Genomic DNA, 278,811 nt, shown 5'->3' on the forward strand with positions numbered 1-278,811 from the left:
TCCAGGCATGGCCAAGCACTGCCCCCACGACAGCCTGGGCCCAGGCCAGCAGCTGTGTCCACCCTTGTGCCCTTCCTCCCGTCGTCTGGGGAACGGACCGTCACCCCACTGTGGGAAGCAACGCAGAGGGGTGGGAGGCAAAGACAGAGCCGGGCACTAACGCAGCTCCCGAGGCCACCGGGCCCCAGGTGGGTGCCATGTTGTTTCCCAGGCTCTTCCCTTGTGACAAATGCACCGTGTCACAAATGCCGCCAGCAACTAGGGCAGCGGGTGTGGGGCGTCAGGGACGCTACACTCTGCACTTCGGCAAACCTGAGATTATTCTAAAATAAAACGTTTATTAAAAAAACATGCAATCTTGCCAATAGGCCAGTTCCATGAGAATAAAGTATCTTTTTTCCCACCTACAAAAGTCTTTTTAGAGAAACAAGCGAAACGATTTCCAGATGAGGCGGGGCGTCTGGGCGGGCTGTGGGTAGGCTGGGGCTGCTGCCTGGTGAGGTTGGGTGGCCTTTTGGGGGTCCGGGAGGCACATTCCATTTTGCTTCTGTTGGAGATGTTCCTGTCCTTCAGGAACAAGCCTGCCGGCTGGGCCACTCCAACCTGGGCTGTGGCATCCGTGTGGCCCTTGGCCCTCCTGGCCTGAGAAAGGGGAATGAGAAGGAGCTACTGTCCTGACATGGGCGGAACTCGGGGTCGCTGGTCTCCTGCCCCAAGGCCCTGTGAGCAGGCCAGATGGGGGGATCCCTGGGGGAAGCCCCTCACCATTCTCCAACCCCCGGGCTTGGGGAGCCCCTGCCCTCCAGGCCCTGTGCTCGGAGGCCAGGGGAGAACGGCTCGGTGGCTTTTGGTTCCCATGACCATGAGAGGAATGGGAACCCCGACGCGCCCTCCACACCCCGCTGCAGAGACATGGACCCACAGCCAGCACGGGTGAGTTGGGGACCAGGCCCTGCAGTTTGGGTGTCCAGATGGTCTCTTCCACAGTGGCGGATCGGGTGCCAGCAGGGTCCTGGCCTCAATGCTCCCAATGCGGGTGAGGGTGGCCCGTGGGCAGGGCTGGAGCTGCCCCACAGCCACGGGCTCTGCCTCAAACGCCCAATGGGTGCCCCGTGATGTGTCGGGGCTGGCCTTGAGTTTCCTGCTTCTCACAAGCCTGGCACTGCCAAGCCCGGGCCCCGCTGGCCCATCTCCACGGCACACTGTGTGGCTGCCGCCTGGGGCAGGCCCTGTGGACCCCACACCCAGCTTGGCTGAGGGGCGGCGGAGCGTGTCCGCCTGGGCAGTGAGGTCAGCTGGTGGCTGCTGGCCGCCCTTGTGCTCTAAAGATGCCCCCAGCGCCCCCTCCGATGCATCGGGACCCTGGGCCAGCCTGTCCCAGCGTGTCCTCAGCTCACCAAGGCAGGCTCTATGGGGACCCTCCTTTTACACAGGGGGAAACTGAGGCCCGGCGAGGGGAAGATGCAGCCTGAGGTGAGATGTGAACATGTGGCCCTTCAGCCCAGACAGTGGCCCTGGAGTGACTGTCAGCTTCACCAAAGTCCCTTTATTGCGGCCCCCGAGGACACCTGCCTGCCATTTCCCCGGGGCATCACCGCCGGTAGCGGTAGCGCTTGAAGTGGAACCACAGCTGGAAGATGCCGTTGGCAAACTGGCAGCGGAAGCCGTGGCGGTGCGAGTATTCCCATTCGCGGTTGACGATCTTGAAGGCGATGTCCTCGTAGGGCGGCCCCGCGTGGAAGCGCAGGATGGCGAAATCCTTGTTGTCCGGGCAGGCCTCCAGGAAGTACTCGGGCGTGGAGCGCTTGTCGATGAGGTCGGGGTAGAAGATGTTGAACTTGTAGCCCTGCACGATCTTGGGCGGCGGGTTGTCGAAGTCGTAGTGTGTCTGGTTGTATTTGTTCCACTCGAAGCCCGTGTGCACGCGGTTGAAGAAGCGCGGCTTGCGTGGCCGGTACTTGTCGGCCCACAGGTAGGCCTTGCCGGTGAGCGGCATCTCCACGCTGAACTGCGCCTCGTCCTGGCCCATGCCCTCCTTGGCCCGCCGGAAGAAGATGTCCTCAGCGCTCTCGCTGGCGTCTCCTGCGTGTGGGACGGTGTTCACCCGGGCCTTGGCCTCCCCCTGCGTCCTGGCCTCCCTCCCAGCCTGACAGGGGAGGCCGCTGGTGTCTCCCGCAAAAGGGAAACAGGCTGGGGCAGGCTAAGGCACATGGTGGGGGACAGGGCCAGGGGGACCCTAAGACCTGCTCTATCCACCCTGGGCCCCGAACCTTGGTTGTCATATCTATCATCCTCCTGGGTGGGGACCAAGCGCAGCGCGCTTCCCTGCCAAGCAGCAGGAGAGCCTGGTGGTTCGGGCCTGGCTGCGGGATCCAGCCCTACGCACGACCCCCGAGGGGGTCCTGGCCCAGGAATTTTCTGAAGCTGGTATTTTCTCCTCTGTCTTAGGACGGAGGCCGCCCAGGGAGTGCTCGGACAGCGGCCGGTGAAAGATTCCACCACCTGTGGCCCCAAGGCCAGCAGGCCAGCAAGTCCAGGACGAATGAGTGAACGCCCCAGGGCACGCGCAGTTGACCGAAGGGACGCTCAGAGATCCGGGGGAGAAGAATCAAGCAGCTCCCCACTGACATCAGGGGCTTCCCCCAGGAAAGGAGGCTGGAAGAGCCCCGCCCCCTGCATCTCCAGCCCCGCCCCCAGCTCACCCCCTGGCCCCGCCCCCTGGCCTCCAGCCCCGCCCTTACCTGTGACCTGGAGCTGCTGGCGCGAGAGCTGCAGGCGCTGCAGGTCCTCATCCGGCTCCAGCACGTGCGCGTCCAGTGGCAGCTCATGAGCCGTGAGCAGCCGCGGGCTGTACCTGCCAGCGTCGTAGTCATCCAGGCTCTGCTGAATCAGGTCCTCCTCCATGAGCACCGCCTCGCCCTCGCCCTCGCCCTCGCCCTCGCCCTCACCGTCGCCGTCGCCGTCGCCGTCGCCCTCTGTCGGGGCCGCGCCGTCCACCTCGGCCTCCGCGGGGCCGCTCTCCGAGGAGGGCCCGGGCGGGGTGGGCGCCGCGTCCTCAGGCTCCAGGCTGGGGAGGAGAGAGTGTTGGAGGGGCAGAGGCCGCCCACGGCCCCTCCATCCTGTTCCGCGTCTGCATCGGCGTCCCGGGGTGCCGGCCAGGCCGGGCCTACCTGCGGCTGGGGGACTGAGGCTCCTGCTTGAGGATGGGGAACAGCGGCTCGCTCTCCACGCCCTGCTCCTGCTTCAGTTTGTACAGCTTCTGCCGCAGCACGTCCTGGTGGCGCTCGCGCAGCCTGGGACGCAGGGCCGGGGTCACCCAGGTGGAAGCGAAGGGGCTCCGCGCCCCAGCCCCACAGAGATTCTCACGCCCCTTTTTGCTGCAAAGACCCTGAGAAGGTGGCGAGCAGCCACGGCTCTGGCTGGGACGCTTGGCCAGTTCAGGGTCAACGCTTATGGGAGCGAGGACGAGGGGACCCAGCTACCCGGAGAACCATCCTGTGGCAGGGAGGGGTGGGTCTCCGTCTGACGTTGGAGTCTCCGTGTCTTGTGGCTGGGGCTGGCCAGGAGAAGGAGCCCAGCAGGACACCAGCCAACAAGCATGATAAATTCAGAGACATTCACAGATTAGCAAGGGAAACATGGATTTACACAGCGGTGCCAAAAACACTCCAGGAATCTGTACACAGCAGAGGCCGGGAGGCAAGAGCGCCGGGAGGGCGCAGGCCTGGGTGGAAGGCATCATGGACAGGCAGGCAGCCTCGGGGCTTCCCGTGATGCCATGGCTGCTGGAGCCAAGTACTCGTTAAAGAGCAGAAGCTCCTGGGGAGCCCTATGAGACCAACGGGGCTCAGGACTCCGGGTGAGGGCACTGGAGCATCCTGGGGCCTTCTCGCTAGGGGACGGGCCTGCGTGACCCCTAGCCCCCCTTCATCACTCATAGGTGGGCCCCGGCCAGTTGGCACTTTCCTGACCCCCTCCACTCCACAGGGTCCCAGGAGGAGGCGAGACCCACCCCACCCAGGACCCAGGAGGGGGTGAAACCCACCCCACCTGGACGGCACCACCCCTGGTGCCCGCACCCAGTGCTCACCGGGCCCGCGCCATGTGGGCACGCAGCTGCTGCAGGAGGCTCTCCCAGTAGCCCATGTCCAGGTTGGGGCCCCCAGCACGGATCTTGCCCTCGATGCCCTGGAAGATGACCTGCAGCTGGTTGTATGTCTTCCCCTTGAACACCGACTGCACGTCGGAGCTGACGGAGGCGTTGACCCCCTCGCGGCGCTCACCTGCAGTGGGGGGGGCCATGAGAGGGTGGTTCCACATTTCCTAGATGCTCCTCCACCCCATCAGGGCCTCCTCCCCTGCCATGGGGGGGTCCCCCTCCCCCCCTCTTCCCCCACAGGGGTCCCATCCAGTCCAGTTCCCTCCCCTCACAGGGGTCCCGCCTCCTCCCTGGTCTCAGGTTACCCCCACCCTGGCCACAGCAGAGGGAGAGGGTGGGCGGAGGCTGGGAGCCATGTTAAAATACAGATGCTGCCTTGCCTGGAGGCCCAGGCCCCTAGCGTCGGGGAGGCCACGACTGGCATTCTCATCCCTGAGAACGACCTCCCTAGGTGAGTCTGACATGTGGGTCTGGGAACCCTGGTCAGTGGGCCCGGCCCACCAACCTGGCCCAACTCTGCCCTGGCCTTGGGCAGCCCATGAGGGGGTGAGGGGTGTGCTCGGTAGCCAAGTTCTCTGGAATTCAGATCTGCTCTGCCAGCCTGGGCTGTGTGACTGTGGGCAAGTGGCTTGCCCTCTCTGGGCCTTAGTTTCCCTCTATGAAGCCCAATGATCCAGGGAGCTCTGCCCTGGCAAAGAAGGCCGCCCTGCTGGCCCCTGGGGAAGTCCTGGGGCCGCCCAGGACAAAGGGCTCCCTGCTGCCGCCCCCCATCCTACATGGAGTCTGTCTGGCATCTACCACTGGCCCAGGGGCCCGAGGCTCAAGTCCCTCCTCGATAGACGGGGAGGCCGTTGATGGCGGGAGTGGGTGCTGGGAGGCTGGAGCCCAGCCTGACTCCACGTGCTCTGCCCACACCACGTGGCATGCCAGCAGCCTCAGGGCTACTCTCAGGACACCACCACCCACCCTGCTGGGTCTGGCCTCACCTCACAGCCCTGCCCCCCTTGCTGCCCATGCCTGACCCGTCAACTCTGGGCCTTTGCACGCGCTATGCTTCCTGCCAGCCACCCATCCTTCTCTGTCCCGTTCGCCTCCTGAATTCCTCACATCCTCCATGCTCAGTGAGAACATCCCTTCCGCCAGGAAGCCCTCCCTGACCATCCAGCGATGGCAGCTTCCCGAGGCGGGCACTGAGGCTCGCTGCTGCTGCTCCCCGCACCGTGCTGGCCCCACAGGGAGCTTGGTGTATGGCTGTTGGGGACACACCAGGTGGAGGTGACCAGCGCAGGCACCCTGCTCGAAACCTGCCTTCTCCAGTCCCCACTGGCAGACAGAGGGTCAAGAGGCCCACACCCAGACCACAGGGGACTGGATAGAGTCTAGACGAACCCGAGTCCCCTCCAGCCAATCACCTGGGACCGTGGAATCAGGCACCCGGAGCTACAGCCCCTTTGCTGGGCCCTAAGTGGCACTGGAATCTGTGGCCGCCGCAGCCAAGCAGAGCGTGGCTCTGCTCGGACAGGCGGGGCTGCCATGAACACTGAAACCCAAGCAGAAGAGCCCAGCTGCGTGGCTCCCGGGAAGCCAGGCGCCGCCAAGTCAGCGTTTATAGAAAGTCGGGTCTGGACGTGCTGCTGCATGTCTGGACACCTCCCGAATGCCCACAAGGGGGCCCAGAGGGTTTAGGAGGGTCCTCAGCAGCTGCTAGAGGCTGGGGGTGCAGGCCAAGGGCCCCGGGGCTTCGTGGAGAGAGGCCAGGCCCTATACAGGATGGGAGGCTAATGAGACTGAGCTGGGATGACACCCATTTTCTACTGCACAACCTACTATAGGGTTAGAACTTCCTAGAAAAAGCTAGGTGCATCAAAATCTCACAAATCACCATTAAAGAACTCATTCATGTAACCGGCCAGGCGTGGTGGTTCACGCCTGTAATCCCAGCACTTTGGGAGGCTGAGGTGGGTGGATCACGAGGTCAGGAGATCAAGACCAGCCTGGCTAACATCGTGAAGCCCTGTCTCTACTAAAATACAAAAAATTACCCGGGTGTGTGGTGCGCCTGTAGTCCCAGCTACTTGGCAGGCTGAGGCAGGGGAATCGCTTGAACCCGGGAGGTGGAGGTTGCAGTGAGCTGAGATCGTGCCACTGCACTCCAGCCTGGTGACAGAGCAAAACTCCGTCTCAAAAAGAAAATGAAAAAAAAAAACAACAACAACAACAAAAACACCTTATTCATGTAACCAAACACCACCTGTCTCCCAATAACCTACAGAAATAAAAAACGTAAATAATTTTGTAAGAAAACAAAAAGTATGCAGTGGCTCACGCCTTTAATCCTAGCCCTTTTGGAGATGAGGCAGGAGGACTGCTTGAGGCTAGGAGTTCAAGACCAGCCTGGGCAACACAGTGACACCCCATCTCTACAAAAAAATTTAAAAAGTGGCCGGGCGCGGTGGCCCACACCTGTAATCCCAGCACTTTGGGAGGTTGAGGCGGGTGGATCATGAGGTCAAGAGATTGAGACCATCTTGGCCAACATGGTGAAACCCCGTCTCTACTAAAAATACAAAAATTAGTTGGGCGTGTTGACATGCGTCTGTAGTCCCAGCTACTTGGGCAGCTGAGGCAGGAGAATCGCTTGAATCTGGGAGGCGGAGATCGCAGTGAGCCGAGATCGCACCACTGCACTCCAGGCTGGTGACAAGAGTGAGACTCCTCAAAAAATAAGTAAAATAAAATAAATTCGCTGGGTGTGGTGGTGAGTGCCTATAGTCCCAGCTACTAGGGAGGCTGAGGCGGGAGGATCACCTAAGCCCAGAAAGTCGAGGTTACAGTGAGCCTTGATCGTGCCACTCAACTCTAGCCTGGGTGACAGAGCGAGACCTCGTCTCTGAAAAATGAAAAGTAAAAGAAGAAGCCCAATTAATTTAAGAAACCAAGACAGGGGCTCTGTGGGTCTCCGGGGGGACAGTAAAATCAAGACCCCTTGTTTCCCTTCTCCTGGAAATCATGCTGAAAGGAGAATCAGAAAAACTCCCTCAGAGGACACCAGAGCCACCTGGGGTCGCCAGCTGTAACGTGTGAGCGGGAGGGTGGGCTGAGGCAGATGTGGTGGAGGCAGAAGGCCATGGAAGGGACGCAAGAGGCTGGGGCCTAGGACAATGGGGCATGCTGGAAATGCCTCCCAGGCTTATGGGAGAGGGCAGGGCCTAGGCAATGGTGGAAATACCTCCCAGGCTTCCGGCAGCCAGCGGGTAGGATCTGGGGCTTCTGGAGGAGAATGTACTGCCCCCAGAAGTCTTTCTCCGGCCCCACTGCCACCAGCAGGAGCACACAAAGACCCTTACGGACACATCTCTGATGCTGGAGAACTGCCCTGCCTCTCTGAGGTTACGGGAGGATGCGCCCTACGGAGGCAACCACGGGAGGGACGGGATGGCTGAGTGACCTCCACCTCCGGGGAAGACAAGCTCCCCTGGAAAAGAGGAAAGTCACAGGCTCTTTCCTAGAAGGACCTGCCAGAGACCATGCTAAGGGCTGTAGATGACACTGACCCAGCCTCCAGAGATCCTTGGCCACCATGGGCTGGTGGCAGCCAAGGCCTGAGAGGGCAGCGGAAGGACCGGGTCTGTTGACAGGGACGCGTGGCCCATGAGAGCCAGGCATTGTTACAGCAGCTGCTGGGGCGTGGATTTTGGGGGAGAGGGGCCGGGGCTGCTGTGGTTGGTTTTTATACTAGGGGTCTCATCTAGGGCAATTTTGCCCCCAGGGGACTCTGGGCGATGTCTGGGACATCTGCAGTTGTCAGGACTAGGGGTGCTCCTGACCCGGGGTGGGTGGAGGCCGGAGACGTTGCTCAGCACCCCGCAGTGCCCAGGACGGCCCCACCCTAGGGAACGGCCCATCCCGAATGTCCGCAGTGCTCAGGGGTAGATGCTGTAGAGCATCCCGGGTGACTGTATGTGTGTAACCACATGGAGGGGAGGGAAACATGATTTTAAAAGCCCATCAGGTTGGAGGAGCATGAACCGACCCGTGGGAGGAGCGCCCTGAACCAGGGCTGCGCGGCCTTCAGGCCAGTGGAGTGAGACCTGCTCTCAGACAGGCAGAACCCCTGTGGGCACTGACACCCGAGCAGAAAGCCCCGCGGCTCCAGGAGGCCAGGCACCGCCGAGCCAGCGCTTACCGGGTGCTGGATCTGCCGCTGCTGGCCCTGCACCCCAGACAGAGGCCCGCCCCCCTGCACCCCTCCCAGGGCCTACTGCCTGCTGCTGCCGCCCCCTGGTGGCTCAGCCCAGAAGGGGAGGCCCCAGTTGGGGAAACTGAGGCCTGAAGAGAGCACCAGGCCCCACAGCAAGTCTGAGGCTTCTGGGTGAACCCTGTAGCCCCCGCAGTGCCCCCAGAGCCCAGGTGCACGCCCACAGTTACCTGGCCCCTTGCCCGAGGCCTCCAGCTTGCGGAGCTTGGAGATCTCGTCCTCGGTGATGGTGGTCATGTCCCGCCAGAAGTCGGCGTTCTTGCCCTGCTCCAGCTCCATGTAGACCTGGGGGCAGGCGGCGGGGGTCAGGGCACGAGCGTGGCTGGGGTGGGATGGGGGTGAGTGAGCAGGTTGGAGGAGCATCAGGTGGGGCCGGGTACCTGAATGTCCTCCAGCAGGTCCTCCATGTCGGCCACGGTGAGGCCGTTGAGGAACGTGTAGGGCTCGTGCATCTCCACGGCCAGGTCGTCATCCTCAGCGCTGATGTACTTGGCCAGCAGGTCGATGGGCTTGGCCCGCCCGTCCCGGATGCGGATCTTGGAGCTGTGGGAAGCGGGGAAGGTGGTGTCAGAGCCTGGGCTGTACCCTCCATGCTGAACACCCTGCCCTTGGGGTGACTGCACCAGTGGGAGCTGGGGAGGGGGCCTAACATGCTAGGGGTGGTCAGGGAAGGCTTCCTGCAGGAAGAGGAGGAGGCATAAGGTAGAGTGAGCCGGGTCAGCCAGAGGGCACAGGCCAGTAGGGCAAAGTGCACACAGCGTGGGCCCGGTGGGAGGGGCTTCCTGGAGGGCCTCTGGGATGTGCCCGGGAGGGCGGCTTCTATGTGGACGGTGATGGGGAAGAGTGGAGGAGCTGAAGCAGAGGCAGGCTGAGGGGCCAGAGTAGTCCCTGCCTCACAACCACCTCCTCCCCCAGGCAGACAACTCAGGGCGGAGAGCCAGGGCTTCTGCTCTGGGCCTGCAGGGGTACGTGCTGTAGGCGGTCCCTGGTCCAACCCAAGAGAACCCGTCACCAGGCAGGCCTGGGCTGGGAGGAGCCTGATGTCACCCAGCACGGGCCAAGGCAAGCAGGAATGCGCCAGAGCCTCAGCTTCCTTGTCTGTAAACCGGGTGGACGGGGCGCCACCCTTGTGGGCACAGTGTGGGAGGGACAACCGCGGTCAGTGCAGGCCCGGCGTCCAGCACGCATGGTGGACACCTGGGCCCGTCTGCTCTGCACCCAGTCCAGTGGGGGAGGGTAGGAGGCAGGAGCCTCGCTGCCCGGGTAGGGGTCAGGAAGGGAAGGTTCCAGGAAGTGCCGCGTGGGACCCTGAGGGGTGGGAGAGCAGTGGCCTCCAGACAGGGTGCAGGGTGCCAGCCAGTGCCCGGCCCTGGCTCGAGTCTGGGTCGGGGGAGGGGGAGGCCCCGGCGCACCGCAGTTTGGCCTGCTGGAGGTGGAAGTTGTCCTCCTGCTCCTCCCACGTCTTGAAGTGCTCCGCCTCCTTCTCACGCTGCAACATCTCCAGTTCCTGCTCGCGCATGGCCTTCTCGCGCTCCCGCTCCAGTCGCAGCTGCTTCACCTGCAGGCACAGGAGGCTGAGGGCAGCTGGGGCCGTGGGGTCTGCTGGGCTGCGATGGGGGCCAAGACCCCACCTGGCTGCCCTGGGCACAGGGATTGGTCCGGAGATGCCTCTGCTGGTGGACAGACCTTGGGAAGGCAGGGCCCCCCTGCCTGAGACTCAGCATCTCAGAGCAGCTGGGGTCCTCGCGGCGACCCTGAAGGGAGCATCTCGGAGTGAAGGCCCGAGGCCAGCAGAGCCAAGGTGGAGGGAAACGGCTTCCTGGGGCGACGGTCTAAGACCCTGGATCCAGCCTTACCTGAAGCCAGCCCCCGGGACTTCCCACCTAAGCCCCCTCAAGTTCCGCCACAGGGGGTGGGCCTCCAGGCCCTGGAGAGGGAGGGCCCTGCCCAGCAGGCTGGTGGGCGCCTACCTTCTGCAGCTCCAGTCGGTTGTCCTCCTGGATCCTCTTGTTCCGCTCCTTCAGCTCCTTCTCCTCCAGGTGGCTGATCCCCTTCTTCTCCAGGGCCTGGAAGCGCCAACCACACCCATCTGAGCACAGACCTGCCCCTCACCCCCCTCCTCGGCTCCCTCGTCCAAGAGATTGACCACGCCCTCGTTTTGCAGAGAGAGGCAACCTGCCCGCACTGCACGTCTTCCAACCCCCTCCTCAATGCTCCTGAAACCAAGTGGATCCAATTCAGCACAGACACGGACCCCCACTGGGAGTGAGATGTATGCAAAGGGGAAGAAGGGGCCACCCCAACTTCCAACAGGAGGGGCCTCACACAGGGCCACCCCAATCCCAGCAGGAGGGACTTGCTTGGGGCCACCCCAACTCCCAACAGGAGGGCCTCGATCAGGGCCTCCCCAGCCCCCAACAGAAGAGCCTTGCCCCGGGCCTGCTGACTCGCTTTACCCGGGAGTCTGGCTGCTTTGGATTTGAAGGCCATGACCTCAGCAAGTCAGGGTCCCCCACTGCGCGTGGAGCGGAGCAGGAACAGTGAGTGGGGGCAGCAGCAGCTCTGAAAGCAAACCTGTGGGGTCATGGGGCCCGGCCCACACAGCAGGGCATGGGGCAGCCACAGATGGGCACCGTCCCAGCCTGGAGCCCCTGAAAGCTGGCTTCTTCCAGCAGCTGTCTAGGAGCCTGGTGCGGAGTTCCCACTTCCCAACCACCTTCCCCAGGTTCCAGGCGCCCTATCGCCATGAGGGGGTTCCAGGACCCCCTGCCACCCAGAAGAACCTGCCTCCCGGGACACAGGCTGCCTGGCTGGGGACCACCCCCTAGATGCCCAGGCCACTCTGTGGTCTATCCAGCCCAGCCTGGGGCCACTTCCACAAGTGTTAATGATGACCACGTCTTCCTCCTCCATGGCTGCCCTCCCAGGGCTCACGGCGGTGCCCAGCACACTGCAGGCGCACAGCACACAGTGGCGATGAAGTGCCAGGCAGCAGTGGGTGCCTCCATAAAGAACCCGGGGGGCCTGGGGAGCAAGGGGCCAGGAAGGGCTCTCTCAAGAGGGGACATATCAGTGGAGGCCTGACAAAAGAGAACAGCCCGGGAAGGGGCAGAGCATGGCCAGGCAGGGGTGCAGCGGTGTGAGGGCCCCAAGGCGGAAGGAGCCCGCGGTGTTCTCAGACGACACTGGGCAGAAGCCACCTGGGGACCCCACAGCTCCCAACTGCACAACCAGCAAGCAGGTGCAGTCGGCCCAGCCCACCCGTTGCCTGCTCCACCCGCTTCACAAGTGGGCACTGCTTCAGATGAGCTGTGTCCCCCACAGGCACATCCCCGTCTGAACCCCTGCAGCTGTAACGGTGACCCTATGTGAAATGAGGTCTTGGCCGGGCACGGTGGCCCACGCCTGTAATCCCAGCACTTTGGGAGGCCAAGGCGGGCGGATCACTTCAGGTCAGGAGCTCGAGACCAGCCTGACCAACATGGTTAAACTCCATCTCTACTAGAAATACAAAAATGAGCCGAGTGTGGTGGCACACGCCTGTGATTCCAGCTACTTGGGAGGCTGAGGCACGGGAATCACTTGAACCTGGGAGGCGGAGGTTGCAGTGAGCCAGGATCGCGCCATTGCACTCCAGCCTGGACAACAGAGCGAGAGTCTGTCTCAAAAAGAAAAAAAAAAAGTGATGAGGTCTCACAAAGGTAGGTAAGATGAGGTTATACTGGAGGTGAAAGGCCCTCATCCAATGCCTGGTGTCCTCATGAGAAGAGGAACATTTAGACACAGACACACGGAGGAGAAGGCCGTGTGGAGACAGAGATGGGAAGACAGCCAGCCACGCAACACAGGAACAGGCCGGGTTCTGTGGCTACAAGCCAGGGAGGGCTCAGGAATCACCAGCCATGACTGGGAGCTGGGAGAGGCAGGAGGGGCTTCCCCTCGGCCCCCGGACGGAGTGCGGTCCTGCCCACACCTGCCCGCGCCTTGATTTTGGACTTCTGGCCTCCAGAACGAAGAGATGATAAGTTCTGTTGTTTTATGCCACCAGTGTGGCTAGTGGTTACATGGGAGGCGCAGAATGAAACAAGCAGCTCGAGGCGACAGAGCACCTGGAACTGTGGAACCCTGTCCTGGGTACGTGGTGCCAAGAGCTGGCGCTCTAGACAGGTTCGAGGTTGGGCTGGTGTTTGGGGCAAAGAATAGCTGAAGCTTACACCGCAAGAGACACAGCTAATGAAAAGAAAGTCATGGTGAGCTGGGCGCAGTGGCTCACACCTGTAATCCCAGAACTCTGGGAGGCTGAGGTGGGAAAATTACACGAACTTAGGAGTTCGAGACCAGCCTGGCCAACACAGTGAGACTCCATCGCTAAAAAAAAATACAAAACTATCTGGGCATGGTGGTGGTGCTTGTGGTCCCAGAAAGTCAAAAGGTTGAGGAAGGAGGATCGCTGGAGGCCAGGAGGTCAAGGCTGCAGTGAGCCACAATCACGCACTGCACTCCAGCCTGGGCGACAGAGTGAGACCCTGTGTCCAAAAAAAAAAAAAAAAAAAGGCTGATGGCGGCAGAAGCTGGCTTATGCGATCTTTCACGATTGAGTGCAGGCTGGGAGTGTCTCGAGTGTTGGGGACTCCAGAAACAGTGGAAATGCTACAGGGACAGAGGCCACCACCCGGCGGGGCCCACCTTGTTCCAGATGAAGGTGCCCAGCAGGTTGTTGTCTCCGAAGGGGTTGTCGGTGTTGGTGTAGCCCATGTACTCCTCACCCCAGCCCATCTTCTCCCGCTTCTTGCGCTCCTTGGCCTCCTTCTTGGCCAGCCGCCGTGCGCGTTTCTCCTCGGGCGTCTCGAAGGCCTTCATCAGCTCCTCCTGCTGCTTCCGCTCCTCCCGCAGGCGCAGCCGCTCCTGCAGGTTCTGCTGCTGGCTCAGGGCGGCCGCGGCCGCCCGGGGACTCTGGGATCGCCGTGGAGACGCAGAGCTGGACGCTGAGGAGCTAGGGGACCAGGAGCGCGCACGCCGTCGCCGATGAGCCCACTTGCCCCGTGACTGCTCCTCTCCCGAGTCTGACTGAGAGGACCCATCCCTCGAGCACCACCGGGGCCGTGGGGGGCTCCGGCTTCGCATCCCTGAGTGCTGCCACCGCTCTTCCTCCGAATCTGACCTGCAGAGAGGACCCATGGACGCCTGCTCAGTGCCTGCCGCTGTCATCTGCTCCACAGATGCTTACTGGGTACCCATAGGGGAAAGGGAGCAGGCACTGTTCTAGGTTCTGGGGATGTAGCAGTGACTCAAACACTGATGGCTTCTGCCTTCCTGGGCTTACCCTCTGGTGGGTCCCAACAAGGAAGAGAGCAATAAATAAACACACCACGCAACAGCAGGCAGAGGCAGAAGCCACAGAGAGTAGATGCCGAGCACAGGGGCTGCGGCTGGGGCTGCAGGGCCCAGGGCAGAGAGGGGCTCTCTCAGGAGCTGACACTGAGCCAAGGTCTGGAGGGAGTGGGGAGGCAGCGATGGGTGGATTTGGAGGGAGAGTGTTTGAGGCAGAACAAGAGCAAGGGCCTAGAGGCAGGCACTGACTTGGCACGTTCTAAGAACAACAAGGAGGCTGTGTGGCTGAGACAGAGTGTGGGGGAGAGGGAGGAGGCGAGGGCAGGGAGGTGGCTGGGGCTGGTGGTGCAGGAGTTATAAGGGTATGAACCAGGGGACCCGAACGCATCTAGGTTGTCAAGGGAGGGCTTCCTAGATGGAAGTGGCATTTGAACTGGTCCCACAGGATGGACAGGAGTTAACACAATAGAGCGCAGGGAATGGAAGACGCACAACTCCAGGGGTGGTTCGGGGGCCTTTAATTGTATTTATTAGAGACAGGGTCTACTAGACACAAAGTCTACTGGAGACAAGGTCTATATTTTTATTCATTAGAGAGAGGGTCTCCCTCTGTCACCCAGGCTGGAGTGCAGTGGCACGATCAGAGCTCACTGCAGCCTTGACCTCCTGGGCTCAAGCCATCCTCTCGCCTCAGCCTCCTGAGTAGCTGGGACTACAGGTGCACACCACCACACCCAGCTAACTTTTTACATTTTTTGTACAGAGGGGGTCTTGCTATGCTGCCCAGGCTGGTCTTGAACTCCTGGGCTCAGGCAAGCCTTCTGTCTTAGCCTCCCGAAGTGCTGGGATTACAGATGTGAGCCACTGCACCCAATCACGTTTAGGGGTCTTTGTACACAGAGAACTGCCAAATATTTTGTTAAATGTTCTACCCATTAAGCTCATGCCAAAAAATCTAAACTATGTTGAAACCAATCATTGCGGAGCCGTTAAATATTGGCCACAAATTCGACTGAATTTTCCTGAACATTAATTCTAACTACATATCTAGCGTGGCAAATTATTGCAAATAATTCCACTACCAGAAAATGGCAGACAAAAAAACACAAAGATGACACTAACAGGACTTATGGGGCCGGGCGCGGTGGCTCAAGCCTGTAATCCCAACACTTTGGGAGGCCGAGACGGGCGGATCACGAGGTCAGAGGTCGAGATCATCCTGGCTAACACGGTGAAACCCCGTCTCTACTAAAAAATACAAAAAAACTAGCCGGGCGAGGTGGCGGGCGCCTGTAGTCCCAGCGACTCGGGAGGCTGAGGCAGGAGAATGGCGTGAACCCGGGAGGCGGAGCTTGCAATGAGCTGAGATCCGGCCACTGCACTCCAGCCTGGGCGACAGAGCGAGACTCTGTCTCAAAAATAAAAAAAATGGCCGGGCGCGGTGGCTCAAGCCTGTAATCCCAGCACTTTGGGAGGCCGAGACAGGCGGATCACGAGGTCAGCAGATCGAGACCATCCTGGCTAACACGGTGAAAACTCCGTCCCTACTAAAAAATACAAAAAAACTAGCCAGGTGAGGTGGCGGGTGCCTGTAGTCCCAGCTACTCAGGAGGCTGAGGCAGGAGAATGGCGTAAACCCAGGTGGCGGAGCTTGCAGTGAGCCGAGATCCGGCCACTACACTCCAGCCTGGGCGACAGAGCAAGACTCCGTCTCAAAAAAAATAAATAAAAAATAAATAAATAAAATAAAAATAAAAACAAGACTTATGGCCAGGCATGGTGGCTCACGCCTGTAATCCCAGCACTTTGGGAGATCTCTTGAGGGCCAGGATCACTTGAGGTCAGGAGTTCAAGACCTGCCTGGTCAACATGGAGAAACCCCAGCTCTACTAAAAAATACAAAAATTAGGCCGGGCGCGGTGGCTCAAGCCTGTAATCCCAGCACTTTGGGAGGCCGAGGTGGGCGGATCACGAGGTCAGGAGATAGAGACCATCCTGGCTAACACGGTGAAACCCCGTCTCTACTAAAAAATATACCAAAAAAACCTAGCCGGGCAAGGTGGCGGCCGCCTATAATCCCAGCTACTCGGGAGGCTGAGGCAGGAGAATGGCGTAAACCCGGGAGGCGGAGCTTGCAGTGAGCTGAGATCCGGCCACTGCACTCCAGCCTAGGCGGCACAGCGAGACTCCGTCTCAAAAAAAAAAAAAAAAAAAAAAAAAATTAGCTGGGTTGGCAACATGCGCCTGTAATCTCGGCTACCCGGGAGGCTGAGGCTGAAGAATCGCTTGAACCCAGGAAGCACAGGTAACAGTGAGCCGACATCGCGCCACTCCACCCAAGCCTGGGCGACAGAGGAAGACTCCGTCTCAAAAACAAACAAACAACCACAGCAGATGAGTGAACTTGGCCCAGAGTGAGGCAAGACTGGCCTGAGTGTCACAGCCACGAAAGGGCTGAGCCAGCACTGGAGCCCCGGTCTGGGGATCAGTCCCTGTCACCATTCTGGTTTCTCTGTACTGGAGCCAGCTCAAGGCAGATCCGACTAAGTGTCCCATCTCCAGAAGCAAAGGACCGTGGGCCGTGGGGAAGCTGAGATTAAGGTACTAGGAGTCAGCTGTGAGTCCTGCCAGCTGACACCGAGTCTTCTTCCCTCCCACAGTCCACCTCCATTAGCAAATGTTGTCACCTCTACTTCCAGAATCCCTCTGAAATCTACGCACTTTCCCCGCTGTGGTTGCCTACAGACTCTCTGTCATCGAGGCTGCCATCATCTACTGTCTGGACAACTGTGCCGTCCTCCTCTGGTGCCGCTCCTGCCCACCCCGCTCCATTCCTTCTCCACCTCAAAGCCAGAAAGTTTGCACAGTAAGTCAGTCCACGTCACTCCCCTGCCCAAATTCCTCTCAAGGCTCCCCATTTCCCTCCGACTAATAACCAAGATCTACTGTGCTGAGCACACAGGGCTCGATATGATCTGGCCTCTCGTTACCTCCCCGCCGCTTCGCTCACCCGGCTCCGGGTTGTCCCTCCAACCACCCGGTCCCCTGCCTGGAACGCCTCTCGCCTGCCTTCCGCTGTCAGGTTAACAGCGACTCGTGGTCAGTTGTCCCCTTCTCCAGGAAGCCCTCCCCGAGTAAGTCGGGGATCTCCCAGTTCCCCGGGATCTCCAACCCTCGGTCGGGCCCTCCTGAGGTAGGAGCCGAATCCCCAGCGCTGCTCCCGCAGCGACCCCACCTACGCTCCCGGCTCCGCCGCCTCCGTCTGCGCCGTCCCTCGTCCTCCCGGCGCCGACGGTTTCGCCGCCCATGGCTCCTGCTCCGACTTCGGCTCCGGCTCCCGCTCTGGCTCCGCTGCCTTCGGCCGCGGCGACCCGCTGACCGCGAGCGCGAGCGTGTGTCCCGACCCATCGGCTGGGCCAGTGGCCGCGACGCCGACACCAATAGCCGAAGCCTGCGCTGGGGGCCTTTCTCGCTCACGGCGCTCTCCAGACTGCCCCATCCGGGCCTGAGCCGGGAGAGAGCACCCATCACGCCGCCACAGCCTGCAAGGACTCCGACGCCCCAGACTCTCTACTACGTCTGCAAATGTGGACCGTGTGATTGACTCCACTGACATTGTAGGCTCCAGGGCGAGGGGTTCTCCTTTCAGGCAGTGTCGGAGACAGCCCCAGGCGGGTCCCCGCACCTCAGGGGGCCTGAGAAACTGTGGGCCGGGCAAGGGCAAACCAGGAACCTTATGCGGGGAGGGGCCTGCGGAGGCGGGACCAATAAGAAGCGGGTCTAGGCCCGAAGTGGCGCTTCATTGGTGTGATCAGGGGCGCGGCCAATGAGAGGCGTGTCTGGGGAGCGAGGTCCCCGAAAGGCGAGGAACCAGGAAGGGCTTAGGTACCAGGCAGCTCCAGGGGGCAGAGGGTGGGCGCGGGGACAGAAACTGAAAAGCCTTCCTATGAGAGTCATCGTTATGCTCCACCACCTGCCAATGAACCACCTGCCAATGAACACCTGTGTATTTTGGGAGTTAAGCTTTAAAAAAAAAAAGACTTTGATAACTCCCTGTATTCCCCCATCAACTCATTTTAGAGATGGGGAAACTGAGGCTCGGGGGGAAACTGAGGCTCAGGGAGGTAAAGTCACATTTAACACCTACCTTCTCAACCCAGGCTGCCCAGCTTTGTGGTGTGGGTGCTGGGGACCAGTGGGAGGATTGTGAGCAGGGTTTGGGGGACTTGCTGTTGAAACAAGTTTGGCATGGGAGGACGGACTTCAGGGGCAAGGCTCGAGGCCAGAGACCTGGAAGACGCTGATATGCCGTCTTGGGCTCCCCCAGCCCATGCTGCTACCACCACCCCCTGCAGTTCTAACCACTCAGGGCTAGGAAGGCCTGTTTCTGAAGGATGGTAATTTAAGCAAACTTTTAAAATGTTTATCTTGGTCGGGCGCGGTGGCTCACGCCTGTAATCCCAGCACTTTGGGAGGCCCAGGCGGGCGGATCACCTGGGGTCAGGAATTCAAGACCAGCCTGGCCAATATGGTGAAACCCTATCTCTACTCAATAATACAAAAATTAGCCAGGTGTGGTGGCAGGCACCTATAATCCCAGCTACTTGGGAGGCTGAGGCAGGAGAATTGCGTGAACCCGGGAGGCAGAGGTTGCAGTGAGCCGAGATTGCACCACCGCACTACGGCCTCGGTGACAAAGCAAGACTCCATCTCAAAAAAAAAAAAAAAAAAAAAAAAAAAAATTAAAATGTTTATCTTGAGTCGGGCACAGTGGCTCATGCCTGTAATCCCAACACTTTGGGAGGCCGAGGCAGGTGGATCTTGAGGTCAGGAGTTTGAGACCAGCCTGGCCAACATGATGAAACCCCATCTCTACTAAAAATACAAAAATTAGCCAGGCATGGTGGCACGATTGTAATTCCAGCTACTCGGGAGGCTGAAGCAGAAGAATCGCTTGAACCCAGGAAATGGAGGTTCCTGTGAGTTGAGATCGCACCACTGCACTCCAACCTGGGCAACAGAGCAAGTCTCCGTTTCTAAATAAATAAATAAATAAATAAATAAATAAATAAATAAAATGTTTATCTTGGAATACAACTTCCTAACATCTCCGCAAACGCTGGCTTTGTATGCTTTGCTTGGTGTTAAGGCAAGGATGGAACCTTACAGAGGAAGCAGAAGACCATCTCCTGACACTCTAGATGATGACCTTGCCGGTCCTGAGATGTGGGTTGTCCTGGTGTTGGGATGGTCTAAAACAAGGCGAAGGCCCGACCCTGTGCTTCCCAAAATTCAGATGCATCCTTGCAGCACATTAGAGATTGGCTGCATGGTCTGGGCCTGATGGCTCAGTCCTGTAATCCCAGCACTTTGGGAGGCCAAGGTGGGTGGATCACCTGAGGTCAGGAGTTTGAGACCAGCCTTGTCAACACGGTGAAACCCCATCTCTACTAAAAATACAAAATTTAGCTGGGTGTAGTGCCGGGCACCTGTAGTCCCAGGTACTCGGGAGGCCGAGGCAGGAGAACTGCTTGAACCTGGGAGGCGGAGGTTGCAGTGAGCCGAGACCGTATCATTGCATTCCAGCTTAGGTGACAGAGCATGACTCCATTTCAAACAAACAAACAAACAAGCTTAAAACAAGATCACCTCCATGTTCAGTTTATAAAACAGCTGTGCTGAAAACAGCATTGTTCCAAGGGCTCCCTTACTAAAGGCAGGATCTTACTTTTTCTTTTTTTTTTGAGACAAGGGTCTTGCTCTGTCGCCCAGGCTGGAGTGCAGGGGTGCGATCTCAGCTCACTGCAACCTCTGCCTCCCAGGTTCAAGCAATTCTCTGGCCTTGGCCTCCCGAGTAGCTGGGATTACAGGTGTGCGCCACCACACCTGGCCAGGATCTTACTTTCAATGTAGTTTCTCAATCTGGGAGACCAAGAGAAATCTTTTCCCTTCAAGGGGTCCAAACATGACTGAATTTGAACCGCCCTAGCAGAACAAACACAAACTTCGGAGGGCTGCACAGATGTTGGAAGCACAGATGTTTTCTGAGCTGAACTGAAGGAGGTTCACAGCTGGCAAGGTGTTTGGGTTCTATTACTGGTATTAGCATCAATCTCACAAACGTTTCTTCTCTAAGTTTCTTTTTTTTTTTTTTTTGAGACGGAGTCTCGCTCTGTCGCCCAGGCTGGAGTGCAGTGGCCGGATCTCAGCTCACTGCAAGCTCCGCCTCCCGGGTTTACGCCATTCTCCTGCCTCAGCCTCTTGAGTAGCTGGGACTACAGGCGCCGCCACCTCGCCCGGCTAGTTTTTGTATTTTTAGTAGAGACAGGGTTTCACCGTGTTAGCCAGGATGGTCTCGATCTCCTGACCTTGTGATCCTGCCCATCTCGGCCTCCCAAAGTGCTGGGATTACAGGCTTGAGCCACCGCGCCTGGCCTCTTCTCTAAGTTTCAAAGTCAGACCTCAGGCCGGGCGCGGTGGCTCATGCCTGTAATCTCAGCACTTTGGGAGGCTGAGGCGGGCGGGTCCTTTGAGGTCAGGAGTTTGAGACCAGCCTGGCCAACATGGTGAAACCCCGTCTCTACTAAAAATACAAAAAAATTAGCCAGGCGTGGTGGTACGTGCCTGTAATCCCAGCTACTCAGGAGGCTGAGGCAGGAGAATGGCTTGAACCAGGGAGGCAGAGGTTGCAGTGAGCTGGGATTGCACCACTGCACTCCAGCCTGGGTGACAGGAGACTCCATCTCAAAAAAAAAAAAAAAAAAAAAAAAAAAAAAAAACCAGAAAACAAAATCAGTCCTCAAATTCCCAACCAGATCCCAGAACCCACAGAAAGGCAGACAAGCAGGTGGATGCTTATTACCCGATTTATTAGAGAGACCTCTAAAAAGACGGGGTGTGGCGGGGATGGGTGGGTGAGGAACCTGGGCTGCAAACCAGTGTTGTTTGGGGCCAGGAGTGGCTGTATGGTTTCAGAGGCGCCCACGGCTCTGGATCTGAGGGACATAGCACCCTCGTCTCGACCACGAGGCGCGGCGCTTTGGATTGTCACGCACCAGACCATGGGGCGGAGGAATGCAGTGGAATCCCCGGGGGGAGTTAAGACACACGAGATTTGCAGTTTCATTTTGTTTCAGAATCAGTTCAGCCATAAAAATGGGACTGGGGTGGGGACAGGAGGAGCGATTGACCACCGGGGACGAGGAGGAGGTGGTGGGCGCCTATCCTGGGGTGGGGGCTGAGGGGCTGTGGAGACAGTACCATGGTGAAGGACCCCATGGCAACGGGAGTATTGCACTGAGCCAGGTTTTGGGGGAACGGGGACATGTCGGGATGGCAGTAGGGGAACAGAGCCTGGCAGGAGACACATGGAAGTTTCTGCCTTGTCAGTCTCAGAGAAAACGCCTTTTAGTCATTACAGTACAGGAATTTGGACACTGTCCACATTCTTAGTGGACGGCGGCCATCAGAGGTGACCCAGGAGGGGACGTGGGCATTGGTCACCAAGGTATTTACAGACTTCTACCGTGGGGGACAGTGGGGCGGGTCCAGCGGCCTCCCTCGCGGGGGATCTGAGGGAGGCCGAGTTCGCTAAATATTATAAATAGGTCTTGCCGTCCTCCTGCCCCCGCCCCTCAGCACAGTCAGTGGGGCACTTCAGCCTCGGTTTACAGTTCTCTGAAAGGAACCAAAAAACACAACCAACAAAGTAGATCTCCAAAGGGGCCTCGGAGACAACACAAAAATGGAAATGTGGTATCCACAGAGGTTTGCAAATTTCTCCTGCAAGGGAGTGCTGGCCGGGCACTGGTGTCACGTGACTCGCTCAGCGGAGGGAGGCTGCCCTGGATGCGGTGCTGCCCGCCGGGACCACACCTGCTGCTCCGAGTCACCCCCACAGGCTCTCCACGTCTCTGGTGCCAGGGCTCTGGGCAGGGGCACTCGAGGGCTCCCTGGGAGGCTCTGTGTGGCCTCTGGGGTGTGGGCCTTTGAGATGACGACAATGCCCCGTCCCTGTTGGTCATCCAGGTCCCAGACACCCCTTCTGATCTCTGCCCCTGCCTCCCCGGGGCGTGCCCGCCGGGTGTCCTTCGGAGGGACGAGGGGGCTGATTGGTGGATGCCCGGTGCCAGCAGATGAGGACCAGGCTGTGAACCGGGGCCAAGGCTGCTTCCCGGGGCTGGACAGACTCTTCAAGCAGGCAGGGAGGACCCCACGTGGGCTTGTCCTGACGGGAGCCACGCGGGTAGCCGGTTCCCGAGGAGGGTCGGCCCCTCTCCTCGGCGGAGAGTGGAAGGGCTGCTCTTGTGGAGTGTGTCCTCGCTGAGGGCCTCGGGGATGGGGCCGGCTTCTCCACAGCAGGGCCCTTCCAGGCGCAGTGCGTGGACCGGGCGGGAGGCCGACAGGAGGTGGAGAGGGGGTGACGTGGCGTTGTACAGAGCTTGCAACAGACAAAACACAGAGCCCCGCCTGGGAGGTTCTCTGGCCATCTCAGACCCCACATCAGGCTCTGCCAGGGCTGGAGAGGAGTTCTTCCCGAGGTGCAGCTTCTACGCCAGCTCCTCCCATCCTGGGCACGTCTCGGGAGTGGGGAACCCCACGGCCATCACCCACAAGCCCCTCTCAGGGGTCCTGGGGAAGGGCAGGGTGGGCGGCTGTGCTGAGCTCTCGACTCCAACCAGCACCCTCTGAGTGCAGCGGCCCCAGGAAGCTGCCCCAGGGCTGTCTGGGCTCAGTCCCCACTGGGAGTGCTGCCCTCTTGGAGGGGGATGAGCCGGAAACAAAGTCTCTCCTCTCCTCGGAGATACCACATCACTCAAACAAGAGAGAGGCCACGACACCCATGCCAGTCCTGAAGGAGACTCCTGTGGAGCCGGGCCTGGCCCCCTAGGCCGTGCCTCCAGGTGGAGGGGTCGGGGAGCCTGACCTTCCACCCTGAGCTGGTCTCCTGTGGCCCAAGGCCCGGCCTCCTGCTCCGTCCGTCCGTGGAGAAAGCGTCTCCGTTGCCTGAGCCCTCCATGCCAGTTGCTGAGTGGCCCACATCGGAAGAGAACGCCAAGCCCCCAGCCCTGAGCTCCACCAGAACGGGTAGTGGCCTGGGGGAGAGCAGGCCTGGCCCTCCCGCTGCAGTGGGTCTGGATCGGAGGCGCCAGAGGTTTTTGCTCGAGGGGCACCTGGAAGGTGGGTGTCAGGGCCCCACTGCGGCGGGAACACAGCTGCTGAGTGGCTGCAGTGCTTGGCAGGGTGAGGGCTGTCCCCACAGTCGATGCTCAGGCCAGATGTCCTGCACTGAGGCCCCCAAACCCAAGCTGAGGGCCGGAGGGTCCGCTTCCCAGGTGGACAGAGGCAGAGTGGCTTGGGACCCCAGCCGTCCCCTCTGCAGGCTGATGGGTCCCCCGGGGCTCAGGTCCCCAGAGGCCACCGGGAACAGCCTGGCTCCCTCCTCAGGACACATGCAGGCACAGCAGAGAACCAGAGGGCAGTGGGCGGGGGCTCTTCTTCATCTGGGTTGGGTTTTTGTCTTTTTTTGGTCTTTTACTAAAACAGCACACACGTGCTTCCGTCTCTGTGCCGAGTAAGGACTCAAATGCAATTTGCTGCTCGGGAGGGTCGGTCTCACTGGGGCAGGCTGCCGATGGGGGTGCCGGGGCCCTGGGAGGCTTGTCGGGGAGGGGTCCGGCCATCGGCATCCGTGCAGGGGGAGGACGAGGTCCAGTGGGGCGGTGAGGCGGGCATCTCCCGAGCTCTGGGCCTCAGCAGGGTGGGCAGCGCCTCCAGAGGCGGCCGGAGCGAAAGTGGAGCTCGGCTCTGGGTTGGGGACTGCATAGAAATTACTGCAAGAGCAAGAGAACAAATGAAGGTGGGTGGCAGGCGGGGTGAGGCCCACCCCAGGCCACCCGCCAGGCCCCCTGCCAGGGACTGGCTTCGTTGGGCCAACACAGGCCCTGAGACACTTACCCCACGGCCACCTCAGAGCCAGAGAGCCCAGGGTGGAGCTCTGGGCCACCTGTGCCCTCCCGCCCCAGGCCTCAGTCCCTGCTTGTCCCAGTGGCTGGGGACCACGCTCAGTAGGACCTTGGAGCCCACAGGGCCGGCGGGCGCATCTGGGCCGCACTTACTGTGTCACTCTCGCCGTCGGAGGCCGGGGGGGCCTGGGCGCTATAGTGGAGTGGGGAGTACACCCAGCTCCTCTCATCGGTGGGCTGGCGGGTGGGCGCGCGTGCAGGAGGGCGCAGAAGAGCAGGGTGCGAGGAGGCGCAAGAGAGGCAGAGGGAGGAAGGAAGAGACAGGAGAACATAAAAGAGGCGAATCCCCCATGGAAGACGAGGCGTGGCTCAGCCTGGCTGCCCTCTCTGACCCGGTGGATCCGCTCCCAACCTGGACGGGCCCAGGGCCTCAGCTCAGCATGGCAGCGTGGGGCAGGCGGCAGAAAGCAGTTAGTTCAGTCAAGGCGGGGCCTGAGACAGCAGGTGACAGAGCCGGCGGAAGCGGGTGGGGGTCACAACCTGGAGCACCGACTGTTCCTCCTCCTCCTCCACAGCCCGGCCCCACCACAGCCCCCAATCCTGCCTGTGCCATGGGCACCAGCGCACAGGCTCCTGGGGGCTCTCTGTGAGGGTCCTGGGAAGTCAGGGTGCCAGACCTACTTCCCAATCCAGAAGCCTTTCAGGACCTGAACACACGGCTGCCCGTGGGCAGGGCCACCCCCTCTGCCAACACAGATGTGCTCAGGAGAGACTGAGGCTCGGACTGCCCACCCTGCAAGAGCCAGGAGACACCTTCCTGAGCAGTGGGGCAGAGTGAGGGCCAAGTTCAGGGCTAGGCACAGACAGGGCCGTGTGCTGGGACACAGATATCTCTTCCCAGCTATGCCTGCGTGAGGGGTCCCAGGTCTGGGTGGGACCTGAGGAGGGAGGAAGGGTGCGTTCCTCCAACACCTCTGCCCCGCCCAATGAGAAGCCCCCGACCCCTCAAGCTCCCTCTGCTTCTCCTGCCCCCAGGCTGCTTCCTCAGGGCTCCAGCCTGGCCTCCCTGTCTTCCTTATTGCATACTCCTCTCTCTTGGGCCTCTATTACCACCCCAGCCTTCAATGCCCCTCCCAGCACAGATGACCTGTGAATTTCCACCGGGCCCAGCCTCAGCCTGAAGCGCCAGGCCTGAGTACACAGCTGCCTGGCCATGTCCACCTGGCAGCCCTCGGCCCCTAAACTTGTCACAGCCACAACCCAGTCCGTCACCCCAAGACCTACTGCTTGTCCTTCCAGTCAGGACAGCGCTGCCCACCCGCTGCCCGGGCCAACCCATGCCTCCTTATCAGGCCTGTGCCCCTGCCTGTGCTGGCTCCCAGCTCCCAGCCTGGGCCAGCAGGGGCCTCCCTCGCACTCCAGGTGAGCCCAGGCCTCACCTGCAGAGGCACTGCCTCTCCCTGCCTCGGGTCCTGCCTCCACGCCCCCTCTAAAGGGCTCACCTCTGTGCTCACTCCACCCTGCCCGATCCTACAGCTCCCACCAGACCCCCCGTTCCCGGCCCCTGGGCACCAAGGGCAGCGTGCTCCTGCCCTGCGAGGCCGCCATCGTGGAGGACTGACTCCTGCACTTAGGGGCCGGGACCCCAGCGCAGGCCTTGCCCATTCCTCTGGGAGGAAAGCAAATGTAGACTGGAATTCCTGATGTGGGAACGGCAGGTCAGGTCCGCCCCTGCAATGTCCCTCAAGAGCCCGGTGTGGGAAGCCTGCGTGTGTGCTTGGTACTGATTTGGTGGCTGCACTGATGGCTCCCATGGGGACTTGAAAATGTGGGGCCAAAACAAAACAGGGTCCCCACCTGAGCCCTGAAAGAGCTGGCCCGCGGGGAGGAGGGTGGCAGCAGCCACTCAGAGCTGCTCTCTGGGAGGGGTGTCCTGGGCGGCACTGCGCACACAGCACCTGGGCAGGGACGACAGTATCCTTCTGCGACAGCGTTAGAAATGGGGGTACAGGCCAGGTGCAGGAGCTCATGCCTGTCATCCCAGCACTTTGGGAGGCCAAGGCAGGTGGATCACTTGAGGTCAGGAGTTCCAGACCAGCCTGGCCAAGATGGCGAAACCCCATCTCTACTAAAAATACAAAGATTAAGGCTGGGCGTGGTGGCTCACGCCTGAAATCCCAGAACTTTGGGAGGCCGAGGCAGGCGGATCACCTCAGGTCAGGAGTTCGGGACCAGCCTGACCAACACGGTGAAACCCCATCTCTACTAAAAATACAAAAAATTATCGGGGCATGGTGGCAGGAGCCTGTAATCCCAGCTACTTGGGAGGCTGAGGCAGGAAAATTGCTTGAACCCAGGCGGCAGAGGTTGCAGTGAGCCGAGATTAAGCCACTGCATTCCAGCCTGGGCGACAGAGTGAGACTCTGTCTCGAAAAAAACAAACAAACAGAAGACCCAAAATTAGCCAGGTGTGGTGGCAGGCGCCTGTATTCTCAGCTACTCAGGAAGCTGAGGCAGGAGAATTGCTTGTACCTGGGAGGTAGAGGTTGCAGGGAGCTGAGATCATGCCACTGCACTCCAGCCTGGGCGACAGAGCGAGACTCCGTCTCAAAAAATAAAAAAAAAAAGACAAAGAAAAGGGCAGAACAGCTGGCTTCCTTGTCCTGCAGGAGTTGGGGGGACAGAGAGGGACCTCCTCAGCCACCAGCTGCGCAGAGAGGGGAAGTGGGGGGCAGTGGCAGCTGGAATCCAGAACCGGGTGACCCCAGGAAAACCAGAACCAAGGGCACAGCCTCTTCAGCACTCAGGCCTTGGGGTGCTTTGAACGGCTGCCCTGCCTCCCCTCTGGCCCCCACACTTTGGCTGTGCCTGCTGCCGAGACCACCCTCCCCACATCTGCCCTTTCAAACCAGGTGTTTTTCAAAATCCAGGCACCCCCCTCTGTAGGCGGCCTCTGCGAACTGCTCCCTGCCTGTGGTGGGGTGACCAGCAGGGCCGCTGGGTCTCTCCAGTGCTCCCCCTCCCAGCAGGCCCCTCTGGGGAGCTCCCTGACGATCTCCGGGGCGTGGGTCTACGATGGCTGGCTTCCTGCTGGCTCGCGGGGATCACTCCACAGTGCCTGGCACACAGCAGTGTTCAGAACGGTCTGCTGATGGGCGGGGAGTCAGGGCGGCCTCGGCGGGGGCTTTGTCTTGAGGAGACACTCCTGCTTTGGGTCTGCGCCCTGTTCTGGCTGTGCGGCACTGGGCAGGTCTCTTAGCCTCTCTGGGCCCCTTGCTTATTGGTCATAATGACAACAGCAGGCCCTGAGAAGCTCACGGCTACGTGGGGCCCATGTGGTGTCCCAGGGAGAACTCCTTGAGAGCTTGGGGATCTGGATTGTGACTAAACCGTGTGGTCTCCCAGGCTCCCAGGGGAGCTGAGGCCTCAGCACCTCCATCTGTGAGGTGGGTGTGGAGAGACCATCTCTTCCCCGTCTCCATGGCCCTGCAGTTCAGAGCCTGGCTCTGCAGCCGCTCGGCTGACCTGTGCGACCTCCCATATACAGTCAGGTAGGCCAGGGGAGCCAGGTCTGTACGAGTGAGAAGCATCCACCCAAGACACCCTGACATGGGAGGGCGGGGGTCCAGAGGCAGAGAGGGGCTGGTTGGGGTCCGGCCGGGGTCCGAGGCAGACCCTGGGCCTCAGCTGTGCACCTGGCAATGGTGCCGCCCTGTGGAGTGCCCGGTGCGACATGGGGCTGAGTGACATTCCCAGTGGTGCGCACAGCCCGGCACCTGGCCCGGGGCCAGCGTGGCCGACCTCAACTACGGCTGTGATTGCCCCAAAGCCCTTCTGGAAAACAACAGATGTCAGACACTGAGCTTCCGGCCGGGGACCTGCAGCTCCCTGCTGCCCGAGGGGCACCGCCCCTTCTCCCCAGGGTGGCCGGCTGCGGTCACTTACAGTCCCTGAGGCGCTCAGCGTCATGGCCCGCAGTCGGTGATGGTGGGGAGAGTAAATCCAGTACCTCCCATCCGTGAACTGGACGGGGCGGGCCGGAGGAGGAAGGAAAACAGGATAGCGGATGAGGCGGCTGCCCCCGTGGTCGGGTGGGAGAGGTGGAGGGAGGCAGCGGGGAGCGGGTGGGGACAGCTGACTGCCAAGCAGAAGGTGGGGGTTGCCAGGGTGGGACCGAGGACCCTTCTCCCTTCTCCGCTGCCCACCCAGCAGGGCATCAGCACACAGACACACAGCAGGACATGGCCCCCAGGGCCCCCGTACCATCCAGAGACCAGGACACGCACGAACCAGTCCTGGGGAAAGGGGTGACGACATGGGGTGGCTGGGGGCACAGGCACGCGGCCCGTCCCTCCCTTCTCCAGGGCCAGGTGGGGGCATGGGAACCCCAGAGGCGCCACTGGAGACAGAGCAGGGGAGTTAGTTATGAAGCAGCCAGTAGGTGCCCGCAAAACAGGCCCTGAGGCCTGGTGGCTGTGCCCAGCCCACCTTCCCAGGAGGGTAAGAACAAACTATCTGGGAAGTGGGCTGCAGCCTCCAGCCCTCCCTGTGACCTGAGTGGGACCACTGGGGAGTGGAGACGCTACCTGGATACCCCAGGCCTTGCTGGTTGCCCGGCAGCTGCCTCACCCAGACCCTGGCAAGGGGGAGCAGGGATCCCAGGTCCGGGCAGACCCAGCCCTGCCCAGTAGCAGTCATGAGTCCCCAGCCCACAACGTGGGAGCGTGAGGCTCTCCTGCCGCTGCCTGGTCCCCTGGTCCTCCTCAAGGATGAGCCCACCTGGCCACGCCCACGGCGACAGGGAGAAGGTCCAGAAAGGCCTGGTCTGGAGGAGCTTCTCCCTCCGTGGGGTTAGACCAGGAAGAGAAGGTGGGTGTGAACGTGGCTGGTGGGTGCGCGTAGGAGTGTCGTGAGAGTGCTGGCTGGTGAGAGAGCATGTGGGTGGGTCGACAGGGCACACTCACGTGCCTGTGTGGGGCTGTGTACACGGTGTGCACACAGTGGAGCGTGTGTGAGAGAGTCTGGTTGACGAGCCGGTGGCAGGAAGAGCCTGGGGCACTTACAAAGTAGATGTCAGTGGCGGGCGTGTCCTCCTCGTCCGAGGCCTGGCTGGCGGGTGCGCCCTCCTCGTCCGAGGCCTGGCTGGCAGTTTCTGCTTCAACAGCGGCAGCGGCACCGGCCATGGAAGCCTCCACCCTGGGGACAGGGATAGACAGAAGGTCTTGACCCTCAGCCCCCACAAAGAGGTTCCCTGCGCCCCGACTCAGAATCCAGGCAGGGGCTTCACACGGTCATCACTGAGCCGAAAACCCAGGCAGCTGACCACAGGCCACGCGCTCCTGCGCCTGCCATTCAACGGAACAAACCTCCCCAAGAAGCCCTCAAATGCTGACCCTAGGAGTGACCTGCCAGCTCACTGACAGCGTGGCCCTGCTACTCCCAGCTCAGACACACACACACCTGTGGGCAGGTGCTGGCCTCACCCTCACCAGCTGTGCCACCCTGGGAGGGCCAGTTCCTCCTCTGAACTTCAGTTTCCTCAGCTGTAAAGTGGGGAGTGATGGCACCTAGCCACTGGGATCAGAGCTTCTTTCTTCTTTATTGATGTGTTTGAGACAGGCTCTCGTTCCATCAGCCAAGCTGGCATGCAGTGGTGTAATCACGGCTCACTGCAGCCTCCACCTCCCGGCTCAAGCGATCCTCCAACCTTGGCCTCCCAAGTAGTTGAGACTATAGGTGTGTACTGCTACGCCCAACTAATTTTTTTTTATTCTGTAGAGATGGGGTCTCACTATGTTGCCCAGGCAGGTCTCCAACTTGTGGGGTCAAGCAACCCTCCTGCCTCAGTCTCCTTTAGGAGGGATCACAGATGGGAGCCCCCGAGCCCAGCCTCTCTGTCCTTTTCACTGAGCACTTACTACATGCCAGGGCCGGCTCCTGTGATTAACCCACTGAGTCTATCATGGGGGATGGAGAGGGTGCAGCTACTGCCCCTGTGTTGCATTTGCGGAAACGGAGGCACAGAGAGGAGGTGAGGAACGGCCTTGGCCTTGGCTATGGCCACACGGTGCATAGTGTTCATCCCACGAATGAGGCTAAGCACGCCCTCCTGCCACGTCGGAGGCTCAGTTCCTTTTAGCAAAGCCTGAAATTTAAGGTGCGAGGTTTGGCAATGGCAAGGAGCTGACAGTGGCACGGGCACCGGGTGGAAGATAAACCCTGTCAGGGCTTTATTTTTTGGTCTGTGCTGCTGTGAGCGCTAAAAAAACTCTCTTGGAACAAAAATAAAAAACCATCTCACGCAAAAATCATTAGAAAGGCAAGAAGAATTTGGTAACAATGCAAGCATGGGATTACACACACCAGACAGATGACAAAAAAGTAAAGACAGGCTGGGCGTGGAGCCTATAATCCCAGTACTTTGGGAGGCCGAGGCAGGCAGATCACGAGGTCAGGAGATCGAGACTATCCTGGCTAACACAGTGAAACCCCGTTTCTACTAAAAATACAAAAAATTAGCCACGCCTGGTGGGAGGCTGAGGCAGGAGAATCACTTGAACCCAGGAGGTGGAGGCTGTAGTGAGCCAAGATAAAGCCACTGCCCTCCAGGCTGGGCAACACAGCAATATTCTGTCTCACAAAAAAATAAAAATAGGCCGGGCGCGGTGGCTCAAGCCTGTAATCCCAGCACTTTGGGAGGCCGAGACGGGCGGATCACGAGGTCAGGAGATCGAGACAATCCGGGCTAACACGGTGAAACCCCGTCTCTACTAAAAAATACAAAAAACTAGCCGGGCGAGATGGCGGGCGCCTGTAGTCCCAGCTACTCGGGAGGCTGAGGCAGGAGAATGGCATAAACCCGGGAGGCGGAGCTTGCAGTGAGCTGAGATCCGGCCACTGCACTCCAGCCTGGGCGGCAGAGCGAGACTCCGTCTCAAAAAAAATAAAAAATAAAAATAAAAATAAAAATAAAGAAATTAAAATTAAAAATAAAATAAAATAAATACTAAAAAGGTAAAAAAAAATTCGTTAAACGCTTGGAAGTTCAGAGATGTTCTTACACAGCCTTTAGCCCAGGGTCTCTTGCCTGGGCCCTGTGGATACTGGAACCAGGTCCTTCTCTGGGGTGAGGCCATCCCGGGCACTGCAGGCTAATGCTGAGCAGCGTCCCTGGCCACCACTCACGGCCACAAACGCCCCCAGGCATTGCCCAGTTTCCCCTGGGGGCCAGGATCACCTCGGCTAGTGAAGAACCACTCCCTTCAATCAAAAAATAACCTTATGGGAAAATCCACTGTCTGCGAATACAACCCAGTAAGAAAGAATGGCTTCACGACAGAACCTCGGGTTGCTCTTGGCTCCTCCCGGCCCGCAGCGGGAGGGCGCCCCGACCTCCCGCCAAGCCAGGCTCACCCTGCGTCCTCCTCTTTGGGGACCACGATCTCCACACTGCACGCAGGCTCCACCTGCACCGTAATCTGCTGCAGGTCCCCTTCTGCGGGCAGCTCCTCCTGCGGCCTGCAGGCAATGGGAGGTTGTGTCTCAGGTTCCCTCCTCGCTTCCCCCCGTCCTACCCCCAGGAGTGCCCAGTGAACTCCAGGGCCAGTCCCAGAGGGGAGCGGGGAGCCTCCTGCTTGGGCCTGGTCTTTCTGGCTGTCACTCCCAGCCGGGGGACTGTTCACCTGGGTCCCTTGGTGACTGTGGTGCCGACAGGGCCTGGGGTGTAGCAGGCTCTGGGGGCATATGAGCGAATGGCAGCCCCGACCAGCTTGCGCGCCACAGACCCTGCCCACCCCCTGGGGGTGCCTGCACCTGGCAGCTGAGGCCCTGACACAGGTGAATCAGTGTCCCAGCAGCCGGGCCTGGCTGTGTAGCCTCTCCAAATGGCACGCTGGACCAAGGGGAGGGCCACATCCCACCCATGGCACCAAGGGGTTTCTTTCATCAGGCGGCAGTGATTAAAACACAGTTAAGGAAAGCAACATCTTGCCACTGCCCCGGTGTTCACAAGAGCGAGACCCCGGGAACCTCACCAATGTCCCCAAGGGCTGGGCATTAAAGCCAGGTGCAGTCCATGGGATGGAAGGACGGCACGCAGGCGTGACAGGAACGGCGCACACCCGCCCGAGATCCCCGTCAGTCGAGTGACAACAGCAAGATGCGGGCGGCACGCACGGGTGTGCCCATTGGTGTGAAAATAAAAGAGAAACAAAGTCTGGTGCACATCTGCTGTGTTCCCAGAAAGTATCTGCCAAGAGACAAAACCCACAGTCCCAGTGGTTGCTCCTGGGGAGGAGACGGGCCTTGGGCAGGACGGGGGCATTTCACAACGTTCCCACTGTATCTTAGGTTAGAAAAAACTTAATAGAAGAAGAAAAAGAAGGATCCAACAGGCCACAGCTGTCCCAGGGTGTAAGAAACACAAAGCGGCTCGAAGATTGTGTGCAGTGCTAGGGCCGAGTGCTGGAACCTTAAATCTGTCCCCAGGAAAGAATGGGCAGAGAGCAGAGGGACTGGGGGGCAGGAATGGGCTGGGGAGCGGGAATGGGAGCTGGGAGCTATGCAGGAGGAGCTGGTGAGACCCAGGGAGGGAAGGGGGCAGGGTCTCACCTGCCATCCTGTCCGGAGGACTGTGTGCGCCGCCTGCAGAGACACAGCAAACAGGTGACACCCAGAAAGAGGATGGCCCGCCTGCTCAGTCTACCTGCCCTGCCTACCCACCTGCCTACCTGGCTGCCCCGCCCACCTGTACAGATGCCACTCCCTCCTACACATCGGATGCCCCATTCTTCTGTACATAGAATGCCCCACCCACATATGCAGCGGATGCTCCGCCCACATGCAAAGCAGATGCCCCACCCTCCTGTACATAGGATGCCCCGCCCACATGCACAGCGGATGCCTCACCCTTCTGTATGTAGGATACTCTACCCACATGCACAGTGGATGCCCCGCCCACCTGTACCGAGGCTGCTCCGAAGTCTCCGAGGGGGACCGCTCAGGAATGGAGAGGGATGTGGATGACAGAGTGGTGGCAATGGAAGCTGTAGTGGCTTCTTCAAAAGAAGGTGGCGTGCAGGGCAGAAGGTCAGGCCGGCCTGTAGGGAGAGGACGGTGGGTACCTTGCGGAGCCTCCAGGCCCCCAAACACACAGTCGATTCTCCCTGAGGCTTGGCTCACCCTGGGAACCCACGCCCAGTGCCCGCCTGCCTCCCGGACATGCCCACCTCCCCACACGGCAGGGAAGGACGACCTTCCCCCTTCACACGAAGGCTTCTGACCGCTCTCAAAATAGAATCCACAGCCCTACACAGCCCAGAAGGCCCTGTGCAACCTGGCCCGTCCCCTCCCCACTGCTCTCTTCCCCTCTTCCTCTCTTCCCCTCCCTGCTGCTTGGCTCCTTGCTGTTCCCCCAGCAGTGTGGTCCTGCCCTAGGGCCCTTGCATGGCTATGTCAATTCCTTCATTCTGTCCCCTGCGCTCCCTGACATCAGGCGTAGCCTGGGGGCTACGTGACTTCGATGGCATCCTGGTGCGCCTCAGATCAGTGACCGTGAGAGAAGGCGGGAGCTGTCACCACCCCACCCAGTGGAGCCTTCTACACTCAGCTCTCCCTGGACTCTTCCCTGGGGCCATCCCAGAAGCCCCCAGTCCCTGGGCAGGAGGTTCTGCGGATCCCAGATCCGGAGGGGAAGACAGAGATGAGAACTCAGGATGAGGCGGCGCCCCACCCACTGGGCTGCTGCTGACACCCCCTGCAGCCCCCACAGGCGCACTCTGCCCTCTGCCCCTCACCTTCGTCCTCCAGCGTGGGGTAGCTGCGGGCCCCCCGCAGGTCGTACTGGGCCTCCTCCCGCTCGCTGGGGATCTGGCTGGCCGAGAAGGCAGCTGTGGGCCCCAGGGGTTTCACAGCCAGCAGGGCTCCACTGCGTCCCTTCTTGGAGGGCGAGGACTTCAGGGCTGCAGGGGAGGATGGGTGTTGGTGCTTGGGGTTGCTGGGGGCTCATAGCAAAGCCCAGACAGGGCCGCTGCCCGAATATACCCGTGTCCCTGAGACCCACCAGGCCCCTGCCCGTCCCTGAGGCTGGGAAGCAGCAAAGCCTCTTGGTGGAAAACCGGGCTGTGCCTAGGGAGGGACTGAGAGCCTGAGTTGCCTGTCCTGCCTACCCGACCGTCTCTATGAGACACACTGGGACCCTGGCACAGTGCCTGCACCTCCCGGGGTCCTGCAGACCTGTGACTCCCGTCTATCCAGCTGGCCAGGGATACCTGCAAGCTTTATGCCCTTCCATGTGCGGCCCAGCCCGGGCAGGGCCCCCATTTTCAGATGGACACTGAAAGTCTTAGACAGCAACAGGTATTGTGGTTAGAGAAGCCAATGGTTCAGCATGTAGGGCCTGAGCCCAGATCCAGGCTCGCCCGCTGGCTGTGTGGCTCAGTCTCTCTGGGCCCCATTGGCCGACCTTAGCGGTGGGGTGTGGTGCAGCAGGTGATGCCCTACACAGGGCCGGGCCTGTTCTCAGTGTTGTGTGAGCTCTGCCTCCTCACCAAGCTCTCGTGACCTCTGCCCCCAGAATGACCCACACAGCTCCTGGTAAACAGTAGGTGCTCAGTTTGCCTTGTGCAGCTTCCTACAGTCGCCAAAGGCTGGCAAACAGCCCTGAATGACTGGGAATGATCCTGCGGCATCAGTCCCAGAGGATGGGGTGCGCGGACAGGCTCGACAGTCAGCTCTCTGGAGACAGATCCCAATGCGTGGTGTCTGCCAATTCCCATGGTGTCAATGAGAGGGGGTCCCTGGCCTCGGGGCTGGGAGCAGGTGTGCAGGCCGGGAAGAGCAGCCTGACTGCAAGTGCTGGGCACTGGCGTGCCTGTCCCTGCTGTCTCCCGGGAGCAACCCTGTGGGTGCGGACCTGCAGATCATTCATGCCCACCCCAGACACTTCCCAAGCACCTCTGTGTGCCAGGCCTGTGCAGGATGCTGGGTAGCCCGAGAGCCTACTAGTGGGGAGGGTGGGTGAGAAACAGACCCCAGAGAGGAACCCGTCTGGCAGCAGGTGGGCCACGGGCTGAGGTCTGCACGGGGACCTGGAACCCTGAGTCTGCGTCCAGATGCTACAGTGGCCCATGAGGGGAGGCTGAGCCCTGAGAAATGGGGACCTCCCCCGGGTACCCTGTGGGTGAACCCTGAGTCCCCATCTTCCCCACCATTGTTTGCCCTGTGACCTCCCCGGCCACGCCCTGCTATGCTGGCCTCCTGGGTTCCCCTGCCCAGGATGGATTTCCGTGGCAATGGTGATGCTGTCGGAGCCCCACACACTGAGCTGCCTGCTGGGCCAGGCCCGCCCATCCCATATATAAACACTGTACTCTCACAGTGCTGTGCCAATGGGGAAACCGAGGCACAGAGGGAAATGCCTGTTCAAGGCCACAAGGCAGGACGAGGCCAGGCCAGGATTCAGGATTCAGACTCCGGCGGTGGCTCCTGTGCAGAGCAAATGTCCCGACTATCCTACCTCTGGATGAGGCCCGGTCTGAGGGGGGTACAGGGGCTCTGGGTTTACTGCCTCCCCCCGAGTCCCTCCCGCCCCACGGAGCTCTCGGCCTCCCTCGGGGTCCCTCCCGCCCCACGGGGCTCTCGGCCTCCCCCGGGGTCCCTCCCGCCCCGCAGGGCTCAGGTGGCTTACAGGAGTTCTTCCGAAAGACCGTGTTGCTCATGAACTTGAAAAAGCGCTCGGCGTAGAAGCTGGGGCGGTGGACAGACACCGTGTCCTGAAAGAGAGTTGGGGGTGCCGGGGGCAGAGGGCGCATCAACCAACAGCTGGAGACAGCCCTGGACAGACGCTGTGTGTGTGCGGGGAGCACCTTCTGTGTGAAAAGGCTTGAGATGGGCCCGTGCTGCTGTGGCTTTCTGGGAGGGGCTCACAGAACAGGGAACAGTGGCTCCCTCTGGGGAGAGACTGGGTGCCAGGGAATGGGTGGAAGCTTTTCCGCTAGAGACCTATTCGCATTTTTGACTTTTTCAACCAGCTATGAATAAAGTATTTCGGCCAGGCGCAGTGGCCCACATGGACTTGCAGGGGAGGTTGAGGTAGGATGGTCTGGCTGGGGCCCTGCTGGGATGTGACCCTTGGCCTCCCAGAATGCAGCCTCCTTTCCCAGCCTCCTTGGGTGAGGAGTGGCCCACGTACCAGGACTGTGAATGACTCCACCCTCGAAGCCGGCAGTGGGAGGCGGTGCCCGGCCACTGTGGGCCAGGGGACAAGGACAACCCCAGCGGTGTCGGGCGGCAGCACAGGACACCCTGGCCGGCCTCGTCAGAGCAAGACAGCACTCCTATCTGCCCTAGGCAGTGGGTTCTGGGCCTTGGCAAGGTCCAAGACATCCCCAGAGGCCTCTGCTGGCCGCCCCCCTGACACGCCCAATGCTTGTTCTGGAAGCTCCCGCCTGGACTTTCTACACACTCTTGAAAAATGGGGGTGCCTGTTGGGATCTTGGATTCTACAGGCTGTTAGTCAGTCCTCGGTGCTTGGCCCCAGGAGGTAGTGTGCATTTGTGGAGTCATGGATGGGAGGAAGGCCGGGACGACAGACAGGAGGACAGAGGAAGGATGGGAGGAGGGGTGCAGGTGCTCACCCCATCATGGACGAGGGCCTTCCAGGTGTGCTCCAGCTTCTTGATGAACCTGTGGAGAGAGCACCCAGAGTGGCAGCTGACATCAGCCAAGCCTATGCCACGCTGCCTCACTCAGGGGCCACTGTGCACCCCCGAGGACCCTGGGCCATGGCCTTCAGCAATCGTGGCTGTCAAAACTCAGGGCGACAGGCGCTCCTGGCAGGGAGTAGGTGGAGGCTCTCAGCTTAGTACCCTGCAGTGCCCAGGATGGTCCCACTCCAGAGAACCATCTGGTCCCAATGTCCATAGTACCGAGGGCGTGACCTGTCTTTCAACATTCTAGAGCCCCAGCCAGGCATGGTAGCTCATACCTGTAATCCCAGCACTTTGGGAGGCCAAGGTAGGTGGATCACCTGAGGTCAGGAGTTCGAGACCAGCCTGGCCAACATGGTGAAACCCGTCTCTACTAAAAACACAAAAATTAGCCAGGCATGGTGGTGCGTGCCGGTAATCCCAGCTACTCGGGAGGCTGAGATGGGAGAATAGGGTCGACTCAGAAGGCGGAAGCTGCAGTGAGCCAAGATCGCACCACTGCTCTTCAGCCTGAGTGACAGAGTGAGACTTTGTCTCAAAACAAACAAATGAAAAACCAAAAGACACATATTCGAGCCCCAAAGGGAGGCCTCAAACCCACTCCTTGGATTTTCTTTTTTTTTTTTTTGAGACAGGGTCTTGCTCTGTCACCCAGCCTGAAGTGCAGCACGGCCATCATAGCTCACTGCTGCAGCCCTGAACTCCTGGGCCCAAGGAATCCTCCTGCCTCGGCCTCCTGAGTAGCTGGGACTGCAGGAGCATGACCAAGCTCGGTTAATTTTTTGATATTTCGTAGAGGCGGGGTCTTGCTATGTTGCCCAGGCTGGTCTCAAACTCCTGGGCTCAAGCAATCCTCCCGCCTCGGCCTCCCACAGCACTAAATTATAGGTGTGGACCACCACGCCCAACTCACTCTGGATTTTCAAGGCGACCAAACACCTTCCTTTAGGGCTCAAGAAGGGGCAGCCAAGCAAGAGCTTTTGAGAAGATTGAAGAAGCCCCGAGAGCTGCTGGTGCAGCTGTTTCCACAGGCAAGCGCCTCCGTGCATGGGTGTCCTGGGAGCACCCACCCACCTGTGGGGCCGCAGACCCGGGGCGTCCACCTGTAGGACTGCAGACCCGGGCACCCCTCTGTGGGACTGCAGACCCTGGCACCCACCTGTAGGATTGCAGGATGTCAATGATGCCAATGTGCAGCAGCAGCCGCTCCCCGCGGCCGTTCACAGCGGGGATCCCGCCCATCCTGGGAGAGAGGACGAGGGCACCGTCAGCATCCCACAGACCTGGGACTCGAGGCAGGCAGGGCTGGGGACTCCGGGGCTGGGGAGTCCACCTGCTCCTGTGGGTGGCAGCTCGGCCAAGCTCTTGGAGTGGGGCCTGGCACCCGGGAATCTCCGTCCTGATGTCCCTCCATCATCCCCAGTCTCAAACCCGGGCCCAGGCGCTGCTGAGGAATCCCAGCTAGGAGGCCTGGGCACATACCCTGCCACCACACACGTGTGCATGGACACACATGCACACACATGTACGTGCACACACACGCACGCTGCATGCCTAGATAGGGCCATGGGGTCTCAGGTACAGCCTGGGGAGTTAATTGTCACCCGGGACCATGCCCAGCGCAGTTAGTGAGGCCACACGTGCAGCAGCCATCCTGAAGCCACCAGGAGCCAGACCCGCTGGGCCGGGGCCCTGCACGCTCTGCTCACGCCACAGGCTGGTGCACTCACCTGCTCCCCTGCCAGGCCCACGAAGACCCTACAAACGCCAGGATGGTCGGAGGCGGAGCTGTGCCTGGTCTTGGCTCCTGCACTCCCCGCAGCTACACCCTGGTTGGGGCCCCGGCTCCTCCTCTGCCATCCATGGGAAATACCACCGCCTTTGCAAACCAAAGCCCAGCAGGTGGCCTAGTGCGAGCCAGCACCGCCCCTGGGGCCAGGCCAGGTGGAACTTGGCTCCACACCTGCATGGCTCCGCTGGGGAAGGCTGCCCCCCAACCTAGGAGCCTACTTCCTCAGCTGGAAACGGGGGAAGCCTACCTCCCTCCTCCAAGGCTGCTGGGAGGACTGAACAGGTACCAAAGTGAAGGCTCGGGCCTGCCCCCACTGTCAGAGTGCTGCTGTGACCAGAGCACAATCTCAGCACTGCTATATGACACCTGTCCAACCCGCCCCCTGGGGCCACATCTGGGGACATCTGTGGTTGTCACAACTCGGGGGTGCTCCTGGCCCGGAGTGGGTGGAGGCCCAGGACGCTGCTCAGCACCCTGCAGTGCCCAGGACAGCCCCAGGACAGCCCCATACCAGAGAATGACCTGGCCCTAACATTCACAGTGTTCCAGAAGGGCTCGTGAGTATCTCCCCAACCAAACCCCGAGCCCTGTGAGGGCAGGGCCTGTCTGCTCCCTCCACCCCTAGCGTCCAGCAGAGACATCACTGTAGGCCACTGAGGTGTGGGCCTCTTCTCTCTACCACTGCTCCCATCTTCCGTGGCAGCATTTTTTTGTTTTTTTGTTTTTTTTTTTTTTGAGGCAGAGTCTCGCTCTGTCGCCGAGGCTGGAGTGCAGTGACGCAATCTGGGCTCACTGCAAGCTCCGCCTCCCGGGTTCACGCCATTCTCCTGCCTCAGCCTCCTGAGTAGCTGGGACTACAGGCGCCCGCCACCGCGCCCGGCTAGTTGTTTGTATTTTTAATAGAGACGGGGTTTCACCGTGTTAGCCAGGATGGTCTCGATCTCCTGACCTTGTGATTCGCCCGCCTCGGCCTCCCAAAGTGCTGGGATTACAGGCGTGAGCCACCGCGCCCGGCCTTTTTTTTTTTTTTTTTTTTTTTTTTTGAGACGGAGTCTCGCTGTGTCGCCCGGGCTGGAGTGCAGTGGCGCGATCTCGGCTCACTGCAAGCTCCACCTCCCGGGTTCCCGCCATTCTCCTGCCTCAGCCTCCTGAGTAGCTGGGACTACAGGCGCCCGCCACCGTGCCCGGCTAGTTTTTTGTATTTTTAGTAGAGACGGGGTTTCACCGTGTTAGCCAGGATGGTCTCGGTCATCCTGACCTCGTGATCCACCCGCCTCGGCCTCCCAAAGTGCTGGGATTACAGGCTTGAGCCACCACGCCCGGCCTTTTTTTTTTTTTTTTTAAGACAGAGTTAGGTCTTGCTGCTCAGGCTGGAGTACCACAGCTCAATCTCGGCTCACTGCAACCTCTACCTCCTGGGTTCAAGCGGTTCTCCTGCCTCAGCCTCCCAAGTAGCTGGGATTACAGGCATGTACCACCATGCCCAATTAATATTTTGTATTTAGTAGAGGCAGGGTTTCACCATGTTGGCCAGGCTGGTCTGTAACTCCTGACCTCAGGTGATCCGCCTGCCTCAGCCTCCCAAAGTGTTGGGATTACAGGCATGAGCCACCATGCCAAGCCTTTTTTTTTGTTAAGATAGGGTCTCACTCTGATGCCCAAGCTGGAGTGCAGCGGTGTGATCTCGGCTCACTGCAACCTCCGCCTGCCACACTCACGCCTGCCACACCTTCAGTCTCCCAAGTAGTTGGGACTACAGGTGCACATGCCACCATGCCCAGCTAAGTTTTATATTTTTTTGTAGAGAGGGGGTCTCGCTATGTTGCCCAGGCTGGTACTGAACTCCAGGGCTGAGGCAGTCCTCCCACCCAAAGTGCTGGGAGCACAGGCATGAGCCACCGTGCCCGGCCAGCAGTCGCTTTGATCTGTGTGGAATCAGATTTTGCAGCCCCTCCTTTTCGTGGTCTGTGTCCTACTGTGAGCCCTGCCTCACCCGATCCCTCTGGCCTCCCACGCGCCTTCCACACCTTTGTGGCTCCTCTCTGCACGGCAGCGAGTGGACCCCTCTGAGTGCCACGGGGAAACGCTACCTCTGTCTCATTCCTGCGGATGGCCAGTGGCCTCGGCCCATTCACGGGTGAATGAGAAATGCTACCACCATTGCAAGCCAAGGCCCGGAACCCAGCACTCAGCCTGCGGCCCGCACTATGGCCTGGTTTCACTCTGAGGCCCTGGCGTGAGGCTCTCAGACTCTGTCTGTCACCATGGATGCCCTCGCCAGCCTTCCCTGCCTGTTTTCACACTTGGGCCGGGGATGGGGAACCAGAGCCTGTGGGGAAGGGAAGCGGGATGGGTCCGGAGGCCCCCCGCCCACCTACGTGTCATCCGACTCGATGGGCTCCCCGCGCGCAGCGCCGCCCTGGATGGACTCCATGGCCGTGGAGTAGAGCGCCTTCTGGCCTACGGGCCGCTTCTCATCCGAGGTGCCCCGGGCGCCCTGCGCCTGCCGCTCGCGCTCGTGCTGGTCGATGTTGTGCACACCCAGCAGCAGGCTGTAGTCCATGATCTTGAAGCTCTCCAGGACCTGGCAGGACGGACGGGCAGGAGCACACCATGCCGTCGGCTGTCTCCACCCCCACCACGGCTCCTGGACCTTATGGGGGCCCCAGCCCGGACAGCCCCGTGGGCTCGGGCGTGAGGGATGGAGTCCCATGGCCATGCAGGGGTGGGGGTTCTAGTATCATCCCGAGGGATGGGGGGGCTGCGGTCACACGGCGGCATCAGGGCGGGCCGGAGTGGGGCTTCCAGCCTCACAGCAGGCCGCCCCAGGCGCTGGGACGGGGCTTCCCTCCCTGGCTTCGCTCCTTCCTGACAGACAGGGGGCCGGGCCTGTGCTCTGACCAGCCCAGGCCCGTGGGCAAGGACCTGCCGGCCTGACAGGTGACACCCAGGTGCGTGGATGCCCAGGGTAGCCTCGAGGCCCCTGAGTGGTCTGCGCCGTTCTCTGGGGGTGTGGGTCAAGTTCTCAAAGGGGTCGGGGAGCTAGGAGTGGTCAGCAGGGGGGCCTGGGTGGAGTGGGGGAGCTGGGAGGTCCCCCTTGGGGCCTCCCTCCTTGGCTCCACGCCTCGAAGCTGCCGGGGTGGGGCGGGGACGATGGAGCTAACACAGGGAGAGGAAGAGCTGCGTGCACCGTTCTTTCCCTAATACGGAGCCGGTGCAGGCTCCACGCGGACAGGAGCCAGACCCCCCACCGGACAGACATGGGCCCTTGCCATGGCCTGCAGAGCAGGCAGTCATCCCATTTGATGGGTGAGGAAACTGAGGCACAGCAAGCTCTCATGGCTGGCCAGGAGCTCTGGGCTCGTGACCACAGCAAATGAAGGCTGGGCTCTCTTCTCAGGGGGTGGGGGGACTCTATCACTGTCACCATGTAACCTCCAGAGGAACCGCTTCTTAGCGGTGCAGACACTCCCAACCCCCAAGGGCTGGGTCTTTTTTTTTTTTTTTTTTTTTTTTTTGAGACGGAGTCTCGCTCTGTTGCCCGGGCTGGAGTGCAGTGGCCGGTTCTCAGCTCACTGCAAGCTCCGCCTCCCGGGTTTATGCCATTCTCCTGCCTCAGCCTCCGAGTAGCTGGGACTACAGGCGCCCACCACCTCGCCCGGCTAGTTTTTTGTATTTTTTAGTAGAGACGGGGTTTCACCATGTTAGCCAGGATGGTCTCGATCTCCTGACCTCGTGATCCGCCCGTCTCGGCCTCCCAAAGTGCTGGGATTACAGGCTTGAGCCACCGCGCCCGGCCAGGCTGGGTCTTGAGACATAAGTTTTCTGTTTTCTTTGTGAGACAGGGTCTCACAATGTTGCCCATGCTGGTCTTAAACCCCTGGGCTCAAGCCATCTGCCCGCCTCCCAAAGTGCTGGGATCCCAGGTGTGAGCCACTGTGTCCAACCATGTTTTAAGTTAAGGCCATAAAAGCTTGAGCTGCTTCCGGATCCCACGTTGGGGTGGGGCCTGCTGTGGGCTGCAGGGCAGGTGGGCCTCAGCCTGGCACCCTCCCTGGCCCTGCCTGCCCGGACCGTGGCCTCACCAGACAGTCCCACCTGCCACCCTCCCTCCCCCACTCGGGCCAAGCCCTCACCAGGCAGTCCCGCTGCAGCGTCTTGACCAGGGCGCTGAAGGTGTCGGCGTCCAGCAGGAGCCCCTCGGGCATGTCCTGCATGAAGTCCAGGTCCTTGTAGGTGGGGAAGCTCTTCTCCTTCTCCTTCTTGCTGGCGCGCCGCTTGTAGGTAGAGCCCTTGAGGTCGAACTTGAGGTGCATCTTGACCACGCGGGGCAGGATGTTGTTCATGACCACCACGCGGATGTTCTTGCCCCCCGACTGCACACAGTACAGTCCGTAGAACTTGGGTAGCAGCGTCCGTGGGTTCTGGTTAAGGTTCTGCAGGGGGAAGAGGGGACATCATGGAGGGCAGCTGGGCCACAGACCCATGGGGGCGGGCAGAGCTGGCCTCTGCCTCAGGGGGCTCATGGATGCCCCTGGTCAGCCCCCCTCTCTCCCCAGAAGCCCTCAGGGACCCCTTTCCTTTGCAGGCGCCCGGCTGGCCTTCCCACAGCACCCTGACTCTCACAGGCCCCAGGGTCTCCCCGCCCAACCGTGAGCTCCAGGAGTCTGTTTCTACAGAGACAGGCCCCGAGGCAGGCGCTTCTGTTCCATCAGAGGCTTCCACACTCCCTGCCTGCCCACAGGACATCGCCCTGGCTGGGCTCGCCTGTTGGGAGGTCTGGAGGCCAGAAACGCAATGCTCTATCCTGAAATACATACATATAAATACATATATGTATATGCACACACACACACATATGTACATACACACAGTGTGCACACACACATGTATTTTCTTGAGATAGGGTCTCACTCTGTCGCCCAGGATGGAGTGCAATGGTGCCATCACAGCTCACTGCAGCCTCAACCTCCAGGGCTCAAACCATCCTCCCAGCTCAGCCTCCCAAAGTGCCAGGACTCCGGGCGTGAGCCCAGCCTCTATGTTGGTTATGCTTTGCTGTGTTGGACTGATCAACTCGGACCTTCACTCCAAATCTGGGTCCCCAGGCACAGGTCTGGGTCCTGCTCTGCCCTGTAGACCCCAAGCAGGCACTGGGTGACCCACAGGCACCCAAGTGAATCAACAGCTCCCCCTGCCCAGAGCCTCTCAATGACGAACCCAGTCGTTTGCTGCACAGGTGTCGGGGCTGGGACAGACCCACAGGGAGAGGAGTGGGGGGCACGGCCTCAGGCACCAGCCTGGGCAGGCTCAGCAAACTCCAGCCCCTAGGCCAAATCGGGATGCCACCTATTTTTATAGGGCTGTGAGTTAAGAATGTTTTTCCAGTTTTAAAAAGTGGAGAGGGCTGGGTGCGGTGGCTCACGCCTGTAATCCTAGCACTTTAGGAGGCCGAGATGGGTGGATCACCTGAGGTCAGGAGTTGGCCTAGCCAACATGGTGAAACTCCATCTCTATTAAAAATAAAAATTAGCTGGGCATGGTGGCACATGCCTATAATCCCAGCTACTTTCGAGGCTGAGGCAGGTGAATCGCTTGAACCTGGGAGACGGAGGTTGCAGTGAGCCGAGATTGTGCCATTGCACTCCAGCCTAGGCGACAGAGCAAGACTCCATCTCAAAAAAAAAAAAAAAAAAAAGGTGGTGAAGAGGCCAGACGCGGGGGCTCACACCTGTAATCCCAGCACTTTGGGAGGCCGAGACAGGCAGATCATGACGTCAGGAGATCGAGACCATCCTGACTAACACGGTGACACCCTGTCTCTACTAAAAATAAAAAAAAAATAGCTGGGCATGGTGGCGGGCACCTGTAGTCCCAGCTGCTTGGGAGGCTGAGGCAGGAGAATGGTTTGAACTTGGGAGGGGGGAGGCTGCAGTGAGCCGAGATCGCGTCACTGCACTCCAGCCTGGTGACAGAGCGAGACTCCGTCTCAATAAATAAATAAATAAATAAGTGGGAAAATAGAGAATAGTCTTTGCTTTTTTTTTTTTTTTTTTTTTTTTGAGACGGAGTCTCGCTCTGTTGCCCGGGCTGGAGTGCAGTGGCCGGATCTCAGCTCACTGCAAGCTCCGCCTCCCGGGTTTACGCCATTCTCCTGCCTCAGCCTCCCGAGTAGCTGGGACTACAGGTGCCCGCCACCTCGCCCGGCTAGCTTTTTGTATTTTTTAGTAGAGACGGAGTTTCACTGTGTTAGCCAGGATGGTCTCGAACTCCTGACCTCGTGATCCGCCCGTCTCGGCCTCCCAAAGTGCTGGGATTACAGGCTTGAGCCACCGCGCCCGGCTGAGAATAGTCTTTGATAACACGTGAAAGTGATAGGGAATTTGCATTTCTTGGTCTATACATAACACGTATGGGCACACGGCCGTGCCCGTACATTCTCATGTGGTCATGGCGGCTCGGTGCCACCCAGGCAGAGCTGAGCCCTGGAGACATAGGACACTGGCTCGCAGAGCCAAAAACACCCACTCTCTGGGCCTTTAAAGATTGAGTTTGCTGAGCCTGATCGAGGGAGCCCGGGCCCCTCGCTAAGCATCAGAGAGTGGAGGAGGGCTCAAAGGGGAAATTGAGTCAGGGGTTGCACGGCGCTGCCCAGAGCCGGGCAGCAGCTCAGGCCCGGCCACATGGGAGGTGCCCACCTCGTCTGGGCGAGTACCGGAATCCCGGACCAGGGAACACAGCCGCAGCCGCCGGCTGCTACTCCCGCTCCCGTGGCCTGACGCGCCCTTTCTGTGAGTCACGCGGGGTGAGGGGTGGGCCGAATGGAGCTGCCTCACGCCTGCCCGAGCAGCTGGTCTTTTGTGGGGTGCCGGCTGGTGGCCTGTCCCCCTCCTTTCTGGATCCCTCTGAGTCACCCTTGGGCCGCTTGGGCCTCCGTGGCAGCTGAGAGACATTGCCCACGGGCTGCCGGTTCTGGGGCCCACGGCTCATATGGGGTGTTGGCCAGGTGGGGATGGGGAGCCAGGCAGGAGCCGATGCCCACCCAGCCCTGCCTGGGACGGCCCTCAGGGCGTGTGGCCACAGGAGGAAGAGAGGGCAGCTCCTGACACTGGTGACTGGTGCTGGGGAAGCCCGATGGGGGACCCCTGAGGGGGAGAGCCTGGGGCCCAAGATGCCTCTCGCTGCGCCCCAAGGACGCCTGCTTGCCCCAGCCTTGCAGACGTCTGCTCCTGTCGGCCAGGAGCAGGGGCTGATGGAGGAGCCGTCCACCCCGCAGGGCGGGCCACGCACCATGTAGTAGCCGGGCAGCAGCTTCTGCAGGAACTCGGCCTCCTTGTGCATGACAGTCTTGATGATGAACTCGTCGTCGCTGGTGACGTAGAAAAGGGAGCCGCTGGCACCCGGGTTGGACAGCTCGATCAGCGGCTCGTTGCACAGGGAATACTGGAAGCAGAGGAGCCGGGTCAGCGGGCCCCGAGCTGCTGGACACACAGACGGCACTGGCTTCCGTCTGCCCAACAGCGCCAGGACCTGACGATGTGTCGCTGCATTTTACAGATGCAGAAAGAGAGGCTCAGAGAGGGCGAGCGACTTGCCTGAGGCCGGCCAGCAAGGACTGGAGCCTGAGGCCGAGCTGACTCTGCAGCCCAAGGGCTGGCCTGCTAGGACACACTCCCCAGGCTGCCTCCCGCTCTTGTTAGGAGCAGACACCGGATCGTACAGGGGTGCTGATGTGCATGGCTAAAAGGTGCTCCCAGCACCCCTGCAGCTGGTGCGGCCACAACACCAGCTCTGCCCCATGAGTCACAAGCAGAAGCTGTGGGGTGGAACTCAGGGAAGGCTCCCCAGATGGGCAACAGGCAGCTGGAGTACCTGCATATTTGCCCTTCTCTCCTTCCCACCTAGTTCCCTCCTGAGATGCTCATGTGATGGCCGGAACCTCAGCAGCCACACTGGACCAGAAGGTAACCTCTGGGATGGAAGCTGCATCTCTGATGGGCAGGCCCCACTCTGGCCCCTGGCACCCCAGTCCAAGCCCTTCCTCCCCACCTCTCTGCCCCTTTTTCTCAGCCCCTGCTGTTGTTTGTTTCATGATGTGCTCACTGTCTCTCTGCCTCCATGCCCTCTCCTAGACATTAGGCAGTGGGTCCATGGAGACGAAAGTTTTTTGCGTCACTGACACACAACAGATGCTCTATTTGTTAAGGACAAGAGTGAAGATGAGACCACGGGAGCTACCCTGCGTCTTCTGGGTATGGAACCAATGAAGTGTGCGTGTGGCTAAGGCCACCTGGGTCACGCCCTGCAAAATCCTAACTGGTCACAGATGAGGTCAGAGCCCGCTCCCCATCAGCGGAGTGAGGCAGGCCCACCCAGGGTTAACGCTGGGTCCGTGTCTGCCGGACAACAGAAGGGTGGTCTCTGAGTGCTGAGTGCCGCCCACCCCGCTGGGAAGAACGCTGCTGTGCTAAGCAGGTGGGGGGTGTCCCCAGAGTCAGGAGTGGTGGCAAGTAGAAGCGAGGGGAGGCCAGGCACAGCAGCTCACCCAGCACTTGGTAATCCCAGCACCTTGGGAGGCTGAGGAGGGAGGATTGTTTAAGCCCAGGAGTTCAAGACCAGCCTGGGCAACAGAGCGAGGCCTCATCTGCACTAAAAAACAAAACAAAACACAGGCGTGGTGGCGCACATCTGTGGTCCCAGCTACTTGGGAGGCTGAGGTGGGAGGATCACTTGAGCTCAGGAGGTCGAGGCTGCTGTGAGCTGGGACAGCACCACTGCCCTAAAACTTGGGCAACAGAGTAAGAAAGACTCTGTTTCAAAAAAAACCCCAAGAAGTGAGGGGAACCACCTTTGGAAAATGCTGGAAGACCCAGAGGCTTGAGGTGTGAGTTGGGTCCCCAGCGCCACACATGCTCTGAGGTGTGAATGTGCTTGGGGGCCAGAGAACGCCGGAAACATGATGTCACTTCAGGCCCAGGGCCTGGGAATGCCCGTCCCTCCTTGGGCTCAAGTCACTATCCCCGCCCTCCACTGCCGAAGTGGTCTCGGGCCAGGGAACGGCGCCATCAGTTATCACACGTCGGTCAACACAGGCTGGATTCTGCGGAGTCAGCAACGGCCCTGCCAACCTTGGCAGCTCAGAACAGCGAGGGTCCTTCCTCCTGCACGCGCTGCTTCTGCCATGGCCTGGCTGGGAGTGACGGTGCAGGGTGAGAGCACCGTGGGTGGTGGACTCAGAGGCTGGAGGGAGTTCTATCCAGGCCACTGCTGTCGCCCAGCTCAGCCATCTGCCTCCCTTTCTCCGCCCACAGCCACGAGCCACAAATATCCACGGGAAACTCAGAGCCCACGTGGTTCCTCCGCCCTTCCCGCTGCAGCAGGACACCCTCCAGCCTCCCCGATACAGACGCAGCAGTGCAGAGTGAGGGCGGGTCTCTCCTGGGGCTGGTGCCCTCCCTGGGAGGCCAGGGGAACCCCGCCAAGCCCTGAGCCACTGTCCTCAGGTCACCTGCAGCAGGGGACGCCCCATGCAGCCAGAGTGTCCCCCCCGAGGCACAAATCACTGCTCCCTCTCCACGGTGGCAGGACGGGGAGGCTGATCTCACCCGCAGAGCGGAAAACACTGTGGAAAGGCACATTCAGCTTTGTACAAACACCACCAACGACGGAAATTCTGAAGCCACACAGCTAATGGCATTGCAGGGCTGTGGCCTCCATGGGCCTCAGCTGCCACGGGGAAGCAGGCCCCATGAGTGGGTTTCTGAGCCAGGCAGTGCCAGGACAACCCCCCACGGCCTCCTTCGTCGGTGCTGGGGCTCTCGGCAGCCGTGCCACTGACCTCGGCCTCCTCTCCACCCTCCGCTGACTGCTGGGCAGGGCTGAGCCCCACCTCGCCCTCGCGTCCAACCTCCGCCTTCTCCTTCCTGGCTGTCCTGAGCTGGGGGCCTTGCTGGGGCTACCCCTTTTACCAGGGTGGACTGTGACCTCAGCTATCCAATCAGAGAAGTACCAGCAACCCCCAGTCCCCCCCAAGCCCCACCTGTCGCCACTCAGGCTCAGGGGCCCTGTGGACGGCAACATGCACACTGGCCCGTCCTCCTGCCACTGGCTCATGGCCACACGCACACCACAGCCTGGACAGAGGCTGGGGGCCCCCAGGAGAATTCTCACACTCCTCAGATGAGGACGATTCGGGGGTCACCAACACCAGGTTGGCCCCAAGACGCTGTGGGCGCACACCCGGCCTGAGGCCCCGGAATGCGGTCTCATCAGGTTCTAGGGGAGACCCAGACGGCCCCAGCTCGGCTTGTATCCGTCCACTCCTGCTAATGGACGCGAGTGCCGTCTCTGCTATGAGCCAGGCTGCCGCCTCCCATTCCCGGCCGCCTCACACAGTGGCGTCCAGGTCACCCGAGGGCCATTTCTAGGCAAAAACCCCAGCTGTCTGTTCACTCCCCGCTGCCCTGCCGAGCTCAGACAAACGCTGGGACACTGAAGTCAGGAGGCTGGGCCTTGGTGACACAACCCAGGGACATGGTGACTCCCGCGCACCTGAACAAGGCTGGAGTTCTCGGGGGGTCGCATGTACCCCCGGCTGCAGCACATGCTCATTCTCCCTGGAAGAGTGCAGCCTCAGGCGCTTCCTACAGCCTGAGAGAAACCAAACGCACGCACGGTCACCAACCACCAAAGGCACAAGGAACCGACCACTGTGGGTGAGGGCAGGATCGGAGAACCACAGGCTCCCGGCCCCGGGGACCGCGCTGCCGTGACAGCCAGAACGCCAACCACACTTGTCTACGGAGTTCACGTTTTCCCTGACACAAAGTCCTCAGCATGACCAGCAAGCTTGGGAAAAGGCCACCCAGAGCTTTGAGAAGTGGTGCTGGTGCTGGTGAGCTCTGGAGCCGCCGCGGTGAGCGCCGCCTTCCACACGCCTCTTTCAGGAGCCCGGATGATGGGCTGCTACGTCAAAGGGGTTGGCCTCGATTTTGACTTTTCTAACTTGAAACGACAGAGCCACAGCTAGAGCTTGGGAGGGCCGGCTACGCGGGTCCCCAGTGGCGCCCATGTCCCAGTGCCTTGTTCTAACCCTAAGTCTGAAGATGGGTCAGTCACTTTGGCACCAGGCTGCAGAAGACTGTACCATCTCTTTGGTGAGTGGATGCTTTGATGACAAGACCCACATGACAAGGAATGGAGGAGGCTCCCAGCCAACGCCAGCCAGGACGGAGTTCCGCAGCCGCCAGCGATGTGAGCTTGGAGGCCGATCCCTCCCCCTTCCCCAGTGAGTCTCATGGAGACCCCGGCCCCGAACCTGACCATAACCCTACACCAGGAACCCAGGGAGGCTGCCCCCAGTGCCTGACCCACAGACCCTCCGAGACCCAACACATGTTCTGTTTCAAGCCAGGAAGCCCATAATGGCAAATACGCTTACCAAGTAATCATCTGGCCGGATCCCGAAGAGCTCCCGGAAGTAGCGGAAGGCGACAGGTGCATAGGTCTTGAAACGGAAGTCCTGGAAGTGGTGGGCGGGGGTGAGGTTGCTGCCTTCACTGTGGAGGAAGGACAGGAGGGAGCCTGTGAGGGGGGGCTGGCACCTCTCCCCCACCCCTGCCATGGCCCCTCCTAGTGCCTCTAGCAGCTGAGCCTCTAGCGGCTCAGCTCCAAGGCTTCCTGGAAATGGCCCAATCCCACAAGCAACATGGGGCTCCTGATGGAACTGTCCCCCAGTAACCACCCTCTCTTCTTTGATTAACAATGGGGCCCACAGTGTTGGTCAGGCACATGGCTGCCAAGAATAGGACCACGCCGCCCCAGGCTCTTGCAGCTTGGTGTGGTCGTGTGACTGCACCCAGCCAATGACACAAGTGCAGCAGAAACACTGGTTATGTTCTCAAGGGAAGGGCTGTGTTGTTCTCCTTCTCTTTCCTCCTGTGGCTGGAATGCAGCCGTGATGGCAGGAGCCTGGGCAGCCACCTGGGGCCACTGGTCACAGAGCTGTATATTGAGGATGGTGGTGTGGGGTGACCAGAAGGATCCCAGGACCCCAACACCATGGAGCCTCCTGACCAGCCCTGCACTGCCCACTGGTATTTGTAGATTAGAAAAGAGCTAACTTCTACCTTTTCTTTTTCCTGTTTTTTTTTTTTTCTTTTTCTTTTTTTTTGAGACGGAGTCTCACTGTGTTGCCCAGGCTGGAGTGCAGTGGCCAGATCTCAGCTCACTGCAAGCTCCGCCTCCCGGGTTTACGCCATTCTCCTGCCTCAGCCTCCGGAGTAGCTGGGACTACAGGCGCCTGCCACCTCGCCCAGGTAGTTTTTTTTTGTATTTTTTAATAGAGACGGGGTTTCACCGTGTTAGCCAGATGGTCTCGATCTCCTGACCTCATGATCCGCCCGTCTCGGCCTCCCACAGTGCTGGGATTACAGGCTTGAGCCACCACGCCCGGCCTCTTTTTCCCGTTCTTAAACTGCTTTCACACTGGGTCTCTGATTTAGCAGCAAACCAATGTCCTGACGGACAGAGGGCCAGAGCTCAAGGCCAAGGAGGCGCCAGGAGGGGCCAGGTGCTGCTTTCAGCAGAGAAGGGCGCTCAGGACAGGCCACTCCATGTCACAGCCACGCATGTGCCGGGTGAGGCCTGAGGCTCCGGGGCCCGGCCCACCTGGGGAAGAAGATGCTCTCCACCACGTAGAAGTCCTGCATGAGCACATCGCGCTCGGGCTTGGAGCTCAGGTGGCCCACGGTGTAGCCGATGCCCAGCTGGATGGCGCCCTTCAGGGTAGAGGAGGTGGTCTGCGGGGAGACCAGAGCGTCAGGGCCCCTGCCTGCTCCCCAAGCTGCCCTGCACCCGCTGTGTGCACCAGGGGGTAGAGACCGTGTCCAGCTGTAGCTCGGGACCCCGCACCTGCCAACCCCCTCCCGGTGACCCCGGGGTCACCTGTCCTGCGGCTGTTGAGCCATGGACATCAGGCCGGGGGGTGAAGCCACCCTCCCTTGGGCCACACAGCCAGGATAGGGCTTGGCTGTGACTGCTGCACCGCGTCACTCAGCCCTCCAGTCCTGTTGGCTAGCTAGGTTCTAGAAGGTTCTCACATTCTGAAACAGCTCCAACTTAGCAAGGGTTGGTTCACTATCAGGGTTTGTTTTTAGGGGGTACCGTTTACAGCGAGATGCCCAGATCACTTTCACGTCTTCAGATGCGGGTTCCTGCTAGCTGCTTTCTATGTAATGCACGTGGTCACACTGGGCAACCCACATGGCTGCTCTGTGCCTCAGTTTCCCTGCCTGTAGACAGGGACGGGTACAGTGGTTCTGGCCCTCTTGGGGACATGGTGCCAGCTGCTGTTATTATTATTTTTATTTGTTTGTTTATTTTTTGAGACAGGCTTTTGCTCTGTCGTCCAGGCCGGAGTGCAGTGGTGCAATCTCAGCTCACTGCAACCTCCACCTCCCGAGTTCAAGTGATTCTCCTGCCTCAGTCTCCTGAGTAGCTGGGATTACAGGCACCCGCCATCACGCCTGGTTAAATTTTGTATTTTTAGTAGAGATGGGGTTTCACCATGTTGGCCAGGCTGGTCTTGAACTCCTGACCTCAGCTGATCTGCCTACCTTGGCCTCCCAAAGTGCTGGGATTGCAGGTGTGAGCCACCGCACCGGCACTGTTATTATTATTATTATTTTATTTATTTATTTATTTATTTATTTTGAGACGGAGTCTCGCAGTTGCCCAGGCTGGAGTGCAGTGGCTGGATCTCAGCTCACTGCAAGCTCCGCCTCCCGGGTTCACACTATTCTCCTGCCTCAGCCTCCTGAGTAGCTGGGACTACAGGCGCCCGCCAACTCGCCCGGCTAGTTTTTTGTATTTTTTAGTAGAGACAGGGTTTCGCCGTGTTAGCCAGGATGGTCTCGATCTCCTGACCTCGTGATCCACCCGTCTCGGCCTCCCAAAGTGCTGGGATTACAGGATTGAGCCACCGCGCCCGGCCTGTTATTTTTTAAATTTTTTTGAGATGGAGTCTCGCTCTGTCGCCCAGGCTGGAGGGCAGTGGTGCGATCTCCACTCACTGCAAGCTCCACCTCCTGAGTTCACACCATTCTCCTGCCTCAGCCTCCTGAGTAGCTGGGACTACAGGTGCCTGCCACCACACCCGGCTAATTTTTTGTATTTTTAGTAGAGACGGTGTGTCACCGTGTTAGCCAAGATGGTCTTGATCTCCTGACCTCGTGATCCGCCCACCTCGGCTTCCCAAAGTGCTGGGATTACAGGCGTGAGCCACCGCGCCCGGCCGTTATTTTTTTTTTTTTGAGACAGAGTCTTGCTCTGTTGCCCAGGCTGGAGTGCAGTGGTGTGATCTCAGCTCACTGCAACCTCCGCTTCTCAGGTTCAAGCTGTTCTCTGCCTCAGCCTCCCGAGTAACTGGGATTACAGGCACACGCCACCACACCTGACTAATTATTTTTTTGTATTTTTAGTAGAGACAAGGTTGCGCCATGTTGCCCAGGCTGGTTTCCAACTCCTGACCTCAGGATTCTCCCGCCTCAGCCTCCCAAAGTGCTGGGATTCCAGGCGTGAGCCACCACGCCCGGCCAGCTGCTGTTATATTTGCCACCAGCATTGTTAGCATTATTCTCACTGTGTGCTCTTGGGGCTATGTTCACGTTAGCCCTGGGAAGCCGGCCCATACCTCTGGTCTCTAACTCTGGCCTCCAGTTCTCCTGTCGCAGGTGCGAGGGGGCAGGGAGGGAGGTTTCTGCTACTGCCCAGGTTCGGCCGCTGCCTCCCTCCTAAACCACACTCTGGGTGGTGGGGGTCTGGCCTGCACGTTCACCTCCCCGAGATGCCACGGACAGAATAGACATGTGCCCGGAGATAACATACAAATGGCCCTGAAGCACGCAAAGACGCTCCATATCACTGGGTACCAATGGAAAGCAAATCAAACCACAGGGGGGGCGTGCACGGTGGCTCACGCCTGGAATCCTGGCCACTCAGGAGGCCAGGGTGGGAAGATCGCCTGAGCCTAGGAGTTCGAGAGCAGCCTGGGCAACATGGCGAAACCCCCGTCTCTACAAAAACAAATAAACAAAAAAACACCTTGAAGAGACACCACCTCACACCCACCCACGAGGACGCCAGAATCAGAGACAACAATCACGGGGGCTGGTGAGGATGCGGGGACACCGGGCCTCAGTCACCACTGCTGGGCTTGGAAAATGGTACAGCGGCTGCGGAGAACAGTTTGCAAGTTTCTCAGAAGTGACACTGAGTTACACGTGACTTGGCAATTCTGCTCCTGGGTGTCTGCCCAAGACGAACGAACACACGTATCCACACAGAGACACACACACGTGTCCTCAGCAGCACAATTCACAACGGCCAGGAGTGCGAACCACGCCAGCGTCCACGACGCAGCAAGGGACAAGCGCAGCACGGGCGTCCCGCGTGCCAGAACTCGACTCAGCCGTGAACAGGAGCAAGGCTCTGACGCGGGCCCCAGCGCGAATGAACCCTGAGGACGCCATGCTCAGTGAGAGACGCCAGACACAGAAAGCCACACCGTGTGTGATTCCATTTCCATGAAACGTCCAGGACAGGCCAATCCACAGAGGCAGGAAAGGGACGCGGGGTGCCGGGGCTAGGAGTGGGGGATGGGGGGCGACTGCTAATGGGGACAGGGTTGCTATTTGAGTTGATGGAATGTTCTGGAATTAGAGGTAATGGCTGCACAACTCTGCAAATGTACTAAAAGTCATTTACTGCACACTTTAAAGGCTGAATTATACAGTATATGAATCACATCTCAGTAAAACAGTTATTTTTGAAAAAACAAGCCCTAGGTGGGGGTGGGAACAGAGCGGGGGTCAGGTTTCCTACCAACATGGTGTTAGCCAGGCCAGCCTCAGAGTGTCCCGTCCACTGCCCGAGGTGGTGGCAGGGCCCGTAACCCCTCTCTCTCACCAGGGCCGAGAGCCCAGGCTCTGCCCAAGGTTTCAAGGACTCAGAGCCGGGCAGACATTGCAGCCAGGCTGACCCACGGAGCACACTGCCCAGCCGCCCAGCAAGGACAGCAAACAGTGGGGCCTCGTCCAGGACTGAGGACTCGAGTCTCTGCCCTACACAGCCCACACCTGTCCCTGTGCACACCCTGGTTTGTGTCGGGGACGACGGGCCCCATCCACGGTACCAGTGGGAACTCCCGCCCCTCTGCTCCCTCCCGCTCCCCCCAGCCAGCTAAGGGGAGCCGAGGAACCTTCTTGTAGGTGGTTTCGCCAGATGCGTCCACACCTCGATGGCCCAACTTCTTCCCATGGCCAGGGCCCGGCTGCGCCATCATCGACAGGGCCTGGGAAGAGGAAGCAGGAAGCGTTAACTCCGTGAGGAGCACACCCACCGGGGCAGGGCATGCTCTGAAACCCTGCCAAGGAAGAGTTTAGTTGTTGGGCCCAGCAGGGGTACACAGGGCAGGGGGCAGGTCCAGGCAACTCCGAGATGCAGCAGGAGGTCTCTCACCCATGGGCGCCTGGTGGGCTGGCTGGGTCCCCTCAGTGTCCCATGCTGGACACTCAGAAGCGCTCACTCCGAGGTGGAGACCTCTGGGTCCTCAAGAAGGGCAAGAGGATTGGGCAGCCCCAGCCCCCTAACTTCAGGGTCTCCCCCAGGTGCTGTGGACACTGGGGCTGGACTGTTCTTTGAGGTGCTGAGCAGCATCCCTGGCCTCCACCCACTCCATCCCAGGAGCACCTCCCAGTTGTGACAAGCACAGATGTCCCCACACAACTCTACAAATGCACCAAAAGTCATTTACTGCACACTTCAGAGGGTGAGCTGTATAGCATGTGAATCACATCTCAGTAAAGTGGGTATTTTTTAAAAACAGGACTGCGGGCGCCTGTAGTCCCAGCTACTCGGAAGGCTGAGGCAGGAGAATGGTGTGGACCCGGGAGGCGGAGCTTGCAATGAGCCGAGATTGACCCACTGCACTCCAGCCTGGGTGACACAGCGAGACTCTGTCTCAAAAAAAACAAAAACAAAAAACAGGACTGAGGTGGGGGTGGGAACAGAGCGGGGGTCAGGCTTCCTGCCCACATGGTGTGAGCCAGGCCAGCCTCAGAGTGTCCCATCCACCACCTGAGGTGCTGGTGGGAGTCGTAACCCCTCTCCCTCACCAGGGCCCCTAACTGTGAGACCCCTGGGCTGGGAGGAGTGTAAAGAGCATCTCGTCCCTGAGGGAGACGATCTCACTGGCCAGGGTCAGGCCCGGCTCCTACAAGCTGTCGGGCAGCGCAGGCGTCCCAGCACATGGATGAGCTGCTGACCCCAGGAGGCCTCAGCCTGCTGCCCTCGTGGGAGGATGTGAAGAGGGGCCGTGGGAGCCTGAAGGGACACAGAGGCCAACCAAGGAGAACAGCCCCGCCTGGCACCATCATTTAAGGAGTGCCACTGCGTTTGCTAGGAGAGCCCACAGACCCTCCACTGGTCCAGACCCCATCCCACTGCTATCAGCCCCAGGGATGCTCCTGCAGCCCTGACCCCTGCCTGCCCTGTCCTGCCCTCCCTCCGCAGCCGACGCTGCTCAGCCATGTTCCGTGCTTCTCCCGGGCGGCCGCCAGGGGGCAGACTCTCCCCAGGAATTCATCCCGTCACCCGCGCCACCCTCCACACTGCCCCCAGGCCGGGGGACTCTGAGGAAGGATCCCAGGGTCCCAGGCCTGGTGGACAAAGCCCTCCCAGCTCTGGCTATGGACACAGGGCCCAAGGGCGGCCCAGGTGGGGCAGGTGCCTTGGGGACTGCTCCTGGGAATGGGGCTCAGGAACAGGTCCCCTGAGGACTGCATGCGGGAAAACAGGAGATGCAGCAGCTCGAGCGCCCTCAGGGGACGGCCCACCCCACCATGCCCACTGGGGCTGGGAAGAAGGCCACTAGGTGCCACAGGGCTGGCAGAAGCTGCAAAGGCAGGGCCACTGTGCAGAGAAAGCTCTCCGGAGGAGACAGGCAGCAATGACAGGGCATGGAAAGGACCCATCTACACGCACATGTGCACACACACAGGCAAACGTGCACACCGGCAAACACGTGCACACAGGCAAACATGCACATAGGCAAACACATGCACACGCGCACACAGGCAAACATGCACACCAGCAAACACACGTACACACGTGCACACAGGCAAACATGCACACCGGCAAACATACGTGCACACGCGCACACAGGCAAACACGCACACAGGCAAACACAAGTGCACACGTGCACACAGGCAAACACGCACACAGGCAAACACGTGCACACGCGCACACAGGCAAACATGCACACAGGCAAACACACATGCACACAGGCAAACATGTACACAGGTAGACACATGCACACGCGCACACAGGCAAACATGCACATCGGCAAACACACGCACACACAAACATGCACACCAGCAAACACACGTGCACACGTGCAACGCAAACATGCATACAGGCATACCTGCACACCAGCAAACACACGTGCACACAGGCAAACATGTACTGTCAAACACATGCACACATGCACAAGGCAAACATGCACACAGGCAAACACGTGCACACAGGCAAACGTGCACACAGGCAAACATGTGCACATGCGCACACAGGCAAACACACGTGTACATAGGCAAATATGCACACAGGCAAATATGCACACAGGCAAACACATGCACATGCACACACAGGCAAACATGCACACTGGCAAACACGTGCACACAGGCAAACGCACACAGGCAAACGTGCACACGCACACAGGCAAACATGCACACTGGCAAACACACATGCACACAGGCAAACACAGGCAAACACGCACACAGGCAAACATGCACACTGGCAAACACATGTGCACACAGGCAAATGCACACAGGAAAACGTGCACACACGCACACAAACACGCACACGTAGGCTGCACATAGCCTAACTGTGCACTACGCCTGGGTGGCTCACAGACACCGATGGTACGGGTGGAGCTGGTAGCCTCGGGCATCGCCCTCTGGGCAGCATCTGACCCTCCAGCCGGGTCTTCCATTCCTGCCCCCAGTACCCCTGTGAGAGCTGCTGTCTCCCCACCGCCCACCCCATAGTCCTGGCTCCACGTGACCTGGAACCCAGAGAAGCCCTTCCTGCCCCTGCAGCCCTGACCAGGCACCCTTGCCACTAGGGGCGCGGCCCCTCAGATGCGGGGCCCCCTCCTCCATCACAGAATTTCACCCTGACCTCTCAAGATGCGGCTGGCACAGACCTCATGTTCATCCTGCCTGTGGACACTGGATGGCATCTGGGGCCCAGAAAGGTGCGGTGAGCTGCCTCAGGCCAAACAGCTTCTCCGCGGGTAGGGAGGAAGCGGTCAAGGTGGGGACCCCAGGCCCTTCGTCCCCTCCAGACACTCACCTCTGTTGGGGCTGCCTTCTTCTGAGCCAAACCTGCAGAAGAGACAAACCGGTATCAGACAGGAAACTGGGGACCCCCCGGGAGCCCTGGGCCCAGCCCCCGGCCCACCTCCTGGCCCCCCAGGCCTGGCGTGTGTAACTCCGCGTGGGGCCTGTCTCAAGGCTACACACACGTGAAGACATGGACTGAGTGTGCTGGGAGGATGTGATGAGGGTGGGGGCCGCTGAGACCTGCCATGGTCACCCTGGTTGGCGGTCACTGGGGCTAGAGCAGGGCAGAGGCTTTGCAGCCTCAGGGAGGTGGGCAGCCGGTGACACTCAGGCTTGGCACCCACCATGAAGGGCCTGGGGCTTGGACCTGCCTGGAGGAGGGGAGGGGAAGTGGTGAGCAAACCTTCCCTGGCTCTTGACCCCCTTCACGCCCAGACATCAGGTTCTGGGCAGTCACCGGTCGAGCAGGTCTGAACTGACCAAGCCCCGCTTCCCCGGAGGCAGGTGCCAGGAGAGGCTCGGGCATGGGGAAATCAGGTGCTAGCGTGGGGAGTGAGGGGTGCAGGCCCCTGCTGGGCCGAGGGCAGGCTGGAGTTGTGGGGAGCGCCCAGCAGCACCCAAGAAGCTGCGGTCAGTGGGAGTTGGCCAGGGGTCCCCAGGGCTGGCGCCCTCCCCGTCCCTCTCCAGGGTGAGGTCTGTGGAAGGATAAGGGAGCCTGCGAGGAGACCCCCAGCCCTGCCCTGGGTCCTGGGCCCACAGCCTCCGGTCAGTGCCTGCAGCAGGGCCTGGGCCACAGCTCCAGAGAGGACGAGAGACGAGAGGGGCCTGCTGGGTTCAGCTCCACAGAGGACGACAGGGGCCTGCTGGGTTGAGCCAAAGCTCCCTCCACACGAGGAGGCTGGGACAAGGGGAACAGTTGAGACTCGGCTCCTAGGACCCAGGACCACATCTGCAATGCTGGCTCCCAGCAGCGGGGCCCTGGGGTCCTCATCTGGAGAATGGGAACAGACTCTACAGCTGTGATTACGGGCCCTGAGACCGACGGGAGATGATCCTGGGGGCCTTGGGAGTCCGATGTCCTCACGGGGTCCTCACGAGAGGAGGCGGACAGGTGAGTCAGAGAGAGACGGGAAGAGGCTGTGCCGTGGCTGTGAGGGGGGAGGAAGGAACCTGAGCTGACAGGTGTGGGCACCTCTAGACGCTGGGAAAGGCAGGAAACGGATTCTCCTCTGCAGCCTCTGCTGGGCCCAGCCCTGCCCACAGCTTGACTCTAGCCTGGTGAGGCCCTGTTCTGGGGCTGGACTCCTGGCCCCGGAGCCCTGAGGTGGGAAGTGGTGTCAGTGACAGCAGGGAGCGCACGCACGGGCGTCCACCACGCGGGCCCTGGGCAAACCTGGCCTCGCCCTCAAGGGGCTCACCAACAGGAGTGGGTGCAGGGCTAGGTGTTAAATGTGGGGTGACAGGTGGGGTGCAGATCAGCAAGGGAGGTTTCCCTGGGCTGGTCGTGTCTGAGCTCAGTGCCGAACAAGGATGTCGGGGGAGCAGGAGGGATCCAGGCAGAGGGAGCCGCGGCGCAAAGGTCACGGGGTGGCTGAGGCGCCACGCGGCTGCACGGATCACAGCAGCGTTCTCCAGGCTCACGCAGAGGCGGCTGCCGAAGGGGAGCGCCTCCCTGTTGGATTCCAACACTGGCACCACCGGGGCCCAGGGCATGGAGACAAATGTGTCTTGAATCACACAGGGGCTGTGGGGCAGGGCCGACTCCACCCCAGCACTGCCTGTACCTTCTCACTCCATTCCCCAGTCCTAGAGGAACAGGCTGAGGGTCGGGGAAGGGAGGGCTGGCCAAGGTCCTGCAGCCGGGGGTGCTGAGGCAGGCCCTCAAAGGGGATTATTATGAGCCCGTGGAGACGCTCGGGCTGCGCTGGGATGCGTGCAGGAGGGTGTGGCACGTGCCCTGCTCCGTGGGGCTCGGCCTCTGGCTGCCTCCCTGCGCTGGGCTGGGCAGCAGTGCATTGGAACTGGTCTGGCCCTGGCTTCCAGGCGGCTGAGGTGAGCAGGGGAGGCCAGGACACGTGAGGGGCCAACTGGGAGAGGTTCAGGGAGGTGCAGACAGGTGAGGAGGTGGGTGTGGAGTCCGGGGTGCAGATGGGGACTGTCGGGGGTGGGGACCCGGCTGGGGGTGAACTGGGGAGAGGGGACAGAGGATAATTTCCCAAGAGACAAGAAGTCTTTCTGGACCAAGGCCTTACAAAGCCAGCAAAGAGCGCAGAGGGAGGGAGCCCCTCTGTTTTAAGACGCGGACAGAGACTGTCAGAGGGAGGGGTGAACCCACAAGGTCACGCCGAAGGAGAGGAAAAGTCAAACCCGGGCCTGGGTCATCGATGCCCCGCCCTATCAGCCCTGCCAGTGCCCCTCGGCCCCCTGCGCTGCTCTCAGTGGGTGCACAGGAGACCCACGTGTGTCCCATCTAGAGGCCGCGCCCCGGCGACCGCCCTGCTGTCTGAAAACACATCCACCGCAGGCGCTGAAGGCGCTGAAGGCACTGAAGGCACTGAAGGCACGGCTTTGCTCTGCTGCCAGGTCAGAACCGCCAGGGACCCGGCCAAAGCACGAGGTGGAAAACTTTGTGAGGTCAGGAGCCTCGGAGCAAGGGGCAGGCGGGGGAGGGGCCGGGGTCAGGAGCCTGGGGCAGCGGCAGGCCGGGGAAGGGGCCGGGGTCAGGAGGCTCAGGGCAGGCCGGGGAGGGGGCGCATCCGAGACGCTGGTGGGGCCCTGTTGTCATGATCAGTCCCCATGCCTGCCTGGGGGTGCGGGGTTGGACAGCGTCCCCCCGACGTTCACGTCCTTCCAAGAACCTCAGCCTGCAACCTTATTTGGAAAGACAGCCTCTGCTGATGTCACTGGGTAAGATGAGGTCGTGCCGGAGCAGGGTGGGCCCTGGATCCGCTGCTGTCCTTATAAGAGAAGCCACTCGGAGAGGCCAAGATGCCATGGGGGGTGGAGGCGGGGAGGGCACTGCTCCTGCAGGCCCAGAGATGCCAAGGATGCCCGGAGGCACGAGGAGCAGAGGGGCGTGAAGTTTCTCCACGGTGGGTCGGGAAGGCGCAGCCCTGCCCACTCCTGGACCTCGGGCTCTGGCTTCCAGAGCAGAGCCAGAACAAACGCCTGTTCAAGGCTTGCTGCTCCAAGCCCCCCAGTCCCAGGGACTTTGTCTGGGCAGCCCAGGACCTCACACGGGGTATGGCCCTCCAGTGAGGACCCCAGCCCTGCACGGGAGGGGGCGTACTTCTCGAGGCAGCCAGAACAAGCTGAAGGGTCCTCCCCTTGGGCCACCTGGGCGCCCTGCAGGGCTGGGTGGGCACTGGGGGGGCCCTGGAAGGAACTGGGGGACGGACCCGCGGTGCTCACTGCAGGGGCGGGGGCGGGGACGGAGGGAGGGAGGTGACTCAGGATTCCAGCTGCCTGCTCTGGTGCAGGGAAGGACGGACGGGGCTGCTTCTCTGTCCTTCCAGAGGACAGGGCTGGTCGCCCCAGGTCTCTGACAGGCCACACAGGGCCTGCTCTGGGCTGCGGGGGGCGGAAGGTGCTGGATGCTGACGTGATGTTTGGGTTGGCGCCCTGTAGCAGAACAATTCACGGTTTTACGTCCAGGGTGTGGGGGAAGGAAAAGAAGAGAGGACAGGAAGCCAGTGGTGGGCTGGGGCGGGACATTCCAGACCTCATCGGGGGCCTGGGCGTCCCCCTGCTCGGCCTGTCTGGGGCCTCCCTGCCCACAGTCCTGACTCTACTCCCGAAACCGCCCCTCTGGGGCTCCTCCACACCCACTTGGGTGACTCAGCTGTTTTCCTCAGTGGCCCCGAGGCTGAGAGGTCACAGCGCTTGGGTCCACCCCTGCCTGGACTCTCCCAGGCTCCCCACTGCCCCGGGACCGAGTGGACAGGGGGAGGCCCTCCAGACCCGGCTCTGCTGATCTCACCAGGCACCTCAGGGTCACCTGCATCAGGTCTAGGCCCCCTGCCTCAGTTTCCCTCCCTGGTTCCACGTCTTCACCTGCCCAACTCGCCTGAGCTGGCTGACAAGGGGTAGAGGAGAGGGGCGGCCAGCTCGGGCCCTGCTGGGAACAGCCCTGCACTGGGGGCCTGTAGGTTAAGGGACTGGCCAGGGGCCGAAGCACCAAGGGGGGAGTGGAGCAGGACGGGGGGGGGACCCCGGGGAAAACGTGGGGCTCCCAGGCAGGCAGGCAGGGACAGCAAGGGGAGACCAGAGTCGAGTGTCCAGTGGAGGAGAGCGGACAGGGGAGGAAGCAGAGCCTTGCAACCACTGCCCGGCCGAGTGGGCAGGTGAGCGCCATTTTCACTCAATCCTTGCTCCCCCCGAGGCCCACTCTGGCACGGAGCCTGCCGTGACCCCCATGAGGGGCTGTCATGACATCGAGCTCTGCTCAGCCTGAGACGTGACTAATTATCTGCAGAATGAGCCACCCCGTTTTCGAGGAAATTAGGTTTTAAAAATAGTCGGGGGAGGAGAGGCGTGCCGCGCTGCAGAGCTGGGAGGTGGCCCCTCTGAGCAGTTTCCCCTGGTCAGGCTGAGTGCCCGGGGCGGGGGCTCTGCCCCCGGGGCCCCTCTCTCCCGGCCCCATCACAGGACCTGGTGGCAACGCGACCCGGGCCTGCGGCACACAGCTCTGATCCCTGGCTGCACAGTGACCTCATCGGCCACCCCAGCTCCCTGTGTGCCCGGGGCTTCTCTCCGAGCCTCAGTCTCTGCCTGTAAAGTGTGGCTGAAGCCAGCTCAAGCCCTCGAGGCACTGCTGTTCTCCACGGGGACACATGGCCGCCTCTGCACCCGCTGTTCCCTGGCTTGTGCCCGGTCACTGCCCTGGCTCTGCCGTGCCCCTGGACGCCGTGTCCCACACCAGCCACCTTTGCCACCCCACCAACGCCACCCCATCCTGCAGACCAGCCTGGTACCTCCTGGTGACCCCGGGGACTCCCTCAGGACGGGGCCTGCCCTGGGCTGACAGCCTGGGCGTTTGTTGACTGACTCATGGACTGACAGATACCCGTTCCTGTTCTCTCTGCACACAGGCCTCTGCCAGAGCTTCCTCTCCACATCTGTCTGACGTGGACACTGAGGCAGGGAATGACTAAACTGGGGGAGGAGGCGGACTGTCAGGCTGGCTCCGCAGTAAGACCCAGAGTAAGAATGGGGACGGAGAGGCCTGGACAGGTGGCCGGAGGGAGGGAGGCACCACAGTGAGAGGAAACAGGCGCAAGCTGGGCTCACTGACAGAGCGCCACAGGGCAGAAGGCCCAGCGAGGGCAAGCTCAAGGGTGGGTGGAAGGCACCTCGACCCACGTGGGCACCTGCAGGGCCCCGCAAGAGCAGGCGGGACAGGCACAGTAGTGGCCTCATTCCTGCAGAACCGAAGTCCAGGCCCCTGTGGCTGGGAGGAGGAGGCCCCAACCCAGGAGGCAGTGGGAGTGAGGGGAGAGTGGGCAGCACCCTGGAAGGTCCAGGATGAGGAAGCCGGGGACTGGGGGGCCGGGGAGAGCTCAGGGCAGGGGAGGGGTTCTGGGAAAGGGGGCCCACCCACCCCGTCCCCACCGCAGACAAGGGTCTCCCCAGGCCCCACTGCAGCCCTGCAGGGTAAACACCAGGCCCTGTTACCCCACCAGACCATGCGTGGCCCCCTCCCTGCCCTCCGCTCCTCCCTCTGCTCCAGCCACACGGGCCCTCGCTGTCCCTCCAGCATGCCAGCACCGCCCTGCGTCACTCACCGTCCCTCCAGCATGCCAGCGCCAGCGCCACCCTGCGTCACAGCCTCTGCATGAGCAGTGCCTCTGCCTGGCCTGCTGGTCCCAAGATTCCCTCAGGGTTTGTTCCTTTGCTTCACCCTAGACCTGGCTTAAACATCACCCCCTCAGAGGCCTCCCCCAGCCACCCTGCGCCAAACAGTCCCCTCCTCACTGCCCGGCACATGGCACCACCTGGCATATGGCTGTTGTCATCCCCACAACATGGGGCCCAGGCCTGCTCTGTCACCTGCCTCCCACAGACTCTGGCAAAGCTCTCTGAGGGCAGCAAGGGAGGGCCAGTGAGAAAGAGGCGGCACTGGGACCCAAGTGCGTCAGAGTAGCACAGGGGGCCTGCACCCCTGGGTGGGGCCGCTGCCCAGAGGGTAGCTGCTGGGCGCCCAGCACGAGTGCTGGCTCACCATGACACAGCAACCTGAGTGCATGAGGACGGCCCAGGCATGGGGTCCTGCGATCCTGCAAGCAGGAAGCAACTCCAGGCCAGAGCTCACGGTCACCTCCCTCATTTGCTGGACAACCCATTCTCTGGCCTCCTGCCGTGCAGGCCTCTGACCACGGGGACCACAGGCCCTTTTGAGGACCTGCCAGGAAGGCCAGGCTGGGCAGCCGCACTCCACGACACAGGCTGGGTTGGGGACCCAGAGGGGGCAGAGCCGACCCTCAGCTCTGGTGAGGCTCAGCCCAGGACCCGGTGGACGAGGGCAGGCCATGCGAGAATCTTCTCTCGCTAAACTGTAGAAAGGGCTTCTGTGGCTGTCCACAGATGGCTGCGATACTTGGCAGTGGTGTGACTTGGGAGGGAAGGGACAGTGTGGGCGTGAGGAAGGCTGGCACTTCTCACTGCGTCTCTGGGAACCTGGGCCATGACGCTCAGAGGCCGGCTCCCTGCAGAAAGGCCGGGCGGCCCCAGCTGTTCCTGCCATCCCGGTTGAGGGCTGGACAGGCAAGTGCAGGACAAGCTTGAATTTCCTGCCACCACCAACCACAGCCACGGGACTAACCCCAGCTATGACCTACAGAAGAACCACCCAGCTGAACCCAACCCAAGTAACAGAATCGCAAGCAAATACATGGTTGTCTGAAGCCTCTATCTGGGGGTGGTTTGTTACATGGCAATAGCTGACTGAAACAGATCTCAGCTCACTGTAACCTCTGCCTCTCGGGTTCAAGCAATTCTCTTGCCTCAGCCTCCCCCGAGTAGCTGGGACTACAGGCACGCACCACCATGCCCAGCTTTTTTGTATTTTTAGTAGAGACGGGTTTCACCATATTGGCCAGGACAGTCTCGATCTCTTGACCTCGTAATCTGCCCGCCTCAGCCTCCCAACATGCTGCAATGACAGACATGAGCCACCGCACCTGGCCTATCTGTGGACTTCTTTGGAACAGGAGGAGTTACAGTTTCTAATTCCTTTGTCTTACTTGGATTTCTTACATTCAAAGGAGCATTAATAATCTGTATAACGGATTATTCAGCCATGAAAAGGAGTGAGGCTTTGAAGCAGGCCACAGCACGGATGCACCTTGAAGACGTCACGCTCAGTGAGAGACACCAGACACAAGAGGCCATGCAGTGTGTGACCCCATTTCTACGAAATGCCCAGGACAGGCTGATCCAGAGAGACAGGGAGGGGATGTGTGGGTGCTGGGGCTGGGGAGGGATGGGGAGGGACAGCCACCGGGCACAGGGTTTGCTTTCGGGGTGATGGAAATGTACTAGAATTAGTGGCAGCAACTGAACGACTCTGTGAATATGCTGAAAAGAATTTACTCCGTTGCAATAAGCAAGCAGTAAGACACTTTCAAAGGGTGAATTTTGTGACAGTGAATTATGTCCCAGAAAAGCAAAATGAAGATGCAGATCCCGTTAGCTGCAAAAGTATTGCCCAGTGACACACACCATCTGGAACCTTCTCCAAAGTCTTGTCATCCCCCAGGGCCTCACAGTTTGCTTATCTCTAGATGAGGTTGGGGGACTTGGTCAAGGCTTAACCAGAAGGGCAGCCAGTCCTGCAGGCTGGAGCTTCTCACGCTGTCTGTGCCTGCAGGACTGAGTTCACTCTTTCTTTTCTCTCCATCAGGGACCAAGGCTTTTGTAAATCGTAGTAAACACCAACTGCCAAGGTCTGAAAGGCTGGTGCCAATTCTCAGCTTCTACTCCTCTCTGGTGTGGACTGGGATGGACAGTCCTGTCCACGGTGATACCAAACGGCCCTGCCTCAGGCCTCCTCTCTCTTGATAGGAGTGTACCAACATGCAAACAGTTTGGGGGCCTCCAGGCACCCCCCAAAGCCCATGCAAAGCAGGGTCTCCCCTCTCAGCACTTAGGGCTGGATTGTTCTCTGGGCTGGTCACTGGGGTTGTCCTGGGCACTGCAGGGTGCTGAGCAGCGTCCCTGGCCTCTACCCACTCCATGCCAAGGGTATCCCCCAGCTGTAACAACCACAGATATCTCCAGACAAGGCCCAGTGTCCCCAGGGGGCAGGATGACCCCAGGTGACGTCCCAATGCGCTGGCCCCTGAGGTTAAACCTTTGGGTGAGAAGTTCAACACGGCTGCAACAGCAAACATCTGCTCCAGGTGCCAACCAAGCTCTCCCCACGCAGAGTCCCACCCAGCCTGACCAGGCAGCCACTCCTCAAGGCTTCATCTGACACATGGGGAAACAGAGGCTGGGAGAGGTGGAAGGATTCAGACACCACTGGGGAGAACCCACGTGGCCAGGCTTCCTGTGCGATTGTCTCTAATCTCATACAGGCCTGGAGCGGTAGGTAATGGTGTCCCTGTTTGGGGACAGGAAGCACCCGACTGACGGTCCCCACTGGGAAGTGACGAGAGACGTGAACTCAGGAACCTGCCCGCCCCTGCAGCCCCAAGACAGGTGAGCCGCCGTAAACTGTCACCCAGTACATCCGCGGTCCTGGGCACCCACTGCTCCCAGCACACCTCGGGGAGGGCCCCGCCTGGGCTCCAGCCCACCTTGGGGCGTGGCCCGCCTGAGCTTGGTTCTGAGCCCTGTGGTGTTTGGGTTCGGTCAATTTTAGAAATCACAGTGTTTTGGAGAAAAACCTGGGTTTCTCGAAAAACAGGCTGATCTAGAAATAAAAGGCTGCACCATCACTCAGCCCCAGCTGGCACACTCGCCTCTGCCTTCGTCCCCCACGGCCCGCTCCCCGGCGGCGTGTGGCCAGCAGGCGCCTATGGACATCTGATCCAGCTGCCACCTAATTCATGATCACTGTCTGACAGGCCGGGAAACGGGTATTTGGGGAAATCTACAAAGTCACCCAAAGCCAAGGGTGAAAAACCCTGTGATCCCATCTACGAATCCAGAAAAACCTTCAACGAAATTCAATATGAATTTCATGTCCCCCCAAAACACTACCAAGGAAAAAAAGGAGAGAAAAGGAGACTGCTTCTACTTTAAAAACAAATGTAAGACCAGGCGACGTGGCTCTAGCACTTTGGGAGGCCGAGGCAGGAGGACGGCTTGAGCCCAGAAGTTTGAAACCAGCCTGGGCTACATAGTGAGCCCCCCAATCTCTACAAAAAAAAATTTAAATATTAGCCAGGAGTGATGGTGCACACCTGTATTTCTAGCTACTTGGGAGGCTGAGGCAGGAGGATCACTTGAACCCAGAGGTTTGAGGCTACAGTGAGCTATGACTGCATGACTCTCTCTCCCACCCAACCTTGGTCAGGTCTGGATCAAATGTCACCTCCTCAGAGAGGCCCCTCCCTGGTCACCCTGCCCCTGCGTGGTTTACTTCTCTCTACTCCTTGGATCCTCCACATTTGCTCCCTCTGAGGCCATGAGCCCAGGGCAGCCACCTCATCTTTCCTCCCGCAACAGTGCAGGGAGCACGAGCATGGCACGTGGGTAAGGCTGCGTGTGACAGCGTCCTCCTCCCAGGAGTCCCACGGAGGTCTGGGTCCAGCGCACAGTGGGCTTGGCTCAGGAGGGAAACGGGGTTGGATGGAGTCAAGAGCCTGGGGGCACAGGCTGCTTCCCGTCTCTAACCACTGAGCTGCCCTGGAACAGCTGGGGCGCGGCAAGGAGCCGGCCAGAGACCTGTTAGCCCACCTTTGCCGTGTGTGCAGCGGGGCCCACACCATAAGAACCCCACGGCTGGCCGGGCGCAGTGGCTCAAGCCTGTAATCCCAGCACTTTGGGAGGCCGAGACGGGCGGATCACGAGGTCAGGAGATCGAGACCATCCTGGCTAATACGGTGAAACCCCGTCTCTACTAAAAAAAAATACAAAAAAGTAGCCGGGCGAAGTGGCGGGCGCCTGTAGTCCCAGCTACTCGGGAGGCTGAGGCAGGAGAATGGCGTAAACCCGGGGGGTGGAGCTTGCAGTGAGCTGAGATCCAGCCACTGCACTCCAGCCTGGGCGACAGAGCAAGACTCTGTCTCAAAAAAAAAGAACCCCACAGCTTAGTCATGTAATCGTCCCAACAACTCTGTGACGTAGGCACTGTTACTGCTCCCATTAGGCAGAGGCGGAAACTGAGGCTCAGAGAGGTCAGATCCCTTGCCTGGGATCATGCAGCAACAATGTGGGGGTGGCCGCACCTGATTCCAGGAGGTCAGGCCCCAGGCTGCGTCACCACAGCAGGGATGGGAGGAGAGTGAGGAGGAGCCGGGCAGGGGAAGGGCCGAGGGGCCTCCCAGGCGGAGGCACAGCCAGTGCGGAGGCCCCAGGGCAGAATCGTGTCTGGAGAGCTCAGATCCGTCCGGGCACAACCGGAGAGTCCTGTGCAGAGCACAGCCAGCCCCCACTTCCCCTCCTGGGCAGTCCCACACCTCCCCCACGTTGGAGCCCCCTGGCACCCTGGCCAGTGATGACTCTCTCTGCAGCAGGCCCGGCCCCCAGCACAGGAGAGGCAGAGCAGACACTTCGGCGCCTGGAGCACCGCCCACAGCCTCCTGGCTGGGAAATGGCCTCTGTGTCACCCACTGGACCTCAGGATGCCTCAAAATAAAGATGGACCGATAAGAAGAGCCTCCCGCTCACAGCGCGGTGGTGGTAACCACATCAGTCACGCATGAGCACTTCTTTGCCTTATAATTAGAGGCATCAAACAAGATGAGCTCATTGCCACCCCCTCACCCCCCCCACATCAGCCAGCGCACGATCTCACAGCACTCACTGCACAGATGGGGACACCTGCTGCCTGCCAGGATCCCTTCGGTTCCGGAGGCGGGGCCGACCTCCCTCCTCTTGAAAGTGGGCAGGTCTCAAGCCCTGCTTTTGGCCAATCACATGATGCAGAAGTGACAGGGGGCGGGGCGGGGGGGGTGAGTTCTCCCATCAGCCTCTGCTCTCTTGGGATGCGGCTCCAGTACGATGCGGCTGGATGGCAGCAGTGACGCAGAGAGAGGCCTGGGAGAGGAGGGCACCGGGGCATGCCGGCACCAGCCGGATGCCGCTGCCTAGGTGATCCAGGCCAACAGCAGTGATGGGGAAGAACCAACCTGCTGAGCCCAGCCAAGCCCGGGAAACTGACAGCAAAAGTACGGTGGTTTGAATCCTCTCCGTGTGGCAGTGGTTTGTTGCATAATCCATGACTCCCACCACAAACGCACCCAGCGCGGGACCACCACCTGCTCAAGGTCACCCGGCACGTAGGGCCCAGGCAGCGAAGTCCCAGGCGGCTGTCTCCCTCTGAGCACCGGGATCTGGTTCCCTGTGACCCACCGGGAGAACTCAAGCTCTTAGTGCTACACGGCTGCCACCACTGGAGACACGTCATTCAGCAGTCAGGGCCAGACACGTGAATCTTAGAAGGTTCCGAGTTATTTCTGGGTGTGGGATGGGGGAAGGTCTCTTACTTTGCAACTTGCATCCTTTGATGCTGTTTGAAATACATATTTTGTCATTTTTATTTATAGAAATGAGGCTTTTCTCAAAGCATTAACACAGTCAACTTGTAAAACAGGCAAAGGAGAAGAAAACAAACAGTGTGAACATCTGAGAAAGATGCCCAGACCCCTCTAATGATAAAAAATGTGATATGAAACCGGCCTGCCAGCAATGGGGTGGGGACACAGGGGGTCCTCACACGGCCGGGGTGATGCCAGTGTCAATGGGTTCACCCCCGGGGGCAGCCTGGCAGCATTTCTAACGTGTGTGCCGTTGGCAGCAACTTCAATTCTAGAACTTTCTCCTAAACTTCAGCACAGGTAAAAAGACAGGAGTCTCGCTGATTATGTGGACTTCATAGGTTCCTACAAAGACTGTCTAAAGCAGGGGCTGGCAAACCACAGTCTAGGGGCCAAATGCAGCCCACTAAAGAAAGTTTTCTTGGAACACGGCCACAACCATTTGTTCACAAATTGTCTGGCTCCTTAAGTGCTAAAACCGCAGCGTGGAGGAGTCGTGAGAGAGACCACCTGGACCACAAACCCTAAAATGCTCACCTAGATTTTTTTGTAGAGATGGGGTCTTGCACTGTCACCCAGGCTGGAGTACAGTGGTGCCATCATACCTCTGCAGCCTCCAACTCCTGGGCTCAAGTGATTGTCCTGCCTCAGCCTCCTGAGTAGCTGGGACTACAGGCGCCACCACGTCTGGCTAATTCTTTTCTTTTTCAGAGAAAAAGGAGGTCTCACGTCGTTGCCGAGGCTGGTCTCAAACTCTTGGGCTCAACGGATCCTCCTACCCTGGCCTCCCGAAGCAGGCGTGAGCCACCGTACTTAAGAGTAAAAGCTAAAAATTTTACTACTCAGCCCTTTACAGCAAATTTTCTAGCCAGACAGTGACTCACACCTGTAATTCCAGCACTCTGGGAGGCCGATCCTCCTAAAGGGCGAGTCACCTAAGGTCAGCAGTTCGACAGCAGCCTGGCCAACATGGTAAAACCCTGCCTCTACCAAAAATACAAAAATTAGCCAGGCGTGGTGGTGCACACGTGTAATCCCAGCTACTTTGGAAGATGAGGCAGAAGACTGGCTTGAACCCGGGAGGCGCAGGTCGCAGTGGGTTGAGATCACGCCACTGCCCTCCAGCCTGGACGACACAGCGAGACTCTGTCTCGAGAAAAATAAATAAAATAAAGACAGATCAAGTGAACTTCATCAAGACTTTTGTGCCTCACAGGACACCAGCAAGAAACTGGACCCGCACAATGGCAGAAAGATTTGAATCATCTGTGTGGTGAGGGCCTCACATCTAAAAGACATGAACTCACAAATCAACAATAAGAACCAGGCCAGGCAGTGTCACGCCTGTCATCTCAACACTTCGGGAGGCCAAACAGGGAGGATTGCTTGAGTCCAGGAGTTTGAGACCAGCCTGGGCAACAGAGCAAGACCCTGTCTCTACAAAAATACAAAAATTAGCTGGGGGTGGTGGCAGCACCTATAGTTCCAGCTACTTGGGAGGCTAAGGTGGGAGGCTCGCACCACTGCACTCCAGCCTGGGCAACAGAGTGAGAGCCTGTCTCAGGAAAACAAGCAGCACAGACAACAAGAAGAGCTGGTGAAGATGTGGAAAAATGAGGACCCTGTCTGCCGCGGCGGGAATGTAAGACGCTGCAGCCACCGTGGGAAACAGTCTGACAGTTCCTCAAACCGTCCCACACCAGGTTTCTGTGGCCCCGCAATCCCACCCTTGGACATCAACTCAAGAGAAGTGAAAACCTCCGTCCACACAAAACTTTACGCAAATGTTCGCAGCGGCACATCCACAACAGCCAAAAGGGGGAAGCAGCCCAGGCATCCATCGTCGGGTGAATGGGCCAGCACAGTATGGCCATCCACACGCTGGAGCAGGACTCAGCTGTGAAAAGGACGAGGCTTTGACACAGGCCACAGCGCGGACGCACCTGGAGGACGTCACGCTCAGCGAGAGGACACAGAAGTGTGATCCCATTTTCCCACATTTTTTTTTTTTGAGATGGAGTCTCGCTGTGTCGCCCAGGCTGGAGTGCAGTGGCGCGATCTCGGCTCACTGCAAGCTCCGCCTCCCGGGTTTACGCCATTCTCCTGCCTCAGCCTCCCGAGTAGCTGGGACTACAGGCGCCCGCCACCTCACCCAGCTAATTTTTTGTGTATTTTTAGTAGAGACAGGGTTTCACCGTGTTAGGCAGGATGGTCTCGATCTCCTGACCTTGTGATCTGCCCGCCTTGGCCTCCCAAAGTGCTGGGATTACAGGCGTGAGCCACTGCGCCCTGCCCCATTTTCCCACTTCTATGAAATGCCCAGAAAGTGAGTGAGGTGTGGTCAGGGGTTGGAGGAGGGGTGGCAGTGATAGTTAATGAGTTCTCCATGGACAGCTTTTGGCTGATGAGAATATTCTGGAATAAGAGGAGAGAGCTGTACAACTGTGAACATACTAAAACCCATGAACACATGTACACATTACAAATAGGTAAAATGTAGGGTCTGTGAATTATATCCCAATAAAGTTGCTATTTAAAAAGAATTTAAGGCTGGGCGCGGTGGCTCACACCTGTGATCCCAGCACTCTAGGAGGCCAAGGTGGGCAGATTACGAGGTCAGGAGTTCGAGACCAGCCTGCCCAACATGGAGAAACCCAGTCTCTATTTAAAAAAAATACAAAAATTAGCCAAGCATGGTGGCATGTGCCTGTAATCCCAGCTACTCAGGAAGCTGAGACAGGAGAATCACTTGAACCTGGGAGGCCGAGGTTGCAGTGAGTCGAGATTGCGCCACTGCACTCCAGCCTGGGCGGCAAAGACTCGGTCTCAAATAAAAAAAGGCTAAGAAGTCCAAGTGCAAAACAAGGAATACGGCCCAAACACAGGGCAGGAAAGGAAGCAAGGACCCACAGGGGCAGGGGACGCGAGGGCCTGTGGGAAGGGGAGGCAGACGCACATACACGCACACATGCACACACACGCAGATACACATACAGATACACGCACACACATACATGCACACACATGCACACATGCACACACGCACACATGCACACACATGCAGATACACAGATACACGCACACACATACATGCACACACACGCACACATGCACACACACGCACACATACGCAGATACACATACAGATACACACACATACATGCACACACATGCACACACACGCACACATGCACAGATACACACACATACATGCACACACACGCACACATGCACACACACGCAGATACACATACACGCACACATGCACACACACGCAGATACACATACAGATACACGCACACACACATGCACACACACGCACACATGCACACACACACGCAGATACACATACAGATACACACACACATACATGCACATACATGCACACATGCACACACACATGCAGATACACATACAGATACACGCACACACACGCAGATACACATACAGATGCACACACACATACATGCACACACATGCACAGACGCAGATACACACACACATGGACACACACATACACGCACACACGCACACATGCAGATGCACGCACACACATACATGCAAATACGCATGCACACATAGATACGCGGACACCCGCACACATACACGGACACATGCACACACACGCACAGGACACTTGCAGGACACAGCAAGGAGGGGTGAAGTGGCTGCAAGGGAGGGTACCTCTGAGGGACCCCAGCACGGTGGGGGGACAGCCTGCGGTCCACCCAAGTAGTTGGCCGCCCCTCCTCCTTGCCCCATTTTCCCTTCTCCCTGCTGGGTGCTCCTCGCCAGGCCGCAGAGTCATCGCTTTCCCCAGCAGGCAGGCGGGCAGGAGCCAGGGCGGTAAACAGGAAGCCCTGCGCAGGCGGGCGGAGCGTCCAGAACTCCGCAGGCCCTGAGCTAGCTGTTGGGCCATATCCCAGGGCCCCAGTGTCCAGGGAGAAAGAGGCTCCAACGTCAGCACCAAGTTTCTGGGCGGGCCGGGGCCGGAGGCTGTGGGGCGTGGCCAGTCAGCAGGTGGACGGGTCAGGGTCCACAGAGGAGACGCCGGCCCCTGGGGGAAGCCCGGCCCGTGCGGGCTGCGGGAGATTCTGATGGACCCCAGCTGAGGTTCCCGCAGCCAGGGTCTGCGCGGGGTCCCCACCCCTTTGCGCTCTCCCTCTCCAGCACAGCAGAGGTGGACACCCCTCGCGGCTGGCTCCCCAGCATCCGCGTCCTCCAGGGCCCAGGGTCCCTCCCGCGAGTACGGTGGCCCTGAAGGGAATTCCGCCCGGGGCCTGAGGTTAGGCCGCGGTGGGAAACAGAGGGTGCCGCAGGGGAGCCTCCAGGGGCTTGTGTGGTCCTCATCTGCGGGTGGGACGGCCCCTGGCCCCCTGCTGTGGGCGGCGAGGGGTCTGGAAGAATGGAAGGCTATTGCCAGGGCAGCATCCCCAGTACTTTGGGGCACACACATCCCCAGGCGGCTCCGGTGAGGCCCCTCGCCCTGGTTTCAGCTCCTGCTGTGAGTACCTGGCTTTCCCTGGTCCACTGAGGGCCGTGTGTGTGTTTTGCAGTTTTGCAGGTGATTGTGCTGTTGAAATTGCTCCCCAGGCATTGTCCTCAGGTGGTTTTGTGTCCCTCAGGGTTAGAGACCAGGGATGAGCCCGTGGAGAAACCCGCAGTGAGAGAAGCTTTGCTCAAACAGGACTGAGAGTGGAAAAAGAGAGAGAGAGAAGAGAGAGAGGGGGAGAACGAGAGCGAGAGACACCGAGGCGGCCGGTCGACGACGGGAGGGGGACCCGCGCCCACGTGGCCACGGCCCCCACCCTGTTTTTGAGCCCCCACCCAGCTGAATACACGCCCCGGGGTCCCCCTTCTGGCCTCCACCGCAACACAGAGCCTACGAAGGGGGGGTGGGGCCGGGAAAGTGCCCGGGGTGGGCGGGAAAGGGGCGGGCTTGGCACAAGGCCTGCAGTCCGTGAGCTCCCTGTGGTAAATCAACAACATGGGTGTCTTTAAAATTTTCTTAGGATCTCACTCTGTCGCCCAGGCTGGAGTGCAGTGGCGCAATCACGACTCACTGCAGCCTCAAACTCCTGGGCTCGGCCGGGCGCGGTGGCTCAAGCCTGTAATCCCAGCACTTTGGGAGGCCGAGACGAGCGGATCACAAGGTCAGGAGATCAAGACCATCCTGGCTAATACGGTGAAACCCCGTCTCTACTAAAAATACAAAAAACTAGCCTCCGCACTCCAGCCTGGGCGCCAGAGCCAGACTCCGTCTCAAAAAAAAAAAAAAAACAACTCCTGGGCTCAAGCGATCCGGCGATCCTCCCGCCTCAGCCTCGCAAAGTGCTGGGATTACAGACGTGAGCCATTGCGCCCAGCCCTAAAGTAAGATGCCTTTAAATAGAAACGGACATACAACAAGGTCACGTATCAACTGGCTGATGGAAACATCGTGCCCAGAAGCTCACAGGAACCCAACCTTGGGTATCCCCTGCAGTCAGGCCTCAGTGTGCACCTGAAGTGTCTGCAGCAGCTTCACAAACTAACTACCACAAACAGGCCCAGCGTGGTGGCTCACGCCTGTAACCCCAGCACTTTGGGAGGCTGAGGTGGGTGGATCACGAGATCAGGAGTTCGAGACCCGCCTGGCCAATATAGTGAAACCCCATCTCTACTAAAAATACAAAAAATCAGCCGCACGTGGTGGCGGGAGCCTGTAATCCCAGCTACTCGGGAGGCTGAGGCAGGAGAATCGCTTGAAACCGGAAGACGGAGGTTTCAGTGAGCCGAGATGCACTCCAGCCTGGGCTAAAGAGCAAAACTCCGTCTCAAAAAAAAAAATAATAATAATAATTAAAATAATTAAAATAAAGAACTACCACAAATAACGGAACTGGCTGCTTCAGGCAGAGAGGCACCGTGCCAGCAACCAACATGCAAACGGCCTGACAAAATCACACATGCACACGCTAACTCACGCACTCACACACACAGACTCGCACACACGCATACACTAACACACTCCCACACAGAATGATAAAGACATGGCAAAACGTTAGCAGCTGGCGGATCTCTGTGCGGGCTGTATGGGTGTTCACTGTAGCATTCCTGCCCCTTCTATAGACTGGAAAGCTTTCCAAATACACTATTTTAAAAAGCCTGATATAATCTGAGCCCCAAATGTATGGGCCAGAGAAACACCTGCGGTGACAGTCGTCATCTCCACGGAGATGGAGAGGGTGAGGTGGGACTCACTTTTTACTCACTGCATGTCTGATTACTTTTTTTTTTTAACTGTGAACATGTTATCATTTGTTCAAGACAAGACACGGCTGTGGCATGAAGGCAAAGGCAGAGGAATGGAGCAGAACAAAAAGTCCAGAAATAGGCCAGGCTCACCGGCTCAGACCTGTAACCTCAGCACTTTGGGAAGCCAAGGCAAGAGGATCACTTGAGGCCAGGAGCTCAAGACCAGCCCAGGCAACATGGCAAGACCCTGTCTCCACAAGAGATTAAAAATTAGCCGTGCACAGTGGTGCACACCTGCAGTCCCAGCGAGTTAGGAGGCTGGTTTGAACCCAAGAGGTTGAGGCTGCAGCAAGCTACAATCACATCACTGAACTCTAGCCTGGGTGACACAGTGAGACACTGTCTTAAAAAAAAAAAAAAGGCCGGGCGCGGTGGCTCAAGCCTGTAATCCCAGCACTTTGGGAGGCCGAGACGGGCGGATCACGAGGTCAGGAGATCGATCACTAATACGGTGAACCCCGTCTCAAAAAAATACAAAAAACTAGCCGCGGGTGGCGGGCGCCTATAGTCCCAGCTACTCGGAGCTGGGCAGGAACATGAAACCCGGGGGGAGGAGTTGCTGAGCGAGATGCCATATCCAGACCCAGCCGGGGACAGAGCGAGACTCTTACAAAAAAAAAAAAAAAAAAAAAAAAAAAAAAAAAAAAAAGAATTGTGAACAAAAAAGAAGCTAAGTTATAAAAGTCTTAGCAGAATTTAATCATAACCCCAGAACAGGAAGACTTTCCCATCCATGACACCAAACTAGGAAACCAAAAAAGGCAAGAGTGATAAGCTTGACCACATAAACCCCAAAATACCTGCCGGGCGTTAACAATCATCGTAGGAGAAGATGGGCAAAGAAGTACTTGCACTTGTGTCACCAATACATGAATAGCTGCCATAACAAATAAAGAGCTCCTACGAATCAACAAGATGGTGACAGGCAACTGTAGACTGGGAAAGACACAATCATACAGGTCCCAGAAAATGAGGTCAGAGTTCAACCTGACATGTGTGTGCTTACAAGAAGGAACTGTGCAAAGAAAATGGGCCGGGGAGGGTCGAGGCCGGGGCCATGGAGCTTGCAGGAGCTGCGGCAGCTCGGAGCCGGCCTTGGTGGTGACCGCGTCTCCCTGGTGGGGACACTCCACTTTCCAGCTCTGATAGAAACACAGGTGACCGTCGGGAGGAGCTCGAAGGAGCGCCTGTGTGGCGAGTCCCTTCTCGAGTGGTCTCTGCTCCCCTTGTGCAAACGCAGTTCCAAGAAAACAGAGGAAATGCTGAGAAGATCCACGAAGACTTTTTCTCTGAGTCACAGGAAGACGAATATACGCTGCAATGACGCAGTGAGGGAAGAAGTCGCCTTGCGCCCATGTGGCTGGTGAGGATGGGAGAGACGGATGCACCCTCTGCTGCCGGAACACGAGCGCCCGGTCTATACAGTGCTGATGCTGCGTTTTGTTTTCTGGCTTTTACGACATCTTGGGGGGCCTCGCTGATCTGGGGATGACGGCCCCTTCCAGGGTTAGCGGATTCCTGCGAGCACACTGTGATGTGCAGAGCAACCAACTGCGAGCCCACACGCCTGATCAAACTCTCACGTGCCACGCCCAGGTTCCCTGTCCTGAATCACCCCAGGGCCAGCTCCCAGACCAGGGACCACCCCAAAAGCCAGGAGCTGCAAACAGCTGGGGGTCAAACCAGCCCATCCCAGGCACACCCAGCCCACCTACCCCGCCTGGCCCGTTCCTTCCCACCAAAGCCTCACACAGGCCCTGGCCCAACCCTTCTGCCCTCTGGCTCCTGCCTGACGCTGGTGCTGCGTGGGGTGGCCCTGCGTGGGTCGCAGTCGGGCCCTTTCTTTTGGGAACTGTAACACAAGAGCTTTCCTTTTTTTTTTTTTTTTTTTTTGAGACGGACTCTCGCTCTGTCGCCCAGGCTGGAGTGCAGTGGCCGGATCTCAGCTCACTGCAAGCTCCACCTCCCGGGTTTACGCCATTCTCCTGCCTCAGCCTCCCGACTGGGACTCAGCTGGGACTACAGGCGCCCGCCAGCTCGCCCGGCTAGGTTTTTTTTTTGTATTTTTTAGTAGAGACAGCGTTTCACGGTGTTAGCCAGGATGGTCTCAATCTCCTGACCTCATGATCCGCCCTTCTCGGCCTCCCAAAGTGCTAGGATTACAGGCTTGAGCCACCGCGCCCAGCACAAGAGCTTTTCAATAGCAGTCACCTCCTGTTCTCTTGGCCTCACCAGACCTGATTAAAACCAATCAGAGTGCATTTTAATACATGTACCACCTTTCTGGGTTCCAGAAGCATGGAGCCTTTACTGCACTGGGGGTGACAGCACCTTTGTCAACCTGGATCTGAGAGATCAGGGGAGCAAAACCACCATAGCCCCCAACACAAGCAAGAAACGAGCCTCTGGGATGGCCAGGAGAGCGGGGATGTTTGTTTTAGCAGCAGACGCCAAGCCAAGCTGACTCATATGCGCCTGGGGAAATGCATTCCCCCCAGGAGGATGGACAAGCCAGACATGGGCACACTGGGACTGCAGGCACGGGCCCCAAGGCAGCTGCTCCCACCCCAGGCTCTTTTCCCTGCCCAAGCAGCCCTGCTGATGTCAGTGCACACAGGTGGCCAGGCCCAGCACCGCATGGGAAGGGCACACAGTTGGAACTGCCCGCTCACGTCCCTCTCCCCACTCCCTGGGCGCTCACCATGGGCAGGGCCGGCTCTGAGTCTTTTGTGTCCATTGACTCATCTACTCCTCAAGGGACCCTGCTTTCCAAATGAGGAAACCGAGGCACGGAGCGGCTGAGCAACCGAACCCGCTCATCTCAGCTGTCCTCCTGCCAACAGCGTGATGGAACAGAGACACCGTCCACTGAGCACGGCCACCACCGGGGTCCTGACGGCCCCACCCAGTCCTACTGCCGGCTCTCACCACCTCCCCCCGATGCTCCCCACAGGGGCTCCTGGGGTCTTACACGCAGTTCGGCCATGCTGGGCACCGGCGGCCCCCACGCTGCCCCTCCTGCATCTATCTTGGCTGAGGGCGGCTCTGTCCTTCCAGGGCTCAGGCTCAAATCTTGGTATCAAACTCAAGCCCCCTCAGCCCCACACTCAACCCTTCAAAAGGTCCTGCTGGCTCTGCTCCCAAAATCCATCCCAGATGGCCCACTGCTCATGTTCCCCTCTGCCCTGGTTCCCCTAGCCCAGCTCCCACCCTCACCCCATCTGTCCTCCCCACAGCAGCCACCAGGGGGTGCCTGTGAGCTCCTGAGTCGGGGCTCCCCCTACACTTCCACGACCCCCTGGTTTCCCCTGGATCTCTGTTCAAGCACGACCCCCGAGTCCCCGGCCTTGAGGGCACCTCCTCCGCCGCTCTCTCCCCTCCTCTGCTCAGCTCTTCTCCCCGGCACTTGTCTCGTCCACTGCGTTGCATGTTTTGCTTTTCTTTGCTGTCTGCACATCCTGGCCCCACTCCCAGAGTTCCTTTGGGGGCCTGGCCCTCTTGTTCCCCCGGCCCCCAGCACCTGGCCAAAGCACACACAGGAGAGCACATGTTGACGACACCCGAAGCGCACCCCACTCCCCCAAACCGTCATCAGCAGCCCCACCTGAGTGGCGGACAGTGGCCAGGCAGGGTGCTGGGGTTCTCTCTTCACTCAGCCAGAGGCCCGGTCCCCTGGCACCCCATCAGCTCAGGCACCTGGGGGCCCTCATGCTCAACTCCAGCCCCTCCTAAGCTGGCCTCTCAGCGTGGCAGGGAGGCAGGTGCAGGGGCTCCGAGCTAATCCCCTCAGGCTGTAATCCCCACGAGCACTGGCAGCACTGCGGCCCCTGTCCAGCTGGCGCCTGCCGGCAAATCCTTACAGGGTCTTGCCCGGCCTGGTCCTGTGTAAAGGGACACGCTGCCCAGGCCAGGTGGCAGGAAGCAGGGAGGCCTAGGCCCCGCTCCTTGTTCACGGCCCCAACCTGTGTGGACTCTCCAGCCCTCCTGGAGCCTCGGTTTCCCCATCTGTAAAGAAAGACCCAGGTCTTGCAGCTTCCCAGGGGCTGGGCCCTCACCCATCCCTGTCCTGCCAGGTACTCAGGATACCCGCAGCTCTTGTTCCAAAAGGCAAAGAAGGGGCCACCGTCGGGGCCATGCCTGTAATCCCAGCACTTTGGGAGGCGGAGGCAGGAGGGCTGCTTGGGATCAAGGGTTCGAGATCCTTGGACCCTGGACAACATAGTGAAACCTCATCTCTACAAAAAAAGTTTTAAAATTTTAAAACAGAGGAAAGTCACTTGCTCAAAGGCACACGGGTCTCAGTGGCCAAGGCAGGCTCAGCTCAGTCCACACCAGGCCCTGGGACCACCCCGCCCAGACTCCTGGAGGCTCCACCTGCTTTGGGGGTCCCCACTGCCTGCTCACCCCACATCGGCACACGCCTGCCACAGAGCCTGTGTTCCCAGTCCTGCTCTGTCCTCAGTCCTCCCCACCCTGGCCACCAGCTCCAGGGCTTGGGCCAAAATCCTTCCAGGCCCCTCATCTCCCTCACCAGCCCTCACCTCCCCATGCCCTGTCCAGGCACCAGCGCCACTCACCTGGACACCCGCCCCAACCCCACAGAGCACGGCTGCCCACAGACCATCCCCCACCAGGCGCCAGGGCTGTGAACGGGTGCTCGCCGCCCCACTCAGACGCCAGTGTGGCCCGCTGTCCTCACTCCGACCCCACGCGACCCTCTCCCACCGCAACGACCTCACTTCTGCAGCTCAAGTGGGTGCAGCACGTTCCCACCCCACAGGCTCGGCGTGGCTGTCCCACCGCCTACGTCGCCTGAGCCGCAGCCCATCCTTATTCAGCTCGTGGCGACAGTCACCTCTGAGTCCTCGGCTGCCACAGGCCTGGCCACTCAACCTCCCAGGTACCCTCCCCACACTCACCACCGCCCAACGCAGCCTGGCTCTGGGCTGGGCAAACATCTTCCATAAAGGACCGGGCAGCAAGTGTTTTTGGCTTTGCGGAACACGCAGTCCCAAGCGTGACCACTCAGCTACCAGCGCTGCCGCTGCAGCATGGAAGCCACCAAGGCCGGCAAGCGAACAAATGGTGTGGCCGTTGCCAATAAAACTTTGTTGACAAGAACTGGCATGGACAGATTCGGTTGGGGTCTCATGTGGCCACATGTTGCCATCCACAGCCTGACGCCCAGCAACATGAGGGCTCCAAGGGGTCAGTGAGGGAGTCCCCTTGGCACCAAAAGACCGGGCACCCTGAGCCCCACCCGGCCCACATGAGGTGTTCAACAAAGGTCTGGAGCCCACGCGAGGACCTGCAGGAATGGACCCCACGCTTTCGCGAGCCCTGACTCCCACGGTGGACCCCAGCACCCAGGTGAGCTGGCTTGGCACCTGGCCCCCCGGAAGCAGCACACGAAGGGGACTCCTCCTCCAACGGCAACCTGGGAGGGAAGGGGCATCCCAGCTCTCTCGCGGGGCCGGCTGCCTGCCCCATGCCTTCTAAGGGCTTTACCCCACGATTCTCCATGCAGCCCAGGAGAAAAGCGGCCATCACGCCCACTTTACAGACAGGGACACCGAGGCCACGCGTCCCCGGCTGGCATGCAGTGGCGCTGGGTGTGAACCCAGGAGGGCCGGCTCCTGAGGCCTCTCCACCGGGACACCCAGGCTGCGGCGGTCACGGTGCCTGACCTGCATCCTGGGAGGAGGCCAGGGCAGGACAGAATGAGGAACTTTCCATCCCCAGCATCCTCAGCCTCCGCCTGCGCCCTGCTGACTTGCAACGAGAGACACCACAATCCCACTGACCCTTTTTTGTTGTTGTTATTGTTGAGATACAATTTTGCTGTCACCCAGGTGTGCAGTGGCACCATCACAGCTCATTGCAGCCTCGGCCTCCCAGGCTCAGGTGATCCTCCTGCCTCAGCCTCCTGAGTAGCTGGATCTACAGGTGCATGCCATTACATCTAGTTACTTCTCTTAATTTTTTTTAGTAGAGACAGGGGTCTTGCTATGTTGCCCCAGGCTGGTCTCAAACTCCTGAGGTCAAGTGATCCTCCTGCCTTAGCCTCCCAAAATGCTGGGATTACGGGTGTAAGCCACCGTGCCAGGCCTCCCTGACCTTTTATGCAGACCACCACAGCTATAGGGGAGGCCCTGGTGGTGGTGCTGACTCCCTGCCCGGCCGCCCTGTGACCACACTACACTGTGCGCCAGGCACGCGGGGCCTCTGCTGGGGCCATGCCCTCTTCCTGCCCACCACCCACAGGTCTCCCTCAGATGCCACCTTCTTGGCAAGACCTTCCCAGCCACCCCATTCTACCCTGCCCTTCCTCCCTGGCACTGCTGCCCTCGTGCACCTGATGTTCACCAGGATCTGCACTGTGCTGAGCTCTTCCGGGTGCAGAGGATGCCGCAGGAGTGGCACAGACAGTCTTGGCCCTCGCAGAGCTCTCGCTCAGGAGGAGATGGTCAGAAAACATGTCAGCAGAGCCATATGTTTCAGGTGGTGACAAGTGCTATGGTGACACAAACAAGGAAGAGGAACCGGGAGGGCAGGGGACGGAGGAGGGGAGGCCACTGTGTGGTGACAGCAGGGCGGGGAGGTCTCACGGAGAGGAGATACTCCCGCAAAACCTGGAGAGTGCTAAGGGAGTGAAGGACAGAGAGAGGAAGAGCATTCCAGGCAGGGGGTGAGGACAGCAGTGCAAAGGCTCTGGGGCAGGACCACGCCCCGCGTGCTGGAGGAACAGCAAGGGGCCCATGGGCCTGCATCAGAGTGCGGAGGGGAGGGCAAGGGCCCGGCGCAGGCTGTGCAGGGCCTAATGGGCTTCAAGGAGGACTGTGTCTTTGACCCTGAGGGAGGTGGGAGCTATGGAGGGCTGCCAGCAGAGGAGGGGTGGGACTTGGGGTCCTCCTGGAATGTGGGACATGGAGCAGAGGAAGAGCAGGAGCGCTGGGCCTGGCTCAGGGGGAGGAGGACCGAGCTGGACGGAGGAGGATCGAGCTGGACGGAGGAGGACCAAGCTGGACCGGGGAAGACCGAGCTGGACTCGGGAGGGTCGAACTGGACCGGGGAGGACCAAGCTGGACCCGGGGCGGGCAGAGGACAGGGAAGGAGTCAGTGGGTTCTGGGCCAGTTCTGAAGGTGAGGCTGACATCACTTGCCGCCAGATCAGCTGTGGGAGTGGGGCAGGGGCAGGGATGCAGCTGACCTTTCCAGGGCATTGGAGACACAGATCAGCCGTGGGAGTAGGGCAGGGGCAGGGATGGAGCTGAGCATTCTGGGGCATGACAGAGATAGGACAGCCTGGAAGAGGCTCAGACACACTCAGGCCACAGCTCAGACCAAACCCCAGCACAGGCCATCGGCCCCCACAGCGGGCACAGCCGCATCCCCAGACCTGGCCTTCCTGAGATGGCCCCCGCGTGCCCCACAGCCATGGCCCATGGAGACGACATTCAGGCCACGTCTCGGGAGCCAGGAGCCCGGGCAATTAGAGGAACCAGATTTTAAACACCAACGAAACATTGCTTTGCCTCCCGTCGGATTGGCCGAAATCGCCAAGGACGACATTGGGAGCTGGCAGCGCCATGGGAAACGGGCAGCCTCCCTCAGCCCGTCGGACAAGGCTCCCGCTGTAGCTGAGCTTTCTGGAAGGTGTCACCATCGCTTCTAACAGCAAGAGTTGACTCCAGAAACCACCAGGCATGGGCCTCAGCAGGGGCCTGGAGGCACTGACGATGGAGAGGCCCGAAGGAGGCAGCCAACCGGCACGACAGTCACCAAGCATGAGTGCCAGCTCATCCCAGGCTCAGCCAGCCCCCGGCAGACACGGTCATCACCCCATTTTACAGACAGGACCCTGAAGCCCAGGGAAGTGACAGCCACACAGCAACTGAGGCGCAGAGCTGGGAGGGGGACCCTGGTGGGAACAACTCTGGGGCTCCCCATTAACCACTGCCTGGCACTCGCCCTCTCTATAAACCGATACCAACACAGGGTGGGGAGACTCCAGATGACCACAGATAAAAGCAAGCAGTTCACAGAGTCATAAACGTGTGGCATTTCTCACCAGGGCCGTCCTGCCCCCAGGGAACACTGCACAATGTCTGGGTCACTTGTGGCTGTCACAACTGGGAGGTACTCCTGGCATACAGTGGGCAGAAGCCAGGGGCACCGCTCAGCACCCCTCATTTCCTGGCTCAACATACCTCTGCCAAGGCAGAGAGGCCCCAGTGAGGCATGAAACCATCTCGGTGAAGAACAAGCAGGCCCCTTTATGTGCCCACGTCTCTGCGGCCCAGCCAGGCACCACCTAAACTCACCAGCACTGACATAGAAGAGATGGGGTTGGAGGAATGAGGCAACTCTGAATTTTAACATTTCAGAGGCAATACATGGCCAGCTGGGGTTCGATTTCTGTGGATTTCAGGGATGGGCAGAGATGCCGGACCCTGACCTTCCAGCTGTCCCCTCCCCGCCCATGCTCAGCCCCAGCCATGGCTCCTGGAGCTGGCAACTTTATCTGTCCCCAGTGCTCCCAGAGCCCCTGATAAGATGAATGGTCACAGTGTGGTTTTCTCGTGGTCAGAGAGTCCTGGGTTACTTTGTCTCTGACCAGCTGGGGTCAGAGGGCTGACAGCGGAAGTTGGGGGGCCCGAGAAAGGAACCAGGGCTGGGGCCTGCTGCCCTGCCTGGGTTCCTCCACCATGTCTCGTGTTGGCCAGGCCAGGACACTGGCTGCCCGCAAAGAAAGGGGCGAGGCCACTGGCTCTGGGGAAGGAACCGGGTCATCTACCAAGCAGTTCCAGATGGCCGCCAGGAGGGAAAGCACGAGTGTCTTTCAAGGCTGGGGGCGGTGGAGGGGGGACTTGATAACTTCCACACTCTCTCTCTCTCCAGACATCTCCCCCCACTCCCAGGCAGCACGCATCGCCCGCCCGCCCGCTTGCCCGCCTGCCAACCAAGGAAGCTTCGGGAGGCCCGGGGGGAGAAGGAGGACGGATGCCCGTGTGGGTGTCTACAGAGACGTTGCTGCTGCCGGCTGCCTGGGAGGAGCAGAGGATTTTGTGAATCCGGAAACTTCCGATTTGGGAGCTTGTGACCTCGACAGAGAAGGAACCGTTCCCTTCCTCTGGGCTCTGCACACCGTCCCCAAAGAAGAGCAGGCCCAGCTGCCCGCACCTACCCGGCTGGAGGGCCAGGAAGCAGCCAAAAGGGGCATGAGACAGCCGCGCCCCCCGCCCAGCCCGCAGCCCCACCAGTGTGTCCCGGGGGAAGGCTCGGGGAGAGGGAGAGGGGGCGACAGGGCACCCTGTGTGCACAGCAGGGGCAGTGGAGGCATCTTGAAATGTCACCCTTTTCCTCCCCTCATTGTAGCAGGGAGGTAAACTGAGGCCCAGGAAGGTGAGGAAAGGTCGCGCACCGGGACCCACGTCTGAGGACTTACAGAAAGGGAGGTGACATCAGGAGATGAACACGCACGGCCTCAGAGACCCCCGCCTCCTCCACCCAAGCAGCCGCCACTCACACGCCGGGCAGCCCCGGGGAGCGGGTCCGAGCAGAGGCCGGCAGAACGGGGTTCCCCAGCGGCGCCCACGCCGAGTCGCCCCCGGCCCTGAAGCGGTGGGAGGTGGCACCCCGCAGGCCTCCCACTTCCCGGCGCGGCCCCAGCCCCGTCCTCCCCGGGGCTCCAGGAGGCTGCCCCGCCCCAGGCTACCGGAACCGGCGGGGACCCCGCAGCGCCCGTGCAGCCCCAGTCCCGACCCCACAGCCCCGCGACCCTCGGCGCTCGGACTAGCCCAGCGGGCCGCATCCCCCGGAGGCCGGGCCGTTACCTGCCGCCGCCCCGCTCTCCGCCGCCCACGCCGCCTCCGAGGGCACAGCCCCCGCCTCGGCGCTCTCCGCCTCGTCCGGCACCTCCAGCTCCATGGCCGCGCGCGGACGGCGGCGGGGGCGCCCGAGGGGTACCCGAGCTGCGACCGCCGCCGCCGAACAACAAGCGCCGCCGGCCAAGGGAGGGCGCGCCGGGCCGGCGCGGGGCGGACGGGGCGGGGCCTCCGTGCGTGCGACGCCGCGGACGGCTCGCAGCCAATCGGGACTCGGGGGCGGGGCCGGCGTGCGACCCGCGGCCAGGAGCACCTCGAGTGCCCCCTCGCGTCCAGGGGTGGGAGGACCGCGCCAGGCTCGCCATTCCATCGCGGTAGGTAAGAAAGATTGACAGGCACGATACGTATCAATAACATTGCTGTGCACAACACATACCAATAACATGGAACTACACAACACATGCCAATAATATGGATCTATACATCACATGCCAATAATATGGATGTACACAGCACATGCCAGTAACATGGATCTAAACAGCACATGCCAACAACAGGGACCTGCACAGCACATGACAGTAGCATGGATCTGGCAGGGCGCAGTGGCTCACGCCTGTAATTCCAGCACTTTGGGAGGCCGAGGAGGGCGGATCACATGAGGTCAGGAGTTCGAGACCATCCTGACCAACATGGTGAAATCCTGTCTCTGCTGAAAATACAAAAAATAGCTGGGCGCGGTGGCGCACACCAGTAATCCCAGCTACTCGGGAGGATGAGGCAAGAGAATCGCTTGAACCCAGGAGGTGGAGGTTGCAGTAAGCCAAGATCGCACGGTTGAACTCCAGCCTGGGCCACAGAGTGAGACTCTGTCTCAAAAAAAAAAAAAAAAACACATGGACCTACACAGCACATGCCAATAACATGGAGTTACCCAATACATGCCAACAACACGGATATACACATCACATGCCCATAACATGGGTATACACAGCACTTGCCAATAACATGCATATACTTAATACATGCCAATAACATGGATATACACAATACATGCCAATAACATGAATCTATACTAGATCATTAACATGGATCTACATAAAACATACAAATGTCATTGCTATATACAATACATGCCAATAACATTGCTATACACGATGAATACCGATAACATTGATCTACACGATACATGTGACTAACATTGATCTACGCAATACACATTAACAGTGACATACACACTACATGTCAATAACATTGATATGTACAAAATATGCCAATAACAGTGATATACACAGTACATGTAAATAATAATGATCTACACATGGCCAGGCGCGGTGGCTCACACCTGCACTTTGGGAGGCTGAGGCAGGCAGATCACGAGGTCAGGAGATCGAGACCATCCTGGTGAAACCCCGTCTCTACTAAAAATACAAAAAATTAGCCGGGCGTGGTGGCAGGGGCCTGTAGTCCCAGCTACTCAGGAGGCTGAGGCAGGAGAATGATGTGAACCCAGGAGGCGGAGCTTGCAGTGAGCCAAGACCATGCCACTGCACTCCAGCCTGGGCAACAGAGTGAGACTCACGGAGTCAAAACAAAAAAAAAAAAATTGATCTACACAAAACAAAAAAAAAATTGATCTACACAATATACGTTAACATTGATCTACGCAATACATACCAATAACATTTGCAATTAACTACCTGTTTATCATATTGCAAATAATCTTTATATTCCATCATTTATATTACATAAGTATAGATATGTCATTTTCTTTATATTATCAATAATAATATAGTTTGCTATTATAAGAAACACATAATTATACAAATATATAATAAAGTATATATTTATGCAAATGTAAGTAGTAATATTTATATACTTTGTTTTGAAGATGGAGTCTTGCTCTTGTTGCCCAGGCTGGCGTGCAGGGGGGGTGATCTGAGCTCACTGCAACCTCCACCTCCCGGATTCAAGTGATTCTCCTGCCTCACCTTCCCGAGTAGCTGGGATTATAAGTGTGTGCCACCACGCCCGGCTAATATTTCTCCTTTTAGTACAGATGGGGTTTTGCCATGTTGGCCAGGCTAGTCTTGAACGCCTGACCTCGTGATCTGCCCATCCCGGCCTCCCAAAGTGCTGGGATTACAGGTGTGAGCCACCGTGCCCGGCCATATTTATGTTCTTTATATAAGCACATAATAAGGCTTATGTTATCTGAATTTACGTAATAATGTTTATATTATTTACATAAATTTAAAACATAATGATATTACCTATGCACATAAATAATGGTTAGGGTGGGCACGGTGGCTCCCGCCTATAATTCCAGCACTTTGGGAGGCCAAGGCAGGAGGATTGCTTGAGCTCAGGAGTCCTAGACCAGCCTGGGTAACATAGTGAGCTCCCTCATCTCTACAAAAAAAAAAATTTGTTTTTAATTAGCCAGCTACTTAGGAGGCTAAGGTGGGAGGATTGCTTGAGCTCAGGAACTCAAGGCTGCAGTGAACTATGATCATGCCACTGCACTCCAGCCGGAGCAGCAGAGTGAGACTCCGTCTCTGAAGCAGTAAATAAATAAGTAAACATTAGCATTGGTAGTTGTTTTCATTCCTAAGGGTTTCTCCTGGGGCACAGATGAAGGGAATCTAGCCACCTAGTTAGTGAGGGACGGAGCTGGGATACTTTACATAGGCCTGTGTGACCCCAGAGACATGGTCCTTCTTCTTTGCTGGGGTGCTGGGGAGGGTCTCGGGAAGCTGACAAGGTTGGGCTTTGATGTGTTTGGGATGGAGGAGGGGAGTGATAGTCAGACCCAAGGGTTAAAAAGACGCTTCAGAGGCCTGGAGCAGTGGTTCACTCCTGTAATCCCAGCACTTTGGGAGGCTGAGGCAGGCAGATCACCTGAGGTCAGGAGTTCGAGACCAGCCTGGACAACATGGTGAAGCCCCCGTCTCTACTAAAAACACAAAAGTTAGCTGGGCGTGGTGGCGGGCACCTGTAATCCCAGCTACTTGGGAGGGTGAGGCAGGAGAATCGCTTGAACCCGGGAGGCAGAGGTTGCGGTGAGCCGAGAGCGTGCCACTGCACTCCAGCCTGGGCAACAAGAGCAAAAAACTCTGCCTCCAAAAAAAAAAGATGTTTCAGGAAAAACGAAAAGACGAATTAGGAAAAAGAAAAAAATAGGTCCCAGAAGAGGGCAAAGGAAATCTGCTCTTCAGTTGTGCCCAGTTAGAAGGGCTCCTGCCCAGAGTGCAGGGGCCTGAAGGCTCCAGGGAACCTTCCAATGAGCCCAAGGCCACAGTGTGGGGCGTCCTCATAATGGGATATGATTCAGCTTTAAAAAGCAAGGGAGGCCGGGCGTGGTGGCTCAAGCCTGTAATCCCAGCACTTTGGGAGGCCGAGATGGGCAGATCACGAGGTCAGGAGATCGAGACCATCCTGGCTAACACGGTGAAACCCCGTCTCCACTAAAAAATACAAAAAAACTAGCCAGGCAAGGTGGCGGGCTCCTGTAGTCCTAGCTACTCGGGAGGTTGAGGCAGGAGAATGGCTAACCTGGGAGGCAGAGCTTGCAGTGAGCTGAGATCCGGCCACTGCACTGCAGCCTGGGCAACAGAGCAAGACTCCATCTCAAAAAAAAAAAAAAAAAAAAAGCGGGGGAAATTCTGACACAGACTACAGTGTAGATGAACCTTCAGGACATCACACTCCGTGAGAAAAGCCAGATACAAAAGGAAAAATCCTAGCTGGGCGCGGTGGCTCATGCCTGTAATCCTGACACTTAGGGAGGTCAAGGCAGGAGGATCACTTGAACCCAGGAGTTTGAGACCAGTCTGGGCAACATAGCGTGATCTGTCTCTACAAAAAAATTTACAAAAATGAGCCAGGCATGTTGGCATGTGCTTGTACTCCCAGCTACTCGGGAAGCTGAGGTGGGAGGATCGCTTGAGCCCACGAGTTTGAGGATGCAGTGAGCCTTGATCGCACCACTGCACCCCAGCCTGGGCATCAGAGTTAAGACCCTGTCTCCCCCCGCAAAACAAAAAACAAAAAAACAAAAAGACAAATTCTGTGTGGTTCCACTCCTAGGAGGTCCCCAGAGTCGTCACATTGACAGAGACAGAAAGTAGGATGGGGGGGTCTCAGGAGCTGGCGGGGGACGGGGACTGAGTGTTTCACGGGGCAGAGCTTTAGTTTAAGAAGATGAGAAAGTTCTGGAGATGATGGTGGTGATGTTTGCACAGCCATGGGAATCTGCTTAATGCCACTGAGCTGTGCACTTAGACATGGTGAAAATGGGGGCTGGGCGCGGTGGCTCACGCCTGTAATCCCAGCACTTTAGGAGGCCGAGGTGGGCAGATCACATAAGGTCAAGAGTTCAAGACCAGCCTGGCCAACGTGGTGAAACCCTGTCTCTACTAAAAATACCAAAAAATTAGCCGGGCGTGGTGGCCCATGCCTATAATCCCAGCTACTCAGGAGGCTAAGGCAGGAGAATCACTTGAACCCGGGAGGCAGAGGTTGCAGTGAGCCAACATGGCACCACTGCACTCCAGCCTGGGTGACAGAGCAAGACTCAAAAAAAAAAAAAAAAAAAAGAAATGGTGAAAATGGTGAATTATATGTTATGTGTATTTTACTACCATTTTTTGTTTTTTTCTTTTTTGAGATGCAGTCTTGCTCTGTCACCCAGGCTGGAGTGCAGTGGCGCAATCTCGACTCACTGCAGCCTCTGCCTCCCAGGTTCAAGCGATCCTCCCACCTCAGCCTCCCAAGTAGCTGGGACCACAGGTGTGTGCTACCATACCTGGCTAATTTTTGTAATTTTAGTAGAAACGGGATTTCACTCTGTTGGCCAGGCTGGTCTCAAACTCCTGACCTCAGGTGATCCGCCCACCTTGGTCTCCCAAAGTGCCGGGATTATAGGCGTGAACCACCACACCCGGTCTCCACCATTTTAAGGCTCCAGGAAGAGTTATTTGGACTCAGGTCATCAACAGAGCCCCTAATTCATCCAGAATCTGTCTTGAAAAAAAGATTTAGACCGCTGGCTCTCAAGGTGTGGTCCCTGGTCCAGCCACATTAGCCTCACCTGGGAGCTTGTTAGAAATGCAGTTTCCGAGACCAGGTGCGGTGGTTCATGCCCGTAATCCCGGTGCTTTGGGATTGAGGCTGAGGCAGGAGGATCACTTGAGCCCTGGAGTTCAAGACCAGCCTGGGCAACATAGCAAGACTAGATCTCTACAAAGCAAATTAAAAATCAGCCTGGGGCCGGGCGCGGTGGCTCAAGCCTGTAATCCCAGCACTTTGGGAGGCCAAGACAGGCGGATCACGAGGTCAGGAGATCGAGACCATCCTGGCTAACATGGTGAAACCCTGTCTCTACTAAAAAAATACAAAAAAAAAAACTAGCCAGGCGAGGTGGCGGGCACCTGTAGTCCCAGCTACTTGGGAGGCTGAGGCAGGAGAATGGCGTAAATCCGGGAGGCGGAACTTGCAGCGAGCTGAGATCCGGCCACTGCACTCCAGCCTGGATGACAGAGCGAGACTCCGTCTCAAAAAAAAAAAAAAATTAGCCTGGCTTGGCCAGATGCAGTGGCTCATGCCTGTAATCCCAGCACTTTGGGAGGCCGAAGCAGGCGGATTGCCTGAGGTCAGGAGTTCGAGACCAGCCTGACCGTCATGGAGAAACCCTGTTTCTACTAAAAATACAAAAATTAGTCGGGCATGGTGGCGCATGCCTGTAATCCCAGCTACTTGGGAGGCTGAGGTGGGAGGATCACTTGAGCCCAGAAGTTCGAAGCTGCAGTGAGCTATGATCACACCACTACAGTCAAGCCTAGGCAACAGAGCAAACCCCGGTCTCAAAACAAACAATGAAAAGGGAAAGAAATGCAGGTTCCCAGGCCCCCACTCAGACTTCACACACCAGAAACTGAGCAGAGTTGGCAGGGGGCACAATCTGGGTGTTCATGACTCCCCACTTCCAGACATTCAGATGCCAGATAAAGTTTGGGGGAAGGGGCCGGGCGCGGTGATTCATGCCTGTCATCGCAGCACTTTGGGAGGCCGAGGTGGGTGAATCACTTGAGGTCAGGAGTTCAAGACCAGCCTGGCCAACATGGAAACCCCATCTCTACTAAACATACAAAAATTGGCTGGGTGTGGTGGTGGGCGGTTGTAGTCCCAACTACTTGGGAGGCTGAGGCAGGAGAATCGCTTGAACCCGGGAGGCAGAGGTTGCAGTGAGCCGAGATAGCCCCATTGCACTCTAGTCTGAGTGACACAGTGAGACTCCGTCTCAAAACAAAGAAAAGAAAAGAAATGCAGGTTTCCAGGCCCCAACACAGACTTGGCACAGCAGAAACTGGGCGGGGTGGTGGTGGGGGGCACAATCTGGGTGTTCATGACTTCCCCCTTCCAAGCAATTTGGATGCCAGGTAAAGTGGAGGAAGGGCTGGAGGTTAGAACATTGATGAGGATAATGAAGAGGAAATATATTTTTCAAAAAAAGATACTAAAACTGGCCGAAGAGTCATAACTTAGAGATGCGGAAGTCAACATTAAAACAAGCAGTTAAAAGCAGCCTTTTGGCCGGGCACGGTGGGTCACGCCTGTAATCCCAGCACTTTGGGAGACTGAGGAGGGCAGATCACCTGAGGTCAGGAGTTCCAGACCAGCCTGGCCAACATGGTGAAACCCCCGTCTCTACTACAAATACAAAAATTAGCTGGGCGTGTTGGTGGGCGCCTGTAATCCCCAACTACTCGGGAGGTTGAGGCAGGAGAATCGCTTGAACCTGGGAGGCGGAGGTTGCAGTGAGCCGAGATTGCGCCACTGCCAGTCTGGGTGACAGAGCGAGACTCCATCTCAAAACAACAACAACAACAACAACAAAGCAGCCTCTTGTGGGGAAATTGCAGGGAGGCGACATCACACCTATAATTTTCTGAACAAATCTAGATGACTCAACTCTTAAAAATGCACACTGTAGGCCGGGCGCGGTGGCTCACGCCTGTAATCCCAGCACTTTGAGAGGCCAAGGTGGGTGGATCACAAGGTCAAGAGATCGAGATCATCCTGGCTAACATGGTGAAACCCCGTCTCTACTAAAAAAATACAAAAAATTAGCCAGATGTGGTGACGGGCGCCTGTAGTCCCAGCTACTCGGGAGGCTGAGGCAGGAGAATGGCGTGAACCGGGAGGTGGAGCTTGCAGCAAGACGAGATCGCACCACTGCACTCCAGCCTGGGCAACAGTGCGAGACTCCGTTTAAAAAAAAAAAAAAAGCACACTGTATAACTTTATTATTATTATTATTATTATTATTGAGAAGGAGTCTCGCTCTGTCGCCCAGCCTGGAGCGCAGTGTGGTGGGATCTCAGCTCACTGCAACCTCCACCTCACGGGTTCAAGCGATTCTCCTGCCTCAACCTCCCTAGTAGCTGAGATTACAGACGCACACCACCACACCCGGCTAATTTTTGTATTTTTAGTGGAGATGGGGTTTCACTGTGTTGACCAGGCTGGTCTTGAACTCCTGACCTCAGGTGTTCCGCCTGCCTTGGCCTCCCAAAGTCCTGGGAGAACCACTGCACCCAGTGTAATTTTAATGCAAGATAAAAACTTTGTACACTGCACCGCATGTGTAACTTTAATGCAAGATAAAAACTTTGAAAAAAAGGCCGGGCGCCGTGGCTCATGCCTGTAATCCCAGCACCACTGCACTCCAGCCCGGGCGACAGACTGTCTCAAAAAACAAAAACAAACAAACAAAAAACTTAAAACAACAACAACAAAAACTAGGGCCGGGATGGGGTGGCAGGAGGGGAGAGGCAAGGGACAGGGAGGAGGGGCTGGGGTCCGGGAGAGCCACCAGCCTTCTGTGCCTTCCCCACATCCCCCACACCCCTGCTCCACTGTTCCCATAACGCAGGGTGGAAAACCGAGGCTGCCGGGCAGGGGCCGGTTGCGTGGTTTCTGGCGCCTCCTGGTGGCCATAGTGGCTACTGCTGTCAGCAGCAGGTACTGCAGGCTGGAGGGACCGTAGTCCATTTACACCAAAAACATATATTGAGCACCTACTGTGTACCAGGCACTGTGCTAGGCCATAGGACACGCCAGGGATGAGCACGACAAAATCCATGACCTCTGTAAGGTGTCATTCTAATTTATTTATTTATTTATTTGTTTGTTTTTTTGAGACGGAGTCTTGCTCTGTCGCCCGGGCTGGAGTGCAGCTGGCCGGATCTCAGCTCACTGCAAGCTCCGCTTCCCGGGTTTTACGCCATTCTCCTGCCTCAGCCTCCGGAGTAGCTGGGACTACAGGCGCCCGCCACCTCACCCGGCTAGGTTTTTTTTTTTTTTGTATTTTTAGTAGAGACAGGGTTTCACCGTGTTAGCCAGGATGGTCTCGATCTCCTGACCTCGTGATCCGCCTGTCTCGGCCTCCCAAAGTGCTGGGATTACAGGCTTGAGCCACCGCGCCTGGCCTATTTATTTATTTTTGAGCCAGGATCTTGCTCTGTTCCCCAGGCTGGAGTGCTGGGGTGCAATCTCGGCTCACTGCAACCTCTGCTTCCTGGGCTCCAGCAATTCTCCTGCCTCAACATCCCAAGTAGCTGGCACTACAGGCGCCCGCCACCATGCCTGGCTAATATTTGTATTTTTAGTAGAGACGGGGTTTCCCCATGTTGGCCAGGCTGGTCTCGAACTCCTGACCTCAGGTGATCCGACCGCCTCAGCCTCCTAAAATGCTGGGATTATAGGCGTGAGCCACTGTGCCCAGACTTAATTGTTTTAATTTTAATGTACTGGTAAAGATGGGGGCGGGTCTCACCATGTTGCCCAGACTAGTCTCGAATTCCTGGCCTCAAGTGATCCTGCCACCTTGGCCTCCAAAGCCCTGAGATTGTAGGTGTGAGCCATCATGCCCAACCTTTCCTTTATTATTTTATTTTATTTTAGATACGATCTTGCTCTGTTACCCAGGGTGGAGTGCAGTGGCACAATTATACCTCTCTGCAGCCTCAACCTCCCAGGTTCCTCCAGCCTTAGCCTCCTGAGTAGCTGGGACCACAGGTGTGCGCCACTACATCTGGCTAATTTTTTAAAAAGTTTTCTTGTCCGGGCGTGGTGGCTCAAGCCTGTAATCCCAGCACTTTGGGAGGCCGAGACGGGCGGATCACGAGGTCAGGAGATCGAGACCATCCTGGCTAACACGGTGAAACCCCGACTCTACCAAAAAATACAAAAAACTAGCCGGGTAAGGTGGCGGGCGCCTGTAGTCCCAGCTACTCGGGAGGCTGAGGCAGGAGAATCACTTGAACTCAGGAGGTGGAGGTTGCAGTGAGCTGAGATCGCGCCACTGCACTTCAACCTGGGTGATAGAGGGAGACTCCGTCTCAAAACAAACAACAAACAAAAGATATATAAAAATTTTTCTAGAGATGGGTTTCACCGTGTTATCCAGGCTGGTCTCAAATTCCTGGGCTCAAGTGATCCTCCCACCTCGGCCTCCCAAAGTCCTGGGATTACAGGTGCGAGCCACCACACCTGACCCTTCCTTGTTTTTTAGATGAGGACAGTGAGAAGCCCCTGATTTGCCCAGAGCCACACAACAGGGACGTGGCAGAAGCTTCTCCATGTGGGAATTTAGTGACTTCATAGCAGAGAGGCAGACTTTGCACGCTCAGTCACTTCGTAGCAGAGAGGCAGACTTTGCATACAGACCTGCGGTGGGTAAAGGAGTATGCCAAGCCGCAACCTGATGAGCCGGCGTGCCTGGTGGGAGGCTCAGCAAACACAGAGGCTGGGCAGCTCCAGGTGCAAGCAGCAGGAGGGAGGAGGACTCCGGGGGTGCGGTCCATTCATGCCTGAATGTAGCCCATGAGGGTTTCCTAAGCACCTACTATGTGTGGACGCTTGATGCCAGGGCCTCGGCGGTGAGGGCGCAGGCAGGAGCAAGCTCACCTCTGGACAAGCAGGGGTTAAGGCCAGCTGCTCCCACGTGAGGGCACCTTGCGACAGAGGCTCACACCCAGCCCGCCTGCTGGCCCGCCCCCTCACCCTGGTCCGTCTCCCTGTGTCTGTGGTCATTGGTTCCACTGGCAGGGGACCTGCCTCCCTGTTGCCACCACAAGAGAGGAAAAGTTGGTCAAACAGGTGGAGAGGCCAGAGCTACAAGCCTCGGGTTCCCTCCTCACCACCCGTGCCAGGCGGGCACCCGGGCCCTGGCACCTGCCGCCTGCCCAGAGGCCACCCAGCCTCCTAGACAGGTAAGTCCCCCACCCCACTCTGCTTTTCCACCCAGGGTGCATTGTCTGAGCTGGCCTTCCCCAGCTGAGGGTCCTGGGACTCCCCCCCAACCTCCCCCGCCGTGAGCTGTCTCCCCTGCTCCTCGGAAAGCAGGAAACTGACACTCCTGTGTGGGCATCTGACATAGTTTCGCAGGGATTATCTGACTGGCAGTTACTGCACCTGGCGGCCTGCCCAGGACACTGAGCTAGACTTAAAAGGGTCATTGTTATCTAGGTGGTGCAGGGAGGTGGCGAAGGGGCACAGGTTGGTCTCCGATCCCCCAAACTGAGGAGAGGAGGGGATATCAGTCCGGACAGAGCCTGGGTTTACCTCTTGCAGCCTGAGGCTGGGAGGTGACAGGTGGGAAAGGCTGCGACCTCATCCATGCCTGAGCCTCCTGGAACTTCTTAAAAGGCTCCCAAGTTTTCAAACAACTGCATCTCCACCCCCCACCCCTCACCCTGTTCTCACCGCTGGAACCTGCGGGAGCTTTGTAGGGAGGGGCTGGGGTGGGCTTTCTTTTGTTAATCTTTTTTTTTTTTTTGAGATGGCGTTTCTCTCTTTTTGCCCAGGCTGGAGTGCAGTGGTGCGATCTTGGCTCACTGCAACCTCTGCCTCCGCCTCCCGAGTAGCTGGGATTACAGGTGCCCACCACCACGCTCAGCTAATTGTTGTATTTTTAATAGAGACGGGGTTTCACCGTTTGGCCAGTCTGGTCTTGAACTCCTGACCTCAGGTGATCCACCTGCCTCGGCCTCCCAAAGTGCTGGGATTACAGGCGTGAGCCACCGCGCCCGTTCCTCTTTTGCTAATCTTTACGCCTCTGAGCGAAATCTCTGCAGGATTGCGGGATTGGGCAGACGGAAAGGAGGAAGGAGCTCTCAGAGTCAGAGAGGGGAGGGGTCGGCAGCAAAAGTGTTTTTCTGGGTCATTGCTCCCAAATGGGAGGACCAAGGGAGCTTCCTGGTGAGCCAAGTGTCCGATTTTTGCATCTCAAATCTCTTTCTCCAGCACCAAGTGGGTGCCCCGAGGCTGAGGAGGTGTGGATGATCGCATGGTGGGGGACAGAGCAGCCCAGCATTTGGGGTCTCCTTGTGGCTGTGTGGCTGCAGAGCTCCCAGGGAGCAGGCTTGCTTGAGATTCGGGAGTCTGTAGGGTTGGGCGACACGGAGCCCACCTTGCCTGGGTTTTTAGAGCAAACCTGTGGATTCAGGTAGATCTGGCTTCCACTCCTCCCTTCTCTCAGGGCCTCTGTTTCCTGCTGTAAAATGCAGATATTGAGGGCCAGGCGCGGCGGCTCACACCTGTCATCCCAGCACTTTGGGAGGCCGAGGCGAATGGATCACGCGGTCTGGAGTTTGAGACCAGCCCGGCCAATATAGTGGAACCCTGTCTCTACTAAAAATGCAAAAATGAGCCGGGTGTGGTCGTGGGCGCTTGTGATCCCAGCTACTCGGGAGGCTGAGGCAGGAGAATCTCTTGAACCCGGGAGGTGGAGGTTGCAGTGAGCTGAGGTCGCGTCACTGCACTCCAGCCTGGGCAACAGAGTGAGACTCTGTCTCAAAAAAAAAAAAAAAAAAAAAAAAAAAAGGCGGGATATTGAGTCACCGAGTCACAGGGTTGTTGAGTGCCGGACATAATAGAGCAGGTAACAGATTCTCGGTCATTCTGGGGTCAAGATGAGCTGTCCTGTTCCCAATTGGAGTCCTGTGGTCTCATCAGCTTCGTGGTTTGTAGAGGATGAATGCTGGCTCAGAGAAGGACAGCCGCTTACCCCGGGCTGCACAGCCAAGTAGAAATGTCAGGCAGGCAAGAGTCAAGACGCAGAGGATGGGGAGCTGGTTTGCGGGCGGGGACGGCGGGGAGGCCGGTGCTCTGGAGGCCAGCCCTGCCCCCAGCGGATGCCTCAGGCTCAGCATCTCCACAAAGGCCTCTTGGCTTGGTGCTTCCTCGTGGCCCTGAGTCCTGGGGAAAGTCCAGGGAAGGGATTATGGGTGCTTGTTCTTCCTCTTTAAGGCTGGCCGGGCGCCAGGGGAGCTGTGTTTGCTCAGGGTGGAGCCTGACACCCTTTGGAATGGGTTGAGGCTAGTGGAAGCCTAGGCTGGGGGGAGAGGTCGCCCAGGGAGGGAACGGGCATTTATGGAGCACTTACTGTATGCGCGAGTGTGGGGTCACCAGGCCTTGGAGATTCAGCAGCGAGCAAGGCAGACCAGGCTTCCTGCTCTCCTGGGGCGTATGTTTAGGTGGGGAAAGACAGACATGGAACAAGAAACACAATAATTGAGCCAATGGCAGCACAGATGATAACATGCGTGAGAGGTGCTTTGTAATTTATTTTATTTTACTTTTTTTGAGACGGAGTCTCACTCTATTGCTCAGGCTGGAGTTCAGTGGCATGATCTCCGCTCGCTGCAACCTCCACCTCCTGGGTTCAAGTGATTCTCCTGCCTCAGCCTCCCGAGTAGCTGGGATTATAAGCACCTGCCATCAGGCTGGCTAATTTTTGTAGTTTTAGTAGAGACAGGGTTTCCCCATATTGGCCAGGCTGGTCTCGAACTCCTGATCTCAGGTGATTCGCCTGCCTCGGCCTCCCAAAATGCTGGGATTATAGTCGTGAGCCACCGCGTTCAGCCAAAATGAAGAGAGAGCTTTAAATGCTGGCCTGAAGACATTTGGCTTTATGATATTAAAGGATATTTTTTCCCAAAATAGTAAAATCATAACTCTCATACAAGTACAAAATGAGGCCAGATGCAGTGGCTCACGCCTGTCATCCCAGCACTTTGGGAGGCCGAGGCGGGCGGATCACCTGAGGTCAGGAGTTTGAGACCAGCCTGGCCAACATGGTGAAACCCCATCTCTACTAAAAATACAAAAATTAGCCGGGTGTGTTGGCGGGCGTCTATAATTCCAGCTACTTGGGAGGCTGAGGCAGGAGGATCGCTTGAACCCGGGAGGCAGAGGCTGCAGTGAGCCAAGATCGCACTGCTGCACTCCCGCCCCAGTGACAAAGTGAGACTCCATCTCAAAAATGTCATTCCGTGCCCAGAATGATAGCACCTTAGTGTAGACGGTTTCCAGGGGGCCGGGAGCCCCCTCCAGCCCTGAGACACTGTAATTCACCTTTGATTTTCCTATGGGGGGCCCGAGTGGAGTTAGAAGCTTGGAGAGGCAGCCCAGGGGGTCCTTAGCGGATCCCCTTTGAGCCTTCCCCAAAATACTGCTCGGGGTCAAAACCGGGATCCCCATTTTACAGATGAGGAAACTGAGGCAGGGGCTGGAATTCACACGGGCTCTGCTCTTCTCTCTCTACTGTGGAACCTCCTTCTAGAGCTCAGCCGTCCTCTCTTTTGGGGGAAATGGCATCTTTGGCATGGCTTGGTGGCTGCCACCTGGAATCTCAACATTTTGGGAGGCTGAGGTGGGAGGATCCCATGATCCCAGCAGTTCAAGACAGGCCCAGGCAACATAGTGAGGTCCTGTCTCTACAAAATATACAAAAATCTGCTGGGAGGGATGGCGTGCACCTGTGGTCCCAGCTACTCAGGAGGCTGGGGTGGGAGGATCACTTGAGCCCAGGAAAGTGGAGGCCGCAGTGAGCTATGATTGCACCACTGCACTCCAGCCTAGGTAACAGAGCAAGACTGTCTCAAAAAAAAGAAAAAAAGTCCCCCGTTGAACCCCCTGAGCTGCATTCCATACTGCAAGCTTCTAGGAGGTTCCACACTCCCCTCCGACTTCAAAGTGCCCCCCATGAGGTCCTCCAGCCTCCCAAGGACGCCAAACCCTGAGACATTCTTCAGCCCTCCTGTGCATTAGGGCTGAGCCAGCCACACCTAGAATTCGTCCTTCCTCAAAGGTCATTTGACTCTTGGCAACAGACTGGCCCGTCTCCTCCCACCTGGCTGCCCTCTGTCTTTGCTCTCTGTCTCTGCTCCTGCCCCATCCTCTCCACACAGCTTCCTTAAAACCTCCCAAGGTCCCCCAAAACCCATCACCCCAGTCTAGTCATGAGGGAAGTGGCTGGTCCCCAATGTCCCCACATTGAGAGACATTCTGCAAAAGACCTGCCCAGCACAGACTAACAAGTCACAGAACAGGAAAGACAGAATCAGTCACAACTCAGCCGTGTCTAAGGAGACGTGACACCCAAATGACAGGTAGGATCCTGGATGGGGCCCTGGGGCAGCAAAGGGCCTGCGGAGAGACGTGAATAAAGTGTGTTCAGTGAACAGGGTTGTACCGATGTTGACTTCTTGGCTGTGACATAGGTACCCAGTAATAATGCAAGATGTTAATGTTTGTGGAAAGCAGTTAGGTGTATAAAGGAATTCTCTGCATATTTATTTGTCTGTAACTTTAAAATTACTATTACTATTATTATTATTATTATTTTTTGAGACAGAGTCTCTCTCTGTCACCCAGGCTCTGGAGTGCAGTGGCACGATCTCGGCTCACTGTAACCTCCGCCTCCCGGGTTTACGCCATTCTCCTGCCTCAGCCTCCCAAGTAGCTGGGATTACAGGTGCCCGCCACCTCGCCCGGTCTTTTATTATTATTATCAATTTGTTTGTTTGTTTGTTTGTTTGTTTTTTCGAGACGGAGTCTCGCCCTGCCGCCCAGGCTGGAGTGCAGTGGCCGGGTCTCAGCTCACTGCAAGCTCCGCCTCCTGGGTTCACGCCATTCTCCTGCCTCAGCCTCCCAAGTAGCTGGGACTACAGGCGCCCGCCACCTCGCCCGGCTAGTTTTTTGTATTTTTTAGTAGAGACGGGTTTCACCGTGTTAGCCAGGATGGTCTCGATCTCCTGACCTCGTGATCCGCCTGTCTCGGCCTCCCAAAGTGCTGGGATTACAGGCTTGAGCCACCGCACCCGGCCATATTATTATCAATTGTTTTTTTTTCTTTTTTGAGACGGAGTCTCGCTCTGTCACCCAGGCCCTGGAGTGCAGTGGTGCGATCTCGGCTCACTGCAACCTCTGCCTCCTGGGTTCAAGCGATTCTCCTGCCTCAGCTTCCCGAGTAGCTGGGATTACAGGCACCAGCCACCATGCCCAGCTAATTTTTTGTATTTTTAATAGAGACAGAGTTTCACCGTGTTAGCCAGGATAGTCTTGATCTCCTGACCTCGTGATCCGCCCACCTCAGCCTCCTAAAGTGCTGGGATTACAGGCATGAGCCACTGAGACTGGCCTGTTACTACTATTTTTGAGACAGAATCTCACTCTTTTTTTTCTTTTTTCTTTTTTTTAAGAAGAAGTCTCGCTTTTTCGCCCAGGCTGGAATGCAGTGGCGCGATCTCAGCTCACTTCAAGCTCCTCCTCCCGGGTTCATGCCATTCTCCTGCCTCAGCCTCCCGAGTAGCTGGGACTACAGGCGCCCGCCACCTCGCCCGGCTAGTTTTTTGTATTTTTTAGTAGAGATGGGGTTTCACCGTGTTAGCCAGGATGGTCTCGATCTCCTGACCTCGTGATCCGCCCGTCTCGGCCTCCCAAAGTGCTGGGATTACAGGCTTGAGCCACCGCGCCCGGCCAATTTTTTGTATTTTTTAGTAGAGACGGGGGTTTCACCGTGTTAGCCAGGATGGTCTTGATCTCCTGACCTTGTGATCCGCCCACCTCAGCCTCCCAAAGTACTGGGATTACAGGCGTGAGCCACCGCGCCCGGCCGAGACAGAGTCTCAATCTTATTGCCCAGGCTGGAGTGCAGTGACGCAAGTCTCAGCTCACTTCTGCCTCCCGGGTTCAAGCGATTCTCCTTCATCAGCCTCCCGAATAGCTGGGACTACAGGCACCTTCCACCACACCTGGCTAATTTTTGTATTTTTAGTAGAGACAGGGTTTTACCATGTTGGCCAGGCTGGTCTCAGGTGATCTGCCCGCTTTAGCCTCCAAATTGCTGGGATTACGGGCATGAGCCATTGAGCCTGGCCTAAAATTATTTTTTAAAAAATGTTAATTAAGAAATAGGCTGTGCGCAGTGGCTCACGACTGTAATCCCAGCACTTTGGGAGGCCAAGGCAGGAATATTTCTTGAGACCAGGAGTTTGAGACCAGCCTGGGCAACAAAGTGAAACTCCAAAGTCACCGTCTCCATGAAAAACACGAAAATTAGCTGGTCGTGGTGGCTTACACCTGTAATCCCAAATCCTATCTACTCAGGAGGCTAAGGTGGGAGGATTGTTTGAGCCCAGGAGGTCAAGGCTGCAGCAAGTCATAATCGTGCCGCTGCACTCCCAGCACTTGAGAGGGCTGAGGCAAGAGGATCACTTGAGCCCAGGGGTTCAAGACCAGGGGGGTCAACAGAGAGCTACCCTGTCTCAGATAAAAGAATAGAATGGAGGCCGGGCACGGTGGCTCAGGCCTGTAATCCCAGCACTTTAGGAGGCTGAGGTGGGCGGATCACCTGAGGTCAGGAGTTTGAGACCAGCCTGGCCAACATGGTGAAACCCTGTCTCTACTAAAAATACAAAAATTAGCTGGGCACAGTGGCGGGCGCCTGTAATTCCAGCTACCTGGGAGACTGAGGGTGGAGAATCGCTTGAACTCGGGAGGCAGAGCTTATAGTGACTGGAGATCACACCATTGCACTCCAGCCTGGGTAAGGAGAGGGAAACTCCATCTCAAAAAAAAAACAAAAAACAAAACAAAACAAAAGAATGGAATGGAATGGAACGGAACGGAACAGAACAGAATAGAATGCTCAGCAGAAATAAGAAAAAAGAGAATAGGCTGGGTGCAGTGGCTCATCATAGCGCGGTGGCTTACACCTGTAATCCCAACACTTTGGGAGGCTGAGGCGGGCGGATCACGAGGTCAGCAGATCGAGACCGTTCTGGCCAACATGGTGAAACCCTGTCTATGCTAAAAATACAAAAATTAGCCGGGCATGGTGGCGGGCGCCTGCAATCCCATCTACTCAGGGGGCTGAGGCAGGAGAATCGCTTGAACCCAGGAGGCGGAGGTTGCAGTGAGCCGAGATCGCACCACTGCACTCCAGCCTGGCGACCAAGTGAGACTCTGTCTCAAAATAAATAAATAAATAAACAAATAGAAGAATAAACACCTTGCTGGCTTTCCGCTGGGTCTGGGGCTTCCCCCTCTGCACTGGCTTCCCCCGACCTCCCCAGGAGCGTCTCTGTCCAGCCTGACCACATCCACTGCCGCCCTCATCTCCCTCCCACCCCTTCCACCTTATCCCATCAGAGGCTTCACCTGCCCCTTCCAGAGGCACAGGCACCCACGCCCGGGAGTGGCCTCTCTTCACCTCCCACATCCTGTCTGTCCCCAGTGGGAGAGGCTCTGCTAGCAGATGTTTTCAGAATCTGCCCACGTTTCACCCTCCTCCGTCCCCACTTGATCCCGCTCCAGTATCACCCACCTGGGCCAGTTCAGTTCCCACCGCCCTGGTCCCCGGCTCCCACCCTTGTCCCCAACTGTCTGTCCTTCCTGTAGCAGCCACCAGAGAGCACCTGTGAGCACCTGAGTCAAGGCCCATCTCTCCCCTGCCCACAGCCCTCCATGGCTCCCACCTGCCTTGGGGTCAAAGCCCAAGTTCTCCCTGTAGCCCACAAGGCCCTGCCCCACCATCTCATCTCCCTGCCCTTCCTTTCTTCCTCTCTCCTCCTCACTCTGTCCCAGCCACACAGGCCTCCTCACTCTCACTGTTCCTTCAATGTGCCAGGCATGGTGCTGCTCCAGGACCTTTTCATGGGCTGTGCTCTGGAACACCATCCCCCTGACGTCTGCCATAGCTCCTTGCTCGCCTCCTGCAGATCTAACTATTCCCTGCCTGGATTCCCCTCACCTCGGCCACTCCCCCAACTCTTTCTTCTTTTTTGCCTGGAGTACAGTGGTGCAATCACAGCTCACTGCAGCCTCAACCTCCCGGGCTCAAGTGATCCTCCCACCTCAGCCTCCTGAGTACCTAACACTACAGGCATAGGCCACCTGTATGCCCAACTTTTTTTTTTTTTTTTTTTTTTTTTTGAGACATATCTTGTTCTATCACCCAGGCTGGAGTACAGTGGTGCAATCTCGGCTCACTGCAACCTCTGCCTCCTGGGTTCAAGTGATTCTTCTGCCTCAGCCTCCCAAGTGGCTGATGTCTAGCTAATTTTGTTATTATTATTTTTTTTAGAGATAGAGTCTTGCTACATTACCCAGGCTGGTCTTGAACCCCTGGGTTCAAGTGATCCTCCTGCCTCAGGCTCCCCAAGTACTGAGATTACAGGCATGAGCCACTGCACCTGGCTGGTCACTTGTCTTAAAGCTCAGTCCTCCTCTCCAGCACCACCTCCTGAGGGAAGCCCTCCCTGAGCCCTCAGCCTGGGTAAAGTCTCCCTGTACCACTCCTTCCCTCCCTGGAGTGCAGTGGCGCAATCACAGCTCACTGCAGCCTCGACTTCCTGGGCCCAAGCAATCCTCCCGTTTCAGCCTCCTGAGTAGGTGGGACTGCTGGATGCTGTCAGAGCCTAGATTGTACTTTTTGTTGTTGTTGTTGAGGCGGAGTCTCACTCTGTTGCCCAGGCTGGAGTGCAGTGGTGCAATCTCGGCTCACTGCAACCTCTGCCTACCGGGTTCAAGCGATTCTTCTGCCTCAGCCTCCCGAGTAGCTGGCACTACAGGCACCCGCCTCCACGCCTGGCTAATTTTTGTGTTTGTATTTGTATTTGTATTTTTTATTTTTTTTGAGACGGAGTCTCGCTCTGTCACCCAGGCTGGAGTGCAGTGGTGCGATCTCAGCTCACTGCAAGCTCCGCCTCCCGGGTTCACGCCATTCTCCTGCCTCAGCCTCCCGAGTAGCTGGGACTACAGGCGCCCGCCACCACACCCGGCTAATTTTTTGTATTTTTAGTAGAGACAGGGTTTCACCGTGGTCGCAATCTCCTGACCTTGTGATCCGCCCCCCTCGGCCTCTCAAAGTGCTGGGATTACAGGCGTGAGCCACCGTGCCCGGCCCTAATTTTTGTATTTTTAGTAGAGACGGTGTTTCGTCATCTTGGCCAGACTGGTCTCAAACTCCTGACCTTGTGATCCACCTGCCTCGGCCTCCCAAAGTGCTGGGATTACGGGTGTGAGCCACCGCACCCAGCCGTTCTTTTAGTATTTATTGAGCGCCTACTGCATACACAGTGATGGGGCTGCAGGAGGACTGATTGACAGGCACAGTGGAAGCCCCACAGCCTTTAGGGGAGACAGACAATAATTGAATAATGGCATGTGAAACTAAAAAGTACAATTAGGCCGGGCGCGGGGGCTCACACCTGTAATCCCAGCACGTTGGGAGGCCGAAGAGGGCGGATCACAAGGTCAGGAGTTCGAGACCAGCCTGGCCCTGCTTCACTGGGGGACCTCAGCCCAGCCCCTGTTATCTCTGCACCTCAGTTTCCCCACAGGCACTCAGAAGGGGTTGAGCTGGGTCATCGCAAGGAAATCTCCAGGACCCCACCTTCCCTGCGTCCTCCTGTCCCTCACCCTGCTCAGGCCACACTGGCCCTGGACGTTGGTTCCCAATCATGTGTTGTATACTTGGCTTGCAACAGTTTTGTTGAGCAAGTGACTGAATGGACAGAAGAATGAAGGGCGTAAATGAAGTAGACCTGCTGAAAAGCAGATTTTCTCTTTTGTTTTTCCTTTTCTTTTTGCCATTGTTATTTTTACTTCGTGAGGCACCATTAGCAAAGCAGGTTTTTAATTCATTAAGGTGATCTGAAGGTCAGGGGTGGTGGGAATAAGGGGCTCAAGGCTATGGCCATCTCCAAAGCCTTGGATTTCAACCCAGGTTCGGAGGATGGTACTAGGGAGCCACTGAGTGTTCTTAGCAGGGCATTGGAGGAAGACAACGTGTCCTGGTGCGGTTATCCAGCTTCCTCTCTTTGAGGGGTTGACAGTGGAATTTATCTGTGTTGGCTATTGATGTTCTCTGGGATGGGGCCGTCCTGGGCAATGCAGGGTGCTGAGCGGCATCCCCTGGCCTCCACCCACCCATGCCTGGCGCACCTTCCAGGTTTTTCAAATTTTTTTATTGTTTTATTTTTGAGGTAGAGTCTTGCTCTGTTGCCCAGGCTGGAGTGCAGTGGTGCGATCTCGGATCACTGTGACCTCTGCCTCCCGAGTTCAAGTGATTCTCCTGCCTCAGCCTCCCGAGTAGCTGGGATTACAGGTGCCTGTCACCACGCCCAGCTAATTTCTGTATTTTTAGTATAGACGGGGTTTTGCCCTGTTGGCCAGGCTGGTCTCGAACTATTGACCTCAAGTGATCTACCCATCTTGGCCTCTCAAAGTGCTGGAATTACTACAGGTGTGAGTCACCGTGCTCGGCTTGTTTTTTTTTTTTTTTTTTGAGACGGAGTCTTGCCCTGTTGCCCAGGTACAATCTCGCCTCACTGCAAGCTCTGCCTCCCGGGTTCACGCCCTTCTCTTGCCTCAGGGTCCCGAGTAACTGGGACTAAAGGTGCCTGCCACCATGCCCGGCTAATTTTTGTACTTTTATTAGAGATGGAGTTTCACTGTGTTAACCAGGATGGTCTCAAACTCCTGACCTTGTAATCCACCCACCTCGGCCTCCCTACGTGCTGGGATTATAGGCGTGAGCCACCGCGCCTGGCCTTTTTTTTTTTTTTTTTTAAATTATCCAGGCTTGGTGGCACTTGCCTGTACTCCCAGCTACTTGGGAAGCTGAGGTGGGAGGATTGCTTGAGCCCAGGAGGTGGAGGCTGCAGTGAGTCATGGTCACACCCTTGCACGATCATTCCTGGGTGACATAGTGAGACCCCATCTCCGCATCCACAACAAATTTTTAAAATATCTGAGGCAGGGCGCAGTGGCTCACACCTGTAATCCCAGCACATTGGAAGGCCAAGGCAGGAGGAACACTTGAGTCAGGAGTTCGAGGCCAGCCTGACCCACATGGCAAAACCCATCTCTACAAAAATACAAAAAATTAGCCAGGTGTGGTGGCAGGCACCTGTAATCCCAACTACTCAGGAGGCTGAGGCAGGAGAATCACTTGACCTCAGGAGGCGGAGGTTGCAGTGAGCTGAGATCGCGCCATTGCACTCCAGCCTGGGTGACAGAGCAAGACTATGTTTCAACATATATATATATATGTTAGCTATGGCTGGGCACAGTGGCTCAAGCCTGTAATCCCAGCACTTTGGATGGCCAAGGTGGCCGAATCACTGAGGTCAGGAGTTTGAGACCAGCCTGGCCAACATGGTGAAACTCTGTCTCTACTAAAAATATAAAAGTTACCTGGGCGTGGTGGCACCCGCCAGTATTCCCAGGTACTCGGAAGGCCGGGTCAGGAGAATTGCTTGAACCTGGGAGGCAGAGGTTGCAGTAAGCCGAGATCATGGCACTGTCTCCAACTTGGGTTACAGGGTGAGACTCTGTTTCAAAAAAAAAAAAAAAAAAAAAAAAGCCAGGCGCGGTGGCTCAAGCCTGTAATCCCAGCACTTTGGGAGGCCGAGACGGGCGGATCACGAGGTCAGGAGATCGAGACCATCCTGGCTAACATGGTGAAACCCCGTCTCTACTAAAAAATACAAAAAACTAGCCAGGCAAGGTGGCGGACGCCTGTAGTCCCAGCTACTGGGAGGCTGAGGCAGAAGAATGATGTAAACCCAGGAGGCGGAGCTTGCAGTGAGCTGAGATCCGGCCACTGCACTCCAGCCCGGGCGACAGAGTGAGACTCCGTCTCAAAAAAAAAAAAAAAATATATATATATATATATATATTTACATATATATATATATATACATGCACACACACACACATATACATGTATATATATATATACACATGTGTGTATATATATATGAGCTGGGTGTGGTGGCAGGCACCTCTAGACCCACCTACTCAGGAGGCTGAAGTGGGAGGATCACTTGAGCCCAGGAAGTTGAGGTTGCAGTGAGCCATGATCTTGCCCTTGCACTCCAGCCTGGGTGACAGAGCTAGACGCTGTCTCAAAAATAAATAAATAAATAAGCGGGTTAAACTCCTAGCAACGAATGGGGCTCCTGGGCCATGTTTACTGGCATATGCCTGGCTTCAGCCACAGTTACACCCGACATTTGTGTGCCCACTTTGCAGCTGAGAAAACTGAGGCCAGATGGTGAGCTGACCTGTGGGATTTGGCTGCAGCTCTGTTTGCCCCTGCATCTCGAACTCCAACCTGGTGCCTCTTACCAGAGGGGGAACCTTGGTAATGTCTTGAGACATTTGGGTGTTCAAAACCAGGCCGAGGCCGGGCGCAGTGGCTCACGCCTGTAATCCCAGCACTTTGGGAGGCCAAGGCGGGCGGATCACAAGGTCAGGAGATCGAGACCATCCTGGCTGACACGGTGAAACCCCGTCTCTACTAAAAATACAAAAAATTAGCCGGATGTGGTGGCGGGTGCCTGTAATTCCAGCTACTTGGGAGGCTGAGGCGGGAGAATCATTTGAACCCAGGAGGTGGAGCTTGCAGTGAGCCGAGATCACGCCAGTGCACTCCAGCCTGGGCGACAAAGCAAGACTCCCTCTCAAAAAAAAAAAATTTAGAAAAAAATTGCTGGACCTTATTCATCTAAAATCTTTTTTTTTTTTGCGCCACCTGCTGGTGGCCGGATGTCACACAGGGAAGGGCTGAGCTGCCTGTAGGTACACAGTAGGTGTTCAGCAAGCCTTAGTTTTGGTTAATGGTGTTTCTACATTGGCTCAGCATGGGTCTTGGAAAGAGTCTGGGGCTCCAGGAACCCATGCTGTGCAACCTTCACTGAGACTGGGACCCTTTCTGAACCTTCATCTATAAAATATGTGTGTGTGGCTGGGAGCGGTGGCTCATGCCCGTAATCCTAACACTTTGGGAGGCCCAGGTGGGCGAAGATCCAGACCAGCCTGGCCAACATGGGGAAACCCCGTCTCTACTGAAAATACAAACATTAGCCGGCCGTGGTGGCGGGTGCCTATAATCCCAGCTACTCGGGAGGCTGAGGCAGGAGAACCACTTGACCCTGGGAGGCAGAGGTTGCAGTGAGCCGAGATCGCGCCACTGCACTCTAGCCTGGGCAACAGAGCGAGACACTGTCTCAAAAATAAAATAAAATGAAGTATGTGTGTGGGATTCCCTGATAAAAATAAAAGCCAACACTTAGTTGGAGCTTTCTAAGAATATTGTGTGCATTTACTCACATAATGCTTAGAGTCAGGTGGTATTATTACCATTTACAGATGGGGAAAATGAGGCACAGAGTGGTTTGCAGGAGGACACAACACTGGGATGGGGCAGATATCACATTTATATCCTATTCTAGGCCCCTTTTATTTATTCATTTATTTATTTTTTTGAGACAGAGTCTCGCTCTGTCACCCAGGCTGGAGTTCAGTGGTGTGATCTCGATCTCGGCTCACTGCAAGCTCCACCTCCCGGGTTCACGCCATTCTCCTGCCTCAGCCTCCTGAGTAGCTGAGACTACAGGTGCCTGCCACCATCCCCAGTTAATTTTTTGTATTTTTAGTAGAGATGAGGTTTCACCATGTTAGCCAAAATAGTCTCGATCTCCTAACCTCGTGATCCGCCCGCCTTGGCCTCCCAAAGTGCTGGGATTACAGTATTTATTTATTTTCATTTCAATTTTTTTTTTTTTTTTTTGGAGACAGAGTCTCGCTCTGTCACCAGGCTGGAGTGCAGTGGCGCCATCTCCGCTCACTGCAAGCCCTGTCTCCCAGGTTCACGCCATTCTCCTGCCTCAGCCTCCCGAGTAGCTGGGACTACAGGCTCCCGTCACCATGCCCAGTTAATTTTTTGTATTTTTCATAGAGACGGGGTTTCACATTGTTAGCCAGCATGGTCTCGATCTCCTGATCTCATGATCTGCCCACTTTGGCCTCCCAAAGTGCTGGGATTACGGGCGTGAGCCACCGCGCCCGGCCTTTACAGGCTCAAGTTTTAATCAAAGCTTGTCTATAAGATTACTTCATTCCTGCATCTTCTCCGTTGTTTCTTCCTTGTATTTGTTCTTTTCCTTTCCTACCTGGCGAGATTTGGCTTTCTGTTCAAGGATCTTCTTGCCGCCTTTGTCCAGTTTTAGCCTAGTGAGAACCACTTTGCGGGGGGTGTCAAGGCCTACGTGGACAGCTGTGCCGTTAGCCTTTTCCTGCTGCACCCGTTCAATGTAGATAACATATTTCTTCCCGTAAACCTGGACTACTTTGCCAATTTGCTGACCTTTATAGTGTCCTCGCACAACCTGAACTTCATCATCCTTTCGAGTGGGCATGGATCGCAGGTGGTACTCGTGTCTCAGCTCTTTGGAAAGAGGGGAAGACATAGAATCTTCCTGCGAACGTGGGAAGGTGCATTGAAATGCCTTTTGTGATTCTTGCTTCGCTGGGAAGTCACAAAGGGATCGCACTTCATTTTGGTCGCTCCCGCTTCAGTGATGGCCGCACAAGTGAAGAGAACTACACACTCCTTTTTGTTTATTTATTTTATTTTATTTATGTATTTATTTTGAGACGGAGTCTCGCTCTGTCACCCAGGCTGGAGTGCTGTGGCACAATCTCCACTCACTGCAAGCTCTGCCTCCCGGGTCCACGCCATTCTTCTGCCTCAGCCTCCCGAATAGCTGGGACTACAGGCGCCTGCCACCGCGCCCGGCTAATGTTTGTATTTTTTTTAGTAGAGACGGGGTTTCACTGTGTTAGCCAGGATGGTCTCGATCTCCTGACCTCATGATCCACCCATCTTGGCCTCCCAAAGTGCTGGGATTACAGGCATGAGCCTCTGCGCCCGGCCTCCTTTTTATTTTTACAGAGATTGGGTCTTGCTATATTGCCCAGGCTGGTCTCCAACTCCTGGCATCAAGTGATCTTCCCACTTGACTCTTCAAAATGCTGGAATTACAGGAGTGAGCCATTGTGCCTGGCCTCTAGGCTACTTTTAATCCTCCTTACAACTCTGTGATGTAGGGCCTATTATTTTTCCCAATTACAGATGTAGAAACTGAGGAACAGAGAGGGGCAGTAACTTGCCTGAGGTCACACAGCAAATAGGTGAGAGTTGGTTTTAGAACCCTCCCAGCTCTGAAGTTCCAAGTGGGTCCGCACAAGAGGCTTTGGTAATGCTTTACTGGGGCCCCTGGAGACCCTTGAGGGAGACCCTTGAGGGGCTGACTATAGCTGACTCGGGTCTCTGGTTTTGGGTAGAATTGTAGTGAAGGAGGTGAGATGTCATCTTAGTGGGCCCTCTGAGACGTTGATATTGTTGGTCTTGTTTACTTAGCAAACTCTTTTTTCTTTTTTTTTTGAGACTGAGTCTTGCTCTGTCACCCAGGCTGGAATGCAGTGGCGCGATCTCGGCTCACTGCAAGCTCTCCCTCCCGGGTTCAAGCCATTCTTCTGCCTCAGCCTCCCAAGTAGCTGGGACTACAGGTGCCCGCCACCATGCCTGGTTAATTTCTTTTTGCATTTTTATTTTTTATTTATTTTTATTTATTTTTATTTTTTTTGAGACGAAGTCTCGCTCTGTCGCCCGGGCTGGAGTGCAGTGGCCGGATCTCAGCTCACTGCAAGCTCCGCCTCCCGGGTTTACGCCATTCTCCTGCCTCAGCCTCCCGAGTAGCTGAGACTACAGGCGCCCGCCACCGCGCCCGGCTAGTTTTTTGTATTTTTTTAGTAGAGACGGGGTTTCACCGTGTTAGCCAGGATGGTCTTGATCTCCTGACCTCGTAATCCACCCACCTCGGCCTCCCAAAGTGCTGGGATTACAGGCTTGAGCCACCGCGCCCGGCCTCTTTTTGCATTTTTAGTAGAGACGGGGTTTCACAGTGTTTACCAGGATGGTCTCGATCTCCTGACCTCGTGATCTGCCCATCTTGGCCTCCCAAAGTGCTGGGATTACAGGCGTGAGCCACTGCGCCCGGCCTACTTAGCAAACTCTTAACCAACCTTCAAATCCCCAGCTGCGATACCCCCTCCTCCAGGAAGCCTTTCTTTTACCCATTAGAGTTTTCTCTATGCTCTTCACCCCTAATCACAACCTGGGGCTCCTCTCCCTGCCCAGCCCTGACTGGATAAGGCTGGGAAGGGGTGTTTATGTGTAGGTTTGCCCCTTTAACCTTGGGGTGGGACCCTGGCACAGCTGGGCTCAGGTTTTTTTTTAATAGTAAGGAATGTGTGGGTGCAGCCATGACCAGCCCCGCCCACCCAGGTGACTTGAAGTTTTCCTACACTGGTCCAGTCCCTCCTAGGTCTAACCTTAAGAATCCCGGAAACCCAGGCGCCTGAGGGGGGAGGCTGGGCTGGGCTGGGTGAGAAGGAAACGACCTTTACTCCCTCCCAGAGCCTGAAGAATTTCCTCGTGCCCTGCTCCTCTGCTTCTTTCTTTCTTTCCTCTTTTCTTTTCTTTTTTCCTTTCTTTTCTTTCTTCCTTCCTTCCTTCCTAACTTTCCTTCCTTTCTTTCTTTTCTTTTCTCTTTCTTTCTCTTTCTTTCTTTCTCTCTCTCTTTCCTTCCTTCCTTCCGCCCTCCCTCCCTCCCTCCCTCTCTCTCTCTCTCTCTTTCTTTCTTTCTTTCCTCTTTCTTTCTCTCTCTCTCTCTTTCTTTCTTTCTTTTTTTTTTTTGACAGGGTCTCGCTCTGCTCTGTCACCCAGACTGGAGTGCAGTGGCGTGATCTCAGCTCACAGTAACCTCCACCTTCCGGGTTCAAGCTATTCTCTTTCCTCAGTCTCCCGAGTAGTTGAGGCATGTGCCACTACGACCGGCTGATTTTTGTATTTTTAGTAGAGACGGGGGTTTCAACATGTTGGTCAGCTGGTCTCGAACTCCTGACCTCGTGATCCGCCCGCCTCGGCCTCCCAAAAAATTCGGGGATTACCGGCAGGAGACACCGCGCCTGGTCCCGCCCTGCCCCTTTCTTTCCTGGGTGCTGGGTGTGAAGACAGAGCCCGGAGGTCAGGACCGCAGGAAAAAGGCACGCAGCCGCTGTTGCATCTTCAGAGAGTCCACGCCTCTGGCCTCTGGGGCCTCAGGTTCCCCTCTGGGGAATGGGGAAAACCTTCCGGAGATAAGGTGACCCAGGGACCAGCCCTATGCTGAGGAGGTCTCCGGCCCTCGACAAGCTTCTAATCCAAGACGCCTCCCAGATGCACCTCAAAATGTGCCCATTTCGCCGACGGAAACACCGTCCAAATAGTAGGCTCCGTTCCAAGAGCGGGGGTTATTCCTGCCGGGTCTTGCTGGCAGCCTTGTCGGGCCGGGATCTGGTCGCGGCCCCGGGCCCCAGCTCGGCTGCGTGGATAACCCGGCCTGGAGTTTCCGCCTCAGGACCTGGCTCCTGTGATGGGAGGAGGGAGAGAAACCTCCGCGGCGTCCAGGGGGCGTGTCTGGGCAGGGGCGGGGCTGGCCAGGGACCTGGAGGAGGAAGAGGGGGCAGGTGCAGCCGGGAGCTGCGGAGCTGGAGGGAGGAGGACGAGAGCCGCCAGGCCTCAGCGGCTGTGACCCTCCCCAGCCTCCTTCCCCACCCCAGGGTGAGGGCCGATTGACTGTTTCCAGGCCCCCCCTCGGGTAGGGGGGCTGGAGAGCCCCCAGGTGGACCATGGCGGTGAGATTCCAGGCGAGTAACCCTCCGAGGGCAGCGGGGGGAGGGGTTCAGGCTGGGGTGGTGGGGGGAAGCAGGGTTTGGGAGTCGGACCCAGGACAGCAGAACACCTTCTACCTACATAACAGGCAGGGAAACTGAGTCCCAGAGGGATGAAGTGGCTAGCTGGAGGTTGCACTTCGAGATGCTTCCGCGCCCCCCATCCCTGCCTCCAAAGACCATCTCTACTGGAGCCTCCTCTGCCCCAGGACCGGCCTCCTTTAATCCCACAGAGCTGGGTTCAAATCCCGAATTTTCTGTCCACTATGCTGTGTGTAACGTGGGGCCAGTGAGTGAACCCTCTCTTTACCTCATCTGATAAATGGGTGATCAGCATTTTAAACAGGGAAAATGTGTTTGAAGAGCTTGGCGCATCGTAGGTGGGCTGGAAAGATGTTCATCCGCCTTTGCTGGGGGTGTGCAGCCAGCTGAGCTTGGGCGCCCATGGTGGCACGGTGGGCAGTGACTTCATTTGTGGGCTGGGGTGGCGTTGGTGAACATTCACCTCTTACAAGGCTGCAGGAGGGAGCACCAGCATTTATTGGGTGCCTACTGTGTACAGAGCCGTTAACAGGCATTACCAGGCAGAGGCAGGGGTGGGGTGAGCAAACCGGCTGGGGTGCGCCGTGGTAGGGGCAGGGTGGAGGGGCGATCCTTGTCTCCAGAGGGATTTCACCCTCCAGGCATGGAGCCTGGACTGGCTCCTTCACACCCACCAGCCAGGGTAGACTGGGGTTGCAGCGGTATGTGGCCAGACCCAGGCCATTTGGCCCCAAGCTTCAGGACCCGGCATTTCTGGTTTCCACTGACTTCTTCCTGGCCTCCAGGTACAGCTCTCAGAATCCCCTCCCCAATCGGTGTATTTGTTGGCTGAAACCTCCCCCTCTGCCATTGTTCCTGGAAGTGTAGTGGGGAGGGGGAGAAGGGACGGTGGCCTGGGAGCCCCGTGCCCCGGGGACGTGTGACTTGGTACCAGCCGTCCCCTCTGGGCGGGCCTCTTGTTCAGCGTTTGTGTCCAGCCCTGGGCGAGGGGCGGGGACAAAGACCCAAGCCCCACCCTCTCAGAGGTCACCTGGACAGGGGCAGGGCCGGGAACTGAGGACGCACCTGTTGAGCACCTGCCACAATGTGTTTTATTCAACCATTCACTCGTTCCTCAAACTCTTCCCTAAGGGGGCCTGGTCTTATGGGGTCCCAGGGGCCCATCCCTGCCCATCGGGAGCCCTCAGACTGAGGGGGAAGGTGTGGGGTGGATAAATGCACTCTGATATTCCACACCCCAGTCATCACAGTTGGGCCAGACGGAAGGATGTATGATATGCGTACAGAGGAAGAGATTGGGGCTGTGAAGGATGAATAGGAGTTTGCCAGGGAGTCCAGCACCAGCACCCAAGGCCTGGAAAGGAGGCTGATGACCGATCACCTGGGCCTTAAGTAACCAGAGAGACAGACATGCCTCCTTTCACAGATGAAGAGAAAAGACCACAACCGTACCAACTGATGGTTAAAGGGAATAAAGATGAGTTTTAGATGCCTTGAATAAAAAATCATAAAACAGGCCGGACGTGGTGGCTCACGCCTGTCATCCCAGCACTTTGGGAGGCCGAGGCGGGCAGATCACCTGAGGTCAGGAGTTTGAGACCAGTCTGACCAACATGGTGAAACCCCGTCTCTACTAAAAGTACATAAATTAGCCGGGCATGGTGGTGGGTGCCTGTAATTCTAGCTACTTGGGAGGCTGAGGCACGAGAATTGCTGGAAACCGGGAGGTGGAGGTTGCAGTGAGCCGAGATCGCACCATTGTACTCCAACCTGGGTGACAGAGTGACACTCTGTCTCAAAATAATAATAATAATAATATAATAAAACAGGCAGGAGTGATTGGGGATCAGAGAAGACTGGTTAGTTAGGTGGTCAGGGAGGACTTCCTGAGGAAGTGGCATTTGAGCCTAGACCTCAGTGGCTGGGGCCAGCCAGGCAGGAATCCCATGAAACATGTCCCAGATTCAGGGGACAGACGGGGTAAAGGTTTGGAGGTGAACTAAGATGAGGTGGGCTGTGAGGTTAGGCTTAATCCCTCGGGCACTGCAGAGCTCTGGAGGGTTTAGACAAAGCTTCTGGTTTCCGTGGAGACGAACCCGCACAAGCTGGGACAAGCCTGGACCACCTGGACTCCCTCGTCCCTCTCCCCCTCTGGGGCCCTGATTCCCTGGGACTGTCTCTCTCTCTTCTTCTTTTTTTTTTTTTTTTTTTTGAGACAGAATCTCACTCTTTTTTTTTTTTTTTTGAGACGGAGTCTCGCTCTGTCGCCCGGGCTGGAGTGCAGTGGCCGGATCTCAGCTCACTGCAAGCTCCGCCTCCCGGGTTTACGCCATTCTCCTGCCTCAGCCTCCGGAGTAGCTGGGACTACAGGCGTCCGCCACCTCGCCCGGCTAGTTTTTTTTTTTTTTTTTTTTTTTTTTTTTTTTGCATTTTTAGTAGAGATGGGGTTTCACCGTGTTAGCCAGGATGGTCTCGATCTCCTGACCTCGTGATCCGCCAGCATCGGCCTCCCAAAGTGCTGGGATTACAGGCTTGAGCCACCGCGCCCGGCCTTTTTTTTTTTTTTTAAGAAGGAGTCTCACTTTGTCGCCCAGGCTGGGGTGCAGTGGCACAATCTCGGCTCACTGCAAGCTCCACCTCCCGGGTTTATGCCATTCTCCTGCCTCAGCCTCCTGAGGAGCTGGGACCACAGGTGCCCGCCACCACGCCCGGCTAATTTTTCTATTTTTTTGTAGAGATGAGGGTCTCACTATGTTGCTCAGGTTGGTCTCGAACTCCTGGGCTCAAGCAATCCTGTTGCCTCGGTCTCACAAAGTGCTGGGATTATAGGCAGAAGCCACTGTGCCTGGCCCTGGGGCCATTTAATGACACAAAGTATAACATCAAAGTAGATTAAGAAAAACAAAAAAGATGCAGCTTTGAAAACTAAGCTCAGAAGAAAAAGAGTAAATAATCAGAAAGCCACTATGGCCTGGTGGTTAAGAGCAAGACTGAGGCTGGGTGCAGTGGCTCACACCTCTAATTCTAACACTTTGGAAGCCTGAGGAGGGAGGATCGCTCGGGCCCAGGAATTTGAGACCAGCTTGGTCAACGTAGCAAAAACCCCGTCTCTACAAAAAAAAAATATATATATATATGCCGGGTATGGTGGTGCATGCCTGTGGTCCCAGCTTCTCGGGAGGCTGAAGCAGGAGGATCCCTTGAGCCTGGGAGTTCAAGGCTGCAGTGAGCTGTAATTGAGCCACTCCAGCCTGGGCAACAGTGAAACCCCGTATCAAAAACCAACCAACCAACCAACCAATCAACCAACCAACCAACCAACCAACCAACCAAAAAGAGCCAGAGAACAGGGCAGGCTGGCAAAGTTCACCACTGTGCTGTGTGACCTCAGGCAAGTTACTGAACCTCTCTGGGCCCCTTTTAATCTCACTGCTAAAGTAGGAATAGTAACCATGCCACTTCCTAAGGTCACTCTGAGGATGAAATGAATAGGCCCACATCAAGCGCCCGCTCGCAGCCGGCATGGACGAGGAGAGCTTTGGGAGGCCGAGGCAGGAGGATCACCTGAGGTCAGGAGTTCAAGACAGCCTGGCCAACATGGTGAAATCCTGTCTCTACTAACAGTACAAGCATTAGCTGGCTGTGGTTGTGGGTGCCTATAATCCCAGCTATTCAGGAGGCTGAGTCAGGAGAATCGCATGAACCCAGGAGGTGGAGGTTGCAGTGAGCTGAGACTATGCCATTGCACTCCAACTTGGGCGACAAGAGCAAAAAACTCCTTCTCAAAACAAACAAACAAGCCGGGCGCGGTGGCTCAAGCCTGTAATCCCAGCACTTTGGGAGGCCGAGACGGGCGGATCACGAGGTCAGGAGATCGAGACCATCCTGGCTAACACGGTGAAACCCTGTCTCTACTAAAAAATACAAAAACTAGCCGGGCGAGGTGGCGGGCGCCTGTAGTCCCAGCTACTCGGAGGCTGAGGCAGGAGAATGGCGTAAACCCAGGAAGTGGAGCTAGCAGTGAGCTGAGATCCGGCCACTGCACTCCAGCCCAGGCGACAGAGCAAGAGTCCGTCTCAAAAAAAAAAAAAAAAACAAAAACCAACAAACAAAAACTATGCAAAGGAGAAAGTCATTATTTGGCCGCCACCTCCCCAAGCCTCCTTCTCCTTGTCATCCATTGAATCTGTACCCTTCTCTCAAACCACATCCCTGGAAGACAGGGCAGTGGTGCCATTTCACAGATGGGGAGACTGAGGCCGGGAGAGGACCCGCCATAGCTAGCACGGGTGGGCGGACATGGGATTTGAGTCCGGTTCTGAGTGCTGTCCTGCCTCCCTGGGAACTGCAGAGCCCTGCCCTCTGCTCTGTTTCTCTCCCCTCCACCCCGCTTCCCACTCCTGGAGATCAGGAATGCTGGCCTCCCTGGAGACGCTGGAGCTTATAAGAAAATGGGGGGTGCCTGGGCAGAGGGAATCATACACCCGCTGTGCCAAGCCTGGAAAACCGTCCTGGGGAGGAGGAGGAGTTACTTCTACAAACTCCCTCCCCCATCCCTCCACCAGTCCCCTACCTGGGGAGCACGGCATGGTCTGTGCTGGCAGGAGGGAAGGGGGGGTGGAGGCGTGGCCAGGTGACCTTGCACCTGAGTCTGGTGTTCTCATCTATGCCATGGACATGAAAATAACAGAAGCTCATGCCTGTAATCCTAGCACTTTGGGAGGCCGAGGTGGGCGGATCACCTGAGGTCTGGAGTTCAAGATCAGCCTGGTCAACGTGGTGAGACCCCCCGTCTCTACTAAAAATACAAAAACTAGCCGGGCGAGGTGGCGGGCGCCTGTAGTCCCAGCTACTCGGGAGGCTGAGGCAGGAGAATGGCGTGAACCCGGGAGGCGGAGCTTGCAGTGAGCTGAGATCCGGCCACTGCACTCCAGCCTGGGCGACAGAGCGAGACTCCGTCTCAAAAACAAAACAAAACAAAACAAAAACCTCAGACAGCTGGGAGCGGTGGCTCATGCCTGTAATCCCAGCACTTTGGGAGGCCAAGGGGGGCAGATCACGAGGTCAGAAGTTTGAGACCAGCCTGGCCAACATGGTGAAACCCCGTCTCCACTAAAAATACAAAAATTAGCCAGGCATGGTAGTGCACCTGTAATCCCAGCTACTCAGGAGGCTGAGGCAGGAGAATCGCTTGAAGCTAGGAGACGGAGGTTGCAATGAGCCGAGATCGCACCACTGCACTCCAGCCTGGGCAACAGAGCTTTTTTTTTTTTTTACCAAACTAGGAAAGCCCAGGTGGGAGGATCATTTGAGCCCAGGAGTTCAAGAACAGTCTGGGCAACATAGCAAGACCCTGTCTCTACAAAAATAAAGGTTAAAAAATTAGCTGGGCATGATGGATGCACCTGTAGTCCCAGTTACTCAGGAGGCTGGGGCAGGAGGATTGCTTGAAGCCAGGGTTCGAGGCTGCAGTGGGCCATAATGGCTCACATTTGTAATCCCAGCACTTTGGGAGGCCGAGGCTGGAGAATCACTTGAGCCTAAGAGTTTGAGACCAGCCTTGGCAACATAGAGAGACTCCATCTCTACACACAATAAAAAAAATTAGCCGGGCATCGTGGTGTGCGCCTGTGGTCCCGGCTACTTAGGAGGCAGAGGTGGGAGGATCACTTGAGCCTGGGAGTCCGAGGCTGCAGTGAGCCGTGATCACACCACTGCACTCCAGCCTGGGTGACAGAGCGAGACCTTTTCTAAAAATAAAAGAAAGTGTGGGATCTGTAACATGGGGATAATTGAATGCATCTTTGATGAATGTATTACATGAGATAGTACATGTAAGGCCAGATGCGGTGGCTCAGGCCTGTAATCCCAGTACTTTGGGAGGCCGAGGTGGACAGATCATGAGGTCAAGAGTTTGAGACCAGCCTGGCCAACATAGTGAAACCCTATCTCTACTAAAAATACAAAAAAATTAGCTGGACGTGGTGGCGCATGCCTGTAGTCCCAGATACTCGGGAGGCTGAGGCTAGAGAATCACTTGAACCTGGGAGGCGGAGGTCGCGGGGAGCCGAGATCACACCATTGCACTGCAGCCTGGGCAACAAGAGCGAAACTCTGTCTCAAAAAAACAACAACAAAAAAGATAGTACATGTAAAGCACCTGGCACAAAGGAAGTGCTTCATTAATTCACTCACTCACTCGCTCATTCATTCAGCAAATCCTCCTTGAATCCCTGCTGCAACTCAGGCCCTGTTCTACGCAGGGAATTGAGGGCTCAGTTGTGGACGAAGACAAAAATCTCTGCCCTCTAGAGCTGATATTCTAGATGGTGGGGATGGATAGTGAATAGACTCTAAAAATCTAGAGAATGTCCAAGGGTTGCAAATTCCTTTTTTAATTTTTTTCTTTTCTTTTTTGAGACGGAGCCTTGCTCTGTCCTCCAGGCAGGAGTATAACAGCGTGATCTCGGCTCACTGCAGCCTCCACCTCCCAGGTTAAGCCATTCTCCTGCCTCAGCCTCCCAAGTAGCTGGGGCTACAGGCACCCGCCACCATGCTTTACTCATTTTTTTTTTTTGTATTTTTAGTAGAGACAGGATTTCGCCATGTTGGCCAGGTTGATTTTGAACTCCTGACCTCAGGTGATCTGCCTGCCTCGGCCTCCCAAAGTGGTGTTGGGATTACAGGCATGAGCCACCACATCCAGCCTGCCTTTTTTTTTGAGATGGAGTCTTGCCCTGTCGCCCAGGCTGGAGTGCAGGGTGCAATCTTGGCTCACTGCAACCTCTGCCTCCCCGGTTCAAGCAATTCTCCTGTCTCAGCCTCCCAAGTAGCTGGGATTACAAGTGTGCACCACCACACCCAGCTAATTTTTGTATTTTTAGTAAAGATGGGGTTTCACCATGTTGCCCAGGCTGGTCTCAAACTCCTGACCTCAGGTGATCCACCTGCCTTGGCCCCCAGAGTGCTAGGATTACAGGTGTGAGGCATGGTGCCTGGCCGGGTTGAAAATTCTATGGAGGAAGATATACCAAGGAGAGAGGGAAAAGGTGGTCTGTTGTCATCAGGAGGGGGTTACAGTTCTAAACGGGGTGGTCAGCGGTGACTTCATCAAGGGGGTCACGTTTGAGTTAAGTCCTTGAAGGAGGGTGAGGGATATGGGGAAGGCGCTCCGTGCAGGGGGCACGGCTGGTGCAAAGGCCCTGAGGCAGGACTGCGCCTGGCGTGTTGGTGTTGGGGGGACAGTGAGGAGGCCCGAGTGGCTGGAACAGAGTGAGCTCCCTCTACCCTGCAGGCCTGGCTCGATCCTCTCCAGGGAACTGAGCCAGACCTTCCAGAGGGAGAGGGACCAAGAACTTGCTTTCTCTCTGCACCTGCTACTGTTCAGTTCACTTCAACCAGGTCTCTCCCCCTTGGCACTGCTGACATTCACAGCCGGATTGTTCTCCGGGGTGGGGCCGTCCTGGGCACTGCAGGGTGCTGAGCAGCGTCCCTGGCCTCCACCCACTCCATATCAGGAGCTCCCCTAAGTCATGACAACCACATGTGTCCCCAGACATCGCCCAGTGTCCCCAGGGGGAAGCAGAATTGCCCCTGTTTGAGAGCCACTGACTTAGACCCATTTTGCAGATGAAAAACTGAGTACGGGCCAGGCGCCGTGGCTCACGCCTATAATCCCAGCATTTTGAGAGGCCGAGGTGGGTGGATCAGTTGAGGTCAGGAGTTTGAGACCAGCCTGGCCAACATGGTGAACCCCGTCTCTACTAAAAATAGAAAAATTAGCCGAGCATGGTGACGGGCACCTGTAATCCCAGCTACTCAGGAGGCTGAGGCAGGAGATTCACTTGAACTTGGGAGGCGGAGACTGTAGTGAGCAGAGATCGTGCCACTGCAACCCAGCCTGGGCAACAGAGTGAGACTCTGCCTCAAAAAAAAAAACAAAACAAGGCCGGGCACAGTGGGTCACGCCTGTAATCTCAGCACTTTGGGAGGCCGAGGTGGGTGGATCACTTGAGGCCAGGGAGTTAAAGACCAGTCTGGCCAATGTGGTAAAACCCCATCTCTATTAAAAATACAAAAATTGGGCTGGGCACGGTGGCTCAAGCCTGTAATCCCAGCACTTTGGGAGGCCGAGGCGGGCGGATCACGAGGTCAGGAGATCGAGACCATCCTGGCTAACATGGTGAAACCCCGTCTCTACTAAAAAATACAAAAAGCTAGCCGGGTGAGGTGGCGGGTGCCTGTAGTCCCAGCTACTCGGGAGACTGAGGCAGGAGAATGGCATAAACCCAGGAGGCGGAGCTTGCAGTGAGCTGAGATCCGGCCACTGCACTCCAGCCCAGGTGACACAGCGAGACTCCATCTCAAAAAAAAAAAAAAAAAAATACAAAAATTAGCCGGGCGTGGTGGTGCACCCCTGTAATCCCAGCTACTTGGGAGGCTGAGGCAGGAGAATCGCTTGAACCCGGGAGGTGGAGCTTGCAATGAGCTGAGATTGTGCCACTGCACTCCAGCTTGGGTGACAGAGCAAGACTCCGTCTCAAGAAACAAAACAAAACAAAAAACAAACAAACAAAAAAACCTGAGGCCCTGAGAGAGGTAGTAACTTGTCACAGGCTCCAACCACAGGCCTGTCAGAGCTGGACTCCCCACCCTGGGCTGGGGACCCCCAAGTGCTCAGATGAGCCTGTGTGGCCTCACACCTGTCTTCCCCGTTTCCCTTGACCAGGTGGCCGACATGGAGGAGCTGACCATCTGGGAACAGCACACGGCCACGCTGTCCAAGGTAAGGCCTCCCTCGCCCTGTCTGGGTGCCAGGGGGCATGGCGGCTTAGGCCCAGCTCAGTAGAGGGGAGATGCTTTACCCTGCGGGAAACAGCAGCTCTTCCTCCCCCTCATCCTCTCTCAGGACCCTCGCCGCGGCTTTGGCATTGCGATCTCTGGAGGCCGAGACCGGCCCAGTGGATCTGTGGTTGTGTCTGACGTGGTACCCGGAGGGCCGGCGGAGGGCAGACTACAGTGAGTATCCAGGCAGCTGGGTTCTGGCAGGGGGAGGGCACGTCGAGAGGAGAAACCAGGCTGGGTACGGTGGCTCACGCCTGTCATCCCAGCACTTTGGGAGGCTGAGGTGGGTGGATCACCTGAGGTCAGGAGTTTGACACCAGCCTGGCCAACATGGTGAAACCCCATCTCTACTAAATTACAAAAATCAGCCGGATATGGTGGCGCACACCTGTAATCCCAGTTACTCGGGAGGCTGAGCTGGGAGAATCACTTGAACCTGGGAGGTGGAGGTTGCAGTGAGCCGAGATCACGCCACTGCACACCAGCCTGGGCAACAGAGCGAGACTGTGTCTCAAAAAAAGAATAAAAAAGAAAGAAAGAAAGGCGGGCCGGGTGCAGAGGCTCTCGCCTGTAATCCCAGCACTTCGGGAGGCCGTGGCGGTTGGATCATGAGGTCAAGAGTTCAAGACCAACCTGGCCAAGATGGTGAAACCCCCATCTCTACTAAAAATACAAAAAATTAGCTGGATGTGGTGGCACGCACCTGTAATCCCAGCTACTCCAGAGGACTGAGGCAGAGAATTGCTTAAACCTGAATGGACGGAGGTTGCAGTGAGCTGAGGTCATGCCACTGCACTCTAGCCTGGGTGACAGAGCGAGACTCCGTCAAAAAAAAAAGCAAGCAAGGTGAAACCTTTGTAAGTCAAAGCAAGGAGACTGGAAAGTGCCTGGCACCTTCTCGCTCTGTCAACACAGGGCTTGGAGTTGGCAGTAGGACAGCGTCAGAGACTTGAGCCTCACTTCCCTAAGGTACTTCCGGATTCCTCACGGCAGTTCCTGGGGTCATAGTGGCCCCAGGGTCCTTTTGGAACATAAAGTCCCGGAAACCATCTTTTTTTTTTTGGCAGGAGGGAAGGAGACCCAGTGTCCTGAGTCTTTAAGGGTTTGAAGCGCCGGGCGCGGTGGCTCACGCCTGTAATCCCAGCTCTCAGGGAGGCAGAGGCGGGAGGATAGCTTGAGCCCAGGAGTTCGAGACCTGCCTGGGTAATACAGCGAGACCCCGTTCTCCACAAAAAGGAAAAAAAAAAAAAAAGGGTTTGAAGCTTCTTGGAATTATGTTGATAAAATGGTTCTGGGCCCCAAGTGGCTGACAGGTGATATGGCTCAGCCCAGCCCAGAATTAGGGACCACCAGGTTCAGAGAGAAAGAGCTAGAGAGAAAATATGAAATACAGACAGGGAGAGAGGGAAAGAAAAGCAGCAAGTGGAGATTTGTGGTAGAGGAAGCGAGGAGCAAGAAGATGCTAGGTGTAGTTATAGCTTCCAGGCCGGGTGCGGTGGCTCAGGCCTGTAATCCCAGCACTATGGGAGGCCGAGGCGGGTGGATCACAAGGTCAGGAGATCGAGACTATCCTGGTTAACATGGTGAAACCCTATCTCTACTAAAAAATACAAAAAATTAGCCGGGCGTGGTGGCAGGCGCCTGTAGTCCCAGCTTCTTGGGAAGCTGAGGCAGGAGAATGGCGTGAACCTGGGAACCAGAGCTTGCAGTGAACCGAGATTGCACCACAGCACTCCAGTCTGGGCGACAGAGCAAGACTCTGTCTCAAAAAAATAAAACTAAAAATAAAATAAAATAAATAAAAAATACAAAACTTAGCTGGGAGTGGTGGCGGGCACCTGTAGTCCCAGCTACTAGGGAGGCTGAGGCAGGAGGATCGTTTGAAATGAGGAGGTGGAGGTTGCAGTGAATTGAGATCGTGCTACTGCAATCCAGCCTGGGCAACAGAGTGAGACCCTGTCTCAAAAAAAAAATATATATATATATATTGCTTCCAGTCTATGATTATAGTAGGTTCTAAAATTGGCCCCATTTTACAGATGAGAAAACGGAGGCCCAGAAGGATGAATGTCTTTGTGAGCCTAGGGACACCAACGAATTAGAACCAGGCCTTGTAGACCTGGAGGTTCCAGGGACACCCCTTACTCAGGGAGGGCTTGTTACGAGGGTCTCCCCTGCAAAGCCTCCTCCATAAGACCCGCCCACCTCTCTCAGGACAGGCGACCACATCGTCATGGTGAACGGGGTCTCCATGGAGAATGCCACCTCCACGTCTGTCATTCAGATACTCAAGACCTGCGTCAAGATAGCCAACATTGTGAGTAGGCAGCCCCTGGCACGGCCGGCGCCTCTGATCCCAGCCTGGCTCCTGCCGCTGTAGAGGTTGTAAGCTTCAGAGAGCAACGAGTCATCTCATCTTACACTTTGGACATTAAGGCCCAGAGAGAGACTGGTGTCCTCCAGGGTCACCTGGGGGCTGAGCAGAGCCTTCCCCAGCCCTTCCTGTAGCTGACCCCTCCTGTCCCTTCCTCTAACAGACAGTGAAACGTCCCCGGAGGATCCAGCTGCCCACCACCACCACCAAGGCCAGCCCCTCCGGCCCAGGGCGCCAGGACTCGGACGAGGACGATGGGCCACACCGGGTGGAGGAGGTGGACCAGGGCCAGGGCTATGATGGTGACTCATCCAGTGGCTCCGGCCCCTCCTGGGACGAGCGCTCCCGCCGGCAGAGGCCTGGTCGCCGGGGCCGGGCCAGCAGCCATGGGCGTAGGAGCCCGGGTGGTGACTCTGAGGCCAACGGGCTGGCCCTGGTGTCTGGCTTTAAGCGGCTGCCGCGGCAGGACGTGCAGATGAAGCCAGTGAAGTCGGTTCTGGTAAAGAGGAGAGACAGCGAAGGTGAGGCGGGAGGTCAGGCGCGATCAGAACTGGACACAGGGCACCATGGTTGGGTGGGTGACGGTTTCAAGCCCTCCTCCTGCCTCAGCCTTCCTAGTGACTGGGACTACAGGCACTCGCCACCATGCCTGGCTAATTTTTGTATTTTTAGAAGAGACAGGGTTTTACCATGTTGGCCAGGTTGGTTTCGAACTCCTGACCTCAGGTGATCCCCTGCTTTGGCCTCCCATAGTGCTGGTATTGCAGGCGTGAGCCACCGTGCCCGGCCTGGAGGCTACAACTACACCTGGCATCTTCTCGCTCCTCACTCCCCCCACCACAAATCCCCACTTTTCCCCTTTTCTGTCCCTTTCTCCCTGTCTGTATTTCATATATTCTGTCTAGCTCTTTCTCTCTGAACCCGGTGGTCCCTAATTCTGGGCTGGGTTAAGCCATATCACCTGTCAGCCACTTGAGGCCCAGAACCATTTTATCAACATGTCCCCTCCCTGATCCCCGGAACGTCTGCTTAGGCCACCTCACTTAGCAAAAGGGACTCAGCATGTGGGATGGAGTGAAGGACCCTGAGCTCAGAGGTGATCCTGGATGATCTGGGGGGCCCAATAGCACCACCGGGTCCTTTTAAGAAGAGGCCTGGCTGAGTGTGGTGGCTGATCCCTGTAATCCTAGCACTGGGAGGCCAAGGCAGGCAGATCACTTGAGGCCAGGAGTTTGAGACCAGCCTGACCAATATGGTGGAACCCTGTTTCTACTAAAAATACAAAAATTAGCCAGGCGTGGTGGCATGCACCTGTAATCTCAGCTACCTGGGAGGCTGAGGAATGAGAATTGCGAACCCAGGAGGCGGAGGTTGCAGTGAGCCGAGATTTCGCCACTGCACTCCAGCCCAGCTGATAAAAGTGAGACTCATTCTCGAAAAAAATTTAAAAATAAAAAATAAAAATTGAAACAATTATGATGTCATGAGCAATATAATACCCTTAGCCTGGGCATGGCAACATCACGAGCGGCAGGTGACCTGGTGCCCCCACCCTATGGAGATGTCATTGACACTTTCAGATCTCAGATCCCACAGGCGACATCACTGTTCTCATTATGATGCCATCAAAGTGTTAGGAAGAGAGGGCCCACAGCTGGACTCTGTCCTTGCAGCAGGAGAATGCCCCCAGGCACCCGTCTCCAGAGTCCTGCCTCAGTTTCCCTCCTCCCCCCTTACAGAGTTTGGTGTCAAACTGGGCAGTCAGATCTTCATCAAGCACATTACAGATTCGGGCCTGGCTGCCCGGCACCGTGGGCTGCATGAAGGAGATCTCATCCTACAGGTGAGGCCGGGCTTCTTGTCCTAAGGGCAGGGAGACCAAGGCAGGGTGGGGACGGGCAGTGCCACTGAGTCATACAGCAACGACAGCAGAGCTGGGTCCCAAACCATTTACCTTCAGTGTTGTTGCTTGTATCTCAAAGGTTGCAGATGGCCAGGCATAAAATCACCTTTCTCGGCCGAGCGCGGTGGCTCATGCCTGTAATCCCAGCACTTTGGGAGGCCAAGGCAGGCGGATCATGAGGTCAGAAGATGGAGATCATCCTGGCTAACATGGGGGTCAGGAGATCCAGATCATCCTGGCTAACACGGTGAAACCCCGTCTCTACTAAAAAAATACAAAAAAATTAGCCGGGCCCAGTGGCGGGCACCTGTAGTCTCAGCTACTTGGGAGGCTGAGCGCCACTGCACTCCAGCCTGGGTGACAGAGCGAGACTCCATCTCAAAAAACAAAAAACAACAACAAAAAAACACCTTTCTCTCTAGCTACTGCTAATCCATGGCCAAATGTCGGTTTCTAGTATCCCCATGGGGTTGTCTGTTTCTAATACCCTGTAGCTTTGATGTGCATCAGAGAATCATGTGGGCAGCTGACTCCTGGACCTACCCTAGGTGGCTGGATACTAATGACCCAGTCACCATGTTTAGGGGAGCCGCCCTGCCCTAAAGGATGGTTTCTTTCTGGATTCTTCCCCTGAAAATCTGTTTCTAGTGACTCCTGGTGTTTGATTTCCAAACTGCTTTCAGCTGGTTATTTCCAGTGTCTTTAAAAAGTTATCTGTTTCTTTTCTATTTTATTTTGAGACAGAGTCTTGCTCTGTCACCCAGGCTGGAGTACAGTGGCGCAATTTCGGCTCACTGCAACCTCCACCTCCCAGGTTCAAGGGATTCTCCTGCCTTAGCCTCCCGAGTAGCTGGGACTACAGGTGCACAACACCACACCTGGCTAATGTTTGTATTTTTAGTAAACACGGGGTTTCACCATGTTGGCCAGGCTGGTCTCGAACTCCTGACCTCAGGCGATCCACCCATCTCGGCCTCCCAAGGTGTTGGGATTACAGGTGTGAGCCACGGCATCTGGCTAAGTTATCTGTTTCTAGTGACCTGAGCAACTGTGTTTCTAGTGTACTGCAGCAGATACCAGAAATAGATAACTTGGTGGGGGTATTAGAAATTTACAATCCCAGAGCCAGGCCTGGTGGCTCACGCCTATAATCCCAGCACTTTGGGAGGCCGAGGCAGGAGGATCGCTTGAGCCCAGGAATTCAAGACGAGCCTGGACAACAGAGTGAGACCCCATCTCTACAAAAAAGAAAATTAGTGGTGCCACACACCTGTGGTCCCAGATACTTGGCGGCTGAGGTGGGAGGATCACTTGAGCCTGGGAAGTTAAGGCTACAGTGATCTTGAGCTATGATGATGCCACTGTACTCCAGCCTGGGCAACAGAGAGAGACCCTGTCTCAAGAATAAATAAATAAATAAATAAATAAGTAAATAAATAAAACCTGGGCAACATAGCAAGATGGCCATCTCTATTAAAAAAAAAAAAAAGAGGCCGGGCGCGGTGGCTCAAGCTTGTAATCCCAGCACTTTGGGAGGCCAAGACGGGCGGATCACGAGGTCAGGAGATCGAAACCATCCTGGCTAACACGGTGAAACCCCGTCTCTACTAAAAAATACAAAAAACTAGCCGGGCGAGGTGGCGGGCGCCTGTAGTCCCAGCTATTCGGGAGGCTGAGGTGGGAGAATGGCGTGAACCCGGGAGGCGGAGCTTGCAGTGAGCGGAGATGGCACCACTGCACTCCAGCCCGAGAGACAGAGCGAGACTCCGTCTCCAAAAAAAAAAAAAAAAAAAAAAAAGGTAAAAAAAAGACAAAACAAAACTAGAAGAAACCGACAATCCCCAGGGCTACTGAAAATAAACCTCCCAAGGGAAAATGTTAGAAGTGGGTTTTTGGGGCTACCTGAGATGACATTAAGTTCTTTCTTTCTTTTTTTTGAGACGGAGTTTTGCTCTTGTTGCCTGGCTGGAGTGCACTGGCGCGATCTCGGCCGGCCTCCCAAAATGCTGGGATTACAGGCATGAGCCACCGTACCCGGCTGACATGAAGTTCTTTCTAGGAATTGTGTGTTTCTAATCTACCTCCAGATGACTTTTTCTTTCTTTCTTTTTTTTTTTTTTTTTTTTTGATATGGAGTGTTACTCTGTCACCCAGGCTGGAGTGCAGTGGTGGGATCTTGGCTCACTGCAACCTCTGCCTCCCGGGTTAAAGTGATTCTCCTGTCTCAGTCTCCTAAGTAGCTGGGACCACAGGCGACCACCACCACGCCCTGCTAATTTTTGTATTTTTAGTAGAGACGGGGTTTCACCATGTTGGCCAGGCTGGTCTCGAACTCCTGACCTCAAGTGATCCATCTGCTTCTGCCTCCCAAAGTGCTGGGATGACAGGCGTGAGCCACCACACCCAGCCCTAGATGTCTGTTTCTAGTTATGTCCCAGAAGATTGTGTATTTCTAGTATCTTTTAAGTATCTGATACTCCTTCTCCTCCAATCAGAGTTGTTTATAATGTCACCCTCACATCTGTTCCTAGTATCCCCTGAGAAATTTCCACTTTTGGTAAGAAAGGAGAGTCAACCTGTTTCTCATTTTCTCCAGTGTCTCCCGCCCCTGGATGCTCTAAGGAACATTTTCTGTTTCTAGAATTCGGTGCTCAGTTCTTGGTGTGGTCTCCACTCACAGCAGGAATCCAGTTCTAAGGTTTTCCTTAGGGTGTGTCTGTTTTCAGCAACCCCTGGGGGAATTGTCTGTTTCTAGTTCCCCCACCAAACTGTTTCTACTGTCTCCCATCTCTCATTAACTCACTTCCTCTCTTTCATTCCTGGTCCCTTTCAGATCAACGGGGTGTCCAGCCAGAACCTGTCACTGAGTGACACCCGGCGACTGATTGAGAAGTCCGAAGGGAAGCTAAGCCTGCTGGTGCTGAGAGATCGCAGGCAGTTCCTGGTGAACATTCCGCCTGCCGTCAGTGACAGTGACAGCTCGCCGTTGGAGGGTGAGGACGCAGAGGGTAGGCCCTGGGAGGGGGTTGAATGGACAGCAGAGAAGGCAGGAAGCCCCAGGCAGGGCCAAGGAGGAACCAGTGAGCCTGGTCCCTAGAGGCTCAGAGAGTGACAGGAACTTGCCAAAGGCCACACAGAAAGTCAGGAGTACAGGGGGTTGATCTTGGCTCACTGCAACCTCCGCCTCCTGGGTTCAAGTGATTCTCATGCCTCAGCCTCCTGAGTAGCTGGGATTATAGGCGTGAGCCACCGTGCCCACCTCCAGAGCTGAATATTCTAACTGAGCTTCTGACTTTGGTCTAGGGCCCTTTGTTTAGAGGGGTCTTGATATGCCCCTCTGTAAAATGGGTCCAATCCAGAAGGTGTGACTATGGCTGATGAGATGTCCTCGCCCCCTGCAGACATCTCAGACCTCACCTCAGAGCTCTCGCAGGCACCACCATCCCACATCCCGCCACCACCCCGGCACGCTCAGCGGAGCCCCAAGGCCAGCCAGACCGACTCTCCCGTGTAAGTATCACCTGTCAGAATAGTCAGTGGGAGGGAGAGGGGAATGCGGGCGTAGCTTTCCAACTGGGGGTAACCTTGAGGATGTAGTCCTGTATTTCTAGCACGTGCCTCAAAATACCTCCAGCCTCTACCCATTACCCAGTTCCAAAGCCGTGTCCACATTTGTAGGTGTTGGTTACAGCAGCACCCCACTTCTTAGTATCAAACTCTGCCTTAGGCTGGGTGTGGTGGCTCACGCCTGTAATCCCAGCACTTTGGGAGGCCAAGGAAGGCGGATCATCTGAGGTCAGGAGTTCGAGACCAGCCTGGCCAACATGGTGAAACTATCTCTACTAAAATACCAAAGTTAGCCTGACGTGGTGCCAGGTGCCTGTAATCCCAGCTACTTGGGAGGCTGAGGCAGGAGAATCGCTTGAACCCAGGAAATGGAGTTTGCAGTGAGCCGAGATCATGTCATTACACTCTAGCCTGGGCGACCATAGCAAAACTCCGTCTCAAAAAAAAAATTTTTTTTTCCTCTATTTATTTATTTGTTTTGAGACCGAGTCATGTGAGACTGGCTAATTTTCGTATTTTTGGTAGACATGGGGGCTGTGTTGCCCAGGCTGGTCTTGAACTCCTGGGCTCAAGCATTTGGCCTGCCTCAGCCTCCCAAAGTGCTGGGATTACACGTGTGAGCCACCACGCCCAGCCCAGATAAATTAAAATTCTTTTTATTTTGTTTATTTGTTTGTTTTTTTGGAGACAAGTTCTTGTTCTGTCGCCCAGGCTGGAGTGCAATGGCATGATCTTGGCTCACTGCAACTTCTACCTTCTGGGTTCAAGCAATTCTCCTGCCTTAACCTCCTGCGTAGCTGGGATTACAGACACCCACCATCATGCCTGCCTAATTTTTGTATTTTTGTAGAGACGGGGTTTAACCTCTTTGGCCAGGCTGGTCTTGAACCCCTGACCTCAGGTGATCCACCCTCCTCAACCTCCCAAAATGCTAGGATTACAGGCGTGAACCACCACAAACGGCCTAAAATTCTTTTTAAAATGGCCCCTTGACATCCACCCCTGCCTCACCCCCAATCTGTTCCCCACCAGGGAGAGCCCCCGGCTTCGGCGGGAAAGTTCGGTCAATTCCAGAACCATCTCGGAACCAGGTGAGCAACAGGCAGGTGGGTGGTGACTCTGAGCACCCCATCCCTGATGTTTCTTTTTTTTTTTTTGAGACAGAGTCTCCCCCTGTCGCCCAGGCTGGGGTGCAGTGGCGCGATCTCAGCTCACTGCAACCTCCGCCCCTCCAGGTTTAAGCAATTCTCTGCCTCAGCCACTGGAGTAGCTGGGATTACAGGCGCATGCCACCACGCCCAGCTAATTTTTTTGTATTTTTAGTAAAGACGGGGTTTCACCATCTTGGCCAGGCTGGTCTTGAACTCCTGACCTCGTGATCCACCCGCCTTGGCCTCCCAAAGTGCTGGGATTACAGGCATGAGCCACCGCGCCTGGCCAATCCCTGATATTTCTGATCCCCGACAGCAAGGCTGTGGCAGGCAGAGCCGGGGGAGGTTGGCCTGAGCCTAAGTGGTGAGATACGGTTTCCTGAGAAGGACTCGAGGTGGGTGACGGTCCTTCCAGGATGACGACATAAAGCAAAGGTTTGGAGGCTGGACCGAGCCAGTGTGCTGGGGAAAGAGACTGGCTTTTCCCTTTCAGAGTTGCCCAGGGAAAGCAGCTATGACATCTACAGAGTGCCCAGCAGCCAGAGCATGGAGGATCGCGGGTATGTGCGCCAGAAGAAAGCCCACCCTCTCGAAACTCCTGCATCCCAGGCTGCCTCCCTCATCAGCACAGTCCTGCCTGCTTGTATCCCTTGTGTTGTGTGGGACAATTAAGTGGGGATTTGGGGGAAACCAAGGCCTGGAGGGGGTGGGGGCTTTCCCAAGGACAATGCTGAGCCCTCCCCCGTCCGCCCACTCCGGTCTGACCCCCCCTCTGCCTCCCCTTGCAGGTACAGCCCCGACACGCGGGTGGTCCGCTTCCTCAAGGGCAAGAGCATCGGGCTGCGGCTGGCCGGGGGCAATGACGTGGGCATCTTCGTGTCCGGGGTGCAGGCGGGCAGCCCGGCTGACGGACAGGGCATCCAGGAGGGAGATCAGATCCTGCAGGTGCTCCCCGGGGTGTCCGGCCAGCCCCACCGGTCACGGGCGTGTCGTGTGCTAGGTCCTGCCCTTGTTTGCTAAAACCTGTGGGTCCTCCCCTTGGGTCCACCCTGAGGACTGTTGAGACCCCAGATGAGTATTTTAACGTTTCAATGTCCTCTTGGCTGTGTCACGATCTGGCTAATGTCACGACCTTATCTTCCAGGTCATGACGTCATCGTCCAGTCACGACCTCCTGTCTGTGCCTTGACCTTATCCGGGTTCATCTTTTTTGTTTGTTTGTTTTTGAGACAGAGTTTCGCTCTTGTTGCCCAGGCTGGAGTGCAGTGGTGCGATCTCGGCTCACCACAACCTCTGCCTGCCGGGTTCAAGCGATTCTTCTGCCTCACCTCCTAAGTAGCTGGGATTACAGGTGCACACCACCACGCCCGGCTGATTTTTATATTTTTAGTAGAGACGAGTTTTCGCCATGTTGACCAGGCTGGTCTCAAACTCCTGACCTCAGGTGATCCACCTGCCTCAGCTTCCCAAGTAGCTGAGATTACAGGCATGAGCCACTGTGCCTGGCTAACTTTTTTTTTTTTTTTTTTTGAGATGGAGTCTTGCTCTGACATCCAGGCTGGAGTGCAGTGGTATGATCTCGGCTCACTACAACGTCCGCCTCCCAGGTTCAAGGGATCATCCTGCCTCAGCCTCCCAAGTAGCTAGGATTACAGGTGCCCGCCACCATGCCCAGCTAATTTTTGTATTTTTAGTAGAGACGGGATTTCACCATGTTGGCCGGGCTGGTCTTGAACTCCTGGCCTCAAGTGATCCACCCACCTCAGCCTCCCAAAGTGCTGGAATTACAGGTGTGGGCCACCGCACCCATCCTGGGTTACAATCTTGTTGTTCATGCCATATGACCTTGTCCATGTGACAACCTTGTTATCAATGTCACAGTCTCCTTGTTATCAACGTCAGGACTTTGGGCCATAACCTCATTGCCTATATCATGACCTTGTCTGGGTCGCCATCCTCTTGTTCCTGACGGGGCTGTGTTGACTGCGTCACGACCGTCTCGTATGTCCTAATCGTGGTCAGGTCACAGATCCTTCTCGTATGATCTCCATGTCCATTTACAATCACTTTCTGTGCCACCACCCCCTGTGTCTGTGTTGTGACCTTGCCTGGGTCCTGCCTTCATGACAGTGTCATCACTACCTCCAGGATCCATAGCTCTTCATCATCCCCCCGTCTCTGTCCTTGCCTCATCTCATCCCCAGGCCGTCTCCCCTGTCCCTTGCACAAGTTCACTCACCAAGTCGCACCCCCAGTTTGCTCTCATGACCTTGTGTCTTGACCTTGCAGTGTGAGTTGTGATTCATGAGGGAGTCACAGTTCCTCACTTTCCATGTCCTCAGCCCACTGGCTGGGTGACAACTTGGTGCCCAGTTGCCTGAGGGTCATGGTATTTTTTAGTGTATTTCTACTCAGTTTGCTTGTGGGATTCTAACCTTGACATCCATGTCATGACCCTCAGAGTAAGTGTCTGAGGCGTCTGTGCCCACAGGCTGTGTCTGTATATTGCTGTCCCTGTTATGACCCCGAGAGCAGGTGGCTGTGTCTGTACATTGCTGTCCCTGTCGCGACCCCGAGAGCAGGTGTCTGTGTCTGTACATTGCTGTCCCTGTCGCGACCCTGAGAGCAGGTGTCTGTGTCTGTACCTTGCTGTCCCTGTCGCGACCCCGAGAGCAGGTGTCTGTGTCTGTACATTGCTGTCCCTGTCGCGACCCTGAGAGCAGGTGTCTGTGTCTGTACCTTGCTGTCCCTGTCGTGACCCTGAGAGCAGGTGTCTGTGTCTGTATATTGCTGTCCCTGTCGCGACCCCGAGAGCAGGTGTCTGTGTCTGTATATTGCTGTCCCTGTTATGACCCCGAGAGCAGGTGTCTGTGTCTGTACCTTGCTGTCCCTGTCGTGACCCTGAGAGCAGGTGTCTGTGTCTGTATATTGCTGTCCCTGTCGCGACCCCGAGAGCAGGTGTCTGTGTCTGTACCTTGCTGTCCCTGTCGTGACCCTGAGAGCAGGTGTCTGTGTCTGTATATTGCTGTCCCTGTCGCGACCCCGAGAGCAGGTGTCTGTGTCTGTACCTTGCTGTCCCTGTCGCGACCCTGAGAGCAGGTGTCTGTGTCTGTACCTTGCTGTCCCTGTCGTGACCCTGAGAGCAGGTGTCTGTGTCTGTATATTGCTGTCCCTGTCGCGACCCCGAGAGCAGGTGTCTGTGTCTGTATATTGCTGTCCCTGTTATGACCCCGAGAGCAGGTGTCTGTGTCTGTACCTTGCTGTCCATGTCATGACCCTGAGAGTAGGTGTCTGTGTCCACAAGCTGTGCACATATATTGCTGTCCCTGTTATGACCCCAAGAACAGGTGGCTGTGTCTGTATATTGCTGTCCCTGTTATGACCCTGAGAGCAGGTGGCTGTGTCTGTACATTGCGTCCATGTCGTGACCCCAAGAACAGGTGTCTGTGTCTGTATATTGCTGTCCCTGTCATGACCCCGAGAGCAGGTGGCTGTGTCTGTACATTGCTGTCCCTGTCGCGACCCCGAGAGCAGGTGTCTGTGTCTGTACATTGCTGTCCCTGTCGCGACCCTGAGAGCAGGTGTCTGTGTCTGTACCTTGCTGTCCCTGTCGCGACCCCGAGAGCAGGTGTCTGTGTCTGTACCTTGCTGTCCATGTCATGACCCTGAGAGTAGGTGTCTGTGTCCACAAGCTGTGCACATATATTGCTGTCCCTGTTATGACCCCAAGAACAGGTGGCTGTGTCTGTATATTGCTGTCCCTGTTATGACCCTGAGAGCAGGTGGCTGTGTCTGTACATTGCGTCCATGTCGTGACCCTGAGAGCAAGTGGCTGTGTCTGTATATTGCTGTCCCTGTTGTGACCCTGAGAGCAGGTGGTTGTGTCTGTATATTGCTGTCCCTGTCATGACCCTGAGAGTAGGTGTCTGTGTCCACAGGCTGTGCACATATATTGCTGTCCCTGTTATGACCCTAAGAGCAGGTGGTTGTGTCTGTATATTGCTGTCCCTGTTGTGACCTCAAGAGCAGGTGGCTGTGTCTGTATATTGCTCTCCCTGACGTGACCCCGTGAGCCGGTGGCTGTGTCTGTATATTGCGTCCATGTCACGACCCCGAGAGCCGGTGGCTGTGTCTGTATATTGCTCTCCCTGACGTGACCCCGTGAGCCGGTGGCTGTGTCTGTATATTGCGTCCATGTCACGACCCCGTGAGCCGGTGGCTGTGTCTGTATATTGCTCTCCCTGACGTGACCCCGTGAGCCGGTGGCTGTGTCTGTATATTGCTCTCCCTGACGTGACCCCGTGAGCCGGTGGCTGTGTCTGTATATTGCGTCCATGTCACGACCCCGTGAGCCGGTGGCTGTGTCTGTATATTGCGTCCATGTCACGACCCCGTGAGCCGGTGGCTGTGTCTGTATATTGCTCTCCCTGACGTGACCCCGAGAGCCGGTGGCTGTGTCTGTATATTGCTCTCCCTGACGTGACCCCGAGAGCAGGTGGCTGTGTCTGTATATTGCTCTCCCTGACGTGACCCCGAGAGCAGGTGGCTGTGTCTGTATATTGCTCTCCCTGACGTGACCCCGAGAGCCGGTGGCTGTGTCTGTATATTGCTCTCCCTGACGTGACCCCGTGAGCCGGTGGCTGTGTCTGTATATTGCTCTCCCTGACGTGACCCCGTGAGCCGGTGGCTGTGTCTGTATATTGCTCTCCCTGACGTGACCCCGAGAGCCGGTGGCTGTGTCTGTATATTGCTCTCCCTGACGTGACCCCGTGAGCCGGTGGCTGTGTCTGTATATTGCGTCCATGTCACGACCCCGAGAGCCGGTGGCTGTGTCTGTATATTGCTCTCCCTGACGTGACCCCGTGAGCCGGTGGCTGTGTCTGTATATTGCGTCCATGTCACGACCCCGTGAGCCGGTGGCTGTGTCTGTATATTGCTCTCCCTGACGTGACCCCGTGAGCCGGTGGCTGTGTCTGTATATTGCTCTCCCTGACGTGACCCCGTGAGCCGGTGGCTGTGTCTGTATATTGCGTCCATGTCACGACCCCGTGAGCCGGTGGCTGTGTCTGTATATTGCTCTCCCTGACGTGACCCCGAGAGCCGGTGGCTGTGTCTGTATATTGCTCTCCCTGACGTGACCCCGAGAGCAGGTGGCTGTGTCTGTATATTGCTCTCCCTGACGTGACCCCGAGAGCCGGTGGCTGTGTCTGTATATTGCTCTCCCTGACGTGACCCCGAGAGCCGGTGGCTGTGTCTGTATATTGCTCTCCCTGACGTGACCCCGAGAGCCGGTGGCTGTGTCTGTATATTGCTCTCCCTGACGTGACCCCGTGAGCCGGTGGCTGTGTCTGTATATTGCTCTCCCTGACGTGACCCCGTGAGCCGGTGGCTGTGTCTGTATATTGCTCTCCCTGACGTGACCCCGAGAGCCGGTGGCTGTGTCTGTATATTGCTCTCCCTGACGTGACCCCGTGAGCCGGTGGCTGTGTCTGTATATTGCTCTCCCTGACGTGACCCCGTGAGCCGGTGGCTGTGTCTGTATATTGCTCTCCCTGACGTGACCCCGAGAGCCGGTGGCTGTGTCTGTATATTGCTCTCCCTGACGTGACCCCGTGAGCCGGTGGCTGTGTCTGTATATTGCTCTCCCTGACGTGACCCCGTGAGCCGGTGGCTGTGTCTGTATATTGCTCTCCCTGACGTGACCCCGTGAGCCGGTGGCTGTGTCTGTATATTGCTCTCCCTGACGTGACCCCGTGAGCCGGTGGCTGTGTCTGTATATTGCGTCCATGTCGTGACCCCGTGAGCCGGTGGCTGTGTCTGTATATTGCGTCCATGTCGTGACCCCGTGAGCCGGTGGCTGTGTCTGTATATTGCGTCCATGTCGTGACCCCGTGAGCCGGTGGCTGTGTCTGTATATTGCGTCCATGTCGTGACCCCGAGAGCAGGTGGCTGTGTCTGTATATTGCTCTCCCTGACGTGACCCCGTGAGCCGGTGGCTGTGTCTGTATATTGCGTCCATGTCACGACCCCGTGAGCCGGTGGCTGTGTCTGTATATTGCGTCCATGTCACGACCCCGTGAGCCGGTGGCTGTGTCTGTATATTGCTCTCCCTGACGTGACCCCGAGAGCAGGTGGCTGTGTCTGTATATTGCTCTCCCTGACGTGACCCCGAGAGCCGGTGGCTGTGTCTGTATATTGCTCTCCCTGACGTGACCCCGAGAGCAGGTGGCTGTGTCTGTATATTGCTCTCCCTGACGTGACCCCGAGAGCAGGTGGCTGTGTCTGTATATTGCTCTCCCTGACGTGACCCCGAGAGCCGGTGGCTGTGTCTGTATATTGCTCTCCCTGACGTGACCCCGTGAGCCGGTGGCTGTGTCTGTATATTGCGTCCATGTCGTGACCCCGTGAGCCGGTGGCTGTGTCTGTATATTGCGTCCATGTCGTGACCCCGTGAGCCGGTGGCTGTGTCTGTATATTGCTCTCCCTGACGTGACCCCGAGAGCCGGTGGCTGTGTCTGTATATTGCTCTCCCTGACGTGACCCCGAGAGCCGGTGGCTGTGTCTGTATATTGCTCTCCCTGACGTGACCCCGAGAGCCGGTGGCTGTGTCTGTATATTGCTCTCCCTGACGTGACCCCGAGAGCAGGTGGCTGTGTCTGTATATTGCTCTCCCTGACGTGACCCCGTGAGCAGGTGGCTGTGTCTGTATATTGCTCTCCCTGACGTGACCCCGTGAGCAGGTGGCTGTGTCTGTATATTGCTCTCCCTGACGTGACCCCGTGAGCCGGTGGCTGTGTCTGTATATTGCTCTCCCTGACGTGACCCCGAGAGCCGGTGGCTGTGTCTGTATATTGCTCTCCCTGACGTGACCCCGAGAGCCGGTGGCTGTGTCTGTATATTGCTCTCCCTGACGTGACCCCGTGAGCCGGTGGCTGTGTCTGTATATTGCTCTCCCTGACGTGACCCCGAGAGCCGGTGGCTGTGTCTGTATATTGCTCTCCCTGACGTGACCCCGAGAGCCGGTGGCTGTGTCTGTATATTGCTCTCCCTGACGTGACCCCGAGAGCAGGTGGCTGTGTCTGTATATTGCTCTCCCTGACGTGACCCCGTGAGCAGGTGGCTGTGTCTGTATATTGCTCTCCCTGACGTGACCCCGTGAGCAGGTGGCTGTGTCTGTATATTGCTCTCCCTGACGTGACCCCGTGAGCCGGTGGCTGTGTCTGTATATTGCTCTCCCTGACGTGACCCCGAGAGCCGGTGGCTGTGTCTGTATATTGCTCTCCCTGACGTGACCCCGAGAGCCGGTGGCTGTGTCTGTATATTGCTCTCCCTGACGTGACCCCGTGAGCCGGTGGCTGTGTCTGTATATTGCTCTCCCTGACGTGACCCCGAGAGCCGGTGGCTGTGTCTGTATATTGCTCTCCCTGACGTGACCCCGAGAGCCGGTGGCTGTGTCTGTATATTGCTCTCCCTGACGTGACCCCGAGAGCCGGTGGCTGTGTCTGTATATTGCTCTCCCTGACGTGACCCCGAGAGCAGGTGGCTGTGTCTGTATATTGCTCTCCCTGACGTGACCCCGTGAGCCGGTGGCTGTGTCTGTATATTGCTCTCCCTGACGTGACCCCGTGAGCCGGTGGCTGTGTCTGTATATTGCTCTCCCTGACGTGACCCCGTGAGCAGGTGGCTGTGTCTGTATATTGCTCTCCCTGACGTGACCCCGAGAGCCGGTGGCTGTGTCTGTATATTGCTCTCCCTGACGTGACCCCGAGAGCCGGTGGCTGTGTCTGTATATTGCTCTCCCTGACGTGACCCCGAGAGCCGGTGGCTGTGTCTGTATATTGCTCTCCCTGACGTGACCCCGAGAGCCGGTGGCTGTGTCTGTATATTGCTCTCCCTGACGTGACCCCGAGAGCCGGTGGCTGTGTCTGTATATTGCTCTCCCTGACGTGACCCCGAGAGCCGGTGGCTGTGTCTGTATATTGCTCTCCCTGACGTGACCCCGAGAGCCGGTGGCTGTGTCTGTATATTGCTCTCCCTGACGTGACCCCGTGAGCCGGTGGCTGTGTCTGTATATTGCTCTCCCTGACGTGACCCCGAGAGCCGGTGGCTGTGTCTGTATATTGCTCTCCCTGACGTGACCCCGAGAGCCGGTGGCTGTGTCTGTATATTGCTCTCCCTGACGTGACCCCGAGAGCAGGTGGCTGTGTCTGTATATTGCTCTCCCTGACGTGACCCCGTGAGCCGGTGGCTGTGTCTGTATATTGCTCTCCCTGACGTGACCCCGTGAGCCGGTGGCTGTGTCTGTATATTGCTCTCCCTGACGTGACCCCGTGAGCCGGTGGCTGTGTCTGTATATTGCTCTCCCTGACGTGACCCCGTGAGCCGGTGGCTGTGTCTGTATATTGTGTCCATGTCACGACCCCGTGAGCCGGTGGCTGTGTCTGTATATTGCGTCCATGTCACGACCCCGTGAGCCGGTGGCTGTGTCTGTATATTGCTCTCCCTGACGTGACCCCGTGAGCAGGTGGCTGTGTCTGTATATTGCTCTCCCTGACGTGACCCCGAGAGCCGGTGGCTGTGTCTGTATATTGCTCTCCCTGACGTGACCCCGAGAGCAGGTGGCTGTGTCTGTATATTGCTCTCCCTGACGTGACCCCGAGAGCAGGTGGCTGTGTCTGTATATTGCTCTCCCTGACGTGACCCCGAGAGCCGGTGGCTGTGTCTGTATATTGCTCTCCCTGACGTGACCCCGTGAGCCGGTGGCTGTGTCTGTATATTGCTCTCCCTGACGTGACCCCGTGAGCCGGTGGCTGTGTCTGTATATTGCTCTCCCTGACGTGACCCCGAGAGCCGGTGGCTGTGTCTGTATATTGCTCTCCCTGACGTGACCCCGAGAGCCGGTGGCTGTGTCTGTATATTGCTCTCCCTGACGTGACCCCGAGAGCCGGTGGCTGTGTCTGTATATTGCTCTCCCTGACGTGACCCCGAGAGCCGGTGGCTGTGTCTGTATATTGCTCTCCCTGACGTGACCCCGAGAGCCGGTGGCTGTGTCTGTATATTGCTCTCCCTGACGTGACCCCGTGAGCCGGTGGCTGTGTCTGTATATTGCTCTCCCTGACGTGACCCCGTGAGCCGGTGGCTGTGTCTGTATATTGCTCTCCCTGACGTGACCCCGAGAGCCGGTGGCTGTGTCTGTATATTGCTCTCCCTGACGTGACCCCGTGAGCCGGTGGCTGTGTCTGTATATTGCTCTCCCTGACGTGACCCCGTGAGCCGGTGGCTGTGTCTGTATATTGCTCTCCCTGACGTGACCCCGTGAGCCGGTGGCTGTGTCTGTATATTGCTCTCCCTGACGTGACCCCGAGAGCCGGTGGCTGTGTCTGTATATTGCGTCCATGTCGTGACCCCGAGAGCCGGTGGCTGTGTCTGTATATTGCGTCCATGTCGTGACCCCGAGAGCCGGTGGCTGTGTCTGTATATTGCGTCCATGTCGTGACCCCGAGAGCCGGTGGCTGTGTCTGTATATTGCGTCCATGTCACGACCCCGTGAGCCGGTGGCTATGTCTGTATATTGCTCTCCCTGACGTGACCCCGAGAGCCGGTGGCTGTGTCTGTATATTGCTCTCCCTGACGTGACCCCGTGAGCCGGTGGCTGTGTCTGTATATTGCTCTCCCTGACGTGACCCCGAGAGCCGGTGGCTGTGTCTGTATATTGCGTCCATGTCGTGACCCCGAGAGCCGGTGGCTGTGTCTGTATATTGCGTCCATGTCGTGACCCCGAGAGCCGGTGGCTGTGTCTGTATATTGCGTCCATGTCGTGACCCCGAGAGCCGGTGGCTGTGTCTGTATATTGCGTCCATGTCGTGACCCCGAGAGCCGGTGGCTGTGTCTGTATATTGCGTCCATGTCACGACCCCGTGAGCCGGTGGCTGTGTCTGTATATTGCTCTCCCTGACGTGACCCCGAGAGCCGGTGGCTGTGTCTGTATATTGCGTCCATGTCGTGACCCCGAGAGCCGGTGGCTGTGTCTGTATATTGCGTCCATGTCGTGACCCCGAGAGCCGGTGGCTGTGTCTGTATATTGCGTCCATGTCACGACCCCGTGAGCCGGTGGCTGTGTCTGTATATTGCTCTCCCTGACGTGACCCCGTGAGCCGGTGGCTGTGTCTGTATATTGCTCTCCCTGACGTGACCCCGAGAGCCGGTGGCTGTGTCTGTATATTGCGTCCATGTCGTGACCCCGAGAGCCGGTGGCTGTGTCTGTATATTGCGTCCATGTCGTGACCCCGAGAGCCGGTGGCTGTGTCTGTATATTGCGTCCATGTCGTGACCCCGAGAGCCGGTGGCTGTGTCTGTATATTGCGTCCATGTCACGACCCCGTGAGCCGGTGGCTGTGTCTGTATATTGCTCTCCCTGACGTGACCCCGAGAGCCGGTGGCTGTGTCTGTATATTGCTCTCCCTGACGTGACCCCGTGAGCCGGTGGCTGTGTCTGTATATTGCTCTCCCTGACGTGACCCCGAGAGCCGGTGGCTGTGTCTGTATATTGCGTCCATGTCGTGACCCCGAGAGCCGGTGGCTGTGTCTGTATATTGCGTCCATGTCGTGACCCCGAGAGCCGGTGGCTGTGTCTGTATATTGCGTCCATGTCGTGACCCCGAGAGCCGGTGGCTGTGTCTGTATATTGCGTCCATGTCGTGACCCCGAGAGCCGGTGGCTGTGTCTGTATATTGCGTCCATGTCGTGACCCCGAGAGCCGGTGGCTGTGTCTGTATATTGCGTCCATGTCACGACCCCGTGAGCCGGTGGCTGTGTCTGTATATTGCTCTCCCTGACGTGACCCCGAGAGCCGGTGGCTGTGTCTGTATATTGCTCTCCCTGACGTGACCCCGTGAGCCGGTGGCTGTGTCTGTATATTGCTCTCCCTGACGTGACCCCGTGAGCAGGTGGCTGTGTCTGTATATTGCTCTCCCTGACGTGACCCCGTGAGCCGGTGGCTGTGTCTGTATATTGCTCTCCCTGACGTGACCCCGTGAGCCGGTGGCTGTGTCTGTATATTGCGTCCATGTCACGACCCCGTGAGCCGGTGGCTGTGTCTGTATATTGCGTCCATGTCACGACCCCGTGAGCCGGTGGCTGTGTCTGTATATTGCTCTCCCTGACGTGACCCCGAGAGCCGGTGGCTGTGTCTGTATATTGCGTCCATGTCACGACCCCGTGAGCCGGTGGCTGTGTCTGTATATTGCGTCCATGTCGTGACCCCGTGAGCCGGTGGCTGTGTCTGTATATTGCGTCCATGTCACGACCCCGTGAGCCGGTGGCTGTGTCTGTATATTGCTCTCCCTGACGTGACCCCGTGAGCCGGTGGCTGTGTCTGTATATTGCGTCCATGTCGTGACCCCGTGAGCCGGTGGCTGTGTCTGTATATTGCTCTCCCTGACGTGACCCCGAGAGCCGGTGGCTGTGTCTGTATATTGCTCTCCCTGACGTGACCCCGTGAGCCGGTGGCTGTGTCTGTATATTGCGTCCATGTCACGACCCCGTGAGCCGGTGGCTGTGTCTGTATATTGCTCTCCCTGACGTGACCCCGAGAGCCGGTGGCTGTGTCTGTATATTGCTCTCCCTGACGTGACCCCGTGAGCCGGTGGCTGTGTCTGTATATTGCTCTCCCTGACGTGACCCCGAGAGCCGGTGGCTGTGTCCATTGGCTGCATCTGTATATTGTTGTCCTTGTCATGACCCTGATGGGCGGCATCTGTGACCCACTATGTGTCCATGTATTGCTGTCCCTGTCACGACCCTGTGACTACTGTGATTATGTCTGAATTCTTTTGAGCATTTCACAGTTTCCACCAAGCTCCATGCCATGACCTCTGTTCCCATGTTTTGATACTGACAACCTACCATGACTTGGTTATCTGAGGGCCAGCGCAGTGCCTGTGCCCGTTTCCGTGTCAAAACCCTTGTATCCTTATGATGCCACCAGCTGTCTGTGTCACACATCACACAGCCATAGGGTGATACCCCAGTCAGAAAGCCCTCCGGGAACTGCCGGGGCTCTTGGAAGCAGCTCTAGAAGCCGTTGGAGTTGAGTTTTGCCCAGAGGAAGGTCCAGGATCTCATGCACAGCCAGGAAGTACCGGAGCTTGGTCTATAGCTGTGCCCGCTTTCTGGCAGGTGAATGACGTGCCATTCCAGAACCTGACACGGGAGGAGGCGGTGCAGTTCCTGCTGGGGCTGCCACCGGGCGAGGAGATGGAGCTGGTGACGCAGCGGAAGCAGGACAGTGAGTGTGTGTGGATGTGGGTGTGCCTGTGTGTGTCGGGGGGAGGACCTGGCTGTGTGGCCTGGTGGCGAGTGCAGGGGTGTGGTTGAATCTGCGTCTCTGCACCCTCCATCCCTCTCCCCAGCCCCTGCAGGGAGAGTGCCCAAGTCTCCCAGGGTGAGTTCCCTCCAGCCAGGCCCACTCTCCATGGGCGAGGGCTCAGATCAGGCAGCTCATGCAGCCTTCTGCTCTCCCCAGTTTTCTGGAAAATGGTGCAGTCCCGTGTGGGCGACTCCTTCTACATCCGCACACACTTTGAGCTGGAGCCCAGCCCACCATCCGGCCTGGGCTTCACCCGTGGGGACGTCTTCCACGTGCTGGACACGCTGTACCCGGGCCCTGAGCAGAGCCACACGCGGGGAGGCCACTGGCTGGCGGTGCGCATGGGTCGTGACCTGCGGGAGCAAGAGCGGGGCATCATTCCCAACCAGAGCAGGTGGGGACTGCGCGCCCCTGCAGCAGGGCCTTCTGCTTCAGCCTCAGTCTCCCCGTTAGAAATGGGCTCGATATCGGCCGGGCGCAGTGGCTCACACCTGTAATCCCAGCACTTTGGGAGGCCAAGGCGGGCGGATCACGAAGTCAGGAGATCGAGACCATCCTGGCTAACATGGTGAAACCCCGTCTCTACTAAAAATACAAGAAAAAAAAAAAAAAGCCGGGTGCGGTGGCGGGTGCCTGTAGTCCCAGCTACTCAGGAGGCTGAGGCAGGAGAATGGCATGAACCCGGGAGGCGGAGTTTGCAGTGAGCCAGGATCATGCCACTGCACTCCAGCCTGGGCGACAGAGCGAAACTGTCTGAAAAAAAAAAAGAAAAAGACATGGGTTCAATATCAGCCGGGTGCAGTGACTCACGCCTGTAATCCCAGCACTTCGGGAGGCTGAGGCAGGAGAATGGCGTGAACCCAGGAGGCGGAGCTTGTAGTGAGCCGAAATCTCGCCACTGCACTCCAGCCTAGGCGACAGAGTGAGACTCCGTCTCAAAAAAAAAAAAAAAAAATTAGCTGGGCGTGGTGGTGCACGCCTGTAATCCCAGCTACTCAGGAGGCTGAGGCAGGAGAATCGCTTGAACCCAGGAGGCAGAGGTGGTAGTGAGCTGAGATTGTGCCACTGCACTCCAGCCCACTCCAGCATGGACAACAGAGCAAGACTTTGTCTCAAAAAAACCCAAAATAATAATAATCATCTCATTTGCAGAGTCCCATTTGCCATACAAAGTGGCCTGTCCGCAGGCTCTGAGGGGTAGGACGAGGACATCTTTGGGGCCGCGATGCTGCTGACCCCAGTGCTCAGTACTGTCCTCTCTCCTCCCCAGGGCGGAGCAGCTGGCCAGCCTGGAAGCTGCCCAGAGGGCCGTGGGAATCGGGCCTGGCTCCTCCGCGGGCTCCAATGCTCGGGCCGAGTTCTGGCGGCTGCGGGGTCTTCGTCGAGGAGCCAAGAAGACCACTCAGCGGAGCCGTGAGGACCTCTCAGCTCTGACCCGACAGGGCCACTACCCGCCCTATGAACGAGTGGTGCTTCGAGAAGGTGGGGCCCGGGGTGCGAGGAGCCCTGGGGAGGCCTCACACAGGGGTCCTGGTGTACCTGTTCCCTAACATCCAGCCTCTAAAAGGCACAGTCTTGGCCGGGCGTGGTGGCTCACACCTATAATCCTAACACTTTGGGACGCTGAGATAGGAGGATTGCTGAGGCCAGGAGTCCCAGACCAGCCTGGGCAGTAAAGCAAGACTACGTCTCTACATCAAATCTATTTATTTATTTACTTTTTATTTTTTTTTTAGACACAGTCTCGCTCTGTCTTAGACTGGAGTGCAATAGCGTGATCTTAGCTCACTGCAACCCCTGCCTCCCTGATTCAAGCTATTCTCCCGCCTCAGCCTCCCGAGTAACTGGGATTACAGATGTCCATCACCAAGCCCAGCTAATTTTTTGTATTTTTAGTAGAGACGGGGTTTCACCATGTTGGTCAGGCTGGTCTTGAACTCCTGATCTCATGATCCACCTGCCTCGGCCTCCCAAAGTGCTGAGATTACAGGCGTGAGCCAACGCGCCCGGCCTCTACATCAAATTTAAAAAGATAATTGGGCATGGTGGTGCGTACCTATAGTCCCAGCTACTTGGGAGGCTGAGGCAGGAAGATCGCTTGAGCCCAAGAGGTCCAGGTTGCAGTGAGCTATGATCGCACCACTGCACTCCAGCCTGGGCCGCAGATTGACACTGTCTTTAAAAAAAAAAAAAAAGACATGTTTCTAACCACACTCTCCTTCTATCAAAAATACTTTTGCGGCTGGGTGCAGTGGCTCACACCTGTAATCCCAATAGTTTGGGAGGCTGAGGCGGGTGGATCACCTGAGGTCAGGAGCTCGAGACCAGCCTGGCCCACATGGTGAAACCCCATCTCTACTAAAATGCAAAAAATTAGCCAGGTGTGGTGGCAGGAGCCTGTAGTCCCCTCCCAATAGTTTGGGAGGCTGAGGCAGGAGAATTGCTTGAACCTGGGAGGTGGAGGTTGTGTTGAGCCGAGATCGTGCCACTGCACTCTAGCCTGAGCGACAAGAGCAAAACTCCACCTCAAAAAAACCCAAAAATACCAAAAAATCCAAACTTTTGGGTTATTTTAGGGGACAGAAGGAGAGAGGAAGGGGGTTCTTTCCTTAAAAATCTATTTGTGTCGGCCGGACATGGTGGCTCACACCTGTAATCCTAGCACTTTGGGAGGCTGAGGCGGGTGGATCACGAGGTCAGGAGTTGAGACCATCCTGGCTAACACGGTGAAACCCCGTCTCTACTAAAAATACAAAAAATTAGCAGAGTGTGGTGGCGGGTGCCTGTAGTCCCAGCTACTAGGGAGACTGAGGCAGAAGAATGGGGTGAACCTGGGAGGCAGAGTTTGCAGTGAGCCGAGATCCTGCCACTGCACTCCAGCCTGGGCGACAGAGTGAGACTCTGTCTCAAAAAAATAAGTAAATAGGCCGGACACAGTGGCTCATGCCTGTAATCCCAGCACTTTGGGAGGCCAAGGCGAGCGGATCACGAGGTCAGGAGATCAAGATCAGCCTGACCAACACTGTGAAACCCCGTCTCTACTAAAAATACAAAAATTAGCTGGGCAAGGTGGCAGGTGCCTGTAGTCCCAGCTACTCAGGAGGCTGAGGCAGGAGAATCGTGTGAACCAGGGAGGCAGAGGTTGCAGTGAGCCAAGATCGCGCCACTGCACTCCAGCCTGGGTGACAGAGCTAGACTCCGTCTCAAAAAAAAAGTAAATAAAATGAAGGAAAGGGAGAAGGAGAAGGATTAAATTGCAAAGATCCTGGGCTGCCACTTTTCTCTCCTCAAGATGCTCTGAGACTGTTTCTTCAGTGGTAAAACGGTATATCTGGTAGGGCAGGTGTCAACATACTTCTCCTGCAAAGGATCACACAGTAACTATTTTAGGCTTTGTGGGCTAGTCTCTGGCAGAACTACTCAGCTCTGCTCAAAGGTAGCCATAGACAGGACATAAAGAAATGGCTGTCACTGTGTTTTGATAAAACTTTATTTACAAACACATGCAGTGGGCCAGATGTGGCCCTCAGGTTGTAGTCTCCTGACCTATGAGTTAGCTAGGTTCAACTGCTAAAAGAGACCCTACAGCCAGGGAGAAAGGAAATGAAGGCCGGAGAGGGGCTTATTCCTGCCCCTGAAGGTGGAACCCAGAAGTGCACACATTAATTCTGCTTGTGTTCCATTGGCCAGTATTTGGTCACATGGCCATCTTAGCTGCAAGGGATACTGGGAGATACAGTCTTTGGCTGGGCAGCTATGGTCCTAGCTAAATAGGCTGTTTACTATAAGGAAGTGGAGGGGTTTGTACAACACTGTAGCTGTCTTTAACCGCAAATGGGACCCTGATTCTTTCACTGTATCTCTGCCCCTCAGCCAGTTTCAAGCGGCCGGTGGTGATCCTGGGACCTGTGGCCGACATTGCTATGCAGAAGTTGACTGCTGAGATGCCTGACCAGTTTGAAATCGCGGGTGAGACGCCAGATCCCCTGGAAACCTCGTTGGTGAATCGTTTCACGACTGTGGAGGGTGGGTGGAGAGTCAGAATAATGATGGCAAGTAAGAAGCAGATGGGCCACCAGTGCTCCCTCCAATACCCAAGCCAGATAGCCTCAATCCATCTTGGCACCGTTTGTCTGCATAGAACCTCCACATCCTTCTTTTTATTTTTTTTTCGAGACGGAGTCTGGCTCTGTGGCCCGGGCTGGAGAGCAGTGGCGCGATCTTGGCTCACTGCAAGCTCCGCCACCCGGGTTCATGCTATTCTCCTGCCTTAGCCTCCTGAATAGCTGGAACTACAGGCGCCCGCCACTGCGCCCGGCTAATTTTTTGTATTTTTTAGTAGAGACGGGGTTTCACCGTGTTAGCCAGGATGGTCTCGATCTCCTGACCTCGTGATCCGCCCGCCTCGGCCTCCCAAAGTGCTGGGATTACAGGCGTGAGCCACCACGCCCAGCCTACATCCTTCTTAATACAGTTCACCAGGTAGCCATCGCCAATTGAGGCAAAGTGTCACCTGTTATTTGTTTAAGAGAAGTTTATTGATCTTCTGAGACAGCAGTGAACAGGACAGGCAAGGTCCCTGGAGAAGACTCCAAATTAACAAGTATAGAAACAATTGGCGCGGTGGCTCAAGCCTATAATCCCAGCACTTTGGGAGGCCGAGGCGGGTGGATCACAAGGTCAAGAGATTGAGACCATCCTGGCTAACACGGTGAAACCCCGTCTCTCCTAAAAATACAAAAATTAGCTAGGTGTGGTGGCGGGCGCCCGTAGTCCCAGCTACTTGGCAGGCTGGGGCAGGAGAATTGCTTGAACCCGTGAGGCAGAGGTTGCAGTGAGCTGAGATCATGCCACTGCACTCCAGCCTGGTGACAGAGTGAGACTTCATCTCAAAAAAAAAAAAAAAAAGAAAAAGAAATAAGATAGACTAGGAGGCTGGGCGCAGTGGTCAGGAATTCAAGACCAGCCTGGACAACACGGTGAAATCCCGTCTCTATTAAAAACACAAAAAATTAGCTGGATATGGTGGCACATGCCTATAATCCCAGCTACTCAGGAAGCTGAGGCAGAAGAATCGCTTGAACCCGGGAGGCGGAGGGTGCAGTGAGCAGAGATCACACCACTGCACTCCAGCCTGGATGACAGAGGGAGACTCTGTCTCAAAACAAAACACAAAAAATAGTTAAGATTGCAAATTTTGGCTGGGTGTGGTGGCTCACATTTAACTCAGCACTTTGGGAGGCCAAGGTATGAGGATGACTTGAGCCTAGGAGTTGGAGACCAGCCTGGGCAACATAGCAAAATCACATTTCTATAAAAGAAAAAAGATTTTTTTAATTAAAAAAGATGCAAATTTTACATCTTTTTTTGTATGTATGGTTTTTTTGTTTGTTTGTTTTTTTTTTTGAGTCAGAGTCTTGCTGTGTTGCCCAGGCTGGAGTGCAGTGGCAGGATCTTGGCTTACTGCAACTTCCGCTCCTAGGTTCAAGTGATCCCCCTGCCTCAGCCCCCCCAGTAGCTGGGATTACAGGCACGTGCCACCATGCCTGGCTAATTTTTGTATTTTTAGTAGAGACGGGGTTTTGCAGTTTGGCCAGGCTGGTCTCGAACTTTTGACCTCAGGTGATCCACCCGCCTTGGCCTCCCAAAGTGGTGGGATTACAGGCTTGAGCCACTGTACCCAGCCAATTTTACGTCTTTAACCAAAACAAAAGGGGGGGATGAGGTCATGTCTCCCTCCTTGAACCCCTCCATGCCAGGCTGTGTCTCCTTCCTGAAACTTTGCACAATCCAGGAGGGCTTCCTGGAGGAAGCAGTGTTCCTCTCAGGTCCTAGAAGACAGATAGAGGCAAGAATGGAGCTTCCTGTGGGGTTGTAGCCTGAGCAGAGCCCTGGAGTTGGGACTGAGTTTGGGAGAGCCAGGGGTTGCAGCTCAGGCTCAGCGTCTGGCCTCTGACTCTGCGACCCTGAGCAAGTAGCCTTTTATCTCTGAGCCTCAGTTTCCCCACCTGCCACATGGGCCAGTACCAGCCACCCACTCCTCAGGAGGAGGTGAGGGCTTGAGGTCAGGAAGGGATGTGAGTGCAGTGCCTGGCACTTGGCCAACAGGAGTTGCTGCTGCTGTTAGGATTTCTCTCCAGGGCAATGGGGAGCCATGGTGGCTTCTTGAGCAGGGGAGGGGAGGTAGGCGTGAATTTGAGGGGCGGGGGGCTGCCCTCCTGAAGCTGTTGGTCCTGTCTCCCCTCCACAGAGACTGTGTCCAGGACGGACAGCCCCTCCAAGATCATCAAACTGGACACTGTGCGGCTGATTGCAGAAAAAGTAAGCCGGGTCCTGCTATGGGTCCCATTTCATGGATGGGGGAAACTGAGGCCTGGGCGTCCAACTGAATGTTCTGACCTGTTCTCAGCCCACACCCCACAAGTGCAGTCTCCCATGGAGCCCCTTTCGGAGGCTTTGTGAGGCAGGAGGCCCGAGAGAGACAAGGGCTTCCCAGAGTCAAAGAGCGCTCAGCCCTGGGCACAGGCAGAGACTCAAGTTGGGGCTTTGATGCCCAAGATGCTGTGGCCTGGGCTATTACCACCACCATCCCCACCATGCTAGCCTGTGGATGTGAGAGGCTGGAGTCCACTCTGACCTCAGACTCTTCATCTTCCCATCTTTCTCTCTGTCTGCCAAGATGCTGTGCCCTGGGCTATTACCACCCTCATCCCCAACATGCTAGCCTGTGGATGTGAGAGGTTGGGGTCCACTCTGACCTCAGACTCTTCATCTTTCCATCTTTCTCTCTCTGCCAAGATGCTGTGCCCTGGGCTATTACTACCCCCATCCCCAACATGCTAGCCTATGGATGAGAGAGGCTGGGGTCCACTCTGACCTCAGACTCCTCATCTTTCCATCTTTCTCTGTTTACCCTGCTGCAATCCCCCTCTCCCCAACCTCCGCGGGCCTGGCCCAGGACAAGCACGCGCTCCTGGATGTGACCCCCTCCGCCATCGAGCGCCTCAACTATGTGCAGTACTACCCCATTGTGGTCTTCTTCATCCCCGAGAGCCGGCCGGCCCTCAAGGCACTGCGCCAGTGGCTGGCGCCTGCCTCCCGCCGCAGCACCCGCCGCCTCTACGCACAAGCCCAGAAGCTGCGGAAACACAGCAGCCACCTCTTCACAGGTGGGGGAGCTGGGTGTCCCAGGGTAGGCGCGTGGGCCCCAGCCTGAGTCTCCCGCGCATACTAATGTCTCCTCCCTGCAGCCACCATCCCTCTGAATGGCACGAGTGACACCTGGTACCAGGAGCTCAAGGCCATCATTCAAGAGCAGCAGACGCGGCCCATCTGGACAGCGGAAGATCAGGTACTGCCGTGGTGAGGGTGGGTCGGGGACAGGGGGCCCCACAGACCCTGTGCAGGCCCAGCTGGGGTTTGGGGCCTCTGTTGGGAGTTAGGTTTTGGTCAGGGGTCAGGATTGTGGCCAGAGTCAAGATGGGACCTGAGACAAGGGTGTTGGACTGGAACTTGGATGACATGAGATTGGAGGAGCCGTGTTTTTGTTGTTGTTGTTTGATTTGAGATGCAGTCTCATTATGTCACCCAGGCTGGAGTGCAGTGGTGTGGTCTTGGCTTGCTGCAACCTCTGCCTCCTGGGTTCAAGTGATTCTTCTGCCTCAGCCTCCTGAGTAGCTGGGAATACAGACGAGCACCACCATGCCCAGCTAATTTTTGTATTTTTAGCAGAGATGAGGTTTCACCATGTTGGCCAGGCTGGTCTCGAACTCCTGACCTCAGGTGATCCACCCACCTCAGCCTCCCGAAGTGCTGGGATGACAGGCCTGAATGACAGCGCCCGGCCTGGAGGAGCTGTTTTAAGAGAGAGAGAGGGGAGTCTTCTCTTGGTGCTGGAGTCAAGGTTTAGGGCTCAGCTTGGATTTGGGGGCTGAGCCTCTCAGGTGAAGCGTCAATGAATACAATTAATCCTGGAGTCAACAGTGAAGCCTCCACTGAGGCTAGAGGCTCCAGGATCCTCATCTCGATTTGGGACTGGAGTTTGAAGGTGGGTGGTATCGTGGGTGGCGGCTGGGGTCCTGGCCGAGGCCAGCTGCAGCATCCACACCCACCCCACAGCTGGAAGGCTCCTTGGAGGACAACCTAGACCTCCCTCACCGTGGCCTGGCCGACAGCTCTGCTGACCTTAGCTGCGACAGCCGTGTTAACAGCGACTACGAGGAGACGGACGGCGAGGGCGGCACGTACACGGACGGCGAGGGTTACACGGACGGCGAGGGTTACACGGACGGCGAGGGGGGGCCCTACACAGATGTGGATGATGAGCCCCCGGCTCCAGCCCTGGCCCGGTCCTCGGAGCCCGTGCAGGCAGATGAGCCTCAGAGCCCGAGGGATCGTGGGAGAATCTCGGCTTATCAGGGGGCCCAGGTGCGTGGGACATGGGGGGCAGTCCTGGGAAAGGTCTCTGGCGGGGACGCTGGCACAGAGACACACACTGGGGAGCCTGTTTTCTACCAGGACGCCAACAAACAGCTTCCCTGGTCAGATTGGTTTCCGGGACTCAGACCTGGGGTAGCTAAGACCCATGTGGCACTGAGCAACTTGCAGCAATTTTTTTTTTCTTTTTTTTGAGATGGAGTTTTGCTTTTGTTGCCCAGGCTGGAGTGCGATGGCACCAACTCAGCTCGCCGCAACCTCCGCCTCCCGGGTTCAAGCAATTCTCATGCCTCGGCCTGAGTAGCTGGGATTATAGGCACGCACCACCATGCCTGGCTAATTTTGTATTTTTAGTGCAGACAGGGTTTCTCCATGTTGGTCAGGTTGGTCTCAAACTCCCAACCTCAGGTGATCCGCCCGCCTTGGCCCCCCAAAGTGCTGGAATTACAGGCGTGAACCACTGCACCTGGCCTAATTTTTTTTTTTGAGTTAGAGTCTCGCTCTGTCGCCCAGGCTGGAGTGCAGTGGCATGATCTCGGCTCACGGCAGCCTCGGACTCCTGTGTTCAAGCGATTCTCCTGCCTCAGACTCCCAGGTAGCTGGGATTACAGGCGAGCGCCACCATGCCCAGCTATTTTTTTTTTTAAAGGTATTCTTAATAGAGACAGAGTTTCACCATGTTGGCCAGGCTGGTCTCCAATTCCTGACCTCAGGTGATCCACCTGGGCCTCTCAGAGTGTTGAGATTACAGGCGTAAGCCACCGCACCTGGCCTCCAGCCAACATTTTAACCTCTCTCTGCACCTGTTTCCTCATCTAGGACACAGGGTGGATGGTATCAGACTTGGTGACACAGGGCAGTGGCAAGCACTCAATGTACTCAGCCCAAGTCTTGGCACATAGTAGTTGCGTGCTTTTTTGAACTTGACCTAACTTACCTAATTTATATATTTTATTTTTTCAATTTTAGAGATAGGGTCTTGCCCTGCTGCCCAGGCTGGAGTGCAGTGGTGCAATCATAGTTCATTGCAGCCTCCAATTCCTGAGCTAAAGGGATCCTCTCACCTCAGCCTCCCGAGTAGCTGGGACCACAGGCACACACCATCACCCATGCCCAGCTAATTTTTTTCACTTTTTACAGAGATGTGGTCTTGCTATGTTGCCCAGGCTGGTCTCTAATTCCTGGGCTCAAGTGAGGATCCTGCCTTGGCATCCCAAAGTGCTGGGATTACAGGCGTGAACCACAGCACCCTGCTGTAGTTGGGTGTTTAACAGTAACAAATGTGTATGTAGCTCTTAGTGTATATGCCTCAGCATCTTCTTCCACACCCTCTCTGGGTCAATGTAAAAATCTATGAATCGATGATAGCTGATTAGAATGATTTTCCTAGGGTTGTGCAGTACCCAACCTGTTCAACTGTCCATGGCGGCCTGCATATGGAGCAGCCACTATACTAAGTCCTTTACATACATGAACTCATGGCAGTGGCCCTATGAGGACCTGCACAGATGAGAAACCCAATTCCCCTTTTGCTGACAGGTTAGGAGGTCTCAGCTAAGGCCTTCCCCTATCCCAGCCTGTTTTCTCATTTATATTTGGGGATGACCTGCAGACTTGTCATGGGGTTATTTAGCAATTGGGCAGGATGTTCCTGGCCAACGTGGGGGATGGGATGGAGGTGGTTATTGATCGTGACTTACCATGCTCTGGCGGGAATTTTGAAGCTCCTCTCTCCCTCTCCTCCAAGGTGGACCGCCATCCCCAGGGTCAGTGGCGACAGGACAGCGTGCGGTAAGAACCCCATATTCCAGATTGGGGGCCCCTCAACCCTTCCCTTGGGACTCAGACTCTGGGGTTAATAGAGATCTATATCCAAGCTATGCCTTCATGGTGCCCCTAGCCTAGTTGGGAAGACAGAGCCTGCCAAAGTCTCTCTAAGCCCCATATAATCAGGGCCAAGGGAGGAGGAATTCCTGGGAGAGCTAGGAAGACTTCTTGAAGGGCAGGACATTGAAGCTGGGGCTTTGAGGGATGCATAGGAGTTTGTTAACAAGGCCTTCCCTATGAATGCCCAGATGTGCTTATCTCTGCCCACACCCACTGTGCCTAGCACAGTCAGCCTCAGTTTACAGTGGGAAAGCTCACACGCTCCCCACCCACAGCATCTATTCTATTTCCTGATCCCCAGAACCTATGAACAGGAAGCCCTGAAGAAAAAGTTTACACGAGTCCGCGATGCAGAGTCCTCCGATGAAGAAGGCTACGACTGGGGTCCGGCCACTGACCTGTGACCTCTCCCAGGCTGCCAGCTGGTCCGTCCTCCTTCTCCCTCCCTGGGACTGGGACTCAGTTTCCCATACAGAACCCGCAACCCCGCCTCCCTCCACCTGGTCTTTAATAAACAGAGTATTTTCACAGCAGCGGCTTCTAGTGGCTTCCGGGAAGGACAAGGTGGTGAGAGGGCCAAGTCCCGGGCTCACCTTCCTCGGTCTTGTAGACCCTGATCTGAGACTCTGCCACTTGCATAAGCTTTTACTGTTTTTATATTAGGGAATCATACAGGACCAAGACCCGCTGGGGTCCTGGCCAGCCAAGGCAGGCCCAGGAGGGGGCTCCGGGGCCACGGAGGCGAAGGCACAGTGGCAGGCGAGGGACATGGTAGTCACAGGTACATGGGCTGCTCCTGGCCTGTAAGGAGGCGGTATGTGGCGGCTGGCATCGTCTTGATATGTACCTGGGGAGTGGAGGCGGAATGGGGCTCAGGGCAGGCCTGGGCTTGTGGGGGACATGGGGGCGCCCCTGGCCACCACCCACCACCTGCACACCTCGCCGTAGGCCTCGGTGAGCAGCTCGATGATGCGGGCGTGTGGCGTGGCCACCACGCTCTGCCCATTGATCTCAATGATGCGGTGGCCCACGCGGATGCCCCCGCGCTCGGCGATGCCGCCACGGAGAAGGCTGCAGATCTGGGGGAGGAAAGGGGGGATGGGAAAGAGGTGGGGGCTGCTCAGGGGCTGTGCTCAGGGCCGCCCTACCCCCCACCGCGGGCCAGGGGTCGGGGCCTCACGATGCCGTCCTCCACGCAGAAGCCCAGCTGCTCACGAGTGTGGGGCCGGTGGATGATGGCGGTGGTGACGGGCGGGCAGTGGACGATGCTGAGTGTCACTGACGTCTGCGACTTCGTCTCCTGCAGGGCGGGAGCCGTTGGCCTCACTCAGCTGCCGGACAGCCTGGCAGGCTGTAGCTCCCTCTGGGCCTCAGTTTACCCTCTCAAACCAGAGACCTGGAGTCCAGGGGCTCAATTCTGGAAGACCCCTCAGATGTGGTGGAGAACAGACTCGGGCCCGGTGGGCTTGGGGTCGAAGCTGTGTGACCCGAGTCATATTGCTTCCGTATGGCCAAAAGCCAAGCCGACAGCCGGGCTCTCCAGGCAGGCTGCAAGCGTCTGTAAGAGGCTGCACGGACTGTGGCCTCATCCCTCTGACGGGGGCACGTCCCTCCCTATCTCTGGGCCTCAGTTTCCCCATCTGAACAACAAAGGTTAAGACTCAAAAACATGGCCAGGCGCAGTGGCTCACGCCTGTAATCCCAGCACTGTGGGAGGCCAAGGCAGGTGGGTCACTTAAGGGCAGGAGTTCAAGACCAGCCTGGCCAACATAGTGAGACCCCATCTCTACAAAAAGTAAAACAATTAGCTTGACGTGGTGGTGCACACCTGTGGTCCCAGCTACTTGGGAGGCTGAGGCAGGAGAATTGCTTGAGCCCAGGAGGTCAAGGCTGCAGTGAGCCACAGGTGCACCACTGCACCCCAGCCTGGGCAAGACAGTAAGACCTTGTCTCAAACAAACAAACCCCCCTAGAAATCGCAGTCTCTTGTTAGAGAGAGAGCCGCCCAGCCCTGGCGCTGGGCCACCCGCATTTCCATCCTGGCTCTGGTTCTAGGGAGGTGCCCTGGACAAGCGGCCTCCCTTCTCCAGGCCTCAGTTTCCCCAAGGGCACACGAATAGGCAGGACTTAAAAGTTAGACTTTGTCCCTCCCGGCTGGCCTGGAGAGACCCGGCCAGGGAAGAGACCTCTCTGGGACTCAGTTCCCCTTCCTGGTAGTGTGGGGGCCCCGCCACTCCAGGAAACTCACGCGGACGGCGGCCTGGCACGCAGTCAGAGGCAGCCCCACCAGGCTGGTCCCATTGATGGCGGTCAGGCGGTCCCCGATGCTGAGGGCTCCCGAGCGCTCAGCGGGCCCCCCGTGCAGCAGGTTGGCGATGACAGCTGTGGGCAGCAGGGAGCCCCAGCCCGACTCCACCAGGGCCACGCCCAGGCCCTCCCCTCGCCGCTTCTCGAGAAGCACCTGGGACAGAGAGGGGGCGCGGAGGCTGCTTGGCAGGGCCTGGTGCAGGTGCACAGGTGGGCAGGGGCCAAGCGGGGGCTGCCCAGCGCCTCACTCACCTCCCGGCAATTGTCGCTGTTGGAGAAGTGGTCCAGGTCCCCGTTGTGGAGGTGGCCGGTGCCTAGGCTCGGCTGCATGCCCACCTGGCTGGGGTCGATACCGCTTTCCTGCAGGAACTGGCTGTAGGCGGCGGCGAAGGCCTGGCCGATGGCCTGGGCAATGAGCTGGGCCTGCGGGGAGGGGCGGCACATCCCTGGGGTGTCCCACCCACCTCCTCCAGGTCCCCGAAGTCCCCAGGGTCCTCAGAGCTGAGCCCTCCTGTCCCCACCTGGGGTGAGAGTCCCAGGACACAGCCGCCTGCCCTGGGGCTTTGGGGGAGGTGCAGAGACGGCCGGATCTTGGGGAATCTACAGGGAGAAGGAAGGGTAGGGGCAGCCCTGGGCTGGGGCGACGATGAGGGAGGCAGCTCCCTGAGCATGGGCTGTGGGAAAAGCTACCAGAGACCCAGCCAGGGGGCCTGGGGCCTGATGGGTGGCAGGGACAGCCCAGGAGTGGGCGTGGTTTCAGGGAGACAGCTGAGAGTCTTGGAGGCTTATGGGAGGATGAGCAAGGTAGCTCACGCCAGTAATCCCAGCACTTTGGGAGGCCGAGGCGGGTGGATCACTTGAGCCCAGGAGTTTGAGACTCTATGTTCACCTGGGCAACAGAGCGAGACCCTGTCTCTATAAAAAATCCAAAAATTAGCCAGGCATGGTGACACCCTGTGGTCCCAGCTACTAGGGGGGCTGAAGTGGGAGGATCGCTTGAGCCTGGTAGGGGGCAGAGGCTGCAGTGAACTACGATCGTGCCACTGCACTCCGGCCTGGGTGACAGGGAGACCCTGTCCCAAAAACAAGAATTAAAAAAATAAGCTTATGGGAGGGAGGCTAAACGCATGGCCCAGCAAGGCGGGTAACAGTTGCCGTGAGGAGGGCCTCAGAAGGGTGGCCCCACGCCCTGGCTGCTCACGTCCTCTGCGTGGAACACGTGGCAGAGCATCTTGTACAGGCGACGGCCGTGGTCCTGGGGGGCCGGCCTCCGCGCCAGCCGCCGCCGCGCCATCAGCACCAGCACGCAGCCGATGTCGGCTATGTAGGAGATAGTATGCAGGGCATGGTCCATCATGGCCTCCTGGGGGCGGGAGAGGCAGCCTGGGTGGGCCGGGGGGCCTTGCCAGGCTTGATCACCCCACCTACATCCCTGGGGCCAGGTCCCTGCCCTGTACCTGGGAGTCTGCTGTCAAGACCTTGATCCTTTTGGTGGAGACGAACAGGTCCACCTCCGTCATGGGCTGGGTCTCCCCGTCGGGGGCCTGTGGGGGGCGGCGTGGGAGGTGGAGGCCCCCACAGACCCAACCCGCAGCCCACCCGCCTGCCCACCTGCCCCCGGCCGCCCCCTCACCTTGACGCGGTCCATGGCCTCCCGGGCCTGGGCCATGCGTGTGCTGGTGGGAGGGTTCCGTTCTGATACGAGCTGGGTGGAACCCAGGTACCTGGCCCCAAATATGACACCATCCAGGAGGTCTTCATGGTCACAGGGACCGGGCACTGAGGGTGACAGTGGAGAGGGTCGGCCCTCAGGGGCCCACTCCCACGGGCTCTGCCCCAGGGCTGTGCTCTCGGAGATGGTCGGGAGACACAGTGTTCTAGCTGGTGGCTTAGCACTCTCCAGCCAGGAAGCACAACCCACTGTTCTAGAACCATCCAAGCAGCCTGGCCCTCACAGGTCTAGAACCTTCTGTCCATCCCGCAAGGACTCGCAGGCAGGAAAGCCAGTGAGTCCAGGCCATGGCTGGATTCAAAGCCAGATCTAGCACCCACAGATACCTTCACCCCGTGTCCCCAGAATTCCAGGATCGGGCCAGAACCAGACAGTCCCACTCCCACATTTTTTGAGAGTCTCGCTATCGCCCAGACTGGAGCTCAGTGGTGTGATCTCGGCTCACTGCAACCTCTGCCTCCCAAGTTCAAATGATTCTCCTGCCTCAGCCTCATGAGTAACGGGGATTACAGGCGCCCACCACCATGCCTGGCTAATTTTTGCATTTTTAGTAGAGATGAGGTTTCGCCATGTTGGCCAGGCTGGTCTCAAACTCCTGACCTCAAGTGATCCACCCGCCTTGGCCTCCTAAAGTGCTGGGATGATAGGCATGAGCCACCGCACCCCACCCCCCACTCCTATTGCTAAACCTCCACAACATTCTAGAACCACAGTGGACCTCTGCTTCTTGATTCTGGAGTTCCCTCAATCAATCTAGAACTGGCCAGCATTGCCCACTGTTCTAGAACTGTCTCCAGTCAGCCCAGGATAGCAGTCAGCTCTGCGCCTGGGTTGTAGAACTGCCTAGAATAGAGAGAGAACTGGCTGCCTGTCTAAAAAATTCCCATACTGTCCAGAACCCCAGTTGGTTCTGACCCTTGATTCCAGAATTCTCTGACAGGTCTCATAACAATTCTGTCAGGAGTTCTAGAAACTTATTGTCCCTCTAGAATCAGACTTCGTGATTCCTGAACATCTTAATCACAACGGAGTCAGGTAGCTCTCCCTGTGGTTCTAGAATCTCCTTCAGTAGTTCACACCTTGGCTACACCAGTGATTCTAAGAATTACCTGACCAGTCGAGGAACAAACAATTCTGTTCCAGGAGAATTCCAGAACAGTTCTAGAATACTCCCAACCCAGCCCAGAACTACATAAAGCTTTACTCCTGGCCGGGCGTGGTGGCTCACGCCTGTCATCCCAGCATTTTGGGAGGCTGAGACGGGTGGATCACCTGAGGTCAGGAGTTCGAGACCAGCCTGGCCAACATGACAAAACCTTGTCTCTACTAAAAATACAAAAATTAGCTGGATGTGGTGGTGCATGCCTGTAATCCCAGCTACTTGAAAGCTGAGGCGGGAGAATCACTTGAACCCAGGAGGTGGAGGTTGCAGTGAGCCAAGAGAGATCGTGCCACTGCACACCAGCCTGGGCGACAGGGCAAGATTCCGTCTCCAAAAACAAAAAGGGGGAAAAAAGAAGCTTGAATCCCATGGTTCTAGAATTCCCTGAGCTACCTAAAGCCAGACAGGCTCTGCCGGTGGCTCTAGAATATTCTAAGTAGTAACTACTGCTGTTTGGTTTAGAACCACAGACGTAGGGCCCAGTTCTGGACACCCCTCAGTGAAATTCATCCTACACCACAGTCGGTTCTGCCCACTGTTGTGATTTCATGATCTAAGCATTCTGGAATAAGAGCTCCACTCTAGTGTTGTACAGATGCACCATTCAGTATGTAGCACCAGGCACATGTATCTGTCACAGACTTGAAATGTGGCTCATCTGAATAGAGACGTAAATAGAAAATATACACTAGATATTGAAGATGAGCCTGCAGAAAAGTAATTTAAGGCCAGGCATAGTGGTTCATGCCTGTAATCCCAACACTTTGGGAGGCCAAGGCGGGCGGATCACCTGAGGTCAGGAGTTTGAGACCAGCCTGGCCAACATGGTGAAACCCTGTCTCTACTAAAAATACCAAAATTAGCCGGGCGTGGTGGTGGGTGCCTGTAATCCCAGCTACTTGGGAGGCTGAGGAAGGAGAATCACTTAAACCCGGGAGGCAGAGGTTGCAGTGAGCCGAGATCATGCCACTGCACTCCAGCCTGGACAACAGGGTGAGACCGTGTCTCAAAAAAATTAAAAAGTACTTTAAAAATATGGATTATATGTGGAAATAATATTTTAAATATGTTAGCTTAATTAAAATGTTATTAAAGTTAATTTCTTAGCCAGATATAGTGGCATACACCTATAGTCTCAGCTACTCAGGAGGCTGAGGCAAGAGAATCGCTTGAACCTAGGAGACGGAGGCTGTGGTGAGCTGAGATTGAGCCACTGCACTCCAGCCTGAGTGACACAGCGAGACTCCGTCTCAGTTAAAAAAAAAAAAAGTTATTTCACCTGTTTTTAATTTTTTAATGTGGATAATTATAAAATTTTAAATCATATATGGCTCACATTATATTTCTATTATACTTCCATCTAGAACTTTCTGATTACACTACAATTGGACAGCTCTGCCCAGGGTTCTAGAACACCAGATAACGATTGCCTCCATGGTTCTAGAATTTTCCAGTCTTGAGTAGAAGCAGATGGCTCTGTTCACCAATTCTGAGCATATTCTCATCAGCCCAGACTCCTTGAACCTAGAAACACAGACAAAACGCCAAGCCCGGGAACTCCCAAGGCGTCGCAGCTCTGCTCATGATTCTAGAACCTTCTTAGAGCTATAGGTTCAAACCAGTTCTTCTCTCTACAACCACAGAACTGCTTTTTTTTTTTTTTTTTTCTTTGAGACATGGTCTCCCTGTGTCACCCAGGCTGGAGTGCAGAGACACAATCTTGGCTCACTGCAGCCTCAAGTGATCGCCCCATCTCAGCCTCCCAAGTAGCTGGGATTACAGACCTATGCCACGCGCCTGGCTAATTTTTGCGGGGGGGGGGGGGATTTTATTTTTGTAGAGACAGGGTTTTGCTGTGTTGCCCAGGCTGGTCTTCAATTCCTGGGCTCAAGCAATCCTCCCACATCAGCCTCCCAAATAGCTGGGATTACAGACCCATGCCATGTGCCCAGCTAATTTTTGGGGGGATTTTATTTTTGTAGAGACAGAGTGTTGCTGTGTTGCCCAGGCTGGTCTCAAACTCCTGGGCTCAATCGATCCTCCCATTCTGGCCTCCCAAAGTGTTGGGATTACAGATGTGAGCCACCCTTCCTGGCCAGAACTTACTATCTGACCTATATTCTTAGGAAAGTCTAGAACACAGGCTGGGTGCGGTGGCTCATACCTGTAATCCCAGGATTTTGGGAAGCTGAGGCAGGTGGATCACAAGGTCAGGAGTTCGAGACCAGACTGACCAAAATGGTGAAACCCCATCTCTACTAAAAATACAAAAATTAGCCGGGCATGGTGGCAGACACCTGTAATCTCAGCTACTCAGGAGGCTGAAGTAGGAGAATCACTTGAACCCGGGCGGCAGAGGCTGCAGTGAGCTGAGAGTACGTCACTGAAAAAAAAGTCTAGAACATTCCAGAGGGCCAGAAATTGTTCTTCCCATGCTTTTAGGGCAGCCATTGGCAAATATTTTCTGTAAGGGGCCTAAGAGTAAATATTTTCAGCCCTGTAGGTCACAAGGTCTCTGCTACAGTTACTCAGCTCTGCCATTCTAACAGCAGAGCAGCCATGGACAACACATGAATGACCAAGCGTGATGTGTACCAATAAAACTTTATTTATATACACTGAAATTTGTTAACTATTATTATTATTTTTTGAGACGGAGTCTCACGCTGCTGCCCAGGCTGTAGTGCAATGGCATAATCTCGGCTCATTGCAGCCTCTGTCTCCCAGGTTTATGTGATTCTCCTGCCTCAGCCTCCTGAGTAGCTGGGATTATAGGCGCGCACCACCACGCCTGGCTAATTTTTGCATTTTTAGTAGAGACGGGGTTTCACCAATGTTGGCCAGGTTGGTCTCAAACTCCTGACCTTGTGATCCGCCTGCCTCGACCTCCCAAAGTGCTGGGATTATAGGCATGAGCCACCATCCCCGGCTTATGCACACTAAAATCTGAATTGCATTTTTTTATTTTTGAGATAAGGTCTCGTTCCGTTGCTTTGGCTGCGTAGTGCATTGGCATGATCTCAGCTCACCGCAGTCTCAACTCCCTGGGCTCAAGAACTTTCACCTCAGCCTCCTGAGTAGCTGGGACTACAGGCATGCACTGCCACGCCTAGCTAATTTTAAACATTTTTTTGTAGAGATGGGGTCTTGCTATGTTGCCCCAGCCGGTCTCCAACTCCTGGGCTCAAGCAATCCTCCCGCCTCAGCCTCCCAAAGAGCCGGGATTACAGGTGTGAGCCACCATATCCAGCCTAGTATATCATTTTCACGTGAAGAAATAGTATTCTTCGGCCAGGTGCAGTGGCTCACGCCTGTAATCCCAGCACTTTGGGAGGCCAAGGCGGCCGAATCACTTGAGGTCCAGAGTTTGAGACTAGCCTGGCCAACACAATGAAATCCCATCTCTACTAAAAACACACAAATTAGCTGGGCGTGGTGTCAGGTGCCTGTAATCCCAGCTACTCGGGAGGCTGAGGCAGAAAAATTGCTTGAACCCAGGAGGCAGAGGTCGCAGTGAGCCAGGATCGCACTACTGCACTCCAGCCTGGGCGACAGCCTCTGACTCAAAAAAAAAAAAAAGAAATAGTATTCTTCGTTCAATTAAAAATGCAAAGGCCACCCAGGCACGGTGGCTCATGCCTGTAATCCCAGCACTCTGGGAGGCCAAGGCAGGCAGATCGCTTGAGCTCAGGGGTTTGAAAACAGCTTGGGCAACATGGTGAAACCCCATCTCGACCCAAATAAATACAAAATAAAATTAGCTGGGCATGGTGGCATGCACCTGTAGTCTCAGCTATTTGGGAAACTGCAGTGGGAGGATCACTTGAACCTGGGAGATGGAGGTTGCAGTGAGCTGAGATCGCGCCACTGCACTCCAGCCTGGAAAACAGAAGTCATAAAAAAAAAAGTTAAAAGAAAAACACACACAAAAACCATCTTTTTTTTGTTTTGTTTTTGTTTTTTTGAGACGGAGCCTCGCTCTGTCGCCCGGGCTGGAGTGCAGTGGCGCGATCTCGGCTCACTGCAAGCTCCGCCTCCCGGGTTCACGCCATTCTCCTGCCTCAGCCTCCCGAGTAGCTGGGACTACAGGCGCCCGCCACCTCGCCCAGCTAGTTTTTTTGTATTTTTAGTAGAGACGGGGTTTCACCTGTGTTAGCCAGGATGGTCTCGATCTCCTGACCTCGTGATCCGCCCGTCTCGGCCTCCCAAAGTGCTGGGATTACAGGCGTGAGCCACCGCGCCCAGCCTACAAAAACCATCATTAACTAAAGACCTATGTGAGCAGGCAGTGAGCTGGGTCTGGCCCGACGACGATGACTTGCCAAGCCCGGCTCTAAAAGCGAGTGCTGCCAATGGCCAAGGCTGCCCCACAGCCCCCTTCTCACTCTACCCTGTTCTCAAGACTGGCTCTCCTCTCCCTGGCCAGCTGGGATCTGCTCAAAACCACCCTCAGAGCCTCCTGAGAACCTCATCCTTACTGGCAAACTGTTGCCAGACTTTAGGAGCCTGATTCTGGCTGTCTAGGGGCCTTAGTGCCTGAGGCTAGGGTGGACGGGACACTCACCCTCCTGGGGGACAGGGTAGGAAGCCAGGGTCTTGGGGCTCTGGAAGAAGACAGAGGAGGGGCAGGACTGAGTCCCCCTGCTTGGTTCCAGGCAGTCCAGGACATCTGGAGGGTGGGGCAGGCACTACCTGGGCACCAGCGGGTAGCTCTTCATGGTGTGACTAGAGGCACCGTCTCCAGCCAGGGTTCCGGGGAACTGCTTGAGCTCCTGCTGCCCCCCTGCCCAGCAGAGGCCCCCTCCACCCATTCTGGGGAGTCAGAATCCTCATCTGGGTCCTCAGGGGGCTGCAACAGTCGGGGGGCAGGCTCTAGAGGCTCTTCAGGACCAGGCTGGGAAGGCGAGCATTCCTCGCAGTGCAAGAGGCTCAGCAGGTCATCCCGGCCAGCTTCGGCAGACAGGAGCCCGTGGGCATCAGCGATCTCCTGGGAGGCCAGGCCGTGGCCTGTGGCAATGTGTAGGGGACAGGGGGTTCCATCTGGGGATGGGCCCACCAGATCACCCGGCAGAGCTTCAAACTGCTGCACCAGCTCCTGAATGCCTGACTCATCAAGTTCCATCCGATTCAGGCTGCCAGGGCCTCCTGGCACAGGGTCCCACTGGCAGTGAGGGGTGAGATCCTCAGAGGGCACAAGAATGTCCCTGGGCTCCTCCAAGTCCATGGCTGGAAGCCCCGAAGGGGATCGGGAAATTGTGGGGAAATCCATGCCTGGACTCCAGGCTTAGGCTGGGATCTTCAAGCAGCTGAAAGAGAGAGAGTCAGCGCTGAGGTTTCACCCGGGTACAGTCGTTCATGCCTGTAATCCCAGCACTTTGGGAGGCCAAGAAGGGCTGACTGAACCCAGGAGTTCAAGATCAGCCTGGGCAACAGAGCAAGACCCTATCTCTACAAAAAATACAAAAAATTAAGGCTGGGCACAGTGGCTCATGCCTGTAATTCCAGCACTTTGGGAGGCCAAGGCGGATGGATTACAAGGAGTTCGAGACCAGCCTGACCAACATGGTGAAATTCCGTCTCCACTAAAAATACAAAAAATTAGCCAGGTGTGGTGGCGGGCGCCTGTAATCCCAGCTACTCAAGAGGCTGAGGCAGGAGAATCGCTTGAACCTGGGAGGCGAAGGTTGCAGTGAGCTGAGATCGCGCCATTGCACTCTAGGCTGGGCGACAGAATAAGACTCTGTCTCCAAAAAAATAAAAATAAATAAAAAAAAATTAGCTAGGGGTGGTGGTGTATGCCTGTAGTCCCAGCTACTTGGGAGGCTGAGGTGGGAGGATCACTTAAGCCAGGGGAGGCAGAGGCTGCAGTGAGCCTTGATTGTGCCACCGCACTCCAGCCTGGGCGACAGAGTGAGGCCCTGTCTTAAACAACAACAACAACAACAACAAAACACATAAAACCTGAGGTTTCCTGGGTGCCTATCCGGTGCTAGGCTCTAGCGGCTACTGTTCACACAGGGCACATAATTTAATCCTCGACAACCCTTACAAGGAAATTAGGATTCCCATTTTACAGATGAAGAAACTGAGGCGCAGAATGGGGAGGTGTGAGGCAGTGGCTTCCCGAGCCCCTGTATGTGTCATCCCAGACCTCTCCCAACTAATGACGTCTGTTCACTCCAGCCCTGGTTCTTCCAAGTCCTCCTCCCTCGAGACGCGGAACTCAGGCTGGAGATCCAGACCTCACACCCTGACTCTACAGACTCGTCAGAAGCAGGTCCCCAAGACCCCAGACCCAAGACCTCAGTCCTATGACCTCAACCCCCAATACCTCCATCCAGAACTTTAGACCCAGGACCCTGGACTTAATACCAGAGACCCAAGACGCCATAAAGCAGACCCGAGTCTCCAAATCTCCAATGTTACCCCAAGATCGACTCCAGACTGAGACCCCGACTTCGGGACCCACCTCCAAGCCCAGACTCCGGTCCGCCCTCAGACCGAAGACCTCAAGCGCCGACTCAGACGCCACTCTGCACCTCGAGGCCACTCACTTCCCAAATCGAGGCCGCCTCAGCCCCGCGCAGCCTCCAGGACCCCGCGCCCCCAGTACGACCCCGACATAGCCCAGACCGCGCCCCAAGAAGGCGCACCTCGGAGACTCCGGGGCCCGGCGCTGGCTCCTCCATCCGCACAGCGCCCTGGCCCACTGAGCATGCGCGGTCTCGCGAGGCCTGGTGGGAAATGTAGTTCTCCCTGCCAGCCTCGCCACGAGGGGGCGCTGGAACTCCTGCAGGTGTTGAAGCCCGGGTTCGAATCCCAGGCTTCCCTGCCCGCAGACAGCCCGGGCTGGCCCCAGGACCTGTTTCTTCTCCTGCAAAATAGGGTTAATAATCACTGCCTGGCTCCGGGGGCCGTGTTCATTATTCCAAAGCATGGCAGATGGAGAGAAGTGGGGTTGGGAAATATTAAAGAAGTGTGAGAGGTGGTTTCCTTGGGACCTTGAGGTATCGGAAGCGGCATGGGAACCCTGTTGAAGACGGACTTCCGGTTTGGCTCACAGTAGGGAGACAGGTTGGTGCACCCTGGATTTGCGGTCGGCCTGGGAACTTTACCTCCCTGAGTCTCAGTTTCCTCACTAATAAGCTGGGAAAAAAAATAGTACCTACCTCCTAATTGTGAGGATTAAATTAGATCGAGTGGGTTAGGGATTTAGCAGTAGGGCTGGAAAAGAATATATAAAATACATGTTATTAATTTGTATATTATATATAATATATACTATATGTTATATATATTATATATAACAATGTTAAAAATATGATGTTATAAAAATTAACAGTGATTAGACTCCAGGCCTACTGGGGTATATTAGACTCATTGTTAATCTTTTTTTTAACTTTAAAGCTTTGAATAATTACTCATTGGATGGAATCGGGAACATATAAAGTGTGATATTTTTAGTAAATGTTACGTAATTGAAGAAGTGCAAGAAGTCAATGAAATAGCCCTTGAACGCCTCCTTCTACAGTAACTGCGTATGTCTACAAGTCTAAAGACATCACCATAGAGTATGAGAACTTGGGAGACTACGTTTCCCAGACACCTCCACGGGGCCTACAACTCCCGAGCACCCCTTGGACCACTGACGTCTTCCGGAAACGTGCACGTGCAAGCTGGCCGCAATACGTCATGGCGACCAGACGCCTTTTAGGGGCTACCCGGACGTGGGGGACCCGGGAGCTCCTAGATCCCGCCTCTCCCAGAAGACTCCTGGTCCGGGATTATGCTAAGAAACCAGGTGAGCTGGGTTAACAGGAACCAAATGGGGACGGTGGGTACACTGAGGAATTGGCAGTGCGCAGGCGCTGGTTGGGGAAGCGGTGGTAGAACTAATGCGCAAACGCAGAGAGGCGGATGCCAGGCTGTAGGCGCAGGCGCAGTTTGAGGGACCCAGCGCCGCTTGGAGCTCGGGCGTCTGGCTTGGAGATAACCTTAGCGATTGGACGCAGGGCGCAGGCGCCAGCTGGGCAGCGGCCTGGGAGGAGGGTGTGGGTTACGTGGAGCCCACGAGTCTCACTGCGCAGGAGCGGGTTGGAAGGGATTTGCCGGGAGTCTGGGGAGGTCATGAACTTGGGTTCCAGTCCTGTTTCTCTGCCTGCCTCCAGATCGCAGGGTGACCTTGGCCAAGCCGTTACCAAAAAGTCAAAGAAACTATGGAGCCTATTTTTAAGTCTTAGCCACTTCAGCAAGAACAAAACAAGGTTATTAAGGTTTAGCTGGATACAGCCTTGCCTGATCTCCTTTGTTGAAAGGGGAAAATTGGCAAATGTTCGGCCTTAAAGACAGACACGTAGCAGACAAAATAAAACTTGAATGACTTGGTCATTCCAAGCATCGGTGTTACTTAATGCTATGTCTAAATCCCACTTAAAGTAGTTTTGAGGCCAGGCATGGTGGCTCACATCTTTATTCCCAGCACTTTGGGAGGCCGAGGCGGGTGCATCACTTGAGGTCAGGAGATCGAGACCAGCCTGGCCAACATGGTGAAACCCCGTCTCTACTAAAAGTATAAAAAATTAGCCAGACATGGTGGCTCGTGCCTGTAATCCCAGCTACTCGGGAGGCTGAGACAGGAGAATCACTTAAACCCGGGAGGCGGAGGTTGCAGTGAACCGAGATCGCACCACTACACTCCAGCCTGGGCGACACAGTGACACTCCGTCTCAAAAATAAATAAATTTTAAAAAATAAAAATAAGTGGGGCATGGTGGCTCACACCTGTGATCTCAGCTACTGAGGAGGCTGAGGCAGGAGGATCACTTGAGCCTGGGAGTTTGAGGGTGCAGTGAGCCATGATTGTGCCCGTGCACTCCAACCTGGGCTGTCTTTATTTTTTAATTTTTTTAGATTTTTAAATTTTTTTGAGATGGAGTCTTGCTCTGTTGCCCAGGCTGGAGTGCAGTGATGCGATCTCGGCTCACTGCAACCTCCGCATCCCGAGTTCAAGCGATTGTCCTACCTCAGCCTCCCGAGTAGCTGGGATCACAGGCATGCGCCGCTATGCCCAGCTAATTTTTTTTTTTTTTTTTTTTTGTATTTTTAGTAGAGATGGGGTCTCACCACGTTGGCCAGGCTGGTCTTAAACTCACCTGACCTCAGGTGATCTGCCCACCTCGGCCTCCCATAGTGCTGAGATTACAGGCGTGAGCCACTATGCCCGGCCGAGACCCTGTCTTTAAAAAAAAGTTTTGAGTGGCCGAACGTGGTGGTTCACGCCTGTAATCCCAGCACTTTGGGAGGCCAAGGCGGGCGGATCACGAGGTCGGGAGATCGAGACCATCCTGGCTAACACAGTGAAACTCCGTCTCTACTAAAAATACAGAAAAATTAGCCGGGCATGGTGGTGGGCGCCTGTAGTCCCAGCTACTCGGGAAGCTGAGGCAGGAGAATGGCGTGAACTTGGGAGGCGGAGCTTGCAGTGATTCAGGATCATGCCACTGCACTCCAGCCTGGGCAACAGAGTGAAACTCCATCTCAAAAAAAAAAAAAGTTTTTAGTGTAGCAGAGTCCGGCGAGGGGCTGAGGCCACTTGAGACGGGCTTCTGTGAGGGAAGTTTGGCTTCCAGGGTAGGGGCTGGGCTGAAATGACTCTCCCTCTCCTCCCCCCAGTTATGAAGGGGGGCAAAACCGGAAAAGGTGCAGTGGCCAGTGAGGCCCTCAAGGACCCCGATGTGTGCACAGACCCTGTCCGGCTCACCACATACGCCATGGGCGTCAACATCTACAAGGAAGGGCAAGATGTACCCCTGAAACCGGATGCTGAGTACCCTGAATGGTGAGTGGACCAGGCTGTGTCATCCTGCACTGACTATTCCTTCCTCCGCCCCAGGAGGACCCCTTCCGGGAGAGGCGGATCCCCACTCCAGCCGGGGCCTAACAGTCGTATCTGCCCATCCTGGCTTCAGGGCAGGGGCTTCAGGGCAGGAGGCTTCAGGGCAGGGGCTTCAGGGCTCTGCATCTGGGTGGTCTCATCTGTAATGGGGTGATGGGACCCATCCCTCCCTCCAAGGGCTGTGAGGAATTCATGAAATTAGAACGCCTGTCAAGTACCTAAAACGATGCTCTTTCTTCTTAAGCAAATACTTTAAAAGTTTTTTTTTTCAGGCTGGGGTCAGTGGCTCATGCCCATAATCCCAGCACTTTGGGAGGCTGAGGTGGTTGGATCACTTGAGGTCAGGAGTTCGAGATCAGCCTGGCCAACATGGTGAAACCCCATCTCTACTAAAAGTATAAAACTGGCTGGGTACAATGGCTCACGCCTGTAATCCCAGCACTCTGGGAGGCTGAGGCGGGCAGATCACCAGGTCAGGAGATCGAGACCATCCTGGCTAACACAGTGAAATCCTGTCTCTACTAAAAAAAGTACAAAAAGTTAGCTGGGCGAGGTGGAGGGCGCCTGTAGTCCCAGCTACTCGGGAGACTGAGGCAGGAGAATGGCGTGAACCTGGGAGGGGGAACTTGCAGTGAGCCCAGATCGCACCACTGCACTCCAGCCTGGGCAACAGAGTGAAACTCTGTCTCAATATATATATATATATTTCACATATATATATTTTCTATATTTTACATATATAATATATAATATATATATATATAAATTAGCTGGGTGTGGTGGCTCATGCCTGTAGTCCCAGTTATTTGGGAGGCTGAGGCACGAGAATTGCTTGAGCCTGGGAGGCGGACGTTGCAGTGAGCCAAGGTCACACCACTACACTCCAGCCTGGGCAACAGAGTGAGATTTGGTCTCAAAAAAAAAAAAAAAAACGTTTTTTTTCTTTGAGATGGAGTCTCATTCTGTCACCCAGTCTGGAATGCAGTCACGCAATCTCGGCTCACTGCAAACTCTGCCTCCTGGGTTCAGACAATTCTCCTGCCTCAGCCTTCAGAGTAGCTGGGACTACAGGCATGCGCCCCCATGCCTGGCTAATTTTTGGGGGTTTTTTTTTTTTTTTTGAGACAGAGTTTTGCTATTGTTGCCCTGGCTGGAGTGCAGTGGCATGATCTCAGCTCACTGCAACCTCTGCCTCCTGGGTTCAGACGATTCTCCTGCCTCAGCCTCCCGAGTAGCTGGGATTACAGGCGCTCACCACCACACCCAGCTAACTTTTGTATTCTTAGTAGAGACGGGGTTTCACCATGTTCTCCAAGCTAGTCTCGAACTCCTAACCTCGTGATCCACCCGCCCTGGCCTCCCAAAGTGCTGGGACTACAGGCATGCGCCACCACGCCTGGCCTAATTTTGTATTTTTAGTAGAGACAGGGTTTCTCCATGTTGGCCAGGCTGGTGTTGAATTCCTGACCTCAGGTGATCCGCCCGCCTCGGCCTCCCAAAGTGCTGGGATTACAGGCGTGAGCCACCGCGCCCGCTCTGCAAATACTTACTGACCACTGACTGCATGCCAGGCCCTTGCTCTAGGCTTCAGGGATACAGAAGGGCTCAAAATAGACACAAGTCACCACCCTGGCAAAACTAGCGGGGGAGGCAGACAGGAAGCAGGAAGTCAGGCAGCTGTGGTGGTGACACTTCCGGGAAGGGGGCAGGAGAATGAGTGACAGAGCAGGGACGTTTGGCTGCTCTGGTCTGAGGTTTGGGGGACACAGAAGCCAAGATGTGAGTGGGTGGAAGGGGCTTTTCAGGCAGTGGGCACAGCCTGTGCAAAGGCCCCGGGGCAGGACCGCACCTAGTGTGCTGGAGGAACAGCAGGGAGGCCTGTGTGGCTGGAGCAGAGTGAGGAGGGCGAGAGGGAGGCGGCGAGGACAGGGCCTGTGGGCTGCGGGAAGGGTTCTGCTGTGGCCCCAAGCTGATCTGAAGCCTGGGGAGGGTCAGGAAGGCTGAGCAAGTGGGGACAGGTGGCCTGGTGTGGACAGTGCTGGGAGGCAGGAGAGGGCTGGCACGTGCCAGCCTCCGATGTTGTGCCATTGGGGTGCGGTTGGCTCCATTGCTGCATGGCCAGGGACCCTCCCAGCCCAGGGTTGGGGAGGGACCACCCCGAGATCTTGCAGCCAACCAGTGGGCTTGGGACCCAGCCCTGTCGCCGCCTCTGCCCGAGGTGCCCAGGACACCAGGTGGCCCAGGGGGTCACCGTGTAGCTCTGATTCCTGCTTGCGCCCTCGTCAGGTTGTTCGAGATGAACTTGGGCCCCCCAAAGACCCTGGAGGAGCTGGATCCTGAGAGCCGGGAGTACTGGCGGCTGCTGCGGAAACAGAACATCTGGCGCCACAACCGGCTGAGCAAGAACAAGAAGTTGTAGCGTGGTGGGCCCGGCCTCCCCGACCCCGACCCCGACCCCCGCCCCGAGGCCTTGCTGTGTAGCTGGTGGGCCCGGCCTCCCCGCCCCCCGCCCCGAGGGCTTGCTGTGTAGCCTGGTGGGCCCGGCCTCCCCGCCCTCGCCCCAGGCCTTGCTGGGTAGCTTGGTGGGCCCGGCCTCCCGACCCCGCCCCAAGGGCTTGCTGCGTAGCGTGGTGGGCCCAGCCTCCCCGTGCCGTTTTCCCAGAGGATGCGGACTTTTGTGAGACAAGAGGCGGCTCCCCAGCCTGGGTTTCCATGTGACCCCACAGTGGGGCTGGACCAGGGCCCTGCAGGCCAATAAAGACCTTTCTGGGTAGACCCTGGTGCCCCTTGGTATAGTCTGGCGTCGGTCTGGCGGGAAGAGGGCCCCTCAGACCCCAGGGATCCCGGCCTCCACCCCAGCCAGTGGCGGGCCAGTCTGCAGGTCCCCTGTGCCTGCGGCCCTTGGTGGGCTTCTCTTCCCAACTCCTGGAGTTCCTGACACCGCCCAGAGGCCCCAGCCCCAAATATCAAGCTGCTGGGTGAGGGGGTTGTCCTAGCTAAGCCGCTCTTCGTTGCAAGGGGCTCAAACCTAACTCAAGCTGTCAGAGTCAGAAAAGAGGCTTTATGAGCTTCAAGAACGGAGAGGTCTGGGGGTAGCGGGGTGGCTTCAGGTGTGGCTGGATCCAGGTGCTTCCATATTCAGACCCGAGGCCCTCTCCATCTCAGGGTCCTTGGATCCCCCAGGGGCTCGCACTCATGGGCAGGATAGCCCCTGGGCTCCTGGCTGACGTCCCCACCAGCACAGCAGGTAGAATCAGAGGGAAGGGACTGCCCCTTCCTTCCTGCCACAGTCACAGCGTGGTCCTCGATGGCCTATCCCTGGAGCCCAGGGGCTTGGGCCTTCCTTCTCCACCCCCAAGTCCTCTGTCCACTCCACTGGAGCCCAGGTCTCAACCTCCGCCCCCAGTCCCCCCTCTGGAGTCTGCTATCAGCACCCTGACCCTGACCCACAGCCCGAGTGAGGACTGGCCTCCCTGCAGTCCCAACTCCTGCCCTGCCTGGCTGTGACGAGGAGCAATGGGGCGGGATCCCGAGGGCTGGAGCCCACCGGATTGGAGGCGGCTGGGGGCGACACCAAGTTAGGGAGTGATGGGGCCTCTTGGTGGGGGTAGATCACCTCATGGACCCCATGTCCTGTAGAACCCCTAAGGGTCATGCCCTCAGCTCCACTCTTGCCACAGCAGCCCCACCCATTCCTAGGCGGGTACCCTAGGGGCTTTGGGCTGGGCTCACCCACCCTCTGGCTTCCTCTGTCCACAAGCTGGATGGGTGGGGCGAGGACCCGAGGCTAATTCTTCCCGACCCAGGGAAACCCTAACCTTCATCCTCTTAGGGGACTCGAGTGGAGCGGATTACCATGCACCTGCTGTCCCCGGTGGCCTCCCTGGGCAGGCGGGGGTGTGAGCATGCCTTCTCTTGCACTCACAGCAGGTGGTGCCAGCCCTGTTCCCACCCTCCTGTTATTCCCCAAGGTTCTCAGGGTAAAAATCAAAGTTGTAACAGCCACTGCCCTGCCTGGCCTCCCTGTCACCTCTCTCCTCCCCCTCCTCACTCTACTCCAGCCACATGGGCCTCCTTGCTATTCCGCCAATGCACCAGGCGCGGCCCTGCCCCAGGGCCTTTGCACGGCCTATGCCTCTGCCCAGCCCCCTCCTTCCCTAGACCACCTCCCTCCCGCCCGGGTCTCTACCTTCACGCCAGCCTCCCCTTCTCCAGAACTCCCTGTTACAATTGCAGCCCCTGCCACACTCCCCATTTGGCTTTCCTGGTTCGATTTTTCTCCCTGTCGCTTATCACTGTCTGAAGTCTTATGCTTTAGGTTTGTGTTTTATTTATTCGTTTTGAGTCGGGGTCTGGCTCTGATGCACAGGCTGGAATGCAGTGGTGTGATCACAGCTCCCTGCAGCCTCGACCTTCTGGGCTCAAGCCATCCTCCTGCCTCAGCTTCTCGGGTTACTGGGATGACAAGCGTGCACCACTACACCTGGCACGTTTTAAAAATGTTTGTGGAGACTGGGTCTTGCTATGTCACCCAGGCTGGTCTCAAGCAATCCTCCCACCTCAGCATCCCAAAGCACTGGGAGTACAGGCATGAGCCACCACACCTGGCCTGGTTTAGGTTAAAAAGAAAAAAAAATCTTTCTTGTGCTTACTGCCGTGTCCCCAGTGCCTGGTGCACAGTGACATTGGCTGGGCGTTGGGCCACAGGACTGGTGTGTGAGGTGCCGCCTGGAGATGGGGTGCCCCGGTGATCTGGGAGTGATGTGGGGAGCCCGGGCTGGAGATGAGGAGAGTAGCTACTACAGCTCCTGCCCTGGTGCCGCACCTCTTTCCCAGGGGGTGGCCCTGGTCAAGACTGTCACATCCCATGGCTCAGGGCCCCTCCTGCTGCGCTGGGCCAGCCACGCTTGCCAGTCACAGCGGGTTCTCGGCCCCGCGACAGCCTCCTTGCTTAGAGGCTCTTGGGCAATGCAACTGTGTCGGACAGAGCAGACGCCGGCCGTGCCTCCGCAGGGCTGGGGGACATGCACGGGGCCTGGGGTCTGTGGGGACGCGAGGAACAGGGGCTGACGACGACACCGCCAGCACCAGCCCGCCTCCACACGAGGGCCCCACCCTCCCTCCAGAACCTGCTGCCGTGCCTCAGATGGTGGAGCTGGTGATGGACCTGAAAGGCAGCTCCACCCACTCCTAGCCGTGCGGCCTTGGGGACCTGGCTTCCTGCCTGAGCCCCCGTTTCCCTCTCTGTAGAATGGGCTGACGGCTGTGCCCGAGGTCCAGGGCGCAACGGAGAGGGGAGCGCTCACGTGGTGGGTGCACCGTGAAAGGAGACCAGGCTCGCAGGAACTGCTGTTATTGTCATTTCGGGGGGACCGGGAGCCTGGAGAGTGGGCAGCTCTGCTGATGGGGAGTGGGAGCGGCAGAGAGATGTAGACTCATCTTACAGAGTCAGCGGCCCCGCCACTCACAGCCTCACAGCCCGGGAACCTCATAGGCCCCCACACCCCATTAACAGACGGGAGACTGAGGCCCCAGGAGGGGAGGAGGGCCCCCGTCCCCGGCCTAGGAATACTTGGGTCACCTCCTGCCTGACACTGGGGGCCGGTCTGCTGCCAGCAGGACGGGTGGCGATGGGGTGGGGGACAGGATGGGGGCGGGGGACCCAGCAGCCTGTCTCTGGTCCCGCTCCCCAGTGGTGGTGGCCTGGCCTGACCACGGTTGCTCCGTGACCTCAGCCTAGGCCAAGGCTTGGTGGCTGTCACCAGGGCACGTCTCCAGCTCTCAGGTCGAACCGAGGAGGGGGCCCAGGAGGGCAGCAGGCTCAGGCCGGCGGCCAGGCCCTGTCCAGAGCCTGTGCGTGTTCCTTGGCCAGCAGTCGCAGGGACGCCTCCTCCAGGGCAAAGCCGTCTGCGAAGGTAGGACCAAAGGCATGAGGCCCGAAGGACGCTTGCAGCCCCGGGCCCGGGCCCAGGAGGCGGGGGAGGCCTGGCACGGCCGGCGGTCCAGGTCCCAACCAGGGCTCCAGGGGCAGCGACATGGCCGGGGGGCGGGCGAAGGGCAGCGCTGGGGCCTCGGGAAGTCTCGGGGCTGCCATGGTACCCGAGCCTGACTCCAGCCGCTCCTGGCGACGCCACTTGGCCCGGCGGTTCTGGAACCACACCTGGAGGGTGTGAGAGGGAACGGGGGGATGCTGTGAGCTCAGCTGCTCCCCGCCACTCCTTGGAGATCCTCTGCACACCCCAGCCCTGGGGGTTCTGCCTCCTGGCTGACCCAACTCACACCTGCTGCTTTGCTCCCAAGAAGACGAGGATCTCTGAAACGTTCCCTGAGCCCAGGCTCTCCTCCAGCTCCTCACTCCCCTCCTTGGTCTCCCTTGGCCCTTATCATTCAAGGTCTTCAAAAGCATGGTTACCCGCACCACTCTCTGCCTCCTCCTTCACCCACTTCACACCTGGCTCAAGGGAAACGCCTCCAACTTAACCCCTCCACGTCTTTGCACACACTGTTCACACTGCCTAGAAAAATGCCCCTTTTCCTTCCCAGCTGGCACACTCCTACTCCAATGTCAAAACCTCAGCTCCCACACCCCCTCCTCCAGGAAGCCTTCCTAGCTTCTCTTCTGCTCATGCGCTGGGAGGGTCAGGCTCTTGCTTTGCCTCGCTCCACAGGCTGTGAGAGGTGTGTGTGTTGGGGGGTGCTCTCACCTGCACGCGCACCTCAGGGAGGTGCACCTTGGCCGCCAGCTCCTCGCGGCTGTATACATCTGGGTAGTGGGAGGCCTCGAATGCCCGCTCCAGCTGGTGCAGCTGGTAGGTGGTGAAGGTGGTGCGGTTCCTCCGGTGCTTCTTCTTGGGGGCCTCCTCGCCCGGCCCCAGACTCCCACCCTCGGCCGCCGGCCCCTCGCCCGGGCTCAGGAACATGGCTCCCACCTGGCGAGACGGCAGCGGGACAGATGGCGGGGAGACGGCCGGGGGAGCTACCGGCAGGGACAGGGCAGGGGAGCCCCAGGCTTGCCTCCCGGCTCCGGGGAGATCTGTTCCATCCACTGGGGCCGGCATGCGCTCTGCATCCCCGGGCTGTCCTCCTCGGGCTTGTGGGGGTCTCCTGCTGGGCCTCTGTCTGTTCTTCCTTCTCTGTGTGTCACCGTCCCTGTTTTCTCTTCCCCTCTCTGTGGCTGTCACGGCCTGTGTGTGTGGCGGGCGGGGGGGGGCGTCAAGGATGCCCCCACCCCAAGGAAGGCAAGATCCCTTCTCACGCCCTAAGCCCTCCACCCTTGGGGGGAATCTCTGCCCCCACCACCTCCCATGCAGGCCCCGCACTCACCGCCCACGGCAGCCCCTCTGTCAATCTCCACAGGGCACCTGCCCCAGCGGGCCCGGCGCCGCGTCTGCTGTGGCCTGGCCCTGCCAGACCTGAGCCGGGTCGGGGTTGGGTGGGGGAGGATTAGCTCAAGGTGATTAATTGAGGCGGCACCTCCCACTCGGTCCCCGGGCTGTCCTGAGCCAGGAGGGAGGGCAGGGTGGGCGGAGGGCTGCAGCTCTGAGTGGGAGGCTGGGGGGATAGTCTGCCGGGCTCCACCGCCCCTCACCATAAGATGCCATGGGGCTCTTCCTCCCTGGGCCTCAGTTTCCCTGGCTGTAAAACTGCCACACTAGGACCTACCCTGGGGGGATTTCAGCTTCTGAAAGCATCGCACAGAAATTGGCATACAGGGAGCACTTAATGAATGCCCATTGTTAATACTTTTATCTGCTGGGGGCAGAAAAAGGCGTCTTAGGACTCACAGATGTCAGAGGGGGTTGGGGAAGCCGAGGTCCCAGAGGTGAAGGCACTGCAGTTGGCTCTTCTGGACACAAGGGGCAGGGGCCCTTTTAACTGGGTCTTTTTTTTTTTTTTTTTGAGACGGACTCTGCTCTGTCGCCCAGGCTGGAGTGCAGTGGCCGGATCTCAGCTCACTGCAAGCTCCGCCTCCCGGGTTCACACCATTCTCCTGCCTCGGCCTCCCGAGTAGCTGGGACTACAGGCACCCGCCACCTCGCCCGGCTAGTTTTTTGTATTTTTTAGTAGAGACGGGGTTTCACCGTGTTAGCCAGGATGGTCTCGATCTCCTGACCTCGTGATCCACCCGTCTCGGCCTCCCAAAGTGCTGGGATTACAGGCTTGAGCCACCGCGCCCGGCCTTAACTGGGTCTTGAGGTATGAATAGGAGTTCACCATTCACAGCCGGGCGCGGTGGCTCATGCCTGTAACCCCAGCACTCTGGGGAGGCTGAGGCGGGTGGACCACCTGAGGTCAAGAGCCAAGATCGCGCCACTGCACTCCAGCCTGGGCTGGAGTGAAACTCCGTCTCAAAAAGAAAAAGAAGTTCACAATTCATTCGTTCAATAAGCACTTATTGAGCACTTACTGTGTACCAGGTACCGCTCACAGCAGTAGCGACCAAAACAGAAGACACGGGGCTGACTTTCTAGCGGGACAGACAGACAACCAGCGACTGTGTTAAAATGCAGAGCGTGGCCAGTGGCCACGAGCCTGGGGAGAAAACCCATGGGGAGGAGCCTGTGGGGACAAGGTGGGTTCCTATTTTATTTTGTTTTAGATTTTTCTTTTTTTTTTTTGAGACAGAGTCTTGCTCTGTCATCCAATGGAGTGCAGCAGCGCGATCTCAAATCTCAGCTCACTGCAGGCTCCGCCTCCCGGGTTCAAGCGATTCTCCTGCCTCAGCCTCCTGAGTAGCTGGGATTACAGGCACCCACCACCACACCCAGCTAATTTTTGTATGTTTTAGTGCGGACAGGGTTTCACCATGTTGGCCAGGCTGGTCTCGAACTCCTGACCTTGTGATCTGCCCGCCTTGGCCTCCCAAAGTGCTGGGATTACAGATATGAGCCACCGCACCTGGCTTATTTATTTTTTTGAGACTGGGTCTCCCTCTATTGCTCAGGCTGGAGTGCAGTGGCGCAGTCTTGGCTCACTGCAACCTCTGCCTCCCAGGTTCAAGCGATTCTTCTGCCTCAGCCTCCTGAGTAGCTGGGATTGCAGGCACCTGCCACCACTCCCAGGTAATTTTTTTTTTTTTTTTTGAGACAGACTCTTGCTCTGTCGCCCAGGCTGGAGTGCAGTGGCACGATCTCGGCTCACTGCAAGCTCCACCTCCCGGGTTCACGTCATTCTCCTGCCTCATCCTCTCGAGTAGCTGGGACTACAGGCGCCCGCCACCACGCCCGGCTAAGTTTTTGTATTTTTAGTAGACACAGGGTTTCACTATGTTAGCCAGGATGGTGTCGATCTCCTGACCTCGTGATCCGCCCGCCTTGGCCTCCCAAAGTGCTGGGATTACAGGCATGAGCCACCGTGCCCGGCTAATTTTTGTACTTTTACTAAAGATGGGGTTTCACCATGTTGGCCAGGCTGGTCTTGAACTCCCAACTTCAGGTGATCCACCTGCCTCAGCCTCCCATAGTGCTGGGGTTCCAGGTATGAGCCACCATGCCTGGCCAGGTTGCTGTGTTACGGAACGTGATGAGAATGGAAGATGGAGTACAAAGCCGCAAGTTCTGGACACATGGGGTGTGAAGGATGGGGTGCTGGGGAGCCATGGGAGGTTGTGGAGCAGGGACACACTGGCATTTTATACAGACATCAATGATGAGCAGCTGCAAAACCAGGGGCAGGTGCCCGGCAGGCGAGGCTAAAGGGCCTGGTCAGGCCAAGGGCTGGGGGGGATGGGGAGGACAGAAGGGAGGGGGTAGCGATTCCAGAGGAAGGAAGTTGGAGAGGGGCAGGGTGTGGGCGTGGAGGTGCAAGGGCGATGTCCAGGAGCATTCTGGACTGTGAGGTGGGACTGTTTCAGAGGCGGAGGCCTGAGAGGTGGAGTGGGCTCCAGGTAGAGTGGGCTCCAGGGGGAGCTCCAGAGACCAGTGCCCCCCAAGTCGAAGGAGCCAGGGGGCTCAGGCAGGGGAGCGCCCTGGACATGGAAAGGAGAGGGTACTCCAGGGGCAGTGGGAAGGGGAGATGAGGGAAGGCTTGATTTAGTGACATGGAGGACATGGGGGAGGTGACTGTGGTGGAGTGAGGGGAGACCCAGGCCTGCGGATGGGCGAAGGGGCGGGTGCAAAGCGAAGTAGAGAGAGATCCTTCCGGAATGTTGGCATGTTGGCTTTGAAGGGGGAGAGACACGCAAAGAGAGACAGAGAAAGGCGTGACACACACACATACGAGAAAGCAGGTGCCCAGGCCCCAGAGGAGTCCGGGTCAGAACCCGGGGGCAGGTGGCTTCGACCCTGGATCCGGGTGTAGCTTCCCCATCCCGGGGGCCAAGTTCAGGTGGGCAAGGTGCGGAGGGACACAGGGGTTCAAGCCCGGGCCAGAGGGACGGCTGCAGCTTCTGAGGCTCCAGGTGCCTCCCCCGGCTTCAGCTGCCCATTGGCAAGGTGGGCCCACCAGGCTCTGCGTCCATGGCGGAGCCAGGCCTGTTGCCCATTGAGGCACAGGGCTGCGGGGTGGGGAGAGAGAATTTCCCTGATTGCTTTATCACTTTAGAGTGATAACGAGCTGCTTCGGATCTCAGACCCCAATTAACTAATTGGCCAGTGTGGGTTAAGAGGCCGCAGGAAGGATCATGGCTTGAGGCGCAGTGGGGGGCTTTGGGCGACTTAGCCGGACAGGCAGAAGCTGCAGACGCTGTGTCAGCTTAGAGGGCCGGATTAGGAGTGTGGGCCGGGAGGCCAGGGCCCAGGGGACAGGTGGCCCCCGCAGCGGATTAGGCAGGGGCCAGGCCCCTCCAGCCTCCACCTTTCAATTATCCCCTAGAAGGAACCACTAACCTGCCTCCGGTGCTGGTGGGGAAAGTGAGGCCCGAGGGTGTGCAAGGCTTTAACGGGGCCACATAGGAGGTCGGCATGACCTTGGGACATTTCCATGTCTCAGCTTGGCCAGGATGGGAGGGTGGCCCAGGAGTCCTGGAGTGGGGGCCGTGCCCAGCCTGGCCAGAGACTCCTCTCTGTGCATCCTCAAGACTGGCTCCATGGGAGACTCAACTGAGAGGAGATGTTGGACTGTCCCAGCAATAATGGAGCACCAGCTATATGCCTGCCTTCTAGGTGCCCCTCCCTTCACTGCTGTGGGCCCTCGGGGCCCTCCTGCCCCTCTAGGAAAAGGTGCCTGTTGACTGGAGGAGGCTGCTGAGGCCCAGAGAGGGAAAAAGCTTTCCCAGTAGGGGCCACCTCGCCCGTTTGCCCAGGACTTTCCAGGTTTTAGCACTAAAGTCCCATACCCTGGAATAGCCCTCAGCCCTGAGCAAACCAGGGCTGTCACCCCAGGGCCAGCATCACACAGCTGGGGGGCGAGTCAGGATTGAACCTGCATGTGCAAAGTGGATCCCGACCCACTGTGCCAGAGTGGGCAGGAGGGCCAGTGTTTCCCTGCCATTCTGTCCCCCAGAGTCACAGGGTCAGCCTGCTAGGTCCCTGGACATTTGGACTGCCTCTGTCCAAGGACAGTGTCATCTGAGAGCTGTCACTGCAGAAGCTGTGGTGATACTCAGTACCCAGAGGGCCAGCACAGTGGGCCTGAGACAGAGGCCGGGGCGCCTGTGGTGCATAGCTCCCAGGCTAGCTTCTCGGACAACTTGTGGAAGGGTGCCCAGCAGGTGGGCTCTGCCTCCCAGCCGCTGCTCTGAGGACGTGCACGGGGCCTGGACAGCCCTTGGGGGGCTCCCTTCTCCATGGCCTCTGACACCTCCTTCAGCCTGGCTTTGTTAAGTGGAGGGGTGGATGGATGTGTGAATAGATGGTGGGTGGGTAGGTGGATGGAGGGATGGATGAATGGGTGGGTGGATCAGTGGAACAGTGGATGGAGAGATGGATAATACAGTGGATGGGTGGGTGGATGAATGGATGGGTAGATGGACAGACATGGGTATGGGTGGGGGGATGGATGGATGGGGAGATAGATAAGTGGATGGATGCATGCATGGATGGGTGGATGGGTGGGGACAAGATGATGGGTAGGTGGATGGATGGATGGAAGGATGGATGGGTGGGTGGATGGATGGAAGGATGGACGGGTGTATGGATGGATGATGGGTAGATAAATGGGTGGACAGATGTGTGAGTGGATGGCAGGTGGATGGATGGATGGGTGGACAGGTGGATGGATGCATGGGTGGGTGGATGGATGATTGGTGGATGAGTAGATGGTGAGTGGATGATGCATGGGTGGATGGATGAGTGGATAGTAGGTGGATGGATGGATGGATGGATGGATGGATGGGTGAGTAGACAGGTAGATGTGTGGGTGGATGGGCACGGGTGTGTGGATGAATAGGTGGGTGGATGGTGGATGTGTGGGTGGATGGATGATTGGTGGATGAGTAGATGGTGAGTGGATGGATGGATGGGTGGATGGATGAGTGGATAGTAGGTAGATGGATGGGTGGACGGGTGAGTGGACAGGTAGATGTGTGGGTGGATGGACACATGGGTGGATGGATGAATAGGTGGGTGGATGGTGATTGGGTGGATAGATGAGTGGATGGTGGGTGGATAGATGGATGGATGCGTGGATGGGTGGATGGTGGATGTATGATTGGTGGGTGGATGGGTAGGTGGATAGGTGGATACTTGGGTGGATGGATGAATAGGTGCATGCATGGGTGGATGGTGGCTGTACGGATGGGTGGACGGACAAGTGGATAGGTGGATGGATGAGTGGATGGTGGGTGGATGGAGGCATGGATGGATGATAGGTATGTGGGTGGATGGATGATTGGTGGGTGGATGGATGGATGGGTGAATGGATGAGTGGATGGGTAGATGTGTGGGTGGATGGATGGATGGGTGTATGGTTGGCTAGATGGGTGGGTGGATGGATGAGTGGGTGGATGTGTGGGTGGGTGGATGGATGGATGAGTGGATGGTGGGTGGGTGGGTGGATGGATGCGTGGATGGTGGGTGGGTGGATGGATGGATGGATGAGTGGATGGTGGGGGGGTGGATGGATGGATGGATGAGTGGATGGTGGGTGGGTGGATGAGTGGATGGTGGGTGGGTTGGTGGATGGATGAATGGATGGTAGGTGGGTGGGTGGGTGGATGGATGAATGGATGGTGGATGGGTGGATGGATGGATGGATGAGTGGATGGTGGGTGGGTTGGTGGATGGATGAATGGATGGTAGGTGGGTGGGTGGGTGGATGGATGAATGGATGGTGGATGGGTGGATGGATGGATGGATGAGTGGATGGTGGGTGGGTGGATGGATGGATGAATGGATGGTAGGTGGGTGGGTTGGTGGATGGATGAATGGATGGTAGGTGGGTGGGTGGATGGATGGATGAGTGGATGGTGGGTGGGTGGATGGATGAATGGATGGTGGATGGGTGGATGGATGGATGGATGAATGGATGGTGGGTGGGTGGGTGGATGGATGAGTGGATGGTGGGTGGATGGATGGATGGATGAATGAGTGGATGGTGGGTGGGTGGGTGGATGGATGAGTGGATGGTGGGTGGGTTGGTGGATGGATGAATGAGTGGATGGTGGGTGGGTGGGGGGATGGATGAATGGATGGTAGGTGGGTTGGTGGATGGATGGATGAGTGGATGGTGGGTGGATGGATGGATGGATGAATGAGTGGATGGTGGGTGGGTGGGTGGATGGATGAGTGGATGGTGGGTGGGTTGGTGGATGGATGAATGAGTGGATGGTGGGTGGGTGGGTGGATGGATGAATGGATGGTAGGTGGGTTGGTGGATGGATGGATGAGTGGATGGTGGGTGGGTGGATGGATGGATGAATGAGTGGATGGTGGGTGGGTGGGTGGATGGATGAGTGGATGGTGGGTGGATGGATGGATGGATGAATGAGTGGATGGTGGGTGGGTGGGTGGATGGATGAGTGGATGGTGGGTGGGTGGGTGGATGGATGGATGAGTGGATGGTGGGTGGGTGGGTGGATGGATGAGTGGATGGTAGGTGGGTGGGTGGATGGATGAGTGGATGGTAGGTGGATGGGTGGATGGATGGATGGATGAGTGGATGGTGGGTGGGTGGATGGATGGATGAATGGATGGTAGGTGGGTAGGTGGATGGATGGATGAGTGGATGGTGGGTGGGTGGGTGGATGGATGAGTGGATGGTGGGTGGGTTGGTGGATGGATGGATGAGTGGATGGTGGGTGGGTGGGTGGATGGATGAGTGGATGGTGGGTGGATGGATGGATGGATGAATGAGTGGATGGTGGGTGGGTGGGTGGATGGATGAGTGGATGGTGGGTGGGTTGGTGGATGGATGGATGAGTGGATGGTGGGTGGGTGGGTGGATGGATGAGTGGATGGTAGGTGGGTGGGTGGATGGATGAGTGGATGGTGGATGGGTGGATGGATGGATGAATGAGTGGATGGTGGGTGGGTGGATGGATGGATGAATGGATGGTAGGTGGGTAGGTGGATGGATGGATGAGTGGATGGTGGGTGGGTGGGTGGATGGATGAGTGGATGGTGGGTGGGTTGGTGGATGGATGGATGAGTGGATGGTGGGTGGGTGGGTGGATGGATGAGTGGATGGTAGGTGGGTGGGTGGATGGATGAGTGGATGGTAGGTGGATGGGTGGATGGATGGATGGATGAGTGGATGGTGGGTGGATGGATGGATGGATGGATGAATGAGTGGATGGTGGGTGGGTGGATGGATGAGTGGATGGTGGGTGGGTTGGTGGATGGATGAATGAGTGGATGGTGGGTGGGTTGGTGGATGGATGAATGGATGGTAGGTGGGTGGGTGGGTGGATGGATGAATGGATGGTGGATGGGTGGATGGATGGATGGATGAGTGGATGGTGGGTGGGTGGATGGATGGATGAATGGATGGTAGGTGGGTGGGTTGGTGGATGGATGAATGGATGGTAGGTGGGTGGGTGGATGGATGGATGAGTGGATGGTGGGTGGATGGATGGATGGATGAATGAGTGGATGGTGGGTGGGTGGGTGGATGGATGAGTGGATGGTGGGTGGGTTGGTGGATGGATGAATGAGTGGATGGTGGGTGGGTGGGTGGATGGATGAATGGATGGTAGGTGGGTTGGTGGATGGATGGATGAGTGGATGGTGGGTGGGTGGATGGATGGATGAATGAGTGGATGGTGGGTGGGTGGGTGGATGGATGAGTGGATGGTGGGTGGATGGATGGATGGATGAATGAGTGGATGGTGGGTGGGTGGGTGGATGGATGAGTGGATGGTGGGTGGGTTGGTGGATGGATGGATGAGTGGATGGTGGGTGGGTGGGTGGATGGATGAGTGGATGGTAGGTGGGTGGGTGGATGGATGAGTGTATGGTAGGTGGATGGGTGAATGGATGGATGGATGAGTGGATGGTGGGTGGGTGGATGGATGGATGAATGGATGGTAGGTGGGTAGGTGGATGGATGGATGAGTGGATGGTGGGTGGGTGGGTGGATGGATGAGTGGATGGTGGGTGGGTTGGTGGATGGATGGATGAGTGGATGGTGGGTGGGTGGGTGGATGGATGAGTGGATGGTAGGTGGGTGGGTGGATGGATGGATGAGTGGATGGTGGGTGGGTGGGTGGATGGATGAGTGGATGGTAGGTGGGTGGGTGGATGGATGAGTGGATAGTAGGTGGATGGGTGGATGGATGGATGGATGAGTGGATGGTGGGTGGGTGGATGGATGGATGAATGGATGGTAGGTGGGTAGGTGGATGGATGGATGAGTGGATGGTGGGTGGGTGGGTGGATGGATGAGTGGATGGTGGGTGGGTTGGTGGATGGATGGATGAGTGGATGGTGGGTGGGTGGGTGGATGGATGAGTAGATGGTAGGTGGGTGGTGGATGGTGGATGGTAGGTGGATGGGATGAGATGGATGAGTGGATGGTGGGTGGGTGGATGGATGGATGAATGGATGGTAGGTGGGTGGGTGGATGGATGAGTGGATGGTGATTGAGTGGATGGATGGATGAGTAGATGGTGGGTAGATGGGTGGGTGATGGGTGAGATTTTCATGATTGGTTCAGACCATGATGAAAGAAGCAGAAATGAGGGACATGCAGAAGTGGGAGAGGCTGGAGCGCGAAGAGAAGGGAACGAAACCTGGGCTCTGGACCCAGACAGGCCCAGATTCAAATCCAGGCTCTGCCATATCTTCTTGTGGCAACCCAGCGTGAGCGACCTGCCCTCTCTGGGCTCCTCTGGGCTTCAGTGTCCGCGTCTGTGAAATGGGTATAAACTTGGCACTCACCTCCAGTGGCATTTTGGGGATTTGACCTGAAAGTGCTCAACATGGTGGCTGCCCATGAATGGGGGAGGCAGGAGGAAGAGGGTGGCCTCCCCAGGCCATCCCTAAACGGGGCTGCTGCCACACACACAGACCTTCCTGGGGCTGCCATCATGGGGGCTCCCATAGGGATGTAGAGGGCTGGGGCCTGAGAAAGGGATGTGGTGGGAGGGGAGACTTGGACCTTGAGGGCTGTTGGCAGCCTCCTGAGATCCCGTGGGTTGGGATGGGGTCCCCACCACTGAATACAGCATCCCCTGGGGGACTGCAGTGGGGAACCCACGGGTAATGGCAAGTGGGTCTCCTGCCCAGAATTCCCCAGGGAACGATGTCCCCACAGTGGCCAGCGGGCAGGTTCCAGCTGGGTGGATCCTCCACGGGCAAAGATGCGGAGGCCCCGTGTGCAGGCACATGGCTGCAGGAGGCAGGGGCTTGGGGCTGGTGGGTGCCCAAGACAAGGCCAAGGATCAGTGGGGTCCCAGTTAATTGATCCCATCATGTGGGCTGCAGTGGGTTCCACAGAGTAGGGAGGTGACCGCTGGGGCCGGGGCACACAGGGCATCCGGGGGGGTGGACCTCTACGGGAGGACCCAGGATGCCTGGCGCCTGGGGGTGTCCGAGAGCAGATCGCCAAAAGTGGCCTCCGGGGAAGAGGGCATGGGGACACAGAGAGACACAGGTGCCTACAGTCCTTGGAATCCGTCTTTATCGTGGCGATCATCCTTTGCCTTCGCAGGTCTGGGGTGTTCACGGGCCGCCCAGAGCCCCTTACGCGGGCCAGCCCCTGCCGTGGGCACCAGGAGGATGCCTTGCCGACCTGGACCCTCCTTGGGCCTGGCCGGTGTCCCCACGCCACACTCCCCACTCTCTTGGTCCTCTGGGGCCAAGGGCCCCACCGGGTGGGGTCAGGGCTCCTGGCTTCGGGGCGAGGTGGAGCCGTCGGTATCCTGCCCTGAGACGGAGGCCGGGGCGCCCGCGCTGCGCAGCTCCCGGGCCAGCTTCTCAGCCAGCTTGCGGAAGGGTGGCCGGCGAGCGGGCTCTGCCTCCCAGCAGCTGCTCATGAGGACGTGCACGGGGCCTGGACAGCCCTCGGGGGGCTCCATGCGATACCCCTTCTCCACGGCTTCTGACACCTCCTTCAGTGACTGCAGGACAGCAGGCGTGGGCAGGGGTCAGGGCCACAGCCTCTGGACCTGCCCAGAACCCAGTGCCTCCCTGGGGCCCCCACTCACCATTTTAGGGTACGGAGCCCGTCCATATGAGAAGACCTCCCAGAGCAGCACCCCAAAACTCCAGACATCCGACTTGCTGGTGAACTTCTGTGGGGCCCGAGACAGGGGTGAGGAGGTACCCCTCAGGGTTTCTGCTCCAGCCTCTGCTTCCTCCAGGAGGCCATCCTAGGTTGACCCTCACTCTCTGGTCTCCTCCTAATTGATTTCTCCCCCAACGCCGCCCACAATCGAGTCTATCTAGCTCAGCCTTAGTGCATGAAGGAAGCCTGGTTATTCTTCACCTCAGTCCTGAGCCCATGCCTTTTTTTTTTTGAGACGGAGTCTTGCTGTCGCCCAGGCTGGAGTGCAGTGGCCGGATCTCGGTCCACTGCAAGCTCCACCTCCCGGGTTTAAGCCATTCTCCTGCCTCAGCCTCCCGAGTAGCTGGGACTACAGGCGCCCGCCACCTCGCCCGGCTAGTTTTTTGTATTTTTTAGTAGAGACGGGGTTTCACCGTGTTAGCCAGGATGGTCTCGATCTCCTGACCTCGTGATCCGCCCGTCTCGGCCTCCCAAAGTGCTGGGATTACAGGCTTGAGCCACGGCGCCCGGCCCAAGCCCGTGCCTTTTTCAGAGCTGGAGAAACTGAGGCCCAGAGGGAGGCTACAAGGAACAATTATGGGCCAAGAGCTTCCTGGGGAGGCAGAGCCATTGCCCTTGGAGTTTCCGAGAGGCCAAGTGACATAGCCAGGGTCATAGAGCAGAGCTGGGGGGACCCCAAAGCCCAGGGGTGTGGGAAGGAGGGCTCACCCCGTGTTTGAGAGCCTCGGGCGCCGTCCACTTGACGGGCAGCCGGCTCGAGTCCAGCCCCTTCCGCTCTGCTTTGGCCAGGCCAAAGTCGCTGACCTTGGCCACCAGGTCCTCGGAGACCAGGATGTTGCGGGCGGCCAGGTCGCGGTGCACCAGCTTCTTGCTCTCCAGGTACTCCATCCCCTCGGCCACGTGCCTGGGGGGAGCAGGGGGCAGTGGGGGCTCAGGTGCCAGGACGCCTGCATTCAGGGCTCAGAAAGCTCTGGGTGCCTGGGCCACAAGCTCAGAAAGCCTCCCTGCCCCGTGCCTCAGTTTCCCCTTGATAGATCTTGGAATCTGCCCCCTGATGACCCCTGCGCCCCCGGCACCCTGAGAGCCCCACTTACAGAGAAAACTGCAGGAGCTGAGCGGTGTTCACGAGGGCTCGGCCCCGGGTCCGCAGAAAGTTCACCAGGTTGCCCTGTTGGGGGTGGGAGACGGCCGTGGGGGATGTTAGGGCTGCTCTGCCGCGTGGGACCCCCTCCCCGCCTGGGCCCGGCCCCACCTTGCTCACGTGCTCCATGACAATGTACAGCCCCTGGTGCAGGATCACGCCCAAGAGACGCACCAGGTTCTTGTGTTGCATCTTCCTGGGGGCGGTGGGGTGGGCGTGAGGGCGGGCTGGGACCCCCATCCCAGGGTCCCCGCCCCCACCCCGGGACTCACGTCATGACGGCCGTCTCATCCAGGAAGGCCTGGGCTGTCACGTCACACTTGATATTCTTCACGGCCACCTTTTGCCCCAGGTACTCACCCTGCAGGACGGCTTGGGGGTGGGGACGGGGAATGGGGTGAGATCGGGACCCCCAACAAACAGGGACAGAGAGACAAACGGACAGGCCCGCTCACACCGGTGCCCGTGTAACACTCACACAGCTGCGGGTCCCCAGACCTTGAAACGCAGCCCCCACGCTCCCCATCCCCCCCACCCTCACAAGCTCCAGACCCAAGATCAAAGAGAACTGTCTGGCCCCGGCGCGGTGGCTCACGGCTGTAATCCCAGCACTCTGGGAGGCCGAGGCAGGCAGATCACCTGAGGTCAGGAGTTCAAGACCAGGCTGACTAACATGGAGAAGCCCCATCTCTACTAAAAATACAAAACTAGACGGGCGGATCACTAGTTCAGGAGATCGAGACCATCCTAGCTAACACGGTGAAACCCCGTCTCTACTAAAAAATACAAAAAACTAGCTGGGTGAGGTGGCGGGCGCCTGTAGTCCCAGCTACTCGGGAGGCTGAGGCAGGAGAATGGCGTAAACCCGGGAGGCGGAGCTTGCAGTGAGCTGAGATCTGGCCACTGCACTCCAGCCTGGGCGACAGAGCGAGACTCCGTCTCAAAAAAAAAAAAAAAAAAATACAAAACTAGCCGGACGTGGTGGCACATGCCTGTAGTCCCAGCTACTTGGGAGGCTGAGGCAGGAGAACCGCTTGAACCCTGGAGGCGGAGGTTGCAGTGAGCCAAGATCGCACCATTGCACTACAGCCCGGGCAACAGAGCAAAATTCCATCTCAAGAAAAACCACAAAAAAACAAAAAACCAAAACAAAGAGAGAACCATCTAAGCCAGGGGTCTGTGAACCTCCACCCCCTGGAGGCCAAATCTTCCCTGTCAATTCTTTTTGCAAGACCCTTGAGCTCAAAATGTTTTTTGCATTTTTATTTTTAAAGTATTGATACAGGGTCTCACTCTCTCACCCAGGTGGAGTGCAGTGGCGTGATCACAGCTCAGTGTAGTTTCAAATTCCTGGGCTCAAGGGATCCTCCCCTTCCAGCCTCCTGAATAGCTGGGACTACAGGCATGCTCCACTGTAGTCTGGCTTTTTTTTTTGGTACAGATGGAGGTCTTGCTATGTTGCCCAGGCTAGACCTGAACTCCTGAGCTCAAGGGATCCTCCTGCCCCGACCTCCCAAAGTGCTGGGATTTCAGGCATGAGTCACTGCGCCTGGCTGGTTTTTGCTTTTTTTTTTTTTTTTTTTTTTTTTTTTTGAGATGGAGTCTCGCTCTGTCGCCCAGGCTGGAGTGCAGTGGTGCTATCTCGGCTCACGGCAAGCTCTGCCTCCCGGGTTCACGCCATTCTCCTGCCTCAGCCTCCCGAGTAGCTGGGACTACAGGCACCCACCACCACGCCCTGCTAATTTTTTTGTTTTTTTTTTAGTAGAGACGGGATTTCACAGTGTTAGCCAGGATGGTCTTGATTTCCTGACCTTGTGATCCACCTGTCTCGGCCTCCCAAAGTGCTGGGATTACAAGTGTGAGCCACAGCGCCCGTCTGGTTTTTGCATTTTTAAATGGTTGTAAAAACAAATCAAAAGATGAGTACTGTTTCAGGACATGTGAGCATGATACAAAATTCAAATTTCTGGGCCATAGTTTTCATGGCCACACCCATATGTTTACATATTATCTGTGGTTGCTTTCACTCCACAAGGGCAGGATTCAGCAGCTGTGACAGCAGCTCCCTGACACATGAAGCAGAAAATATTTACAATCTGGCCTTTTACAGAGAGTTGCTGACCCCTGATCTAAACCCCAGAGCCTTCCAGAATAATAATTTCAGGGAATGGTGTTCCAAACATTCCAAACAGAGGGACTGACTATACAAGACCCTGGTAGTGTGAAGTCACTAACAGTGACTGCTTGAGTTCATTGACTCCTCATGACAGCTGCCATTACCCCGTTCCAGAGGGGGAAACTGAGGCTCAGAGGATTTGCGTGTCTTCAGTTGCACAACTAGTAGGTCGTTAAGTATGGGTTTGAATTCAGCTCTGTAACGGCAAAACCTCAATGTGCACCTCCCTCCTTCCTTCAGCACCCCCAATCCAGTCCGCCACTCACCTCCAAACTCTCCCTCTCCGATCTGCGCTCCCAATGTCAAATGCTGCAGGTTCAGTAACCAGCCCGCTGTGGAGTGAAGACCCAGTCAGAGGGGTAATGGGCCCCCCAAACCCTCCCATTGGGGGTTCTACTTGGTGAGAGACTAGGTGTAGTCTCTCACAGTGCTGCAGCTGTGGATACACATTTGAATGGCTGCTGGACCTGGCAATGCCCCGAGGACGTATCAGAGACACCCCACTCCTGGTACCAATTATTGCTGTTGCAAGCAACAGAACTCTCTCAGGTTGACCTGAGCAAAAAGAGGCTTACAGGAGGGATAGTGGTGTGAATGGTCAAAGCTGGGGGCCTGCCTGGCTGAGACCCTCAGATTCCACATTTGCCGTCCAGGAACTCCCTGTCAGGCTCAGGGGGCAGTGCCAGGAAACACTTCAGGTCTCAGGTCTCAGAGATAAGAGCTGCCCTTTTCTCTTTGGCTCTCTTGTCCCTCCAAATACCCGCTGGGCTCTTCCCTACACAGTTCTTTACCTCTGACCACTCAGAAACACGCACAGAGCAAAAAAAACACCACAACATGGAGACCCATAAAGGTTCCAGAATATTCCAGAGCTCTGGCCTCCCTGACCCTTCTCCCAAGCACTCCTGTGTTGTCCCCTCCACTGACTGTCCTCTGGTTGGTTCTGCAGGCGTTCTCTTCTCCCTCCAGAAAGTGCCCCCTCCGAATGCCATGGTCTTAAGGGATCATTGGTCAGGGTGATGCTAGTCTCCACCTGGGTGCCATCCCTGATGGGTACAGATTTCCCTAGGAGAGATGTACTTTCAAGGAGACAGACATGGGGTGGGAAGAGGCATTTGCTTTAGACGTTAAACACTGAGGATTTCACTAATCAGGGGCTAGAAAAGCATTTCAGGTGAAGGGAACAGAATACACAATGGCTCAGAGGCATGAAGGAAACAATGATGATCACAGTTGACCTGGGAGGGGGTGGATGCGTGGAGGAAGGGCTTTGCAGATGAGGCTGGAAAGGTGGCTCAGGCCATGCGGGCAGGTTCTGGAAGGTAGTGGAGCTGCCGGGCCTCTCTCCCTGGAGGCATGATTTCATGACAGAAAGATAACCTTGAGACCGCACTCAAGGCCTGGGCTGGAAGGGGGACTCGCCCTCTGGGAAGGAGGCAATCTGATGGGAGGGCCTGAGGCTGGACTGTGGGGAGGGGAGCAGATTCACCAGGTGTTCGTAACCTGGCCAAGGAGGGAATGCTAGAGGGTGGGGTGGGTGGAGGTTCAGGGCCAGGTTTCTGGCTCAGATGGTGGATGATGGTGACAGAGATGAGCGGCGAAGCTGGGGACCTATCAAAAAAAGGACTGATCTGTGTCTGTGGGTACCCCCGAGGCAGCCCACGTCTTCTGTCCAATAGTTGGCATGGAGACAGGCTTGGGTGATCTGGCCTCAGAGGCGTGGGGGCCCCAGGGCCCTTCCTCCCGGATTGGGCTAACATGGTCAGGGAAGGGGGTCTGCCCTCCTGGGCGTCCCCTACCCCTGGCCAGCTCCTCCTCGGCAGACTTGGTCCCGTGTTTCCGCTTTGGTCTCACCAGCTTGGTGCAGATAGCGCCCTTGTCCTTGCTGTAATGCTGCAGAATGTGGGGACAGCCATGAGCCCAGCCCCAGGGCGGGGAACCCCAGCATCCTGTTCCCTTCCTGGGTGGCCTCTGGGGAGGGTGGGTGGGACTGGGGAGGAGGAGAGAGGCTGGTTTCCATAGGAACGAGAAAGGAGGCAAGTCAAAAGGAGGGGGAGTCCTCTGGATTGGTATCAACTTGGGGGGCGTCCTGGGGGTCCCCAGAGGAGTCACCCTAGTCCCTGGAGGTAGAACCAGACTAACTCAGGCCACCTGTAGGATGGGCAGTCCATACGGATCAATGCCCATTTCTGCATTAATGAGAATCCTACCGTGGGAGTCCTCCTGTCTGCCTATCTGAGATGGGATGGGGGTCTGGGGGGCCCCAGGGACTACCCCCTTCATCTTCACATTGGGGAAGCACAGAGCTAAGGGGGGTCCCGGGTGATCAGCACAGAGGTAGGGATGGTGTCTGCCCAGCTGCTGGGGAAGGGATGGAAGTCAGGTGACCGGCCCCTCCATCTCTACATAGGGGAGTCTCTGGGGCTGCAGGGATGGGGTGGGGCCTCTGGATGGCAGCACCTCCACCATGTCCATGAGGTTGCAGAAGAACACGGCCTCATCGATGGTGAGGTGGCCGTCGCGGTGCAGCACGCGGTAGTGGATGACGTCGCGGCCAAAGCTCACGCACAGGACGTAGTCGCCAGGATGGCGCGCGGACTCCCGCACCAGGAACAGCCCGTCCTCAGGTGGCTGCAGCTGCTGGACAGCCTCCTGGCCCGAGATCTTCCCGTGGAACCACCTGGGGGCACAAAAGGGGTGGGTTGGACCAGGCTGTGGGGCGCGGTCACCTACTGGCCCCTACTCCAGGCCCCTGTCCCGCCCACTCACGGCATGAGGCTGAGCTTGGGGTCTGTGGAGAGAGCCTCCCGCTCCCGCAGCGCCCCAGCTGCCAGCAGCCCCTCCTGCCCGCTGGTGTGGTGCTTGACGCGGTACCAGCTCTTGTTCTGCCAGGGAGGAAGCACAGGGTTGATGTGGGGGGTTTGGGGGTGTCTTGGTGGAGCCCCCAGCCCCAAGCACCCACACCCGCTGGCCGCCTCTCACCTCGCAGGCCTCCAGGATGGTGACCACGTCGCCCTTGCGGAAGGCCAGCTCCCCTGGCTTGGGGCGGGTGTGCTCGCATTTGGTGATGCACTGGGTACCCGGGGCCCAGCGCCTCTGCAGAGGGGGCCAGGAGAGGGGCGAAGGGAGGACATCACGGAGATGTGGGGAGCAGAGGCATGGGAGGGGAAAGAGGACAGGAGGGAGAAAGGCATGGAGATTGGAAAAGAGCAGGGAGGCAGAGAAAACAGATGCAGACGTCGGGGAAGGAGAGAAACGGGGTGAACAGTGCTCAAAGAGAGAAATCGTAGAGTCACAAAGAGAGGAGGACCGGGACAGAAGGTCAGGAAGCCAAGATGACTGAGAAAGTCCAGGCAGAGCCCAGCAGAAGTGGGTAGAAGGCAGAGAGTACAGCCCTCCAGGAAGGGGGCTGAGGGTGTGGCTGGAGTTGAAGAAGGACCCGGGGGATAGAGGAACCAGTCTAGACACACTTACCGTTGGCATCCTGGCTGAGACAGGCGGGGGGTGCCAGGCTCGGAGGAAGCGGGGGCTCACCTGGGGAGGGGGCAGAGTCCAGGTGGGAGCTGGGCTGGGACCCAGGGTCCAGTTCCCACCACTTCCAGCCCAGGCCAGGTGGGGGCAATGGCCAGGCAGGCAGAGAGAGCCCCCGAGAGGCATCCTGGGTGGGACCCAGAGCTGGCTCCCCAAACCCCTTTGGGGAAGTGATCTTTACCCGGGGAAGTTCTTTAGCAGAATCACAGCCATGAAATGCCCGCCAGGAAAGCAGGGAGCCTCGCCCCGCCATCGCCCCCAGAGGGAAACTGAGGCAGGGGAGAGGAGCACTGAGCAAGTGGTCACAGTCGGGGACGCTGGGAATGGCCTGCCACAGTCCGGGCGGCTGGCACGGGAGGTAGGGAGCTGGGTGCCACTGGACCGAGCCTGGTTCTTCCTCTTTTCTGGTAAGTAGGCAGGGGCGGGGTGGGGAAATAGGGATGAGTCAAGGTCATTCCCAAGATTCTCTGACCGTGGGGTGGAACTGGGGGCAGGGGTGGGTCCAGTAGCCCTGCTGGGCTCCTCCGGCCACCCACTGAGCCTCTCTGATCCCCCCAAACCCAGGACAGACACACAAAGTTGCTCACTGCTGCAGGGGTGGGGGACCCTCCCTGCCTCCCCCATCTCCAGGACCGCTGGTGGCTGGGAAGTGGGCGGTGCTGGGGGGTGAGTCTCGGCCCCTCCAATATGCGCCTCCCCTGAAATCCTCCAGTCCCACGTGTACTCACACGCATACGGATGCATGTACACGCACAGAAACACACGGGGCTCGGACACAGGTGCGCGCAGACAAGCAAATGACCACGTCCACCTGGAAACAGGTGTGCGCACACGTCCCCGCGCGTCCGCGCGCATAAGCGCTCCACACCTGGGAACGTGCGCACCTGTCCCCCGCCCCCGGCACACACACAGCAGCCCCACACTGGAACACCTGGGCGCCAGCACCGGGCCACTCGGGCACGCAGGGCGCTACGCAGGGCCGCGCACACGCTTCTCGGCCACACGCGCACAGCCCTCCACGTGGACGCGCGGGTACACACGCCCGGGGCTCGTAGCCGCGCACACTCGCACCCAGGAAACCCCCGCCGCCACCACGCCGGGTCCGATCGTCTCTGAGCACCCTCCGCCCCAGCCGCGCAACCGCCGCGCGCCCGGGTCGCGCACACTCGCGCGCACACCGGCCCTTCCTGCGCACGTCCCGGACCCACCCCCGCCCAGAGCCCTCGGGGTTTCCCCCACCCCGGCCTCGGGGTCTCTTCACCTCTCCCCGCCGAGGTGCTCACCTGCTTAGGGGGCGCCCCCGGGCCGCGCCCCGCGCCCGCCCCCAGGAGGGCCTCCGCGAGCCGGCTGCGCACCCCGAGGCGGTCCCGGCTGCACAACTTGGAGCGAGTTGCTCCGTTTCCTCATTTTGGGGGCGAAGGAGGGTCGGGGAGTGGGGGGAAGCGGGAGGCGCTGCGGCCTGGGAGGCCCCCGCGGGTCCTAGCGCCGGCCGCACTGCGGTCTGCTCCGCGCGCCGCCGCCGCCGGCCCCTCCCCGCCCCGCCCCCGCGGCCCCCGGCGCCTCCCGCGCTCCCCGGGCGGGGTCCCGGGGCGCGCGCGGGCTCCACGCCTGGCCTTGACCCGGCCCTGTCGGGCGTGCACCCCCCACACACCCTGGGAAGCGGGGTTCTTGGAGCGTGGAACGGGCGCCGCCAGCGCTCGTGGCGGGGGCTGGGGGTGAGGGAGAGTGAGCTGCCCGTCCGGGGAGGTAAGCAAGGTGCCGAGCCCGGACACCCAGAGGATCCTTCGTACTCTGCAATTCGAACTCCCTCACTGCCGCCCATTTTAACACCCACACTCTCAGAGGGCTATTGGTGGTTGACAAAAAAAAAGAGCCTTCAAAAATGTCACTCACTATCAATATCTTTCTCATAATCATCAACATTAAGGAAAAATTGGGGTAACAGAATCATCGGGAACTGTAATCATCCGGATGCAAATTTCTTAGAGCTGCCCTCCTCGGAGGGTAAAAGGGGGGACTGGGAGTGGGGGGGACCTGGCTCTGCCCAGAGGTAGGCGCCACCGCTTTTCCAGCAGGGATTTCCTCCCCCATAGGGTGGGTGGGGGCCTCACCCACTTTCACCTCACAGAACAGTTTGATCTCACTTGGTCTTGGTGGACAGGATCCTGGCCCCCAGCGATGGCTTTGTGGTTGGGGTGACCAAACCGCCCAATCCGCTTCACCCAATGCAGGCCTTTATTTTTATTTATTATTATTATTATTTTTTTTTTTTTGAGACGGAGTCTCGCTCTGTTGCCCAGGCTGGAGTGCAGTGGCCGGATCTCAGCTCACTGCAAGCTCCGCCTTCCGGGTTTACGCCATTCTCCTGCCTCAGCCTCCCGAGTAGCTGGGAGTACAGGTGCCCGCCACCATGCCCGGCTAGTGTTTTGTATTTTTTTTTTAGTAGAGACGGGGTTTCACCGTGTTAGCCAGGATGGTCTTGATCTCCTGACCTCGTGATCCGCCCATCTTGGCCTCCCAAAGTGCTGGGATTACAGGCTTGAGCCACCGCGCCTGTCCCTATTTTTATTTTTATCTTTTTTTGAGACAGGGTCTCACTCTATCCCCCAGGCTGGAGTGCAGTGGTGTGATCATAGCTCACTACAGCCTTGACCATCTGGGCTCAAGCTAGCCTCCTGCCTCAGCCTCCTGTGTAGCTGAGACCACAGGGTATTTTTTTTTTTTTTTTCCAACTTTTCATAGAAATGAAGTCTCACTTTGTTACCCAGGCTGGTCTTGGACTCCTGGGATCAAGCGATCTTCCCACTTCGGCTTCCCAAAGTGCTGGGATTACAGGCGTGAGCCACCACGCCCGGTACCTTATCATCCTTTCTAAGGGGCGAGCCCTCTAAAACAAAGATGAAGCTCATCTTAGGAGGGCAGTGAACCAAGATGCCCAGGTGGCCTGCGCCCATATTTAATCTTCTGCTACCCCAAAAGGCTAAGTGTCTGTACTTGGAGGCATCACATGATTCTTGGGGGAGCAGAGGCCCATTACAAGAGAATTACAGAACAGCTACATTAAGGAACATTATGCAGCAGATTAGGAAGCCATATTATTATTATTATTATTATTATTAGAGATGGGGTCTCTCTATGTTGCCCAGGCTGGCCTCAAATGCCTGGGCTCAAGCGATCCTCATGCCTCAGCCTCCCGAGTAGCTGGGACTACAGGTGCACACCATGGTGCCTGGCTAAACCATACTAATATATATTATATAATATGATATGATATGATATGATATGATATGATATGATATATTATATTCCCAGGCCATCCAGGATGCTCTCTCATCTCACTAGCATCAATTTAATCCCATCTGCAGGCTGGGCCCAGTGGCTCACGCCTGTAATCCCAGCACTTTGGGAGGCCTAGGTGGGCAGATCACCTGAGGTCGGGAGTTCTAGACCAGCCTGGCCCACATGATGAAACCCCGTCTCTACTAAAACTACAAAAATTAGCCGGGCATGGTGGCACACACCTGCAATCCCAGCACTTTGGGAGGCCGAGGTGGGTGGATCACAAGGTCAAGAGTTCAAGACCGGTCTGGCCAAGATGGTGAAACCCTGTCCACTAAAAATGCAAAAATTAGTCTGGTGTGGTGGTGGGCACCTGTAATCCCAGCTACTCAGGAGGCCAAGGCAGAGAATTGCTTGAACCTGGGAGGTGGAGGTTGCCATGAGCCGAGATTGCACCACTGCACCCCAGCCTGGGCAACAGAGTGAGACTCTGTCTCAAAAAAAAAAAAAAAAAGTAGAGATGGGATCTGGCTATGTTGCCCAGGCTGGTCTCAAACTCCTGCACTCAAATGATCCTCCAACCCGGGCCTCCCAAAGTGCTGGGATTCCAGGTGTGAGCCACCACGCAACCTCAGCTCGCTGCAACCTCTGCCTCCTGGGTTCAAGCAATTCTCCTGTCTCAGCCTCCTGAGTAGCTGGAATTACAGGCACGTGCCACCACACGCAGCTAATTTTTGTACTTTTAGTAGAAATGGGGTTTCACCTGGTCAGGCTGGTCTCAAACTCCTGACCTCAGGTGATCCACCCGCCTCAGCCTCCCAGAGTGCTGGGGGCCATGGCGCCTGGCCTACCGGTCTCAACTTTCTTTCATGGGGTTGTAATTTACTGTTAGAAGATCTTTGGGGAGGATGCCCCTGTGTCTATGATTTTAGCAGCACCCACAGCTTCATGGATCTGGCTGTAGGATAGTCTAGGGTGTGGCTCCCCAAAAGGGCTGGGGACACTGCAGCTGTCCTGCTGTCACGGTCACTGCGGGCCCACCATATATGGCAAACCACCATCACTTGCCTAAACTAGAAGTGTCAAAATATCTGCAGCGGAAAACCCAGCCGCCTAATGTGCTTCTCACCAGAAGCCGCTGCTGACCACAGGCCCTTCGCCGAGGTCTGCCTTCTCTTCGTTCAGGAGGGAAATGTCCTGCATGAGAGGGACATTTAAGACGCTCTAGCACCCCATGGAGACTTTCTCCTCTTCCTCTCTCTGCAAATCAATGATATTTAGTGTCAGTCATCCCAAGGAACCCCAGGGCTCCTGGCAGGAGGCCTCACCCCGGAAGAAATAATAAGAGGAACCAAAAGGGTCTTGAGCCCAGAGAAGGGCGGACTTAAGGAGCTGGTGTTGGGTTTCCAGATCGTCAAGGGCTGGCCTGGGGTGCAGGGAGCTCCCCAAACTGGGTGGAGACATAGACACTGAGCTGTGCCTGACTCTCGGGGGATAGATTTGAGCCTGCGGTTTATTGAATCAGAGCCACGGAAGGGGTCACTTCAGGAGGGGGTGAGCTCCCTGTCCTGGGAGGCATCCAAGAATTGGCCACTTTGCTTTTTTTTTTTTTTTTTTTTTTGAGACGGAGACTTGCTCTGTTACCTGGGCTGGAGTGCAGTGGCGCGATCTCGGCTCACTGCAACCTTCACCTCCCGGGTTTAAGCGATTCTCCTTCCTCAACCTCCTGAGTAGCTGGGATTATAGGTGTGCACCACCATGCCCTGCTAACTTTTGTATTTTTATTTTTATTTTTTTTGAGATGGAGTCTGACTCCCGTCACGCAGGCTGGAGTGCAGTGGCGGGATATCAGCTCGCTGCAACTTCCATCTCCCGGGTTCGAGTGATTCTCCTTCCTCAGCCTCCTAAGTAGCTGGGATTACAGGTGCCCGCCACCACGCCCAGCGAATTTTTGTATTTTTAGTAGAGTCGGGGTTTCACCATGTTGGCCAGGCTGGTCTGGAACTCCTGACCTCAGGTGATCCACCTGCCTTGGTCTCCCAAAGTGCGGGGATGACAGGCGTAGCCACCGCACCTGGTGCAAAGAATTGGCCACTTTGAATCACAAAGACTCTAAGGCTCTTTCAGGCCTCAGAGGTGGCCGCACCAGCTTCTAATGCCTCCTGCTGAGGAGCCGGGGGACTCACCCTCCCTTATGCCAGCCTGAGTGGGTAGACTGGACTCCCAGAGTCCCCCAGTCCTGAACTCCCCACCCTCCACCTCTCATCCTTGGTGACCCCCTGTCAACTCGATTTCAGAAGTTCTCTGATCTGCAGGTCACCCTCCTGGTGCAGGCTGGTGACAGAGCAGTCCCCTTTCTGGTGTCCTGGCTGCCTCCAGATTTTCACCTTTCCCTGCATAGCTAAGGGATGGAAATGTGATGGTGGCCCTCCCTCACTCTAAATCCTTCCATGGCTCCCCACTGCCTGCAGGCGAGAGCCTAAAATGCTCAGCCTGGCATCCAGGGCTCTTCATGTTTGGCCTCCAGCTGATCTCCCAGGTCCCATTTTCTTCTCCTCTCACCAGGGAACTAATATTCTAGTGAGTCCGAACTGCAGGAGTTTCCATGCCTTTGTGCTGGCTGTTGCGTCTCCCCTGGAATACCCTTCCCCCGGTGTCCAGCTGGCCTCTCCAAGCTCACCCTCCCATGTGCTACTCACATGGCACCATTTGGGGAAAGCCTTCCTCGAGGACATCCCCTCACTTCCTAGAGCAAGGTCCCCCTGAAAGGGCCCCTTGCCAGAGGCACTAGCTTTGTTGTCTCACTGTGTGATGGGTGCGAGCCTGGCCGTCGCTCCTTGGTCTTGTCTCACTGTGTGATGGGTGCGAGCCTGGCCGTCGCTCCTTGGTCTTGTCTCACTGTGTGATGTGTGTGAACCCGGCCGTCTCTCCTTGGTCTTGGTGACTGAGCCCATTAGCCTGCCCGATAAGGAGGCCAGACTGGAGGAAACACAGCCAAGAAACAGGGAGAGACACTGACTCCCAAGGGAAGGACTGGTTCCATATCCTTAGAACAAGCGATGCCTGGAATTCACGTGACACCTAGTTTTAGCAGCCAGTGTTTCTTTTTTGATTTTTTCCTGAGGGGGTTCCTGCCACTTACAAACAAAGGGATTCTTAATACTCAAAACAGTACCAGAAGTGGGGAGTTGAAATTAACAGACTAATGTGGAATTGCTGAGTCAAATTAGATTGCCCTGATCCCAGCTGGGAAGAGGGATCCCTTGAGCTTCTCTTTCCATAAGTCCGTAAATCCATCTTCCATTCCCTCAGTCAGGCGGCAGTAGGCTTCTGTCCTTCGCAGTGGAACAGCCCAGTGGACACAGTAATCTCTCCACCTCCTCCCCTTCTTCTTCTTTTTTTTATTTTTTAATTTTTTTAATTTTTTTATTTTTTGAGACGGAGTCTCGTGCCCAGGCTGGGGTGCAGTGGCCGGATCTCAGCTCACTGCAAGCTCCGCCTCCTGGGTTTACGCCATTCTCCTGCCTCAGCCTCCGGACTAGCTGGGACTACAGGCGCCCGCCAAATCGCCTGGCTAGTTTTTTGTATTTTTTAGTAGAGATGGGGTTTCACCGTGTTAGCCAGGATGCTCTCGATCTCCTGACCTCGTGATCCGCCCGTCTCGGCCTCCCAAAGTGCTGGGATTACAGGGTTGAGCCACCGCGCCCGGCCTCTTCTTCTTTTTTTTTTGAAACAGAGTCTTGCTCTGTTGCCCAGACTGGAGTCCAGTGGCACGATCTCGGCTCACTGCAACCTCTGCCTCCTGGGTTCAAGTGATTCTCCTGCCTCAGCCTCCCAAGTAGCTGAGATTACAGGTCCCCGACACCACGCCTGGCTAATTTTTGTATTTTTAGTAGAGACGGGATTTCACCATGTTGGCCAGGCTGGTCTCGAACTCCTGACCTCAGGTGATCTGCCCACCTCGGCCTCACAAAGTACTGGGATTACAGGCATGAACCACCACGCCTGGCCTCCACCTCCTCCCCTTCTTGACTGCTTTTCTATTTCTTTCCTATCCAAATCTCACTATTCTTCATATCCCACTCTCCTCCCAGAGATCTCCCTCTGGGTGTCATCATCTGCCTAACCCACTACTCTCCAAATTCCTAGAGATCACTGGGACCAGCCTTCTCATTTTAGAAGTGGAACAGCTGAGGCCAGGCATGGTGGCTCACACCTGTAATCCTAGCACTTTGGGAGGCCAAGGCAGGCAGATCACCTGAGGTCAGGAGTTCAAGACCTGCCTGGCCAATGTGGCAAAACCCCGTCTCTACTAAAAATACAAAAATTAGCTGGGAGTGGTGACAGGTGCCTATAATCCCAAGTACTCGGGAGGCTGAAGTAGGAGAATCGCTTGAATCCGGGAGGTGGAGATAGCAGTGATCTGAGATCGTACCACTACACTCCAGTCTGGCAACAGAGTGAGACTCCATCTTAAAAAAAAAAAAAAAAAATGTGGAAAGTGGAACAGCTGAGACCCAGAGAGGCAAGACTACTTGTCTTTAGTCACACAGCTGGCGGGGGGCTAAACCTCAGGCCTGTAGACTCACCCGATTGGATTGCAAACTTAGCTCTAAGGCATGGCACGATTCTTATTCTTCTCTACAAATACTGTTGGAAATCGTAGTAGGCAATGAACATAGTAGATGATGAGTCACGTGACAGGCACTTTACATAATTTATCAATCAGGGCTGGATTGGCTGCCTGGGATGGAGAACTCCAAATGCTAGAGGCTTGAAATGGATAGAAATGCATCATGACTGAGGCAGGCAATGCTGGACAGCGTCAGGGACCCAGGCTCCTGCATCTTGTTCAGCCTTTTTCAGCACATGAATTTCCAACCCTTTTTTTTTTTTTCGAGACGGAATCTTGCTCTGTCACCCAGGCTGGAGTGCAGTGCCATGATCTTGGCTCACTGCAACCTCCACCTCCTGGGTTCAAGCAATCCTCCTACCTCAGCCTCCCGAGTAGGTGGGATTACAGGCACCTGCCAGCCACCACACCCGGTTAATTTTTGTATTTTTAGTAGAGATGGGGTTTCACCATGTTGGCCAGGCTGGTCTCAAACTCCTGACCTCAAGTGATCCACCTGCCTCAGCCTCCCAAATTGCTGGGATTACAGGCATGAGCCACCGTGTGCAGCCTCACAGCTGAGCTTTCTGAACCTGGAGGACAGGCCGGGTGGGGGGCCACTGCAGCTGGACGTGGGGACACCTGAGCCACTGTGGCCTCCATGGAAGTCGTCCCTTGCCTAGCCAGTCCTTGACTGGAGTCTGCAGTTAGATCACACTGCCCCAATTAGCATGCCTTTAAATTTAGCTTTCTCCCCCCTGCCAGGGGACTCCGGGATTCAGGGGAGGAACGCTGGCTCTTTCGAGGAAAAACGCTGCATCACTCATTCTGCAACCACAGTCGCTGTCTGCCGGGCCATTCTCGATTCCTTGAGCGAAGGGCCTCTTGGGGCGAGCTGCTTTGGATGCCTTTGCTGGAAAACCCTTGCCCCGTCTTCCTCGTCCTTAAGATGCAGCCGGGCAGGTTGTTTTCCAGCCATGCTTGCAGGTTTCATCCGTGGAAACTGGGTCTGCGTCACATCCGGCCTTAAAAGCTTCCCGACCGGGCGCGGTGGCTCACGCCTGTAATCCCAGCACTTTGGGAGGCTGAGGCGGGTGGATCATCTGAGGTCAGGAGTTTGAGACCAGTCTGACCAACATGGTGAAACCCCATCTCTCCTAAAAAAACACAAAAATTAGGCCGGGCGCGGTGGCTCACGCCTGTAATTCTAGCACTTTGGGAGGCCGAGGCGGGCAGATCACAGGGTCAGGAGATCGAGACCATCCTGGCTAACGGAGTGAAACCCCATCTCTACTAAAAATACAAAAAATTAACCGGGCGTGATGGTGGGTGCCTGTAGTCCCAGCTACTCAGGAGGCTAAGGCAGGAGAATGGCGTGAACCTGGGAGGCGGAGCTTGCAGTGAGCTGAGATCGCGCCACTGAACTCCAGACTGGGTGACAGAGCGAGACTCTGTCTCAAAAAATAAAAAATAAAATAAAATAAAAAATAAATAAATTTTTAAAATAAAATAAAAACTCGGCCGGGCGCGGTGGCTCACGCCTGTAATCCCAACACTTTGGGAGGCCGAGGCGGGCAGATCATGAGGTCAGGAGATTGAGACCATCCTGGCTAACACAGTGAAACCCCATCTCTACTAAAAATAACAAAAAAATTAGCCAGGCGTGGTGGCAGGCGCCTGTAGTCCCAGCTACTTGGGAGGCTGAGGCAGGAGAATGGTGTGAAGGGAGGCGGAGCTTGCAATGAGTGGAGATCACGCCACTGCACTCCAGCCTGGGTGACAGAGTGAAGACTCCACCTCAAAAATAAAATACAAACAAATACAAAAATTAGCTGGGCGTGGTGGCACACGCCTGTCATCCCAGCTACTTGGGAAGCTAAGGCAGGAGAATCACTTGAGCCCAGGAGGCGGAGGTTGCAGTGAGCTGAGATCAGGCCACTGAACTCCAGCGTGGGCAATAGAGTGAGACTCTCAAAAAAAAAGCTTCCTGTGGCTCCCACTAAACTCAGCATGCCTCCCAGCACTTCGTCACCTGTGCAGTCCAGTGGCTGTCACCTCTCTGCTCCCAGCTTCTCCCTTGTCTCCCAAAAGCTCAGGCACGGGGCAGCCACAGGACCTTTGCACATGCTCTTCCCATCTCCTAGTACTGCGTCCTTCCCCCAGCTCTTCTCAAGTCCAACTACTTCTCTGCACTTTCAGCTTCTCCGAGTGACCCTCTCTGGCCACCCCATAGTGGCCACCCTTAGTCACTCTCTATTGTCAAAGCCAGAATACCCACCTGTTATCCTGTCTCACTCTTTATTGTCAGTCTCCCTCTGTCCTTGCTTCCCACGACAGACTGTATGTTCCTAGTGAGGGTAACGACAAGCCCTGGCCCCAGCAACCATTTAGGTCTGGAGCCTGGCACATAAAAGACCCTTACAGGGCCGGGCGCGGTGGCTCAAGCCTGTAATCCCAGCACTTTGGGAGGCCGAGACGGGCGGATCACGAGGTCAGGAGATCAAGACCATCCTGGCTAACACGGTGAAACCCCGTCTCTACTAAAAAATACAAAAAACTAGCCGGGTGAGGTGGCGGGCGCCTGTGGTCCCAGCTACTGGGAGGCTGAGGCAGGAGAATGGCGTGAACCCGGGAGGCGGAGCTTGCAGTGAGCTGAGAACCGGCCACTGCACTCCAGCCCGGGCGACAGAGCGAGACTCCGTCTCAAAAAAAAAAAAAAAAAAAAAAAAAAAAAAAAAAAAAAAAAAAAAAAAAAAAAAACCCTTACAGAACAAATAAACAGAAGCAGATGAGAGGGTAAAGTCTGAGGAAGGAGGTCTGGCATGAAGGCTCATGCCTGCAATCCCAGCACTTTGGGAGGCTGAGGTGGGAGGATTATTTGAGCCCTAGAGGTGGAGACCAGCCTGGCCAATATAGTGAGACCCTGTCTCTACCAAAAATAAAATAAATTAACTGGGTGTGGCGGTGCATGCCTGTAGTCCCAGCCACTTGGGAAACTGAGGCAGGAGGATCATGTGAGCCTGGAAGGTCGAGGCTGCAGTGAGCTATGAGTATGCCATTGCACTCCAGCCTGGGCAGCACAGCAAGACCCTGTCTCAAGAAAAGAAAAGATCAAGTAAGGAGAACAGGAGATGCACATTATTCTGGAAGACAAGCCATGTCTACTCAAGAGCAGCTCCTAAATCTCTCCTCCAGGATCCCTCTTCATCCTCCCATGACCTCATCCTCTAACTCAGGGCCCAGCAAACTGTCTCTGTCCTGCTGGTCTCTGTTCCAACTGCTCAGCTCTGCCATTGCAGGGATGCCATAGATAACATGGAAGCCAAAGACCATAGCTGCATTCCAATAAAACTGTATTTATGGACGTGGAAATTTGACTTTCATATTGCTTTTCTTTTCTGTTTTTCTTTCTTTCTTTTTTTTTTTTTTTTTTTTTTTTTTGACAGAGTCTCACTCTATTACTCAGGCTGGAGCGCATTAACGTGATCTCGGCTCACTGCAACTTCTGCCTCCTGGGTTCAAGCGATTCTCATGTCTCAACCTCCCAAGTAGCTGGGACTACAGGCACGTGCCACCACACCCGGCTAATTTTTGTATTTTAGTAGAGATGGGTTTCATCATGTTGGCCAGGCTGGTCTCGAACTCCTGACCTCAACTGATCTGCCCATCTTGGCCTCCCAAAGTGCTGGGATTACAGACATGAGCCACTATGCCCGGCCTCATATTACTTTTCATATATCGTATAACATGATTCCGTTTTCCTTCAACTATTTACAAATGTAAAAAAACAATTTTAGCTGGAGGAGTTGTGTGGATACAGAGAGCAGGTTGGACTTGGCCCTCAGACTGTAGTTTGCTCTCCCCTGCCTTCTCACAGTCTTTATTTTCTTATAAGTAGGTGCTTTTTTTTTTTTTTAACGGAGTCTCCCTGTGTCGCCCAGGCTGGAGTGCACAGGTGTGATCTTGGCTCACTGCATCCTCTGCCTCCCAGGTTCAAGCTATTCTCCTGCCTCAGCCTCTTGAGTTGCTAGGATTACAGGCACGTGCCATCACACCGGCTAATTTTTGTATTTTTAGTAGAGACAAGGTTTCACCATGTTGGCCAGGCTGGTCTTGAACTCCTGACCTCAAGTGAGCTGCTCATCTTGGCCTCCCAAAGTGCTGGGATTACATGCGTGAGCCATTGGCTGTATTTTTCAATCTGTTAAATTAAACCTGCTGATACTCATGGCGTGTAATAAGCTCTCAAGAAGTGTTTTAAAAAATAAAACTCTACTGCTTCTCGGCCTTTTGGCTAAGATCAAGTGTAAAAATAAAACCCAGAATATATAAATAAAGCTCCTAAACTCAGCAGTGAGTCCCTCAAGGGTAAGTATATTCTTGTTGGTATGAATAGCAGTTGATATTTACAGGGTGTTTTACTGTGTGCTGAAGACAAAGCAATACAATGTGCCACTTCTCAGGGGTTGCTGTTGCTGTTTTCAAGTATTCACCTCCATATTTCAAAATAATGTGTTTTACACATCCCTTGATTTATCAGTTGGATGTTGTCCATTGACTTCCTGTTCCTGAAGGTCAAAATTTAGCTCTCTTAGGCATTCTGCTCCCCCAGTAGTTAAATCACAATTTTTGCTTAAATGAAAATTCAGTGCTTATACTATATATTAATATAAATATTATTGACAGTGGAGCAATGTATGCTAAGAACATTATTTTCTGGGACCTGCTTTTTTATTTCCCTGGAGTTAGTCATCACCTTGGTTTTATCTATCTGTGACACTTTCTTTCCCCCAGCCTCTCCACCAGAACTGGCGTCTCCACTCAGGACTGGTTGCTCCTACTGCCCAGCTGTGATCCTGGCCCCTCTCTTCTTTGGCACAAGGGGATTCTTGGGATGTAGCTCCTGTTTCTTGGGCATGGATCTTCCTGTTTCTTGGTTTGGTCCCTTGTTTTAGGAATGTGCACCCCCTAGGGTTTCCAAAGAAAGTGTTTTCCTCCTACTCTCCTGGGTAATTAGTGGTTTGGCTGACAGTATTGTGGGTGGATAATTTTCTTTTGCCCCATGTTTTCCAGCTTCTAGTCTTGGGCAGCTGAATGATCAGAAGTTGTCCTGTTTCCTCATTCTTTGCCTGTCCCATGGCTATTCTCTCTCTCTCTCTCTGAAAGCTTGTAGAATCTTCTTGTTCCCTACATCCTGCACTTTCACACTGGGGGGTTTGGTGTGGGTCTATTTTCAACCCCTGTGCTGAGTATTTTGTGGGCTTTTCATGTGTTCTCTTCCTGGGAAACTTTCTTGAATGATATCATTGGTGATGTCTTCCACTTTGGTTTCTCTGGTGTCTTTGTGGAACACGTTATTGTCATAGAGTGGACTTCTTGGATTGATCTCATTTTCTTGCCTACCTTCCTCCTGTTCCCCGACTTTCTACTTTTTCTTCCAACCCTTCTATTGACATTTTAATTTTGACTATTACCTTTTTTTTTTTTTTTTTTTTTTTGAGACAGGGTCTCACTGTGTTGCTTAGGCTGGAGTGCAGTGGTGCAATCACAGCCCACTGTAGCCTTGACCTCCAGGGCTCAAGCGATCCTCCTGCCTCAGCCTCCCAAGTAGCTGAGACTACACGTGCCTGCCACCATGCTGGCTAATATTTTTGATTTTTAGTTTCACTGTGTTTCCCAGGCTGATCTCACACTCTTGAACTCAAGCGATCTGCATGCCTTAACCTCCCAGAGTGTTGGGATTACAGGCATTCACCACCATACCCAGTGACTATCAGAGTTTTCATTTCTAAGAGCTCTTTCTGGTTCTTTTATCATTCCTCTTTAAAAGACAAACTTGGGGCCGGGCGTGGTGGCTCAAGCCTGTAATCCCAGCACTTTGGGAGGCCGAGACGGGCTGATCACGAGGTCAGGAGATCGAGACCATCCTGGCTAACACGGTGGAACCTTGTCTCTACTAAAAACTACAAAAAACTAGCCAGGCGAGGTGGCGGCGCCTGTAGTCCCAGCTACCCGGGAGGCTGAGGCAGGAGAATGGCGTGAACCCGGGAGGCGGAGCTTGCAGTGAGCTGAGATCCGGCCACAACACTCCAGCCTGGGTGACAGAGCAAGACTCTGTCTCAAAAAAAAAAAAAAAAAAAAGACAAACTTGGCCGGGTGTGGTGGCTCATGGAGATCAGGAGTTTGAGACCAGCCTGGGCAACATGGTGAGACACCCGCCCCCATCTCCAAATAATATGTAAATAAATAAAATAATTTCTCAGCCAGGTGCGGTGTCTCACGCCTGTAATCCCTGCACTTTAGGAGGCCGAGGCTGGTGGATCACCAGAGGTCAGGAGTTCAAGACCAGGCTGGCCAAAATGGTAAAACCCCATCTCTACTAAATATACAAAAATTAGCCAGGTGTGGTGGTGCACACCTATAATCCCAGCTACTCGGGAGGCTAAGGCAGGAGAATTGCTTGAACTTGGGAGGTGGAGGTTGCAGTGAGCCAAGATCATATCACGGTACTCTAGCCTGGGTGACAGAGGGAGACTCCATCTCAAAAATAATAATAAATAAATAAATACAGGCAAACTTATACTTGTTTCCTGGCTGTTATATCCTCTATGATCTCTCTGAGGATAAGATGCACATAGGTTTTGTTTTTTTCTGTTCTGTGTTTTAATCCGAAACATAAGGATTTTTCTAGAACTGTTTTCTTCTACCCTCTGTCTCTCCTTCAAGTTACTTTTCTTTTCTCTTTGTGCGTTTTGGTCTCTCTGTTGACTAACAATTATGACAGAGTGCTACAGAGCTGACGGAAGCCTCCTCACCACGGGGCGGCTTCACTGTGGGGTGGGTTGGCGGGTTGGGGGGTGGTCACTGGGCGGGAATCCCAAAACATGAGCAGCATCTGGAAGGCTTTTCTCATAACCTGGCATCCAGCGTTCTAGAAGCCACGAGAGGGTAGGCATCTGGGGTCACTATTCTATGTGTGACTCTAATGGCCTGGGTTTTTTGTTTGTTTTTGTTTTTGTTTTTTTGCAATGGCATGGTGTTGGTTCACTGCAATCTCTGCTTCCCAGGTTCAAGTGATTCTCCTGCCTCAGCCTCCCAAGTGGCTGGGATTACAGGCATGTGCCACCAAGCCAGGCTAAGGTTTTTTTTTTTTTGGTGGAGATGGGATTTCACCATGTTGGTCAGGCTGGTCTTGAACTCCTGACCTCAGGTGACGCCCCTGCCTTGCCTCAGCCTCCCAAAGTGCTGGGATTACAGGCATGAGCCACCATGCCCGGCCTGGTTTTTTTTTTTGAGACGGAGTCTTGCTCTGTCGCCCGGGCTGGAGTGCAGTGGCCAGATCTCAGCTCACTGCAAGCTCCGCCTCCTGGGTGTACGCCATTCTCCTGCCTCCGCCTCCTGAGTAGCTGGGACTACAGCCACCCGCCACCTCGCCCGGCTAGTTTTTTGTATTTGTTAGTAGAGACGGGGTTTCACCGTGTTGGCCAGGATAGTCTCGATCTCCTGACCTCGTGATCCGCCCGTCTCGGCCTTCCAAAGTGCTGGGATTACAGGCTTGAGCCACCGCGCCCGGCCAGGCCTGGTTTTTTTTAAAGACAGGGTCTCACTCTGTCGTGCAGGATGGAGTGCCGTGGCATGATCATAGCTCACTGCAGCCTCGACTTCCAGGGCTCAAGTGATCCTCCTGCCTCAGCCTCTCAAGCAGCTGGGACTACAGGCATGCATTGCCATATCTGACTATTTTTTTTTTAGAGATGGTGTCTTGCTATGTTGCCCAGGCTGGTCTCAAACTCCTGGGCTCAAGTGATCCTCCCGCCTCAGTCTCCCGAAGTGCTGGGATTACAGGCATGAGCCACTGCACTTGGCCTTAATGGCCCATTTGCAAAGCCCCTCATCCCTGCCCTCCATGGAGCCTGGGTCCCTGTGCCTGAACCTTTCTGTGCAGCAAGCATTTTAAAATGCATTTTCTTACTGAATTCTCACAGCTCCCTGCACGGTTGGTGCTACCAGTTTGTCCCCAATTTTATGGACGCTTAAGACGGTAACATGAGCTGTTCCCACGCTCCATAGCTGATAAGTTAAAGGACCACACTGTGACTAGAGCCCGGAGCCCAGAGTCCCCCTCACTGCGTGAAGTGACGGCTTCTGGCTCATCCTTGGGTGCCCCAAGGAAGGCGCTGAGTGTTTGTTGATTGTCTATGGAATAAAAGTCAACATCCTCAACGGGAGAAATGGAGAAACCACATGAATGGTGGCCCAGCACACATCACAGGCGCTCAACACACATACGGAATGAATGAGCAGCTGAAAGAACAGGAGTTGAGGCCGGGCGCGGCGGCTCACGCCTGTAATCCCAGCACTTTGGGAGGCTGAGGCAGGCAGATCACCTGGGGTCTGGAGTTTGAGACCAGCCTGGGCAACACAGTGAAACCCCCGTCTCTACTAAAATATGAAAAAATTAGCTGGGCGTGGTGGCAGACGCCTGTGGTCCCAGCTACTTGAGAGGCTGAGACAGGAGAATCACTTGAACCCAGGAGGCGGAGGTTGCAGTGAGCCGAGATCACACCATTGCACTTGAGCCTGGGTGACAGAGCAAGACCTTGTCTCAAAGAAAAATAAAATGTGTCTTGTGAGGTCATGAGAAGAATTAAGTTAGATCATAAGCACACAGTAAACAGGTGATTAATCAATGTTGTTATGATACCAAGTGAAGAAAAGCAGGAAGCAAGATGGTATAAATGATCCACCCAAAAACAACCAGGCATTAAGGGATAGAAAGCGGGATGGCCGGGTGCGGTGGCTCAGGCCTGTAATCCCAGCATTTTGGGAGGCCGAGGCCGCTGAATTGCCTGAGGTCAGGAGTTCAAGACCAGCCTGACCAACGTGGTGAAACCCAGCTCTACTAAAAATGCAAAAATTAGCCGGGCGTGGTTGCACACGTCTGTAATCCCAGCTACTCAGGAGACTGAGTCCAGGAGACTCACCTGAACCCGGGAGGCAGAGGTTGTGGTGAGCCGAGATTGCACTACTGCACTCCAGCCTGGGCAACAGGAGCGAAACTCCGTCTCCAGGAAAAAAAAAAAAAAAGGAAAAGGAAGCGGAAGGGAACTGGAGTGTTCACAGTGGCTGATTGTTTTGTGATGCTTTTGTTTTCCTTCTTCCATTTTTCTGGATTGTCCAAGTTTCTCGTAATGGGAAAAACCCAATTCATAAGTAAAAACATTTATGTGGAAAAATACATGTAACATAAAATTTGCCGTCATCATTTTTTATTATTTTTAATTATTTATGTTTTTGAGACGGAGTCTTGCTCTCTCATCCAGGCTGGAGTGCAGTGGCACAGTCTCGGCTCACTGCAACCTTGGTCTCTGGGTTCAAGCGATTCTCCTACCTCAGCCTCCCGAGTAGCTGGGATTATAGGCCTGCGCCACCACACCCAGGTAATTTTTGTAGTTTTAGTAGAGACGGGGTTTCAAACTCCTGACCTCAGGTGATCCGCCCGCCTCAGCCTCTCAAAGTGCTGCGATGACAGGTGTGAGCCATCCATCCTGCCTGGCCAATGCTTCCTAATTTTTTTTTTTTTTTTTTTTTTTTTTTTTTTTGAGGCAGAGTCTTGCTCTGCCGGCCGGGCTGGAGTGCAGTGGCCGGATCTCAGCTCACTGCAAGCTCCCCCTCCCGGGTTCACGCCATTCTCCTGCCTCAGCCTCCCGAGTAGCTGGGACTACAGGCGCCGCCACCACGCCCGGCTAGTTTTTTGTATTTTTTAGTAGAGACGGGGTTTCACCGTGTTAGCCAGGATGGTCTCGATCTCCTGACCTCGTGATCCGCCCGCCTCGGCCTCCCAAAGTGCTGGGATTACAGGCGTGAGCCACCGCGCCCGGCCCCTAATGCATTTCATGTGCAAAACTTGGGAGGGACCGTTTTCCACCCAGGGTGGCTCCTCCACCTTAACCAGGAAAGTGGGTCTTAATCCGATCACCCGAAACATCTTCTCTGGCCCAGAAGCTAAACCAGGGAGGCATCCCGGGACAAGACGGGCACCAATCTTGTCCCAAACGCCCCCTGAGCCTGGCCAGGGAGATGCTGCCTGCAAGGCTGAGTGTGACTGGGCCGGGGGACTCAGGGCGTCTTAGCGGCCGCCTCTCCGTCCTGTCCTGTCCGTGACCTTGCAGATGCAGGTGACAGCCTGCCCTTCCGTTTTTGTCTTTCCAGCCCCGCCTGCGGGATTGGGTTCCAGCCCTGCCCACACGCCCGGTATCATCCCGCCCACACTCACCGATGTCGCCTAGCAACCCGGCTCGCCGCCAGCATCCGCAGCCGAGGTCCCCGCGCTCCAGTTCTCTGGCGGGGAGGGAGGGAGGGGTTCCCTCTCCAGCCCCCTGCAGCCTGGTGTCTTCCCGCCACCCGCCGGCCTGCTCCGGGGACCGCGGCCCGGTGGGACGAGGGCTGGGCGGGACGGGTCAGGAGCGACTGCTTTTCAGGCCCGTGGGCTCCGTCGCCCAGACGGTCCATCCATCTGCACCCAATCCTTTTGCTAACCAACTGCTTGATTTTGCTGTCGCGCCGCCTAAACTTGGTTTTTTGGAGTTGCTAGGAGGGCCGACTTAACTCTTTGTCAGCGGGGCTGGTTTTCAACCACCTGGTGGTGGGAATCCTGTTTGACTTCCTGGGGAGCCAGGGATGGGAACGGAACCGTGGGTGGGAGGCTTCCGAGAGCCGCCTCTCCCAGGGCGTAAGGGAGAAGCGGGGCTGCAGGTAAGGCCTGGGGTTCACAGCAGGGGACGGGGTGCCTCCCACCAGGGGCTACTGTGATCACCAGGCCTGCCAGGGTGTGCCCCTTCCCCTGTCCCTTCCCTCTGTCCCCACAGCCTTAGCTGGAGTCTCTCTCCGGTAATGAGATGGAGACAAATTTGAGACAGAGTCTCACTGTGTTGCCCAGGCTGGAGTGCAGTGGTGCGATCTCAGCTCACCACAACTTCTGCCTCCCAGGTTCAAGCGATTCTCCTGCCTCACCTTCCAAGTAGCTGGAATTACAGGCGCCCACCACCATGCCCAACTACTTTTTGATATTTTTAGTAGAGACAGGGTTTCACCATGTTAGCCAGGCTGGTTTCAAACTCCTGACCTCAAGTGATCCTCCCGCCTCGGCCTTCCAAAGTGCTGGGATTATAGGCACAAGCCACTGCTCCTGGCCGACAAATGGTGTTCTCTTAACCACCAGAAAGAGACACGTCTTTTGGTGTCAGAGCGTGGCTCTAAGCACTGAGGTTGACTCAGTTGCTAGTGTCCACCTGGCCTGCCTGAGATCTGGGAATACAATGACGATCCAGTTGGTGGTAACAGGCTTCCTGACAGGCAGAGAGTTCACATTCTAAAGGGGAAGACACATACCAAATCGTTTCAAAGATGCATGGTTTAAACTCAAGGAATAGGCCAGACGCGGTGGCTCACGCCTGTAATCCCAGCACTTTGGGAGGCTGAGGCGGGCGGATTACCTGAGGTCAGGAGTTTGAGACCAGTCTGGCCAACATAGTGAAACCCTGTCTCTACTGAAAATACAAAAAATTAGCTGGGCATGGTGATGCAGGCCTGTAGTCCCAGCTACTCGGGAGGCTGAGGTGGGAGGATTGCTGGAACCCAGGAGGTGGAGGTTGCAGTGAGCTGAGATCCAGCTGCTGCACTCCAGCCTGGGTGACAGAGTGAGACCCTGTCTCAAAAAAAAAAAAAAAAAAAAAAAAAAAAGTAGAACTGGAATTGACAAGATATCCACCTCATGGATTGGCCGGGAGCACAGAGGAATCCAGGAGGGCTCCCTGGTGGTGGTGGCTGTCATCTTGGGCCCTGGGTAAATGGCCATGCTGCTGCCGCGATGCTGACAGAGAGAGGGGCTGTGTGTGGACGGAGTGTGTAGGAAGGGAGGTGAAGTTCCCAAGAAATTTGGAATACAGTGGAAAGCAGGAGAGAGGGTGTGAGGTGGAAGAGGCCAGTGGCCGAGAGGCAGCCTGCCCTCCGGGGAGGCTAAACCAGCAATTCCTGTTGCTGACAGATAATCCCTACTAGAAGGGGACCCCTTGGTGGCTCCCCACCCCCTTCCTTTGGCCTAGGCGTGAAACAGCGGCCCCTCCACACCCAGCCCCTGCCACTCCCGTCCCGCTGCCCCCACCCTGCATCTGCCTGCTCCCCACCTGCCCCCACAAACACTGCCAGGGAAGTCCTGTAGGCCAGAAGCTGTCACGAAACTCTTCCACTGTGACCAGGTCTTAGCATCTGAACACCCTCCGCCCGCCTTCTGAGGGTTTGGGAATGTGGCGGGGGAAGTACTCTGTGGGCAGAGACATCTCTTCCAAACTCAGCGTACTTACCTCCTCCTCCAGGAAGCCCTCGGGGAGCCTCCGGAGCATCTCACTGTGTGTCTCTAGGATGGGGCCAGGGGAACCCTCAAGGACCGAGGCAGAGAGCTGGGTTATGGGAGACGCCAGGGAGGGGTGGTTCTCAGCTGGTGTGTCCGTGTTCCCAGGGGACCCTTGTGAGGGGACAGCCTGAGGATGCCCATGCCTTGGGGAGCAGCCACTGAGCAGTGCCAGCCCCTTGGGCCCCTCCCAGTCCACATTCAGTTTCTGGGAGACCCCCACCCAGGACCCTGAGAAGGAGGTGAAGAGGCCAGCATGGGGGGTCACCTACATCCCACGGGAAGGATGGCACGGCTCACACGGAAGACAAATGATTTCCTTTATTTCCCCCGCCTCCCAGTTTCCAGGTAGCTCTACAAAGACACTGAGACAGAGCCACACACAGGCTGTCCTTCAAACACGGAGAAACAAAAGCAAGCCAGTGGCTGGAGACCACATCTGCCCAAAGGTGGACTTTCCTCATTCAGTGCCACTGGGCAGCTGGCCAAAAAAACTGACCAAGCGGGAGGTTTGAACAGGTTGGGGTGGGGGCTCAGAAGGGGGTGCCCTCACACCCGTCAGTGCCAGTGGCTGGAGACCACGTCTGCCCAAAGGTGGACTTTCCTCATTCAGTGCCACTGGGCAGCTGGCCAAAAAAACTGACCAAGCGGGAGGTTTGAACAGGGTGGGGTGGGGGCTCAGAAGGGGGTGCCCTCACACCCGTCAGTGCCAGTGGCTGGAGACCACGTCTGCCCAAAGGTGGACTTTCCTCATTCAGTGCCACTGGGCAGCTGGCCAAAAAAACTGACCAAGCGGGAGGTTTGAACAGGTTGGGGTGGGGGCTCAGAAGGGGGTGCCCTCACATCCGTCAGTGCCAGGAGGCGCCTGCCCACCATGGCCAGCATCCATAGGACGGCGGCACCTCCCCGGGTCCCCCAGGCACGGATCCTGGGCCCTGCTCCCACAAGGGGGTATTTGGGGACCCCCTGCCTCAGGGCCAGCCGAGGCCTACATCAGGGAGTGGGGAGGAAGAATGAAAGCTAAACTCCAGGTCTCAGCCACACATGGCAGAGCAGGTTTTCTCTGTGAAAGGCACTCAGTGGTACAGGGCTCAGGGCGGGTGGGGGTGCCTCTGGGCTCCGGGTCTGACTGTCGGGCACAGCTGTTGCCGGGGGAGGCCCAGCCACGATCCTCATCGCCCGTCGGCTATGTCCACCTGGCCCTGCGGCCCTCCCAACAGGCCACAAGCCTGGCTCAGGCCCTGCTGACACCCCGGCTGTGGAAGTGGGCAGAAGGTCTGTTTGGAGCAGGCTGGGCTGGGGACGCGGGGATGCCGGCTGGGAGCTCCCCTGGGCTTGTCCTGCACACGTGGTAGGGTGCCAGAACAGGGCCTGATTTCAAATCCATGCCGCAGAGGCATCCAAAGAAAGTTTGTTTGTTTGTTTGTTTGTTTGTTTGAGACAGGGTCTCGCTCTGTAACCCAGGCTGGAGTTCAGTAGTGCAATCTCGACTCACTGCAGCCTCGACCTCCTGGGCTCAAGGGATCCTACAGCCTCAGCCTCCTGAGTAGCTGGGACTACAGGCTTGGGCCACCACATCTGGCTAATTGTTTGTAAAGATGCGGTGTCATCATATTGCCCAGACTGATCTCAAACTCCTCGGCTCAAGCGATCCACCAAGCTTGGCCTCCCAAAGTGCTAGGATTGTAGGCGTGAGCCACCGCGCCTGGCCCAAAGGAGGTATTCACCCCTTCCTAAACAAGGTGAGTTTAGAGTCAGCAAGAAATCCCCCAGTTTAGAATCTGCTTGCTATACTGCTGGCCCACCTGGCCGTGGGGGACCGGGCCCTCCAGGAGGGGGTGCCACTCCCAGGGCTGGATGGTGTCATTTCTCTAACAATTTAAGCACAAATGTTAAAAAAAAATTTCTCTTAAGTGACAAGGTCTTCTGTTCCCCAGGTTGGAGTGCCACGGTGCAATCACAGCTCACTGCCCTCCTGGCCTCAAGGAATCCTCCGGACTCAGCCTCCCTACTAAGTAGCTGGGACTACAGGTGCATACCAACACTCCAGGCTAATCTGTGTGTGTGTGTGTGTGTGTGTGTGTGTGTGTTTTTACTAGAGACAGGGTTTCGCCATGTTGGCCAGGCTAGTCTTGAACTCCTGACCTCAGGTGATCTGCCCACCTCGGCCTCTCAAAGTGCTGGGATTACAGGCATGAATCACTGCGCCTGGCCACCAACCACACCAAGCTGATTTTTAAAAATATTTTGGAGAGATGGGGGGTCTCACTCTGTCATCTAGGCTGGCCTTGGAACCCTCAGGCTCAAGCAACTCGGCCTCCCAAAGTGCTAGGATTAAAGGCATGAGCCACGGTGCCCGGCCTGAAGCACAAGTGTTTTAAAAGAAACCTACAGAGCGCTACTCAAAAGGAAACAACTGTTGTCTAACGTCAGGGATGATGCTGCCATTGGTCAGTGGGCACACGTCCAGGAGTGCAGGGATGGGAAGGCCCGCAGGTTGGGGAGGCAGGTGGCTCACACGAGGCCCTCTCCATCCCGCCGGCCCTGCTTCTTCTCCCCTGGGCCCTCCTCGGCCTCGCCAGGTCCCCGCTGCCTCTTCCGGAAGCGGGCCCCAAGCCGGTGTCTGGGTGGCAGGAGATCCATGCCCAGGATCTTGTGGGTCTGCCGGAAGGCCAGCATTCGCAGGGCGTGCTGCGGGGCACACACAGCCCATCAGGACCCTTGCCCACCCTGCTCCCCGAGTGCTGAGGACACAGAGGGGCTGGCATCTGTAGCCACTAGCAGATGGGCCAGGCCTATCCTGTGTCCCTCGAGACACTCCCCGCACCTTTTTTTTGGAGACAGAGTTTGCTCTGTCACCCAGGCTGGAGTACAGTGGCGCAATCTCAGCTCATTGCAACCTCCACTTCCCGGGTTCAAATGATTCTCCTGCCTCAGCCTCCCAAGTAGGTGGGATTACAGGCATGTGCCACCACGTCTGGCTAATTTTGTATTTTTAGTAGAGACGGGGTTTCACTATATTGGCCAGGCTGGTCTCGAACTCCTGACCTTGTGATCCACCCACCTCGGCCTCCCAAAGTGCTGGGATGACAGGTGCAAGCCACCCGGCCTGGCCAACACGGCTTCTTACGACTGCTGAGCTTGGGCCACCGCAGCGCCTGACGAATTTTCACTTGGTGCTGGCTGACCGCAAGGACTGTCCCAGGAGGCCCCCCACTCCACTGACCACCAGCTCTTTCCACCTCACTGCAGGGACCCCACATCCTGCACTGCGAGCCATTTCACTGATCCCGTTAAAAGCAAAATTCAGAAACGTCAGACCCGCTGTGGTTTGGTTTTCGTGCTGCTGGGAGATTTTTCTTATAAACAAATTTGCAAACAAGGAAACCACAGGTGAGGGCTGGACAGGACGAGCTGCCGGCTACAGCTAGCTTCTAGGACCATGGTCAGCGATGTGGAGGGAGGACAGTCCCTGCCCGTGAGACTTGAGGTCTGGGCCTCGTTACAGTGGTGGCTTTGGCTCTGAGCTGCCAGCCCCACGCCACCACGCCAGGCTGGCCCTGTCCCCATGCGCGGTCCTGCCACCCACAGGCCACCCTCCTGTTCCCGTACATCTCAGTGGGAGGGAGAGAAGGTGGAACCTGGGCCATTTCGGGGAACACTGCACAGCTGTAAGCCGGAGCTGGGACCTGGGCGTCACCCCTGCCGTGGACTTGGCCCTCCTACCTGGGCGCTGGCGGTCACGTCTTCCCGCTCTTGGAGGGTCATGGGCTCGAGGGCGTCTGTCTGGTCTCTCTCGCAGGGATCCTGGAGTCCGGGCCCATCTTTGTGAGGGGGAGTGGGAACAACAAAGAAGCCGAGAATGCCCTCGTGAAAGATGGTGACAGAGCCGTCCCTCGACATCATGGAGCCCCAGGGGCCCGTGCATGGGGCTGTACTTGCAGCCTCTGACCCTCAGGCCTCTCTCAGCAGGTCAGGGTTTCACCCGGGCTCATGGGGGAGTCCTCCCAGCCCTCAAAGCCCGTTGGGCTGCCAGCACCTCCTGGGCTTTGTGTATGTGTGTGTGTGTGCCTGTGTGCACCCATGCATATGCACATGTATGCTGATGTGTGTGTCCATGTGGGCCCATGTGCCTGTGTGTGTCCGTCTGTGCACATGCGTGCCCACGGGTGTATGTGCATGTGTGCCTGTGTGTGCACTCGTCTCTGTGCCCATGTGCATGCATGTCTGTGTGTGTGCATGCATTCATGTCCGTGTGTGCCCATGCGTGTGTGCCCATGTGTGCAAGTACGTCCATGTGTGTGCCTGTATGTGCACTCATGTCCACGTGCGTGCCTGTGCGTGTGCGTGCCTACACGTGTGCTTTACATAATGGCTCAGGCAACGGGCCCAAAGCTTTATGCTCCCTTTTCACTTGATATCCTATGTCACTAAAAATGACTCAAAAACACCCTTTTCCGTATCTGACCGCCACCCTCTCACACGAGTGTGTCCTGCCGCGTTCTCTTCCCTCTGCTGGTGTAGAACGCACTGTGCTGGGCAACTCTGCGCCCCCTGTCAGCTGAGCTCCTGGCTGTTCCCTCTGGATAATCTTTGGAGGACAGGTGCCGGGGTGGCTCTGCGCCGGGGTGGTTCTGTGCCGGGGTGGCTCTGTGCCGGGGTGGCTCTGTGCCGGGGTGGCTCTGTGCCGCCGCCGGTGGGCGTGGCCGACAGATAACATAACCGTTGTCTCCTGGGTGGAGGCTGAGCCCTCCCTTCGGGGACCTGTGTGTCTGTGCCCTGCGTGCAGGGTGGTGTCCTCCCTGTCTGCCTCCCTCCTAGGAGCATGTGTGTGTCGTGGGCCGCTCTCGTGCCTGGGCTGGACACTTCCTCTGTGTCTGTGACCCCAGCCATCTGTACCACAGCCATGGGTCCTGGTCTTTGCGATTTGCTGCCCACCTTCTGGGCCCTCCGGCCTGGCGACTGACCTGTCAGGAGCGTCCCTGTGGCCACGCACTCCAGCACTCGCCTGACCGCGTCACCAGGGCCCAGGGGCCCCGCCGCACTGCTCACAGCCTTCTCCACCAGCAGCTCCATGGCCTGGTGGGGACAGAAGAGCGGTTGCTGTGCTTTTGGGGAGTGCAGCAGCCCGTCTGCCCGGGAGGTCCTGGGGTCCCTGGGACAGGAGGCCCCCCTCAGCTCTGTCTCTAACTCCCACCACCCACTGAACTTCCGCCGAGGAGGGCGGCCCGTGGCATGGCTCTGCCACCTCCTGGCACGGCCACGGGCTGGTTTCTTTCTTTTTTTTTTTTTTTGAGAGCAGAGTCTTGCTCTGTTGCCCAGGCTGGCAACCTCCGCCTCCCGGGTTCAGGTGATTGTCCTGTCTCAGCCTGCCGCGTGGGGCCCGCCACAGCAGGAAAACAGGTCTCAGGCAACACAGGTTTTCTGCACGTCGGGACAGCCCCACGCTGGTCACCCAGCACGGAGCTGGCTGCTGTGACCTCCTCCCAGGAGTGGAGAAGACGTTTCCCCTAAACAATGGGTATGAAAGGCCGGGCTTGGGCCGGGCGCGGTGGCTCAAGCCTGTAATCCCAGCACTTTGGGAGGCCGAGACGGGTGGATCACGAGGTCAGGAGATCGAGACCATCCTGGCGAACACGGTGAAACCCCGTCTCTACTAAAAAAAAAATACAAAAAACTAGCCGGGCGAGGTGGTGGGCCCCTGTAGTCCCAGCTACTAGGGAGGCTGAGCCAGAAGAATGGCGTAAACCCGGGAGGCGGAGCTTGCAGTGAGCTGAGATCCGGCCACTGCACTCCAGCCTGGGCGACAGAGCGAGACTCTGTCTCAACAAAAAAAAAAAAGAAAAAAAAGAAAGGCCGGGCGCGGTGGCTCACGCCTGTAATCCCAGCACTTTGGGAGGCTGAGGCGGGAAGATCACTTGAGGTCAGGAGTTCATGACCAGCCTGGCCAACATGGCGAAACCCCATCTCTACTAAAAATACAAAAATTATGTAATCCCAGCACTTTGGGAGGCTGAGGTGGGCGGATCACAAGGTCAGGAGATCGAGACCATCCTGGCTAACACGGTGAAACCCCGTCTCTACTAAAAATGCAAAAAATTAGCCGGGCATTGTGGCGGGCGCCTGTAGTCCCAGCTACTCGGGAGGCTGAGGCAGGAGAATGACGTGAACCCGGGAGGCAGAGCTTGCAGTGAGCCGAGATCACGCCACTGCACTCCAGCCCGGGTGACAGAGTGAGACTCTGTCTCAAAAAAAATAAAAGTAAAAAAATAAAAGTAAAAAAGAGACTTAATCTCTACCAAAACAAACAGCCTCTGTACCACGCTGCATTCTGGACGCTGGGCAGTGGGTGGGTGTGGATGAAGGACACGGGCCTGGTGGAGGGGACCACAGGCAAGACACCACTCCAGCGCGGGATGGGGGACGCCACTCCAGCGCGGGATGGGGGACGCCACTCCAGCGCGGGATGGGGGACGCCACTGCAGCGCGGGATGGGGGACGCCACTGCAGCGCGGGATGGGGGACGCCACTGCAGCGCAGGATGGGGGACGCCACTGCAGCGCGGGATGGGGGACGCCACTGCAGGGTGGGATGGGAGACGCCCTCAGGGCAGGGGAGGAGGCTGGGTGTGGATGGCTGGCTTGTGGCTGGTGAAGGTCTGGGGACTGGATGGGTTCCCGGGGTCTCTGTGGGGGGCATGGGCTTGGGGCCTGCTCCATGAACCTTGTGTGTGGGGGGTTCTGCTTCTTCTTCTCCCTCCTCTTTCTACCAGGATAGGCAGGGGGTGGTGTTAGAGCCACAGGGGGTCTCCTCTCCAAAGCAGGTGGGTCTGGGCTGGGTCACCCAGAGGCCGGTGTGCAGCCAGGATGGGGAGTCCAGCTTCCGCCCCTCTGCCTGGGCCCCTCTGCTCTGGTGCCACGAAGTCGGGCAGACACCGCACATTTCCCTGGCCAGTCCCGCATTTTCATGCGAGGTTCTGGGTTTTGAATAATGGTAGTCAAATGAGGCTGTGGACAGGGCCGTCTCCCCCGCCCAGGGAACCTCAGGGACTCCCACGGCCTCTCTTGAGTACTACGTCTCCCGCCGGCTCCTTCACGGGAAAGGGTTTGTCTCTCGACCTGGGCCTGTCACGGCCACGGAGCCCCTCGGGGCTCCCAGTGGAGGGCTGGGCCGCCAGGCACTGCCTTACCCAGGCTGGCAGGGCTGCCCAGGTGGGCACACGCCGGCAGAGGTCCCTCAGGACCCTGATGACGATCACGCATGGCTGCAGGCTGCTGGCTCGAGCCTTCGGGGGAGAAGCACATGGTTCACTTTCTGGGGCTCACACGGCCACGTGGTGTGGTGTCGTCAGCATGAACCCCGGGGAGGACAATGGGGAGCCTTGGCGGCCTCGAAGGTGGCAGGTGGAAGCAGAGTCCACTTCCAGATGAGTCCGGTGCCACCAGGCCGTTGAGTGGCCACGGGACGGCAGCGTCCCCACCCCCAGGACAGCACCCACTCCTTTCACGTTTCCTGACCCCATCAGCCAGGAGCCAGCGTTGGTTGTCAAGTCAGTGCTCAGCCAGGAAGCTGATGGCGGGCGACCTGGTCTGCGCTGGGAGCCCACGAGGCTGAGGCGGCCGCGCCGGGTCAGGCTGGTGCCTCTGAGACACGTTCCTCAAAGTCACCCCTCTCCCCCTGCTCCACCCCTGCCCCCCTGACCTGAAACCACCGGGCATGACGAAGGGCGGCCAGGGACTCGAGGCACTTCTCGGAGCTCAGGACATCACCTGGGTCAGCCCGAGGCTTCTCCATGCCTTCTAGAAGAAAAACCTTAAGGTGTGCGGGGAAGGCACCTTATCCCGCTCTGCTGCCGACGGGGTGAGGGGCTCAGTTTGGGCCCCTCAATCCTTTCTTTTTTGAGACACAGTTTCACTCTGTCACCCAGGCTGGAGTGCAGTGGTACGATCTTGGCTCACTGCAACCTCCATTTCCTGGGTTCAAGTGATTCTCCTGCCTCAGCCTCCCAAGTAGCTGCGATTACAGGTGCCGGCCACCACATCTGGCTAATTGTTGTATTTTTAGTAGAAACGGGGTTTCACCATGTTGGCCAGGCTGGTCTTGAACTCTTGACCTCAGGGGATCCTCCCACCTCGGCCTTCCAGAGTGCTGGGATTACAGGCGTGAGCCACCACGCCCGGTCTCAATCCTTTAGGCCTCGTTTTATCCATCTGGGGAATGAGGGTTCCTCCCAGATTGTCCTGCTAAGACGCAGTGAGGACCAGACAAAGCGTTCCTGGAAAAAGTCACCTGGGAAGTTCTGAGCTTACCTATTGCTACTGAGGGATTTCAGCCCTGACGCTCTCGGTTAGCCGATGAGGGTGAAGATGGGAAACTAGGAATTAAGCCAGATTTCTAGAAACTTCCACATGCATCATGAAAAGGGAGAAAGTGGGTCCGATTTCAACACGTCCTGTTGTTGACGACAACGGCCCCAGAGTCTGGGAGAGATGTGGGTCCCTTTTCCCTCCCGGGTTATTATTTTCCTTCAAGAATATTTTTCTTGGTTGGGTGTGGTGGCTCACACCTGTAATCCCAGCACTTTGGGAGGCCAAGAGGGGGCGGATCCTGAGGTCAGGAGTTCAAGACCAGCCTGGTCAATATGTCAAAACCCTGTCTCTACTAAAAATACGAAGATCAGCTGGGCATGGTGGCGCACGCCTGTAATCCCAGCTACTCGGGAGGCTGAGGCAGGAGAATAGCTTGGACTTGGGAGGTGGAAGTTGCAGTGAGCCAGTATTATGCCACTGCGCTCCAGCCTGTGCAACAGAGTGAGACTGTATCTCAAAAAAAAAAAAAAAAAAAAAAAAAGTATTTTTCTCAACTGGAAAACAGTGGCTCATTCCTGGAATCCCAGTACTTTGGGAGGCTGAGGCAAGAGGATTGTTTGAGCCCAGGAGTTTGAGATCAGCCTGGGCAACATGGCAAGACCCTGTCTCCACAAAAAATAAAATTTAGCCGGGCATGATGGCACACACCTGTGGTCCCAGCCATTGGGGAGGCTGAGGCAGGAGGACTGCTGGAGCCCAGGAGGTCGAGGCTGTGGTGAGCTATGACTGCACCACTGCGCTCCAGCCTGGACCACAGTGACACAATGTCTCTTAAAAACCAAAAACCAAAACAGGATATTTTTCTTATTTAATTACATACAACACTGTGGGAGGCCCTGGTTCATTTAGGTCAGAGGATGGTGCCCAGGTTTCCCACTGGTTCACAACCATCCCCGCTGATCTGTCAGGGAAATGACTCCTTTGGGGCAGAGAGGGAAATGGCAGAGGTGTATATGAGGAACGGTTTTGTTTTGGTTTGTTTGACGGAGTCTTGCTCTGTCGCCTGGGCTGGAGTGCGGTGGCGCCATCTCGGCTCACTGCACGCTCCGCCTCCTGGGTTCACACCATTCTCCTGCCGCAGCCTCCCGAGGAGCTGGGACTTCAGGCGCCCACCACCACACCTGGCTAATTTTTTAAAAAATTATTTTTGTATTTTTAGTAGAGACGGGGTTTCACCGTGTCAGCCAGGATGGTCTCAATCTCCTGACCTTGTGATCCGCCCCCCTCGGCCTCCCAAAGCGCTGGGATTAGGGGCGTAAGCTGCTGTGCCCAGCAGGGGTTTTATTTTTTATGTATTTAGAGACAGGGTCTTGCTCTGTGGCCCAGGCTGGAGTGCAGTGGTGCCACTGTAGCTCACTGCAGCCTCGAACTCCTGGGCTCATGTGATCCTCCTGCCTCAGCCTCCTGAGTAGCTGGGACTGCAGACATGCACCACCACATTCAGCTAATATTTATTTGTTGTTTGTTTCGAGATGGAGTCTCACTCTGTCACCCAGGCTGGAGTGCAGTGGCGCAATCTTGGCTTACTGCAACCTCCACCTCTCGGGTTCAAGCAATTCTCCTGCCTCAGCCTCCTGAGTAGCTGGGACTACAGGCATGCGCTACCATGCCCAGCTAATTTTTGTATTTTTAGTAGAGACAGGGTTTCACCATGTTGGGCAGGCTGGTCTCGAACCCCTGACCTCAGGTGATCTGCCAGCATCAGCCTCCCAAAGTGCTGGGATTACAGGCGTGAGCCACTGCGCCTGGCCAAATTTTCTTTTTTTAGAGATGGAGTCTTACTACATTGCCCAGGCTGGTCTCGAATTTCTGGGCTCAAGCAATCCTCCCACTTCAACCTCCAAAAGTGCTGGGATTAGAGAGGTGGGCCGCTGTGCCCGACCTAGAAAGGGAGTTTTAGAAGCTCACCTCCCCACCACGCTGGGCCTGGGGAGGGGAAGCGGGGGCAGGAAAAGGCCAACAGGAAGTGCAGTTTCCTGGGGGGTGGCTCACGGGTCTTCGGTCGCTGATCGGTCCTCACAGGATTTCCGCTCACTTAAGCACCCACCCAAGCCAGGAAAGAGCCACTGTCTAGTGGCCGCCAACCCTTCACCCGCCCCCACCACGGCGCCACTCCCCAGCCTCCTCCGCATTTGTGTCAGAGCCTTCAGCTAGCACTGAAAGCCACTCTTCCCCACACTGTACTTACTTTTTAGATGACTATTTGTGAGGACCAATCGTGGCTTTCCATTTAATGATTCAAAGGCTCTTCTTAAAAAAAAAAAAAAAAACAAAAAAAAACTGAAGCTTTAAAAAACAAATTGGGCCAGGTATGGTGGCTCACGCCTGTCATCCCAGCACTTTGGGAGGCTGAGGTGGGCGGATCACCTGAGGTCAGGAGTTTGAGACCAGCCTGGCCAACCTGGTGAAACTCCGTCTCCACTAAAAATACAAAAAAATTAACTGGGTGTGGTGGCGCACACCAGTAGTCCTAGCTACTCGGGGGCTGAGGCAGGAGAATCACTGGAACCCAGGTGGCGGAGGTTGCGGTGAGCCAACATCGCGCCACTGCACTCCAGCCTGGGCGACAGAGTGAGACTCTGTTTCAAAAAACAAACCAACAAAAAATACCAAATGGATGGAAAGAGAAACCTCAGTAGGTCATGGCCCTCAGTTATGACCAAAAAAGATTATAAAGGGGGTGAAAGATGATAGGAGTTTGGAAAACTGCCCTAGAGACTGTTCTGGAAGACTCCACAGCTGGCTGAGACTTCGGGAGCACAGACGTGCAGTGTGTTACCGATGGCTGCCTCCGCTGTGGCTGCCAGCCAAGACCCTCGCTGCCCCCAGCCTGGCCCAGCCCCTCACCCACCCTCCCAGGCCTGGCAAGTCTGGCTTTAAGCCCCCCGACCCCCCAGGTTCCTAATCAGTGGTACTGGGACCGCGGCGACTGATGAACAGAGTCAAACTGAGCTTCTGCTGTGACGCGGGGGAAATGGCTCAGACCTGTCCACTGCCGCTGGGGCTGGTGTCGCCAGGGCCGGAGAAGCAGGTGCCAGCCCTGGGTCAGGGCAAGGGAGGCGACACGGTGTCACTCGCCCGAGCACGGCCCCTGCAGCCAGGCTCTGAGCCCATCTGATGCTGTCACCGACTCGCCTCCTCTGCTGCCCGGAGACCCAGCTCTTGTGTGACCCATGGAATCCTCGGGGGGACACCAGTGCTGGAGTGTGGCTGCTGTGGCATTTCCTGCTCAGGGCAGAGGCGGACACTGCCCCAGGCCTGGGTGTGGGGAGTGCCCTCGGGAAGCGTGCGGGGGATGGTGGTTGGAAGGAAGGGCTGGGCCGCACCTGGGTCTGTGGAGGGGTCCTCCCGCATCAGGGGTGAGGTGACGGATACGGTGACCTGCATCCTGGGCTCCTCGCAGGAGGAGATGACAATGTTGGCTTCAGAGTCAGAGGAAACCTCATACTCATCCTCGGTCACCATCTGGGAGGGATAAATACAACACAAGGCCACCTTACTGCAGCCCAGATTCATGTGTAAATCAGCCAGGACGTGGTTGGTGTGTAAGTTAATTCTGTCGGGCCTCCCACACTTGCTGCCTGGGTGCCAGGCCCTGTGCCCCGTGTCTGAAACCTCCAAGTGACCAAGACACAGCCGCAGCCCTCCGGGAGCACACACATGTAAAGATATATACAGACAACAGACCCTGTGATATAAGGAGCCTCCATATGTAAAGAACACCTATAATTCAATAACAAGAAGATCAGCAATCCAATAAAAAATTGGTGAGTGAAGTAACAGATACTTGGCAGAAAAAGAAACACAAATGGCCCTTTTTACACAATGACACACATTACCCCATAGTCAGGAAGGAGTAAAACTATAATGAGATGCCACCATCTCCTGTCAGAAGGACATAGTTCAAGAGATCTGTGTCACAGTCTGCTCTTCCTGTCCATGGTCATCGCCCTTCATGCGGCCTGTGCTCACACCTGAGCCTGGCCTCCCACCTGAAGCCCACCTCTCTCCCCTCTCTCCCTGATCTTCCATCCCTTCCCTTCTCAGGGCCTCCCTGCTGCAAGTCAGCCCCCAGGGGGCTCTGTTGACATTACTGGGGTGGATGCTGCCAGCTTCCCCACAGCCTTAGCCATTCTCATGGGACTCGGTTATTGTCTTTGCACCAGGCTGCAAGTTTTCCAGAAAGCAGGGGCTGTATCTGTCATGTTGTAGCCACTGACATGTTGTAGGTGTGCAGGAAATGTGAGATGCCATCACTGAAGTCAGAGCATGTCACTCCCCTGCTCAAAACCCTCCAGCCTCCCCACTTCCCTGAGAATGTAATCCTAGCTCCTGGTATGGCCTTCAGGCCCAGCTTGATCCAGGCGCCCCCTCATTCCCTCATGCCCACCCCTCCTTGCTCTGGGCCTCCTGCTTTTGGCCTCTGCAGGTGCTGGTCCTTCTATGGGGAACACTGTCTCCCCGACCAGGTGCTGCCCATCCCCTGGGCATCCAGTGTCCACTGGAAAAGTCAAAGGAGTAAGGCTGAGTTTTCCCAGGGATGGTGACAGACACTCAGGAAGAAGGAACAACTCTGGGAACCAATTTTTCATTTTTCTTTCTTTTTTTTTTTTTTTGAGACAGAGTCTTACTCTGTGGTCCAGGCTGGAGTGCAGTGGCACGATCTCTGCTCACTGCAACCTCTGCCTCCAGGGCTCAAATGGTTCCCCTGCCTCGGCCTCCTGAGTAGCTGGGATTACAGGCGCCCACCACCAAGCCCGGCTAATTTTTCTATTTTCAGTAGAGACAGGGTTTTACTATGATGGCCAGGTTGGTCTTGAACTCCTGACCTCAGGTGATCCAACCACCTCAGCCTCCCAAAGTGTTGGGATTCCAGGCATGAACCACCATTCCCAGCCCAATTTTTCTTTTGAAACCTAAGATGATCAATTTAAATCCTCCAGTGTGAGAAGAGTATATGAAAATTCTCTAGAGGAAAAAATTCAGTTGACATCTCACAGCCCTAAAACTGAAATTGGGTTTTTGCCTTTTCTTACAGCTTCCCAGTCATCATCGCTGCAAATGTTTTCTGTGCAGCTTTCATCATCATTTACTTTTTTTTTTTTTTTTTGAGACGGAGTCTCACTCTGTCGCCCAGGCTGGAGTGCAGTGGCGAGATCTCGGCTCACTGCAAGCTCTGCCTCCCGGATTCACGCCATTCTCCTGCCTCAGCCTCCCGAGTAGCTGGGACTACAGGCGCCCGCCACCTCGCCCGGCTAGTTTTTTGTATTTTTAGTAGAGACGGGGTTTCACCGTGCTAGCCAGGATGGTCTCGATCTCCTGACCTCGTGATCTGCCCGTCTCGGCCTCCCAAAGTGCTGGGATTACAGGCTTGAGCCACCACGCCCGGCAGCAGCACAATCTCAACTCAGTACAACCTCTGCCTCCTGGGTTCAAGTGATTCTCTCACTTCAGCCTCCCACGTAGCTGGGATTACAGGCATGAGCCACCAGGCCTGGCTAATTTCTGTATTTTTAGTAGAGATGGGGTTTCACCATGTTGGCCAGGCTGGTCTCAAACTCCTGACTTCAAGTGATCCACCCGCCTCAGCCTCCCTAAGTGCTGGGATTATGGACGTGAGCCGCTGTGCCTGGCTTAATGTTTCTTGTATCTTTTTTTTTTTTTTTTTTGAGATGGAGTCTTGCTCTGTCGCCCAGGCTGGAGTGCAGTCGCTGGATTTCAGCTCACTGCAAGCTCCTTCTCCCAGGTTCACGCCATTCTCCTGCCTCAGCCTCCTGAGTAGCTGGGACTACAGGCGCCCGCCACCTCACCCCGCTAGTTTTTTTGTATTTTTTAGTAGAGACAGGGTTTCACCGTGTTAGCCAGGATGGTCTCGATCTCCTGACCTCGTGATCCGCCCGTCTTGGCCTCCCAAAGTGCTGAGATTACAGGCTTGAGCCACTGCGCCCAGCCTGCTTCTTGTATCTTAGAGTCGTTTAGTAACAGAGGTTTCCTGCGGGGAGAGGGCTGGCAGCCAGACGCCTGGAGCAGCGATGGCCGGGGTCCTGACCTTACCTGGAGCTGCTGGGGCAGCTGCTGGGCGATCCTCCGCAGCAGGCTGTGCGTGGGCTTCTTGGAACAGAGCAGAGCGAGGCGCACGTTCCTGTCCCCGCGCAGGAGGAGGCCTTTCGCCAGGATGCCTACCCGCATGACGCCTTTCAGGACCCGAGCCTGACGGGCAACGCTGCTGTGGGGACAAAGCCACAGACGTGAGCCGTCAGTGGAGAGACGCGGGGTACCCCAGCTGCCTCGCTCCTGAACCACGCGGACCCTGCCATTTGCAGAGCCCCTCTGTGCCTCGGCATCCTCATCCATGAAATGGGACCAGGCGACTCTGTGGGAGGCGCTTGCGGGATGAAATGAGACACCGTGAGATCGATCGCGGAGGTGCTGTCACTGGACATGCCTCGGAGTAGCCGGGACGAGTGGCCAAACCCACGTTTTCCTTCCTTGTGAGCAAACGCTACGCCCCAGGCCCGCCCCGTGAGGTCTGATGGCTCCAGCGTTCACGGACTCTGTCACTCTGTTGTTTCGGCTCCACATGGTTCAAGAGAGGACAGAAAGCAAGGCTGCATTCTGCCTTTGCTTCACGGGGGTTAAGAAAATTCACAAACAGCCGGGCGCGGTGGCTCACGCCTGTAATCCCAGCACTTTGGGAGGCCGAGACGGGCAGATCACGAGGTCAGGAGATCGAGACCATCCTGGCTAACACGGTGAAACCCCGTCTCTACTAAAAAAAAAAAAAAAAATACAAAAAAACTAGCCGGGCGAGGTGGCGGGCGCCTGTAGTCCCAGCTACTCCGGAGGCTGAGGCAGGAGAATGGCGTGAACCCGGGAGGTGGAGATTGCAGTGAGCCCTGATCGCGCCACTGCACTCCAGCCTGAGCGACTGAGCCAGACTCCATCTCAAAAAAAAAAAAAAAAAGAAAAAAGAAAGAAAATTCACAAACCTAGACCAGGCATGGTGGCTCACACCTGTAATCCCAGCACTTTGGGAGGCTGAGGTGGGCAGATCACTTGAGGTCAGGAGTTTGAGACCAGCCTGGCCAACATGGCGAAAACCCATCTCTACTAAAAATATAAAAATTAGCCGGGCATGGTGGCGGGCACCTGCAGTCTCAGTTACATGGGAGGCTGAGGCAGGAGAATCGCTTGAACCCGGGAGATGGAGATGGAAGTGAGCCAAGATTGTCTCACTGAACTCTAGCCTGGGAGACAGAGCAAGACTCCATCTCAAAATAATTAATAATAATAATAATAATTAGCTCGGTGTGGTAGTATATTCCTGTAGTTCCAGTACTTGGAAGGCTGAGGCAGGAGAATGGCGTGAACCCAGGAGGCAGAGGTTGCTGTGAGCCGAGATCGCGCCGCCATACTCCAGCCTGGGAAACAGAGCGAGACTTGGTCTCCGAAAAAAAAAAAGCAGAGGGCAGGTTCCTGGGTGCTCGTTGTATTGGGACACTTTCCAACCCACAGCTGCAAGGCTCACATTTCCTATATGGAGTCAGTACTCTATGCTCCAGCAAAAGGAAGCCCTCAGGCCGAGTGGATCAGCCAGACACAAAAGGCCACACGGTGTGCGACTCCACTTCTGTGAACTGTCCAGCACAGGCCAGTCCACAGAGACAGGACGGGCACTTGTGGGTGCATGAAACAAAATGAGGAGTTTGCTTAATCGGGACAGTTTCTGTCTGGGAAGATGAGACAGCTCTGGACAGGGACAGGGATGCTGTTTGCACAACTGTGTGAACGTGCTGCGTGCCCCTGGACTGTATGTGCACTTAGATTAACATGCTCAGTGTTGTGCGATGTGGATTTTACCACAATAGAAAAGCATTCAAAGATTAGAGTGAACCTGTAATCCCAGCACTTTGGGAGGCTGAGGTGGGAGGATCGCTTGAACCCAGGAGTTCAAGACCAGCCTGGCCAACATAGCGAGACCCCTCATTGCTACAAAAAGTTAACAATTAGCTGGGTGTGGTGGTGGGCACCTGTAGTCCCAACACTCGGGAGGCTGAGGCGGGAGGATAGCTTGGGCCCGGGGGGGTCTGAGGGTCAGTGAGCTCCGATCACGCCGCTGCACTCCAGCCTGGGTAACAGAGTGAGATCTGTTTCTTAAAAAACAAAAAGCAGGCCGGGCGCGGTGGCTCACGCCTGTAATCCCAGCACTTTGGGAGGCCGAGACGGGCGGATCATGAGGTCAGGAGATCGAGACCATCCTGGCTAACACGGTGAAACCCTGTCTCTACTAAAAAATACAAAAACTAGCCGGGCGAGGTGGCGGCGCCTGTAGTCCCAGCGACTCAGGAGGCTGAGGCAGGAGAATGGTGTGAACCCGGGAGGCGGAGCTTGCAGTGAGCCCAGATCGCGCCGCTGCACTCCAGCCTGGGCGACAGAGCGAGACTCCATCTCAAAAAAAAAACAAAAACAAAAACAAAAAACAAAAAGCAACAACAACAAAAATCAGCAGCTGCCAGAGCAGGAAGGACCTTCGAAAACACGTAAGTCCCGCTCGGATGAGTTCACTCCACGGCAGTTGCTTAGACGACGTAGGGACCTTCTCGCTTCCTAAGAGTCACAGGGGCTTGGAGCTGAGTCACACGGCTGCTCAGTGACACGAACCACTCTGATTACTCAACTACTCCCCGAGGCGGAGAGGTCCGTTCAGAAACACGCTCAGCTTCCTTCTGCCGATGAGGAAACTGAGGTTTACAGAGACTGTCAGTCCCTCGTGAACGACGTTTCTAGATGCACATTCAACAGCAAAAGGGAACGCTGAGGCATCGGCCGGGCGCGGTGGCTCAAGCCTGTAATCCCAGCACTTTGGGAGGCTGAGATGGGCGGATCATGAGGTCAGGAGATCGAGACCATCCTGGCTAACACGGTGAAACCCCCCTCTACTAAAAATACAAAAAAACTAGCTGGGCAACGTGGCGGGCGCCTATAGTCCCCGTTACTCGGGAGGCTGAGGCAGGAGAATGGCGGGAACCCGGGAGGCGGAGCTTGCAGTGAGCCGAGATTGCGCCACTGCACTCCAGCCTGGGTAACAGAGTGAGACTCCGTCTCAAAAAAAAAAAAAAAAAAAAAAAAAAAAGAACCGCATGGACCACCCTCCGCAAACCAGCCTCGTTCGGTGCCAAGAAGCTCTGAGACCTGGGGAACTTCCCACTCCCAGGGCTGGAAAGCTGCCGCGGGCCACCGAGGGCTGCGGGGCCATCAGAGCTGGGGGTTCCTGCAGGGTCTCGTCCCAAGGAGCTGAACTCTGTCCTGGCTGAGAGCTGGGCCCTGGGGAAGGGGATCTCCAATGACCTGCGCTTGCCGCCCTCTTCCTCTCTGCCGCCCTGGTCCTCCTCGGCCAGCGTGTCAGACACCAGCTTGAGGGCCCGCTCCGCGTGGGACACCACCCTCTGCACGGCCAGGAGCTCCTGCTCCGTGGGGTAGATGGTGGCGTGCTTGCACATGACGTGCCGGTCGTCGCTGGATGCCGGCCGCCGCCCGGGCTGTGGGGAGAGGCCGCCCGTGTCAAGGCTGGGCTGTGGGGTCCCTTGGGGAGTGCTGGGCAGGCGGGCAGGTGGGGGTAGGTGGCCGTGGCCAGCTGGGTTACCAGGCAGCAGCACGGCCAGGTGAGAATCCAGCACACACAGCCCCAGGCTGGGGAACAGGGAGGTGCCTGGGGCTGCCCCTGATGGCTGCAGGAAGCTTGGGTCTGAGTGAAGGAATGGGGGGAGCCTCCGCCACCTTTGGCCATATTTTTAAATTTCCAGACCAGAGGCTTTTGAGTCAGCCTGGAAACCCCTTTCTCACAGCAAGGTGCAAATCTGAGGTTCTCATTTAGGCTGGGCGCGGTGGCTCATGCCTATAATCCCAGCACTTAGGGAGGCCGAGGCAGGCGGATCACCTGAGGCCAGGAGTTCCAGACCAGCCTGGGCAACATGGTGAAACCCCATCTCTACTAAAAATACAAGAGAGCCCGGCACAGTGGCAGGCGCCCATAGTCCCAGTTACTTGGGAGGCTGAAGCATGAGAATTGCTTAAACCCAGGAGGCAGAGGTTGTAGTGAGCCAAGATTGCACCACTACACTCCAACCTGGGTGACAGAGAAAAAAAAAGGTTTCCATTGAACCTGGGGGCTCGGGCCACGGGGACAGGTTCACCTGAGAAGAGACAGTAGTAGCCACAGAGGCATGAGGCTCCCCAAGGGAGGCGACCACCCGGGGCTCCAGGAAGCAGAAGGGTTCTCTGTGGTCCAATGGTAGGGGCTGGGGCTCCCATCTGTGGAGTGAGGGGGTGTGGGCCGTGGAGCCCCGTCCCCTGAGTACTATATGGGAGTTGGGGGAGGTCAGGTCCTCCTAAGGTGTCCGCTGCCCCGGGGGTGTGAGGTTGCCCGCATTTGCACACAGAGGAAGCTGTACCTACCTGGAGTTGGGCGCTGGTGGGTGGCTCCGGCCTGCCCATGAGCAGAGAGTGGGCCCAGTCGGATGGTGCGTGGGGCGGCATGTCCTGGCAAGGCTCCTCCTCCAGCCGCCTGCAGGACCGAGACAGGACAGAGCGTGGTCAGGCCAGCAGCCCTGAGCTGGGGGCACATCAGAGACGCTGGGGCCTCATGCTCCCAGCAAGGAAGGCAGGGCTCCGCTGCACTGCATGGGCGCCTGCTGTATGCACAGAAGACTGAGGCTGGGAAGGCCAGTGTGGGGGGGAACCAAACACCCCTTAGGCAAAAGAGACCCAGCCTTGGCAGCCGCAGCCTTCAGGAAGTCCTGGTCCCCTTCCCAGTGCAGACCTGCTGCTGCTGGACACACCACAGTCAGATGTTACCTCAGAAAATGCTCTGGGATGGACACAGGGGACTCCAGAGGTCAGGGACACTGGGACACCGGGGGTCAAGGGGACACAGGAGACACTGGGGATGAGGGGACACTAGGAGATCAGGGGGACACAGGGGACTCCAGGGGTCAAGGGGACTCAGGGGATACCAAAGGTCAGGAGACACAGAGACACCAGGGGACACAGGGACACCGGGGTCAGGGGACACCAGGGTTCAGGGAACGCAGGGGCATCAGGGGTCAGGGGGTCACAGGGCACACCAGGGGTCAGGGGGACACCAGAGGTCAGGAAAACAAAGGGGACTCCAGGGGTCGGGGTCACAAGGCACACCAGAGGTTGGGGATACAGGGGACACAAAGGTCAGGGGACACAGAAGATGCCAGGGGTCAAGGGGACCCAGCGGACACTGGGGGTAAGGGGTCACAGAGGACACCAGGGGTCAGGATACACAGGGACACCAGGGGTCGGGGGACCCAGGGGACACCGGGGGTCAGGGAGACACAGGGGACACCAGGGGTAAGGGGTCCCAGAGGACACCAGGGGTTGGGCAACCCAGGGGACACCGGGGGTAAGGAGTCACAGGGGACACCAGAGATCAGGGTACACAGGGACACCAGGGGTCGGGGGACCCAGGGCCACCAGGGGTAAGGGGACACAGAGGACACCAGGGGCAAGGGGTCACAGAGGACATGAGGGGTCAGGGTACACAGGGACACTAGGAGTCAGGGGACACAGGGGTCAGGGGGACATAGGTCACCAGGCGCCTCTGCAGCCGTGCGGTCCAGTGAGTTGGCAGGCAGTGTCCCTGCGTGTGCAGAGGCGCCTGGCACCCACGTGTCAGGTCTGCACACAACTGTGCCTTTGCCCATCTGCTCTGGAACCCTCTCTTGCTCCCACACCAGGACGTGCCCACTGCCCGGGCACCTGATTCCCCCCACTGCCTGAGAGCTCACACGGGGGAGCCCTGTAATCTGCAGCGGCGGGCGTCTGGTTCCACGCTGGACCTGCCTTCCCTCGCCAGGCCCCCCTGCCAAGACCCGCAGCCGGACACCTCCTCTCCACGTGCCAGCGCCGCAGTTGCTCCAGCCGCTCCTCCGCCAGGCGCCGCTGCTTCCTCCTCCGCTCCTCCAGGAGCTTCCGAGCCCGGCTGCTGGGCTCCGTGGCAATGGGAAGGTCCGGGTTCACTTTCTTCTGGAAAGGAGAGGCAAGGCTCTGAGAGTAGGGACCTTGCCTTAAACAGGGATGCCGGGAGGGTCTTGGGGTGCAGGGAGAGGCCCAGAGACTAGAACTGTTGGGCTGAAATCTCCCAAAGCCTTTTTTTTTTTTTTTTTTTTTTGAGACGGAGTCTCGCTGTTGTCTCCCAGGCTGGTGTGCAGTGGTGTGGTCTCAGTTCACTGCAACCTCTGCCTCCCGGGTTCACGCCATTCTGCGTCAGCCTCCTGAGTAGCTGGGATAACAGGTGCGTACCACCACATCTGGCTAATGCTTGTATTTTTAGTAAAGATTTCACTATGTTGGCCAGGCTGATCTCTAACTCCTGACGTCAAATGATCCACCCATCTTGGCCTCCCAAAGTGCTAGGATGACAGGTGTGAGCCACCGTGCCTGACCCAAGATACACTGTTGAGACGTGGACCAAGGCTTTGAAAACACAGAAAATCACCCCACCCTCTTAAGTTCATCGGATCACACAGGCAGAAGAGGCCCGACCAGAGGCCTCCCAGTGCCCGCCCGGGCCCAGCACACCCCGGACGGGTGTCAGGGGCTCTCCCTGCTGGACGCACCCGGTACTGCAGCCGGTGCCGCCGTCCCCTCACGTGCAGGTCCTTGGCGTTAAGGTCGTTGAAACTGCACTCGCACAGCTTACAGTGGAAGCGAAGCACTCGCCCTTCCTCGCTGCACACCTGAGACACAAAACAGCCGCACGCACACCAGGCACGAGGCCGGGGGGATGTGAGATGCTACCAATGCCAGGTCGTTGCGGAGCCTTCCTCCTTGCTGGTCATTTTGTGTATGTAGTTTTAGAGACAGGGTCTTGCTGTGTTACCCAGGCTGGACGGCAGTGGCTAGATCTCGGCTCACTGCAGCCTCAAACTCCTGGGCTCAAGCGATCCTCCCACCTCAGCCTCCCGAGTAGCTGGGACCACAGGCATGCACCACCATGGGAGGCGGGAGGATTGCTTGAGCCCAAGAGTTCAAGACCAGCCTAGTCAACATAGCGAGACCCCGTCTCTACAAAAAAAAAAAATTTAATTTAATTTAAAAATTAGCTGGGAGTGGTGGCTCATGCCTGTAGTCCCAGCTACTCAGGAGACTGAGGTGGGAGGATTGATTGAGCTCAGAAGTTTGAGGTTGCAGTGAGCCATGACGGCACCACTGGACTCCAGCCTCAGTGACAGAGCAAGACCCTGTCTCTTAAAAATCCCAGGCCTACAGTCAAGGCAGACGAAACCCAGCCCTGCCTCTTTGGCACACGCAAGGCCAACCAGGGTCTGAACTGCCGCTGGCCTGGGAACTGGCAGACCTGGCCCGGGAGCTTGGCTCCACTGCTCACTAGCCTGGCTTTGGCAAGTCCCGAGATCCCCCAGGCCCAGGAAAGGAGCTGGACGGAAGGGCCTCCAACCTCCCGGAGAACTTTCTACTGCCCGGAGCCCTTCCATCTTCCAGACAGATGGCTCCATGGGGCCCCCTGTTGGGAATGCCTCGGCCTGTCTCTGGCCCTCATGGGGCCATATTCATTTCCTGTTGGTATCCGAAATCTGGCACCCAAAGTGTCAAGCGGGTCTTGCACGGCGTTTGGTCTATGGAGGTCTGGCCTGTGCAGCTCGGGAACGGGGATAGGTCTGTAAATCTCACCGGGAGAAGCCGGGTGAGGTCTCGAAGCCTGACCCACAGCAAAGTGCTTCCCTGACCGGAGCTCCAGGGCTTGACAGCCTCGACTTACCTCCTCCACATATTCTGGGCCCACCGGCTGCGTATCAGAGCAGCCCAGGGGAGCTTCCTCCGAGCCTCCTTGGGTGGGTGCTCCAGGACCCTCTGATTTGGGTTGGACTGGTCTCCCTCTCTGGGGTCTGCAGCCTGCTATCTGGGGCTCAGGAGGCCCTGAGGGGAAAACCATGTCACTTACACCCTGTTCCAGGATAAAGCACTGTGGCTGCAAACCAGCCAGGTGGCATGGGGGAGAGAACCACCCAGACCCCAGGCTCTGCCTCCTGTGATGTCGGGGGGAATGGCCCCGGGCAGCCACCTCGCTCTCCCTGCCTGCACGTGACCCAGCCGAGAAACTGAGGCCAGTTTCAATCCGTCAGTGGAGATGTCCTGGATTTAGGTCCTCGCTTGAGGAACCCATTGACAGCACGAAATCCACAGTTAATAGACGATGAAGTATCAGGCGGACCAAGGCTCGCACTTAACCTACCCCCGTCAGGCAAAATTATGGAGCCTCGGGTGACACAAGTATCTTTGTTATCAGAATGACTTGATGGTTTGATCTTCAAAATCATGTTGCTATTCAAGGATCAAGGCTGCTGAGGTTAAAAACAGAATGCGGCTCCCTCAGCCCCTGGCCACGCACAGCACAGTGGTCCAGGGCAGAGACTCTTAGACAGACTCGGGTTCCAATTCCACCTCCACCGTTTACGGCTTTTCCATCTACACATTGGGACTGGTGACAACATTGACTTAAATGGGTTGTGGGCTGGGCACAGCGGCTCATGCCTGTAAATCCAGGGCTGTGGGAGGCCGAGGCGGGAGGATCACTTAAGCCTAGGAGTTTCCGACCAGCCTGAGTAACATAGCAGAACCCCATCGCTACAAAAAAAAAAAAAAAAAAAATACAAAAAGTAGTGGGATGTGGATGGTGCACACCTGTAGTCCTAGCTACTCAGGAGGCTGAGCTGGGAGGATCGCTTGAGCCCAGGAGGTGGAGGCTGCAGTGAGCTATGATCGCACCTCTGCACTGCAGCCTGGGTGACACAGTGAGACTGTCTCAAAAACAAAACAAACCATGAAAAAAGAGTTGTCATGGAGGTAAAGTGAAGCAGTGCACACAAAGCAGTGAGCAGATGCCTGGCATTTAATCCTGATTAATGCGGGTCACCTCTGACAGCTGCGGCTCTGCACTCAGGGAAGGTAGGGTCACAGGCAGAGGGGCGCAAGGATTCCACCTTCATTTCCTGGTACCCACATAACTCTGGTTCTGAGCCCAATTTGTTCACTGTCACCAGCAGGGTGCGCAGGGGGGCACAGTCGAGGTGGCAGCCCAGGGAACACTCTAGGTGCAGGGTGAGGGCTTCCAGTGAACCCCAGCACCCAGCACCAGCTCAAAGTCAACTGGAAGAGGCCGGGCATGGTGGCTTATGCCTGTGATCCCAGCACTTTGGGAGGCCGAGGATAGTGGATCACTTGAGGTCAGGAGCTTGAGACCAGCCTGGCCGACATGGTGAGATCCTGTCTCTACGAAAAATACAAAAATTCGCCGGGTGTGGTGGCGGGTGCCTGTAGTCCCAGCTACTCAGGAGGCTGAGGCAGGAGAATCGTTTGAACCTGGGAGGCGGAGGTTGCAGCGAGCCAAGATTGCACCACTGCACTCCAACCTGGATGACAGAGCGAGGCTCCATCTCAAACCAAAACAAAACAGCTCTACAGGAAGAAATGGCATTACGATTTTATTGGTTCTGCCAGCACTCTCTGGAAATGGTCGCAAAGGGTCTCCAAGGTTCAGGGCGGTGTGGGTCAGGGGGAGGCCATCTCGCTCTGCTGGAATAACGGAGAGACGGCACCAACCCCACACCACCCCCCGGGAGGACATGACGAAAACCAACTGGATGGTCGATTTTCTCACGAAATTTTCACTGGGCAGGGTGGCCAGGGCTCCCATGGGTACACGAACACGCACGCAGACACACATACCCTCGCATGAGGCCTTCGAGGCCACGGGTCTCTTGGCCAGTGCTGGCCTGCTCGGGGCACACACGCTGGGGCCAATGGGGGATGCGGGCTTGGCCTCCACCCCGGGGGTGCTCTCTGTGGCCAGTGCAGGCTCGAGGGTGGGAATGGGTTTCCCCAGTTTGGTGTGCAGCTTGAAGGCCTGCAACAGACAGAGCCGGGCTCCTGTGTGAGGGCCGCTCCCAGCCTGATGGCCTTTATCAAGAGGCAGGAAGGGCCTCCGCGGGCGGGCAGCGGGAGTGTGGGCGGGCTGGTCCTGGGGACCCCGCTTCTTCTCTCCTCCTGCTCTCTGGGTATCACCCACGCCAGAAGGCCCTTCCCAGGTGGCCTCCTGCCTTGCACACGTGCTTGTGAGTCCTCTAGCGCGGTGACACTCCTCTGACGTGTGAGCACGTGGCTCACCGGCTCACATGGATGCTCTTCCTCCTCTTCCACCACGTGGGCTGCCAGGTGGGGCCTCTCAACCTCCCGAGCCCCATCCTAGTGCCCCCGACTGCCCGGGACTCCGCGTGTGTGGACGGATGGTGGGCGTGCATGCATCCCTGGACGAACACCCACGTTCTGCACGCGCGTGTGCACGTGGTCACGTCCGTATTCTGGCCGTGCCCTATTCTCAGCACCTCCGGGTGCACGGCGCTTCTGGCAAAGGTGTCGTGTGCACAGGGCCGCTGTGTGTGTGCTGGGGACCATCTCAGACACATTTGCCAGCTCCGAGTCTCTGACACGCACTGCACAAGACCTGCCCTGTAACCCCCAACCCCACAATGGGTAGCAGGGCCTGCCTGACCCCCAGACCAAGCCCCAGCCTGTGGGGGTGATGCCTGCAGCTCTGCTCCACCGGCCCCTAGCTCTCCGGTCCCCAGGCCAGTGAGTCTCCTTCCGTCATTTCTCTGCCCCCCTCCTTCCCTCCTCCATGCCTCCCTGCACATTCCTCTTTCCCCCGTGGGTTCACACAGGCCCTCAGCAAGCTGTCCTGAACAGAGCCAGGGAATGAGGCCCTGGACGAGCCTTTAGGAAGCTGAGGGAAAGAAGCCAGGTCCTCAGCCAGGCCTCCAAGGGTGGCTCAGACTGACAGCCCAGGCTACAGCACAAGCCAGCTGTTCCCCTCCCTGCCCTCAGGTGGGGACTCCATCCCCTCCCGGCCGAACATGACATAACCCAGGCCTTTCTTCTTTTTTTGAGACCGAGCCTTGCTCTGTCGCACAGGCGGGAGTGCAGTGGCGAGATCTCAGCTCACTGCAACCCCCACCTACCGGGTTCAAGCAATTCTCCTGCCTCAGCCTCCTGAGTAGCTGGGGTTACAGGCGTGCACCCCCACGCCCAGCTAATTTTTGTATATTTTAATAGAGACGAGGTTTCACCATGTTGGCCAGGCTGGTCTCAGACTCCCGACCTCACGTGATCCATTCGCCTCGGCCTCCCAAAGTGCTGGGATTACAGGCATGAGCTACCGTGCCCGGCCTAACCCAGGCCTTTTTAAGGCCACAGGAGAACAGTGATTATTACAGCAGGGAGTGTGAAGAGCAAGACCCCAAAGGGAACACAGCGTTGGATCTCATCACAAGGCAAGCCCTGTCCGTTGCCACGCCTGAATGCCAAGCTTTCTTGGAAGTCTGGGCGTGAGTGTCTCAGCCACTTCATGTTTTTGTGTAATGAGCAGGAACCCCTTTTATAAGTCTAAAGGAAGGCCGGGCGCGGTGGCTCAAGCCTGGAATCCCAGCACTTTGGGAGGCCGAGACGGGCGGATCACGAGGTCAGGAGATAAGACCATCCTGGCGAACACGGTGAAACCCCGTCTCTACTAAAAAAATACAAAAAACTAGCCGGGCGAGGTGGCGGGTGCCTGTAGTCCCAGCTACTCAGGAGGCTGAGGCAGGAGAATGGCATAAACCCGGGAGGCGGAGCTTGCAGTGAGCCGAGATCGCGCCACTGCACTCCAGCCTGGGCGACAGAGCGAGACTCTGTCTCAAAAAATAAATAAATAAATAAGTCAAAAGGAGTCCAGGTGCAGTGGCTGACACCTGTAATCCCAGCACTTTGGGGGGCTAAGGCAGACAGACGGATCACTTGAGCTCAAGAGTTCCAGACCAGCCTGGCCAACAAGGTGAAACCCTGTCTCTACTAAAAATACAAAAATGAGCCGGGTGCGGTGGTGGGTGCCTGTAATCCCAGCTACTTGAGAGGCTGAGGCAGGAGAATTGCTTGAACCCAGAAAGCAGAGTTTGCAGGTCACTGAGCCGAGGTCACGCCACAGCACTCCAGCCTGGGGGACAGAGTGAGACTTTGTCTCATTTAAAAAACATAATAAAATGAAAAATAAGATAAAATGACTGGAAAGGAGTTTGGATCTTTGAAGATGAGGAAGCAAGGGCCTGGGCAGCCGGCCCTTGGGCACGTGCCACTTGGGGAAGCTTCTCCGGGCTCCCTCTGATCTCCGCAGGCACCTCTGTGGGTCCTAAGTGCTGACCTGGGGGATTCCTCCCCAGGGGTGGCAGAGCCTGGGATGGGTGGGACCATACCTTCTGGTGCTTGGCTCCCCGGATGTGGGCCGTGTAGGCATCTGCCCCAGTGCAGGACACGGCGCACAGGCCGCAATGTAGCTGCGCCTGCACCCCACGCGGGCTCCCGTTGGGCTGCACGCCTGTCTTCTGGGCCGCCTCCTTCTTTCTGTGCTTCTGCCCTCCCAGATGTTCCCGGTAGGTCTGCAGCAAGGGGTGAGAGGGAGCCTGAGTGCGGGTTTGCACACTGGCCACGCCCCCTCCCCTGCAGGCCCCCGCTTAGCGCATAGGAACTCGGTGGTAACAGAGGCCCACTGTCCCCAACCCTCCATCCCCTGGTGCCACGGAGGTTCAAGTGTCCCTTTATTTTTCTTATTTTTATTTTTTATTTTTTGAGACGGAGTCTCGCTCTGTTGCCCAGGCTGGAGTGCAGTGGTGCAATCTCAGCTCACTGCAACCTCCGCCTCCTGGGTTCAAGTGATTCTCCGTCCTCAGCCTCTCAAGTAGGTGGGACTATAGGCGCACGCCACCACACCCAGCTAATTTTTGTATTTTTAGTAGAGACAGAGTTTCACTATGTTGGCCAAGCTAGTCTTGCACTCCTGACCTCAAGTATCCACCTGCTTTGGCCCCCCAAAGTGCTGGGATGACAGGAGCACACCACCGCGCCCAGCCTATCTTCTTACTGTAGACTTCTCGAATTTTTTTTTTTTTTTTTTTTTTTTTGAGACAGGGTTACGCCCTGTCACCCAGGCTGGAGTGCAGTGGCGCTATCTCAGTTCACCGCAACCTCCACCTCCTGGGTTCAAGCGATTCTCTTGCCTCAGCCTCCCAAGTAGCTGGGACTACAGGTGCCCGCCACCACGCCTGGCTAATTCAAGCGTCCGTTTATGAAGCCCACGTAACAAACCCACAGGCTCAGACTGCTAGACATAAGGCTTCTCCCTTCTTCTAGAATTCAAGGAGTTTCTTAGGAAAGCATGCTCCATGCATCACACGTTCCTTTCGGGGGCTACTGTATACAGAAAATTCTGACTTTTCAGAATTCAACCTTGGAAACCAAGCAAGGGCACCTGCTGCCCGAAGGACAGTCATGTACACTTCCGTCTTAGGAAACTGCTAACAGACACAGGGGCTCCACTTGGGGGAAGCTACCGTGAGTCACAGGCCTACACATCCGCTACTCCTGGGCCCAAAATATCTGATTGCGTCTGGGGAAGCGACAGCCAAGCCCTCAGGCAGAATCCTGGGTGTGCTGCTTAAAATCCTGAAACAAAGCCGACCACAGACAAGACGTGGCAGGTGGGCCACGAAACCAACACGCCCTGACAATGCCAAGAATGAATGTTCTGCAGACTGAAAAATGCCCCTGAAAATACTGGGGCACACTGGACAATGCCCGCTCCCCTACGGGCCACCAGCTTAGCGCTCAGGAGCTCAGTGACCTCGTCTGGTTTTAGGCAAGAAAAATAGGATGTGGGAGAGGCACACATTTTACCATATTACCATATATATGCTCTCTAGAATTTAGGAATCTTTTTCTTTTTTTAGATGGAGTCTCACTGTCGCCCAGGCTGGAGTGCAGTGGGGCCATCTCAGCTCACTGCAACCTCCACCTCCCGGGTTCCCGCCATTCTCCTGCCTCAGCCTCCCAAGTAGCTGGGACTACAGGCGCCCGCCACCTCGCCCGGCTAGTTTTTGTATTTTTAGTAGAGACGGGGTTTCACCGTGTTGGCCAGGCTGGTGTCGAACTCCTGACCTCAGGCAATCCTCCTGCCTCAGCCTCGCAAAGTGCTGGGATTACAGGCGTGAGCCACCCACACCTGGTCTGGAATTTAGCAATCTTGAACTTCATAAATATATTACCTAAGCAACAGAACACACATCCCTGTGCACACACACTAACTCAGAAAGAGAGACTGCCTATGGAATGGAGAAGGGTACATACCTAGATGCTACCACTAAATCACTTCAGGGTGGAGGGATTATGGGGGATTAGAGGTAGGCTTTTTTGGTTTTTGTTTGTTTTTGTTTTTTTGTAAGACAAAGGGTCTTGCCCTGTCGCCCAGGCTGGGGTGCAGTAGTGTGATCATAGCTCACTGCAGCCTCAGACTCCTGGGCTCAAATGATCCTCCCACCTCAGCCTTCAAAGTGGCCAGGACTACAGGTACGTACCACCATGCCCAGCTAATTTTTAAATTTTTTTAGAGACAGGGTTTCACCCATGTTGCCCAGGATGGTCTCGAACTCCTGGGCTCAAGCAACCTACTGGCCTCAGCCTCTCGGGATGCTGGGATCACAGGCATGAGCCACTGCGCCTGGCCAATAGGCTGTCTGTGTGCACTTTGGGCGTATACTGGAATAATTAGGCACATGGACTTCAGCACATCTTGGTTTGATTTCTGCCTGGGTCACTAAAACTGACTCTGAGCTCCTCAAAGTACTGACCCTTTCTGAACCTCTGGGATTTTATCTGCCACACAGAGATGGTAGCCACAAGGCAGATATGAGGATTAAATAACCCACATGGGTCTGGTGCAGGGACTCAGCTTGTCATCCTGGCACTATGGGAGGCCGAGGCAGGAGGATTCCTTGAGTTTAGGAGTTCGAGACCAGCCTGGGCAACATAGTGAGACCCCATCTCTACTGAAAATAAAAAAAATTAGCTGGGCATGGTGGTTCATACCTGTCTCAGCTACTTGGAATGCTGAGAGGAGGACCTGAACCGAGGAGGTGGAGGCTGTAGTGAGCTGTGATTGCACCACTGCACTCTAGCCTCAGCAACAGAGTGAGACCCCTTGTCTCCAAAAAAAACAAAACAAAACAAAACAAAAACCCTCAAACTTGTATCCGAGCACTCTGCAAAGAAGGCCAGGGTCTCTCCTAGCATGAGATGCAGTGGAGAGCTGCCTGGGCAAAGAGCCTGAGACAGGGAAAGGGTGATCTGTGGCGGGAGGGGTCCTGAGCACGGCTGGGCCCCCCATCCCCAGCTGGGTCAGGGGTCCTGAGAGGGTGTCCTGAGCCTTCTCACACCTCTCCAGAGACTCCGTGTCTCTCCGCGGTCCAGAGCTTGCTTTCAGAGTATTACACACGAAAGACCAGGGTGTGTGTTTTGCAAAGATAGAGCTCTAGGGTCTGATTGTCTCTCCAGGAAACGAGCCCACATCTCTGCAGGGTGACTTGCGAGCTTTAAAACCTCAAGCGCGTGTGTTTGGTAAAGAGTCTTTCACGTGTGTCCCAAACAAGCACTGCCACACACAAGCACACGTGCACCCACACACAGGCGCAAGCACACACACACGCAGGCACACATACGCACACATGCACGCACACTCACCTTTGCACACACATATGCACACACATACACATGCATAAACACACACACACTTGCACACACGCACACATACGCAGCCTTGCACTCACACACGCACACACACAAGCGCTTGCACACACAGGCACATGCATACACCATGCACGTTTAACATCGGACCTTTTTTCAGCAGGCAGCGACCCTGACCTCCCTGGCGTCCACATTGGGGTTCAGAGGTTAGGAACAAAGAGGTCCCCAGGGCCTGCCCATGGCGGGAGGGTGACTGACCTGCGGGCCCGCGCAGCTGATCTTGCAGACGTCGCAGTAGTGAAGCTGGAGCTGCCTGGGCCCGGCTTTGGGTCTCGGCAGTTTGCTGGGATGCCGCGGCTTCCAGTCGGCCCTGGGGCTGCTTCCTGAGCCTGCGGGTGTGGGCGGCGGGGACAGCTGCTGCGGGGGTCCCCGGGGAGGCGGGGGCTGCGCTGGAGGATAGAAAGGGCTGGCGTTGGAGTACACCGACACGTCATAGCTCGGGCAGCTTGGTGCTAAGGAGCAGAGAAAACAGTGAGTCGGGGGGAGATGCTGATTCCACTCGAGTTGAAGCGGGGGCCGAGGGACCGACCGCCTGGGCAAGGAACGCTGGTCTTACCCGTGTAGGCGGTGCAGGTGGGATCGTAGGAGGGTGGGGGGTAGGAGGTCACGATGGACGCCGAGGACTCGGGCTGGACGCCTGTTGCCGTGGGGTAGGTGTATCCCGAGGACAGGGTGCTCGCTGGCTGTCCGGCCTCCACTCTGGTCGCCTGTTGTGGGGGCTGAGCGCGGCTGTGACCGCCATGGGGGCTGGGCTGCCTGCAGGCCTCTTGGGTCCCTAGGGGACAGGCACAGGCCCTCTGCAGAGCCAGCCCCCACCCCACTGTCCCTCACCTGCAGATGGGCCCCGGGCTCAACTGGCTGGAAACGCTGGATGCTTCAGCCGGGACCAGAGGTCAGAGCCTAGGGCCGGGTCCCGGCAGCGACTGGCAGGTGACCTTGTGCCCACCTCTCCTTTCCAGAGCCCAGCTTCTCCCTCCTGCCGTGGGGGAGAAGGGCTCCTCCGCGTCTCCGGCTCCTTCACCCACAGAGCTCACCTCCTGCCACCCGGGGAAAGCTTCCTTAGAAAAAATGTCAGCTGCATTTTAGGTTCTCACTTTCCTTCATTCATAGGCCCACACCTGGCAGAGATCCCAGGGCCCATCTGAGCAGCCAGCCCTGAGGCTCACCTGCAAATCTAGGATGTTTATTATTATTATTATTATTATTATTATTATTATTATTAAGACAGAGTCTCGCTGTTGCCCAGGCTGGAGTGCAGTGGCGCGATCTCGGCTCACCTCCGCTTCCCAGGTTCAAGTGATTCTCCTGCCTCAGCCTCCTGAATAGCTGGGATTATAAGCATGTGCCACCACGCCCGGCTAATTTTTCTATTTTTAGTAGAGACGGGGGTTTCACCATGTTGGCCAGGATGGTCTCGATCACTTGACCTTGTGATCCACCCACCTCACCCTCCCAAAGTGCTGGGATTACAGGTGTGAGCCACTAGCCTTTATTTTGTTTTTTTTTTTTAGAGACAGGGTCTCTCTCTGCTGTCCAGGCTGGAGTGCAGTGGTGCAATCACAGCTCACTGCAGCTCAGTTTCTGGGCTCAGGCGAACCTCCTATCTCAGCCTCCTGGGTAGCTGGGACTATAGGTGCACACCACCATGCCTAGCTAACTTTTTAGCATTTTTTGTAGAGACAGGGTCTTACTATGTTGCCCAGGCTGGTCTCGAACTCCTAGGCTCAAGCAATTCTCACACCTTGTTTGGGCCTCCTAAAGTGTTGGGATTACAGGCATGAACTACCTTGCGCCACCTCTAGTATGGTTAAGATGTAACTTTCACCAGTGCAGTGGCTCACACCTCTAATCCCAGCACTTTGGGAGGCTGAGGCAGGCAGATCACCTGAGGTCAGGAGTTCGATACCAGCCTAACATGGTGAAACCCCATTTCTACTAAAAATACAAAAAATTAGCCAGGCATGGTGATGCACACCTCTAGTCCCAGCTACTTGGGAGGCTGAGGCAGGAGGATCACTTGAACCCGGGAGGCGGAGGGTGCAGTGAGCTGAGATCACGCCACTGTACTCCAGCCTGGGCAACAGAGCGAGACTCCATCTCAAAAAAAGAAAAAAGAAAAAAAAGAAAAGATGTAACTTTCAGGCTGGGCATGGTGGCTCATGCCTGTAATCCCAGCACTTTGGGAGGCCAAGGCGGGCGGATCACAAGGTCAGGAGATCGAGACCATCCTGGCTAATACTGTGAAACCCCATCTCTACTAAAAATACAAAAAATTAGCCGGGCATGGTTGCAGGCACCTGTAGTCCCAGCTACTTGGGAGACTGAGGCAGGAGAATGGCATGAACCCAATAAGCGGAGCTTGCAGTGAGCCGAGATTGCGCCACTGCACTCCAGCCTGGGCAACAGAGCAAGACTCCGTCTCAAAAAAAAAAAAAAAGAAAGAAAAAAAGATCTAACTTTCCCAAGGTTTTCCTGTGCTGCAGGGAATGTCTCCTTGTCCACAGCCCCGACCCTGCAGATGGCTCACCTGGCTGGCAGGAGTCTGTCATGCGCCCAGGCTGGAGGGCAGGAGGCTGGAAGTACGGCCTGTCCTCGTAGCTCCTGGCAGCCACCGACTGTCCATAGCTGTAACTGTCCTAAGTGGGGGTTTCCGCAGGAGAGCAGCTCAGGCGGCAGGTGCAACGCGCCCTGGTCACACTGCACTCTGCATTTAGTCTTTCCCGCAGCGCTGGCTCCTAAGCATCTGCCCAAGACCAGGCCCTGGCCCAGGGGCAGGGGGCAGGGGATGTGGCTGACACAGCAGCTCTCATGGAGCTGACACTAATTTCCAAGAATCCGACTGTGATTTACAAGAGGACACTGGGTGTGGCAGGAGAGGGTGGGTTTGCAGGGAGAAGCCCCTGAGGCCTTAGCAAGGAAATGGAGAGGGAAGGAAGAGGGTGGGGTCAGGTAGGTGCTTGGGTGACAGGTGGCCTCTGATGCCATTGACCAACACGACCTGGGGACGAGGTGCAGGCGGCAGGGCTGGGGAGTTGGAGCATGGTCATAGGGGACATCTTTGCGACACCAAGTGGGAACACAGTGGCTGGATCTGCAGCCTGAGTGCCTCGGTTGGGAAGGTGGGATTGTCACCACCCAGCTGTGCCCCACATGCCACAGACACCCTCTTAGAAAGGCAGGAACCCGGAGCGTGGGGAAGGTGGAGTGAGTCCTGGTCTCTCTGGGGCCAGGAGGCTGAGGCCACCTGCCCTGGCCAGGGAGGGCTCCTCCAACCCAGGTGACCCTTGTCCTCCTTCACAGTCACTGCTGAGGCCGGGACAAAGCTCTGAGTGCTGTCACTGTCCCCACTGCCCCGATGTGGAGGTATGCATGCGGCCTGTCCCCGAGAGCAGTGGATTCTTTTGGAAGTGACTCTGCCCTGATTTCTCCCCACCGCAGGTACGTAATGCCAGCAGAAGGGTCCCGAAGGAAGGATCGCGGTTAAGAGACCTGGGAGGAGTAGCTGCAGGGAGCCCACTGCTCTCACCCATGCAAGGCAATCCACGTTTCCCGGCAATGCTGTTAAAGAAAGGACTGGATACCTGGTAGGTAGCCATGGTGGTGGCCGTGGGGACGGGCTCCTGGGGTCGGCTGCCGTAGGTGAACTCCTGGCTGGAGTGGGGCTGGTATCCACCGTACCCTGCCGGGGCAGCTGGGGGAAAGGCCGGGTTTGAGGCGGGCTCCATCCCAGGAGTGGGCTGTGCAGGATAGCTGGCCCCCGTGGTGAGCAGGGGAAGAGTTGGAGTCTGGGCGCTAGAACCACAAACACACACACAAGCCCCACGGGGTTAGAGCAAGTTCTAACCCCACCGGACCTGAGCTGCCCTGCTTAGTGGAGACCCTCCTAGGAGCCCAGGCACAGCTGGAAGCACTTCCCACAAATTAACACCATCTCACAACAACGCTGTAATGCTGGAGCTACTACTGCACCCAATTTACAGATGCAGAAACTGAGGCACTGTCAGTGGCAGAGGTGGGACTCGAACCCATCTGAGTTCCTAATGCTGGAACTACCACTGCACCCAATTTACAGATGCAGAAACTGAGGCACTGTCAGTGGCAGAGGTGGGACTCGAACCCATCTGAGTTCCTAATACTGGAACTACCACTGCACCCAATTTACAGATGCAGAAACCGAGGCACTGTCAGTGGCAGAGGTGGGACTCGAACCCATCTGAGTTCCGCTTTGTAGATGATCTACTTGTGTGGCAGGGCTTTTTCTCCATGTCAAGATTCTTCAGGCCGGGTGCGGTGGCTCAAGTCTGTAATCCCAGCACTTTGGGAGGCCGAGACGGGCGGATCACGAGGTCAGGAGATCGAGACCATTCTGGCTAACACGGTGAAACCCCGTCTCTACTAAAAATACAAAAAACTAGCGGGGTGAGGTGGCGGGCGCCTGTAGTCCCAGCTACTCGGGAGGCTGAGGCAGGAGAATGGCGTGAACCCGGGAGGCAGAGCTTGCAGTGAGCTGAGATCTGGCCACTGTACTCCAGCCCGGGCGACAGAGCCAGACTCCGTCTCAAAAAAAAAAAAAAAAAAAGATTCTTCAAAGAAAACCGAACTTTTTCTTGGCTCACTGCAAGCTCCGCCTTCCGGGTTCAAGCGATTCTCCTGCCTCAGCCTCCTGAGTAGCTGGGACTACAGGTACCCACCACCACACCCAGCTAATTTTTTTTTTTTTTTTATTTTTAGTAGAGACCGGGTTTCACCATGTTAACCAGGATGGTCTCAATCTCCTGACCTCGTGATCCGCCTGTCTTGGCCTCCCAAAGTGCCGGGATTACAGGATTATAGGCTTGAGCCACCGCGCCCGGCCCCGTGTGAATCTTTATACAACACGGTATTGTGCTTTTCAGTAACATGTGTGCAAAATTATGTTCTTATTGTGCATCTCACACTGCAACTTGCTTCTCCAATGCCCAGCAAACCTTGTCTGAAATGTACTGATACAAGTACACACGGTTCACTCATTTTAACTCCTTCTTCCCTACGCTGTCCTCCTACCTGGACACAGGGTCCTCTGCCCAGGCTCTGCAGCTGAGAGTTTCATCGCCCAGTATAGAAGCACCAGCCACATGTGGCTGAGCACTTTTGTTTGCTTGTTTTATTTTACTTTTTTTTTCTTCTTTTGAGACAGAGTCTTGCTCTGTCGCCCAGGCTGGAGTGAAATGGTGCCATCTCGGATCACTGCAATCTCTGCCCCTCAGGTTCAAGCAATTCTCCCACCTCAGCCTCCCAAGTAGCTGGGATTATAGTTACCTACCATCATGCCTGGCTAATTTTTGTATTTGTGTAGAGACGAGGTTTCACCATGTTGGCCAGGCTGGTCTTGAACTCCCCTCAGGTGATCCACCCATCTCAGCCTCCCAAAGTGTTGGGATTATAGGCATGAGCCACTGCGCCTGGCCTGATTGTTTTAGATATGAGGTCTGGCTCTGTCACTCAGGCTGGAGTACAGTGACACGATCATAGCTCACTGCAGTCTCGAACTCCCGGGCTCAAGTGATCCTCCTGCCTCAGCCTCCCAAGGAGCTGGGACCACAGGCACGCACCATCATACAAGGCTAATCTAGAATCATCTCATGACCCAGCAATTCCACTCCAAGGTTCTTACTCAAAGGAAAAGAAAGCAGAGGTTCAAGTAGGTATTTTACACCAATGTTCACAGCAGCACTATCTGCAGTGGCTGAAAGGTGGGAGAAACCCAAGCGTGCATGAGTGGATAAATGGGCCGGGCGCGGCGGCTCACACCTGTCATCCCAGCACTTTGGGAGGCCGAGGCGGGCAGATCACTTGAGGTCAGGAGTTTGAGGCCAGCCTGGTCAACATGGTGAAACCCCATCTCTACTAAAAATACAAAAATTAGCCAGGTGTGGTGGGGCGCGCCTGTAATCCCAGCTACTCGGGAGGCTGAGTTGGAGGATCACTTGAACCTGGGAGGCAGAGGTTGCAGTGAACTGAGACTGCGCCACTGCACTCCAGCCTGGGAGACAAAGACTCTGTCTCAAAAAAATTGGATGAATGAACATAACGTGGTCCATCCACACAATGAAATATGATTCGGCCTTAAAAAGAAAACAAGTCCTGGCTGGATGCGGTGGCTCATGCCTGTGATCCCAGCACTTTGGGAGGCCGAGGTGGGCGGATCACAAGGTCAGGAGATCGAGACCATCCTGGCTAACACGGTGAAACCCTGTCTCTACTAAAAATACAAAAAGAAATTAGCCGGGCATAGTGGCGGGTACCTGTAGTCCCAGCTACTCAGGAGGCTAAGGCAGGAGAATGGCATGAACCTGGGAGGCGGAGCTTGCAGTGAGCCAAGATCATGCCACTGCACTCCGGCCTGGGCGACAGAGCGAGACTCCATCTCAAAAAAAGAGAAAAGAAAAAAAAGAGGCCGGGTGCAGTGGCTCAAGCCTGTAATCCCAGCACTTTGGGAGGCCGAGGTGGGTGGATCACGAGGTCAGGAGATCAAGACCATCCTGGCTAACACAGTGAAACCCCATCTCTACTAAAAATACAAAAAAATTAGCCGGGCGAGGTGGCGGGCACCTGTAGTCCCACCTACTCGGGAGGCTGAGGCAGGAGAATGGCGTGAACCCGGGAGGTGGAGCTTGCAGTGAGCTGAGATCGTGCCACTGGCCTGGGCGAAAGAGCGAGAATCCGCCTCAAAAAAAAAAAAAAAAAAAGAAAAGAAGTCCTGACATAGGCTACAGGGCAGATGAACCGTAAGGACGTCACGCTCAGTGAGAGAAGCCAGGCACAGAAGGACAAAGCCTGTGTGGTTCCACTCCTAGGAGGTCCCTAGAGTTGTCAGATTCACAGAGACTGAAAGTAGGATGGGGGGTGCCCGGGGCTGGGGAGGGGAAAGGGAGTGAGTGTTTCATGGGGACCGAGCTTCAGTTTGGGAAGATGAGAAAGTTCTGGAGATGGATGGTGGTGACGGCTGCCCAACCATGTGAATGTGTTTAATGCCACTGAACTGTGCACTTATTAATAAAATGGTAAAACTCGTCAATTTTATGTTTTCTAGATTTTATCACAATAAAAAGCAAAGAAACCTCATATCCATTACCAATCACGTCCCCGCTTCACCCATCTATCTTGCCTTTTAATGTTAATGGAAATTTCTGAATATTATTGGAAAGTAACTTTTAAAAAAACAACAAATGAAGTTAAATTTTCAATGTTTTACTTTTTTTTTTTTTTTGAGATGGAGTCTCGCTCTGTCACCCACACTGGAGTGCAGTGGTGCAATCAATCTCGGCTCACTGCAACCTCCACCTCCTGGGTTCAAGTGATTCCCCTGTCTCAGCTTCTGGAGTAGCTGGGATTACAGGCACCTGCCACCACACCTGGCTAATTTTTGTATTTTTGGTGGAGATGGGGTTTCCACCATGTTGGCCAGGCTGGTCTCGAACTCCTGACCTCAAGTGATCCACCTGCCTTGGCCTCCCAAAGTGCTGGGATTACAGGTGTGAGCCACTGCGCCAGGCCCAGTGTTTTATGTTTAAATTGCATTTATGATGGAGACATATTGAATTTTTGCACACTTGTGGTTTAATGGCATCTTGTGGTTGAATCCTTTAGATGAGTCTTTCTCAATTGGGGTTCCAGCAGAGAACGAGGCCTGGTACCCTGAGGCCTCCACGGAGGAAAGAATTCCTCTCCCTCCCTGGAGTCTGGAATGGAGCTCCCTGTGGCCCACCCGCCGGGAGACTCAGTCTTTACAGTCAGCGTCTGTGCTCTGCAGTTTCGAGGCAAAACCCTGGTTGGGAGAGGGGGCTGCAGTTGGGCCAGGTGGCCATGGCCAAGTACGATGGGCTGGGCGGCTTCAGCAACAGAGACTTACTGATTCTCTCACAGTTCTGGAGCCTGGATATCCTAGATCGAGGTGTCGGCAGGGCCGGTCCCTCTGTGGCTTGCAGACGGCGGTCTCTGCCCTGTGTCCGCATGTGGTTGTCCCTCTGTGCGTGTCTGTGTTCCAATCTCCTTTTCTTACAGGGATCCCGTCAGATTGGATTAGGGCCCACTCTGCATTAGGCTAAATTGATTAAGTTGAATTCATTTCAACTTCATTCCCTCTTCAAAGACCCTGGCTCTCCCACTGCACCCTAGACTGGGCAACATAGTGAGACCCTGTCTCTACAAGAGAAAGTTTTTTATTACAAAAGTGTAAAGAGGGGCCAGTCATGGTGGCTCACACCTGTAATCCCAGCACTTTGGGAGACCGAGGCAGGAAGATGGCTTGAGCCCAGGAGTTTGAGGCCAGCCTGGGCAATATAGGGCTACTCTATCTCTGTTAAAGAAGAAAAGTTAAAAAAAAAAAAAAAAAAAAGAAAAAAAAGAAAAAAAAAAAAGTAAAACTGCAACATGGTCCCTACAAGGTCACACCTTTATAATCCCAGCACTTTGGGAGGCTGAGGCAGGAGGATTGCTCAAGCACAGGAGTTTGAGACCAGCCTGGGCAACATGACAAAACCCCATCTTTAAAAAAAAAAAGGCCGGGCGCGGTGGCTCAAGCCTGTAATCCCAGCACTTTGGGAGGCTGAGACGGGCGGATCACGAGGTCAGGAGATCGAGACCATCCTGGCTAACATGGTGAAACCCCGTCTCTACTAAAAAAATACAAAAAATTAGCCGGGCGAGATGGCGGGCACCTGTAGTCCCAGCTACTCGGGAGGCTGAGGTGAGAGAATGGCGTAAACCCGGGAGGCGGAGCTTGCAGTGAGCTGAGATCCGGCCACTGCACTGCAGCCTGGGTGACACAGCGAGACTCCGTCTCAAAAAAAAAAAAAAAAAAAAAAAAATTTAGCCAGGCAAGATGGTGTGCACCTGTAGTTCCAGGTACTCAGGAGGCTGAGGCAGGAGGACCACTTGAGCCCAGGAGGTCAAGGCTGTAGTAAGCCATGTTCACACCACTGCACTCCAGCCTGGGAAACAGAGCGAGATCCTGTCTCAAAAAAAGAAAAGAAGAAAACTAAAAATAAGTCAAGACCCTGTCTCCAAATCCAGGCATATTCAGAGGTACTGAGGGTTAGGACTTCAACACAGGAATGTGTGGGAGAAGGGAGTAGATTCAGCCCCTAATGGCTGCTTCAGGTCATTTCCATAACACACTAAATGATATGGAAATCTTTTTCTTTCTTTTTTTTTTTTTTCTGAGACAGAGTCTTGCTCTGTTGCCCAGGTTGGAGTGCAGTGGCATGATCTTGGCTCGCTGCAACCTCTGCCCCCCTGGGGTTCAGGCGATTCTCCTGTCTCAGCCTCCCAAGTCGCTGGGACTAAAGGCACGTGCCACCATGCCTGGCTAATTTTTGTATTTTTAGTAAAGACGGAGTTTCACCATGTTGGCTAGGCTGGTCTCGAACTCCTGACCTCAGGTAATCTGCCCACCTCAGCCTCCCAAAGTGCTGGGATTACAGGCGTGAGCCACCGCACCCGGCCTCTAAGGAAATCTTAATTACACAAACATCATTCATGCTGAAATTAAGGCACAGAAAATAAATGTTACGGAACATATAATCATTTACAGATGAGTTTGTTTTCATTTTATTTGAGACATCCAAACATCACCAGCCCATCGACAGAGTGCCTAGACATGCACAGAAATACTGTCGCCCCTGAATGTCTGTGGGACATGAGTTCCAGGACTCCCCAATGGATGACAAAATCTTCGGATGCTCAAGACCCTGATACAGAAAGGTGTAGCGGCCGGGCGTGGTGGCTCACACCTGTAATCCCAGCACTTTGGGAGGCCAAGGCCGGGGGATCACCTGAGGTCAGGAGTTTGAGACTAGCCTGACCAACATGGTGAAACCCCATCTCTACTAAAATAGATAAACACAAGATACAAAAAGGTATAGAATTTGCACATAGCTTCCTGTATACATTAAATAATCTCTGGATTACTTGACACCTAATGCAGTGCTTACACATTACTTCATTTGTGTGGATTCAACGTGGTACTTGGCATGTGGCAAATTCAAGTTTTGCTTTTGGAAACTTTGTGGAGTTCTTCCAAGTATTTTAGTTTATTTTATATTTCTAGAGACAGGTTCTCACCCTAGATGCCCAGCTAGAGGGCAAGCAGCATGATCATAGCTCACTGTAGCCTCAAAGTGCTGGGCTCAAGCAATCCTCCCATCTGAGCCTCCTGAGTAGTTAAGACTATAGGGACATGCGACCGTGTCTGGCAGATTTTTTAAAAAATTTTAGTAGAGATGAGGTCTTGCTCTTATGCCTAGGTTGGTCTCAGACTCTTGGGCTGAGGTGATCCTCCCACCTCAGCCTCTCCAGTAGCTGCAACTACAGTTGTGCACCCATACCTGACCATTTTTCCATATACATATATATAATAAATCTATAATATATAATATATATTATATATTATATATAAACACATAATATATAAATATATATATTATATAAATATATAAATATATAAATAGATGAGACAGAGTCTCCCTCTGTCGCCCAGGCTGGAGTGCAATGGCATGATCTCGGTTCACTGCAACCTCCGCCTCCCGGGTTCAAGCAATTTTCCTTCCTCAAGTAGCTGAGATTACAGGTCCCCGCCACCATGCCGAGCCTAATTTTTGTATTTTTAGTAGAAATGGGGTTTCACCATGTTAGCCAGGCTGTTCTTGAATGCCTGACCTTAGGTGATCCACCCGCCTCAGCCTCCCACGGTGCTGATTACAGGCGTGAGCCACCGCGCCTGGCCTGTTTTTCCAAATATTTTTGTTTGGCAGTTGGTTGAATCCACAGATGTGGAACCCATGGACAGGGAGGGCTGGCTAATTAAATCCAGTCATCTTTGATGCTCTGCTGACTCGAAAAACCACAGCAGCACACAGTTTTTGTGTATGTTGTTAGAAAGGTGTGTTTGTCATGGTGAGTGGGACAGAACATACTGTATTTAACTTTAGCCAGCTTGGTTGATAATGTTAAAATATGTAGACATATGGTAGGCAGGCTTCCATCTGTACTTCTGCCCTGGGCCTCCCAAACGTAAAGACTGATTAGTTACATAAGCAGAACACGCATCTAAAAAAAAAAACAGTTTACTTGTTTGAAACTGTCACGATTCATTCACCTTTTTCCTATTTTCCTTACTACATAAGTGGAATGTGCTTCCAAAAGAAGAATAATTGTTTACTTGTTTGAAAATATCACAATTCATTCACCTGTTTTTCTTAATTATGTAAGCAGAATATGCTTCTAAAAAAGACTGTTTACTTGTCTGAAAATAGCACAATTCATTCACCTGTTTTCCTTAGTTACATAAGCAGAATATGCTTCTATAGAAAAGACTGTTTACTTTGAAAATATCATGATTCATTCACCTGTTATCCTATTGGTGGACATTTATACTATGCATTATTTATCTCCTGCCAAGTGATAGACTAACCCCACACAACAACGTGGCTTTAGACACTGTGTCTGTGGATCAGGAATTTGGGACTGGCTCCTCGGGGTTCTGGCTTGGGGTCTTTTATGAGGTTGCCATTAAGAGGTCAGCGGCAGGCAGCAGGATCTGCTTCCAAGATGCCTTCCTCCCAGGGTTGGCAAGTTGGTGCCGATCGTTCGTGGCAGTCCTTGTTCCTCCCATGCGGGCCTTTCCTCGCGTGGATTGAGTGTCCTCACAACATGGCGGCTGGCTTCCCCCAGAGCAAGGGATATGAGGGAGAGCAGGGGAGAGGGAGGCACACACACCAGGTGGAAGTTGTCCTTGTTATGATGCAGCCTCAGGAATCATTTCATAGAGACGGGGGCAGGGGAGTGGCTCACACCTGTAATCCCAACTACTCGGGAGGTGGAGGCAGGAGGATCACTTAAGCCTAGGGGTTCTAGACCAGCCTGGCCAACACGGTGAAAGCCTATCTCTACTAAACACACAAAAATTAGCCCAGTGTGGTGGCGCACGCCTGTAATCCCAGCTACTCAGGAGGCTGAGGCAGTAGAATCGCTTGAACCTGGGAGGTGGAGGTTGTAGGGAGCTGAGATTGCACCACTGCACTCCAGCCTGGGCGACAAAGTGAGACTCCTTCTCAAAAAAAAAAAAAAAAAGTATTTTTTGAAAATAAAAAAATTAGCCGGGCACGGTGGCTCAAGCCTGTAATCCCAGCACTTTGGGAGGCCGAGATGGGCGGATCACGAGGTCAGGAGATCGAGACCATCCTGGCTAACCCAGTGAAACCCCGTCTCTACTAAAAAATACAAAAAAGTAGCCGGGCGAGGTGGCGGGCGCCTATAGTCCCAGCTACTCGGGAGGCTGAGGCAGGAGAATGGCGTGAACCCGAAAGGCGGAGCTTGCAGTGAGCTGAGATCCGGCCATTGCACTCCAGTTTGGGCGACAGAGCGAGACTCCATCTCAAAAAAAAAAAAAAAAAAAAAAAAAAAAAAAAGAAAAGAAAAGAAAAGAAAAAAATTTGTAAAAAGGAATCATCTAGCATAACTTCTGCCACATTCCATTAATTAGAAGCGAATCACTGAATCTGACCCACACATATGGGGAGAGGCTCAGGCCGCACCTTTTGAAAGAAGGCATAGGGAGCAATTTGCAGATGTATTTCTAGACCACCTCACATTGCTTCCGATCTTTCGCTATTAAAGCAATGCTCCAAGGTTTACTCTAGAGTGGCTTCTTGTCCTGCCTGAGCCCTACACCACCCACAAGCCACTAAGAGTCAACAGCAAAGAGGCCAGGAGAGCTGATTTAGAATCATCAGGATCTACTCCTGGAGCTGGGACCACCGTCTCCTGAGACACCCAGGAGAGAGGTAGAGTCCAAACCAAGCTGGCCAGGAGAAAGGATGGGATGGAGATTGGAAGGACACCCACAGGCCCTCTCTTTGGTTTTGTAAAATATACAAGGCTCAACAAGAGGGTATGATCCGCCCAAGCTACAGTGCAGGGGCAGGGAAGTCGAAGTATGATCGCAGCTCTAGAGCCCTTTGGACTGAGACCTGCTGCCTCTTTTGTACAAACAGCTTTCATGGCCAGGCACAGTGGCTCATGCCTGCAATCCCAGTACTCTGGGAAGCCAAGGCAGGCGGATCACCTGAGGTCAGGAGTTCGAGACCAGCCTGGCCAACATGGTGAAACCCCATCTCTACTAAAAACGCAAAAATTAGCCGGGCATGGTGGCAGGCACCTGTAATCCCAGCTACTTGGGAGGCTGAGGCAGGAGGATCGCTTGAACCAGGGAGGTGGAGGTTGCAGTGACCTGAGACTGTGCCATTGCACTCCAACCTGGGCAATAAGAGTGAAACTCTGCCTGAAAAGAAAGCTTTCATGGCCAGGTGTGTTGTCTCACGCCTGTAATCCCAGCATTTTTGGAGGCCAAGATGGGAGGATCGCTTGAGCCCAGGAGTTTGAGACCAGCTTGGGCAACACAGCAAGACCCCATCTCTACAAAACAGAAAAATTAGTCAGGCATGGTGGTGCATGCCTGCAGTCCCAGCTCTTCAGGAGGCTGAGGCAGGAGGATTTCTTGAGCCCAGTAGGTTGAGATCACGCCACTGCACTCCAGCCTGGGCCACAGAGCAAGACCCCATCTCTTAAAAACACAAAGCGTTAGGCCAGGCACAGTGGCTCATGCCTGTAATCCCAGCACTTTGGGAGGCCAAGGCAGGAGGATCACAAGGTCAGGAGATCGAGACCATCCTGGTTAACACAGTGAAACCCCGTCTCTACTAAAAATACAAAAAATTAGCCAGGCGTGGTGGTGGGCGCCTGTAGTCCCAGTTACCCGGGAGACTGAGGCAGGAGAATGGTGTGAACCCGGGAGGCAGAGCTTGCAGTGAGCCAAGATCATGCCACTGAACTCCAGCCTGGGTGACAGAGCGAGACTCCGTCTCAAAAACAAACAAACAAACAAACAAAAAAACCCACAAAGCATTCAGTACTAGGTAGTAAATCGTGAGTAGCTTTCTGGGGAGGAAGCTCCATTCTTCTCTGGCTTCCCTGGGTCCTGAGACCTTGCCCCTCCAACCTGGAGGCCCAGGCGTGCCGAGCAGCACCAGCAGAGGGCTGTAGGGGCACGTGAACCTCAGGTGGAAGACTGAGCGGAGTCCTTCAGCCCAGGACCCCAAGGAAGGAGCGGGAACCTGTGGAGCTTTCTCTACCTGCTCCCGCTGTGCCTCTGCACACAGCTTTGTCTCCACCTGGTGGACGCCCCACCTAAGAGGACAGTGGAGGCGGCTGGTTGGTGAACTGGCTCCACGGCGGAGATCAGACAGCCCATGCAGCAGAAGGCAGAGTTTTCCAACTCAGGCACTGCCGACATTTGGGACAACATTGTTCTCTGGGGTGGGGCCGTTCTGGGTCCTGCAGGGTGCTGAGCAGCGTCCCCAGCCTCCACCCACTTCATGCCAGGAGCTCCCCCAAGTCGTGACAATGACAAATGTTCCCTGACACTGCCCAGTTAAGAACCGATGGTCTAGGACGAGCTCGATGCCAGATCATAGCCTTGTGCAGGTGGACAGAGCCGAAGGCTGCTTCCTGCCTGGTCCAGTCCCTACTCTGGAAGGCTCCCCAGGACATTGTGGGCTGGTCTCTGACTTGCGAGTCAGGCTTGAGTCAGCACCATGAAGACAGTGAAGGAAAAAGAACACGCTCTTCTTGTAGACAACCCTGAACAGCAACGCTCAGGCATGCTACAGTTTGGAATCCACTGAGCCAGGGTGCAGGGAGGACGGAAGCATGACCAGCGTGCAGACGGCTGGACATCCGCTGGCCGAGGGCGGGTCTCAGCATCCCCACTGGCCTGAAGGGCAACTCCCACTGGTTTCAGTGCCACGCCCTGTGAACGTCACAGCTGTGAGCAGACTGAGGACCTGTGAGGGCTACAGGGTCAGGGTGACGTCAGCCGAGATACCCTTGACCTCGCCGGAGGTCACTGCCCTGTCCCGCCACTCTGTGGTCTAATGGCGGGAATGGAGCGCCTCTTCTGCATAGATAGCAGAGATGCGGGGGGGAGAGGCAGGGAGACCCAGGCACCCTCTGGGAGAAGGAAGGGCATGCCAACTGCTCTGAAGACCCAGGAGGCTCCCCCAGAGGCTGGAAAAGGCCCAGGGACCCCTGGGAAGGGTACCTGGAATTTCAAAGAGGAGGGGCTCAATGGAGTGCGCTGAGAGGAGCGTGGGAGAAATGGGGAGGGCGGGTGGGGCGACTGTCCTGGGTGCTGCGGGACAGAGGCTATGGGAGTGAGGTGTGACAGGAGGCAGCTCAGGGCTCTCCAGTGCCGGCAGAACCTGGGTTTTATCCTCAGCCACGAGGAGTCACCTGGACATCTCATGACAAACTTTGGCCTGAATTACGTCCCCCCACTCCCAATTCTTATGTTGAAGCCCTCACCCCCATTTGACTGTATTTGGAGATTAGGTCTTCAGGGAGGGAATGAAGGTTATATGACGTCATCAGGTGGGACTGATCTGAATAGAACTGGGGTCCTTATAAGAAAAGGAAGAGGCCAGGCACAGTGGCTCACACCTCTAATCCCAGCACTTTGGGAGGCTGAGGCGGGCGGATCACGAGGTCAGGAGATCAAGACCATCCTGGCGAACACGGTGAAACCCCGTCTCTACTAAATATACAAAAAATTACCTGGTGAGGTGGCGGCGCCTGTAGTCCCAGCTACTTGGGAGGCTGAGGCAAGAGAATGGCGTGAGCCCGGGAGGCGGAGCTTGCAGTGAGCCAAGATCACGCCACTGCACTGCAGCCTGGGTAACAGAGCGAGACTCTATTTAAAAAAAAAAAAAAAATGTGCTCGTGGATACTTGGGAGGCTGAGGTGGGAGGCTCGATCAAGCCCAGGAGATTGAGGCTGCAGTGAGCTGTGACCTCACCACTGCACTCCAATCTGGATGACAGGGCAGTCTCTTTAAAAAAAAGAAACAAAACAAAACAAAAAGAAAAAAAAAGAAGGGAAAGAGACACCAGGGGTGCCCATCGACAGAGAAAAAGCCACAGGAGGACACTGTGAGGAGGTGGCCATCTGCAAGCCAAGGAGAGAGGCCTCACCAGAAACCACCCCCTGCTGGCACCTTGATTTCACACTTCTGGCCTCCAGAACAGGGAGAAAATAAATTTTGTTTAAGTCCTAGTCTGTGGTATTGTTAGGGCAGCCCCAGCCGACCAAGACAGATGGTGATGGTTAGAGAGGGGAGCAGTTAGAGGGAAGGCTGGTTAAGGACACGAGATACACAGGGGCCAGAACTAGAGGGGCTGATGGACAGGGGGACAGAACACATGCGCCATCATGTCACCTGCAGGAAAGCACAGTCAAAGCCAGCTCTCAGCAGTGTAGGGCTTTACAAACACCTAAAACAGGGCCTGGGAACAGCCAAGGGTAATACTGTGTCTGGTGACTGTGACCAACACAGTGACCATGACTCAGGAAGGGAACACCTGGCCTGCCTCAAGTCATTGCTTGTGACCCCAGAAGCCACCAACACACGCACATGCATGCACACACACGTGCATGCACACACTGCTGTTATATTCCACTAAGCACACTTACACGAGGAAGTGGAGCATGGGGTTTGTCTCCAATGGGGCAGCCCGCATCTTCATGGGTCTCACACCCACTCGCAGGGGAGACCATGGCCTGGCGGAGCCCAGAATTTAAGGGAGGAAGGGAGGGACAGAAGGGTTTTTAAGATGGAGTCAGCCATGTGTGGCCAAATCTGGCCTGCCTGCTTTTGTACAGTGGCAAGCTGAGAATGGTTTTTATACTTTTAAGTGACTGGAAAAAGTTAAAGGGGTAATAATATTTCATGGCATGTGAAAAATTACATGGAATTCACATTTCAGCATCCAAAAAAATAAAGTTTTATTGGCACACAGCCAAGCCCATCGGATGACGCATTGTCCATGACTCGTCTTGCAATACAATGGCAGGGTTCACTAATGTAACAGACGTGGTGTGGCTCACAAAGCCGAAGATATTTACTATGTGGCCCTTTACAGAAAAAGTCCGCTGACCTCTCTCTCAAAGCAACAATCATTCATGTCACTTGTGATTCTGCAGGCGGGGCTCAGCTGGACAGCTCTCCTGGCCAGGCATGGCTCAGCTGGGTGGCTCTTCTAGCCAGACACGGCTCAGCTGGATGACTCTCCTGGCTGAGGCGGGGCTCAACTGGGTGGCAATCCTGGTGGACGTGGGCCTCAGCTGGGCAGCTCTCCTCACCATGGCTGGGCTTCTCTGCCCCTGGAGGGCAGCTACCTGTTGGATGGGGCACTGTGGTTCTTCTTCTCCTTGTATCTCCTCCTCCGGCAGGCCAGTCTTGGGTCCTTCACTACGCAGGGTCCCACAAGATGGAGCAGATGCAGGCAAGGTCTCTTAAGCTTGGGCTCAAGGCAGTCACAACGTCACTTCCACTGCAGCCTGTCCAAGGCAGGGCACAAGGAAGCCCAGATGCAAGGGCCAGGGGAGTGGTCTCCACTTCTGGACTGGAAGAGTAGCAAGGACATGGTGGGAAGGGCATGGATATAAGGGGGCATGAAGGATGAGGGCATTTTGGCAACAATCTGCCACATCGTGGTTTCAGGAGCAGAGCCAGCAAAAACACAGCTCCTGGGAAGAACACCCCACAGCATAACTCATACAGACATCAAAACCCAGGCAGCCCAGGGCAGTGGTTCTCAAAGAGGGTATATTTTGCCCCCAGGAGACACTGGGTGATGTCTGAGGACATTCGTGGTTGTCACCATTTGGGGGAGCTCCTGGCATGGAGTGGGTGGAGGCCAGGGACGCTGCTAAGCACCCTGCAGTGCCAAGAATTGACTCCACTGCAGAGAATAATCCAGCCCCAAATGTCAAAAGTGCTGCTGGCCAGGTGCAGTGGCTCGCACCTGTAATCCCAGCACTTTGGGAGGATCACTTGAGCCCACGAGTTGGAGACCAGTCTGGGCAATACAGTGAGACCCCATCTCTTAAAAACTGCTGTTGAGAAGCTCAGATCTGGGAAGGACAGGCTAGGGCCCCTGGGGCTGGGGACTAGGGATTAGAACCTAGCTCTGCAGATGGTCGGCAGCCAACACTGCTGCTTCTGCCAGGTCTCAGGTGAGATAGGGCGAGGCCCACAGCCCTCCCCAGGTTCCCAGGGTGGGTGGTCACGCTGATCCCCTCCTTGCCTTCTCACAATTTAGAGTCAGATGAAAGCTGTGGCCTCTCGCCCTGCCTTGATCCCCTGAAAATGACAGAAACAGATGTGCCTGTAGTTACCTTACGTTTCCCAGACCCCGGGTTGAGAATCCCTGCTGTCACAGGTGGATCAAAAAGCATTTGTTAAGGTTAAATGGAAAATTTTAGGTTATATATATTTTGCCATCAAAAGAAAAAAAAAAAAAAAGACACTCCAGCACATGCTGCATGGATGAACCTTGAGGACATCACACTCCGTGAGAGAAGCTGGACACAGTATGTGATTCCATTTCTATAGAATGTCCAGAAGAGGCCAATCCACAGAGGCAGGAAGGGGATTTGTGGGTGCCAGACCCTGAAGGAGGGGGTGAAAGTAATGGTTAATGGAGATGGAATTTCCTTTTGGGCTGAAGAAAATGTTCTGGAATTTGAGGTAACGGTCACACAATTCTGTTAATATACTAAAAACCAGACTGGGTGCGGTGGCTCACGCCTGTTAATACCAGCACTTTGGGAGGCTGAGGCAGGAGGATAGCTTGAGCCCAGGAGCACAGTTCAAGACCAGCCTGGGCAACCCAGTGAGACCCCCGCCGCTACAAAGTCTCTACAAACTACAAAAATTGGCCGGGCACAGTGGTGTGCACCTGTAGTCCCAGTTACTTGGGAGGTGGAGGTGGGAGGATTGTTTAAGCCCTGGAGTTTCAGGCTGAAGTGAGCTTTGATTGCACCACTGCACTCCAGCCTGGGCAACAGAGTGAGACCCTGTCTCAAAAAAACACACTGTGCCCTGAGGCACAGTAGCCCACACCTGTGATCCCAGCACTTTGGGAGGCCGAGGTGGGCAGATCACTTGAGGTCAGGGTGCAAGAACAGCCTGGCCAGCATGGTGAAACCCCATCCTTACTAAAAATACAAAAAAAATCAGCCAGGTGTGGTAGCAGGCTTGTGTAATCCCCAGCTACTCCGAAGGCTGAGGTAGGAGAATTGCTTGAACCTAGGAGGTGGAGGTTGCAGTGAGCTGAGATCGCACCACTGCACTCCAGGCTGGGTGACAGAGTGAGACTCTGTCTAAAAAAAAAAAAAAGTCTTGTTCTTTCTAGCCTTTTCTAGCAACTACCACATAACAGGCACTTCAAAGCCATCTGCAGAGTCTGATTCAGAGACACCTGTGGTAGCTGAGACCAGCGATCACGTGAACACACCAACTCTGGAGCAAAACCTAAAGTTGATTATTCCAAAAATGGTCAGAGCTCAGATTCCTACATCCCAGAGAGAAACCCCTCAGGGGCTGATATAGATGACACTAGACAGTTAGGGCAGGGGTCCTGATGTAGAGCCAGTGCCCGTAAACTCTGCAATAAACTCACAGGATAGGAAGCAGTCCTTTTAAATTCTTGCAGAGCAAAAGAGCTGGGCAGAAAACAAGAGCTCTGCTAAACTACATCATGAAGAGGGTTTTTGTTTTTGTTTCTGTTTTCAGGGTCTCGCTCTCTCTCCCTGGCTGGAGTGCAGTGATGCAACCACAGCTCACTGAAGCCTCCAACTCCTGGGCTCAAGTGATCCACCTCAGCCTCCCAAGTAGCTGGGACGACAGGCGTGCACTGCCACACCCAGATGATTTTTCAATTTTTTGCAAGGTCAGGGCCTTGCTTTGTTGCCCAGGTTGGTCTTGAACTCCTGGCCTCAAGCAATCTTCCCACCTCAGCCTCCCAAAGTGCTGATTACAGGTGTGAGCCACTGTGCCTGGCTAATTTTTTAAATTTTTGGTACAGATGGGGTCTCACTATGTTGCCCAGACTGGTCTCGAACTCCTGGGCTTAAGCCATCCTCCTGCCTTGACCTCTCAAAGTGCTGGGACTACTGGCATAAGCTGATGTGTCCAGCCAAGTTTTTCTTTTTTTAATGTGAATTTTTTACTTCTACTTGAAATCCCAACTTAGCATGAAAAATCATTTGCATTTTCAGAACAAAGGAGGCCATCTTCTGGCTAAGCTGAAAAAAAAAAGTCATTATAGGCCTGAGGCACCATTTTAAACATGATGTTGCTTTTTCGGGTTGCACTATGAGGAATTCTGTGTGTACAAAATACCTCAACAGAAAGTGAAAGCGGCCCTGGGCGATCCGGGGGCAAATTCATTGAGTCACTGGATAAATACTTCCTGGGTGCTTCTGGGGGCCGGCTGCTGTCACGGGCGCTGTCACAGCAGCGGGGAATAACCAGACCAAAGTCCTGTCCTCCAGGAGGGTGCTGTGCGATAGTCCACGGAGACACGGGGTAAGCAAAATAACTCAACGCGATCTGATGGTTCTCATGCCGTTGGGAAGAATGTGGCAGGGGGTGAGAGCAGGGAGGTGCAGTTTCTCACGGGCTGGTCATGGCCAGCCTGGTGGGTGAGGAGGAAGGTGAAGACACAAAGCTGGGGAAACAGGGAAGAGCATTTGAGCAGAGGGAACTGCATGGGAAGGGCCTGAGGGTGGAATGCCCAGAATCTGGAATGGTCCAGAAGGCAGTGTGACTAGAGCGGAAGGAATGAAAGGAGATGGGGTCACAGAATAAAGGGGGTGGAACAGGGAGTAGAGGACACCATGATGGATGTCACAGTCCATCGCAGGGCAGAGAATAAAGGGCGTGGAACAGGGGACAGGGAACACCGTGATGGATGTCACAGGCCATCGCAGGGGCTCCGGCTTGTCCTGAGACCCCACGGGGGTTTCCAGCGGAGGAGGGACACGGGCTACGTTGTGATGGGGCCTCTTTGGCGCTGTGCGCGGATGGAAATGGGGGTGAGAGCAGAAGGAATCGTGCAGGTCCAAAATACAGACGAGGCAGACTGGCGCGCGGTGGAGGCGGTGCGCGTGCAGGGGCGTGCGCTCAAGGTCAGAAGAAGGAGAGGAGACCGGGCTGGCTCCCCAGTTTGGGATCTGCACGAAGGACTGCAGGCGGCCCTGCCTGCCGTGGGGAAGTCAGCAGCATGAAGGGGTTGTGGAGAAGCGCGCAGGCGCTTGGACTTGGATATGATCAGTCTTTGAGATGCCAGTCAGACATCCACAGAGCGTGCTGCACCGGCCGCTTTATGCAGGGGCCAAGACTAGAGCTCCAGGGAGAGGACTGAGCTGGAGTCCAGAAACTGGGTGTCATCGATAAGACAATATTTTTTAAAGATTGAGGTAAGTCCACACTGTAACATTCCCGCTTTAAAGTGCACCGTTCGGTGGCATCTAGCACATTTACAAGGCTGTGCAAACATCACCTCTACCTAATTTCAGAACGTTTCCACCACCCCAAAAAGAAACCCGTCCACTTCAGCATTCTCTCCATCCTTCCCCAGGCCCCAGAACCACTAATCCATGTCCTGTCTCTGTGGATTTGCCTGTTCTGGAAATTTCATAGGAAGGAATCATGCACTATACAGCCTTTTGTTTTATTTATATTTTAGAGGCAGGGTCTTGCATCTCAGGCCATCTGTGTGGCTGCAACAGAAGACCCCAGCCTGGGTGATGTACAGAGAGCAGTATTTCATTTTCTCATAGTTCCACAGGCTGGGAAGTCCAAGATCAAGGCGCTGGCACCTGGTGTCTGGTGAGGGCCTTCCTCCTGCATCCTCACACCGCAAAAGAGCAAGTGAACCAGCCAGCCTCCCCCTGCCCCGCGTGATGCCCTTTCATGAGGGCCCAGATCCCATTCACAAGGAGCCCTCATGACCTAACCACATCTCTTTTTTCAGGTAGCGTTTTGCTCTGTCTCCCAGGCTGGAATGCAGTGGCATGATCATAGCTCAGTGCAGCCTTGACCTCCTGGGCTCAAGTGATCCTCCTGCCTTGGCCTCCCAAAGCGCTGGGATTACAGGTGTGAGCCACTGGTCCAGCCCCAAGCACGCCTCTTAATGGCCACATCTCTTAATACTATCATGTGGGTAACACCTGAATTTTGCAAGGGACACAAACCACAGGTACCAGGTGACCAGAGACCACCCCTGTAGCCTGAAGTCTCCTGGAATGAGCTAGCCAATCCCCAAGTGTGCCCTGCCCCACCATGCCTGGAAACTCCAATAAAGGCCATGGCCTCAGCCTGCCCTTGCTCCTGCTCCTGCCTTACCCGTGTTCCCCCTGTGTGGTGTGGCGAGCCCCTTCTCCCTCAGCAAGCATCGGTGATAAATTCCTCTTTCAACAGCACGGGCCTCCTGTGTCACCACTTAGTCACTCCATAAATGACAACCCCATGGTTACCAAATGAGCCATTCTCCAAGAACAAGAAGGTGAAGGAGAGAGGTTGAGGGTGTGAGGGATCATGGGCGGGGACTGGGAGGACACCCATAAAAACTGGCACCGACTGGCCGGCTTCCAGACCTGGCTGTGCCCACTACGGGGCTCTGAGTCCCTTATTCTTTCTTAGACTGTTTACTCACCTGTAAAATGGGAACACCTAATTTGCTAGGGGGATGGTGTGATGATTAAACAAGTACTCATAGGCTACAGGGCCCACCATGTGGCAGGAGCTTAGGATGTAGCCCAGGGTGGCCAGAGTTTCCTTTTTTTTTTTTTTTTGAGACGGAGTCTTGCTCTGTCGCCCAGGCTGGGGTGCAACAGCACCATCTCAGTTCACTGCAACCTCCACCTCCCTGGTTCAAGAGATTCTCCTGCCTCAGCCTCCCTAGTAGCTAGGAATACAGGCACCTGCCACCACACCCAGTTAATTTTGTATTTTTAGTGGAGACAGGGTTTCACCATGTTGGTCAGGCTGGGTCAAACTCCTCACCTCAGGTGATCTGTCCACCTCGGACTTCCAAAGTGCTGGGATTACAGGTGGGAGTCACTGTGCCTGGCCCCAGAGTTTCCATTTTTTTTTTTTTTTTTTTTTTTTTTTTTGAGATGGAGTCTAGCTCTGTCACCCGGGCTGGAGTAAAGTGGCCGGATCTCAGCTCACTGCAAGCTCCGCCTCCCGGGTTCACGCCATTCTCCTGCCTCAGCCTCCCGAGTAGCTGGGACTACAGGCGCCCGCCACCTCGCCCGGCTAGTTTTTTGTATTTTTTTTAGTAGAGACGGGGTTTCACCGTGTTAGCCAGGATGGTCTCGATCTCCTGACCTCATGATCCGCCCGTCTCGGCCTCCCAAAGTGCTGGGATTACAGGCTTGAGCCACCACACCCGGCCTAAGGTGCATCTTTCTAAGCTGAATTTTGGGATGCAAAGCTGGCGAGCCCCACTGATCTAATTTTGTTCATGTGGCCACCAAGCTCAAGGGGACGTAGAGGCCTAGGGGATGGAATGGAACCATCTGAGCCACCCACGTCCCCTGGTCCAGAGCTCTTTCCGTGGGGCCATGCTCTTGCTCTGAAGGGACAGAGCAGGCTTGGGTGTGGTCCACACTTCAGACGGACACGGGTGGGATCTGCAGGTAGAGGCAGGTGGCGAAATGTCTTATGGACAGCCAGGAAGACGGGTCATTCTCTGTTTGCGTATAATACTTTCTACTGAACACCGCATTGAATAACTCAATGGGAACACACACACACAAAACTCAAAAAACATTTCGAGTCGAAGGAAAAACTCAATCGGAAATAAAGATTTTCCTAGAATCACAGGCTGAGAAATGTCATCGTTCTTTCTTTCTAAAAACAAGGACTTGGCCAGGCGCAGTGGCTCACACCTATAATCCCAGTGCTCTGGGAGGCCGAGACAAACGGATCACCTGAGTTCAAGACCAGCCTGGCCAACATGGTGAAACACTGTCTCTACTAAAAATACAAAAATCAGCCGGGCATGGTGGTGCATGCCTGTCATCCCAGCTACTCGGGAGGCTGAGGCTGAGGTTTCAGCCTCACTTGAACTCGGGAGGTAGAGATTGCAGTGAGCTGAGATCGCACCACTGCACTCCAGCCTAAGCGACAGAGTGAGACTGTGTCTCAAAACAAAAAAACCCACATAATTAAAAACAAGGACTCTTTCTTCCCGAACACAGCTCATCACCTATTTCTCTAACACCCCCATGGCAGACGGAGATGAAGGCTGAGGCCACCCAGCTGGAAATGGAAATATCATAGGCCCTGTGATGGTTAATACTGAGTGTCAACTTGATTGGACTGAGGGATGCAAAGTATTGTCCTGGGTGTGTCTGTGAGGGGGCTGCCAAAGGAGAGTCACATTTGAGTCAGTGGACAGGGAGAGGCAGCCCCGCCCTCACTCTGGGTGGCCACCATCTAATCAGCTGCCAGTGCGGCCAGGATAAAAGCAGACAGAGGAACGTGGAAGGACTGGACTGGCTGAGCCTTCTGGCCTCCATCTTTCTCCCGTGCTGGGTGCTTCCTGCCCTCGAACATCAGACTCCAAGTTCCTCAGTTTTTGGACTCTTGGGCTTACACCAGCAGCTGGCCAGGGGCTCTCAGGCCTCCGGCCACAGACTGAAGACTGCGCTGTTGGCTTCCCGACTTTTGAGGTTTGGGGACTCGGACTGACCCACCCCTGGCGTCCTTGCTCCTCAGCCTGCAGACAGCCTAGCCGGGACTTTACCTCGTGACCGTGCGAGTCACTTCTCCTGGATAAGCTCCCTTTCAATGGAGACCTCTATCCTGTGAGTCCTGTCCCTCTAGAGACCCTGACTCATCCAGCCACCGCCTTCTGTGACCCTGGAGAACACCCGCACTCCAGTGTTCTGGCCTTGGCGCACCCAGGTGGAGGGCGCAGTGCCTCAGGGGCCAGAGAGACAACGTGCCCTGCCACACCAGATGCTGATGCGCCCAGTCAAGTCCTTCATCAGGGAGAGTATTTTCAAGTCTGTTTTACCGGCAGCAAGATGACCTTTCAATTGCTGGGTGTACATACAACACACACACACACACACACCCCAGAATTTCATTTTCTGGCACTTCTGTTCACAGGGGTTTTATATTCAAAATGCATCTTACACATTCATACCCATAACAGTCCAGATTTTGTAACCGGTTTTTTTCTTTCTCTTTTTTCTGACCATGAAACCCTTAGGTGCAGTCTCCACGTGAAATGCCCAGTGCAGATCCAGAAACCCCCAAGATGTCCCAACGTATTAGAAAGGAGTTCTGTTAACTCAATCCTTGGGAAGATACCAAAAGGACTGTTTTGCTTTTTGAGTCAGGGTCTTGCTCTGTCTCCCAGGCTGGAGTGCAGCAGCACAATCATAGTTCCCTGTGGCCTCAAACTCCTGGGTTCAAGTGACGCTCCCGCCTCATCCTCCCAAGCAGCTGGAACTACAGGTGTGCACCACCATGCTCGGCTAATTTTTTTTTTTTTTTTTTTTAGAGATGGGGGGGTCTCACTATGTTGCTCAGGCTGGTCGCGAACTCCAGGGCTCAAGCGATCCTCCTGCCTCGGCCTCCCAAAGTGCTGGGATAACAGGCCTGAGCCACTGCACGCGGCCCGAAAGGATTTTATTATCCCAGGCTCACTTTCAAACCGTCTTCTTTTGAATGGAGTCAAGAAGCCAGCTCCAAACCAGGACCCGCCTGGTTCCTCAGGACGGAGCCACCATAGGGCCTCAGGTTCTTGAGGTGGGAACTGGATTCCAGAGCCCGGGCGCTGAGTTTCCTGAGCCTCGGGGGCGAGCCAGGATGTGCAGCAGTGGGACTGATGGGCTTGTCCTCTGCCCTGAGAAGGAACACAGTCCCATGTGGAGGTGGCTGCGTGGTGAGCCCCACCAGGCAGGTGCTTGAGAACACCATCTTGACGATACCATGCCGATCACGCTAGAGAAAGCATTAGCTGCGTGCCCTCCCAGAAACAGCATCAGCTCACTATAGCAACACCTTTTTACTCTTGTGCACCAAACTGGCCCACATCTCAGGAACAAGGAGGAGTCATCTCCTGTTCCAGCCCTCTCCTGCTGCTTTAAGAAACCGAACGGCCTGCAGAGCCCCGTCTGTGCTGGCTCATGAGCCGCTCATGTCAAGGGCAGGACAAGATGGCAAACCCCAGGTTCTCATGAGCAATTACAGCCAGCCTCGAACCACCAACCTGGACTCAACCAACGACTCAAAACAACAGACACCACCAGCTCTTTATACATCCACGGCCAAACGACACTTAAAACAATAGACACCCCTGGCTCTTTATACATCCACAGCCCAGCGACACTCAAAACAACAGACACCACCGACTCTTTATACATCCACGGCCCAACGACACTCAAAACAACAGACACCCCCGGCTCTTTACACATCCATGGCAAGGGCTTGGGGACATTACAGGTCACTCTGCTCCTGAGGGACAGAGCTCACCACAGACTTCACCTCCTGCAGCAGGACTGGCTTCCCAGATCCACAATGACGCGCAATCAGAGCCATGCCGCCTCTCCACTCTCCACCAACCACGACAAGTAAATGACTTGCCGTAGGTCCATTTAAAAAGGCAAATGGAACTTACCTTAGGGGAGAAAAACCTGCCCAAAGCAACATATCCACCTTTTTTTAGTGTCATTCCCCAAAATATTTACAAATTAACTTTCTAGCTAAAAGAAATCTGGCAACTTTAAAACTAAAGTTGAACAGAGCACGGTGGCTCACATCTGTAATCCCAGCACTTTGGGAGGCCGACGCGGGTGGATCTCTTAGGCTCAGAAGTTTGAGACCAACCTGGCCAATGACAAAACCCCGTCTCTACAAAAAAGTCATTTAGCCTGGTGTGGTGGTATGTACCTGAAATCCCAACTACTTAGGAGGCCCAGGAGGGAGGACTGCTTGAGGCCAGAAGGTTGAGGCTGCATTAAGTTACGATGTGTCCAGCCTGGGTGACACAGTGAGACCCTACCTCAAAAAATAACTGAAGTAGGGCTGGGCACGGTGGCTCACGCCTGTAATCCCAGCACTTTGGGAGGCCGAGGCGGGCAGATCACCTGAGATCAGGGGTTTGAGACCAGCCTGGCCAACATGGTGAAACCTTCTCTCTACTAAAAATACAAAACTTAGCTGGGTGTGGTGGCGCACGCCTGCAGGCTCAGCTACTAGGGAGGCTGCTTGATTGCTTGAACTCGTGAGCCAAATGTTGCAGTGAGCCGAGACCGCGCCATTGCACTCCAGCCTGGGCAACAGAGTGAGACCCTGTCTAAATACTACTAATAATAAAATACAAAGAGAATGAACACAGGGTTTACAGGCGTTTTCCTTATTTTTCTAGGGCTGCCTATTTATCTGGATCAGGGCCTTTGTCCCATGACCCCCAGAACTCCAGGAAAGAACATCGATACTCATTACACTCACGTGAAAAGACTGTTTTCCAGGGCCATTCGAAAATGCTTTTAAATCTGATGTATTTGTTCTGATTATTCTAAATACACATGTTGGTAGACCCAGACAAGAGACAAATACAAAATAAAACTATTAAAAATCCAGAAACAGAGAATATGTTTAGGGGAGAAAAAAAGTCTCTTAAGAATTTACTTCTGCCCCAATGTGTATGAACTAACTTTTGGTTCTTTTTTTTATTTTGAGATGGAGTCTCACTCGGTTGCCCAGGCTGGAGTGCAATGGTGCAATCTCAGCTCAATGCAACCTCCGCCTCCCAGGTTCAAGCAATTCTCTTGCCTCAGCCTCCCAAGTAGCTGGGACTACAGGCACCCGCCACCACACCCAGGTAATTTTTGTATTTTCAGTAGAGATGGGGTTGCACCATGTTGGCCAGGCTGGTCTGGAACTCTTGACCTCAGGAGATCTGCCTGCTTCAGCCTCCCCAAATGCTGGGATTACAAGTGTGAGCCACCACACCTGGCCTAACTTTTGGTTCTAAAACAAGATGAAAAAACAAAATCCACACTTCAAAAATATTCAGTCTACCTAATTCCTTGTATAGGAGCTCAGACCCCAAGTCCTGTTATTTGAAAAGGTTTCCTGAAAATATACTTCAATCCAAGTTTTTACCTGAAGCCAGCGCTGCCTCTCAGATTCTCTTCTAAGGAGTTCAGGATCTAACTCAGATTCTCTTCTGAGTTCAGCATCTAACTCGTATCTCAGCCTTGCTGAGAAGGGCTTGAAAAAGACCACAGTCCACAGTGGCACGGGAAGGGGCAAGTCCCCCTCGCTCCCGCAGGGTCGTGCGCCCTGGGGCTCACTTTCCTGGGGCTTTCTGGACCTAGTGGTAGGAGTCCATTCAGGGGCATGCGCCCTGGCCCCCACGGTGGCGACATCGGATTCTCCAGGGCAGCCTGTGCTCCTTGGACCTAAGCTCAAAGGGACGGGGCTGGCCTTGGCGGGTGGGGTTTCCACTAGAAGGACCTGGAGGCCTGCAGGAGGGTGAACGTGGCGTCTGGGCTGGGTATGACCAGGTCGGCTTCTTTCTGAAGCCAGTCACAGCCACACCTGGCAGACAGGGGCTCCCATTGGGGGTATTAGCAGGTTCTGTCACTGGTACTGGGCTGCCAAGCTGCTCCCACGGTCAGCATGGGCTCCGGGTCTTTCTCAAGCTACCTGTTGCCCGGAAGACATTTCTGAGAGATATGGGTCGGGTCACCATTACTTTCCCAGTGACACGGGGCCATGTGCTATCTAAATGTCCCCACTGCAGGGAGGGGCTCTTGTTTTTTTATTGTTTTTTTAGACAGGGTGTCGTACTGTCACCCAGGCTGCAGTGCAGTGGTGTGATCATAGCTCAATGCAGCCTCAACTTCCTGGCCTCAAGCAATCCTCCCTCCTTGGCCTCCCAAAGTGCTGGGACTACAGGTGTGCACTGCCACATCTGGCCATGTCTTTTTTAATGTTTGAAGGATGTAGCCCTAAACTACTATCTGACCGGGCCCGAACTAGCAGGGCAGGGTGCAGGTGACAGTGTAAAGGATGGCAATAACACAGTCTCTACCACAGGTGCCACTGCTAAGCTGACGTGGTCAGGGTTGGGTTCGACACCATGGCTGCCTCTCTAGGCTCCGGCAGCCCTGACTGTGAGTGAGGCACTGGCCTGGGCTGATCCCTAGCCGGGACGACCACTGGGCCCCCATGTCCGTACAGTGACTTCCCCCCAGCCTTACTTTCCTCATCAGCAAAATGGGCTTCACAACACCGATCCCAAGGATCACATGAGGGCTCAGTCAGTATCAGGTGCCCGGGACTCACCTCACACAGAGCATCACTAACCAGCAGCGAGCATCCTGCCCATGACTAATAGAGTGTGATGGCGTTCCAACTCTGCCTCCCACTTCCTGAAACTCTCCAGGGGAAGGAGTTCAGCTTATAATGTATGCTAATAGTGTCAGAATTCAATTGCAGGGAGGAAGTGCCTGTAAACCCAGCACTTTAGGAGGGAGAGGCGGGAGGTCCCTTCAGGGCGGTTCAAGACCAGCCTGGGCAAAATAGCAAGATCCTATCCCTACAAAAATAAAAATCGCCAGGCATGGTGGTGTGCACCTGTAGTCCCAGCCACTCCAGGAAGCTGAGGTGGGAAAACCGCCTGAGCCCAGGAGTTACAGGCTGGAGTGAGCCAAACCTGTGCTACTGCACTCCAGCCTGGGCAACAGAGTGAGACCCTGTCTCACAAACAAACAGACAGCAAACAAACAGACAGAGATTCTCTGGACAGGACATCAAGAATTACACCAAAAGCCGGTAGTCCTCTAACTTAGATTTAACAAGAATGCAAAGGCACAGTTAGCCGACTTCGTAATACTGGTGGAACTATGACAAAACCGCTAAACGAAGAGAAAGGTAACGGCAGAGGCCGCCGGCCGCCGCTTCCCGCCACTCTGCATTTCTAACACGCCACTGTGAGCTCTCAATGCTTCATGACCAGTGTGACTTAAACATGTACAGACCCTGTTGGAGCTCCTCAGCTCTTCTCAGCTAAAAAACTGTGCTCGGTACTAATTTTTTTTTTTCTTTTTCTTTCTTTTTTTTTTGAGACAGAGTCTCCCACTCTGTCACCCAGGCTGGAGTACAGTGGTGCAATCTTGGCTCACTGTGACCTCCGCCTCCCAGGTTCAAGCGATTCTCCTGCCTCAGCCTCCCGAGTAGCTGGGATTACAGGCGTGCGACAACATGTCTGGCTAATTTTTGTACTTTTAGGAGAGACAGGGTTTCACCATGTTGGCCAGGCTGGTCTCGAACGCCTGACCTCAAGCAATCCGCTTGCCTCAGCCTCCCAAAGTGCTGGGTTTACAGTCATGAGTCACCACGCCCGGCCAAAACTTATATACTTTAAAAGCAGCCAATGTTTCCAAACAAAAGTCATTTCAGGCAAGAAAGAATGTCTAGTTAACCTAAAGTCATTCAAATAATGCATATTATCTTGTTTCAAGGTTTTATGAGACTGAAATTTATTTTGCTATGATTCCAGTGTTATTTGGAGTTTTAGTTCATAGCTTACTCTTTTCTTAAGGAAGAACACATGCTCCCTGGAGCAATTCTAAGGAGGGACTCACTCAACAACTCAACACCGGGTTCACACCCTTGGTTATGTGTATACTGTATCACCTAAGCCATCAGAACACAGAGGGCAGTGCACTAAAACGCTAAAATGTATAAGCACATTAATTCAAACCAATGACAGAAGCGGCTACTGAAGTTTAGCAGTTACCTATTTGAACAACATAAACATTCAATTTCTCCTGTGGAAGGCAATTTTAATAGCAAGCATAATATTCAAGTGATTTTCCACGTCTGATGGAAGAATGCAATGGGGAAAGAAAGAAGAGAAAGAGAAAAGAAGGAAGAGCTAGCAGGCAGAGGGGTGGAGTGTGTCCAGAAGTTACTACCAGCCTGGAGTGCTAGCTGAGTCAAGCCGCTTTAACTGAGCACCGGCCAGCAAACTACCACTGAGGATGAAGGAAGCAAAAGAGAAGATCAAATAAAAATTAAACGTTCTGTTCTGGGAAATCAGCCCGCCATAGATTCTTTCCCTAATAGGAAATCCATTACTAGCCAAGTACTCCATCGGAGAAACCACTCCAAGCGCAGGAAACAGGTGCACTCCTCATTCCCACAGCCCTGGTTTCCAAGCCCTGAGTGGTTTCTCTTTGTGATTCCACTGGAAAGGGCACAGCAATATCACAGCCACTGGTGGAAGGATCGGCACTGCCGCTGCACCGCGGGAGGCTCAAACACCAGCCTGGATCTCTCTTCCACGTGCTGAAATGGAGTAGGAACACCGCGGGGAAGCAAAGACCCCGGGGATCAGCAGAGGCCCCTCTATGAGGTGCCCAAGGGGTGGTTTGTATCTGTGGGGTCTCAGCAGGGGCTGTGACTCACAAGGTTATAGCAAGCTAGCAGCTGGAAACCGACACAAGGGTGACACGCGGAAATCATCAACTGTTGTGGGGGGATCTGCTCCCTCCAGAGATGCCAGCCCTGGCTTTCAGACTGGGACTCCGGTCTTGGGGGCAGACGGAAGGGCTGAAGATAGCAGAGATGCTCCAAGGAGCAGGCCTGGGAGAAGAGTGTAGAGTGTGTGTTTGTACATTCAGGGTACAAACTTACCCTGTGTCCCTACCCACTGAGCCCTCCTGCCCCTGGCCAGTTCCCAGTGTGTCCCCATCCCCTGCCATCTCTCCTCCAGGATCCTCTCTCTCTCCCCACTCCCAAACGACTAGAATTTAAGACCTAGAAAAGGATCTTAAATACCCAAACACTCAGGGCCCTTTCTCCCGCCTCACTGTCCCAGCAGGGTCCCAGTTCCCTGGAAACCCAGGTGTCCACTCTCTTATTTGACCTCAGGACCTTCTCCCACATCATACTGGCTTCCCGCCAAGTCTCTGTCCCCCTTCCCCAATCAAGCCTCAGTTCCCCCACACCAACCTCCGTTTCTGCCCCTGCCTGGGGTACCCTCCCAGGTCTCTGCCTTCTCTCCTACCCTCATCATGAGGGTCAGTGACCCCTACACTCGAATGTGGCTGCCTCATGCCCAGCCAGGAAGCCTCCCAGGTCTCTGCCTTCTCCTCCAGCAATCGGGGGTTAATACCCCTCTGCCCTTCCCCTCCTCCTGCCCAGCCGGACACCCTCCCAGGTCTGTATTCTCTTTCCCTACCAGCAATCAGGAGTCAGCTCCGCTCTAGCCCTCCCCTGTTCAGTCAGGCACCCTCCCAGGTTTCTGTCTTCTCTCTTACCCCCATCAGCGGCCAGTTCACCCTCGACTGTGGCTTCCTCCTGCCCAGCTGGGAACCCTCGCTGATCTGTTTTCTTCTCCCCTACCAACAATCGGGGGTCAGCTCCCCTCTGTCCATTCCCCTGCCCCGCCAGGCACCCTCCCAGGTCTGTGTCTTCTCCTACCCCGGCAATCGGGGGTCAATGCTCCTCTGCCCTTCCCCTCCTCCTGCCCAGCCAGACACCCTCCTAGGTCTGTGTCTTCTCTTCCCCTACCAGCAATCAGGGGTCAGCTAAGCTCTGGCCCTCCTCCTGGCCCGGCCAGGCACAATCCCAGGTCTCTGTCTTCTCTTCTCCTACCAGCAATCAGGGGTCAGCTCCTCTCTGCCCATCCCCACTCCCTCCCCAGCCAGGCACCTCCCAGGTCTCCTCTCTGCATTGGGTCAGTTCCCGACCCCTCCCCCTCCTCCACTCTGTCCCTCCCCCTCCCCGGCCAGGCACCCTCCCGGGTCTGTTCCCTCTCGCTGCCCTCCTCGGGGCGTCCCCATCAGGGGCTGACCCCCCCACCCCGCTGAGGCCCAGGCCCCCTCCCACTTCAGAAGCCCCCTCCCGCTCCCGCCGATAGACACCGTCGGCTGCAGTGACGTCTCAGCCAGAGCCCCGGAGCCCGCGTCCCGCCCAGTGCCGAACCTGAGGCAGCCCCGCCGGCTCCTCCCGGCCCGTGGCTCTCCGCAGGCCGGGGGTCCAGGTTGGGGCTGGGGATGGGGCTGGGGCCTGGCCCGGACCAGGTGCGGGGGCGGGAGGAGGGGCAGGCGGGGTCCTGGCCAGGCTGCAGGAGCCGGGACTAGCAGGGGCCGGCGCGGCGGGGCTGTTACCTGTACTGCAGGTCGCTGCCCTGCGCGAAGCCGAAATAGTGGCTTGCCGCCATCTTGGCGTCTTCCCCGAGCCCGGCGTGCCCCCTGACGTCACCGGCCCCGCCCCCGAGCCGCGTGCCGCTCGCGCCCAGCCACGCGCCCCAAGCCCCGCCCCCTGCGCGAAGCCCGCACCTTCTCGCTTCCTTCTCTTAGGCTGGGGAGACACCGCCTCGTGACCGGCCGAGCCCCGAGGCCCTGCCTCCTATACAGAGCCCCGCCCTCCTCTTTACCTAAATGTGGAGGTCTCTGCTCAAGCCCCGTCCATGCTAGAAGCCTCGCTTCTTTCTTGAAGCCCCCCATTCCCTTTAACCACTCACATAAGGAGGTATCTGATCAAGTCCTGCCCATGCTACAAGTCCCACCTCTTACTCAGAGCCCTGCCTTCCGTTTACTCACTCATATGTGGTCTCTGCTCAACCCCCACCCGTGCCACAAGCTCCGCCTCTTTCTCGAAGCCCCGCCTTCCCTTTAACCACTTGAACTAGGGTTCAAGCGATTCTCATGCCTCAGCCTCCTGAGTAGCCGGGATTACAGGCGTGTGCCACCACGCCCGGCTAATTTTTGTGTTTTTAATAGAGTTGGGGTTTTGCCATGTTGTCCAGGCTGGTCTCAAACTCCTGACCTAGGGTGATCCGCCCGCCTCAGCCTCCCAAAGTGAGGGGATTACAGGTGTGAGCCACCGTGCGAGGCCCACTTCCTCATCTAGGAACTTTTGCTTTGCCGAAGTCTTTCAAATCAGTTGGCTTTTCGACAGTGGACTATTAGAGAGCATTAAAGTAAGAAGTGCATTCAGCAGGTACAGGGCTACTAATTCTTGGACAGGCTCCATGGAGAGCCCAGGGTGCTGCGGGAAGCCACATTTGGTGATTTAGCGGATGGCACTCTTCCATCTGTATCTCCATGACCATGTGCGGCCACCAGGAATGGTCTGGTGGGTCTGGCCAATGCAGCTCCCCCTGCCATGCCCTGGCTAAAGTCCAACAAGGTAATTAATTGCACATGGCCTCTCTCCAAGTCCCTGCCATTATTAATTAGGTAACGAAGGCTGCATCTCTTTACAAAGGATCTGTTGTCGTGTTTTCTCCGGCTTGCATTTTTTCTATTATTTACTACAAGGATTGTGCTAAATGCTTTACATGCAAAATGTAATCTAATTCCCACAATAGCCTTCAGAAGGCCGTGGCTCATGCCTATAATCCCAGCACTTTGGGAGGCCGAGGTCGGGAGTTCGAGACCAGCCTGGCTAACATGGTGAAACCCCATCTCTACTAAAAATACAACACAATTAGCTGGGCGTGGTGGTGGGTGCCTATAATCCCAGGTACTCAGGAGGTTGAGGCAGGAGAACCGCTTCAACCCAGAGGGCGGAGGTTGCAGTGAGCTGAGATCAAACCACTACACTCCAGCCTGGGTGAAAGAGTGAAACTCTGTCTCAAAAAACAAACAAACAAACAAAACAAACAAACAAACAAAAAAACAGCCTTCAGAAGTAGAAACAGACCAGGCATAGTGGCTCACAGCAGTAACCCCAGCTACTTCGGAGGCCAAGGCAGGAGGATCACTTGAGCCCAGGAGTTTGAGACGAGTCTAGGCAACATAGGGAGACCCCATCTCTACAAAAAATACAAAAATTAGCCAGGTATGGTGGCATGTGCCTGTAGTCCCAGCCACTTAGGAGGCTGAGGTGGGAGGATCGCTTGAGCCCAGGAGGCCAAGGTTGCAGTGAGCCATGTGTACCACTGAACTCCAGTCTGGGTGACAGAGCAAGACCCAGTCTAAAAGAAAAAGAAAAAAAAGAAAAGAAAAGAAGAAAGAAGGTAGACCCAG

At 56.2% G+C, this 278,811-nt stretch overlaps 9 protein-coding genes across 22 annotated transcripts; 2 read left to right on the top strand and 7 right to left on the bottom strand.

The window, feature by feature from the left end:
- Positions 1 to 306: 306 nt before the first annotated feature.
- Positions 307 to 17,208, bottom strand: CACTIN (cactin, spliceosome C complex subunit). Its single transcript, XM_030936455.1, has 10 exons — positions 16,984 to 17,208; positions 13,104 to 13,578; positions 10,388 to 10,483; positions 9,830 to 9,975; positions 8,798 to 8,960; positions 8,588 to 8,702; positions 4,091 to 4,283; positions 3,171 to 3,293; positions 2,742 to 3,067; positions 307 to 2,082 (listed from the first exon to the last, which is right to left on the bottom strand). Exons 1-10 carry the CDS (start codon positions 17,154 to 17,156, stop codon positions 1,592 to 1,594), a joined length of 2,301 nt encoding a protein of 766 aa, XP_030792315.1. The 5' UTR covers positions 17,157 to 17,208; the 3' UTR covers positions 307 to 1,591.
- A 3,392-nt stretch (positions 17,209 to 20,600) lies between these two features.
- Positions 20,601 to 85,640, bottom strand: PIP5K1C (phosphatidylinositol-4-phosphate 5-kinase type 1 gamma). Of its 11 annotated transcripts, XM_030935860.1 has the most exons (19): positions 85,451 to 85,640; positions 57,623 to 57,654; positions 54,471 to 54,563; positions 50,882 to 51,012; positions 49,653 to 49,770; positions 45,503 to 45,655; positions 42,349 to 42,648; positions 40,591 to 40,796; positions 37,580 to 37,663; positions 36,349 to 36,397; positions 35,400 to 35,484; positions 33,508 to 33,672; positions 32,673 to 32,811; positions 32,324 to 32,356; positions 31,127 to 31,231; positions 28,777 to 28,909; positions 27,659 to 27,736; positions 23,867 to 23,950; positions 20,601 to 23,581 (listed from the first exon to the last, which is right to left on the bottom strand). In XM_030935860.1, the coding sequence occupies exons 1-19, from the start codon at positions 85,542 to 85,544 to the stop codon at positions 23,579 to 23,581; spliced, it is 2,085 nt and encodes a 694-aa protein (XP_030791720.1). In that variant the 5' UTR covers positions 85,545 to 85,640; the 3' UTR covers positions 20,601 to 23,578. The 11 variants fall into 11 exon arrangements, with proteins under 11 accessions (XP_030791720.1, XP_010365582.1, XP_010365584.1 ...); XM_010367280.2 differs by lacking the exon at positions 27,659 to 27,736 and having other exon boundaries at positions 21,415 to 23,581; XM_010367282.2 differs by lacking the exons at positions 23,867 to 23,950; positions 27,659 to 27,736 and having other exon boundaries at positions 21,415 to 23,581.
- A 9,855-nt stretch (positions 85,641 to 95,495) lies between these two features.
- TJP3 (tight junction protein 3) lies at positions 95,496 to 154,460 on the top strand. The gene is made up of 21 exons (XM_010367277.2): positions 95,496 to 95,715; positions 122,127 to 122,183; positions 122,307 to 122,416; positions 124,457 to 124,559; positions 124,780 to 125,137; positions 126,356 to 126,459; positions 129,353 to 129,512; positions 129,921 to 130,029; positions 131,119 to 131,177; positions 131,731 to 131,797; positions 132,026 to 132,182; positions 143,415 to 143,523; positions 143,761 to 143,998; positions 144,875 to 145,086; positions 147,478 to 147,573; positions 149,855 to 149,925; positions 150,563 to 150,773; positions 150,855 to 150,955; positions 151,723 to 152,031; positions 153,788 to 153,831; positions 154,229 to 154,460. The coding sequence occupies exons 2-21, from the start codon at positions 122,136 to 122,138 to the stop codon at positions 154,329 to 154,331; spliced, it is 2,769 nt and encodes a 922-aa protein (XP_010365579.1). The 5' UTR covers positions 95,496 to 95,715; positions 122,127 to 122,135; the 3' UTR covers positions 154,332 to 154,460.
- A 96-nt stretch (positions 154,461 to 154,556) lies between these two features.
- On the bottom strand, positions 154,557 to 165,827 carry APBA3 (amyloid beta precursor protein binding family A member 3). The gene is given in 12 exon segments (XM_010367275.2): positions 154,557 to 154,774; positions 154,866 to 155,006; positions 155,108 to 155,227; positions 156,176 to 156,388; positions 156,487 to 156,657; positions 157,436 to 157,597; positions 157,692 to 157,778; positions 157,868 to 158,013; positions 163,693 to 163,732; positions 163,821 to 163,844; positions 163,846 to 164,434; positions 165,598 to 165,827. Coding segments are annotated over 11 exon segments (1,728 nt in total). The 5' UTR covers positions 164,398 to 164,434; positions 165,598 to 165,827; the 3' UTR covers positions 154,557 to 154,702.
- Positions 165,828 to 166,781: 954 nt separating this feature from the next.
- Positions 166,782 to 171,802, top strand: MRPL54 (mitochondrial ribosomal protein L54). Its single transcript, XM_010367274.2, has 3 exons — positions 166,782 to 166,929; positions 168,801 to 168,966; positions 171,310 to 171,802. The coding sequence occupies exons 1-3, from the start codon at positions 166,821 to 166,823 to the stop codon at positions 171,440 to 171,442; spliced, it is 408 nt and encodes a 135-aa protein (XP_010365576.1). The 5' UTR covers positions 166,782 to 166,820; the 3' UTR covers positions 171,443 to 171,802.
- Positions 171,803 to 173,336: 1,534 nt separating this feature from the next.
- RAX2 (retina and anterior neural fold homeobox 2) lies at positions 173,337 to 176,406 on the bottom strand. 2 transcript variants are annotated; one of them, XM_010367273.2, is made up of 3 exons: positions 176,347 to 176,406; positions 175,728 to 175,952; positions 173,337 to 175,183 (listed from the first exon to the last, which is right to left on the bottom strand). In XM_010367273.2, exons 2-3 carry the CDS (start codon positions 175,941 to 175,943, stop codon positions 174,845 to 174,847), a joined length of 555 nt encoding a protein of 184 aa, XP_010365575.2. In that variant the 5' UTR covers positions 175,944 to 175,952; positions 176,347 to 176,406; the 3' UTR covers positions 173,337 to 174,844. The 2 variants fall into 2 exon arrangements, with proteins under 2 accessions (XP_010365575.2, XP_010365574.2); XM_010367272.2 differs by having other exon boundaries at positions 175,728 to 176,207; positions 176,347 to 176,401.
- A 5,415-nt stretch (positions 176,407 to 181,821) lies between these two features.
- On the bottom strand, positions 181,822 to 182,477 carry LOC115899238 (proline-rich extensin-like protein EPR1; the record flags this gene model as incomplete). The annotated part of the gene is given in 2 exon segments (XM_030936833.1): positions 181,822 to 181,908; positions 181,911 to 182,477. Coding segments are annotated over 2 exon segments (654 nt in total), but the record flags the coding sequence as incomplete, so codon positions are not given.
- Positions 182,478 to 186,003: 3,526 nt separating this feature from the next.
- MATK (megakaryocyte-associated tyrosine kinase) lies at positions 186,004 to 195,010 on the bottom strand. Of its 3 annotated transcripts, XM_030936837.1 has the most exons (15): positions 194,759 to 194,988; positions 194,204 to 194,286; positions 193,657 to 193,879; positions 193,419 to 193,478; positions 192,927 to 193,040; positions 192,714 to 192,829; positions 192,405 to 192,624; positions 191,744 to 191,837; positions 190,211 to 190,276; positions 188,041 to 188,140; positions 187,880 to 187,964; positions 187,722 to 187,795; positions 187,336 to 187,531; positions 186,548 to 186,634; positions 186,005 to 186,460 (listed from the first exon to the last, which is right to left on the bottom strand). In XM_030936837.1, the coding sequence occupies exons 3-15, from the start codon at positions 193,726 to 193,728 to the stop codon at positions 186,221 to 186,223; spliced, it is 1,524 nt and encodes a 507-aa protein (XP_030792697.1). In that variant the 5' UTR covers positions 193,729 to 193,879; positions 194,204 to 194,286; positions 194,759 to 194,988; the 3' UTR covers positions 186,005 to 186,220. The 3 variants fall into 3 exon arrangements, with proteins under 3 accessions (XP_030792698.1, XP_030792699.1, XP_030792697.1); XM_030936838.1 differs by lacking the exon at positions 194,204 to 194,286 and having other exon boundaries at positions 186,004 to 186,460; positions 194,759 to 194,998; XM_030936839.1 differs by lacking the exons at positions 193,657 to 193,879; positions 194,204 to 194,286 and having other exon boundaries at positions 186,004 to 186,460; positions 194,759 to 195,010.
- Positions 195,011 to 216,038: 21,028 nt separating this feature from the next.
- On the bottom strand, positions 216,039 to 276,998 carry ZFR2 (zinc finger RNA binding protein 2). Its single transcript, XM_030936842.1, has 20 exons — positions 276,946 to 276,998; positions 276,700 to 276,825; positions 247,434 to 247,644; positions 246,380 to 246,488; positions 244,409 to 244,627; positions 244,051 to 244,304; positions 240,474 to 240,656; positions 237,919 to 238,096; positions 235,952 to 236,109; positions 234,792 to 234,911; positions 234,059 to 234,198; positions 232,600 to 232,708; positions 231,493 to 231,683; positions 228,199 to 228,370; positions 225,471 to 225,609; positions 221,477 to 221,571; positions 220,965 to 221,060; positions 218,743 to 218,854; positions 217,502 to 217,599; positions 216,039 to 216,466 (listed from the first exon to the last, which is right to left on the bottom strand). Exons 1-20 carry the CDS (start codon positions 276,996 to 276,998, stop codon positions 216,290 to 216,292), a joined length of 2,940 nt encoding a protein of 979 aa, XP_030792702.1. The 3' UTR covers positions 216,039 to 216,289.
- Between the last annotated feature and the right edge of the window lie 1,813 nt (positions 276,999 to 278,811).

Source organism: Rhinopithecus roxellana, chromosome 8, assembly GCF_007565055.1.
Source record: "Rhinopithecus roxellana isolate Shanxi Qingling chromosome 8, ASM756505v1, whole genome shotgun sequence".
Taxonomy (NCBI): Eukaryota; Metazoa; Chordata; class Mammalia; order Primates; family Cercopithecidae; genus Rhinopithecus; species Rhinopithecus roxellana.

Bases quoted from the DNA above. Each gene is read 5' to 3' on its own strand.
- CACTIN (XM_030936455.1), bottom strand. From the start codon at position 17,156: ATGGGTCGGGACACACGCTCGCGCTCGCGGTCAGCGGGTCGCCGCGGC. The intron at 13,579-16,983 runs GTGGGGTCGCTG...TCCTCTCTGCAG, and splicing joins CGGCGGAGCCGGGAGCGTAG to GTCAGATTCGGAGGAAGAGC. The intron at 9,976-10,387 runs GTAGGCGCCCAC...CTGTGCCTGCAG, and splicing joins ACCGACTGGAGCTGCAGAAG to GTGAAGCAGCTGCGACTGGA.
- MATK (XM_030936838.1), bottom strand. From the start codon at position 193,728: ATGGCGGGGCGAGGCTCCCTGCTTTCCTGGCGGGCATTTCATGGCTGT. The intron at 187,796-187,879 runs GTGGGGCCGGGC...CACCCCCAACAG, and splicing joins TCATGGAGCACGTGAGCAAG to GGCAACCTGGTGAACTTTCT. The intron at 187,532-187,721 runs GTAAGTGGGGCT...TGCTCCCCCCAG, and splicing joins CAGCTCCTGCAGTTTTCTCT to GCACGTGGCCGAGGGGATGG.
- TJP3 (XM_010367277.2), top strand. From the start codon at position 122,136: ATGGAGGAGCTGACCATCTGGGAACAGCACACGGCCACGCTGTCCAAG. The intron at 122,184-122,306 runs GTAAGGCCTCCC...ATCCTCTCTCAG, and splicing joins ACACGGCCACGCTGTCCAAG to GACCCTCGCCGCGGCTTTGG. The intron at 149,926-150,562 runs GTAAGCCGGGTC...GGCCTGGCCCAG, and splicing joins TGCGGCTGATTGCAGAAAAA to GACAAGCACGCGCTCCTGGA.
- ZFR2 (XM_030936842.1), bottom strand. From the start codon at position 276,998: ATGGCGGCAAGCCACTATTTCGGCTTCGCGCAGGGCAGCGACCTGCAG. The intron at 247,645-276,699 runs GTGTCTATCGGC...TTGTGGTTCTAG, and splicing joins AGACGTCACTGCAGCCGACG to CGCCCAGACTCCAACTCTTC. The intron at 228,371-231,492 runs GTCATTGGAGAT...TTGTCCCCACAG, and splicing joins GAAGAGGGCGGCAAGCGCAG to CAGCGTTGCCCGTCAGGCTC.
- PIP5K1C (XM_010367278.2), bottom strand. From the start codon at position 85,544: ATGGAGCTGGAGGTGCCGGACGAGGCGGAGAGCGCCGAGGCGGGGGCT. The intron at 45,656-49,652 runs GTAAGCGTATTT...CTCTGCTTCCAG, and splicing joins TCCGGCCAGATGATTACTTG to TATTCCCTGTGCAACGAGCC. The intron at 40,797-42,348 runs GTGAGGGCTTGG...CCGTCCTGCCAG, and splicing joins CGCTGCAGCGGGACTGCCTG to GTCCTGGAGAGCTTCAAGAT.
- RAX2 (XM_010367272.2), bottom strand. From the start codon at position 176,081: ATGCCGGCCCCAGTGGATGGAACAGATCTCCCCGGAGCCGGGAGGCAA. The intron at 175,184-175,727 runs GTGAGAGCACCC...CACACCCTCCAG, and splicing joins TCCCTGAGGTGCGCGTGCAG to GTGTGGTTCCAGAACCGCCG.
- MRPL54 (XM_010367274.2), top strand. From the start codon at position 166,821: ATGGCGACCAGACGCCTTTTAGGGGCTACCCGGACGTGGGGGACCCGG. The intron at 166,930-168,800 runs GTGAGCTGGGTT...TCCTCCCCCCAG, and splicing joins GGATTATGCTAAGAAACCAG to TTATGAAGGGGGGCAAAACC. The intron at 168,967-171,309 runs GTGAGTGGACCA...CGCCCTCGTCAG, and splicing joins GATGCTGAGTACCCTGAATG to GTTGTTCGAGATGAACTTGG.